Below are 288,358 nucleotides of genomic sequence, written 5' to 3'. Positions count from 1 at the left end.
AAGAAAAATAATTGGATCAAATGCAAACCTTATGCTGCTTTGATGTTTGCTGAGTCACTTCTAAATTGAAGGCCCATCCCACTCACATCCTGGCATAAGGTGTTTATAATTAATTTTTAAAGTTTAGACCTAGAGATCTGAGTGTTCTCAAGGTTCATGGAATCTGAGCAACCAGGATACCACAGACTTCTATATCGGTTTTAAACTCAAAACATTGACTAAGCAGGAGAATCTGGTAGTTCTAATCTCATGGTCTGTACTCTGTTATGATTACTCATTACCACATTCCCGGTGAGTGCTACTGGAGACAGTTCCGTTTAAACAGCAGTGTTGAATTAATTTATCAAGTTTTCCAAACCCGCATAGCACACTGTCACTTACACAGCTGATCATACTTTATTCTGCCCTTAGCACAGCCCATTCTGCTTCTTGCTCCTGTGACACCTTCCCCTTGCCCGTATGCCTAGTCAAATGCTATGCTGAGCTACAATGGTTTTCCCTCTTCTGAGTTCTTCGAACACTTTATCACATAATCAAATAAAGATTAAATACTTGTGAAGGTATGCGTATATCTGGATGTATATACATGCACACACAACTGCCACATTCTGCTAAAATCATTTAATATCCCCTCTTATTTTTCTCCCACTTGGGTGGTTTGCAGAGAGAGTATCTATCAAGTGTCTGTGAGCTTTAAAAAATCAAGAAGCAAAGGAAAGGGGATATTATAAGGTGCCGTGAATTATATCCGGGTCCCCCGTGAGGTTCCTTGAGAAATATATCTAAAAAAACTAGTGTTTTTTTGTTTATTTGTTTTTTGTTTTTTTATTACAGTACTATTCCAAGATTATACCAAATAGGGGCCCACATCTATAAAATTACATTGAGTTAACATCCTAATAATAACTAAAAGATACACAGTCCTGATGTATCTTATGGGTAAGGTACTATCCTAAGTGGTCTACATGTTCAATCTCACTTAATATTCAAGAAATTGGATGAAGTCCTTGCAACCACAAAACCAGCTCAAACTAGCTCTAACCTGTTTCTAGCAAGATGCTAAGTTGCTTTTCAGAGACAACAGACCAAAATCCCAAGTCATTCAACCAAAGCATAAGCAGAGGAGACAATTTTGACCTCCAGTTGCACTGGAACCAAGTCTTGCTCCACCCCGCAAGGAAACAAAGGACTGGCCTGGGATGTGACTGGAATTTGAATACTAGAACCCGTTGTCCAGAAAGATCCAGCGCTGAAGCCCCTTACGTTATCTTATGGCCAAGTTCCAAAGCTCTCCAATCAAAACCGCTCCTGCCAGCACTTCTGCATTAGCCTAATCCCCCTAAAACTCCGAGCCCTGCATTGGGCACACACATTTGGGGCTTGCCTCCTGACTCTTTGCCGGCTGACTTCACAATAAAGCCTTTTCTTTTCTCAAAGCCGATGTCATAGTATTGGCTCCTGTGTACATCAGGCAGTGAGCCCTTGCTGGGTAACTTACTTTCTATCTTCGTTTTACAAATGAGGAAAATTTGGTTCAAAGAGGTGTCATAAATTTCCCATAATCACATAGCTCTTCAGATTAATACAGGTGAAATACAAAGAGTTTACTATAATCCGGGCACTGAGATATATCCAAGGTGTCAAAACAGAAGAAGGAGAAGAAAGAAAAGGAAAAGGAGGGGCAGTAGAGAAGTCCAGGGAAAAGAAAAGGGGGGAGAAGAGTAGGGAGAAAAGAACAGAAAGAGGAAAAGGAAGAAGAGAGGGTCCTTGGCCTTCTATTCTATTAGGGATTCTATTAGGGATTCTCTATATATAATATATATGTTATATATATTATATATATATTTGTGTGTGTTTCTGTGTGTGAATATATATATATATATATAAATCTGTTTATATATTTATTTATATATGCAAATAAATAAAGTCATATACATAATCCTATATAATAAAAGTCTGATATGCAAATGGACTGCACAGCAGAATGACCAGTCGCTATGGTGTGCACTGACAACCAGGGAGCAGATGCTCAATGCAGGAGCTGCCCCCAGCCCACAGGCCCCAGGCCAGCCAAGGCAGGTGCCTGCAGAGGGAGGCAACTGGCGGTGGCAGCCGGGGGTGGGCCAGTGAGCGGGTGGCACCAGGCCAGCCAAGGCAGGTGCCAGTGGGGGCCCCTTCCATTGCCCCGCTGGTCGCCCCACAGTATGGCCCTGATTGCCAGCCAGGCCTAGGGACCCTACCTGTGCACGACTTCCGTGCACTGGGCCTCTAGCACTGTATTAATATCATAAGTAAAGAAAAAAAATAATAAATTCTATGGGACATGAGAAGGGAGATCAGGAGCAAAGATATATTCACAAGGGTGTCACAAAACAAGAATTGAAGAAGAATTTCCTAATATACTTAATATAGAAGCTGGAAAGCATCAGTGCCCATATGAAGGTTTGTAATTGTGAAACCAAATAATGTGTTGATGACACTATAAGTCCAGTAAGGTGAAGCTAAAACAATCAAGAAGGACCTCACATGCAGATAAAGGGTCTTGCATTGTAGCATGGATGGGATTAGGAATGTAATACCTCATTATTCAACAATAAGTCTAAATGCCTCCATATAAAGTCCAAGCTCCCAAGACTGATAATCAAAGCTTTGAAAAAAACTGGCCCAGATTTCCCTTTAAAACTTTATCTTCAAGCACTTCTATAAATAGGTCTCTCCAAATATATGTCTATTCATTCTTTCGGAAAATATGCCTGTATGCATTTGGCTGTCACTTTTTAATACAGACGTAGAACACACACACAAGATTTCTCCATTAAAGCCCAGCTTAAATTCATCTTTCTCTACTTCTCCATTATTCAATTACTAATGAGTAGTCCATTAAAACATGGTTTCAACAACTAATACCAGAATTTTTTTTTTTTTTTTAGGAAAGTAATTATCTATGTAAAGAAATGACCTTAATGAGCTGCTTGGCAGTGGAAGATTAAACTCTTAGTGCACATTTTGGAAGATAAAGAGACAAAAATCTTACTTGCTCCTCAGGTTCTACTTCCTTAGTGCCCTCTCCCCCAAACTTGTCATGTATTCCTCCCATGTGCTCAAGAATATTCTAAGCTCCCCTTGGCTAACATTCGTCCACTGTATGTAATGGCCAGTTAACTGTGCAATCACACTCCCCACAAATAGTGAGACAGGGACTCTTTGAGGACAGGAACTATACAATAATTACCACTGTTCCTATAGTGCCTGGAACATAGTAGGTCTTAAAAGATGCTCCGTGGTCCTGCCAGAGTGGCTCAGTTGGCTGAGCATCTTCCCATGCACCAGAAGGTTCTAATCAGGGAGTGTATGAAAGGCAACTGGTGGATGTTTCTCTCTCACATCAATGTTTCTCTCTCTCTTTCTAATCATTTCCTCAGTTGAGGATTTTTTTTAAAAAAAGATGCTCTGTGAATGAATGAACAAAAGGACAGGCAACAGTTTCATAGTTATACCTACTAGAATAGTGAAGGATCAATAATTCCTTGATAACAACATAGTAACTTGAAAATAATAATAGAGCTTAGAAAATTAATTAACATACTTTCTTAGACAAGTCATATGTCAGATAAATATCGTATTACCAACCCAAGTCATGTCACAAAGCAGAATTAATGACCTCAGTTGACATAAATAGGTCATGAAGGCAAATTAACTTTGAATCACTGTGGTTGCTAGTGACTGGACTGGGACTGTCTATAAAGTTCTACCTGGGGCAATAAGGTGCAAAGGATGTCACCAATTGGCCTTTAGGTAGCAGAGGAATAAGCAGATGTAGACTGTGTTCTGAACTTCAAGTGACACTGGGGACCCACAGAGATCAGTAATTGTCAGGCAGAAAGTTAAAAGTACTGAGAGAAATATTCCCTTGTCTCTTTAAGATTTGCATCAACACAGCCAGAGTCCCAGTCCTGCTACATGAATGTGATAATTATTTCTAATGATCTGTAAATAATAAAAGCAATCAAGGTTAACTATGTTTTAATTTTTAAACTAAATCTATTAACCCTTACTGAACTTTAGATTTTCATTGCCTTCATTTATAAAATTATTCATTCAGTCATTCTTTTTTTTTTTAAATCCAATGTGTATTGAGTAACTATTATGCACCAGGCACTAAGCGCTGGGAGTATGATGGCAAACAACACATACTTGGTTCCTGCCCTCACCAAGCTTATAATCTAGCAGGAAGGACAGACACTGAACAAGTAATTGAAAAAATGTGATAATTCTGAAGGAGTAGTACAGACAGCTTGGAGAGTTTAGAGTACTGTGCTCTAATACAACATTTAATTATAATTTTTGAGGAACCAAATGGGATGAATTACTTTGGGAAACTCAGGCAGTCCACCCAAGAGAAGTTGAAGGAAGCTATGCTAAATACATGTTATCTGCAAATCCTAGAGTTTAAGGGTAAAAAATTTAAAAAAAAAATTATCCTCATATGGATAATTTAGCTTCAGGATGTTTAGGAGAAAGGGGACAATTGGGTCAACTACTAAAGCTTCAAACCCTTATTTTATACCTAAAGAGAATTAAGACTCACTGTGGTCATACAAGGGGCCCAGGATTACATAACTCATAAGTAGTGCAGCTAAAACTCACTTCCAAGTGTTAATTAAGGCCTCAAAAGAGCACTCCCTGTATATTACACAACTGAGAGGAAAGGAAAGACAGGTTAGTCACCCAATACCACCTTAGTTTATATCTCGTGATCATTTTTTAAAATCATTATTATTTTTGTAGGGGCTTGGGCATGGTTATAGGTTTTCAGAATCTGGGGAATGGAGGTGAGAATATAGACGTTCCAAAAAAGGGGACTCTGAGAATATGGAAAGGAAAGAAGCCCCATGTATGAAAATACTGTCGACTGGTGGAGAGAAATCCCTGTATTTCAGACAGAAGCTCTTCCAGCTCCTCTGACCGGTGGTGACACGGAGGGTTGACAGGAAGAAAGAATGGAAGATCGCAAGCTCCCTCATCATTTCTACCAGACCTCTTCAGTATCCTTTCACATGGACTGCTGAGTTTCTCAGTCTTAGGTCAAGTGCGACTAAATATATATTTAGAATGATTTACCTTTTTAAAAAAACTCTAGCATAAAATCTAAACAGGAACCTACTCTTTGTTACTCAAAAGCATTTTTGAAGACATCTCTGGCACTATTCCCTGCCTCTCACACATGTCCACCTCCATGGCCTCTTCCGGACACCCCTCTTTAGGAATTCTGGAGCACTGGTGCCTGCACCGGGGTGTGAGTTAGCTCAGGGATGACCTATGTCATCATTTACCTTGTATTCTGCACCAATGGAGGCCTTCCTTTGATTGACTCATGCAGTCACTGGCTGCTTAATTCTTCACCCTGGATGACCCCCATTTATGACCCAGACTCTACTTCCTGGCAACAAAAGAAAACAAAGGATTAGCAGCTTAAAGAAGAGGTTTGCTTTGATGGCTTAATGTCGGAGGTGGTGTTCAATGCATGGGCAGTAGGGAAGTTTGGGGTCTTTTGTTCCTTGGTTTAATGTTTAACCTTCCCTTAATATCTCTTTTTTTACTGGGCTTTAAACTTTTCCCTTTGATCTTCTTGCTTCTTTTTTAGAGCTGAGGTGCCAGCTTCTGCCCACCCACCCAATTCACACTCCTCTCAGCAACTCCTCAGTACTGTCACCTCTTCAGCAAGGGACCCCCTCCCCAGATTGTCACCTTCCTGATTCACACCTCCAACATGCATCCCCACTTCTCAGTACTTGTGAGGGCTTTGTTTCAGGGAGAGGGCCATGCTTTTGTGAAGTTTCTCCCCAAAGCACACTTTACCACCCATCTTTCATTCCATACATCTTTCATCCAATACAAATTTAGGTGAGAAAATCATATGAAGCCTCCGTTTTAGGTACTTTGAGGAAATAACTAAGTTATTTCAGACCATAGAGCATTATCTGGTTCTCTGAAGCAAAACTGGGTACAAACTCCATCTTCATGGATGGCTAACTTGTTTTTTCACAAAGCATTTTCACAGACGTTATTTATAACCCTGTGACACAGGCAGGCCAGAGAAGAAAAGGAAGCTGACACTTGGAACAGTTGAGTGACTTACCAAGGCTAAGGCTGATATCCCTACATCAATTATTTAAAAAATGAAACATAGCACCCTGGCCGGTTGCTCAATGGTTAGAGCGTCGGTCAAGGACTGAAGGGTCAAGGGTGTGTACCTTGGGTGCAGGTTCCCCAACCCCAGTTGATGTGTCTCTCTCACATCGGTGTTTCTCCCTCCCTCCCTCCCGCTCTTACCTCCCTTCCACTCTCTCTAAAAATCATGGAGGGAAAACATATCCTCAGGTGATGATTAAAAAAAAAAAAGAAATATGGCAAAGCCAACTGGTAAACAGCTACTGACTTGAGACTCCTAAGTGTCACCGTCACCTACTGCCCTCCGTCCTCCCCTGGGATGCTCCAATCCTTGCACAAAACCTGGCAATATAGGGTGGCCATCCTACATTATGGTCAACAGTTAGTTCTGATTGTGAACACCCAGTATCTATGATGCTAACTGTCCAGTGTCAATCTAGGACCACTTTAAGCTAAATTTTCAGCTTTTGGGGCAGAGGGGGCAGGATCCTGTGAGAAGTGTAAATTCCAGCTGCAAATCAGTGTGAATGCAAACTTCTAATTAGGAGTATTTTTTTTAAAAAAAACATCTCCCCCTGCTCACAGCAAGAGTCAAGGTTGGCATAGACAAGCATGCCCAGGCCTTCTGCTGGTTATGGCTTTTTGTTCCTTAAAATTATGTCATTCTTTGGTGTCCACATGTCATTCGAGATTCACCTTGCTATCTCCCACTCTACGTGGACCCTCAGCTTTCTCTCCTGTCATCCATTAATATGTGCCTATTACAACTCGCTAGACTACCAGTGATGAGAGCTGCTCACAGGCTAATGTCAAGTCTAGCACATGCTAACACATCTGAACTTGAACATTTCTGGCCTCTGATTATTTCCTTTACTTTACTGTTAGCTCAGCCAGGCTTTTAATAAGATTTAAGATTTAATCCAGCATATGTCAGGTGTTCGATATGAAGAAGGAGTTCTCTGAATAGCTGGTTCTCCGTAATGCCAGAAACAGAAGTCTTTGACCCATAATTTTTCATTTTGTCCTTTCCTGGCTGCCAGACATGCCATATGCAAGTCTCAAGGAAAAAATGAACTTGCAAAATTGGCACAGAAAAGTCGAGTTACATTCCATGACAGTGCGTGGAAAACGGACCCTGGGGTGCATGGATGCAGGGGAGGCTGTGAAGTCACTGAAATTGCTATCATCTGGAAAAGATGATGTGGTCATCAGCCAGACACACGGTTTAGGCAAAGGAAAGTTTACACATTTATTAACTAAGATTTTCTTTAGAAAGAGAGGGGACTCTTTTACTTTATTTATGTATTTATTTATTTTTAAAGTTAGAGCAGCAGCTGCCATGGCAATTCTAGTCAAAGTACATTGCAGGGAGCTGGGACGGTGGTGGGCCTCAAGCCAAAATAGACTGGGAACCACTACTATAGGGGGAAATGCTAAATCTCATTTGGAAGCCTGAGACAGTTAGATTTTCCCCTTTGTGCCAGGGAATACGTGTTCCCCCAGGAGCTGAAAGAGACGTTCCCTCCAGCTCTGTCCACAGTCACCTTTTGGGGCAGATTTATTCTCAGCCGCAGGGAAAGCTCCAACTCCAGCCCCAGCCCTAGCCCCAGCCCCAGCCCCAGCCCCAGCCCCAGCTGCAAGGTATTCTATTTGCCTGCCTGCTGGGAGATTTGTTTGTTAAAGCAGAATTTCATGCTCCAAATGAGTAGGGAAATCTCCTAAGGATTGGGGTAAAGCAGTGATATCTAGAAACCACCTCAATCAACAGGTATATATAAAATATATTGGAGAAGATAAATACCAAGTAATTAATTATAGGATAGCAATTACACCAAAAAATCAACTGTAGCCCTGGCTGGTGTTGCTCAGTAGTTACAACGTCAGCCTGAGCACAGAAGGGTTGAGAGTTGTATTCCGGCCAAGGGCATGGCCCCAGTTGGGGCAAATGCGTGGGAGACAACCAATCTATGAGTCTTTCTCACATAGATGTTTCTCTCTCTCTCTTTTCTTTCTTTCTTTCTCTCTCTCTCTCTCTCTCTCTCTCTCTCTCCCCCCACACTTCCCTCCCTTCCACTCTCTAAAAATTGAGAAAATTATCCTCACGTGAGTACTAACAACAACAACAACAAAAAATCAGCTGTGAAACAAATACCACATTTAGATACTATTGCATGTTAAAATTCCTCTCAGGCACAAAGGAAAAAAAAAAGGCTAATAAAGCTCCATTACAGGAAGAATTCTAGTCCATCAGAGAGATAAATTCATAGCAATTAATTCATCCAAAAAATATTTATTGATCAACTACTATGTATCAGTCACTGTTCTAACAAATTCATGAGTGGACAAAACACAAATTTCTAGAGTTGGTAATATATTCCAATACATGTCTGTGAATTTCTAATCATTTTTCTGCCCCTTCCCTTTGTGGATTTCTCAGAGCTTTGCCGTTCCCTATCCTGGATATATGCATGCCCTTGTGAATTCTGCAGCCAAGAATAATTTCTGGAGGGTCTCACTCTACAAGTAACTAGACGGAGGAGGAAGGCCTTTATCCAGCTGGCATGGCTTTAGTGCCTGTGAGCTTACGTTCTCCCAAAAAAAGATGATTCAGGATAACGATTCCGGCACATTATCTCATTAGGCCTCCTGATACTAAATGAAGAAGGCAGTTGAAAAATAACACTCCATTTCACAAGAGAGAAATCTGGGGCATGGAGAGGTTAAATAACTTCTCTAAATCAAACAGCCAGCAATCGGGCCTGGGACAAGGATGAAGATCTTTAAAATTCACATCACATTTTCCATGCCTTACATCGCCATGAGTTTAGATTAAGTTAAAAGAATTCTGGCAATAATCAAGGATATACAAAGAGGAAATACAGAAATATTGGAGTTGCTATTTCAGAATGTTGCTAAAATTTGGATATTGTCAACACTAATCCAAGATACAAAAAAATTAATGGTTCACTTGGAAATGTGTCTGAAATTAATTCTTTTCTTCAATCAGAGAAAGCTGTAAGAGTATATCTAAAAATGTTTATGTTCCAGCTGCCACTTTTTCTCCTGATACTGATAATACAGCAAGAAACAAAACTCCCAGAAAGTATTTCACAATATTATGTTGCTATCTCAGCTTTTAAAACCCAAACTTGGAAAATAAAATGCATAAAGGAAAAGGCAGAGGGAAACACATTTGTAAATAACCTGGAAACATGAAGAAAAAAGATCAAGCTGAAACGGGATATCCAGCTGTGTAAACACATTTCGATACTTTTAAAAATCTCAAATTGATGGTATTCATAAGGCCTTCCCAGTGCCAAATCATATACTTCACATTAATTCTTCTGTGAATCCACATCCTTCCCACACAGCATCAGTCTAAGCTGTCTATTTCAGATGGAAACACTTGAATTCCATGAATGTTTTTGCTTAATCAAGTGAACAGTGTAAACTGTTGTTCTTGGTCAGACACTCTACTCTTAAATAAAAATAAGATTTCTGAAGATGAAAGATTTGAGGTGCAGGTGCTAAATATTTGCAAATACTTTCATTACTCCCAGAGATCTGAATTACAAGTGAAGGAGTTTCCGAAAAAGAGTGCTGAATTCCACTATTTGAAGGGAGAATGATTTTCTATCAGAAAAATAAAATAAAATTACTAGAACAGACTTCCCAGAAGACTTCCTTAATGCACTGAAAGTCAGTAAGGGATCTAGCCTAGCCACATGTTGAAATTCTTCTTTCAGTTAAATGAAAGTAGTGGGAAGGAGAACCCACATGGTGTGTGGCACTGTAACAGGGGTTAATGTAAACCTTCATTTGCAACCTTCAGAACAAGGTTGGAAATACCCATTTTAATGAAATTGATTATAAGGCAGAATCCAACACCTCTCTCACTCCAACACCCTCATTTGGTCAACAGGGACTTGCCAAATGGATACTAATCCATCAAACCCAGCGGAAAAGTCTTATTTGTAAATTGCAAAAAATGTTAATCAGTTGGTCAGAACTGCACCACAGGTGAAGTGACCATGTTTATTTATTACAAATGCTGTGACTATCACGCTTTTATTTTACCTGCTAAGGATGGAAGACTTCCCCTCTCATGAGCCATTAAATCCACGCTGGCACATTAAACAAATGTACTCTATAAAAGTAACCATTTTCTTGACCACACAAAGGTAGCATTCTAAGATCTAACATAAAAACGCACAGTACTTAGTTAAATTTGGATTTCCAATAAACAATGAATAATTTTTTTAGTACTATTCATTGTTTATTGGAAATCCAAATTTAAGCATGTGTACTGTATTTTATCTGACAACATGCTCAAGGCACCATAGGAACCAGTACTTATGGCTATAGAGAATGTGCGGCACTGGGCTGAATGTATTCATCCCCAAATTGTATTTTCTTAAGTTGATGAAAACTCAACTTTCCTCCTTGTTTTCTTTAGATTTGTGATCAAGGTGGAGTGTAGGATGATTTAGGTGACTGCCATTTGACAAGTATAGTGAATACTTTTTTAAAAGTTCAATTTTTTTAAATTAAGGATGAAGCTACATTTCTTCTAAACTGTTAAGTCTTTTTAAATACAGCTTTAAGGCTAATTTAAGACTATTATTTTACAAAAAAGGATAGTGTTAATGAAATCTATTATCTTCTAAAAGGCATAAAAAAGATTTATTAAAATTTTTGAAAAAATAAAAAAAGCATGGGCAATAGGGTAGGGAAGATCTGCAGGGAGTGGGTAGAGGCTGGGGGGATGGTAAACAGGGGGGTAGGAGGGGGGATGGGAGATATCTGTAATACTATCAACAATAAAAAAATATATTTTAAAAATGCAAAATAAAAACAGAGGGCAAGAATATTTATAATGTGTTGGTATTGATCAAATAAAATCTAGAAGTTTATGCCAGCTCTAAGGGGCAGACGATTATTGAAAATAAGGTTAGTTGCATTTGTTTATACAAGATTTTGCCACGTTATGTATAGGTGGGCCCTTGAACAATGCCAGGGTTTGGGTGGCTGACCCCCTCTCCCCCACTGTTGAAAACCCGCTTATAACTTTTGACTCCTACAAAATTTAACTACATTTGGCCCTTCAAATTGGAGGATGCAACCAACTACAATTTCCCATCTGTGATTGAAATCCACGGTTGGGAAACAGAGGTTGGAAATGCAAAAACATTCTTTTACACCTGCAGTTGGTTGAATTCATGGATGTAAAACTCTCAGATGCAAAGGGGCCAACTGTTTTTATTGAAAAAAATCCACATGTAAGTGAACCCAAGCTGCTCAACCTCATATTGTTCACAGGTAAACTGTATTCCTTTCTTTCTTTCTTAAATATATATATTTTCATTGATTTTAGAGAGGAAAGGAAAGGGAGAGAGAGAGAGATAGAAACATCAATGAGGGCAATCACATAGGCATCAACTCTCCCACACACGCAGGTTGCTCAACCATGCACGTAACTTGGTTTAAAAAAAATCAAGGCCTAGGCTTTTAGACATAGTCACATATAATTTAAATTGTGGTGATGATTTCTGTCTGATAATGTGAGTTAGACTAAGTAGATGATTAGGTAAAGCCTTTTCCAATTACAGTTTTGTAATGAATATATAAATAGTGAACTTAATCAGTGGAACCCATTACATTTTAATGGGGCGTTTTCTCTGCTTATAAAACAATGAGCAAACTGATGTAACAAACAAACTCCAGAAGACATCCCCAAGATAGTGGTATAGGAAACTCCAGCCTCCCTCTCCCTACAAAAATAAACATGTAGACAGCTATCCAAGAAGGAGAACAGCTCTGGGAGAGCTCAGGAGTCCGCTTCAGAAATGTCCACCACACAGCAGAACACAACACCTGAGAACAACCGCGCAAAAAGAGAAGGAAGAACTTCACTTCCCCTGCCCCGTGCCCCCAGGCCAGCGCTGCTCAGGGCCAAGAGGGAGCTTCCCAGCTAGAAAGGGTTTCCTTCCCTGGGAAAGCCACAGCCGGTGAACGAAGCCTTTCAGGACCAGCTTCGGGCTTGGTGTCACCGCCTCGGGGACCAGTACAGCTGAGCCTTATACAGACAGACAGACAGACAGACAGCCGGGGACAAGATGGAGAGAGTAGGGCTCCAGGGTGGGCCACACACAGGCAGGGACCGCGCTTCCCTCACCTGCTCTGCAACGACCCAGCCGCCTTCATCACAGCAGCAACCAATGGTGCCAGCACAGCCGTCCAGGCCCGGGTGCGGACCTGCGTCTTGCTCACTCCCACAGAGGCCAGCCGTCTGAGTCTTTCCCAGCTTCCTCCTCTGCCCCCACCCCGGGCGCGGGGTCCACACCGCAGGCGGGACCTGGCTTCTGCGGCTGCGCAAATGCTAGATACCCCCGCCTAGAACTGCGCGGCTGTCCCCCCCATCATCGCTGCGCGCATGCCCATGGCTAAGACCTCTAACGGTGCCCTAGGGCGCCATCGCTTGTCCAGCGCCATACTTGGGTTGTGCAACCATGTGCGAGCGCTTCCGAGGCGAGACTCTGCAACTACAAGAGTGCACCCCAACAGCCAAGGCTCCCACAGCTGCTTGCTGGCCCAGTTCCTTCCTGTCTCCTGATACTGGCCTATTCCGCTGGGCTCACCTGCCGCAACAGCATCCCGCTGTGCACCTGCAACCCTCAAGTTGCAGCCCAGCAATGAGACCCCACGACCATGCACATGGCCCATGGGGAGACACTGTGGCCACAGGAGTGCATTCTGACAGCCAGAGCCCTCATAGCTACTAGCGTAGCCTCATTTGGCCCTGACCTAGTTGCTGGTCCTGCTGGTAAGCCACTACTGTGTCTGCCACTGGCCTCTGCCATTACACAAGTACCTCCAGGTGCTCCTCAAAGCTGAGTGTGTGCATACCGCCAGTTCTGACCCATGATTAAGTGGGATATATGTATCCCTGAAATGCAAGGATGTTTCTACATCCACACACCAATAACTACTATATACCACATTCAGATAACAGAAGACAAAAATCGTATTGTTTCAGATGCAGGAAAAGCATCTTACAAAATTCAACATCCTTTCAAGATAAAAACTCTCAATAAATTGGCTATAGAAGTAACATATCCAACAAAATAAAGACCGTATATGACAATCCACAGCTAACTTCATACCCTAACAGTGAAAGTATTGGAACCCTCTGACTCCAAAAGCCCGAGGGAGTAAACACCCAACTATTCTGCTTCCTTAAAAAAAATAGCAAATTGATGTCCACAGCCTCCTGTATAAGTTTCTGTGAATTTTCATAAGGAACGTCTTTTGTAATATAATAATAATAATAATACAAATTTTTAGATATTACTACACACTTTTCACCATCCTCCCCAACATCTCCTCCATCTTCTACTTCTTCTTTTTCTTTTTTTTTATCAGTGAGGAAGGGAGAGGGAGAGAAAGGTAGAAACATCAATGATGAAAGAAAATCATTGCTCGGCTGCCTCCCTACTCGAAATGGAGCCCACAATCCGGACATGTGCCCTTGATTGGATTCGAACCTGGGACCCTTCAGTCTGCAGCTCTATCCACTGAGCCAAACCAGATAGGGGCTCCATCTTCTACTTCTAGCACCAAGTTGTCTTTGAATATTAATGACAGCAATTTATAAACTTTGTATTTTAACATTGCAAAATTTAGCTCAAGCTTATCCATCATGTTTTCCCTGCATATTACTCTCTTTCCCCCAATAACTTGCTTAGTAATGGGCTTTTTTCACACAATGACATGCTCAACTCCCAGAGGAGATAACCCTGTTATAAAACACCCCCTAACACTTTAGGAAATAGAATAGGATAGTGAGCAAAACAATAACCAGGAGTGTAGGCAGCTGATTGGTGGCCATGTTTCTGCCTCTAACTACATATTTGACTTTGAATAAGTTAATTGAACGCTCTAGTTTACCAGGATTTGTTCCCTGTTATAGCTTTTCTCCATGAAACAAGAGAGTTCTTGTCTTTTACAAGTTTCCTTTACAAAGTGACAACTGATTGGTAGATCCAGTTCCTCACCGATTTATCTTTCCCCTGTAAAATGTATAATTATCAATGACTATAAATCAAATAAGAAACATTAAACATATGTAATTAAGCTTCTTTTCTATGAAATGATTTAAATACAAAATAAAAGTATGAGGGAAATTTAAAAATTAGTTGAAAATATTTGTAAAAATATTATATTTTCTAATAAGTTGTAGTTTACCAATTTTCAAAAGCAGTTCTCATTTTCAAATTTGTAGATACAAACTGCTCAGTGAGGAAAAATTCCAAGGTTGATTAAAAAACAACAAAATTAATTTTTATGGCTAATGTATCATTCAGTTCAAATGCAATTGGTTTTTAAACTACACCATGAATTGGTCTTGCTGCTTTAAAATTCAAATTATTATGCTATTTAATTTTTTTAAGCAATCTTTATTAATTTCAAAAACTCAAGATCACTGACTCATTCAAAGTATTTTTAAATCCATACATTTTAAAGCTCATATTTAACTTCTTAAAATATTCTCTGTGGTATAATCTCCAGAAATAATTCAGATCCCTTTTCTACTTTAGTAAATGGGTCTGTTATTCCATATGTCACCATACAGATGACAGAAATGTAAAGACGAATAAAACATAGTGCCTGACTTAAGGAGTTTACAATCAAGTGGGGGGAAATACGCAAACAAACAGTGAAAACTCAGAAGACTTAATGAACAAACAATAACAATTAAGAAGACGTAATTCATTTAATAAGTATTTATTGACCACTTAGCATTTGCCACTCACTGTTTTAAGTGCTAAAGAAATAGCAGTGAATACAATCAAACAAACAAACACCAAGCAACACCAACAAAATCCTCTGCCCTCACAGAGCTTACATTATCACCAAGAGAGAGAGAGAAACAACAACAAAAAAAGTAAAAGACACCATATGTCAAATGTTGGCAAATGCGGTAGAGTCTAACAAAACAGAAAAGTGGGCATGGAGCTTTGGGAGTGTCAAGGAAAGCAATGAAAGCGTCACATTTGCACAAAGACCTGAAATGAGCAGGGAACCAGCAAAGGCAATGACCCTGAGGCAGACGCATTCCTGGTTTGAAGAAAAGGCTTATGTGGCTGGAGTGGGTTGAGCAAAAGGGGAGATTAGCAAGAGATGAAGCCAGTGAAGTAATGGGGGTTCATAGCAAAGGTTCCTTTGGGTGATGGAAAATGTATTAGCTATCTATTGCTGCATAAAAAAATTATCCCAATACTTAGCAGCTTAACCAATAAATATGTATTATCTCACACAGATTCTGTGGGTCAGATATCCAAGAGTTTTTTAGCTGAGTGTTCAGGTTCTCTCAAGAAGCTGCAGTCAGATGTCTGAAGGGACTACAGTCATCTGAAGCATTGACTGGGACTGGAGGATCCATTCCCAGGTTGGCTCACTCACATGCCTGGCAGCATTGCTGGCTGTTGTTAGAGGCCTAGTTTCTCACCACATGGACCTCTCCATAGGGATGCTTGAGCGTCCTTACAAGGCAGCTGTTCTTCCCGGCGAGAGAGAGAGAGAGAAAGAGAGAGCATGATCTATGAGAGAGCAAACCAGAAGCCACTGGGTCTTTTCTGAGCTGCTCTCAGAAGTCACACAATGTCACTTGTACAATGTCCTGTTGGTTATATAGTTCAATACTATTCACTGTGGGAGGAAACTACACAAGGACATATTATATACCAGGAGACAAGAATCATGGGGGCCATATTGTAGGCTGCTACGTCAATAAAAAATTGGGATTCATTCTGAATGAGATACATGTTTTCAGAAGATTTTGAGCATGGTGTTGATGTAACTTAAGTTTTGAAAGGATTTCAATAGCTTCTGGGTTGAGAATGGATGGTAATGGGGTAACGATAGAACCCAAGAGGTCAGTTAGGGGGCTTTTACAATCATATATGCAAGATGGCAGATTAGATGGTAATAGGGATTAAAGGGTTGGAAATAATAAGGTAAGCTCATATTTGGAATCTGGAGATGTTTTGAAGATCTTATAGGATTTGCTGATGAATTTTATGTGGACTATTTTAAAAAAATAAAAAAGGAGTCAAGATGAAGCAAGATTTTTAACCAGAAGTATATTCGGTGCAATAGGAATACTTATTTGGTATTTCAATTGGTATTTCTGGAATACAGAGGCTAACTACTCAGTCTAGGGAAGTCAGAAAAGTCCTCCAGGAAGATAACTCTAAACTTAATGGATTAAAAAGTTAAGAGACAAGCACTAAAGGCAGAAATAAACAAAACAATACAAAAAGCCAGCATGAATAATGGCAAAGAAGGGGAAAATCTTATGTGGCGTTCATGCCAAGAAACAAAGTCATTCTGTGCTGCTGGGGTGCCTATTATAAGCCACTTGGGTGGAGGACACTTTGATATAAAGTATATCTTTTCCATTAGTGCAATTAACAAATCTTTTATTTATTACACACCTACTAGGCATTCTACTAGCCACTGAGAATACAATGATAAACAAGTGTTTTGGTTCTGCACTCATGGAGATGACAGTCTAATGTCAGAGAAAGAGTTTATTTCTTTTTTTGCTGCAAAAAGCTTTATTGTTTCTACTGGGTCCCATGCATGGGAAAGGGCTTCAGGGTGGATAAAAGAATGGCTAGTAGTTTCAGGGAGAGGCGCAGGCAAAAGCCAGACACTAGGGGGATGTAGAGGGGCCCCTCAAAGGCCCCTAGGCTCCATAGGCTCCTAGTCGCACTGGAGCAGTGGTTCTCAACCTTCTGGCCCTTTAAATACAGTTCTTCATGTTGTGACCCCAACCATAAAATTATTTTTGTTGCTACTTCATAACTGTAATGTTGCTACTGTTATGAATCGTAATGTAAATATCTGATATGCAGGATGGTCTTAGGTGACCCCTGTGAAAGGGTCGTTCAACTGCCAAAGGGGTCGCGACCCACAGGTTGAGAACCGCTGCACTGGATGGTGACCCTTTCAAAGAGATACTCGCCCAGCCCAGCCTGGGGGACGCCAGCCTGCAGAGGTGAGTCAGGTGTAGACCATCTTCTTGATGAGTTTTACCTCCTCACCCCGGAAGTGGTTCTCCAGGAAGTCACAGAGCTGAGGGTCTGCGCGGGTAGAACCGGGACCTGCAGCTCCACAAGGGCCTGGTTCAGGTTCCTCTCCAAGGCCAGGGCGGCCTCCATGGCACCCTGAGTTTTGCCCACTCATCCTGGGAAGGCTTCTGCATGCCCTGGAAGATGCCACTGCACTGTTTTTGCAACTTTCAGAGACGCTCAGGGCCCTGGCGCTCAGCGCCCTCGTGCTTCTTCTCCGCCAACTCGAGGAAGAAGGGGCCCCGTCCTCCAGAGCCACTTCGTCCCAGTGGGAATAGAAGCCCAGAGAGAGGTAGGTGTGGGGCCCGCAGATGCAGGCTGCCAGGCGCTTGACCGTAGCGTCCACCTCGGTGGAACAATTCTGGCAAATTAGGGAGCTTGTGGTTGTTCGGCAATCAGGAGTTAAGGTAGAAAACAAACAGGTGTGTTGGCTGGTCTCGGAGGTGGTGCTGAAGGTGGTGACTGGATAGGACGCAGGAGGGTGGTCGGAGGCTGGAAGAAGGGGTGTCCCTGAGTCTGTTCCATTCAAACACTGTTAAGCAAGAGACAGATACGCAAGGGACACTGTCCAGAGAAAAGACTTGAAATGAATAATAAAAAATGTAAAATTGCACATGTGATCACTGCTTCAAAGGCCGGAAGCATGGTGTCATTAAAATAAATAACAGGACAAAGGAACATCATGAAAGACATGAGGGAACTGTTGTTCCTGAGGAAGTGATGCCTAGACTGAAATTTAAAGAAAGATACGGAGATGGGGAAACCAAAAATTGTGAGTGGTGCAAGGAAAAGCGTTTGAAAATGAGAGGACAGCGTATGCAATGTCTTGTACTAGATGAGACTATGGAATGTTTGTGGAAGAAAGAAGGTCCAGAGGATGAAAGGGAGGGGTAGAAGGATGGAACAAGAGGAGGTTGAGGAGGAAGTTAGGGGCCACACCATCTCAGGCACAGAAGGCTATGCTAAAGCTTTCGTCTGTATTTTAAGGGACACAGGAGGGCAAAGAAAGCATTTTGACAAAGAGGAGTAGGAGTGGAGGGTGGGGGGAAGGCATGATAAGACTGGCTTTTTAAAGAAACTGGTTGTCTATGGAAAACAGAATGTAAAAGGGCTAGAGAAGATGTGGGAAGACTAGTTAGGAGACCTAGTGAAGCTGAGGTTATTTCTAAATAAGGTGCTGGCAGTAGAGATGAGGTGATTCGAGGTCATCAGAAGCTACTTCAAAGGTTTAAAAAAAAATAGGAAAGGAGATTTAGATATTAGCAGTGGTGGCTCCAGAATTTCTTTAAAAATACTTAATTTTTTTAAAGTTAAAAATATGGATGGAAAGAACTTCTCTTAAAAATATTTTTGCTTAGCCAGAATACCATTTGTAATTCGGCGGTGTACTTATACAAGTGTATGATTTGGGAAAGTGATTAAGAACCTTACTGGGAGGTTAAATCACACTCAATGTTTGATAAAATGTCACTACTTAACACCACAATTCTGACAAACAAACTCCATTCACACTGAAAAGAAAGCAAAAGGACCTGTGCTTTAAGGCTGGGTTGTGTGATATATGTCTCATCCATACGTAAACCTGATGCAACTGATCTACTTTCGATAAATCACTGTTTCCTTACATATCCAATAATAGAAATAGATTTATATTACTTCACCCACAGCTTCCCTTAGCCATTATTGGGCATGTTGGGAGAGGTAGTTATTGATATTCCAAATAAAATCCGGGACCACAGTCAGAATATATAATTCATTAATTTGGGTGTTGCAAAACTTTTGAACTGCTCATTTTCTCTTGTCACTTGCTGCTACGGATCTGTAGCCCTGGGGCCCTTCCCACTTGGGGATTGTCATCTCTTGTAACTTGGAGTGATATGTAAAAGCCACCTAGTTAGAGCAAAATGCTAGCACAGATTAATATAACTCTGGCAGGAAAAAAAGTATTATTTGTCATTAATAGAAATCATTTGATATGTTTCCTTCTACCTGACAAGAAAGGGAGATCCTGGAGAATATGTTCTTTGCTGGTTGCTTGCTTTATCAATTGATGGGCACGGGGCTGCAAGACAAAAAGAGCTGATGAAATTAAATTATCCTACATAAGGAAAAGGGAGGCATGAAAGACATACCACCAGAGATAAAAAGACTCTCAGAGACTGTGTGTATAAAATGGAGGGTCAAAAGAGGCCAAAGCTGAGATGTGGCTTTGAAAGGAAAACACACTGAGAAGGAACATTTTGGAATTAAGGCTGTATGCCCGGTGTGTAAAGCCTCCTTGGTCTCTTCTACAACTTCTTCAGTAAAATATTTAACTCTAACGAATGCCTTTTGGTACTATTTTTTGGGGGAGTGGGGAGGGGGATAAAATGTTGGTTCTTGCTCCAAGCAAGTCTTGCACAGGCAAGAATAGCCTGGAGCCTTTCCTGGGTCCCGCCTACATTTGAGATCATCTCTTTATCTGATGAAGAAAACCATTTCCTATTTCCCTATGTCTCTGTAGATAGTGGATTCTTTTGACCTATTGGTTTTCCTCAGTTCTTGATTCCAGGTACCCTTCTGCCTCAGTTTCCCTATCGTCCCACTCGTACTCCCTCCCAATAGCCATGCTCCTCTCGTTTCCTCACCTAACTCCTTGGTATTCCCATTTTCTCCTTCCAAAATGCCTACTCAACTCTTTCTCATCTATACCTTGTCCTAATGAGGCTGTTTGCAATTCCCTAAGGCTTTCTGGCTCTTTGTAATCTGCAAGCCTACTCCTGTTTATGTCTCAGGGGCAGACCTAGTCATAGTCAAAGGAACTTGCAATATATATATATATATATATATACACACACACACACACACATACATACACACACACACAATAGTACCATCATAATTGTATTTTATACATCATTATTATTATACTTCTATTATCTATCATTATTATAGATAACCTATGTCAGGCTCTTATTATGTTGGGCACTATGCTAAATAATCTGCAAACTGTCTGTTACTTAATTCTTAATATAACTCTAGGAGATTAGTATCGATAGTACTATTTGTGCATAAGGAAACCAAAGCCCAAAGTGGTGAAGTCATTTGCCCAAACTTACAAAGCAGATGCAGTATTCCAACCCAGGCATGATGATGCCAGACTACAGTTAACCAGTATCAAATACTAATCATAATTATCCATCTTTAAAGTTCAGAAGTTCTAAAAAATATTTTATTCATATACAAAAATATTTAAAAAGTTGCTTATTTCTTGTTTTAATAAGGTACAAGAGAGATTATACGTACAGGATTGGAGGTACTTGGGGTAGCGTAAAAAAAGAATTTCTCAATAAACTGAAAAACAAGCTTACATATCACTTTTGTGAGAAAATCAAAAAAGCTAACACTTAACCACATGGGTAAAGTGTAAAAAGTTAAAAGCAGATATTCATAATTCAGATTGTCAGCTTTCAGAAATTTCATTTTAAACTGGGTATTGTAAACTATACTGTGATGTCTAGCAAGAACATTAAAAAAAAAAAAAAAAAAAAAAGTTTGATGGCCAGGGAAAAAGTAAAGTAAATTTTGAGTATAGTCAGCAGAATGGGGGAAACTAGGATCAGGAAAAAAAAAAAAAAAGAGGAGGGGAGGAAGAATTTATCTTGCAGCTTTTAAGTCCAGGGAAGCCTGGGGAAAGTGGTTGTGAAAACATTATTAATAGTGACAAATTGACATCATTGATTATGAAATTAATGGCAGTAGGAAAAGCCTGTCTCTGAGCTTTTATCCCAAGATTTCAAATGTTTTAAAAGAGTCCCATGGTCAATTCTTTCCAGAGAGACTGATAAATTGAACATAATAAAAGCACAGATCAAGACCCTGTCAGCCAACATTCTGGGATCATTATGTTTTCCCCGAATGATGACCCCTCTACCATGCTAGCAGCCTAAAGGCTGACAGGCACAAAATATTACGCTGCCTCTAATGATCCCACAGATGATGCGACTCAGCTTCCAACCTACCTTCCCAGTGACTTCCTGGGCAAAGAGAAAGTTAGCTTGACAATAAATAACCCATTTGCCCATAGTTAGGGAGGGCTACTTGACAACCAAATGAATAGAGCCCATTTTGAAAATAGAGGAAAAATTACCCTTCACCGAGAACAGACTGATAAATGAGACGCTTACACCGGTCTCAGTTAACCATTTTAAAAAGTAGGAACAGCCTGGATAGATCAGTCGGTGGTTAGACGTAATCTCCAAAACATCTGTAGTGTCAGGCTCTGAAAATCCATAGGGCACTGGCAAAGAAAAGGGTAAGGAGAGACACACATGGCCTAACAGAAAAGCTGTTAGTGGGGGCTCTGAGCATCATTGTACATTGGGATGATATAATTTCCCTTGGTTTTCCAAACCAGCATAAAACCACTTGGCTAAGTAAATAAAGTTCAAAGACTAAGATCTCTCTCTCTTTTTAAACCTCAGTTACACATGATCAAGGGAGTAGTGCAGAACTTGAAACTCAGGTTAACCCACTGTTGTTCCTTATCAAATCGAGTCTTGACAATCCTTAAGCCACCCAGCTAGGAAGAATAAAATGGTTGGGGAAACACTGGGATTGTTTTGAGGAAGGGAGAAAACCCAGTTTAGAAGCGGGAAAGTCTGTGGCTAATAAACTCGAACAATGAATATTTTGCAATGAAAAGTCAGTTTAGTAAAATTTCAATTCAACCCTCATGTTTGGAACAGGATAGAAACCTTTATTATGGGATTTCTGCATATCAGGAGCGATTTCCAAGCACTGAGCTCAATCTTTCCCCTATAAAACATCAAAATAGGTTCAGCGTGCCTGGAAGTCTCTGAATGTATGCCTCAATGATTTGACCTTCTGACATGGACAAAGAATACTCTATCCAACAGTATGGTGATAACCCTATACTCTATATGAAAAAAAATCCATAATTCTCTTGAAGAGATAAAAAAATGAATATATATTGAATTAAGGACATAACAACCCCTCCCCCCACAATAGCAAAGGATTTTGTAATGAGGCAATGGTGAATAATATAGTTTTTAACAAAGATGATGAGAATCATTATCACTAACAAATAATGCAAGGCAAAAAAAAAAAAAGGATTAGGAAAATTGTTTAAAATCTTCCCCCTCTGCCCCTCCAACCATTTTTCAAACACTCACACACCACCACCATCCAAATTCATGATTCAAGATAACTGGAAAGCAAAACTATGAGCCTTTGGGCAAAGGGAATAAAGAGAAAATGTTAAAATAAGAAAAAGATCTGATTCTTATACACTATTGATGAGAATATAAATTGAAATAGACTTTCTGGAGGGCAATTTGACAGTATGAAAATTTAAAATGCATTTATTCCTTGACCCCAAAATTCTACTTCTAGGATTCTAATCTAGATAATATTTGCAGGTATGCATAAAGACAGAACAAATGTTCATTATCTATTGTTTATTAAGCAGAAAAATTGGAATCAAACTAAATGTCTATCAATAGAGTAGTAGTTAAATTATGATAAATTATTATAATAGAATACTGTGAAAAGATTAAAGTGAACAAGGAAGAGTTGTATATTTTATTATTTGACTATTTCCAATGCATATTATTAAATAGAAAAGGAAAATGGAGAGATAGATGGATATCATAGTATGATTAAAATGATCTGTTTACACTTACATGTACATTACATGCATGTAAATCCACTTACACAAGTGTGTGAATGTGTTATCAGAGGTCACCTCTGGAGAGGAAAGTGGGTTTCTGGGAGAAAGATAAAATGGTATTTATTTACTTATTTATTTTATAAATGCCTATACCATTTAAACATTTTAAAACGAGTGCACTAAAAAGGAAAACATTTTCAAATTTAAAAAATAAATATTATTATTTAAAAAGAGAACAGGGTCTCTACTAAGGATAGACAAGAGTGTGCAGAGGTATCAATCAGCACTCAGGTCCCTGTGGGGTGTATCATGTCTATCACCATCCAAGGTGACTGCTTTGTCTATTGTTTTTTTCTGGGACCCAGTCTGACGAAGGCAAATCATATATCCATGCCCAAGTATTCCTTCTTTTCTTCCTTCTAGTGCTGTCTGCTCTCTGTTCTTCCAGTTAGGACCAGAAACTTAAACAACTTAAATACCTTTCTCTATTAAAAACCCTTATTCACCCCAGCTGGGACAGATCAGCCTCAGAAGTTGCTCTCTACCCTCATTGCACTTCCTTCATTTAGGAAAGCATCATCATGTGCCAAAGTTATGTGTCTTCAAACCAACTTTACACTCCCTACCCTTATATCTCTACCTACCATTTTTTTTTTCATATTTTGCCTGTGGAGTTATTGTTCTAGATCATTAATCCCGTTATCAGCTTTCTCTTTAATCTCAGGATACATCCTTAACTTGTTGAAGAGGTATTTAAAGCTGTTTATGATCTGACTCACCCTGCCCACTTCTCTCCTCTCTGGTGGTTCTTGAATAATGACTTCATTCTGCAGTAATACAGTTCCTCACTGCTCTCCAATGTTCTAAGCTATCCCTGCTTTGCAAATATTGCAGCCTCTGCGTGAAGCTCTGGTGCCTTCCTAGGGAACTCCTACTTATAAGAATCAGCTCAAGACTTTCACCATTGCAATCACTGGTGCTCTTATGCTATTATAGGTGTACCTTTAAAACTTTAGGTTTCTCACTGTCTTCATTCATCACACAGACACAAATTATAATTGCTATTTTATTTATCTGCCTTTCCCATAAAGCATGTGCTCCTTGAAAATGAAGGTTGAAAAAAGAATTTTGTGTACTATATTCTTATTCCTAGCTCAATATCTGGTACAGATAGGTGTTTGAGAAATTTGTGTTAAAAAAACTTACCTTCAGTACAACTGAGGAGTAACAGGTGTAGGTAACTGTTTTGTGTGGCTCCTGCTTGACATGCCTTTAAAATCAATGTGCTTACCCAGGATAGGGAAGTGGGTTTTTGGAGAGGATTGAAGGTGACTGACATAAAGTCCTGATCTGATCTCAGGCCCTTTGGAGCAGTGACCTCTTCCACTTCCTCCAGGTGAAGCTGAAACCTAAATGGGCCTGCCTGGGTGAATTTGACTTCAGGAATGACCCCTACTTAGAGACACTGGCACTGGACCTCCATTCTCCTGGGTAACTAAAGCAGTGCCAGTGAGTTGTGAACTTTTCCCTCTTGGTTGGACCAGGCAGCCTCTAGAACAGGGGTCCTCAAACTATGGCCTGCAGGCCACATGCAAATACAAATATTGTATTTGTTCCCGTTTTGTTTTTTACTTCAAAATAAGATATGTGCAGTGTGCATAGGAATTTGTTCATAGTTTTTTTTAAAACTATAGTCCGGCCCTCCAATGGTATGAGGGACAGTGAACTAGCCCCTTGTTTAAAAAGTTTGAGGACCCCTGCTCTAGAGCAAGCATGTCACACTCAAAGGCTAACATGGGCCAGATAAACAAGGTTTAAGTTTATGTGGGCCACAAAAAAACCAAAAGCTTCAATTTTTATAGAAATGTAGGTTTATTTCAGTAGAGACATGCTGAATACAAAGGGCTGAAATAAATGAGTATTTGTTAACATAAAATAATAGGACATTTTAATAAAAATTAATATTTTTCTTGAACATTAACTTACCAGGCACCAGATAAGTGTAACGCAAATAAACCTATTTTTTTTGTTCTCCAAAAGCAAAATATTTCCTGTTGCATACACCAAACAAGTCAGCACAAGACTAATGACATGGCAGTCGGCTGCCAAAATATTCGCTGCCAGTATTAGTGGAGCAAAATGGTGCGCTTGCATTTAAGGCGTTTAAGGGAAATGAATGCAACACAATTACAGTAATCAGTAATTAGCGAACATTGTAGTTCCTTATTAATAATTATTATAACAGGATATTATAAAAGTTAAGTTATGAAATTTTTACTAAAACGTTTCTTACATACCGTTATATTGGCTGGTCTGCAAAAATATTCATTGTGGACCACATGTGGCCCGTGGGCTATGAGTTTGACATGCTTGCTCTAGAACAGCCGTGGGCAAACTACGGCCCACGGGCTGGATCCGCCCGTTTGAAATGAATAAAACTAAAAAAAAAAAGACCGTACCCTTTTATGTAATGATGTTTACTTTGAATTTATATTAGTTCACACAAACACTCCATCCATGCTTTTGTTCCTGCCCTCCGGTCCAGTTTAAGAACCCATTGTGGCCCTCGAGTCAAAAAGTTTGCCCACCCCTGCTCTAGAAACTGGAAAAGGCAAGGAAACAGATTGTCCCCTAGAACCTCTAGGAACAAGGTAGCCAAGCTGACACCTTGATTTTAGCCCCCAAGACCCATTTCAGAGCTCCAGAATTGTAAGAGAATACATTTGTGTTGTTTTAAGTCACTACATTTATAGTAATTTGTTAAAGCAACAAGAGGAAACTAGTAATACACCTGGTATATTGATTAGGAACAATATTCAGTGATTAGTCACAGAAATCTGGATACAGTCAATTAAACACATAAGCAATGTTGCAGCTAATATTAAAAACATCTGAGGTTAGGTAGCTCAGAGCTCTAATGGTGCCTCCTTAAAGTCATCAGGGACCCAGGTTCCCCCTCACGTTTATTCTGCCTCCTGTAACTTCTATGTAATCACAAGTTGCTCAAGTTTCAGATATTGCCTTCACATTTTAGACGGCAGAAAAAATAAAGAGAGGAAGAAAGTCTCACTCTCATAGTTTGAGAGTTTCTAAGGCTGTCCCACAAAAACTATTTACCCACCGTCTCATTGGTCAGCATGCAATCACATGGCCAAACCTAGCTTCATATAAGTTTAGAATGCAGTTTTCCAAATGGACCCATTGCCCAGCTTTCCAGAACTACAGATTCATATACTCAGCCTCTGAGTTAGTATTTCTGTCTGGATGCCTAATAGGTATCTAATTTAATATCAACCTGTTCAAAACAAAATTATTTTTTCATGTTAAAGCAACTCCTCCTACAATCTTCCCCATCTCAAAAAACAAAAAACAAAACACACACAAACAAAAAGCAAGCTCAACATTACAAGAATTATTCAAAACTAGAAACCTTAGAATTATCTTGAAACCTCTGTTAAATGTCACCTTTTCAGTGATGCCTTTTCTTGACTATTTAAAACAGCAATCTCCACTTCCTAGGATTTCCTACCCCTTTCTCTAATTTATTTTCCTTCACAGCTATTATTACCATCTGACATATTTTATATTTTGCTAATTTATTTATCTCTTTTCTTGCTCCTATAAAATAAGCTCCAAGAGGGCAGAGATTGTTATTTGCTTTGTTCTCTTGCCTATCCTTGATGTCTAGCACAGTGCCTGGCTCCTTGTAGGCCATTGTTATGCACACAAAGTGGGGAGGTGTATATTGGAAGCCAATCAGCAATCTCTGCTTAGATTTTTATTCAACTGTTGCAGTCACATGGCCACACCTAGTACAAGTAACACCACGAGTGCTTTGTTTTGTTTTCAGTCTCCTCCAGTGATTTTCATATGCAGATTTGAGAACACATTTCAAGTGTTGAAAACAATGGGTATTGTTTTCCATTCAACAATATCAACATCAGAAGAGTTGCTGATTCATTCCTAGTGTTTGCCTTATTCTCTCTGTAGAGAATCTTCTGGGTAGCAAAACTAAATGAGGCTGGAAATAAAAGTTGGGGATGGAGGTGGGTCCTGTTGAAAGCTCTTTAAATGAATGTCATGAACTTGAATCAATTCCGTAAACACTTAACTAAAGATATGATTTATGATGAGATGTGATAACAACCTCATGATATTTCTGTTTTATCTTCTCTTTTATGCCAAATTAGGCATAAAATATCAAGATATTTGGCATAAAAGAGAAGATAGAAGCAGAAATATCATGAGAATATTTCTTGGAAAGCATGCTGATCTTATTTTAATTCAGTCACTCTTTTGATCTATTTTTATCCATCAAATTCATACTATTCTGGGTTTTTAGAACTTATGTTTTGGAGAAAGAGTTAAGGAAGTAGTTTAAGAGACCAGGTGCTATGATCTTGGGGCCCATATAGTCTGCTCTTTCACAACATGAGCATTCTGTGTTGACTTGTATGACTTTTTAAAAAATATAATTTTTCTCACCTTTGACATCCTAAAAATGGTAAATCAGAGAAAATGATCTATCATTCTTGAAATATGACATAGGTATAGGAAACATTTTCTTCGCTAGCTTTCTTAATATTTAAATTTTAAAATTATTTCTTAGATTACAGGGAACACAGCATATTATTTTAGTCTTTAAATCTTGTCTACTGAATAGAATTAAATTGATTTGGTACCAAGAAGTTCCTGTCATGAATAATAGTTATGAATTTCAGTTTACAAAATCAGACAACATATTTTTTGTGGGGTGGTGGGGGGGCAGTCTGATATGAAGTCCCATTTTGCTGGCAAAGTAGAAACTTAGTTATTTTTTAGTTTCTTTTTCTCAGCAGTCTTTTAAGTTTTGAGACATTTGATTGGGAGAGGTCTCAAGCTCCCAAGATATGTAGATCACAGTTTTTGAAGATATGCCCTAATGGCTCTGCACTGCTGCCTCCAGCCCTGCTGGAGTATGAAAATATCTGAGAAGCTGTTCAAATGGCCCTTTGCCTAGATATACCACAGCTCCAAGCCCTTTATGAGGTCTTAGCACTGTCCCAGACTCCACTTGGCTCCCTCGTACAGGATTCCTCCCTCCAGGTTCCTCTGATTTTCTGCTTCTCAGTATCTTTGCTCTATCTCTCTTCTATCCAAAGGCAGAAAAAGCCATTCCTTGGCTTGCTTCAAAGGCATCAAGCAAAATCTCCTTAATGGATTGACACATTTGGAAACCAAAAGCCCTGAAAACATTCTTTTTCCTACTTTCTGACACATTGCTTTCCTTCCTTAAGGCAATGAGTTCATTATCTGCTTAAAGGGAAGAAAGTGAAAAAAGAAGTATAGGAGTTGGGAAAAACCTTTATATTAAAAAAAGTTATCCTACTTTAAGAGAAGATGGTGAAGTTTCAAATAAAATACTTTTTTTCTACATGAGATAGACTGTAAAGTGTTTTCAGCACTGGTTTTGCATCTACCTGTGGTTTAACCATGTGTTTTGTTATTGTATTTCATTGACCTACACTTACCCCTATTTGAAATTCAGGACCTACTATAAGAATTTAATAACAATTTGTCAAACTGGAATGTAAAATCAGTTTTGTATAGTCTAAAAACAAAAAAGCAAAGAAGAGAAATATAAGTAAAGCTGAAAAATCCAGATGTGATAACAGATGGGTAAATTGTGTTAAATTTATACCTAATTCTCAATTATTTAGTGAGTAACTGTGTTATTCAATTGGGAATTCAAGTTATCAGGGGAATGGTGCCATTTCCATATAATATAAACTAGTCTGAAAAGACATAAACATCTACTAAGAATTAGCAGAGATGAGTCACCATTTCCTAAATTGGTTTTGATCAGAGATGGCAGATGTGTAGAACAATAAGGATTTCATAGTGAAACAAGTTTTGAGAAATACTGCATATCGCACCTTGGCAACTTAAAGTGCATATTAGCATATCTAAAGCCTCTGAGGAGTTCTGCAGAAAAGGAAGCTGTTTCACTTTGCTTAACTTAGCATTTTTCAAACTTACTTGAGCATACTCCACACACACACACACACACACACACACACACACATAGTATTCCTATTATCATCTAATGGAACAAAAACATTCTTTCTTAAAGAAAAACAACAACAGCAACCTTTGGGATTAATTTTAATTTCATAGCTCTTCTATTTTTTTCTTAACTGTTCTTTGGTAACTCATCTTTTACCACAGAATGAAACCTTATTCATTTTATTAGGACACTAATGGTTAAATATTTGATGAAGAAGTGCAGTGCAAATATTGGCTTAAATGCTTGTCATTAAAATTTTATGTATATATTTATTTAGCTATTATCTTTCCTATTCCTGCCTTCTGGTTTCTTTCTATGTATTTAGAATTAGTACACCTTTTAACCTTTTCTTTTTCCTTTCTTTCCTTCCCCCACCCTTTCTCTTGATATTCATTGGCAAAGAAAATACCATTTTACTAAGAAAACTTTGTAATTTTCAAATATTGTTTAGATAGTTGATCAAGCTTTAGAAGAGACTACAAGAGAAAGCCCTACTTTGTTTAGTTTCTTTAAAAATCCTCACCCGAGGATGTATTTTTATCAATTTGAGAGAGAGAGAAGTGTGTGTGTGTGTGTGTGTGTGTGTGAGAGAGAGAGAGAGAGAGAGAGAGAGAGAAAGAGAGAGAGAGATGAGAGAGAAACATCGATTGGTTGCCTTCTTTAAGTGCCCCGACTGAGAACAAACATGCAACGTAGCTATGAACCTTGACTGGGAATCAAACTGGCAACCTTTTGTTGCATGGGATGACACTCCAACCAACTGAACCACCCAGCCAGGGCTGTTTAGTTTTAAACATAATATTATAGAAGCCATAAATGATCATGCATTTTTTTCCAGAATCCTGGTCAAAGAGGCCAGAAGGAAAAGAAAATCCTCATAACAGTGGGCCCCCTTTAGTCATTCCCATTTTATTGACAGGCAGGTGCCTGGGTTTACCTTAGGTACAGACAAACAGCCAATTCCTTCCCAGTTAGAGTAATTTTCTGCTTCTCGGCTCTCCACTTTGGCTTCTGGAGAAGTGAGTTCCTTCACACTCTCCCCCATGAAGTAAAGAGAATCCATCTAATTGGTGAGAACCTGATATCCAATGGGACAAGTCCCAGGTGTGGGTAACTTTTTCCCAGCTACAGGAAGCATGATTGGCTTTCTGTCTCCGGGACCACATGTGTCTTGCATTTCCATCCTCCCTAAGTAGACAGGTATCTGTCAAACGTTGATGGGTACCAGAATCATTTGGAAGACTTAATACAACAGATTGGGGGCCTCATCCCCAGAATTTCTGACTCAGTAGTTTGGGGATAGGGTCCAAGAATTTGCATTTCTAACAGGTTCCCAAGTAATGTTGATATTGTGGTTCTTGGACCACACTTTGAGAACCGCTGTGCCACACAAAACATAAGAGTCCTTTTTCCATCAGTTATCCAGGTCTCCACCATCTCTGTTCCAGCTTCTCCTCCTCTAGCTGGGCAGGTGATACGGGTCTCTTATTTATTGTGCAGGTGATTTTAATTCAAGGGGAAGCTAATTGCATCATTTCCTTTTATGCCTAAGCCATTTTCCCTCCACATAGGGGTGAAGAGTGAAGTTTGTTCTTTAAATGGTAAAACGTATGCTTTCCCACCATTTGGCTCATTGTGACTTTTTTCACAACTGGTTAAACTCATAGGACAGGTGGAACAAGTGGTTTTAAATCGCCCTCTAGATCTCCTCCCAGTCCCACTTTTCCTCTTTACGTTTTTAAGCAACAGGTTTTCTCTTGCCCTGGTTCTCAGAGATGTTACGTGTTGTCATCTTTCTGCATCTGTAGTTTTCTTAAGAATTCGAGCTTTTTGTACTAGAACGTCCTTGTATCAATGTAAGATATTCCATGTCTGTGTTCCTGTGGAAAGAGCTTTCAGGAGCCTTTTTTACAGATGGGGCAGTGGCAGGTGTTTTTATATCCATATAGAACGTACAGTTCACGGCCACTGATCCATGACACCAGCATGCACATTCATCACAGAATATGCATTTAGTGTAAGGAGATGTTTTTTGGCCAATTCCCTGATCTCCAAGCAAAATAATCATTTTTCTCATATTGTAAAACAAAAAATAGGAATGATAATTTAAAGAATAAGAAAGGAAAAAGCAAAACCTGTATTTTTTTTCTTTTCTTTAAGTTGAGCCATATTTGACATATAACATTGTATTACTTTTAGGTGTACAACATAAGGATTTGATATATGCATATATTAGAAAATGATTACCAGAGTAAGTTTAGCTAATATCCATCACCACACATAATTACAAAATGTGTGTGTGTTTTGTGATGATAATTTTTAAGATCTACTCTTTTAGCAACTTGCAAATATACAATACATGATTGTTAACTATAGTCACCATGCTGTTCATTGTATCCTCAGGACTTATTTAACTTACAACAGAAAGTTTGTACCTTTTGACCACCTTTCACCCATTATATTTGCTGAAATATGTGGAATATCACAAAGACTGCCCATGTACCAATGAATCCTGTTCAATAAGATACTGTTGTTATCATTTTTCATGTGGTAATTATAACTGGAATGATGTTAAAGACTTTGCTAACATTGAGATGGATGTAGTGAAATTTTATATAGAGAGACATTCATTGCATTATTACATAAATGAAAGCTGAAATGTCTTAGTTTTTACACATAATAAATATGCATAAGTATTTTTTGATCAAACTAATTATGGTCCAGTGTTGTGTAGGAGAGGGCTGAAACTCGGAGAAGACTAAGTAAGCTGTGCTAATAGGAGGAATTCTTGTGGTCGACGTATTTTGTTAACCAAAATGACCTTTGAGACTGTTTTCAGGCATTATTTTGATTGTATCACCTAGCAACATCTAAAAAGACACTTAAAGACCATCAATAGACAGTATGTATGGCTACATATGTACCTCTAGCCCAGTCGTGGTACCATTAATTTTATATTTCTGAGTTATTTTCATTCTGCAGTTTTTGGCCCATTTAGAAAACGTCTAATGAATTCAATCACACCCCTAAGCCATTGATTCCACTGCCCTTTACCTTAAATGCATTGATCCCATTTCCATCTTCCTTCTGGGGTGGGGAGCGACAATATTGCCCTCAAGGTGGTGAAGATTGACTATTTCGGGATGAAAAACCATAGCTATTAAAATGGTATGGCCCTCCAAAGCTTGCAGGAGAAACACAGATAAATAACTGCGGTGTTAAACTTTTATGAGGTGGCAGGAATTAGAAAAGAAAAATATCCAAAAAGACTCCTTAGACTGCATCCAAATGATGAAGAAAAAAAAGGCCAGGAAACACTTCTAATATAGTAGCCCCCCACCATCCATAGTTTTGCTTTCTTAGGTTTTAGTTACCTGAGATCAACTGATCAACTGCAGTCTGAAAGTATTAAATGGAAAATCCCAGAAATGAAGAATTCGTAGGTTTTAAAATGTGTTCCATTCTGAGTAGTGTGATGAAATCTGTGCTGTCTCATTCTGTCCTACTCTGGACCTGACTCATCCCTTTGCCCAGCGTATCCAGGCTGTGTACCCTCTCTGTCTCGCCAGAGGTTGAGAAAGTCAAATTCCATCATCACTGAGATTTCCTCCTTCCTGTTTCGGCCCCTGGAAGCCTTGTGCAATCTAGGATTTTCAGGGAGGTCCCCTGCACTGCTCAGGGTCCAAGCCCTTGTTATCTCTGAACATTGGGCAGCTCCACCAAATAAACAAGCAAATAAATAAAAGGCTTGTTCAATTCCCAAATACTTAGCATTAATTCTGTCAGCTGTGTAGAAAGTCTCTCTAGCATTTGCCACAATCCTGAGTGACGAGTTGCATGTGTTACATTTAACAGCGAACCTGTGAGGACCGCGGAAACCCATTCTGTTCTGGTCCCCACTGTCCCTCCAAGCACTCAGCACAGTATCTGTTTACCCTTGTTGAATGTACAAATGAATTTTAAAAATGACCATTGTTTTGCAAGAAGGAATTATAATCAAAGTATCCTACTAAAAGAGGTTACACTTGACGGAAGTAAGGTAATAACCCTCTGGATTACCTCCCCATCATCTTTTCCTGCTCAGATTAGTGGGTTTCAAGCAGACTTAGAGTCCGAAAATCATTTAGCTTGACATGAAATTGGAGTCACCTAATTTCACACTTCATGCATTTGCTCTTCACTTAGTTTTTAATAATAACCTGCTTCAGGTCCTGTTCTAAGGGATTTGTATAAAAACACTTTGGTATATGAGATAGGTACAATTATTACGGTAATTATTAGTGCCTTCTCACTGGGCAGTACAGTCTCCCTCTTGTGCACCTGGTAAGACCTTGGAGCCACATCTGGCCAGTGATTTCTGAGGGGGAGACGACCTTTCTGAGCTCTTTCCCCTCTGGGATGGTGACTGCCCACATTCCAGAGCTGACTACTGTGTCTTCCTTAGTCTACCTGAGTTTGATGCGAAGCAGAGCCCCCAGCTGATCTGAGATGAGCATGTAGTGTTAGCAAGAAATAATCCTCCAGCCCTAGCCGGTTTGGCTCAGCGGATAGGTTGGCGGACTGAAGGGTCCTGGGTTTGATTCTGGTCAAGGGCACGTACCTTGGTTGCAGACTCTTCCCCAGCCCAGGCTCTGGTTGGGGGGCATGCAGAAGGCAGCCAATCAATGTGTTTCTCTCACATCGATGTTTCTCTCTGTCTTTTCCTCTCTCTTCCTCTCTCTCTCTAAAAATCAATGGAAAAATATCCTGGGGTAAGGATTAAAAATAAAAACATAATCCTCTGTTGCTTTATAAAATTCAGTTGTGTGGGTTTTTACTGTAGCACAATCCAGATCAGCATACCAGGTCAAGTTAGCATCCCTTATAGATGAGGAATCTGGGGTAGAGAGTGGGCAACTGAACTTTTTCCATCTCATCACCGTGTGTCGTAGCCCCGTGGGATCCCAGTCAGACAATCTGCCCGCAGAAGCTGCACTCGACCCTCTGCTTCCCTGCCCTACATGAACATTAGCCACCCTCCGGCTGTGACACTTTTTCTCACGCACACAGAAACACACAGCTGCATATATTCAAAAGGAGAAGTGGCTAATCATATAAAGAACCTGTTTAATAGGGCCAAACCTCAGAGAACCATTTTTCTCTCCTGGTTGAGTACTCTGTCATTTTAATGGGACAATCATAGTTTCACAAATCATTTAGTTAGGACAATTTCTGGGATAATTACCTTGTCAGTTAAATTTAAAAATATTGAAATTAAGGTTAAAGTTTGAAAATTATTCACAGCTTTTGCTCTCTCCGTGTTTAAAAAAAAAAAAAAACACCCACCAATAATGTCCAGAAATACGCGAGTACTCTGATACTATAAACCTGAGATCAAATGAAGTGTAATCAATTTCTCACAGTGGTTACAAAGGCCCATGAAGAAAAGCAGCTTTCAGCTGACTACGGACGCAGGGGCTTATTATTCTAATTGAAAGTGGCTTCAGTATATTTGCCAAAGTAAATTATTTGAGAAATTAGTAAAAATGATATTATTTTTTTAAAAAAATGACCCTTTTTGACACTTATGACATTAATACACATAAATATAAAGTGCTTCTAATTAATTACTGAGCTTTTTACCATAGAAACAAAGGTCAAGGAAAGATATGAAGCTGCTGTGTGATATTCCCTGCCGTTGACCACATAGCAAGAAAACCCTCTCAGGAAGATGCTGGTGCTGCACCGCCCAAGAGAATAGCACCAACCATGTGTGGTTGTTTAATTGTAATAAAGTAGAATGAGGTGATCAGTTGCTCAGTCATATTAGCCACATTCCATGTGCAGTTCTCCTGCCAGGAGGCAGGCCACCCTGATGACATGAGTGGAAAGGCAGGCAAGTGCCAGATAGTCCAGAGGAGGGAGTTTTCAGCACTCTGTTCAGGGATGTCATGCTAGAGGTCATTTCTGATCTGAGTCTCCACAGTTTAGTCCTGAGAATGATAGCAAATAAATGTGGGAAGAGCCCTGCAATTGGGGCAACATTACAAGTCATGCTATAGACGTGAGAAGTCCTATGTGTTTGTGAAATGAGAGCCAGTGTAGTTTCACCAGGGGGTAATATGGGAGGAGCCGGTAAGATCAAAGAGAGGCAGACATGGAAGGCTTTACAAGGCAAAACACCTTGAGCTTTATTCTGTAAATCAAGCAGAAAACATGGAGGTCTCAAAGCCTGTGAATAACAAGGTCAGTGTTGCCTTAAATGGAGTTCATCTGGCAGCTGTGTGGAAGCTGGGTTCAGGTAGAAGACGATGGATGGTCAGACCCAGAAGGCAGCTGCCCTAACTGGGGTAGAGATGCAGAGTAAGTGACAGAAAAGAAAACTCAGCAAGTAAAATGAACACGGCTTGTTCCAAAACTGGACATGGGGGTGCGAAAGGGGAGATAGTGAGGATGGCTCCCAGGTTTTTATTATGTTGGTGTTATCTACTTACATAGTACCCTAGAGGCCTGGTGCATGAAATCCGTGCATGGGTCGGGTCCCTAGGCCTGGCCGGCAATCAGGGCCAATCAGGTTTCCCACCTCCTCACCACCTCCTCCTTCCCTTGCCTGCGTGCCGCTACTGCGCAGTTCCCCCTGCCTCCCCATCTCTTCATTCCCTCGCTCCCTCAGCGCCTAGCCGCCACCACTGCCAGTCGCCTGCCATGTTCTGTGCTGCCTCCTGGTGGTCAGCACAAATCATAGTGAGTGATCAAATTCCTGGCCTCCTGGTCTCCTGGTCGAACTCACCAGGGGACACTTTGCGTATTAGCATTTTACATATATAAATTATAAGAGAATATCTACACTAATAAAAGACAAACATGCAAATTGACTGTACCTTCACTATGCCTTAAGCCACGCCCACTAGCCAATCAGAGCGACTATATGCAAATTAACCCAACCAAGCTGAAGTGAGCGGGAGGCTTGGTTGCCCCAGCCATGGAAGAAGCCAAGCTTCCTGGCTGGCTGCTGCCTCCTCTCAAGGAAACAAAGTTTCAATTATAGAAGGTAAATAAACCCCAGATACCTGCTTCCAGTCGCCATTGCCACTGAGCTGGAGTGAATAAAAAAAAAAAAAAAGGAAAGGCTGGGAGCTTCGGTAGCCAGGGGGCTTGGTCAGTCTGAAAACAGCCATCAGCCCCTCACCCAGGCTGGCCAGGCACCCCAGTGGGGACCCCTACCCTGAAGGGGGTTTGGGCAGCCTGAAAACAGCCCTCAGCCCCTCACCCAGGCTGGCCAGGCACCCTAGCGGGACCCCCACCCTGATCCAGGACACCCTTCAGGGCAAACCAGCCAGCCCCCACCCGTGCACCAGGCCTCTATTCTATATAATAAAAGGGTAATATGCAAATTGACCCTAACAGCAGAACGACTGGGAATGACTGGTCACTATGACACAGACTGACCACCAGGGGGCAGATGCTCAATGCAGGAGTTGTCCCCTGGTGGTCAGTGCGCTCCCACAGGGGGAGCTCTGCTCAGCCACAAGCCACGCTGACGGCTGCCAGCACAGCGGTGGTGGCGGTAGCCTCTCCTGCCTCCTCAGCACCACTAAGGATGTCCGACTGCAGCTTAGGTCTGCTCCCTGCTGGCAAGTGGACATCCCCTGAGGGCTGCTGGGCCAGCTTGGGCCCGATACCCCAGGGAGCGGGCCTAAGCCAGCAGGTGGACATCCTCTGAGGGGTTCCAGACTGCAAAAGGGCATAGGCCAGGCTGAGGGATCCCCCCGAGTGCACAAATGTTTGTGCACCAGGCCTCTAGTGTGTGTGTATATATCTATTTATAAATAGCTACCACAATACAGATGGTTAATGACTCTTTTTCAACAAAACAATACATTTTGAATGAAAGAAATAGGAAATTCTTAATCTAAAAAATTAAAATATAGCAGAATTTCTCAATTGAAAGTTGCTACCAACCTTCCAGAGGAAGTTCAGGGTGACCTTTTGTTTGAAAAAGTATGCATATTGCCTTAACAACAACAACAAAAAGTCGGTACAGGCACATTAGAGAACTTTCATTGATTCTGATGTAGCTAACTTGTAAGGCCCAGAAATGAATAAACCAAGAACAAACTTGGGTTTGGCAGTTTCACAAGTATGCATTTTAGTGATATAGATTGTCCCTGACATTCCCAGTCCTTGACCCTTCACGATTAAATCAATAAGTATTTATTCAATGACTATTCTGTCTAAAAGAATTTCTGTAGATATTAAATTGAAAAAAAGACAAAATGAACTGACAAGCAAAATAGAGACAGACTCATAGATAAGAGAGCAGGCTGACAGCTGTGGAGTGGATGGGGTTTGAGTTGGGGGGATGGAGGGATTGAGCAAACAAGAAAAAACTCATGGACATGGACAACAGTATGGTGATTGCTGGGGAATGAGGGTGGGGAGCGGTGTCGGAGGGTATAGGGGGACAAATGGTGATAGATGGAGATTTGACTTGGGGTGGTGAACACACAATACAGTGGACAGATGATGTGTTGTCAAATTGTGCACCTGGTTACTTTGTTAACCAGTGTCACCCCAATATGCTTAATAAAAAGAGAAAAGTTAAAAAAAAGAAAAGCAATTTTAAAGACTTTTAATCCCCCCAAATTTCCCAAATATTTCTTTTTATTTTGGTTAAAACCTCTTCCTTTAGTAGACATTTTCAGATTAACAAGTGATTCCATTTAATCAAAAAATGTTGACCAAATGCTCACTTTTACTCAATGTGATGCTAGAAACTAAGAACAAAGTAGAAATATGCTCAATCTTTTCTGATCTTATGCAACGAAGACATTGGAATGTATTTTTTACCTCCTCTTCCCTTCCCTGCCCTCTTCTGGTAGATATAAAAATGTTTTCTGAAATAAACCAAAGGCAAGTAGTTGGAGGATAAATTGTCTGTCATTAGCATCTGTAGCACCAGTCTGTTATTAAGAAAACAATGGCTAGAATAGCAAAGATAGGTATAAATGGTAGTGGGTGGGAGAGTTATTTTGCTATAATTTCCTAAGAGAAATAGCAAAAAAATCCTCTGGCCCAAAGGGGAATTTTTGGTACACTTCTCGATGCTTTGGAAAAGAAGGAAGTTATAGTGATTCATAAAATATTGAGCAAGAACAGAAAAGTTTTGCCTGAATTTCAGAGTCTTCTGTGACCTTTTTGAAACACCACTCACTTTAAAACATAAAAAAATAAATAAGTAAAAGAACTGGAGAGCATTATGCTAAGTGAAATAAGCCAGTCAGAGAAAGACAAATACCACATGATCTCACTCATTTGTGGATTATAGAGAACAACATAGACTGATGAAAAGGGACAGATCCAAAGACTGAGAAACAGCGATCAGGCTATCAATCCCCAGAAGGAAAGTAGGGGAGGGAGGGGGTAAGGGGAAGAGATCAACTGAAGGACTTGTATACACGAATATAAGCCAAACCAATGGACATGGACAACAGGGGGATGGGAGCATGAGTGTGTGGGGGGGGGTGGGGGTGGGGGTGGGGGGGGAGGTTGGGAGTTAATGGGGGGGGAATGAGGACACATTTGTAATACCTTAACTAATAAAAAAGAAGAAAGAAATGTGAAACAAAAAAAAATATTTAAATCCATTGGTTCATAATGATATTAAATTTTTTAAAAATCTAAAAAAAAAAAAAAAAATAGCCCAGCCAGTGTGGTTTGGTGGTTGAGTGTTGACCTATGAACCAGGAGATCACAGTTTGATTGTAGGTCAGGGTACAGGCTCAGGTTGTGGGCTGGATCTCCAGTAGAGCGTGTGCAGAAGGCAGCCTCTCTCCTCATTGATGTTTCTATCTCTCTCTCCCTCTCCCTTCCTCTCTGAAATCAATAAAAGTATTTGTTAAAAACTTCCTATTTATGTTTCCCCAAACATTTACTTTCAATACCCTAATTGTTATCGCTGTATTTTTTCCTTATGAGATTTCTTATAACTGATCATAAGCTAGAAGTAGGAAACGCTCTTGAATTATATTTAACTTGTGGTGAATTTGATTTCAATTATAAGTCTGAAAAGAATATTTATTGTTTTCTGTAAAAAAGTATATTCATTGTGTTTTATATAACTGTAGTTCATAACATAACTCGCAGGAAGAAGTAACTTATTTTTAGAAAATATATACTAGGTAAAATGCAAATATTTTAATTTTTAAAGATTCTTCTGTATTTTACTAAGAATAACCAAATTTGGAAATGGACAACAATAACTGGTTGACCTTTTAAGATCACACTAAGCATGACCTAAAAGATTTATTATTTTAACATTTATTATCACTTTACTTTCCAGAAGAATATAACTATTTATTGTCATTTTACATCTCTATATAGTGACCTTATAGAAAATTACTCAGTTGCAATGATTTTTTTTGTCCAAAAAAAGATGCAAATAATTTCTATACAATAATGAAGATAAACCAAAAATTATGATCATTATTGCCAAATAAGACATGCACCACGTTGTATCTAATTTAGCAATCTTCGGTCAGCATTCATTTTTCAGTCTTCCATAGCTCTTTTTGAACCAGTTTTGTCATATTGCTGGTTCTCTCTTTAATGAATTAATTAAAACTTTTGCATGGGCTCACTATCTCTGTGAGAATTACATATTTTGTTGTTTGTATCATTTTGAGAGATGTTCAATCTAACAATCTAAAAACGAAATAATGATTTAGTTATTTTATTTACCACAAAACCCATTGTGATAAACACCATGCATAAGGATCCCATTTCTGGAAATGTTTGTGGAAGAGACTAAGTTGATTTAGTCATCAGGCGAAAGAGAAAATTAACAGGTGCCTAGAAGGTGCAGAGTTCAGTTCTTTGCATGCAAGAACCTATCCAGAAGCCCTGCAGAACCAGCCAGCCTTGGCTTTTTAGCTTACAGTAAGATTGTGTAGATTGTCCTGGTTGTCTGTTTTTATAAACGTTTCATGTTTGTTAAGTGGTTAAATGGCTGATTGTGTGTAAACTGACTTGCCAAAATGCAAAGTATTACCATGTATTTATTTCTAATAATAAATAGTAAATAAATATGTCTTTAGAGGAAAAATATAGTTTTAAAGAGGAAAATAAAGAATTTCTTTGGTGACTGACTAGATCCTAAACATTCAGTATTAGCATCTCAAATTTTTGAAATGATGGGAGCTATTTATACAACTTTTCCAACAATTTCATAAAAACTGTCCCCCAAATGGAAGTCAGCATGTTAAAACAGTTTTTAAGGTTGTGGCTTAGTTTTAGTTGTTGTTGTATTTCACGTCTTCCTTTCAGACTAAATAAATGAAAAAACATCCAAAGTATTAATGATTATGAAATTTTAATTTATAGTTCCTTATTTAATATAAAAATGATCAATATTCTAAAACCATCATGGATAATGCTGTGTGCCAACAGGCAGTACTCTTTTCTCTGGGTGTCTGTATCTCTAAGAAATACTAAAAACATATTTCCACGTAAAAGAACATCCTATAACTGAAATAGTAGTAACTATCAACAGAGCTGCATATTGGTGTTTGCCTTGTAAAGAACAATTCTTGTTAATTAGAAGACATTTTAGTTTGTTTTTGAAATTAAAGTGGTTGAGGGCAGGAAGGTTAAAAGGAGGGAGTTTTAGTGGCTTCAGTACTTGAGTGGCTGTCATCTGGGAAAGAGACAGTCTGGAGTGCGCCTTGTTAAAATGATGTGTCCATCTTTAAATTGAAGTAACTGAAATGAAAATATATCTACTAAGAGTTAGTCAAGGTATTAAGGTCTTTGATTGGAATCAAAGAAAATGCTCCTGGATGTTTCGTTTGTACCCAACTTTAGTTTCATGAAATAATGTTTCAAGTGGCAAAGAAAAATGGGCATCATCAAGAATCCAGTCTCTTCAGCAGCTAATGACAATCTCTTTCCTTTTGGACATTAAGATGCTGGGAAGGTGATAGTGTTTGAAAGGCATCAGGTGAGAAAGGCTTCACTGCGTGTCCACCTAAGATAGCCAGGAAAGCTTAACGGCCGTCTTTACATATGAGACCATGCAGGAAATCAGGGTAAACTGGCACCAATTCAGAAAGAAAGTTTCCCACTGCATTTGAGAATGCTGAAGTACTAATTGCCATCTGTCAGTCATGCCAGAGTATTTGCCAACCTCCTTCAATTGTGTTTTTCAATAAGGGCACACAATCGTCATTGCCTGTGAGGCGGCTTGCATGTAGGAAGTTGATTACTGGATTACAGAGCAAGACAGCTGCTGCTGGCAAAAACAGAACAACAAAAACCATTGATAAAATATCATTGGCTAACTGCTGGATTACAAGTGAAAAAGCAATACACTGTAGGAAAAAGTAAACCAGTTTCATTCCCTAAAACTATAGGTCTGTAGGTCACTGAAGTTCACTTCATTTGGGTTTTCCATTTTGATTCTTACTTTATGAGCTATCTAAGGCAAGATATCGTTTCTTAAGTGTTTTCTTAGAAGTTACCCTGTTGACTAAAGTTGCACTGTTAACAGATAACCAAAGCCTTTTCACAGAATATATTAGCTCATTTTTAAAAGTCATAGTGCAAATAATAGATAGATTTCCCCTAAAATATTAATAAAATTTTATTAAGAGAATAGAAAGATTTTTTTTGTTAAGGATATTAAAATGAAGAATGAAACAAAATGCAACAAAAGGTTTAGGTAATATTCCGAAATGAGAAAAGATTTATAACTAAGCAACCTTATAACTTAACTGTAAAATCAAGTTTGCTCCAAATTTTAACTCTATTTTGTCTGTTACTACTCTTGCACAATTCTGAGTCCAGAATCAATACTAACAAACATGAATTTATTCACTCAAAAAAAAAAATCAATCGCATTAACAAGGAAAACAGTAAAATCCTGCATTTTATTGGGTGAATCTTCAGGAATTTGTAAGATCCTATCAAGAGAAACTAAGAATGCTACACTTCCTGTGGTGTTCCTTATTAGCATAACAAAGTGCACGTTGTCTTTAAAAAAGATAGTTCTTAAAATGTAAGAAAATGGGAAATAATATTTTTTTAAAAAAATCATTATTGTTGGAAGTATTATATATGTCCACTTTTCCCCCATTGACCTCTCCCAGCCTGCCCCTCGCCCCTACCCCAAGCCTTCACCATCCTATTGTCTGTATACATGGGTTATGCATATATACATACAAGTTCATTGGTTGATCTCTTCCCACCTGCTCACCCTCCCCTGCCTTCCCTCTGAGGTTTGACAGTCTGTTCGATGCTTCTCTGTCTCTGGATCAGTTTTTGTTCATCAGTTTATGTTGTTCATTATATTCCACATGAGTGAGATCATGTGATATTTATCTTTCTCTGACTGGCTTATTTTGCTTAGCATAATGCTCTCCAGGTCCATCCATGCTGTTGCAAATGGTAAGTTTTTTCTTTTTTACAGCTGTGTAGTGTTCCATTGTGTAGATGTACCAACATTTTTTAATCCACTCATCTGCTGATGGGCACTAGGTTGTTTCCAAATCTTAGCTATTGTAAATTGTGCTGCTATGAACATAGGGGTGCATGTGTCCTTTCTGATTGGTGTTTCTGATTTCTTGGGATATATTCCTAGAAGTGGGATCACTGGGTCAAATGGGAATTCCATTTTTAATTTTTTGAGGGAATGCTACACTGTTTTCCACAGAGACTGCACCAGTCTGCATTCCCACCAGCAGTGTACGAGGGTTCCCTTTTCTCTATATCCTCACCAACACTGCTGTTTGTTGGTGATAGTCATTCTGACAGGTGTGAGGTACTACCTCACTGTCCTTTTGATTTGCATCTCTCGGATAATTAGGGACTTTGAGCATTTTTCATATGTCTCTTAGCCTTCTGTATGTCCACTTTGGAGAAGTGTCTATTTAGGTCCTTGGCCCATTTTTAAATTGTATTATTTATCTTCCTTTTGTTAAGTTGTATGAGTTCCCTATAAATTTCGGAGATTAACCTCTTACCGGATGTATCATTGGCAAATATGTTCTCCTATGCAGTGGGCTTTCTTGTTATTTTGTTGATGTTTTCTTTTGCTGTGCAGAAGCTTTTTATGTTGATGTATTTTTGAATTGACTAAACAAAAAGAATATGTTGGGGAATATTTTTTCAGAATAAATTATTTTCTTTTACAATTGCATGTTTTTCTTAAAAAAGAAATCTTTATTGTTTAGAGTATTACAGATGTCCCTCTTTTTTCCCCACCATTGCCCTCCTCCACCCGGTTCCCACCCTGTCCCAGGCCTTTACCACCCTATTGTCTGTGTCCAAAGGTAATGCATATATGCATATATGATCCTTGGTTAATCTCTTCCCAACCCCCCTACTCTCCTTCCTTCTGAGATTCGTCAGCCTATTCCATGTTTCCATGCCTCTGATTCTTTTTTATTCATCAGTTTATTTTGTTCTTTAGATATCTTGTTCATTTATTTTTATTTTTAGATTCAATTATTGATAGATATGTATTTATTGCCATTTTATTGTTCATATTTTTTATCTTTTTCTTCTTCTTCTTCCTCTTCTTAAAGAATACCCTTTAACATTTCATGTGATACTAGTTTGGTGGTGATGAACTCCTTTAGCTTTTTCTTGTCTCTAAAGATCTTTATCTGACCTTTTATTCTAAACTAGAGGCCCAGTCCACAAAATTTGTGCACGGGTGTGATCCCTAGGCCTGGCCTGTGATCTAAGCGCGAGCAACTGGCGTGTAAGGGCAGGGCCCAGGTAGCACCTGGGACACCAGGCCCCCGAATGCCCCCCTCTGCCTGAGTCACAGCACCCGAGTCCCCATGTGGAGATCCAGTGAGTGCAGCTGGATGCCACGGGCCGTGGCTGCAGCGTGGGCCTCTGGGCCACCCAGCAGCACTGCACAGAAGCTGGATGGGCAGCATACTCTCTCCCAGCTGGCCTCACAGACCAGCTCCTGTGTGAACCCACTGGGAGCCCAACTGGCCCCTGCAGTCCTGGCGGTTGCAGCCTGACTCACCTGGAAGAGGCTGCATGGCTGCGGGGTGGGCTCCTCATGGGCACCTGGCATCTGAGCACAGGGGCTTCCCTGGCACGTGAACCCTGGCATCCTGGGGGAGAGTAGCAGGAGGAGTGAGAACAAGCTTGGTGGGCACCCTGCATTTTCACCACACCTTCGTCCTCATAACCCCTGCTCCCACGTAGCCGGCGAGAATTGCAGCACCCTGCCCAGGTGTCGCGGGAGGCTGGTTGCTGCCACCCATCCCCAGTTCCCCATCCCAGCCCGGGGCCCAGCCCTGATCGGGAGATCAGGGCCTGCTGGCTGGGGGGTGGGACCAACTGCCACCACGGGACCTGCCGGTTGGGGAAAGGGACCCAGGAGGTTGGCCACCAGCTCTGAGGAGGGAGCCAGCTCTCAGTCCCCCTGGGAAAGGGGCTGCATCCACTGCCACCCCCAACCCCCAGTTCCCTGTCCCAGCCGGGTCCCTGCCCCAATCGGGCAATGAGGGACTTCTGGCTGTGGGGAGGGACTGGGAGTTTGGCCAGCAAGGTCCATCCGGTGATTGGGGCCTGTGGGCCAGAAGCCCGTTGCAGAAAAATTTGTGCACTTGGGAGGGTCCCTCAGTCCAGCCTCTTGCAGTCTGGGACCCCTTGGGGGATGTCCACCTGCTGGCTTAGGCCCGCTCCCCAGGGGATTGGGCCTAAGCTGGCAGTCAGACATCCCTCTGGCAGCCCGGGAGCCCTCAGGGGATGTCCACTTGCCAGCAGGGAGCAGGCCTAAGCTGCAGTCGGACATCCTTAGCACTGATGAGGAGGCGGGAGAGGCTCCCACCACCATCTCTGTGCTGGCAGCCGTCAGCCTGGCTTGTGGCTGAGCAGAGCTCCCCCTGTGGGAGTGCACTGACCACCAGGGGACAGCTCCTACATTGAGCATCTGCCCCCTGGTGGTCAGTGTGTGTCATAGTGACCAGTCATTCCCAGTGGTTCTGCTGTTAGGGTCAATTTGCATATTACCTTTTTATTATATAGAATAGAGGCCTGGTGCACGGGTGGGGGCTGGCTGGTTTGCCCTGAAGGATGTCCTGGACCAGGGTAGGGGTCCTGCTGGGGTGCCTGACCAGCCTAGGTGAGGGGTTGAGGGCCATTTTCAGGCTAGCCACACTCCCTTCAGGGTGGGGGTCCCCACTGGGGTACCTGGCCAGCCTGGGTGAGGGGCTGATGGCCGTTTTCAGGTTGGCCATGCCCCCCCCCCCCCCCCCCCCCCCCGGCAACCCAAGCTCCCAGCCTCTCCTTTTTTTCTTTCTTTTTTTTTTCTGGGATTTATTTATCTTCTATAATTGAAACTTTGTAGCCTTGAGTGGAGCCGAAGGCCAACCAGGGCAGGCGGGAAGCTTGGCTTCCTCCATCACCAGGGACAACCCAAACCTCCTGCTCATTCCAGCTCTGTGGCCGCCGCCATCTTAGTTGGGTTAATTTGCATACTTGCTCCTAATTGGCTGGTGGGCATGGCTGGTTGGCGTGGCTTGAGTGTAGCGGAGGGACGATTAATTTGCATGTTTCTCTTTTATTATATTGTTTGGCACTCTCTGTGCTTCCTGGACTTGTAAGTCTCTTTCAGCAGGTAGGGGAAGTTTTCTGTCATTATTTCTTCAAATATCTTGCTCTCTCTCTTCTTCTGGCACTCTCATAATGTGAATGTTGGTATGCTTAAAGTTGTCCCAGAGGCTCCTTACACTATCTTCATAGTTTTGGATTCTTTTTTCTTTTGCTCTCCTGATTGAATGTTTTTTGCTTTCTCATATTTCAAATTGTTGATTTGATTCTTGGACTCCTCTACTCTACTGTTGAATTGCTGTAAATTATTCTTTATTTCAGTTAGTGTATGATTAATTTCTGACTTGTCCTTTTTCATGTCTTTGACATTCTCACTAAGATCTTTGAAAGTCTCACTAAGTCCCTTGAAGCTCTCATGAAGATCCTTAAGTAACCTGTAACCATGGTTTTGAACTCTATAACCAGTAGTTTTCTTTCTTCCATTTATTTAATTTGTGAAATGTTTCTTTGTTGCCACATTTTGGCGGCTTCCCTGTGTTTGTTTCTATGTATTAGGTATAGATGCTATGTTTTCTGGAGTTGATAGTAGCCATGTGTAGTAGGTGTCCTGTAGGGCCCAGTGGCTCGGCCTCTCAGTCACCTGAGTTGGTACTCTAGGTCAGCGGTCACCAACTGGTGGTCGGTGGACCACTGGTGGTCCGTGAGGTCCAAAAGGTTGTTGACCACTGCTCTAGGTGCACCCCTGTGTGGGCTGTGTGCACAGTCTTGTTGTAGTTGAGCCTTGATTGCTGTTGGTGTCACTGGGAGGAATTGGCTGTGAGGACCAGATGTGAGTACAGTGGGAGAGTTGCTGTGCAGGAGACACCCCTATGGAGCAGGACTTGCTTTAGTAGGGCTTTGGTGCTTATTGAGTCTGCCCCTTGAGTGTGTCGCTTCTGGATGTGTAGAGTTGTAGCTTAGTATGGTCTAAGCCAGCCATGGGCAAACTATGGCCCGCGGGCCGGATCCGGCCCGTTTGAAATGAATAAAACTAAAAAAAAAAAAGACTGTACCCTTTTATGTAATGATGTTTACTTTGAATTTATATTAGTTCACACAAACACTCCATCCATGCTTTTGTTCCGGCCCTCCGGTCCAGTTTAAGAACCCATTGTGGCCCTCGAGTCAAAAAGTTTGCCCACCCCTGGAAGCTGTCCACTAGGTGCACTGGCTCTAGGGCCTCCAGGGAGGTGCAAAGTCAGCCACTGCCTGGGGCCACCTGACAGGAGCTACAGGGAAATTTGCAGATACCTTCTATTTGTATTGGGTTTGGAAGTGCCCAGGCAAGGTCCAGCTGTGAAGTGAACAATGTGGCAGGCTGGTGCTAGTGCCACATTGTGAGCCTTTTATTGATAGGTTTGGGGTATGCTGACATCAGCTACAGAGTGAGAGATTTTAACAAAGTCTAAAGTCTGAGTCAGGACAGGCCATTCATATAGAAAAGCTGCTGCAAAGAGCTTGGATGGGGCTGCAAATTGGATAGGGTGGGGTCTCAGGAAATCACCAGGGTGGAGCAAACAGTGTGCTCCAGGCTGTTGGAGACTCATATATGGCTGCCATTCAGCCCTGCGACAGGGGAGGTCCCAGCACAGGTACAATGACCCCTGAAGGTACCCCTGTCTGGAGAAAGCTGTCCCTGAGTTCCTGCCCTGGTACCAGACAATCCAGTTCCTCCCAGTATGTGTCTGTGTCCTCCAATGCCTCCTGGTGCTGGAGGTTATAGGGGTCGAGTAAGTTTGTGTCCCTTTAAGCGGGACACCTAGATCGCTGGCTGGTTTTTACAGCCCAAAGTTATGGGGACTTCTCTTCCCATCTCTGTAAGCCTGGGCTGAGGGGTCTGGTGTGGGGCTGGGACCCCTTGCTCCTCAGGCGGCCTCTGCAGGGAAGATCTCACTCTGGATTAAAAAAATGGCCCACGTGGATGCCAGTCCAGCCTGTTCCACACCTCCACCTCTCCTACCAGTTTCAACATGCTTTCTTCTTTACTTCTCTAGTTGTAGGACTTCCATTAAGCCAGCTTTCAGGTGGTTCTGAATGATGGTTGTTTTGTATTTTAGTTGTAATTTTGATGTGGTTGTGGGAGGCAGCAACTACCAGCTTTACCTATGCTGCCATCTTGGTTTGCTACAGAATCAGTTTTTAAAGGGCGATTCAAATACCAGCTTTAGTCAAGTGAGTTTTCTGACTTTATCCAAACACCCAAATGCATTGAGATATAACATAACCATATTGGCTTATTTAATGTGTGAATTGTCTTGTGTCTGATGGAGTGCCTTGGAGAGTTCTAAATGGAGTAATAAGCAACACAGTAGTGCCTCAAGACAAACATTTCATCCAGAAAATAGAGCTTTTGGGGATTCTGCCATCTCATCCACATGTACCAACATCTATGTCTACACAGTCTTCTTTGCCAACTATGACTATGAATGAATGTGAACTATTCATTTCTTTTTTTAAAGTCATCCTCTCCCCATGGGCATAAGAGCCTATTTTCTTTCACCTACTCACCTATTAATACACATCACCCCAGCTATTTTCTCCTCTCTCCTTTAAGATGAATAAATAAAGCCCTTTCTACTGCATCATCCTCTGTAGAAAAGGAACATTATTTCTCCCATTCTAAAACAAAATGGAATAAAAATGCCCAGTTGATTCAACATCTTGTGCCAGTTATCACCCCTTTTCTTCTGATCCCTTCACAGCAAAGCTCCACAAATTGTTTCTATACTTAGTTCTCCAAACCTCTCTTCCTATTCCCTCTTAAATTTATTCTAACATGCTTCCATACCCATCTCACCAACGAAACTGCTCTTGTCAAGGCATTGCTGACCAGGGCCAGCTTCATGGACTTGCAACCTGTGTAGTCACACAGGGCACTGAACTTCATTTCATCCTCTGCTGTTACCATCCTGAAGCTCACACTTTTTGAACAAGGGGCCCTGAATGTTCAGTTTGTTCTGAGCAATGTAAATTATATAGGCCACCCTGTCGTTGACCATTTTGTTAAAGCCAATGACCAATCCTCTGCATTTATCCTACTTGACCTAGCAGCAGCATGTTCTAAGGTCAATCACTCTCTGTCATGATATTTGTTTTCCTTGGTTTCCACGATGCCTTACCCTCTTGTATTTCCTACCTCACAGGCCCTGTGTACTTGGTTTTTGTTGCTCATGTCTCCTCATTTCCCTGAATTCAAATATTGGGCCAATTTTCTTCTCTAACTCTGCACGCCCTAGATTATCTCAGCCAGTCTCATGATTTTAAATATCATCTATATGCTAATGCTATCCAACTCCCGACTCCGGACTCCTAGATCTAAGGGTCTATTTGACCTTTTCATTTGGATCTTAAAGGTAGCGTGTCCAAAATTTAACTCCTTTGCTTCCCCACTCCAAACCTGATCCATTTAGTCTATTCTTCCAGTTGCTCAGACCAAAAATCTTGGAATAATGTTTTACTCTTCTCTCTCTCACCTTATATTCAGGCTATATAGTTTGTTGTATTTTCAAAATGATCCCTGGGATTTTAACTGCTCTTCTGCACTTCTCATCTCTTGTAGAGATTACTAAATTAGTGTTCAACCTGGTGTCCTTGCTTCTACCCTTCTATCACCTCCTATGATTTATTCCAAATATAGAGAATTACCCCACTAACGCATAAATCAAATACTTCCCCACTCCAGACAGAATAAGACACAATCCTCAAAAGCGCCTACAATGTCCTGAATGATCTGGTTTCCTCCCACCTCGATGCTTTAGTCGCTGAGTGAGTTTCTCAATACTCTTCTCTTGGTTTACCATGTCTCAGCGACATTGGCCTCCTTGCTGTTTCTCAAACTTACCACTTCTATCCTCTCACCTCAGGGCCTTTGTACCAGCTGTTCACTTAGCCAGTCCCTCCTTTAAGTCTTGGCTCAAATGAGCACTGTACTGTTCAGCCTATTGAATGACACCCATCCTCCCCTTAACTCTGCTTATTTTTTTCCCCAAAGCATTTTTCATCATCTAACATGAAATGTTATTCATATATTTGTTTATTGTATATGTATATTTATTGTCTATCTGCCTTCTAAATAACAGGAGATTGGGTCTGCTTTCTTTTTTTTTTAATATATTTTTTATTGATTTCAGAGAGGAAGGGAGAGGGAAAGAGAAACAGAAACATCAATGATGAGAGAGAATCATTGATTGGCTGCCTCCTGCATGCCCCCACTGGGGATTGAGCCCACAACCCAGGCATGTGCCCTTGATGGTAATCGAACAGGGGACCCTTCAGTCCGAAGGTCTATGCTCTATCCACTAAGCTAAACCTATGAGGGCAGGTCTGCTTTCTTTCATTGAGATAGTCCTAGGGCAGTGATGGCGAACCTTTTGAGCTCTGCGTGTCAGCATTTTGAAAAACCCTAACTTAACTCTGGTGCTGTGTCACATATAGAAATTTTTTGATATTTGCAACCATAGTAAAACAAAGACTTATATTTTTGATATTTATTTTATATATTTAAATGCCATTTAACAAAGAAAAATCAACCAAAAAAATGAGTTCGCATGTCACCTCTGACAGGCGTGTCATGGGTTCGCCATCATTGTCCTAGGGCCTGGAACTAGGTGAAGGCTCAATTAGTATTTGTGGAATAAATGCACAAAGATTGGGCTTGTACTGCATGCCACCACCAAGAATAAAATAATGGCAAAAACAATTTCACTAGAGAAAAAAAAATCAAGGCAACTGTAAAAAATAAAATTATAGAAACAAACCATCATAATGATATCAAATAGAGCTTTGTAGGACACATGTTTCTTGGGTAATAGTATATGCTTTTTGCAAAGAAAATATGTAAGGAAATTGAAGCTTGGAAAGAAAATACTGTTGGATGTATATTACACACACACACACAAAAAACTGACTAATGTGTAAACATGATGAGGGCAGACATTGCTTTCATGTAAGAGGTGGTACATAGTCTAAGAAAAAGTCAGTGATGTATTAGTGGGTTTTCAGTTCCTAAACATTCCTGGGAAATTGCTTTCAGTTTGCCACTTATGCAGTTTTAACATGGAAATTTACCTTCTATTTATGGAAATAATTAAAAAGTGTGATTATATTTTCTAATAACTTTGGCTATCCCAGTCTCTACTGCTTACCTAAAGAAAAAAGTTAATATTCATTGTTCATTGTTGTTATTGAGCAGCAAGTTGAGAGAATAGGTTGTTACCTCATTTAATATATTCTATATAAGTATTGCAATATTTATGAATGGTAACTTGCAGATTACTGACACTCTGAATATCTTGAAGAGTATTATAAAACTAGCAATACAATTTCATTATAAAAATTACTTATTTCTATTTTAAAACATTTTTTTTAGAGAGAGGAAGGGAGAGGGAAAGAAACATCAACGATAAGAGAATCATTGACCAGCTGCCTCCTGCATCCCCCTCACTGGGGATCAAGCCCACAACCTGGGCATGTGCCCTGACAGGAATTGAACCGGGGACCTCTTGATTCATGGAGTCACTGAGCCATACCGGCAGGGCCACCGTGCTTTCGGGCTTTCTGGCAGAGCTGGAGGCACACTGGGACCCGAGACAAAACCCAGAGGAACCACAGCTAACCTCAGCCCTTTGCCAGTTTCCTCCCTGCCAGTTACCAGAGTTCACTATTGTTCCAGCTCCAGGGGTCACACTCTGCCAGTCTATGGGTGGAATTTATTCTTAACAAGTGTTTTGTTTGGCTCGCAGTATTTTTTTTTTTAAGGCAGACACTGACAGTAAAAATTAGATTCCATATAAAATTCCCTTTGTCCAGTTTTTCTTGAAAACTGAAAATCTGGGAACACAAGTCAGCTTGGCAATAGTCTTGGAGCCAAGGAAAGGCTACCTTTACACAGCCCTCCAGCTCCCAATGTCTCCACCCAGCTGGCTTCACCCAAACAGGCCACATGCCTGCTCCTTTGTTCAACTGAGTTTCTGAATCCTGCTCTACCCACAGAGCCAGGAGGCTGAAAGGTGAGGGAGGGGTGACAGGGCAGACTCACTCTTCTCTCCCCTCCAACAATGGTTAATAGCCGTTGGCCACAGATGTCTCCTTCAATGGGATTCTGAGAGTCCTGGGTGAGAACAAAGTTTATTCAATTTTATCTGAAAAGTGGTCCCTGGTACAAGAATCACATATTTTATATAAGGGGGTGGGGGGTGGGGGCAGAAATCATATTAAATGGTATTACCATACTCTTATCTCAAGAATGTTGCCTCCAGCTTTCAAACAAGCTTATTACCATTACGGAAGCCCCTCAAAGCCTCCATTCTGCTGTTTTCAAAACAAGGTTAGAGGAGAAAAAGCTAGAAAAAATAAATACAAGATTTGTTAATTTAGGTTCACAAAAATGAGAAGTGGATATTGTGCAAGGAGGGTAGATACTAATTAATTTGAAATTTTAGAAACAACTATTCTGAAGCAATGAGTTATTTATATATGTTATGTCCTAAACTTTTTGTGTTTTTCCTACTGCCTAAAAACACTTGGGTGAGTCTTCTCAGGTCCTTTCCTATCTGGATTTCTTCTGCCTCTTCCCTCTTTCATAATCACCCTCAGGAAACCTCCTCTGATTCATTTTAAGCAAACAAACAAGGCCTTGTAATATATTAATATAAACTCCTTGAAATGACTTATCAGGATCTTTACATCGTATTCATATGGGTATATTAAATTGAATCGAGGTTAAACTTCAATAGCTGGAGTTTTTACATATTGTAACAATCATTGCCCAACACTCAATACTTGATACTCAATAAATGTTTTTGAAATAAACACAAGTTTTATTGTTAATCTTCCTAAAAAACTAGTATATATTTTTTTACAAAAAATCTATCAATAAGAGATTGATTGGTGATAGGAAAAAAAAAAGCAAAACAAAAAGTTGATAGAATCCAGACTTTTTTCAATCGTAGTCATATTTCTTCAGTGGTGATTTGATTTCACCATCTCAATTCTTCAGAGCCTGTCTATATGTTACAATGGTGTGTATTTCCTATTGCCACATAGATGAAAAGGAATCCACATAAACCATACCAACACCATTATGTATAACTGGTGGTAAAACTTTATTATTCAAGTTTAGATGTAACAGACATCTTTGCTGCCTGAAGATTGTTTGCATAAGAAATACACCAAGAACATGTTTGTGAGTAGAAATGAACATGCACTATGAAAACAAAATTAAATAAAACAAAAAAAAATTCCATGTGTTGTAAGAACAGAACTATTATAGCCAACATTCTAATATTCAAATCAGGACTACAAATTGAATTTATTCTTAGCAACATGAAATCATTCCATAAGAAAGACATTTTCTGCTGGTGAATATTGCTATAAGTTAATTTTACATTGGCATTTTGAGATGTTTCCCATCCCATCCCACCCCCCCCAAGTTATCCATGTTGTCAAATTGTCTACCCGAAGGAATTTGGCATTTCTTATTGTGATATCTGCCTTGGTAGCCATTAAAAAAACTATTGTTTTATCAGCCTTGTAATAGTTTTGCCTCTTCATAGCCAACACTATAGGCTGTCTAGTTATGGTATTTACAGCTCATCTCTAACACAAATGACCCCAATCTTTCCTGGCCCTTGGGAATTGAGAGTTTAAATAAGCCCCTTGGCCATATAATAATACTTGGCACTCCCATGGTGCCTTTCAACCAAGGATCTCAAAGTGCTTTACAAACAAGTACTACATTACCATTATTATTATTATTAATATTATTATTAATATATATTTTTTTCCATTTTACAGGTGAGGAACCTGAGGCACAAAAAGAAAAAGTGATTTGCTGCAGGTCATATAATGAAGAGAAAACCAGGGGTAAAATCAGAATACAGTTTTGGGACTTGAAGGACCGTTTTCTCTGGTGAGTAACATTTCCATGTCAAGTTACTCTTGCTCTTCTCTGGTGCAGGATGGAGTGAAGCTCACAGCTCTACCTTTCCTTTCAAGAGAACAACACATGAGCATACGTTATCCAGTTTCTGTGTGTGGATCAATGTTGAATTTCACATTTTCTTCATCCCTGACTTGACACGCTTTTGCCCTAGTATCTTCTGGAGGTCCTAATTACTGCAATTAACCATGGATACTTTCTAAACAATTGCACCGCTATCAGGAACACGTGAGTCCACTGTCTAGGAAACAGTAATTGGAAAACCAAAAGGAAGTGCTCTTCAAAGAAGCCACGCCTTCTGCCCTTGGCCAAGTCTTTCTTTGGAAAAAGAACACAGCCCTTCAAGGTCTTGATGCATGTCTTCCTATTCTCCTCTCAATGCATAGTTGCCTGCTGATAGAATTCCACCTACTTGTACCTACCTTTGGTTAGCATATTTAGTTTCATATTCGGGTTGAATTTTGTTTTCTCCTGTGATCTAGGAGGATAAGCTTTTACCTACTTGTTCATCAAAAACATCTTGTGTTTTCTGTCATGGCCCTCAACCTAAAGACAGGAAGCTGTGAGTTCAGGTAAACTTCAGGCAGAAGGCTGGCAGGCAGCCCAGAAGCTTCCACCGATGGATGGCAGACATTCCCCCACCAGAGCTGGGTTAATGTTCACTAACTAAACAGGCACAGGCAGTCCAGAGGTCTCAAGACACGTCACCTGGTGATGTTTTACAGCCTCACAGCAGGAGGCTAATAATGATTTTAATAGCAGTATTGATACTCTTAAATTTATTAAGAACAATGTCTATCCTCAGGCATTTAAAAATATATATATACATTTACTGTTTTTGGAGCTGTATTTGCATTGGATCATAATAGATTATGTGCACATGTGCAACCATAATGTGCTACCACAGGCTTCAACAAAGAGCTGTTAATGATAATCACTTTTTTCTTCTTCTCATTAATATTATCTTAGAAAAGAATCACCATGCTTGTTTTCTAAAATCTACCTTTACTAAAAGAGAACAGTTTAGAACAAAACATCACTATCTTCAAAGTTGATTTTTTTTTAAAAAGAACATCTCAATATGTCACGTGGAAAGAAGGGCACACTCTTTCCCTTTTGAACTACAGAGTTAACATGTGAACGTTTAGGCTCCATCCTTTTCTCACCACATAGAGTCGTGTAGTGTCTCGCAATCCACAACCTTGTGAGGTGGGCTGGTTCTTTATGATTTTTCAATCCCCAACAACAACGTGATTATGGGTGAGAGGTGAAGAGAGAAAGAATGAGAATGTATGAGCTGGTCCTGGCCTAAAGTCGAATATAGACAAGGGATTTTAAGAGACGGATGGTGTTTAAATGGCATACAATTTTAGCTGGCGTATAGTTTTCATCAGAGTTTGGGAAGCCTTTTCCAAGAGGGGAAGATTCTTAAATCTTCTTGAAAGTCCTCAAAAGAAATTAAGTACCTAAATAGCTCATTGAAAAATCACAACTTAAGACAAAATGACATCTTAAAACCAAATAAAGTAAAAAAAATAACAACCAATCATTTTTGTAATCTATTTTGAAAGATGGAAGAAAGGCTCTCATTAATAAAAAAAAAAAATAAGGGGTATTTTAGTGTCATGATAGATTTTCATTTTTTTAGAAAAGGTCAACCTCTTCTCCATCAAAATATGAAACACAACAAAAACAAAAATGAAAAAAATCAAGAATAAAGAAGTAAGAGCTAGCATGTCAATGCTGGCCAAGAATATTCTACCAAAAGTGGATTGACTATAAATAGTCCAAGAATAGTGATATGTATTTTCCAATGCTAAACGTTACTACCAACCTGTCTGAGGAAAAAGAAAATCACATGAAAATAAAAAGACATAGATGCCAAAAGTGAACAACCTATTTGTGTCTGACACTGAAGAAACTGCTGATGGAGCCGTTTTACCCTAACAGTCATACCTGTATAACTGTCCAACTTAACCAAACTTCTGGTGTTTTGCTGATTTGAGCAGTCCACATACAATGTTGCTTGAGGTTTGCCAGAGTGCACTCGGTTACCAGTCTTTCCATTAAGAAAACTACATGCGGTGTTATTGTTTGGGAAATCTCTTTTTTAGGTCTTTGCTTGCCACCTCCCAAGTCTGCCTGTACAACTGAGATGCATTCATTCAATTCCTAAGAAAGATAAATTACATCATTTGGATGTCAGAGCTCCTCATTCCATTTCTTGATTTCAGTTTATGTGAATATTAGAGCTACGCAATAGGTGAGATCAGAATGGAGCCCTTTAAAAATGAAACTGAAGCAGAAGGCTTAGTCCTGATTTCTTTCTTTCTGTGTCTCTGTCTCTCTCTTTTTACATGAAAACAAAAATGCAAGAATGGAAATGACAACACAACATCAGAAAGACATGTTTAACTTCATTCACTACAACAGTCACGAACTGGTTGAACTCAACCTGCCACCCAACTCTAAAAACCCAAGACCTGGCATTGAGAAAAAGAAACAAAACCCAAAACAAAACAGAACAAAACAATACAAAGCAACTGCGAATTAATGTAAAAAACGGAGTGCAAATGCGACTACAAGAATGCAATAAAAACATCAGTGCTGCAGGTTCCAGCAGCACTCATCAAAATAATTTCTGAAATGTTTCATCTGAAACATAGACAAAGCAATAAAAAGAGGATATACGTTTATCATTTTAAGCATAACAATGTGAGTTAAGAGCTTAAAAATTAAAAAAAAAAAAGTACTTGGAATGAATAGTGCTACCCTTTTTTTTTTTTCCTAAGTAGGCATAAAAATATTTCCATTTCCTTCTTGTTTTCCATACCATTATATCAAGAACTTTCATTTGTTTCATGTTACCGTTTACAATTTTAATGCGCACGCACATACACACACACACACACACACACACACACACAAAAAGATATCTACCGCAATAGAAATAGTTGCTTCATTACCTTGTTTGCTACATTTGCAAATGTAAACAGCTAGGCAGAGCCAGAACTGACTCTAATGCATGATGGAATATCTTTGTTGCATACGTACACTGTAGAAAATAATTATTCAATATGTCAGGCACCATTATTTGAAATGTAATACATTAATATTTACTAGAAAAATAAGTTTTTTTTTTCCTATTTGTTCTCCCAACTTCTTTAATGAAATAAGTTAATCTGACAGTGCATCCAGTAGCTTGTAATATCTTCTACATCTCTGTGGCAAAAAATAAACTACTGGTTGGGACAATATAATGCAAATTATTAAAGTCAGTCCTTGTACATACATCCTTGTAGCAAGCATTGAGGCTCGACTAACAGCACCTTTAACCAATTATTTAATGTTCAGTTATTTAGCCCTATTTCCCTGAGCAGTTATGCTGAGGAGCTTTCCCTTCATGGATAGTTTTACAAAGCCTTAAGTATTAAAAGAAATATGAAGACATACTTCTAAGAATCCTATCCTATTTAATGCTACTTAACTAAACCTGTATAAATCTAATGAAGGAATTGATTGGTACACACACCGTCAGTCTGTGGTAACGTGACCTTAGACACTGCCTGACCACAAAGTTTGGAAATTATATTTAACCAAAAGAAAATAAATAAATACAGCAGGTTACCTTGTGGAGAAATACCGTGTGTTCTAAACGAATTAAGCCCATGGCCTGAACTTTTGTATCCATCTAGTCTTTTGAAGTGAGGGGATCCCTTTAGTTATCATGTGCCAAGTGAGATTAGTGACCAAGAGGAGGCCTCAAAAAACAAATCCACACTAGTTCATCGCGTACAAGAGAGAAATATCTGGCTACAATGAAAATTACTACATAAGCACTGAGGACATTGGTTTTAAAAATGCATATATATTTGGACAAAATGAACCTAAATGGCAAACAAAAGGACTACTTTCAAAAGGCGTATTCGAACATCTAAAGGACAAAAATATCAAGAGAGGGTGTGCAATGTGTATGTACAGGCAGGGCTGGCCAAAAGCATCGTGCCACCGGCTGTCACATTCTTGCCAATCTCTCACCAAGCCTCACCGCAGCTCACATTTCTAGGTCTAATTCTGACACATGGTCAATGAGAGGAGACTGATCTAAGAGGGCGCCATTTTCCTTTCAAAGCCCCGGAGATTAGATTTTTTTCCTGCTCCGCCTAGGATTTCATGATACTTCTAAATTTAGGCAACATTTTATGGGTTTTTGAATACATGGGCCAATGGCCAGCCCAACACTGCTTTAGACTCATGGTATGTAAACCCTTTCAAATTCCAGACAGCTCTGATCTCTTTCTTTACAAACCTAATAATTATAGTCTGGTGGTACTTCTTATGGATCATTGCCACAGTACACATTCACCAAGATGATTTTGACCTACGAGGTTCTAGAACGTGACTATTTACCATCTTCCTTTCTTTTTTTTCTCACTGACCATTAGTCTCACTTTTTAATCTTGGTAACCTACTCATCAAAAGAAAGAATCATAAGAGAAGGGAATTTCATGTTGGATAAGGCAGGCTCTATGAAGTATTTTTTTAATAGGTCTTCATAAGACATTACAAGCTATTGAATTCCCATCAAGAAAACCTATTTCTATTTAATTGTGCTAAGTGCTAAGGTTTTACTCTTTAGGTTTTCCATTTTTTTCTGCTTGTGCATTGTTCCTATGCAGGCCTCTCTGGATATGAGTTGTGAAGTCATATTTGTCCGTGCAAAGATGCTGGCATATGCTGCACTGGAATGGTCCACTGTCACCATGGCAACTCATATGCAAAGCATACATCACGTCATCCAGAAAGACAATGCCGCAGTGCACACATTTTGTTGAAAGTTCATCTTGAGTACTTCTATCAACTTTCTCTGTTTTTACTACATTCAAGGGACCTTCATTTTTTACATTTGACGGTGCCTTCGTTTTCTCCTTGGAGGCACCGTTTGCAGTCGGCCCAGGTCTGGAATGCTTGATCGCCAAATCTAGAGGAATGTCATTGTCTGATCCAACAGTTGAAAAATGAGGAGGCAGATTGAAGGTGGGATAAGGCACATAGTTTTGGCAAGGATTTGGTAGGCCAGGCACATGACTCAAGTAGTGCGGATTCCCAGGAACGGAGAGCTTATATTTACTCCAGAACCGCAGCCAATCAGCTTCACTCTGGAAGTCATTATGTACAAAGGGGAGTCCAAAAAGGGGGTACTGGTACTTTTCGATGGGGCTGCCTGGTGGTGAGTAATTTGGGTGTTTTGCAGGTCTCATGTACTTTTCTATGGGGCTGCCTCTCTCAGAACTTCCTTTCCCTTCCGATACAGATGAACTATTTCCTGGGTCTCCAGTACTTTCCTGAGGGCTTTTTATCTGAATGTGCAAAGGTTGCATCCTTTTGTGAATATCCAGAGATGGGCTGACCAGGACTGGCTGCTGAGCAGAATGGCTTTTAGTCAATGAACTCTGGGCTTCGTATTTACTCAGGCTCGGGAGTGGAATTTCTCTCTGGTGACTTTCCGTTAAATGATCTTCTGACCTCCTCTCTAAGGGGCTTCCGTTAACTTGCTCCTCACTGCCACCCCTCTGCTGTTTGTTGAGCTGCTCAGCCTGAAGTGCCTCTGGGTTAAGGCGCTTTCTTGTTCTTCTCCTAATAATCTGCTCACCGTTGTTTTGTTTAATGATGTTTAAAGGCCTGGGAGTCTGCAGAGAACGAACACACAATACATAAAAGGAAAACATAAAAAAAACCCACCACCATTAAAATGCATTAACAATTCCTCACAAATAGAAACCATGCTTAAGTTCAAAGCAAGGATAGGCTTTATGTTATAGATTTACTAAATCTCCTCCTTTTGCCCTAAGCAGGACCACAGGAAGAAACCAAAGTGCCTTTTTTTTTAAGCCTAATTAAATCATGCCCATCTTTGCAGGGAGGAATGAAAACTTTCATCTACTTAAAAACAGCTTTCCAAACTCAATGGATTTTGGAATTGCATCATTGAGTGATAAAACCATGTAGAAAGTTACTTGAAGAAATGTGATTTTTCTGAACTATTTCTCAACCTTTTGAGTCATGCACTAAGATGTCAACATCATAACATGGGCGATAGGTTTTGATAAAAACTGTGGAAAAATTATGCATTGCCACAGTCTGAATTGTGTCCTCCCCCAAATTCATGTGTTGAATCTCAAACCACTAATGTGACTGTATCTGGAAGGTGTATGATCTTTAGGAGTTAAATACGGTTAAGTGAGGACACAGTTAGAAAGTGGCTTTCTGCAAGCCAGGAGAGGCACTCTCACCACAACCCCCATGTGGCGCTCAGGTCTGACTCCCAACCTCCAGAACTGTGGGAAAATATATTTGTTGCTTAAGTCACCCTATCTGTGGTGTATTGTTATGGCAGCCAGAGCTGACTACTACATACATTCTTCTAAATAACTGCAAACGTGAATATAAAATATTAAATATCAGAGCACACAAAACATCAAACTGACAGAATCATGAGGAAGGGTATCGGGTAATCAGAGCCATATCAGTGGGAGTTCTTTTTTTTAACCTCTCACTTGTATTTCTGTTCTTTTAATAATATTTTATATGCAGTAGGGAAGATTGTACTTATTACAGGTGAAGCATTTGTTTTATGTTGAAAATCTAAATTCATTTGTAGCTTTAGTTCAAATATCCAATCTCTCATTCTAACTCCACTACTCTGTACTTAAATTGAATGCTGAATTTTAGGAGCTTGAGTATTTTATTTGGCTTAAGCATTATATGATTGTTATTTATGCATATGTGCAACAGGTATTTATATTTATGACTAAAATCCACAGATAAGGCTATAACTTGTAGTAAGAGCTCTAACTTCGATTAATAAAAATAAATTTAATAAATTAATGCATATTTACAGATTAAAAATTTAGATGAACTTTTAATAGGCTAAAATCTGATTTTTCCAAAAGCTTACTGAAAACAGGAACTAATTTCCACATAAAATACAAATATATACAATAAGTAATTTGAGGATTATTCCTAGAAAAGATGAATCTTAATGCAAAAGAGTAACTTTTATACATTAAACAAAACATAAATATAAATCCTTTATGGACTATTCCTAGTGTTGTGAAGGTATTTTGAAGGGAAGATAACATACTTGTTCCTGACAATTCAATTACTGGTTTCAGAATGAATATGACACATCCCTTAGATATGCCATGTTCATTGATTTTGTTCAGAATTTCATATTTGTGTTATGAAAATATGCAGCATTTAATCTATGTTTTATAAAGAATCCTGAAATTTGCACTAATACCTTTTTTAAACTTTCATTAAATGTGAGCATCACCTTTATGTGTTTAAATACATGATTTAAAAAAACTCCAAACTAAAAACATCTCGTCTCTGGAGAGATGAATATTAAAATAACTGTAAAAAGAAGAATTTAGTTTATATCACAGTTGTTAAATTATCATAAGCTGGAAGGCAGTGGCTTAATTAATTCCTGGCCTATGATTGGCCAGAGTTCAATGAAAATCATTAATGCCAGTACTCATTATATGGAAGCTTATTGCTGTGCTTAAATGGCGAAGGTTAAAAGAAAAGTAAGTTGGTGTGGTGGTGGGAATAAGTCTTTCTCTTAGCTTAAGGTTTTTACTTACAGCTTACCACTAATTAGTATTGTTGGCAGCATCCATTTTTTAAAGAGTGCTTCCAATGGCCCATTTATGAGGACGTGTTGTCTAAAAGTGTATTCCCTGTTGCTGTAACCTATTCATTGGCTGTGCTAAGAGCCACGGTGAAATGCCAAACACAGAGAAATAGACTTCGGTTTATTAAATAGAGAATTCAGATTTTTAAAGGCAGCTCTTGTCAGCAGATAAACTTTCTAAACTAAAGTAAAAAAATCCTTCGGGAAGTCAAATGCATATACAGATGGGGGAATTTGTAAGTGTAAATTTTATTATAGGATCCTCACTAAAATCTGGGAAGTAATTTCTTCCCAGTAAGCCACAGAAAGAAGCCAGTGAGAGATCTGAAAACACAAGGCACCATTTATTTGCACCTTACTCTACTCTGATGTGTGCTCTTTGGGCCCGCAGATACCTCATCTAAATACACATTAAATGGACTGCACAGATTCACCTGGTATCTTCGGGTTCTAGTTCAGAGCCTCTCTTCTCAATGTGCCCAACCTCCAGCCCCCAAAGCAGCCAAGATGACACTTGCAAATTCCAAAGGTAAGCTAGAAAATAAGCATTCTTTCCCTGAACTCTCTTTTATGCTGGCCCTGGGAGAGTCCTCTTTAAAAAAGTAACTTGTCATGTGTTTTTGAACTTTTAAGAAGGTTGTCTTTCTACCTAAATTAAGTTCACCAAATTCTGATAACCATTAGTTCAAGTACCTGTTAGGTGAAATTCCAAGAAATCAATCCTCCCCCCCCCTTTTTTATATCAAAAGAAGCATAAGGTATTACTAACATCTCAAACGTATCTCCCCATAACATCTAAGGCCATTTCGCCATAAATCACAAGTGCATTCCAAGGGACTGTATTAAACTGCGGGGGGCAGGGGAGGCACTGCCAGCCAGGGAATGGTCCTCGTCACACTACACACCAGGCTGCTTTCTGAAGCTTTTCCTGACAGTCTAATAAGTCCTTACCGAGTGAAGCTTCTGGTAGAGGCCACACGCGTTGCACACATATCCGCCATTTGCATTCTTTCGCCAGAGAGAGGTCTTTGTGGTCAGGCAATTGGCACAGAAAACACCCGAGCCTCTACGCCTCTGAAACAGGGGGAAAAAAAAACACAAGGTCAGAGGTGAGTCACATGATCACTGGAGTTAGACCAAATCAACCCAGGAGTTTTGTCTTCAGACTAGCAACAATGACAGTATAAAACCACACTGCCCATAATGAGGTCAGGTTCAATTGTGTTTAATAGGCACCACTGATTTTCATTATAATTAACCCTACAATGATGGATGAGGTGTGCGCAACACCAAAGGCTTTTCACAGAAACAGCTTTAACTTTTTGAACTTTGGGTTTTGTGCCATTAATGATGGCTCCTAGAGGCTGAACCTGAAAATATACCTTTGAAAAAAAAAGTGTCAAAACAAAAAGTCAAAAGACAGAACACGGCAAGATGTTTAATATACTTTGGAAGAGGAGGAGCCCATGCCACCTGAGCTTTAAAATCCGGTCAAGCTTGGAATAAATGCACCATGTAAACCATTTAAAATCATACCCGGCCGGTATCTTTCTCTATGTCATTCCTGTAACATGCGTTTAAGAGAATATAAGACATTCAATTCAGGTCTTCGGGGTGTAATGGTAAAGTCTGAAAGAGAACACCCTCTATTTCCCAAAGCCGAGAGGACCAGCAGAAACGTCAGGCGGCTAGAAGGACAGTATTACTCATGAGGACCCCGATTGGGTACCTGCTTAAGCCAGACAACATAGTCCCGTCAATGGCTATATAATTCTTTTATTTGACCCAGACTTGGAAATCACAAGCATTTCCGAGCACAAATTGATGTTAGTGGGCTGAAGTCTGTAATCACCAGATTCAGAAATAATCTAAGGATACTTAAAAGTAGATAATTAGTATTGATTGTTCCATTCTTGCTATCAAGTAATGATCCCATTAAATGTCCCACTGAAACAAAAGTCAGGCTGTGTTTGTAGGCGCAAATACTAACAGGCAGGAAATGGAGTTCTTTCGCTGCAAAAAAATGGACAGCCTGCCTTGCAGCTCGGCTCGCCTGTCTCTAGGAAGCAAAGCCTTTCATGATAAAATATGCACGGTAGATAAGGAGTGGAAAAGGTCTTGCTGCAACCCAATTTTCTTATAAATTTAAAATTAAGAGCAGTGTAAGTCAAAATTTCAGGGATTCATAAAATTTGGGCAATTTATTTAACTTGAGTCCATACTGTAGACGAGTGGTATCTCTGCCAAGAAAATACAATGGTTATAATTGTACTCTGATACATTTCAAATGGAAAGCTTTCTGCAGACATAATTTTGGCTTCAAGACTGGAACACTTTCTTGGCATTGAAAGGGCATTTGATTCATCGGGTGTTTCACAATGTATCACTAAAAAGACCTGGTGAGCAGCCAGTTCCCTATAGGGTAATTTTTCCATCCAGATGCAAGTGCTATCAGAGGCCCTCGTCAGCTAAACTAATTATGATCTTGCAATTGCTGATGCCTGCTCACTCTACCATTCGACATCCTCCATTAATCATCAATACAAGGAAAATGAATGAAACGTAAAGAAATGAGGGCCGGTAAGCTGCGCAGCTATAAAAATCTGAAATGAGAGCAATAATTTAACAAGATTGGGGAATGTTTTTAGTGAGCGCAAAGTCAGGCTAACAATTGCCCTTTTCAACCAAGAACACGATTTCATTAGTGTAGCAGGTTGTGCTACTTTAGGTGATGTAATAAAAGCTAGATTTTTCACAAAGATCATCTCTGTCTCCCCTTCCCCTTCCCTCCCCAAGTGGGGACCAGGAACGTACTGCAAGTTTCTAAATCCCAGTAAGAGCCACAGCAAACACTAGGTGTCAGTCCACTAGTCCCAGCAGCGACCTACTGTAAAAGTAGAGACTGCTGCCCCCTGGGAAAAAAATCAATGAACTACTAGAGGTTGTATTTATTAAACACTCCCAGGCCCCCTTTATCCGAAGTAACTTGGGGAGCCTCGTTAGGTCATAATTGTGAAATTTCCCTGGGGCCATGCTGTCTTTTTCCTAGATCTAAACACTAACATGTTTGGCAAATAAAACACCAACTTGATTCACATAAAGGCGATGTTAATGTCCATTTGGAAACTAAACCACATATATGGCAGAGGCTCAAATTTGAATGTGTAACCAACCATCCACTCCAGCCTGCTTTTCTTTCCTTCTGCCCTGGGTGCTTGACACAGCTTGCCAAAGTGGGTGTAATCCTGGTTTCAGAAAGCGTTTCAATCCTTGCCCAATTTTGTGCTTAATTCTCTTGCAAAGAAAATGCCCTTCATTAGGTAGAGAGAAAATCCTGAAATTATAGCCCTGGTTTCCACAGGCATAGGTTACTTTAAGCAGCACTTATGCTCCATTAAAGGCTGGTATGTTTTAGGTAAACCATATATCTTAATGTAAATACTCCAGGGGAACTCTGGATTCACTTTCTCAGTGTCAGTGTGGCCGGGAGGTTGGTCATCAGATTTAGGAGTCAGACTACTTGTATTCAAGACACGCTTCTGCATTTTGCTGGGTGCAACTTCGGGCAAGTTACTTAATCTCGCAATGCTTAAAAGTATGAACTGCTGAGAATATTAACGTGGGCTAATGGATGCAATGAAAGCAGTGCCAGGGATGTAGTAAATGCTCAGTAAGTTAGCCATTCGTCAAGGGGATCCAACTGTATTTCTTTGGTGAGAGAAACACATATTTTGTTAGTTTTGTTTTATCTCCTGGTTCTACTTATTGAACATTTTATATATGCCTAGTACATATAGTTGGATATTATCAAGTGTATTTCATTTGTGCCAATCTTATCACATCTGAGAATGGAAAGTTGAGTCAGAGTGAAATATCTAGGTGTTCACACCTAGAATTCGATAGGAGCGTGCTTGTGTGGGGGTAGAGAGTGGGAGGTAGGTGAGAAACGTTTCACCCATTAAGTTACCGCCCATCTAAACAAATTTATCACTTTGGTAGGCACTGCGAGCAGCAGAGAAGGGGGGAGACGTGAATAATGCCCTCAGCTGTGACCACAGGATCACAAAACTTGGTGCTTACTCTCCTGAGGCAGAGGGAAAGCTGCACTCGTATAGATCACAGAACTGTGCCACATCTCTCTACACTGCAGCAGAGATGAGAGCCCTGACTAGGTCGCACTGTGTAGTGTAACCTGGCTGCACACAGGAAGGCATTTCTTTCGAAGTTACCAACATCCTTAGCCCAGTCGAGCGCAGAGAAGCAGTCGGTTGGCAAAGGAAGGCAGGACAGAAGTTTCTCTGCCCTGCTTCTTAAAACGAAGCCTGACCTTGTTACGGCACGGAGGACCTTATTTCATTCATAGATTATCATGCAGGACAGAGCTTTGAAATATTTCGTCATTCTCCTTTCCAACATCCCACACTTATTTTTGAGAAATCATGTCTCCTAACAATCATCACATACTCTAAGTAGTTAGTACCTAGGACAGTGTTCAGTCTCATGCAGTTCAACACTAAGGAAGTTGAAGATCATCTCTCCAGGTGTTATTTTTATCATTAGCAGATACTCCTCTATTTTGGAGGGGGGAGTTTAAAAAAGTAATATCCCTTTTAAATGGAGCCCCGTCATTTGGCTAAATTTATGTCCAGGAGGGCAGAGATGGCTAACGATGTAGAAAAAAAAAATCAAGAGGATCACTTTTCCAATCCTACATCCCACACTTATTTTTGAGAAACAGGTGAAGCGGGTACTTGCTAGGTCCCTAGGATACCAGGTCAGCTACAAAGAAGCTCCAACTCTCCCTTGTAAACATCATTCTAGCCTCACATTGCCGATGGTTCTGTATGTGCATGTTTAAATACTACTACAAGTGCTTTTCCTGTTCCTACAAGCTGGTTTAAGAGTCACTCATAATTTGTAAAGCCATGACCTTGTGGTGGAGGGTCAATCCCATCATAAGGCTGGAAGCACTTCTGGGAGAGGACATGATGGGAGTAAGCAGCTGAGGCACACCTGAGAGGCATGCCTAGCCCGGTGCTTACTCTCCTGAGGCAGAGGGAAAGCTGCCCCCGTACGGATCCAAAGCAACACGAACTCACAGCGTCCCCTGCCTCTGGCCTTCTCTAATGTACCATGTGGGGTCCACAAGGGTGAGGGAAGGTTGGCTGAAAACCCAAATCTATACGAAAGTCCCCTCAACTGAAGATTTCTACAGAGAAAAATTCCAGAATCAACAATTCGATAAACTTTTTTTTTTTCAATTTGAAGTTTTAATAGTGTGTCTACTAACTGTTAGGTCATGTTTTTGTTGCCTCCATGTTATTTCTGTTGGCAGGTTAAATTTCCCACATGGAAAGGGAGGACGGTGGTAGGAGCAGTTAATTGTAAGGGATTTGGAAGCCAGGGCAGTGTTGGGCCTAGCAAGTGCTGTTCAGTGACCATTACTGAGAATTCTTTGGATCACTTGTTTTCCGTCTACATTTCAGATGTGTTATGACCGCAATACTGATTTTTACAACAGCAATAGGTGATGAATTTGGACAATCACCCATGCCAGGATTTGAAATAGAGAATGATGGGCACACCCATCTTTTATTATAAATACACTTTAAATCCAACATAATTTATTTCCCTGCTGTGGAGTGCACCAAGGAGTATAATGAGTAAATAACTATCTTAAAAAATTTAGTCTTTAGGTGCACAGCTAACCACTGTATGGTATCACTATTGTTAGATTTTTTTTTCTCAAAGCTTCTGACTCGAGTTTTCTATTCGGGAACTCAAATTACTCATTCATGTGTCACTCTGGGTTGAGCCTTGGCACATGTGCTGGTAAATCCAGGCATGACTTCAGCCAAAAAAAGAAAAAAAAAAAAAAAGAAAAAATTAAGTATTAAAAATTAGGTTCAGCTGTTTTTATTGCTTATTTTGCTATTTGAAGATTAGTCAGAAACAAACATTTTAAGGTTTTCAAATTTCATTATTAACAAAAAACTGATTTATTTTTACTAATAAAACAGTAAATTTGATTATTCATTCAAGTGGCTTAACATTTAGAGTCATGAATGTTCATCTCCAAAATATTAAACGTCTCCATTGGCGAAGGAATTTTGCAGAAATGATCCTTTAAAATAATTTTCTATGAGTAGGAACCATACTGAAACCATGTAATCACATAACAAGCCTTGATAGGCAGATTACTTACTCACATTTTTATGGTTTTATATCTTAGCCCTTTAAAATTGAGTCAGTCTGAAATTTGATATGTATGCTGTTAATCTGGATGTACATCAACTATTTTAACTCTTTAGATAGCCTCTGTGTTTATTTGATTACATCAAGAATCCTTTGTGAACTTCATTTTACAGATAGAATTGTAGGAATGACAGAATCTTCAGGAATAATTCTGCAGTTCATAAAATAACAGCAGTAACTGTAATTCAGTTCAGTTCTGGGAATAGTTACTGGATGTCCACCATGTGCCTGGCACTGTGCTAGAAGCAGGGGTTACAGTGATGTATACAGCAGACAAGGTCTGTTCTCAGAGTTTCCAATATAATCAACTAAAAACACACTAAGTGTGAAGTTAACATGATATAAACTGAGATTGTTCACTAAGATTGACAGTTTAATTCATGTAAATTATATGGAAACTTTTCTGAAGACACCAAAGTATTTCCCATGAATAAATCTCATTTAAAGGACGAATGTTTTATCTAATAATCAAAAGGCTCACTCTCTGTTGCTCCTTTATAAGTATGGGAAATAAGCGAATTATTTTGGAAACAAGTTGACACTTGCTTAGCCCCATCAGTATTACTGTCCTGTCAATAATATTGCTTTGTTGACTACCAAAAGTGTTGATATAGTTAAATAATGTGTTAATTACTATCATGTATATAGTAACCATCCAGTAACTATTGAATAAATGATGAATATTATTTTAGTCATTATCACTATTATTCACCACTAAAGAAACAGAGAAGGCTATATCCATCTCCCAGTTCTCCCAATATATAGTTAATCAGCTATTGACTACATATCAGTAGACCCTAAAGAATACATAGAAAGTAGCATTAAAAACAAAAATAGATGGTTGCTTGAAATGTACACCTTTAAATTAATAGAATTTTATCAGAAGCACAGACTGGCCAATATTTTAGCAAGATTAGGGGGAAGAACTCTGCCAGCAGAAAACAATAGTTTCCAATATCTTGGCTGGCTTTTGTTCTAAATAAGATTGTGAAGAATCCATTGAAATGGGCAAGTTTCTGCCTGCCTTGAAACAGCCCTCTTTGCCCTCAGATTTCTTGCCAGACAACTAAAGAGACTCTACAAGGTTCAGCCAAGCACCGATCGTATAATCATCTATCTCAGAGTTTAGAAACAAAACCTGTTTATCTTGATCATTAAATTCACTTCCTCAACACATCAACAATGATAATGGAGACCAATGTAAACACAACTGACATCCCTGGCTAGGAGCAATGGAACAACTTCTGTTTCAGGACATGAGGCAATGCACGCTCCAGTAATCATAACTTGTACCCAGGTACCAATGTGCCTAAGACTTATTCCACTGATGCATCAGTACACAAGAGTTGCCCAATATATCAGGAAATGCTAGCGTGCGAACCACATTATTAGCTCCATTTCTTCTGAGATGTAATCGGTGACTCTTGGAGTGGGACAACAGAAAAATCAAGATTTCGCAGTTAACCTACACTTCCAATTATTCATATGGATTCTTCAAGTCTGCAGAACTTAGAAATTTATCACAAAGATAAAGAACCCGTTATAGGTCTAAAGCAGGGGTCCTCAAACTTTTTAAACAGGGGGCCAGTTCACTGTCCCTCAGACCGTTGGAGGGCCGGACTATAGTTTAAAAAAACACTATGAACAAATTCCTATGCACACAGCGGCGGCAAAAACACCCGGCGGGCCGGATAAAGGTTTTCGGCGGGCCGCGTGTGGCCCGCGGGCCATAGTTTGAGGACCCCTGGTCTAAAGGGTCACATCTCCATCCTTTTGATTTACCTCATATATTTGGTAACAAGCAAACCAAACATGCAACGTCATACAAAAACTCCATAACAGACAAGACTAGAAAAACACAGATCTTTGCAGTTCTAATCCACGCTGTTTCTAAAATAATATTATGCCTTTACAGTGATACATATGTGGACAGCTAAAAATATGGCTCAAAATTTATGTCTGCACTGTCTTTTTTTTCATTCCACGTGAAAGTCATTATTGTCAAAAGAACTACTCAAGTCTCTTACTGAATCAGTTTCTGCCACTAAGGATCCATTTTCACCTTCAGCTATAACAATGGTTGGAAAGTTGCTCTATAGGGACTTTCTTTTATGGCAGTGCCAAAATCTGACACTAAAAAGGAAAGAAAAAAGCCTTTTGGAAGCATAGTTAAACAATTTTAGTACCTCTTAAGTAAACTTCAGCATGGGAATATAAGATTTGATTCTGTTCTAATAAATTTATTGCACATTTTATTTAAACAATGTATTTAGAAAACACTTATTATGGGAATTCTCGTTACAAGAAACAAACATTGTGGTAATAAAATAGAGAGGCTTGTTCTAGAAAAAAACCTAAAGTCCAAAGGGCTTAGCTTCTAAACACTTCATTAAAAATAACTATATTTGTCTTTTTAATTAAGGGTTGCCTTTATAATAGATAATAATGATGATGGTTATTTTGAAAGAAACAGAAAATACCAAATAATCAGTAATTCTTTTCATATCAGCTAACAGATAATGTAACCATCCTCAAGGTATTAACATATACACCAATGATTTCTTTACATATACACCAATGGTTTCTAACATTCTTGAGAATCATAACTTCTTTTGATAAAATTTATGACACTCTTCCAGAAAATAAAATATTTTTCAAGTAATTTCAGGCTGTTCAAAAGAATGTCCTTCACAAAATGTATCCAAAGATTTTGAATGGCTCTGAGTGCCCCTGGATCCCAAAGTTAAGAATCCCTTACATATATTATCCTACTTTAGATTCAAAATGAATCATTAGATATTACTGTCCCACTTATATTGATGAGGTAAAACACTGAGAATGATTCTTTGACTTACCTAGTATCAAAAAGATATCCTAGTAGTCTCTAAGTCTAGGCAAAAACACAGGACTATATTCTAAACACCATTTATGAATCAATGGTCTGGTATAATTTTCATGTTTGACTACTTTTTACTTTTTCTTTTTTAATAATCACCAGCATACATCTCATATTTATCAAGTAGTTATTATGTGCAGGAAAATATACCATAGGCTTAGTTTCATTATCTGACATCTTCAAAATGATCCTGAGAGGCAGGTATCATCATTATCATTATTAGTATCATTATTACCTCCACTTTACAGATGAGAAACCTGAGGCCTAGAAACATTTTTCAATTGCTAACTAGTAGGGCTAAGATGCCAAACCAGGGCTTCTCTCTGGCAGAACCACAGTTCTTAACCATGTTTCAGGCTCTATTACTAAAGAGGCAATTGGGGAATTTTAACCAAAAATATTTCACCATTACATGGCTTTGAAGGTCCCTTATCTCTTCAAGCCACCCTACAACAGCTGATCAAAATTATGCAAGTTTTGAGGTACCAGAAAGAAATGACTCATCCTTGATCAGATATGGCAACGATCTGTTTTGAGGTTGACAGATACAGTCATAGCCAGAGGAACACAGCGTTTGGCGGATGGAGAGGTAGTGGTGGGGAAGGGAGTGGGTGCAGGACACATGTTTTGATCCAGCTGTCTCAAGGAAGAAAAAAAAATGTATGTGAAATAACCCTCTGCTGAAAAGCAGAAATTAGTGATACCATTGACTTAGCCCCAACTAAAGCCAGTTGCAGGGGAGGGCAGCTTCGAGGGAGGGCAGCTTCGAGCGAGAGCCTCTGGCTTTTGCATTCGCCTTGGCCAGACATGGGGCAGGAAAAAGGGCGCTGGGGTTTCGACAAGTTCTACAAGCACACAGGTTCAGGTAACAATTTACTAGATTTACTTTACATATTTGTATGTTCCCTGACAGAGACCTCTTGCAATGTGTGATGTCAATATTATTCAAGGCAAAACATTGCCAATCTCAAAAATAAGGTATTTTTACCCAAATCCTCAGATTGGGATATTGTGAATATATTTATATTTTCCCTAAAACGTTTCCCCCCATTACTATATATAAAAATATATACTACTCATCTACTTATGGAGTTGACTTGGACATTTGTCATGTGAGATATAGTTTCCATTTCATTATGGAACAGCAAAGACCAAAGTATTCTTCACTCTAAACACTTCTTACAAGCTGAGAGGATACAGTACAGATTGGATGGGAAAACACAGCATGTAGTCTGCTCAGCAGAAAGATGGTAATTGCAGCTTTTTTCCACTTAAACAACAACAATAAAAAACGTATGGGACTATAGAGTTAACTATACTGAAGTTCAAAACACGTAAGAATCATGTTAAGAGACTGCAAAGGTATCAACAAGAGACCCTGATACCAAAGACACAGTTCACATTGAACACCTGTCAAGTCTATATCGGGAACACTTCTCATAGCGTCTCACCTTCTATGACTATACAGGGGGGTAGGGGTGGGGGAATCGTGAGGGAAATGAACTTGAATTTCATTTAATTTTGAATCTATAAAAAATTCTTTTAAAATGTTATCTCATTTTTATTCAACTTTGTATTTCCTTTAGGACACATAAAATTGTAGGTATTTAAATATTCCTTTCCAATAGTTAAAATTAGTGCCTAGTAGTTATGTCATTGTTTAAATGGAAGATGTGTCTTTAAATAAGAACTCAGTGTGCGCTACAGGTAAAAGCCAAACACGGGCAGATAATTTCATTACAGAGGTACTGTGAAGACAGGAAAATCTCAGCTGATCTTTAAAGTTTTAATAACGTTATTTCAAAAAGACAACTTGGACTTACGAATTTCCTTAACGATAATGATGTAATTTTGTAATAACTGAAATCATTCATGGGAACACGGCTTCTTCAATAGCTCACACAGTCAATTACACAGGAAAGTACTGTACTCAGCTGTCCCCCTGCCGTCCAGCCCCCTTTCAAAGAGCTCACGTACACGACTTCCTTTTCCATTACCAACTTGTCTGCAGTACCATCTGTAAAAACGAACGCATACCTTGTGCGGCCAGTGTTTGCTTCTGCACATCCATTAGTGGGACTGGCTGCAGCTGCTCAAGAAGAAAGCAATGATTGTCTTTCCTTCTATATATATGCATATATTCCCCTCCAGTGCCACCCTATCAGCAAGGCAGTACATCGTCTGGGTAGGGAACTGCACTTAATAACCTTACTCCAGCCCAGTTTTCTGTGTGATCTGGAGTTTGTTAATCACACGGTATCACATACCAGAGCAAGAACTACCTCACTGCATCAAGCACTCCCGAGACGACCTTGCAGTTCCCCCTACCAAAAGGAACAGTTAAAATCATTTTGTTCTTTGATAATTTGTGCATTGAACAACAAAATCAGGAAACCATCACTGAGGCCTGGCAGCAAGCACATCCCGAGATACAAAACTCCTGGTGAGAGGAACTTTCTTTCATGAGAGGGGCTCTGAAAACATAATGCAGCAACTAACTTTTCTCACATTTATTTCCCCCTCCTCATGGTTATGTTGTCTAGAGTCTAGACCAAGATTATTAAACTGTTCACAATTTCTGCAGAAGATGCAAATAGACTAAAACAAGAAATTACCCCAAATTAATTTTTAAGTGATTTGCCGAAAAGAAATAACATTTCTCCCTATTGTGAAGTAATATGAATTAAAAAAGCAAAACACCACCAATTACCAAGCTGTCAAAATAAAAACATTTTTTTAAAAGATTCACAGAGAAGCAAATTTAAATTTAAAACACATGAAAGAAAAAAAAAGAGATCTCTCTAAAATGATTTCGTTATTTTCCTGTGCTATTCCACATTTACAAATTTACCCAAATACAGGGTGTCCCCAAAAATGTACCAAGTGTAACAGCTGATAGCTCAATTTGAAAATGAAGTGTATTTTAATAAACACTGCCTTCATAATTATTCAAAGTGTGTACTAGTATACACATTTTTGGGGGGAACACCCTGAATATCAAAACTATTCTTCACAAGAGGTACTTTCTTGTTAGTGTGCAAGCTTCGCTTTGGAACATTAGAATGCCAATTCTGCCTTAGCTTTTCACTTACTACTGAATCATCCATTAGCTCTGCTTTCTCAACATTTAGGTATGGGGTGGGGGGTAGAGGGCTGGATTGCAATTGCTTACATATGCAAGTCACTCCCAGAGAATCAGAGACTTCTGAAGGAAGGGCCATTAAAAAAAAAATCTTTGTATTATCAGTGCACTGCATATATAGTAGACATTTAATGACAAATTAACCGAATTGACTGCTATCATAAGAGGATTCTGCTAATTTCAATAAAAAAGACATTCTGTTAAAATATGTGTGTGTGTGTGTACACATACATATATACTGTGATTGAAGGATTATACTTTAAGTGCAGCTTTATCCATAAAATATAAATGGCAGGCATTGTCACAGAAAAAAGGACTCAGATTGAAAACAGTTTCACTTTTGTGAAATGGAGAAGAAATTTAATCAATTCTGTACCATATTTAGACTCTATATTATATGACAGGAGAAAAGGAGGAGAAAGCTTCGTTTGCTTGAGTTTCTGAGCAATTTGCAGAACTAGCAGAAGTGGCATATGTTGTGTATTTGTGTATGTATGTATATGTATACCTACACAAATGAATCCATTGATATATTTCGGCACTAACAAAACGAATCCATTGAAATATTTCACCACTAATATGTTAGTGAGATTTCCCTAGTTGCTTTTATTTTCATTAAGGCAATATTATATTTTATAAGTTGGGGGTGTGTGCTAAAATACTAACAATGTTGTTAGATTAAAGGGAAAAAAATTCTATGAGTTTTCTGGATCACTGAGTATAACAATAATCAACTACACGTACAAAAGACTGAAAAGAAACGAAGCAATAAGAGAACCTAGAAGAGTATCCTATGTGGCAGCCTAATAATTATTGCTTTTAGTGGGTGGAAAATAAGACATAAACATTTTGTGATTCATTTTTATTACTATGTTAGAATTCTTTCAATTCACATACACATCAATTAAATGTAATAGTAATTATATACGGGCGACTTCTGACTGCCATGCTTGATGTGGATCAAGCATTTGCTGCCATTAAATTCTTAATTTCAGAAGATACTGAGTATCAATAGATATTAGATTTTAGAAGATATTGAATAACTGAATAAGCATTTGACATTTATATAATTCAACATCTACAGCTACATATTTATGCTCATATGCACACAACGCATGCAAAATGCCCCATATTTTATTTTTACAACATGAAAATAAGTATAGTGACCCTAAAACACTCACATATATGATTGTCTTAAAGTACGTCATATCATTTATGCATATACAACTATAAGTATCGCTCTCCTATCACCTCTCTCTTGATTTCTCTCTCCTTTCTTTTCTATGTTCCAAAAAACCTTTAAGTATGTCATTACCTGAACCAGTTTGGTAGCAAATTATTCACATTCATAAGATTCATGAGTTTATGAAAGAAGCATAATTCTCATCTCAAAAGCTAAGTGAAAAAACTGGGGACTTAATCAGTGGCCATTAGGTTTTTCCAACAGAAAGGAATGCTTTGCAACAACTTCCCTTGACATTTACTGCATATTCTAGGTGCAGGTACTTTTCTTCTTTTCATATGATGTGATCATGTAGATTACATCCCTTATCATAAGCATGACAAAGGATATTTAATTAGTAGATTACACAAGACTTAGAAAACTTTGCACAAGAATTAATTTTCGATGCTGGCTATAATTTATATACCTAAGCAATCATTTGTAATTTGACATCCTCTCTCTCTCTCTCTCTCTCTCTCTCTATACACACACACACACACACACACACACATTCACATGCACACAAATGTACATTTGAAAATATGTGCATATACATGCCTATCTCCTTTCAAAAAAGAAAATGGCTTCAAGGTCCTCCAGTTTATAATTAAAAAAAATCAAGGGTTAATAATCTTGTACTTTAACATGTCTGCTTTTAAGAAACAGAAAGTTACACTTCTCCCCCATGTTAAATGGGTATATATAACTAGAAGATAAAGTATCTCTGATGAAAAGGTAGATGTAAAAAGTGTAATGACATAATAGATGGATCTAACTTAAGAAACCAGCAGGTAGCATTTCATGAAGAATAAATAATTTATGTATGATTAAAAACACATTTGAAGATATTACATGCCCTCAAAATTTGTGTACTCTGAAGGAAAAGGTAAGTGGCTAGATCTGGCTCGCCATCCTTCTTTTTCTAGCAATTTTCCAAAATTGTTTTTGCATTAACTACACACACACACACACACACACACACCAACACACACACACAGTTTTTCCCTTTGGCAAAATAAAAATGGAAATAGCCATCTTCCTTTAAATTCATCCAAAATGAAGGCAATAATTCAAAAATAAACAGAATGGACTGATTGGTACCAGACTAAAATTCAAAGAAATTCACCTTTACAAAAAAAATGTTAAAGTGTGCCCTAAACATAAAAGTCCTAACTTTAAAAAAAGAAGAAAATCGCCATTAGCAGAGATTTAGCTAATTAGTCCATCTAATTCGGGCCTTTTATGTTGTAGGTTTACAAATTTCAGAAAATGACCAAATTATTCCACTTACATCATTAAGTTGACCCCTTCCAGGATTTGACCCTCCTAATAGATTTATTTTATAAGATATGACATCTTGAACAGCTGTGCTATTCTTTCTTGAACTTGACTTTTTTTTTAAAGCATGAAAATAGACTGATTTTACTAAGCATGGGTTTTCTTTGGTAACAGTGGGGGATGGGGGGATCAGAAATGAAAAAAGAATTCGAGTTCCTATCTGAGGGAGTCATTTTGACATGCAGAGAACACTGAAGTATTACAAACATTTGTGACCAGTTAAAGGCATGATGTAGAAAGAATCTGGAAATACCACCATGCACTGAGTTCATTCATCTAAGGAGGTATGATTATTGAAAATGGAGAAGCAATTCCTTTGAATGTTCTGATCAAATCCCCACCAGTGAGTGGATGCCACTGTATGCTCACTGCAGACTGCGGGGTGTTTAAAGTCTGGTTACTCAGGCTCCCTCCAGGTTTTTACTTTTTAAAACGAAATATAAATCAGGATTAAGTTAGACAATTTCAGGGAAATGTTTTTCTAAATTTCTTCCAGGGCAAAAAAAAAAAAAAGATTTTTAGTCTATGCTAAAAATACCTCTAAATCTATTATATTTAATGTAGCAGCTAAATAAGTATTAGATTTAACTGAACTACTGGTCTTACTCAGAATTATCTTCATGATAAAAAGCAACACTAGACTTAGATGAAGTAGGAAGAGGGAATAGCAAATGTTTAACAGTCATGACTTCTACCCCTACTCAATTCTGAATCAAGTTTAAGCTTGTAGAGATAGTTACGCTAAGTGTTGTTTTTCTACGTTGGCTCTACATGGCATCTTGATTTAAAATTCAAGAAAGTACTTCAGACAAATAATAAATTGTAGCACAGTATTAAAGGCACACAAGGAAAGCTCTTCCTAATTTCAATTACACTGTTGATACATTAATTATCTGTTTATCTGATAGCTGCTTCTAATAGGTCGGCCATTGTCTAACACATCCCAAGTGCACTGTTCTTTTTTACAAGAGGTAAAGGCATTTGAGAAAAAAAAAATCAGACAACTCTTTCCAGTGTCTCAGGGATAATTGTTACCTTTCTCCTTTTCAACTTTAAAAGAAGACAGTGTCTATTTTGCTCAAGGCAGTTGTTTAAGGCTCCTGATGTCAGAATCTTTTCAACTTGCGTAGATTTAGGATTATTTAAAAATGATTACTGTATAACTCTAAGCTTTCTATTGCTGTTAATAATTAAGTGTGCAGAATGTCCATATACAACCTGGTAATTAACCCAGGAACTATGCATTCCCACTCACCTTTGTCTGTATACACACCCACAGATATATTTTACATAGATGATTCTAAATGGTTTATTTTAATATAAGAGAAAATTTTAGACAAAACCATGATGGGGAATATAATATTGGTATCCTGAGGTATAATAATATTATAAAAATATTTGATCTATTATAATTCTGAAATTCATATCTCAAAGCAAATTCTGAAAACAATATCCACTTACAAAAGAGGGACTTGTGGAAGCTGACCTATTCTTTTACTTTATTTTACTATGCAATATGCTATTATAATAAAACCCTTGATTATTAGCAGAGAGGTTTTGCTTTAATAATCTATAAAAATCATTTACATTAAACTACTGGAACACAGACAATATCTTTATGTTTAGTTTTAAAAAACTGCCTTAATCACTTAATTAAGATCTATAAAATTTAAAGGATTATTTGGAAAATATATTTTTCAGTTCATAGTTTAAATGATTGGACATGCTTCTTTATTAGATGAATATATAATTTTTAACTTGGCAATATTGGTATAATTTTTCCATTAGAAATCTATTAATATTCATTTTTTGTCTGAGCCATGAACATTGGTTTCCTTTAGTGTCCTTCTAAGTTGATTTAGATTTTCCCTAGCAACCAATGCACACTGTGTTCTCCACCCCTTTCTTTCTTTGAATGTTTATTACCTGGTGAAATCTTCTTGGCTTGCAGAAGTAGCAGACAGGAAAGGAAAAAAAAAAACTTACAACCTGAATGCCTGATATTTAATCAATAAAGGAAGGACTTTCTCCTTTAGAATTCATGTTTGATAAACTTGGCCTCTTTTCCTCTGTTAGGATCCAAAACGAAAACTCTGCTTCCCACGAACTCAAAAAGCTCAAGACACCACAGCACACTGAAGAGCAAAACAAACACGCTCTTATTCCCTTATTGAGTACAGATCATTCACCTATTGTTTTCAATACAACTACTAATCACTTTCTACTGTACAAAGATGACAAGGTCCCTGAGTCTAAACTCATACGTCCACTTCTGAAGTTTCTCAGGGGTAGATATTCATAATATTCATGATACTGGTTTTTTCAGTGACAGAAGATCTACATTTCTGGAGAGCCCACCTCATTTCTGGAAAAAAGGCATAACTTGTTCAGTCTGCAGCTGACGAATAAGGTGGCAGAACCACCTTGGTGGTACCCAAAGGTGATGTTAAAGCATATAACCAACCAGGACGGTATGGGCATTGACCAAGCAGAAGCAGAACCAGAGCTGGCTGAAGTGCAGGAGTTGAATTCAAGTGACCTTCCCTGAGGCCAAGTGCTGGCCTTCCCTGGGGATGGCGGGGGTTCCAGGGAGTGCTCAGTGTGGACCCAGGCCACCAGGGTATCAACGCCCTGCAGGGGACTCAGGGCTCTCACTGGCTTGCTCCCAGAAGCATCACTTTCACTAAAAATCAGATTTAACTAGCAAATCACTGGTGTGATCTCATGGCTCAAAAACTGGTGCTGATCATGATTCTAAAGACTTACAACAATGTTCTCTGCAAGGTCAGCAAAACCTGAGTAAATTGGCAGCTTCCTCAGGTGGTGGTTTTGAAAGTCTACGTTCACTTGGTATAAGTTCTGGTCTGTTTATTTATAAACATCTTATTACTTTAAATTATCACCTCATGTAAGAAAAGTCCAGTGCCTTTGAAGTGTTTATAATTTTGGAGGGAAGGTAAATATACATAAAGCAATTAAGAACAACGCAAGAAAGTAGACAGGTCTCAATCCTGAGATTTTATGATTCTTATGCTTCTAAATGCTACAACAAACGAGAATCAATCTCTCTCTCTCTCTCTCTCTCTCTCTCTCTCTCTCACACACACACACACACACACACACACACACACAGCTAAGGAACCCATGTAAATAGGTGGTGGGACTTGAATAAGCTCTTAATCATTATTCATCACTACGTCGTCTTGGATTCTTTGTTGTTTGTGGCAGAAAATACAGCCCAAACTAGATTAATATGAGGATAAATCTTCTGACTCATGCAACTGAAAAAACAGGAAAAACTCTGACTTTAGGCACAGTTTAATCAGAATTCAAATGATATCATGAGAGCAGTTTCTCTCCCCGTTTTGGATATGTTTCCTCTGTGCTGTCCACAGTCTTACTCACATAGACCTCCTCCTTGGATGGCAAAATGGCTGTTGCAATCCAGAGCCATATGCTTGAGGCGGAATACACTTACCACGCTCTCCTGATAGCTTAACCCAAAGCCCTCACATGGGGCCTTGTTGGTCAAACTTGGGTCTGTCCCTGTCCCATTATGCCCAGTGGAATAGAAGATGGAATGGGGGATTGGCTTATTAGGTTGGTAGCAACTTCTCTAATGTGAATTACCGATTACCTGGTGATCTTGTCAAAATGCACATTTTTATCTAGGAAGTCTGATCTGGGATCTGCGATTCCACATTTCGAATAAACTCCCAGTGTGAGGAACAAGGATCTAAGGTACACACTGGAGCCCTGAATCTGGGGCAAAATCAGCATCATCTGAATGAGATGAAATAAAAGTGAGGGAGGTGTGGATTCTCAAGAGAAAAATTAGGGACTGTTATCAGAAGTAAGGTATTAAAAACGAGATAAAAATAAAATCAACACATTTCTTCTCTAAGCACACACACAAACTTCTGCGTGTGATCTATCCAGAAGAAAAGCCTTTTAGTAAGTAGAGCATCACATCTGAGCCATCCATCTAGCATCTTCTTTGGTTTGAGTATCCTTGAAAGAGTTCATCATTATCTACACTTCTCATGTAACCGTTTTGACAAAATTGATCCGTGACATTTTCTTTTTTCTACAAAAGTCACACTATGAGGAAGTATAATAGTCACTATACTGCTGAAGAGTCTGTTGAGAAGAACTTGGCAAAACCTTACTGGCACAAAAAACGAGGATACCTCCATGGCAGGTGCCATAGTCAACTATTTCAGATGCAATCAATGCCATTTCCTTAGTTCACAATGAATATACAGGATCTGTCTGGAAGGCTCACAATAGAAGCCTGTGCCCAGCTCCCCTGAGAACCCTCCTGAAAGTGTATCTGTACTTGCAAGACCAACAGGGCTTTTCAGTTGTTATAATGACAACAAAGGTGACATCAGATTTTTTTTTTCTGAATGAATATATTTACTATCCAGTGCCAAATATCAAAAAGTATTAATGGGACAATAACTGTGCCCATTGGCACATACGTCAGAAAAGTAAATGTGACAGGAAGTATCATACTTATGCTCTAGAAAAGCTGAATAACTACATGAACAAAAGAAAAGACCTTCTTCATATGAGGAATCTAAATGGATTGGTAATATTCTCGCTCTATGTCTAGCCTGAGCTCATATTTAGGTTCTAAGTATTACATTAGATACTATCAATTTCAACTTTTGGTCTCTTCACATCCTTCAGGAGTTGGAATATACTTTTTTGTTTGAATGGGCATGTCTCTAGTTTGTCTGGATTGTGATTCTGAGTCAGAGGACACAAGACTACTTTTTATATCCTAAGTCAAAGAAAAGCTATGGATTCCATTTCCCCCTATAAACTGAAAGCATCTTAATATTTAGCAAGTCAATTTTATGTACTTCATGAGGGTATTAAGGCAAAATTACTAAAATCTGGCATATTTTACCCACATTTAAATGAAAGCAAGTCAATATCTAAGGAGGTACAAGAATCTAAAGAAAAAAATTGAAACAGTTCAAGGCTCACTTACTGCTCAAAGCATGCAAATCTAACACCAAGACGTCTTACAGGCACAGGATTGCATAAGCATCAAGGCCAGGGTACACTAAATGTGACAACTGGATGATATTTATCTGTTATTCATGTGCTCATGCATTCGTATTTCATACCATTCATTGAGTATCTGCCCTGTGCTCAGTGCCATGCTGGAGGGTATGGACACATAGTCATAAAAGACATAACCAATGCTCACCAGAGATCAGGGAATCCATATAAACAAATAACTGAGGCGTGCTCTAAGAAAACTACTTTCTAGGTTCTGCTTCAGCAAGAAAAAAAGTGGCTAATTATTCTGAAGGGTCATGACTATCATGTGGGTAGACAGTGTTGCACTGTGCCAGTCGCCTAATGGGTGTTCACTAAAATGAGTTTCTTCTCTCCCTCTTTATGCATTTATATTAAGGGGGCAGGACAGAGAGTGTAAATAATAACTGCTCTCCTTGGTCTCTTCCAACTTTAGTATTTCCAGAATACTTCATTCTTTTTCTAGATGATCTAGAGTCCCTTCAGTGTGGCTCTTCCTAAGCCTTAGGAGTACCCTAATTAAGTTAATAACAATGTACCTACCTATATAGTTTAAGTTTAAAAAATTTGGCTCTCAAAAGGAATTTCAATCGTTGTACTGTTGATATTTGGCTCTGTTGACTAATGAGTTTGCCGACCCCTGACCTAGAGCAACCTCATTGACTCACATTTCCTCTCTCCCTTCTTCCCTCCTCGTTTCTTTGTTTTGTCCACTTATAATTTCCAGATTATTCAAGTTCCAGGCATTATACACCGGTGGTTCCAAGAAAAACTGTTTTTGACGAAAAAAACCCCAAAACAAACAAATACTCCAAGACCATCTTATGCAATTATTAAAACACCATCCAAATACGTACACAATGACTGCGGACTGATCCAACCTAACAGGATTTGTCTTCATAAAATACAAAGGGATAGGATGAGCTAATGTTGATTTCACTCACTGAACAGGTATGTGTTGATTAGTTAGTCAAATGCCCATCACTTTCTAGGTTTGTCTTTTGTTGTCTGAGGGGAGGGAGTCAATGGTCTCAAATGCATATGGAGATAGTATTTAAAAGTGTTTCTTTTGCCAAGCACCTGAAGTTAGGGTATAGATGATTATAGTACAGACATGCATTCCTTACTGGCCTCAGTCATGCATTTTCTACAAACTCGGACCGGGTCCATTCACCCGTGGGACATGGGGAGCAGGCCGTGAGCCTCTCAGGATGGTAGTGTTGTGATATTCATTTGCTGGCATAGCCTAGTGACAAGCGCAGGAAACTGGGAGTTGGGAGACCCACATTCTAGACTGGTTTGACCTGGGACTATTTTTTTGACTGAAGTTATTATTCTCTTGCACCTTTTTTTTTTTTTTTAAGAAAAGGAGACACATGATCTCCGCACTACTACTTCCAGTGATGCTAATAAGATAAGAAAAAATTAGAACACGTGAATGATGTTCAAAAACCATGTTACAAAGTCAAGAGATTTTCAAGAGCGTCACATGGACAGAAACAGAACTTGTTAAAATGGCAAAGATGAATACAGCAAAGACGTGATCGGGTCATTAGTTTCCAATTGGCCTGTAAGTTATTTTCCGTACCATTTTCTAGGACAGATTTGGTGAACTGGGTCATGTTCTAAAGGTCTTAACAAAGTTTGTTTTTAAAGTAAATCGCTGTGGCTCAGTGGTTGAGCATTGTGGTTCGATTCCTGGTCAGGTCACATCCCTGGGATGTGGGCTTGCCCCCTCCCCGCCCCGCCCCCTCCACAGTGTGGGGCGTGCAGGAGGCAACCGATCAATGATTCTCTCTCATCACTGATGTTTCTATCTCTCTCTCCCTCTCCCTTCCTCTCTGAAATAAAACTATATTAGAAAATAAATGGCTGTTAGAATTGAAATTTATTTCAATAACAAAAACGTTATATTTAAAGAGCATAGATTTTCCTCACTAGCCATGGGGGACATTCTGTACCCTGTTTACTTTATTATTAGCACTCTGTAGCTAACAAGCAAGTTTTAAACACCACTCGGCAGCAGCTGTATAACTAAACCTTCCAACCGCTGGTCCCTTCTGCTGAATGTCCAGAAATGCAATGTTATGACATGTAAGAACATCCACCCGAACTTCCTTTAAACTGAGAAAGCTCAAGCCGGTAGAAAGGGAGGAATGACGAGGAATGCCGGCCCTGACTGTGTACAGTATCTCCCTCTGATTAGAGCCCGTGGCACACGCGCAGAGAGGCCAACAGCTGTTTCCCGTCTTTTCATCCCCTTCTCCCATTAATGTTAGTTCAGTCGTGTTATGGGCTGCACTTTAGATCTAAAAAGAAACAGTTCGTTTTATTTGAATGCTTCAATGATTAATGACCCTCCAGCGTAGTAGTCTTCTCATAATTGCCGCAGAGTAAACTGCCCTCTATTTTCGAAACCCAGACCTCTGTGCACCATGACGAGCAAATGATAGCTCGGGCATTGACCACGATGTGGGAAGTCCATTTTAAAAAAAAATATATATGCATCCATTCCCTATGATCCTATGAGGACAATGTCTTAAATGTTTATGCCAAATAAAAGGCAACCAATTTTGATTCTGGGAAAGATCAAGGTATTGCCCACTGTTCATTGGTGCAGGGCTAGTATGTGCCTGAGAAGCAGGAGATAAAAGGAGAGAGAGAGAGGCTCAAGTCAGTAGGAAGGAATGTTCTTCAAAAGAAGGACATTCTTGCATTTCATCCCCGAGCAGAGCAGCGCACAGCTGTCCACCGTCGGGGAAGGAAGTAGTTATGTGCCCCTATCATGTAATCAAGAAAAGGTGCCTGTAAGTTGTAACAGGACCACGTTGAGTCTCTCACTCCTCTATTCCACACAGCTACATCCCGTGAGAGCAGGTCTACATTAAAACACAGAACTCCACGTAATACAGATGTTTACATTTTTATAACAGAAAAAGACAGGGTGCTTTCTAAGTCTTATATTTAGTTGGTATTGCTCTCCTAACTTTGTTCCTTTTTGGAAAATCAAGGAATAGATTCTAAGGCGTTGCTGCAGATTACCTTCAGCCTGACATATGAAGATAATGGGCAATAACAGAATGAAAATGGACATTGTCAAACCACAGGGCCTGAGAGTTACCTAGAGGGTGCTGTCAGTTTGTTTTCTGGCTAAAATGTTTTCTGACTTTGTCTGGGCCAATTTTGGGCCACACTGAATGTTAAATAAACTATTATTTAATCAAACACAGGCATATTAGTCTCACTCCTGCTGACAACTTCAATTAGAATATTTTTGCTTTGTTAAAAAAAAAACCCTCATGGTCTTTAAACTGTTAAGGCCTCTGCACAACATCTGGTAACAATTTTTGATATACCCAACCATCAAACTTCTATCTCCATGAAGTGGTTTATTCAAGATTTGTTTTAATTAGGCCGCCTTTCTAGCTTCACAGGGCTTTCGAAAGGCAGCATCACTCAGATGTTTAAGCTGTAAACTTACTGCAAAGTTCAGAGGCTGTAATTAGAGCTTCACCAAGGTAGACTATTGCTGTGAGTAGCTAGATATCTAGGTTAACTCGGTAGCCTGTTAACAAGGACAGTAAAACTATTTCTAATTTTAGCACATGGGTTTTTAATTTTATAAAAGCTCTCTAACACCTTCCCCTCCCTGCTAGTGTTCACATCAAAAGCAGTTTGGGTCCAACCTTTCCACGGAAACCCACACCCCAAATGCATGTTTCTATACTTGGGCGGCCCAGTTCAGTTCTCAAGTCTTCTATTTAAAGAAGTGCAACTTCGAGAAACATCACTGTGAAGACAAGATCACCTCGAATAGATTTACTTGAGTGGCAAATATTTTTAAAAACCTACTTGGAGATTTGTTTGAATAAAGCATTTTCCCCTCTATTAACCAGAGCATTCTGTAAGCTGCTGTGTTAGTGAGAAATTACACTTACCTTGGATGTTTGTTTTTAATATATTTGCCTTGAAGAAACCTTTGGGAGTATAAAAATCTCCACTCATTTATTTGCATCACAGGCACAGATTAAAGGCAAAAGTAATGTGGAAACTTAAACTATTTATTTTATGAGGTAACTATTTTAAAATCCGCTGGGAAAATAATGAAAAATGGCCTCATTATCCCTCTTCTTTGGTGAATCAGGCTTCATTCTACGCAAATAAGTCTCCCAAAAAAGTGTGCGTGTTTATGTGTGTGTGTGTGTTGAGGATCATGGTAGCTTTTCACAAGTGTTTGATGTTACTTCCTTTAAAGCACTAGCACAACTTTATGACTTCTTATTATTAAACTTCATGAATGCAAAGCCTAGGAATGGACCCACAGGATCACTAATATTTGAACCTCTGTGGGTAAAACTGAGTAAAAACCATGGCAATGAAGTTCATTATTTAGTCTGCCTGGTGCAACGTCTGTGGCTATTTGGAAACACGTGGAGGATGGATGTCAAATGTTCTGTTTAGATTCCCTGGTTCTATACAAAATCAAACCCGCTGTGTGGGTGGCAGTGGAGGCAGCACCAAACGATTTTGCCTATTGGTTTTCTGAAGTAAAAAAATAAATCAATCTGATTTTCTATTTTTGTTTGTAACATGTGAGCGAAAAGTACGTTTACATTTTCACCTAAAACTGAAACTGTGGTGAGATCTATATTTGACAATTTTATAATTCCGTTCATGGCAAGAAATAGGGGGCTTCATGAATATATATGCAATGTAGGTAAGAGTTGCAAAGGTTTTTATTGAAAATCAGAATTATCTTCTCGGTTAACACAGGGCAGCTGGTGTGTGCTTTTTGTTTGTTTGCTTGCTTTGGAGGCGGTGGGGGTGAGAGGTAAATCATACAGTGTAGGACAACAGGAAAACCTGGATTTGTTGTCAACAGTTATAAATTGGTGATCACAAATAAAATCCCCTGCCTTTGTCTAGGTTTTCCTGGCACTTGTAAAATCCAGTATGGCGAGGTGCCTTTTCATCGCTTTGTCAGACAGCACAGGTGGTGGTGGTAGCCTTTTTCAGAAGGTGTACTTGCCTCTCCACCCCAGGGCCTCTGAGCTGGGGCCTTTACACAACCTGCGTGGCTCCTACAAGGATTTCAATTGCCATGATAACTTTCAAGTCCTTTGATATGATTTATCCTAGTCCTTTTCTGAGTTGCGGGTCTCTGACACTAGCTCACTGAGTGACCTTGGGCAAGCTGCTTATGCTCACTTTGATACAATTGCCGAATGAGTTAATTCAGTGCTCAATGAAAGTGCTCAATAAATGTTGATTATAGTTCCCATTTCAATCCTCAGTCCTTTCCTCAAAACGAATGTAGCCATCTCCTATCTCCTAATGGGCTGACACCAGCATTTGCATGAATGTCTAAAATGCATCTCCATGCCTAATGTATCTACAGTGTCTTCAAAAAGAGATCTAAAATACCGGCCTCCCATCTCCCTGAACATTTAAAGTTCCTCATCATTTAGAGAACAGCGTGGGCTAGTGCTCCCCTTCCAACCCCATCTGGTCAGCTTATCATCCATCAACTCCCTCCACCACCACCCTCTGCTCCACCCACATGGGGCCACATGCCATTCACTTGGACGCTGTACATGTCAGCCTTTATTTTCTCCGACGGACACTGTGCTTTCTTACTACCTTGTTCAGTGTCCAACACAGTACCTGCAACGGAGCAGGTGCTTAACACATTTTTGTTGAATGTGTGAACGAATGAAGAATGTAATCAACTGCTTTAAATCCTTCCTACCCATCTTCTTAGGTCCAGATCAAACCAGCTCTTCTATCTGCTTTTCCAAGAACTCTCTAAAATTTGGTTTCTAACACTTCTTCTAAGGAAGCTCCATGTAACTTGCTTTATTCCTCCCGTGCTGTCAAAGTCTACCACATCAGCTAAATAAACATTTTATTCCTCTTTCTACTTTTCCCTTCTGCAACATTCCCCAAACCTCCCTTCAATGAGTCTTGTTGAACTACTTCCCTATTCTCATCATGTATCTGAAATCAGATTCCTCTGAAAGTTGGTCCAGAGATGTTGGAACTAAATTGCACCAAAATTACTCCCTCACTTAAGGAAACAACCAAAAAAGCCTACGAAGAATCAAATAGCTTGTTACCGTATTAGACTGTGAATTCTAGAGGCAGGAAACTATGACTTTTAATCGGCCAGCAAAACTTAGAATTAGAAGAATTCAATGGCTCAAATTATAAACTTAAGAACACGAGGCCATGAATTTAACCTAAAGATAGTTTTCTTTCAAAATATTGCTTGAACAAAAGGTGAAAAATCAGTATCAAGAGATGAAGTTACCCAAGAAAAATTACTAAGATAATAATACGTTATTGCTATATTGCCATTGCAAATTTAAGAAATGTATCTATGAATATTAATGCCTGACGGCTCTAATATAAAAAGCAGCCTTTTACTCATGGATACATTTATAAAAAGATGAAAGATATATGATGCATATATTTATCATGATTGTTTTCCCACTTAGTAAATATAATTATTTCCTACAGAATTATTTTTCTTTCAAACACTGATTAATTTTAAGTTCTGAATTGGAATAAAAGTACTGTAAAATAATGATTTGGCCTGCACACATTTGGATTTTGTAATAGGTCGGGTGTAGGTATATGGGTTGCAGGTTGCTTTGATTTTGCAAAGTGTTCCTTTAGAGAGTTCATACAAAATGTAAGGATGTGTGGAATGCGAATGTTTAAAATACTAGGCAAGCGTTTGCACGCTATCTGAGAGACTTCATTTACATAAGAAGCAATGTGCCATTCATACATTACCAGTGTATGTGTATTACTCTGCTTCTCCCATAAGAAAAGGCTTTGTTTCCTATCAGACCAAAAAAAAAAAGGCTGCTTTCCCCTAATCTCACACTTTTCACCTGCACCAGCTGCTTCCAATTACCTGCTTCCACCTGCAGGACCTGGTCTAGCTGTACTGAGATTGGTTCCTGTTTCACAAACAAGCAGGGAAGTGACCTGGGCCTGAGGCAGAAGGCTGCTTCAGTTAGGAGCAAGAATCTTGCATCAATTTAGTTTCCTGTTTTTCCTCCTCTGAATTTCTTGGTTCCTCACCCCTGGCGTGATTTCTGATCACTCCTATTTTTTTAGTTTCTAATGTGTGTGCATCCTCCCAATTTCAGTCCCAGTCTGCATTCTCTATCCACGGCCATTCTAGAATCCCCAAATGCTAGAACTAATTTATAGGTGAACATGCATCTAGCAAGGTTATGGGAATTACAAAAGCTCATTCTGTCAAAGACAGAATTACAGATGGGACCTTACACGGTTGCCATTTTATCGAGTTCAACCTAATAGAATGCAGTTTCTGAGATTACCAATTCAAGCCTCCTCTCTACTCTTACTGCTTAGCCTTGCTCTGACATTCTGATATTTGGGATGGCAAATCTCTTGATCTAGAATAGTGCTTCTTAAAGTGTGGTCCACGCATCACTGGCATCACACTCATCCAGGAGTACTTGCTTAAAAATGTGGGGTTTCTTCTGTCCCACTTAAGACTCACTGAATCAGAATCACCAGTTGTGAGAGCCACTAATCTGTACTTTTAGCAAGATATCCCAGTGATTCTCAAAGCACTTCAAGCTTGAGTCACTTAGTCTTTTAGCTCTACTTGGACTGTGACCTTCTGAGTTAAGCTACAAGTTATTTACCAAATTACTTACTACACCTTTGCCCCATACTTGCATCCAAGTATCTTAGTCCTGTGAGTATCACAACATGAGACAACTTGGAGTTTCCCTGATTTGCTACTGAATTAGTGCTTTCATATGTAGAAAAATTGTTTATCAATTTAAACTGATTTTCTGCCTATATGTTGTTCTGGGTTTACTTGACCTTTTTCATTAATTTTACCAAAAAAAAATATATGGATGCCTCCTTTATGACTTTAAGAAGCTCATAGGCCAATGAACTTTTGAATGAAAGACATAACAAATAAAATTATAATAACATTGCTAAAAGTAATAAAACATTATGCTCATGTGTAATGTGAGCACAAACAATTACCAATCAAACCCAGTTTGGGTTCCTATTGGATTAAACAAACCCTTTTTAACTTTATTGTAATCTATTCTAATAAAAATGTAATATGCTAATTAGACTGGACATCCTTCTGGACGAAGCCCGGGCTGCAAGGGAAGCCCGGGTCCTGGGTGCCAGAGGGAAGCCAGTGCCAGCAGCTGGGGGAAGTAAGGCCTACCCTTGCACAAATTTCATGCATCAGACCTCTAGTCTTAAACAATTCCATGTTTCTTTGGGCAAGGGTGGTGTTGTTAAAATTACAATTATACTTTAGAAATAATGTGATGTTATTAGAATGCCATATTTTATATTATCTCAGAAGAAATGTCACTAGCACTATTCAGAAATGATTCACCAGGTTTTTAAAAAAGTATTTTAACTGTTAACTTTTGCAATTAAATACTTAAGAACAAACAACACTTACGTTCAATGTCACCTACTGTGAAATCACTGTGTGGGGATGTTAGTCCATTCGTTGACTTTCCTAATTGTTGTCAAAGTTAAAATGTATTAAACCTTTGAAAATATAAACTAAAATGCCTGAACTTTCTAAATCACATAAAAGAGAATACATTTGATGCCTGCTTTGTAAGCCTCTGATGTCTTTTCCTTTCAAGTACACAAATTACTGACTAGCCATGATGATTAACATAAAAGAACCAAGGAAAATGCTGTTCACTTTCCAAAGAAGATATATAGGCTCATCATAATAAAGCACAATTAATTTTCATTTATGTAAATGAAACAACAACAATGCTAGTAAGAACCATCTTAGCCATGCTCCAAATCTGGATTTCAAGACTTGTCCCAATAGAAAGCAGGTTCACAGATTTTTCAGTAGTATATTTTATTCTTTCCTCCCAACCACACTGCTCCTATTGCTTCAGACATTTTCATTATTCTTGTGATGTCTGAGAAATGACAAAATTAGAGAAGAGGAATCTGATAAAGATAAAGCATGGCACAAAAGCTATATGGATAATTGCCTTCACAAATCTAGCTCGGCTCTCCTCTCTCCTAATTAGCCTCATTACCATACTTTAAGACAGACTAGCAGTCACTCCAGACCCAGTTCTTCTCTGTCAGAACGAGTGCTGACAGCCAAATGGACAACATATGGAGAAGTCCCCTCTTCCCGGCCCTTCTTCCATGCGCAAGGCCAGAGAAAGGTTCCTCAAAATCCAGGCTCAAAGAGATGTCTCTCCATCAGGGGCAGAACAATGACCTTAAATACCTCTCCACACCCTCAACTCATCACAATTTGGAGAGTTTAGGTCCTGCACTTACTACATGAGTGTTGGCCATTTTCTAAAAGAATGTAAAGCATATAAGCGCATTCATTTGCTGGACAACTTCATCTTTTTGGACCTCTTCACCATTAAACAATTAAAATGAAACTCTAAGGCTTGGATACCCCATATGTTAATTTGCCCCTGACGTAACTGTGCTTGCTCCTAAAATTCTTTCTTAGAGACTAAATATAAGAACTTTGTTGATCACAATTTGAAAGTAAATTTTAAATATTAATTTTAAGATGTCAAGTAACCCTTGAATATAACATAATGGTCAACATCAACTCATCTCCTGGCAAAAAGAACAATATGAAATACATTAAAAAAAAACACATTTGATGACAGGTTGAGTTTTTCCCCATAAGCTTTACCACATACATTCTACTATGGTTATTTCTTATAAACTTACTTTCTATAAGATAAATTTTGATAAAACTTAAAAGGCATGTTCATTCAACCTATAGGAGAAGGCAATTATATTTGATTACATTAGTCATAATACTTAAGCTATTATTAATTTCCCCCTTTCTAAAGAAATGAAATAAAAATGTTTTAATTAGTTTACACACTTTAACTATTCAGTACTTCTATATGTCCTTTCTAGGTCTATTTGTTTATACAACCACATGTACCTTTCTTTTTCCTGATCACTTTTCCAGGTCTCCAAAGGAAATTTGTGCTAGATTTCACTTTGCTTTTGCACTGCAAAACCTATGACGCAATCTCAATGGCAACAAAATGAGGAAAATGGATTTTCTGCATTTTGCAGTTTGGGGAAACCAACAGTCTATTCAGCATGACTGAAAAATACCCTGAAGGCCAATATTTACTAAGCATGGCGCACACACTGGAGCCTTGTTAAAAATCCACAACAAATCTCTCATTGCAAACAAATCCAAAGGCTTCAGAGCTTCTGCCACTGTCTGAGTCATGTGGATTCTGACAGCAGAAAGCTGCTTGCTTACCCTCCGGCAGCTAGCTAGTGGTCTGCTGGCCCCACACCAAGACGGTATGATTTCCAGTCTGTGTTCTTTGCTACATATTCCTTTGGTAACAAACTACCAGAGAGGAAGAGCATACTATTAAGGTGAGGTTTTCTCATCTGCCTGCTTAATATTCCAAGGAAATTGGTAAACACCAACTAGCTGTTTAATTTGACCATTCCAATAAAGGCATACATACTGAATGCCGATTCCCAGCAGATTGCTGGAGGAAAAATAATGGTCAAAACAGCATTCCCAAATAACAGGAAATACTTGGAGCTTCACACATAACACTTTAAAATGCATGTGGCCTTCACTCAAAGATGCCAAAGCAATATGCGATTTAGAGAACACACACACACACACACACACACACACACACACGGAGGAGGGGAAAAAAGTGAGGGAATTTCTTGTGTGAAAACACAGAGACTAGAGCACCGTGATGAATGAGACACAGGCATGTAGTGAGCAGAGGCACGAGGCTGTGTGCTAAGGAGAACGCTAAGTGTGATTCCAACGGTTTCTTTAAAAATTGGATTATAAGTTTAGTGGGTTAGTTCTAAAATCTATTCTGTGCACCCACCTCTATAGTCTGAGAAACATCTGTTCTGACCAGGACGGGGAGTCCAAGATGGAATTCCAAACCCAGAGTGATCAGATGATCAGTATTCAGATCCCATGTCCACAGGAGCTGCTCCGAAGGGCACAGGCCTCGCCGACCCTCTCCAATGCTTTGAACATGCTTTTCATTTTCCACGCTATTTAACTTCCAAATGCCTGGCATTCCATTTCCAAAAATTAGATAATACAGTGAAGCGCCACTGATTTCGTGAGGAGCCCTTCAACAAAATCACTACCGAATGCTCTGCCTCTTTTAAACATAACGTTTAACCATGACCGTGAAGAGACCGTCCACACGCGGCTCTTTTCTACCTTCGATTTGATAACGTTTAGAATCTTGCGGCCCGGAGGATCTCTGTCAGGAACTTCTTTCTTCCCCAGAGTTATGACCTGTAACTCACATGTCACCTGTGCATCCCCGAACACCCATTACACATGAAAACGCAGGGCAGTGAAAAGTGGCTGTGCACACATGTGCCTTATTCGTGCCTCCCCCGCAATAAAAACAAATTAACAGCAGAGCCCTGGGACGGTTCCTTAGTGTTCACACCTTACAAAAATTTCATAGATCCATAACACATCCTTTGGGGGAACACAGCGAGTTATACATGTTCAAAACCAGATGAAAACCCACCAAAACAAGACAGCCGTCAGAATCCTTAGGGCACATTCCAGACGAAGCTCTTCCTATTACCCCAAAAGTATATGAAAGTGTGGTGTGAATCGACAATGGATGACTATTAATCAGCGTCCGGAATAAGCACTCTCAGCATCTCGAAAATCCCTCCTCCTGCCAATTCTTTTTCACAGATCTGCTTTATGCTTTACTTACAAGGATTATATGATGCAATATAATTAATTACCCACGGGAGTTAAAAACTACACTGACGTGAACTGATATATTTGTTTGTGCAGTGCTCCAGGTCAGCGATGTTCTACAGGCAAACTTTGGCAGGCTGCTCATTCACAAAGTGACCCCAACTCCTTCTGAATAGCTTAAAATCCAATTTTGGTTACGTGCACAGGTAAATGCATTCTCGTTTACTCCTCCTTTCTCACTCATCCCAAATTCATTCTTTTTTCATCGGTGCGTTCATTCTATGTACCAGACATTGTACTAGATGCCCCATCTTGCAATCTAAATGCTATTCTAAATGACGAAAGGGGGTAGAAGGAGGAAGAGTGGCCCATCTCAGGCACTGATACCACATGCCAGACAAGGATGGAACTGATGAACACATGAAAGACACAGGCAGCAAAAAAGGCAACCACTTTCGACAATAAACACTGATCGTTTCAGGGAAGTCCCTCCAGAGTTGCTGCTTCCTGATTGATGTAATCCTAACCACAGCCTGTGGTCCAAAAATTGCCAATCAATCATGTATACATTACAGGGAAAATTGGGTTAACATGTCTTCATGCTGGTGCTTCAATGATGTTCCTGTTCAAAGCTGGCTCGAGATACCCTTCGCAGAACACCAGCCTGCTGGTGTATTGTTCGTTTGTTTTCACCTCACCATTTTGTTATGATGTATAGGCAACGAGCCTCATGTGGCCTTTCTAATCTGAAAATGAGCCAAGAGAAAGAACGTGCTCAGAAGTGTTGAAAGAAAGGCCCATTCTGTGCCCAGGGAACTGCATCTAATACAGGAAATGAACACAAGTTTGCTGTAAGCTGTCCAGCCTCTGAATCAGCTGTTCCCCGCTCAGCGTCCCTCTCCCTCCCCCCACTCCCAGCTCTAAAACCAAGAGCTAAAACACCAATATTAAAGTTTTGAAAAATGTGTTTTCTTCCTCTTCTCCCATGTTCTCTCAAAGCTGTGTAAATCTAACTTGAAGGGTAAGCGGCTTTATTTTAACAAGTGTGAGTTATCAGAGTTCGCATATCAAATTAAACCCAATGAATTCTGGACTTGTTTTAAATTTCAAGCCAGAGGCCCTAACTCCCTGCATTTCACTTGGCGGCTGGCCAGACTTAGTAATAAAGTGCTAAGCAGAAGACAGGAAATACTAGAGAAGTCGAACAATGTTATGACAATGTTTATAACTTTTACAGTCAGGCCTGGCTGAACATCTGCACAACATCAGACTCTGGTCAGACCCGCAGAGAGGAAACCATTCCTTAGCTGGCAGCGTTTTGCTCCAGCCAGATGTTATCACTTTACTGGTATCTTTTCACCAAGCAAAAAAACATATATATTATATATTATATATTTACATTTCTGAGAAGGAAATGGGGGAGGGGGCTTCCTCTTTTATAGAAATGGTACCACAAATTAATTTTACCCCATAATTGATTTATTCTGACAGATCCAAGACAGTTTACAGACAATGGCATCTTTCCCTTTGATGTGATAACGTTCAAACTGCATTTTTTTTTTTTTTTTTTTTTTTTTTTTTGTAGAGAGGGAAAAAGCCTTGTTTGATGCCGTGAACTGAAATACAAAGGAACTTCCCAGGACCACGGCCTTGGCATGCTTGGATGAGGCTCAGAGGCCTGTAAAATTAGGCAGTCACCTGACAAGTATTTATATAAATGAAATGATATTAGTGGCATTTCCTTGAACACAGATGGAACATAAGAATTTATCATTTTAGTTGAAACTGAGGGAATGAAGGCCTCTTAAACCTAAATCATTTCAAGAGCTTGACATATAAAATGTCGTATCACCATTAATAACACTCCAGATATGTCAGTGTGGAAACACATTTTTAATAAAAGTAGGCTAACCTAAAAGGAAACAAAACCAAAAAAGCTCAGTGGGTGTTTGGAACATAGTATTAGCAATCATGTAACTTTCACATCCTTCACCTACGATTCCTAACCCTAACGATGGATGCAGTCACATCAGTTCAGTGTGAACTGGCACAACACAAAAACAAAATCAACCTAATAAAAAGTCCCTTCACCATTTCGGATCTGTTTCTCAATGTTGCTAACAGAAACATCTGTGTGTGTGTGTGTGTGTGTGTGTGTGTTTGCGTGTGTACATAGCTCAATGAACCTGTCCTACACCTGCCTTCAGACAATTCATCATGTGACTTAGATGAAGTTAAAAGCTGGTTCAAAATGTGACACACATTGTTGGTTTGGCGTCCTGGGAAAGCCACATCAACTCTATCAACAATAACTAAGAGAGATGTTAAAATGAACATGGTTTTCAAAACACCTGCAAGAAGTCATGTACCTACTGCAGCGTCAATTACAAAAGACTGCCAATTTCTAAGCAACCCGAGCTATAAACAGGGAATTGATTTAGATGAATTTGACTAGATAATACTCGAAATTGCTGTTTGCTCTGGGATTCATTTTCCTGTGATACATACATTTGGCCCTACCCAAGTCAACACACTTGAAGCCCGGGAATGAGAGTATTCTTTATTTGCAAGGGAATTTATTCACTTGGCCATTCAACTTGAGTTAAACTGAACTAGGGTGTACAATCCAATCCAGTGGTTCCCAAACTCCTCTTTGTTAGTTTCACCTTGGTTACTTTCAAAAGTAAATAAATGCGGGATGCCACCCCCAGGTCAGGACTTTTATGATTGTATCCTGGAATCTATGGGATGTTGGGGTCTCCTTACCTACTTTTAAACCCTTCACCCCCACAATTCTGCAGTGTATGGGCACGCTGGGCTGAGATATAACACACTGCAGGTCTGTCAGGCTGGTCAGTGCCTGTCATGCTGCTATTCAATACTTTGAATATCGCCCTGGATACAACCATTCAAATTGGCTGGCCTAAGAAAATTCAAATGGTTTTCTAGTAATGTTTCAAATTACTCCACTTCTACTACTGTACTTCCATGCTATGATTGTCTGTTAGGTTTTTCAAGTTTTTTGGCTTTTATGCAAAGTAAGCTCCACTGTGCATAAGTTGTTTTGACATATTTAATTCCACAAGAGAATTCTAACCACCAGTTCTTTCATCAGCACTCACACTACTGCAATGATAGAATGCTGTTACTTAATATTTTTCTCAGAGCCCAAGATACCAATACTTGATTAATTTCAATCTGATGTAGTCAACAGTGATATTATTATTACCACTGTACTTTGATGGGTTGAATTATTTGTAAATCATGTAACACTCATAATTAACTCTATGGGTTAGAAGCTTGCTGAGTTAAATTTTGTCACTTTCATGATACTCACAGGATTAATTAAAATGCAGAATATTTTCAAAGAAGACTTCTATAAAATGTAGTATCAGGACATTAAAAGTCCTTGCTTTCGAAAAATTGTTATAATGCATGTAAAGTAAATCATAATACAAACAGTCCACCTTAAAACTCTGCATACTTTAAAAAACTTATTCCATTCCCCCAACTTCTCATAATAATCCATTACCAGATTGTTGGTAAAGATGTGAAGTCTCTGTACACTTTAGGCTTCCAGCTAGTGTGTGGATTTTGTTTTTCTTTTTAAGAACGCTTATAATCTTGATCAAATTAAACAACATCATTTGCTCCAAGTTCTTTGTGATTTTAAAGGGCTTGAGGATTTGTTTCTAGCTTAAATGATGAAAAAGGTCTGTTGGTATTTTCACATTACTTTTCTTGGACTTTAAAGCATACACTATTCCTTATGGTTGTTCTCACTGCCCAGTTCTACAAAAACCTAATTTACTAGGCACAAGTAAGTGGCTATAAAATCTTAGGTGGTAGCAACCAATGCCTGCATCCTGGCTTAATTTCACGAGATGGGCTCCTCTGTAAGACATTTTATTCAGGTGACCTGCAAGGTTACGATTTAGTAACAGGCCATTCATGTTTTTAACATTTAACAGATTTAGCATATATGAACCAATAATCGAAGCTTATGAGTTCATGCTAATTTCTAGCTTATATACATGCTTTCTGTGGTTATCAAGCTTTTAATATCAGCGAAACCATTTTTTAAGCCTTGTATGGGTGTTCAATATCTATACTTAAGTACAAGTGAAGGTGCTTGGCGGGGGGGCGGGGGGGGGGGGGTTCTGATGGCATTCTCAGGGCTCCACCAGGCTCATGCCATTAAGAAGATTTGGGGAATCCTGGCTGAACACCAATGCTTTATTGACAAACTGAAATAGGTGAAACTAAACTAATTTTCCAGATTTTGAAACAGAGCTGAGAGAATCGAGAATACACCTAGTAAGCTTCAAATCTGGGTATTTTTTTCTTTTTCCTCCAAAGCCAGAATTTTTTTTTTTCCTATGCCATCTGCCTTCTTTTTTAAAAAGGAAAGTACTTTCAAGTTCACAATTTATAATAGATGGATAATGTATTTTTATAAATAATTGCAATTTTTGGATTAAAATTAGGCAACCTGTGATGAACCCATCTATTTTATTGTAGTGAAGCTTGGATTATGGTTTAACTTCTTGGGGTGCCCCTCCACTATAGAATTTTAGCCCCTTTCTTGATGATTCAGATTTTATATCACTTTGTGTTCCTAGTGTTTCTAAATTCTTATTCTGATCTGAAACTTGATTGTATTCTAAATATTTAATTAACCTACAAGATATTGTTAACTTCTGAAATGCATTTCCTACATTGTATTTTAAAGGACTCATGTTAATGATAGTTGGGGATTAAGAAACAAACAAAATATTTTAGCAAGAAAGTGAATTTTACATCTAGTCCAAACTAATCACCATGGCAAAGGTCATTTTAAGGTTTATACGTCGAAAAATTGTCTGGAATATTTCCCTTTATATTTAGGCACAAGCAAATCATAGAGAAATAATCAGAAAATATATGGATCCTCTACTTTATCTCCCAAGAAAAAGCAAAGGAACATGCATTGACACACTTCTTTCCTCTTTGATACAATAAAATCTTCCCCATCTTAGATCATTTGGGTTTTAATTTATTTAAAAATTTGCTAAGAGAATGACTTACCAAAATCTTAATAAGAAAGTACATGCAAATATGTTTTTTCAAGAAGTGTTCAATTCAAACCAGTGCAGTCAGCATCAAATAGTAATAAGCAAACTTATTTGTTCATTTAATAAGTGTTTATTGAGGATCTAGGAGCTGTCCTCTAAGCTGGGAACAAAGTGTGGAATAAATCAGACAAAAATTCTTGCTTTTGTTCTACTGGGGAAGAAAATGCACTATTCATTGGCTATGGAGAAAACAGAAAAGCATAAAACATCATTGTCCTAAAAGAGCCACAAAGAGAGAAAGCCCAGTGTACGCCCAAAACAGTACTGATGCAAAAAAGAGGAAGTGGTTCATTTAGACTGATTAAATTATAGTAGTTTTACTTTAAAAGGCAAAGACTTGAGGTTAATAGAGATATTAAAATATAAAGGTAGCTTTCCTTTAAAGTTTAAAAAGCATAAACAAAAACAAAAATGCCACTGAGGCTGGCTCAGATTCAACCTTTCTGAAGATGGAAATGGTTGAGTAGTGTTCTAGGTTGCCCAATACGAGTTTAGTAATGGCCAAGGCTGGAAGATCACACCCATAGGAGAAAGAGGGGGAAGAGTGCAGAAAGGCTTCGTGAGAGAGTTGGTTTCAATTACTTCAAGCAAGGAGAAGAATTAAGGAGTCAGGAGGCTGGGTATAATGTAATCCTGTTTGTGTGCTAGGCACATACATTTGTGGGAAGTATGGACTATGAATCGGAGAAGTAAAACTTGCAGTCCTTTAGGATGCTGATGAGGTCCTGATGATTAAGCAGCAACAATGAGACAACAGAAAGGAGGGGTTAAATTCAAGAAAAAAATTGGCACTACATGAGGTCACATGACTTTCCGGTTCCTTTTCAGCCCTTGTGTTCAATGACTGGATGTGAGGAAATGGAAGGGAGGCAAGGATGAGGTTCTCCGGGGAAATGATTTGGTAGCTAACAGAATGTCTCACAGGAGGTTGTGCTCTTAGATTGTTTATAGAGCTCCAAAAATAGAAGCACTATTGAGTTGCTCAGAAAACCCTATTTTGTAAATGAAATATTTGTATTTACATTTCCCTTAAACAAGTATTTAGTCTAATTTAAAAGAGATGCCATCAAAGTAGTATTCTTAATACACATAAAATATACTAAATATATCACTAACAATTTGAAGTGACCAGCTGAACCAAATGGGCAAAATCCAATCCAAGTGCCCAGTTGCTGTTTGTCATTGAGTGAATTTAGTGGGGCTTGCCTGTTAACAGATGGGGTTGGATACATCATATTGATGGACCCTTCATTCCCAATAGGCTATGATTCTACTAAATAATGTTCTAATACTTCAATCAAAATTTTAACAATACACTGGTAGAAAAATCAATCAGATACCACCAAGAAAACGAGTAGTAATTTACCGGCATTTACTGAGGCAGCTGGTGTGATACCCAGCACCAGAGAAACAGATAAAAACTTCCTTGTTAGAGGAATTGTTTTGAAATATCAAAGTATTGATTAATTATGATAGACATCTATAATTCTATGTTCAATTAAAATCATTTGTGGAGAACTGAAAACTATTTGCCATTAAAAATTAAATAAATCCTTTCTTAAAATACAGTAAAAGCTAAAACCATTGAATTATTAAGGCCAGTTTTTTAAAAAACATAAACTTGTTAATGGAGATTTGTACTTTTCCAATGTATATATTAATTCAAGCTAATTATTCAAAAATAAAAACAAATGTTGGTGTTACCCAAAGAGTAGATAAAATTAATTTGTGATGAATAGTAAATACACAAATAGTTACTAGGCTAAGATTCTAAAGATAATCTTAAATATGCCTTATTTTCATTTTACCTTACTTACATTTCTTTCTCCCTGGTAAAAAAATAAAACTATAGAGCAATGTAAGGTAAAATACCAGCATATCTGAATTTTGAAAAGGAAAAAAACTTAAAACACTCTAGGAAGAGGAGTTAGATATATTCCATAAAAACTTAAAATGGAAGAACCTTCAAAGTTACTGTGAATGAAAGCAATTAATTAATTTGTTGATTTTTGGTCTTCCAAATGGATTTTAATTCATTATAATGCTATTAGTCAAAATAATTACTTACCCGTTAATGGCATTGATTCACAGCTAAAAAAATAAATTTTGTTCACAAGCTTTTCAAATTTAAAAATTTAAATTTTTTTCTTCTCTAACAAATTCATATTTGAGGACAGCTTGCATTGTGTGTTTCCCAAAGTTCCAGTGGGTGATATTTCTAAGATAGCTGCCCATTTACCTAGGTTTTGAGCTACTCTTCAAATAGGATCTACACGCCCTGAATCACATCAGATTAAGAGAAGTGTGTAATTTTCTTAGGTTTGTAGAATGAATGACAAAGTTAGATGAGAAAGCAAGTGAGATGATAAAGTTATGATCCCCAAAGACTAGTAGACTACTGACTTAGTGATCTTTTAAGTGGAAGTGTCGGCCTGAATTTCTGAATTGTGAGCAGGAGTTCAGATGTGCAGAGTTCTCATTGATTTTAATGGGGTTATAGTATGAAATCCCTATATACTTCTTTGTTTCCCATATGTAAAGTGTAATCAAATTAAGACTATTGAAGTTATCCACATGTCTCTGAAGCTAGGATTTTGTCAGCATATTGAGTTATACAAATGGATATCCACGTCTTTTCTGCAGACCAGTTGAGTTAGTGAAAATTGTGCAAAAAGGTAGTCAATCATGTATAGACTTTTTATACATGATAGTTATGTAATATAGAGTTATGAATGCAATACATATGCAATATCTATTTCAAAAACACAATGGTCCATTCTTGTCAAGGACAACATTAGCTACCTATTAATAACTGGATTTTAAAAAATAAAAAGTAACTGGATTTTTAAAAATTATCAGAAAGTATTGAGCAGGGAGGGACCTCTGTCTCTTTCATTTACTGATGTATCCTCAGTGTCCCAAAACATGGTAGGTGTCCAATAAATATTTGATAAATGAATAAATTTCCACTAACTCATTTTAAATACAATCACCTGATCAGTTAAATTTATGATTGCAAATTAAAAAAAATAATTTACCTTTTCTGAAAAAAGTACTATTTTAGTTTATCCAGCATATAAAATCAGACACACACACACACCATACAGATTCAAAACAGAATTATTATCTCATTGAAAATGCAATGAAAAGTCCATCATATTTGATTAAGGTTAATATTTAAACCTTAACTTCAAGTTTTTCTGGAGTTAAAACCAAAACTCAGGTATATTTTCTATATAACCCTAGGGTTTATAAAATTTTTACATTATAGGTACATACTTTTCTCTTTATTTTATTTTCATATAATAAATGCATTAAAATTACATTTAATAGGGCAAGAACATTATTTTAGAGCAAAATTTTACTACTAGATTGCAGAGGCACCATGTTGGTGAGGGAATCACAAAAGGAACCACTCATATGAGCTAGAAACTTCAGAGTTTTTTTCCTTAGAGATAAGTCAAGTGTTAACCCTTAAAGCCCAAACCATGATATACATTTTCTGCAAGCCTCAAAACTGCTTTTATTCAGATAAATATTTAAGAAGTACGTTGGATAACTAATCTCTCCATCCCCCCTTCTGAACCCTTTGTAGGATATATTCATTGAAACAACAACCAACCATTTATTGATCACCTCTTACACAGGGAGGTTTACAGTTGTTTGTATGGAAAATAATACAAGAATTAGTAAGTAATAATACAAGAATAAACTCCTTGTTTTGCACACTCACAATTCTAAACCTACTTTGCCACATCCTGCATTCTAAGCCCTGGGCATATGCATACAAGAGATAGTGCCTGACTTAAATGAACATATCTTGTAGTTAAAGCCGAGTTATGTAACCCATCATTAAAATATGGCCAAATAACTATAGCTATAGAAATTTTTCCAGGCCCTACAATAGCATAGAGGTTAACAGTTTTGCCTGAGAGCTTCAATGAAGGTTTCACAGTCTCACAAACATCTCAGAGTGACAAGGTTGAATAATTAATTAGTCCTGAAAGATTTCTCTCTGCTTGCTATAAAATAATAAAAATCTGGAAATTATAGGTAGTAATAGATCATACAATAATATTTATTAAGAACTCTTTATGTACAAAGTACCATGCTTAATGCTTTATATGTATTGAGGATAGACAGATGACAGAGATAGATAGATAGATAGATAGATAGACAGACAGATAGCTATAGACCATCAATTAAATCTTTTGTTAAGGCAATTAATAGTTTTTACTATAATTATTTGTTTACCTAGATCCTTTGCCTCTAAAGACCATGAATCCCTTGCGGACACATTCATCTATGTGTCCCCAGTAACACTTAAGGTTCCTTCCCCAAGGTAGGCATTCCATAAAGGTTTCTTGAACTAATGAACACCTGAACCAACTCTCTCTGTAGAATCTCTCAAGTCAACATTTCAATGCCTCAAATGTTTTCAATCTAGTAGGTTTATAAAGGAGTTTTGAGTTAAAAATGTTATGAGGTCTCCCCTCTCAGTTCCATATTGAGTAACTGATTTTTGTAAACCTCAGTTATAAGGGTAAAAAAAATATGATTTTATTTTATGATTTCAGCCTGTCATTAAAAGCTGTCTGAACATCCTTTATTCTTGAAACCATCAGCTCTGGAGTCATAAAATATATATATTTTAATATATATTTTATTGATTTTTTACAGAGAGGAAGGGAGAGAGATAGAGAGTTAGCAACATCGATGAGAGAGAAACATTGATCAGCTGCCTCCTGCACACACCCTACTGGAGATGTGCCGGCAACCAAGGTACATGCCCTTGACCGGAATCGAACCTGGGAACTTTCGGTCCGCAGGCCAACACTCTATCCACTGAGCCAAACCGGTTACGGCCATAAAATATTTTTAATGACCTATAGGCCCAGATCTATTTATATTCCTTAACATTTTTCTTTAATTAGGAATTATTTTCAGCATACAAAGAGGAAAATGAAATAATGAAAGCACTCTCCAGCAAATTCCAACCTTAAAGCAAACAAACAACTCAAGCACAAACAAAACAAATGGATAACCAATGGAATGAAAGCCTCCTGTTTACCTCTTTCCAGTATCTTCCTTCTCTATTCTTTTTTAAAATTTATTTTTTAATTTATTTTTTAAAGTTTTACATATGTCTCCTTTTTCCCCGATTACCCCTCCCCCCAGACATTCCCACCCCGGGCAAGCTCCCACAACCCCGGTGTCTGTGTCCATTGGTTATGCTAATATGCATGCATACAAGTCCTTTGGTTGCTCTCTAACCCTCCCAAAATCCACCTCCCCTGCCATTTGTCTCTGGATCTATTCTTGTTCATCAAATTATGTTGAATATTATATCCCATATGTGAGTAAGATCATGTGATATTTATCTTTCTCCGACTGCCTTATTTCGCTTAGCATAATGTTCTCCAGTTCCATCCATGCTGTTGCAAATGGTAAAAGTCCCTTCTTTTTTATAGCAGCATAGTATTCCACTGTGTAGATGTACCACAGCTTTTTAATCCACTCATCTGCTGATGGGCACTTAGGTTGTTTCCAAATCTTAGCTATGGTGAATTGTGCTGCTATGAACATAGGGGTGCATCTATCCTTCTGATTGGTGTTTCTGGTTTCTTGGGATATAGTCCTAGAAGTGGGATGATGGGTCAAATGGAAGTTCCATTTTTAACTTTTTGAAGAAACTTCATATTGTTTTTCCACAGTGGCTGTACCAGTCTGCATTCCCACTAGCAGTGCACAAGGGTTCCTTTTTCTCCACACCTTGCCAGCACTTGTCGTTTGTTGATTTCCTTCTCTATTCTTTCCATGGAGGTAACAACTACCCTAAATTTATCTTTTATTTTTAAGACATGTTTTTTATTGATTTCAGAAAGAGGAAGGGCAAGAGGGAGAGAGAAATAGAAACATCAATGATGAGAGAGAATCACCCACTGGCTACCTCCTGCACTCTCCCTACTGGGCACACCCTGGCATGTGTCCTGACCAGGAATCGAACTGTGAACTCATTCATGGGTCGACTCTCAACCACTGAGCCACACTAGCTGGGCTATTATCCTAAATTTAATGTAGTGTATCTTTCCTGTACCCAAAGAGCAAAACCAACAGGAAGAACTGAATGAAATTCATGCTGAGGGTATGGTATTCTGAAGAAATATAACCTCACTTTCAAAGTCAACAATGCCCACAAATGACCTCCAAGGAACAAGACAGTTCCCCAACAAAGCCAGTGCCTACAGAGGATGGCCAAGAGATCTTTGCAGACCATCTAGGAGCTGCTGGTGCAGAAGTCATTGTGAGCAGTAATGACCCCTTCATACGATGGCTTAATTTTATAGACCAAGGACTTATAGTGTAGGAAGGGGCACAAACTGGACTTGGAACTATTGCTGCTGTACTGTGACCTTCACAAACTACTTCACCTTCCCATACATCAGGCATCTCATCTATAAAGTAAATTGACAATGGTTTCTACCACATAGAGCTGTTCAGATTAAGTGAATGAATGCATGACAATAAATGTTAATTTTTATTAAATACTAAGTCCACAAACAAAATTTTTCAAAAGAAAGAGTTATTTTTATCATCTCCAGAAATCAATCCGAGGCATGCACCTTGGAAAAGAAAGCACACTTTTGGAATGTACTAATTACAACCCATATGTTGTAGAACTCATATGGTGTTGGCAGTGAAAACCAAAAGCCAGGTGACGCAGCTTCTAGTCTTTGTTCGTGCATGCAATACCCTTCCTGGGCAACATTCTGTCTGTAGTAGGCCCTGGGGATACAGCATGAGGAAGCCAGACAGGAAACTGCCCAAAAGTCATACAGTAAGCTCACAACTGCATCAAAATTTGACTAAATGTAGGGTCCTTCTTTTGCCAACACAAAATGGTTAACTTCTTTGAATCACAACTTTCTCATCCATAAAAATAAGAGCAGTGACACCTGCTCTGTTCTTCATGTTGCTGCGAGATTTCTAGAACCCAGCTTCGTAAAAGCTAAACACTGTCTGAATAAAAGTGCTTTAAGGTATTGACACATGGTGCTGAGATACGTTCACTTAGAACTGTTCCTGAGTCTATCCAGGCAGGGAATGAATCATGGGAGCCACGTGACACAAATCTTAGGTAGAAATCTATGCAATGACCACAATTTCCCTCACGTGGACTGAACATAAGCTCCCACCAACAATGGCTGGATATAAAATTAAATTTAGTAGAACCAAATTGAAAACCAAGTAAAAGAAGTGTTCTTTTCTGAGAAATTTAACTACTTTATCTACAGAGGAAGAGTGAAATGAAAAGTAATGTGTGGTTTTTTTTTTTTGCCACCCTCCTCATAAATTCTGGCTAAATTCCTAGACACAACAATGACAGAATTCACGTAAATACTCCTAACCTTAGAAGTCAGATTTGGGGACCTCATGGAGTGATGCAAGCGAGTTTGGCCAGCTGCTGACCACACTCAGTGCATGAAATCAAATATCCATCGCTAGGCTGGCCAACCGGGAAGCTCTCACTAGAAGAACTAACTGTTTTTTGCTAAAAGACCAGGCTATTTAAAGTCTTTCATCAATTTAAGGCTATCAATTATTCAAAACCATTTACTTTTAAAGCAATTTTAAATTGTAACACACCTTAATAAACAGAGAATATTCCTCACCTCAAACACTAAATTTCAGTTTTCCTTATTTTAGAAACAGAGTCCCTTAGGTAGAAATGTAGTATTGATGATAGCTTACAAAGTACATGTTTTAGATTTTGTTCCAAAGCTAATATTTTAATAAAATATATAATAAAATACAACAATGAAATAAATTACATCCATCTTTCTATAAATTAGTTTATAGCTTGATGTTAAGTACCCCTCTCCCCAATTTGGCATCTTAAATATTGAAATTGCTTGCACATGTTCAATACTTTGCCTCCTTACTTTTGTGTAGTTGGTGCCTGAGAGCTGTTTCTTAGGAAAAGCAAAATAACCTAATAGATGTCCTGATATATTTTTTTTGTACTTCAGAGTCAGTTAACTCATTAATTTTCAGTTAACAAAATGGTAAAAGCCTAGCATGGGATTTCCTACCTTTAAATAAACTCTTTGTTTTTTTTTTGCATGATATCAACATATTATATCATATCATCCAAATGCTCCGTTCACCTTGGCAATCAATTTAACTACAGTGATATTATTTCCTGGCTTTGGCTCTATACAAAATGCTAGGATGTTGGGTCCAAGGTCCCATAACCTGCTTATCATTGGGTAGAGAATAGTAGAATCTCTCTCCAATGATGGCTTTATATCAAAGCTGCAATATAATCACACACAAACTACTAGGGACCCATTTGAACTTTGATAGAGTAGCTCATTATTTGTGCTTGTCTGACAAGAGCACAATATTTTCAGTAATACTTGATATGATATAAAAGGATAGGTTTGAGAAATTAGCATTACAAATGTCACATTTACTTCCAGCAGGAAATGTGCAACAGTATGTGACAATACTGAATAAAATGTTGAAACATGTTTTCCTTTTGTTTTACTTTACTCATTTTTGTAATACAACACTGGTTACTGGAAAATGCCTTACAGCTTTATTCAAAACACATGTTCAAAGATTTGAATGAAAAAACTTTGACTCTCTCTGGAACATCTAACCGATATATCATTTGTGTGCTTTAAATTTTTCCTTACTGTCAGGAACACTTTTATGTCTTTAAGATTTATTTAAACTAGTTTATTATATAATGAAGCTTGTCAGATCATAAGAACAAAGTCAAACAAGATGTGCTATATCAAAGTATAACATTTAACATATAGATTTAAGTATACATATCAAGTACAATGCAATCAAGCAAAGTTTAATCTGAAAATGCAAATGTTTCAGATTATTAAAGCCACATCTGTCCTTTGAAGCACAATTTAGACTGTTTATCAAAAAGCTATGTGTAATTATTCTCTCCCACCCTAGACTTTGTAACAACAGATTTCTTTCCTTAAGAACTTTTCAATTTCACTTTAGAGTTGAGGTTTTAAAGACTAAACCACCAAAGAATATAAGATCACAAATGGAAAATTAAAAATTTTTACAATGTGTCCTATAATAATTGCACTGTTTTGCTGGTAAATCGGGATAATATTTCAAAAGGCATTTTTCTCAGGGTTTAAGAAAAATGCTAAATGCTTTTGGGAATCAATTCAACATAGTCCAAGCATCAAAAATGTGTGCTTAAATACATTATTAAAATTTCAATATAAAGTTTTATACATTTGGCTTTCTCTGCCGTGGCCAAGAGAAACCATCAAAAGCAGGAGTTTATTTAGTTAGTAAAGCGTGATTCTGAAGCACAAGGGAACTATGACAGAGCTTTGAATTTTATGTCCTTGAAGTTCTCAAATCTTAAATTTATACCAAAAATAAAATGTCTGTTGTATTCTCTTATATACATCTATTGACCTAATACATATGGGCTTTAGATATTATATACAAAATTTATAAATACATATAAATATATACAAATATATTTATATGCATATATAAAATACATATAAAATATGTACTTATATATACATACATATATATTTATATATACACATTGAATAATATATATAAAAGAGAAAAGATACATAAACTGTCCTCAGTAATATTATGAAGTTTGAACATCTGGGAATGAAATGAGTTGATGCAACATTATTATAGAGCAGAGCTGATGTCTGTGCAAAGGCATGATCTTTTATTGCACACATAAGAACGGAATATGACATAGAAGCTTTGGACTCACTTACAAAATCTACTTAAACGGGACTCATTTTATTTTAAATTATAAAGGCTTACATCTATTATAGTCATTATAAAAAAGCAATAATTTATAAAGTAAATTGGGAGTCACGGATACCTATTACAGTAAACTTGAAATTTAAATATGTATCTTAAAACTGAAAAAAAATAATTGAGATGTTTACTTCAGTCAAAAGTGGAGATTCACTGGTGTGGCTCGAGGTTGTAAGGTTGTCTCTCTAAATGAAGGTCATTACAATCACACAGCATAAACTCTTGCTTATGCCTTCAAATACCACCCCGAACTCCCAAACTGCTAACACCATAAACTTTCTATACATTATCCCCTTGACATTTTAGGTTTAATTTACAAATTACAACCTGGCTGCAGTAATCAACAGGGAACAGAGGGCAAGTGGTGGCTATAGGAACTTATGCTTGACTTCTTACATTTTTAAAAATTAGATTTATTTATACCTCTGTGACTCCAGAGGCAAAGCAAAGAGAAATAGTAGATGATGGTGCTGCTTTTATTTGATTTTAAAAAGGGAAATGGTGTCAGTAGTTTGACTGAAAGGTTAAAGGGCAAACATAATTCTGTAATATTGCAAACTGTCATAATATATTCGGAAAAGGGAACCGTTGACAAAGGCAATACAGGCGAGTGCTTTATTTCCTTTCCCTAAATGTTTAGAGAGTTTGAGAATTTTCCTGAAACCTGAAAGTAAACTCTTCAAAGTTATGAAGGGTTCTTCTAATGAAACACGAACTAGTTTCAACATGAGAAACAATTAAGTATTCCAAAGAGCTTACGTCCCAGGAAACAGTTGAAATCACAGAACCCTTTCAGACAGAGACGGGCCATGGCTCTAGCATGGCCAGCAACGGAGTGGCCAGGGGAAGGAGGAAGTGCCATGAAAGGCAGGCCGTGGGCCCAGGCAGGGCTGAATTCACTGGCATTTTAGGAGGGACTGCTCTTTTCACTCCCCTCCCATTTCGCAAATGCCCGGAGGCATTCCTGCAGAGGCACATCTTTGCAAATTCTAAAAATAAAGTCATAAAGTTTGACTCCTCAACTTTCACAATATTTTGACAGATTTCTTCCAACTTTAATCCTTTCTGTAAATGGTGCTATGATTTGCATTATGTTACATTGCTTCATTTCACCATAAAAAAAGTCCGTCTCTAGAGAACTGCTCTGCGATTATGCGCTCCTTTAATAGGGCTCCCCTCAGAATTGAATAAAAAAGAATTCTCTCATTGTAATCTTATCCTGCAGTGGTAAGAGCTCACCATAGACCTGTATGGGAAGCCAGTTTTGAATTTTCTTAAAGAAATTTTGAATGATAGTCCCATAACAGGTTCTCATTTCTCCCCCAAATCATTTACATAAAGGAAATGACCAGAACTGATTTATTTCAACTTTGGAGGAGCTATGAAAGCAAAAATTCACATTCAATGTTACTTGATTCCCTCATATAAAGTGGTACTGTCTTCTCCTTCCCCTCTGTTTTTTTAAAAAAACAGTTCTCGAGTGTGGCGGGCCAATTGGCAAGTACAGCCGTTATGGTGAAACCTGTCAGGTGACAATAACTCCAGAAAAGCGGACTTGCTAGGAAATAAGTGATACAGAGAAGTGAATGGAGGAACCTCTAGAAAGGAAGGAATCTGGCTTTTTTTAAAAAATTCAAAAAATTCAATATTCCTAATTGGTCTGTTATGCACAAATGAAGCCAGTTTGTTCGGAACTATTTTATGATCTAACTGATATCTGTGTATCTGAGAGGCAGTACAGAGAGTAAGGGACATTTAAAAAAGCAAAGGAGGGATACGTTAGGGAAGTATAGCATTGAAAATGATGTGAACAGATAGGAAAGGGGGTAGAATGGGGTGTGATAGCTGGCAAGCCTGAAGGTCACACAGAGGAATGAGACCGACTTCAACAGGATCAGAAGCCAGCTGAGACATCCAATTCCCTATCACTCCTTTTATCGCGCTCCGTATATAAAGCCAGCATTTAGCACATCCAAACCTCTCTGTCACCTAAGCAAGGGTGTCATCATTTTTCCCCAGGCTGATCAGAACTGAGGTTCTGCCTCTGACTGAGGAAACATCCCCATAACCTTGTGTGTAACAGAGATGTGATTCAAGGTAGTCCCGCTATCCGACATAAATAAGAATGAATGAGCCGTCCTCATCCCGTGGCTGACCGTCTAGAGCTTCCTTGCCTACAGAAAATTCCCCATGAAGATTCAGCACGACTCCTTGTTTTCAAACACTTCACTGATGAGAAGTGACAAACGAGAGCGCTGTTTTTGTTTCTGAGTTTTAATTTCCCAAATACTAATGCCACAGTGATTTATAAAACTGTAACTCAAGATCCATCTATGTATTTGTTCAGTTCATGTTTTTAAATAGTCAACTTTCAATTATCTTCAAAGGATCAGATACCCTGCAGTTTATTTCTGACAAATCATCCGTTTTATTGTTTCTGACATTGTTACGGACTCCGCTTAATTGAACGTTTATTTACATAAACGGGATATTTGCTTAATGTAATCCAGGATTTTAAGAGGGAGGAATGCTTTAGGAATAAAAGTAATTTCCCTTGCACAAATGAACAAGCAAATAGTCCTTCTGCATAAATGCTGACTCCCAGAAAAAAAAAGTGGAAGTAGCGATAAAATTGATTAAAAGGAGAGGGTAGAAAAAGTAGGCAGTGTCGCCGGCCTTTCATGAGCCACAGATTAACTGTGTGGTTACTGTGTCTGAGTTATGAAGAATTTTCCTATTAGAGATACTCTCCAAAGAATAATAAAAGACCCTAGCCAGAGCTAAATACAAATGATTTGGGGGAAAAGTTTCAGACTTCTCAAGAGCACAAAAAACCCTGAAGAGTAAGACACAGCGGCCTCCTTGCTAGCCCTTCAGTTTGAGAAGCGCATGTGTACTGATGCCACCCCTCCCCAAGCATACACAACGCAGGGAGCAATTAGGACTTACAGAACTCATGATACATGTTGAAAAATGAATACACATAGTCTATTAATGGTTTTCTTAAAAGTCATCAAATTTTAATTCACACACACAAATGCGCGCACACACACACACACACACACACACACACTGAACCAAACAACACTCCCAATTGACAAGATAAAACAGTGCGACGTGGCCCAAGATTCTTATTCGCAGTTGCATAACAGACTCCTTGATCTGCAATATGCTTGGCAAGCAATTGCAAGAACAGATATTGTGCAAGTTACAATTTAACTAGAAAGTCATTAGCTGGTGCTAAGAAGACAGTGCCTGGTGTTGTCTTCAGTAAATTGGCTGATTTGAGAAAAAGAGTTTCTAGCTCTGCCCATACTGTCCAAATGAGTAGAAGCCACAATTATATTATCACCTCTCTTCCAAAGAACATCAATGGGTTACACTCAGGGTTTAAAAAAATTCACCACCACACCACATCAATGCTACCCACTGGCTGCAGTCCTAGTGCAGTTCCTTTGAAAGCTTCTGGAAATATACATTTCTCAACTTCACAAAAGGCTATTATTGAAACCAGATTAGAATATTTCCATGTCCACCCTTGTATATGCTTTGGTCGTTGATAGCTTAATTCTCTCTATGATTAGGCGACAAGGACAGGATTTTAAAAGACAATGTTTCTTTACACTCTTTGCTTCCCTAGCCACAAAGAATACTAACTTCAAGAACTTTCTAAGGATTTCTCATTCATGCATTCTCCTTTTTCTTTTTCTAGCAGCATTATTAGGGTTTCTACTCATAGAGTGGAACGCTCTATGGATCAGCAATCTCAAATCACACTTGATTTAAATTCAATGTCCTTTCCAATATTTGACTAAGATGTTGAAATGAGAAATAATGCCATGCAACAATTAAAATAATACTATGCAAGATCTGATCACTACCCAAATTTGAAACTATGGAATCCTGTTTACTTATTCTTATGTTGCATTTATTTAAACATTTTAATGCCTGCTTTCATACGTTAAGAATACAATTATACACGTTGGCATACAATTCCATAGAAGATTGTCTAACGATAGCCTTATCTACGAATGCTAGGTATATAATATGGACAGAACAACAAGCACTGGTATGGTATTTTAATCAGGTATTTTAATCTTTCTATTAAATATGAGAGCATTATATACGAAATCATTTAAGAAAGACTGTAAACAACTGTAAGCAAGTGACAATAGGTAGCTGCCAAATTAAAGCTAATAGGTAACATATCTATGGCTCTTATTCTCTATGTCAAAGATGTGAAAATGCATTAAATTTTATTACTCTGCATTTTGGGAAAGCTTCTTTCATTTTGTATTTTAGATTTCACAGATATTATGCATTCCATCAGATAACACTGATCTTTAGCCAGGTCGTAACTTTTCAGTTTATTTCTGGGCATAGAGTCTTTGTTTAAATGTGGGCAGCAGTTGTCTCCATAACATAATTCTCTGCTCCTATGATTAATGCAAAAATCACACAAAGAGGTGGCTGGCTTGTGCCATGGTCAGGGAGCACCAATGTATTTTTTTGCAGAGCACAATGCAACCTCACTGGGAGGCAGGCCAATCAAGTTTCAACTCGTATCTACTTCATCCTCAGTTCTGGAGGGCATGCACTATACATCATCTCCCTCCGCGTTCCTGAGGATCTTTCCTCAGATATTTAGAACAGAGGGGAAAGAAAGCAAAGTGTCCTTAATTAAAGCGTTCAAGATAATACCTGACCTTTCACTCGTGTTGACCAAATGGTTTGTGCTTTTTTCAGTCACTGCCATCTATCATTCTTAATTAGCATCTACCCTATAAAACTGCTCACTTCTGAAGTATATTAATTACTGTTTTATGACTTTGGCTCCTATTATCCTATCGGTACAGCAACAACTATAAAAAGCGTGGCATTTCCCAGCACAGAGGGGCAGTATATGTTGTGTGTGATTCATGCAAGTTGCATTAATATTTTAGAGGAGTGGTCTGGAATAAGCTGTGCATTCTGACTTCATACCCGGAGGAGATGCTTCAAGGGTCCATACTAGAAATAAGTCTTTCTGAGAGAGACAAGGAAGCAAAAACGTTTTGCTATGGGAATTTCAAAATCATTTACGTCATGAGTGGCGAATCCAAGCAATAAAGGAAGATGCCAGGTTTAGATGAAATATTCTGTTCTATAAATGTTGTAACCATGGTGGAAAAGGGAAGTTCCATTCTGTGATATATGAGCATAAAGCAGAAAACAGAGAGCTGTTACAGGGTTAGCTTCTAAATAAAGTTAAATTAATTTCATGATTTGGTCATGTGGAGTCATGTAAATAACAGAGTCTTCTGCAATATTTACTGAAAATTGTTCAGTATAGAGTGTCAAGGGTTTACTATTACAAGATCATATTAAAATTCTGGGGGCCTTGAGGAAATGAATATAACCTCCCTTCAAAAGAAAAAAAAAAGATAGAAAAGAAAAAAAAAATCACTTGGAAAACTTTAAATTACTAAATCTTCCCAGCAGTAATTCACAAAATGTATGAAAGACACAAATCTTTGGAGAGACTACAGTTTATTCCTTTCACTGTACAATCATATGACAGAAAGGACCTCAGCAGATCTGTTTCTCGACTTTGTTCAGGACCATCAGTAAATCCACTGAAGCATGACAAGACTATGGGATGGATGGATGGGAGAAAAGGATGAAGGGAGGGATTTCTAGAACAGGGAAGCCTACAGCACTCCCCAAAGGCTCTGGCTAGTGCTTGATAACTATTACAGAACCAGCTTGTGTCCTTCTCAGACTGCACCTTCCATCCTTCTCTGGTTCCATGTTCAGTGAGAAGAGAGAACAGCTCCTTACTCTCCCCTCAGAGCTCTGAAACGTATCTTTATTTAAAAGTGGTTCATGAATGAGCAGAAATGAGTAATAATCTAATGCACAATGGTATTGCAAACTAATCAGCATCTACATTTCACCTATCAAAATATTAAGAGATTTAAAGTACTCTCTCAAGTAGTTTACTGATGGAAAGTCAATGCAAATTTTCAATTTCAAGTAAAGGGTAGTTAAAGAAGTAAAAAAAAAAAATTGAGGGAAGGAGATTATAATAAAAGTCATGCATGTGGATTTAGTACTGAATTTAAGAGACCAGTGATACAAATTCTGTTTGCCCACAGGCTGTAAAGGTAGCAGGCCATCGTGGTATAGGCTTTTTTGATCACTAAGAAGAAAGAAAGAAAAAATAAAGATAATGGCTTCGCATTTTCAAAAGGAAATTAAAATTAAGCGAAGAATGAACTTGCTTTATTCCTGAACTTAACTATGGAAAGGTAAAGCCAGTAATATTTTACTGCAGAATTTTTAAAACTCTAAGTGCATAAAATAGAGGATTAAGTGAAAAAACAGGTTCATAAAGAATGCATAAATGGAATTTAAAAGAGTGCCATAACAAAAGCATTATTTTATGAACTTTTCTTGTCATGAAACACAAACTTAGCTATATACTGGTTATAAAGTTAGCATGCATATGAATAACTTCTAGAGATGATGGCAATAAATATTATTTTTTGTTTGCTTCTGTTCATTATAAAGAAAATGCGTGTGTACGTGTACACACACACACACACACACATTCTTCTTTACTTCCTTCACATTTTCCTTCCTTGTGAAATCTGAATCATGTTCCCTTTGCAATCAGTTGGTACCAATTCGAAATTCTTCTTGGAAACTATCATAACTGCATAAGCACCTTTTATATACTGCACACAAAACAAGCTCCAATAAGGTTCAGAACGTGGTAATATAGTGAAGATGTATTTTTTAAAGCAAATATTATTCCAAGATTGTTGTCCCCAGTTTAAATATTTACCAATAGTCGTACGTTTTATCAGTGCTATCTCAAAAATTATCATTTAATATGAGGAGTATACCTTATAAATAAAGCACACTGATGATACTCCACTGAATGCTCTGGGCTGTCAACCACTATTCAAAGACTAGTCACCAATCTCACTCTTATGTGGAAGGGGTTTCACATATACCCCCCTTTCACATTTACAACTTATGATGTGCTCTAGCTCACAGTTCAATAAAGTTGAAACATGGAGAGTTAAAAAAAAATCCAGAAGAATGAAATAAAACGAAAAAAAAATTGTACATCTTTAATTATAAAATATGCTTTACTACAAAATGATGTTCAGAAAAAATATTTTTGTTTAAGCCCAAGAAATATGCATACGCTGTTGAACCCAATTCATAAGCAACGACAAAACAATTGATGGCAATACTGAACTCAAATTGGGACTAGTAATTAACACAATAAAATTTCAGAACAGGAATTATTTCCCTAGGAAGCATAGCAGGCTCCTGCTACTGAAGTTTGGCCAACTAATCAACCTCCTATTCAATATATAGCCTGTGGTTCCTCTTTTGCTTCAAAGCATCTATTTTTGAAGAAAATCATATTGTAACAAACAAGTAATTCTAATGAAAAGTGCAAGGAAGAACGAGGCAGAAGTTTCTGCCTAACCAGCAAGCAGCCGCTCTGGATTTATACGGACTTTGCAATTTCAGGTCTTCAATATTTGCACAAAATTATGGATTTTCATAAATGTTTGAGCGTAAAAAGGACCAACACGATCAAGCAAAAGAGAACCATGGAAACATAGGGAGCCGCAGCTCATACAATGTGCCCTTGATTTCCATCCAAAATCTTGACAAGGAAAAAAGAGTATCACCTTCTCTTTTTGAAAACTGCCCTCAATATAAAGTTCAAAAACCACTTGTCATAGTTATAGGCTTACTTTTTCTCTAGCTAATATTGCAAATAAAATAGTTCCTTCACATGCCAGCATTTTTCAAAATCAGAACAATAATTACTCGGTATACCATTATCAGAAATCGCATCTTAAAGTAACCTGACATTTTCAAGTTTCTGTTATAGAAACACAGTAATAAACTGAGATTCGTTAGAACAGTTTCCTCAGCATCCATATTCTATCATAAACTTAAAAAGTGAAAAAACACTAGAATGGATCATGAGAGAAATGTGACAAAGAAACAGCAGGGTTCTATTTATCCCTCCCAGATATGGAATTAGAAACAAAATAGTAATTAATGTGTAAGAAAGCATAACACTTAGAAGATTAATACAGTTATTACAAACAACTGTTATAGAAAAAAGTGACAAGAGCACTAAGAAATATATTTTCTGAGCATAAAATAGAGAGTGTACAGTGGCCACCATTGTGATGTTCAGATGGCCTATGCATCATTAACTGGACCAGTGGGGTTCCCCTACATCTTGTGGGGTCCACCAGTGTCTAGAACTGCTCTTGTATCGTTGGCTTCTATGGGAAGGTTCTGGAAGCTTTTCTTAACTATTATCTCAGGATTTCTTCACAGCTGATTAGAAACCCTAACAGAAGACGGATTTGGGATCTCTGTCATGGAGATGAATTTGCAACCTCCAATACGATTCAATGTTGTAGAGACCGTCATCTTCTCCGGCTTAGACCCCCAATTTTGGAACCAAGTTACATGTATTGAGTGTGAAATGACCACTGTCATCTCCTACAGTTCAGAGTTAGGCAGTAGTAAGTTCCACTTGAACTTGGCCTCTTGTTTTCATCTCTGTATTGTATACGCAAGAGGCTGTCAGATCTTACTGTACAGTCTTTTTTCAATCCACATTTTTTCCTCATCTAACATCCTCTCATGCCAATAAACAAAGAACAATCGCCAGGGTCTTTTTTTTCATGTGTGTATAGTTATCTCTGTCATGGTATAAATGGTGTGTTTAGCAAAGTCCATGCTAACCCATGTTTCAATTGTTTCCAATCTTCCTCCCTCTCTCCCTCACTCCCCTTTCTCCTTTCCTTCCTCTAATTCAAACAATATGCAATGAGCACCCATGTGTTATTTCTTCTGACTAAATTACTAGAACGGAACCTACTAGAATCCTAGTACAGTATGCCGATTTAAAATTCTGCTACGTATTATCAAATGGACCTCCAAAAATACAGCAATTTATATAATCAAAGTACTCATTAGCACATGCCCATGCAATCCTGTTTCATTTTCATTCTAATGTATATTCCTTTTATCAATAATGAGGTTAAAACTCACTTAATATGCTCATTAGTCACCTGTATTTCTTCCTTTTTAAAATTTTATTGACTCATTTTTAGTGCCATATGTCCATTTTTCAGGAAAAAAATGTTTCTTTTTTTTTTCTGTTATTAAAGCGTAGTTTTTTTTTTGTTTTTTTATTTTATTTTATTTTATTTTTTTATTTTATTATTATTTTTATTTTTCGCTAAAAGTATTACAAAGGGTATTACATAAGTGTCCTTTTTTCGCCCCCACCCTTTGAAAAAAATGTTTCAAACACATTGTAAACTAAAGCATAAAGAGTAGAAATACTACTAGGCCTTTAACATTGTTTGCTCTCTATATCCTTGTAGATTTTCAACATGAGCACAAAGGATGTGACACAAAAGTCTACTTTCAAAAATGTCACTCAGCTAACTTTTAGGAAACAATGTTTGTGGGGAGAAAATAATAAATCAGGCACAAGTTCCTGACTTGAGTTTATATTTTCAAGTGACCTAGGAAGGCATTTTAAAAACAATTAAGAAATTTTACACAGTTAACAGATTTATTATTTAAAATAATAAAATCTCATCAATTCAACAAATACTATTTGAGCACTTACTCGTATGTTGTTAATCTTGCCCTTATGTAACTTACAGTCTAGTGTAGAAGGCACACAGGAAGATATAACTATAATTCAGGTGAGAAAAACACTAAGTTCCATTAAATATTCCTTTGCATTAGAAAGGGACCATAGAGGAAAATCATGTCTGGCCTGGAGCTGACATCTACAAGCAATATGCAGTGGTCTGCATAGTGGAAAAAAAAAAGAAAAGAAAAGAAAATCAAGAAAAAAAAATCTCCTTTTCCTGCTGAAATGTTTATGACCTAATTCAAAGAATGGAGGTGGTCACTGTAAAACCAAAACCGAATACTCTGTCAATTTCTTAAAGAATTTGATCTTTGGTAAAATTTCATACCTAAGTATACCCTCTTGTATATGCATTTCTCTATATTTTGACATCACAAATTTATTTAATGACTTCCCAACTCACTGACAACTAGGATATTCATATAAATATCCAACAGAATAAATGGGTAGCAAAGAAAAGCTCTCATATTAACAAGCAATAAACTTGTCATGGATTTTGCTTTTAAAAAATAATTGAAACCAGAAAATGAACAACAGAAGCGTGCCATAAGCTCCAAATATATTTCTCAGAAGATTCACCCCAGAACATTTGATCACAGCATCCAGCAAGCCCTTCGTGCTGAGTGCAGAAAGGACTAGGTAACGCGTCAGTGCCCAGAGAGAGTGGTGGTTTTTCACTCACCAGTGAAGTAGAGGTTAGAAACACGTGAGAGGTAGGAGCAGGGTTCATAAGAATATAGTTTTATTCACGTCTATACATGCAGATCGCATAGCATTTGCTTCCATTTGCTTCATATCTATGATGCAGTTTAAGGGAGTGTAGGAGTTTTCTTGTGTTCGTACTGAAGATGACCTTGGCAGACCATCATGGGCACAAATCCCAATTCCATTTATTAGCCTGTGATCTTGAAGATTCACCGAGCTGCTTTGCTTAATCTATAGCTTTTAAGAGGAAGATTAAATGAAATACTATACAAAACACTTAGCAAAGTGCCTAGCATAAAGGAAGCGCTCAATAAGTGGTAGCTATTATTATTAAGAAGTTGAAACATTACGTAAAGAGCTCAATATTAAAAAAGGCTATCAGAGTGTCTATGTTCTTTTATAGAATTTATTTTTTAAAAAGGTCAGATCATAGATTAGGCTTGAGAATGGCTAATTTCAACATAGAGGGACCAATATTTCAGGCACAGAAACTTGATGCCTTCTTAGGGATGTTGAGTTTTTATCTGGAAAGAGATTGATTTTACCCTCCTCCTTTTGTTTCATTTTCTTCCTTTATTCTACCTAATGCTATCATAGCTCGGAAATCTATCTGGAACAGGGCATCAAATTGACAAACACAATGTGTAAACTCACATCAGAAGGTGAATGTATGGAAAAGATGCATATATTATTCTTAGAAAAAAATTATATATACATACATATCAATTTTTTAATTCCTTTCACTAACAAGTTTTCAAAATAGAAGGCCTCTTTGAAAAAATTCCTTTCCATAAGTGATAATGCTTGAGTGTGATGAACCTCTTCTGAAGTGTCAATCTAGCATAATTAGTTAACAGGACTTGCCGTTGTGTAATTTTTTCCAGCTAACGATTTCATTCAATATGAACACTGAATGTAGGTGCATGTCAGCCATTAAAAGAGGTTGATGGAATTATTCACATTGGTTAGAAAAGAGATTTACTACAAAATATTTAAAAATATTTTAGAATGAAATATTAAATGCTATGCACCTTTTGATCATCACAAAGAGAAAGTATTCGCTGAAATTCATCATTTGTAATATGTTATCCGCTTCTTCCTTCCTGTTAATATGCTGTTGGTATTTTTCTAAGTGACCATCCTTTTTTCCAAGTAACAGTAAACAGCTCACAGTATTGTTTACCAATCCTTCATTTTACCCCAAACAGTCCTCTGACCTTAACCAACCTCACCATTCTCTCACAGTCCCAATACTGAGTCATTATATTACTTATTTGCCCTTAAAAATCAGAAGATCTAGGATGTGCTGGAAGTAAAGTGATAATGTTTCATAATTCAAACACTAGAGAGCCTCATCTAACTGTTCCAGAGCATCAAAGAACTAGGGCATAAAAACTATTATGAGAACGCTATTCATTCCAAAATCCGAGCAACTCTTCACTGTTTAAAGAAGCTCCCGCCGGCTCATCACAAATAAAGAGGGTGACTATTTGCGGAACAGAAACTGCCTATGTTTAGAACTGCTTTCAGGAACTCAGTGGAAACCTGGATACATATATCTGCTGAGAAAAATCTTTTTTTTTCCCCCCTTCTGAGTTTTTTCTAAAAATCTCAGAATAGGTCAAATATCAAACTTCTGGCTTAAGGCTTCGACTAAGAAAAAATTCTGCTGAGAGAGAAACACATGAGAAAAGGTGCTGCAGAAGGCTCTGTGGTGAACACAGACATGAAAGACAGTCCTTGGGAAACTTCAGTGGGATCAGGAAGAAAACATAATGATACCAATAAACAGAATACTGTACAGCGCAGAATGGTACAGTGTTTGTCGTATGTGTCACAGAATGCTAAGGAAGAACACAGGAGGCAAAGAGTCCTTGAGAGAAAGATTGAGTATACTGGTAAATAAGGGGCTCAGTCTGGACCCCAAACTGATGTATTTCACTGGGTTATTCCCTATGTCAGCTTTGCTGCATAACAGCTTTAAAAGAAAGCTGTTCAACGGGAATAAACAATCATTTCAAATGAGGGCAAATAAAGGTATGCATGTTTAGACAGTTACAGTCCTAGCTAGTCACATTTTGGTTATGCATAAGATGAAACGTAGCCCACACAGGCAAATCGATTCCAATGAATCATAATTGAACTTGCAGGTCAATTCTGACTTTGCAAAATCTTATGGTAATAAGTAATTAATTAATTTTGCACTTTAAAAAGCAGTTTTCCTTGCTTCAATTACTAAGACTACCTGAAATACTGAATGCAAAAAAACCCCAAAACAACTATGTGTTAAATCATGAGTAATGGCTACATCTTCTCTTGCAAACATCATGTTAATAGGCCAGCATACCCCTCCTGGGAACTTGCAAGTCAGAACAGAATAAACATGGCCTTTAAGTATTTTTTTTAAACCCCAAGAGAGTTGGGATACAAAATTTAATAGTAGGAGGAAGTCCCTAAGGCAAGGTACCTCCTTTGAATCCTTTTTGGTTCCTTTCATCAAAGATCAAATCTTGAGACACTATGAAAACAGCTTCAGTTGACCATCAACACAGTTCCAGCAGCATGGGAAACAAAAATATCACTTCAATAGCCACAATCCATATCCCCTGGGCATTTCAGATAAAAGAACCCCACCTTCATGGCAACTAAAATGAATAAAAAGTCATGGCAAAACCCAGAAAGAAGAACAATGTAATTATTTCCATGTGATCAATGTAACTTGTTACATGACTTACTTTTTTTTTTTGTAATAAGCAGTTGTAATATGGCATTTTTATACGCTGAGTGGCCAGATTATTATGACCACCCCATCAGTACAATGAAGTTAATTAGTTATGCAAATAATAATAATAATAATAATAAAACCTTGAGAGTATTTGCTTAGGAAGTTTTCAATATTCAGTATTTTTGGAAGTGTCAATGAAGTACTGATGGGGTGGTCATAATAATTTGGCCGGTCATAATAATCCGGCCACTCAGTGTATGTACACTGTTTAAGGTTCTTGCATTTTATATGCATACTAGAGGCCCGATGCACGAAATTCATGCAAGAGTAGGCCTTCGTCCCCCGGCTGCCGACACCAGCTTCTCTCTGGCACCCAGGACTCGGGCTTCCCTCTGGCTGTCGGCAGGCACACGGGACCCAGGCTTCCGTCGCAGCCCCAGCTTCGTCCGGAAGGTCATCTGGATTGATGCCGGGTCTAATTAGCATATTATGCTTTTATTATTATAGATATTTTGTATTTTGTTTGAGTTGGTCTTGCCCTCTTTGGGGCAGAGGCCATGTCTTATTCATTCTTATAGTTTTAATACCTGACACAGACCCTAGCACAGAATAAATACCCAGTAACTGTTTGCTAATGAATGAAGAGACTACTATCAACAGAGACATGGATATGATGATGACTATAAAAAAGAGGAAGTAGGAAACAGTAAGTATTGGTGAGCAGAATGTCCTAGACATCATGTTAGGTACTTAATGCCTTTTTATTTAATTCTAAGTATCCCATAATCCTATATAATAAAAGGCTAATATGCAAATAGACCAAATGGTGGAACAACCGAACAACTGAACAGCCAATCACTATGATGTGCGCTGACCACCAGGGGGTGTGCATGGAACATGGTGGGCGTCAGCTGCGGTGGGATGGTGGAGCAGGTGAGCGGGGGCGCCAGACCAAGGCGGGGTGCCGGTCGCTGCCATCGGGGTGAGCCTCTGGTGGATACTGAAAATTCTTTGCTCCTGCGTGCCGCGGTCCTGCCTGGTGCTTACACCTGCTACCGGCGCCAGCCCTGCTCGCATCCACCGCCGGTGCCAGAACAGCTGCTCGCATCCACTGCCGGCACCTGGCGCCAGCCCCATCAGCGGGTGCCTGGTGCGGGTCCTGATTGCTCGGCTTCATCAGCGGGTGCAAGCAGCAACTGTTGGCCCTGTTCACCCCCAAGGGCTTCTCCACCTCCCCCTGCTTCTGAGGAGCGATTGGGGCAGCAGCTGCAGCTCGCACCGGCTGACAGTGCCAGTCCCGCTCGCACCCGCTGCTGGCACCGGCCCCAATAGCTCTGCGCCTTCAGCGGGTGCAAGCGGGGCCGGCACTGTGAGTGCATGGGAGCGGCAACAGCGGGAGTGGGGCTGCTGGCAGACAGGGACCAGGGGCCACGGTGGGAAGGTTTGGGCGGGGGCGCGGAGGATGGACAGAGACCTGCCCCTGTCCCCACTGCAGCATCACGGCCCACAGTTCCTTTCAAGGTGCACGAATTCGTGCACTGGGCCCCTAGTAAAGAAATAATTATCGCCATTTCATAGATGAGATCTAAGCTCAGAGGGGTTAAGTAACTTACCCAAGCTCACACAGCAAGTAAATAGCAGAATCACTATTTATGTTCTGGTGTGTCTGATTCCTAAACCTTGCAGCTGCATATTGTAGGCATAAATTAAAAGGCACTACCTATCTCTTTAAAAAATTTTAAGTCATCTAGAGGTACAGATACATACCAGGCTGCAAATTTCATACTTTTAACAACATAGCAAAGAAATTAACAGTATATTTAGCTCGCAGTGGTCTGTAAAATGAGTGGCCGTTTGAAAGGCATGTCAGTGACATGAACTGGGTTTCCCCTAGACAGCAAACAACTGAGAACAAGAGAGGATATTTGCTGGTTCCAAAAATTATTTTATGGAAAGTCTGTCTAGCTCATAGTTGCTTTGTAAAATATACTCCTCCCCCTTTAATCACTGTAGTAATATAAATCTGGAAAATAATTAACAATTTTTATTGTTATAGAATAGAATGAGATTGTCATAAGTCAAATTTTAGAATTAGAGGTGTTTTTTTCCCCCATTAAAATATACCAACATCTATGCATCGCAAAACAAGGCAGACTACTTTAGAAAGTCTAAACATTCTCCTATTTTTAACACTACTAGTTATGTCATGTTATCACTGGCTTAGTACTAAAATAAGGTTCTGGCAGACGATATAGGTGTAGACAGTAATATGACTTATCCTATATTAATTTTAAATATCTAATATTCAATAGTTAAAGATTTAATAAAAGTTAGATTACTCAAAATATGGAAGCAACCCAAGTGCCCACTAGTAGTGAATAAAAATGCTGTGGTACATTTATACAATGGAATAGCACATGGCCATAAAAAACAAATGAAATTTTACCATTTGTGACAGCATGGATGGACCAAGAGGGTATTATGCTATGTGAAATAACTCAGTCAGAGATAGACCATGGAATCAAAAGAACAAAATAAATGAACAAACAAAATTGAAACAGACTCATAGATAACAGAGAATAGACTGATGGTTGACAGAGGGAAGGGGGGTTTGAGGAATTGGGTAAAAAAAGTGAAGAGATTGAGGAGGACAAATTGGTTAATACAAGATAGTCACAGGATGTACTGGTAAAGTACAGAATAGGGAATGTAGTCAATAATATTGTAGTAGCTATGTAGGGTGCCAGGTATGTACTTGGAAATATCAGGGGAAATACTTTGTAAAATATACGACTGTCGACCACTATGCTGTACACCTAAAACTAATACAAAATAATAAGGAATGTCAACTGTAATAGAGAAATAAAAATTTTTTAAATTTTAAAAAATACATCATAGAGATCTGCAAATTTTATTCTTGTAACACTCACCTGAAAGAAGCAATTCATGAACAAGGTCCCATGATAGAACTACGTAGAGTACCAAGATGTTAAAGACAACTCAATTATTGTCCCTTGAGAAGCAAATAGGAACTAGAAGTCAGTTTTCCTAAATCCTTGTCCTGTTTCCTTTCAGTTCTTTAGTGTTGCTTCCCTGTTTGAGATTTGTTATTTTCTTTGTAACATATTAGAAAAGTATTCTTGAGAATACTTCAACTATCCAGCTTCAACTGAAAAGCTTTACAGATGTATCAGTTCTCCTGGAAATACCTTCTACAATGCCACCTTCAACATTTGGTATTTGAGGGACAATGCTGTATTAGTATTCAATTTTATCTCGCTGACACAGCATGCAAAAACTCCCAGGGTAGTGTTGAGGCAATCCAAGAGAACTTGGAGAAATACTGGTTGAATGAAAAATACACCCTCAATCTGGAAGAAACAGTTGTCCTGAGGGAGCACCTCCAGAACTACATTTCCTTTGGAGACGATGGAACCTGTAACCTTGGAGTAGCAGGATCCTATGAAGGCCCTTCGAGATCCTGGTCTCTGGTGTACAGACACCATCTCGGCTCATTCAACAGCACTGACCTTGGCACTGCTGGGAAGGGATTGTGCAAATGTATGTGAAGTCCCAAATCAGTTGACTTTATTATGATAGGAAGGTTATCTAGGTGGGCCTGACCTAATCACAGGAGTCCCATGAAAATACAGTTTTCTCCAGCTGGTCTCAGAGAGGATGTCAGAGAGATGGGCGCCCCCTGGCCTAGAAGAAAGCAAACATCAATAGAGGCCACTAGGCAAGGCACTGCCCATACAAGCTGCGTGGTTCCTGGAGACCTCAGTCCTACAGTTACAAGGAATTGAATTCTGCCAACAACCACAGCCCTGGCTGACACCCCAATTTCAGCCCAGTGAGACCCTAAGAATATCCAGCCATGCTGTGCCCAGTCTCCTGACCTACAGAAACTGTGTGGGAATATATGTGTCATATCTGAAGCTGCTAAGTGTGTAATCAGTTGCACAGCTATAGGAAACTAATATCCTCCTTTCGTTTTTAAGGTGGACCATGCTTCCTGAATCATTCTACATACAGAAATGTATTTACTACACACCGTCAACTTATATGATCAATACTATATATAGCTACTCTTTAAGGAAATAAAGAACTTTGCCGCAATCCCTCCTACAGTTTACTGTGGCGTTGAGAGAACAAGGCACAGACAGAGGGAACTGCTCTATGATAATCCAAGGAACAATATGAGCCATTAGAAGTTGGAGAGCTAAATTTGGGAAGATGATCCTGGCAGAAACTGCTGGATGGACCAGAGAGAAGAAAGAGAACAGAAGGACCAGGTGGCAGAGTATAGGCAATAAACCAAGAAAGAAAGAAAGGCATTTGATGAGCAGTGGGAATAGGAAAAAAGGAATTAGCCATGGCATATGTGAAGGAAGACTAGATAAAACTGTCATCTTTGTCACACTGTTATATGCTTAGAGGCCCCTGGGAGGGTAGCAGAGTCTTTGCAATTCTCTCATGCAATGAGTGGTCACTGGCCCACCCTAGGTGCTAGGCACTATTGGCAGGTGCTAGAGATAGCAGAGAGCAAAGGAAATTTCAAGTCTTTAAGGAGCGTCCCTTCTGGGAAAGCGCAGAAAGTAAACAAGCAGACAAATAATGTAATTCCAGAAAGCGCTCAGTTTGTATTACTTGTCTCAAATGAAAGAACTACACCTGAATAATAATAAAGAACAGAAGTGTGAGCAGAAAACCTAAACCCTATCTGAAAGTCGAAATGCAGCCAGCAGCTCCAATCTCTCACTGCAGAGCTAGGAACAAGGCACAGAAGTACTGGGAACTCACTCATGGGCCATTGATCCGGAGGATTACAAAGCATGGTTTTCTCAAAACTTAAAAAAAAAAAGATATTGTTTGTTTGTTTGTTTGTTTTTACTGCCTTTGTGAATGTGTAGGGGGAGGATCCTGGTGCTCAGTCAAAACGTTTAGTTTGAGTATCAGACAACCAACCAGTAAACTGGCCATTTTTAAAAGATCCTCTCAGATCTTTCCGACACAACATTTTCTCTTCACATTCAAGGTGATTTTGGAGAATTCATACCCAAAGGCAGAAAATAAGATATATGATAAGGTAAACACTAAATAATTCAGAATTAACATAAGCAGGTCATAAGTAGTTGAGGCTTAGAATAATGAGGATAGGTTATGCATGTTTTGGTACATAAAAATGTTCTGAAAAAATAAACTACATACTCTTTTTGATAGGTCACAATTGCTGCCACCTTTTAAAACATAGGGACAACAGCATGTCCTCTAAAAGAATAAATCTAATGATTTTACACTCCCACCCATCATAATGACTGACACCCTTTGTCTACTGAACATCAATCTACAAGGCTTAGTTTGGCCTTGGTATCCTCCAAATCCCGTCCTTACAGTTGTCTAAACTCAGATCCGTTCCTGGTCTCACGTGAATTACTTCGTACATGCCTTTTCATTTAGGAAGAGATGAGATATATGGGATTCTAGTAAACTGTTAGCGTTTTCATCACAGCATATAAAAACATATTTCATTTCATTTTTGTGTGGCCACATTGCCCATTTTATCCCATCATCCAAAAGCAAAACGAAAACTGTGGCTGAAGCCTAGTCTTAAAAAGCGACAAGCCATTATGGAAAAACAAACTAAAGCTCCCCCTCCCCACCCCCTGCTTTATAGAAAGGATGCAGAATTCTTCCTGCAGCTTTCAATCTTTTCTAATTAAAAGGTTTTATAGCATACCATTGTCAGACAGAATTCAGTTCAACAATTCCATGTTTCTTGGCTTTACTGATAAAGAATTGAGTTTTTAAACATTAATTAAAGAATGTACATTTTGTTTTCATTTATTTGTTTCAAAGATCATGAAATATGATGCTCTGAGGACACATTATGCTCTAATTTCAAAGCAAAGTGTGGCTTCAGGCAGGAAGAAAAAATGTGCCTATGACATTTGAAGAGGAGAGTAAATGTTATCAGAAATATGCTTTATGAGAATCCCCATTAGCATAAATTTGGCTTTTCAACAGAGCGCCTTTAAAGTTACAACTTTAAGTCACATTCAGAATGTATTTTTAAGGATATTTAAAGAACAAGTGTATCATACTTTACCATTCTTTTATATCTTTAGCAATATTCAAATATAAGTCTCTTAATCTATGTTAAGTAATTTTTTTTATTGACTTCAGAGAGGAAGGGAAAGGAGAAAGGGATAGAAACATCAATGATGAGAGAATATCATTGATTGGCTGCCTCCTGCACAGCACCCCACTGGGGATCCAGCCGACAATCCAGGTATGTGCCCTTGACTGGAATCTAACCCGAGACCCTTCAGTCTGCAGGCTGATACTCTATCCACTGAGCCAAACTGGCTAGGGCTTAAGTAATTTTTTAAATATTCATTTTCCTATGCCTGTTTTGTCTCCTTCCATCCTCTGTTATGGAAAAAAAAATGTTACAGTTCCTGCAATTCACCCCTCCCCCTTTTTAACCTAAATATAAATATACTAGAGGCCTGGTGCATGAAATTCGTGCACAGGTAGGGTCCCTAGGCCTGGCCAGCGATCAGGGCCAATTGGGGCCTTCCAGCTGCCGGCTGGGGCCTTCCTACATTGTGCACCACCTCCTGGTGGTCAGCACAAGTCATAGAGAGTGATGGAACTCCCAGTCTCCTGGTCGAACTCCCGAGGGGACAATTTGCATATTAGTCTTTTATATACTAGTATATAGATAAGAAAACAAGAATCAAATAATGTGAATAGATGGAATTTGGCTGATTGTTATCTCTATATTGCTGTCCATTTTATTGTACACTGTATTTTACACAGATTATCAGAGCAAGGTACACACAGAAGTTCCATCAAACAAACTTTCTATCTTACCAAGACAAGGAGATTTTAGTGGGGCTACACCAAGTTTTATAGAGACTTTTAAATGTCTCAATCCTCATAAAGTTCAGAAATGATAATAAGCAGTAAGTGTATAAAATGACCATCAAAAATTTTTCTGAAAGTGAGAATAATTTAAAATAGCTTTATTACAGGAGGATAAAAAGGTATCGTTAATTATGTCATTAAAAATGTTTTCAATTATAATCTGTACTTTAAAATCCGTAAAAAACCTACTATGTACATAGATATGCATGCTAATACAAATTTATGCATGCAAGTATCTTTTTTTCCTAATAGAGCTAGTGAGTAAAAATTTGGAATTCCAGGTATAAATGTGTATTTCCACTAGAAGAGGTTATAAGTTTACTACAACAGTTTTAGTCTTTTATTTCGTATCCTTCCTGAGTCAAATGACTACCTTTCTGCTGTTACTCTTTGTGTTTGCCTGTTATTACTGTTGCCAATAGGCACAGGTTGATCTGCCCAAATGATTCCATTGTCCCAGATCACAGAATTAATCTCATGGAATTTGAAACTGTAATTATCTTCTTAAAAATCTTTCCTCTAAGTTAATATCAAAGACTAGAGAAAAATGTTTTTTCCCAGAATTGTGGGGGTTGGTTCAATATTTTGTAAACTGGAAAGCAATTGTTCCTCTATGCAGATTACACCCCGGGGAGACTGCAGCTCTCTGAAGACAAAACTGGCAGGACCCTCTGTGCTCACAATAACCCAACTCTACCATTTTCTAAACACACAGCATACAGAAACAACTACAAAATCATTTGGGAACATATATTTTACATTCCATTTTTGCAGAAAAAATCTTCAATATTTTACTCAGGATGTCAGTTTATGGTAACAATTCTTCTCTCCCCTCCTGAAGTGCTAACTGGGAGATCCACAGACACCCCAACTTCCTCGATACAACAGACTTTTCCAAAGATGGTTCCAATTTCCTTCCCTCCCTCCCCTTTTTAAAATATATATATTTTTATTGATTTCAGAGAGAAAGGGAGAGGGAGATAGACAGCAATGATGAGAGAGAACCATCCATTGGCTGCCTCCTTCGAGCCCCCTACTGGGGATCGAGCCACAACCTGGGCTGACCTGGAATAGAACCTTGATCTCCTGGTTCACAGGTTGACGTTCAACCCCTGAGCCCTATGCTGACCGGACTTCAATTCCCTTTTTGTAGAGCAATGGCACTCACTATCCTCTTTGATGAAACCTTTGTCTCTCAATTTTAGAATGTCACAGGTAGCTGAAGTTGTCAGATAGTATCTCTAAATAAGGAAGTTATTTCCATTTATTTACATGTGATTTAGATTCTAAGATATACACTGGAAAGAGCACAGGTACAGCCTAGCACACTATAGGTTATTACGCATCTTACTTTGAGGTACTATAGGCTTGCGATGGGCTTAGCTTTGGCTTCAAAAGGAAAGTCCTCACACCAAGTGCTAACAGAAAGGACTCTTGGAAGGCCTGCTGATGCCACCCTCCAGGTTGACAAGAACCCAGTATCAATGAGGTCATTTGAATGATTGCATAATGATAAATATTGGGGTGACAAGTTACCCAAACCTACTACAGGTTGTTATGCCCAGATTTCAAGATTCCCAAGAAGCCACCAGGGAGCCAGCCAGTCCGATGCAAAAGCAAAGAGTCTTTTATTTTAAGCCCGGGCTTAGCTCCTCTACCTTCCTTACTGACGCAGCAGCAGGTGGCAAAGAGAAAGCAGTCTGCTCGAACCAGGGGTTTCATAGAGGGTTGGAGTAGGGGCGGGAGAGGGGGCTGTGCCCCCCGCCGATTGGCCAGGTGCGAGCTGGTGACCCATTACACAGGATGTGGTCATAGCGATGGCGTGCACTTCCCTTGATTACCATTGGTTAGTCCAGAGAAATGGTGGGTGTGGCTAGCAGAGGCTCCTTCCGAGGGGGAGGGAGCCTTCGCTGAGCACATGGTTCCATACAAAATGGAGGTCCCTTAATGGATGGGAAGCCGGCCACTCGGCTCCCATGCAAGGCCTGCCGCCGTGGGCGTCACCGGGAGGCAGGCCGCCCACCACCCCGCCTGGCCCTTGGGTCGCCCGCTGCTCGGCCCGAAAGTGACTCGGAGGCCGAGGAGGGCGGCCCGGGTCCTTCTGGGCTTCCGCAGGCCTGCACCTATCTGGTCAGGCGCTGCCTCGGCCATGGCTGCCCGTCATCCTCCCTGCCGGATGCCTGCGGGGCCACGTGCCCCGCCGGCCCTTTCACAGGTTAGCAGTTAAGAATAAAGCTGAACACAATGTGGAGAATAAATGAAATTCTTGGAAAGTGGATATCTTTGGGATATAGTTATTTTTAGTGCTGTTTCATTCATAAATGAAATATATCCGGAAGTGCCTGATGATTATGAAGGGTTAAGGTCTTTTATTTCAAACCTGTTCTCAACTGGCTTCCAGTATATGCATTTAAAAATTTGAAAAAAAAAAAAAACTACTCAGAGGAGAAAGTATTAGGAGCAGGGTTAGATTAGTGAGGAAATACTTCAGAGATTGTGAATCTTAAAGAAAATACTGATCTTAGGCAGAAAGAAGGGGCAAGGGTGCTCTTGGTAGGGGATTTGGCTAAGCAAAGACCCAGAGGTGAGAATGTTCAAGAAATAAATTTGGGAGTTGTCTGGGACAATCAATCCATTTCTCCTGAGTTCATTGGAGAGGCAGATAAGTTTGCAGTAGTAGTCTGAATATCTGAACAGACTGTCAGGAACAGAAGCCATGAAAGCTGTTTGAACACATACCAATTGTATGTATTGAGTACTGAGCACTGTGCACCACTATAGTTACCATTCTAATTTAATTCAATCCACAAAACTCTCTTGGGCGAAGCTACTGTCATTCTAGTTTATAAATGAGGAAACTGAGACTTAGACAAAATAATTAATTGACCCAAAGTCACATGATAAGTGGCAGAAACATGATTTGAATCTAGGCCTCCCTGAAAAGTAAACCAACAAAACAGTATTGTAAAGGGGGGAAAAATGGAACAAAAGGTTGTTTGATGGATAGGAAGGATAAGATATTTAAAAAAAGAAAGCCTGGTTAAGACTACAAGCTCTCTTTGAAGTACAGAACATTATGGTTGGCTTCTAGGCTGCACTTAAATATCTGTCGACTGGACTATTAGCAGGAGCCTGGGATTGATAACACATTGTCACTTTCCCTTTGAACCTCCCAGGTTTGCACCGGCATCACCATAAAAACAACCACTAGTCTTTACCTTTCACAAATCCTTTCCTGGTTTTAAAAATGAATATCTACTGTATGTCACACCATGTCTACAGCTCACCTTTAAAATATATTGGCAGCTTTGATCTATATTCTTCTATAGAGATTTTTTTTTCAAAAAAGAGACACCTAAGTGATTATACTGTTAGAAAACATACTGGTACAGATCTATCAATTTGAACTTCTGAATATTTATTTTTCTATATTTAAACAAAACACAATATTCGAAGACATGCTATACATGGGTATGTATAACAAAGGTAATTGAAGATTTAAGTGGACGATGTATTAGTTTCCCTAGAGTGCTATAAGCACAGAACTATCCTATTTTAGTGGAAAACACTGACTTACAGCGGAAACTCTAGGTAGTTCTGTAGCCAAAGTGTATTTCACATAAGTTTCACAAGATTCTGTCACAGCTGTGAAAAAATATCTTCGATCATTTCATTAACAAAGCTTGAACTCACGCTGGGGCATCTCATTCTGAAGCACCAGATTTCACAATGGGACTGGGAACTCCAGTGTCCATGGCAACAGTAGCTAATTCTTCTTTCCAATCATGATGGTAACTCTCTCCCATGGCTTGAATCAGTTACAAAACAAAATGCTCTCAAAGACCTTTCTGAGCCAATAGCCTTGCAGCTAATCTGCTAATAGGAAATAATCTGCAGCTAATACACACATTCCAGGGCAGCACTGTGTTTTCTTAATACTTTGTTTCATGGGCGTCTTTCCAAAGAAAGCATGATAAAGAATAAAAAAAAAACAGACATTCATTAAAAATAGCATTATACTACCTGGCCACTATTAAAGCCTACAACTTGCAGCAACTTGCATTACTAGAGTTTGTTAAATAGCAAGCCGAGAGGAGGCAACGTAGCAACAAAGAGAAGGAAAGCAAACTGCTTATGCCAAGAGGGTATAAGAGCTAACTTAAGAGAAGGCATACTTAAAACAACTGGTTTTTACAAACCTTTACAGTGAACATTTTTTTTTTTCCCAATCGCTACTATTTGTAGAATCTGTCAAGGGATGCACTCCAGCAACAAATATTCCAACCGCCTTGTAAAAGCTTTTTTTTGCGGGGGGGGGGGGGGGGGGGTCCCCACTGTGGAATCATGGAAATGGTTTAGCAATGAAATTAGTTTTTCACCTCCAGGGTCAAAGTTTAACCTCTTGAGCAACTATAATGACCTAAATCATTCTAATTACAGAGAAGAAGCAGTCTTCCCCAAAGCCTGATAAAACTTGATGAATCAGCTCCCAAAGCTCAACATTGCTTATTGTTCAGGGGAAGATTTGGATGTTTTGGCTTCAAAGAAAAGAGATGGATAATCATAAAGAAAGATGAAATACCTTTTCAACCCCCTTGGAGTGGAACTTCCTCTTGCTCCGGGTTGGGATGGCTTGACACAGCAGTGTATCTGATTCCGTGGTCCAGACCCTGAAGTCTACCTGGCTCAGAGAGTGTGATGACTTCAGCCTCTATGCTGCAACTCTTCACTTGGGAAGAAGTATGCATTCCTGTTATTTCCTCTAGACATGCTCCCCCTTCCACATTTTATAAAAAGGAAGCAAAATGGAGTAAACAGGAGTAGAGGAGGAAGGAAATCTTTAAAGTTAAAGGAATCACAACACCAAAGGGTATCTGTTCATCCTCTTTAAATCCCTTTTATAATTCTGGTTGCTATGACAACATGATGCAACTCTGTATTACCATGACAATCTGACACAACTTTCAAAAAACAGTAAGCACTGTTTTATTCTGCTGTTCAATCGCTCCCAAGGAAACAAGCTGTTATTTACTTCTGGGATGAAACCTGTCCTATAGTCTAATATATCTTATGTTAGGAAAAAGAAAAGCAAATTATGGCGGAAGCCAGAGGAGAAAAAAAGGTAGGTCTAAATTTACCATGTATTCAATGGGACCTTATTTCCTAATTCCTAAAGAATTTGAAATTGGAATGTTTTCCAGTTGATGAATAGAAACTACTTCTTTGTACAAGAGGGTGACTGCTCATGCAAAATAGGATTGGCTTACCTTTCCAATGTGTTTGGCCATCACCTGTGCAACATGAAATGAAGTCTATGAAAGACTATGGGAAAACCAGAGGACCAGGTTAAACCCAAGTTATGAATTATACTGAGCTAATCACACCGTTCAAACAAAGCTCTTTAGAGTCCACATTTTCAAATGGACTCAGCATGGCATTTCTTGTATTATTAGATATCTTCAAAAGGGGAGTAGTTGGAGTCCCTTATGTCCTTTGTTATGTGATTACTTTCAATTGGTGCTTTGTAGAGAAGTCAATGACCTGATGATATCTTAAGAGTCCTTCCCAACACCACCACCCATCACCTCCTCCCACTGCTTCTCATGGTGCATATACTGAATGAATAGCTATATTTGTTGAGCAACTACAACATGTCAAATCCTGTGTCTGAAAATCCTTATAATAATTATGCAAAAATAGGTGCTATTTTTACTAAGTGGAAAATAAAATTGCAACTTATAAATCTAGGGAACTTTAATAAAACTCAGGCGCTAACTGGCAGAACCATGATTTGAACCCACCTCTTTAGTCTCCAAAGCTCGAGCTCTTTACAACCAATAGGTTGCCTTTCAAAATAAAGAGCATTTTCTAGTTCTTGTTATTATGGCAATCAATAAAGTCTTTTAATATAATGTGCAATTGTTAAATATAAAACAAACAGCCTACCTTTTGATAAGCTTTATTTCCTTTGCAAACAGGTAACTATTTTGCTATAGCAAAATCAATATTAAAAGACAAATAAATCATTGTAGGAAAAATGAAGGTAAAGACTTCAAGTGTAATGAATATCCCATAACAAGTTTGTCTACTTAAAAAATATGATGCAAGCACTTTGTTTTTTCATTCCGAAATACCATGGCTCTATCATTTACTACTAAATAGGTGGGGGGAATCTACTAAATTAAACTTTGCTGTCAGCAATCTTGCTGGTCATTTCAATTCTTATAAAAAACTTAAGCTAGGGTGAAGAAGGGATAATGCCAATGTCATGACCCAAAACAGCAGCAACAACAATCCCGCTGAATTCTGGAATGTTTAAAGTGACTTGCACTACATACAGTGAAACCTTAATAAATATTTTGTTATAACAGCAGTTTCCTGAATTTGTATCTTAATTTTAGAATAAGCTTTTAAATATATAGTTTGTGTGTAAAAATGTGTTTTTACTGTTAAAAATGTATTTTTAAATTGCACCCTAAATTTTGCTGCTTAAAGTTCTAATGCTAAAAAATCACCAAATTTCAATCTTAAAAATACTTTTTTTGTTTCAAGTAGTGTTTCCATAGGTGTAAAACAAGGTAATAAAACTTATAACATTGGAAAATGAAGGTGAAAATTATGGGCCTCAAATATTATCTTCACTTTGCTCATGGAGTTATTTCTCTGAGTGAAACCAGCCATCTAACTCAGTTCTTGTTTTTGTTGTAGAAGACATCCATTCTCCCCCTCCCTACTTATTGTATTTGCAGCTTATAGCAAGTCTAGAGATGGTGGGCTCCAGTGTCCTCAAGTTCTAATTCTTCTGAGAAACACAAGAAATTACATAGAAGAAGGCAGAGAAAGTGAATAAAGGGAAGGGGATAATTCTACCAGTTCTGTTCTGGGAATAACCATGTGGCCTGAACAATAACTCTCCTATTTTATATTGTTCAGTTTCAAAGAAGGACAGACCATCTTGCTCCACTGTTAGCATTATACATAAGAGGTTAAAATTATGTTACATGGATAAGCCTTTGGAAAGGGCATCTATTGGTATTGTAAGTAGGCTTAGGTTTTGATTGTGGGCATACACCAACAGTTATATTCTTGTGATATTAAAATAGTACTTGAATGCAAAGTAAATCACTACTTTTGGAGTGTTTCTAGATGTCAGAGGCACAAAAAGAAGTAGATATGGGAGGGTTAATGGGGGGGATGAGGACACATTTGTAATACCTTAACCAATAAAGAAATTAAATAAAAAATAAGAATAAAGTAAAATGCTTTATTAACCCGAAAAAAAAAAAAAAGAAGTAGATATTCTCAAAGCTGTCAGGGAACCAAGAGCCTGCATGAGCACAATCACTAACTGAGTGTACGCCTCATATAAAACACGATAGGAGACATGGAAATGCTTAAGAGTTGGACCCTGCTTACAAGAAATTCAGAATCTAGGAATTGGAATATTTAGACAATTTTATTTAAAATAAATATGAGTTTTCCTAGACCATATTAATAAAGAATACAAAACAAGCTTTTGGTTGTTTTCATAATGACACACATACATAAGACTGACCAGGGCCAATATCTTTCCTGGGTGTTAATACCAGGCTCCTCTTTGCTTTTCTTTATGTATATTCTACCCTCAAGAAGACACTCTAGCTGTCCAAAGCAAACTTTTCCAGTTTCTTAAAATCTAATTAAGGCATTCAAATTGAGATCTTTTGCAGATCAGGCTTTACCTCTAAACAACAACAAAGAAAAGCAACGAGAAAATAAGAAGAAGCCCTAATCAAAACCATAAGTTAGGGGTGTCTCCTGAAACACACAGTCTTCTTTAGCAATGGAGTCGGTCTGTCTGTGGTGTTTCCATACTATCCTGGGGGCAGATGAAATGCTGCGTTAGTGTACGTGTAGGTTAAAAATAATTTTAATGAGCATAGATTAAGATAAATTAATGTATTTGTTTGCTGCGTCTGAGCGATATAACTGATTAGACGGTATAAAGATATGGTCTAATAACCACTAGATGGAACATGGGGAGCTAGGATCTAATGAGAGGTTATTTGTGATATTGGGTCATGACATGAAGTGCTCTGGGAAAATGCTGGCTTTATTTCTTAAGTTACCTAAACAAGTTCAATGCCATCCTTTTGTATTACAAAACAGTCAGGGTAGGACTTTGTCTAATTAGATGTCTCAGTTACCTACATGTCCATTATTACAAAAGCAGCTAACTAAATGCTTGGCATGTCATAATACATCCTCCCTTGAGCTCCGCAACAATTGTACCTTCAAATAATTTCTGAAGACCCAGAAACACTTTTTTTTTTTAACCTTACTGCCAGTTTATCACTTGATGTGTGGAAAACACAGAGACTGGGCTGTGAGTCATTCAGCTGAACTGAATATAACCACATGAAGAACTTGGTTTTAATGCCAAGACAGTCCGGCCATAGCAGGTGTTCCTGACAAGGACTGAGAACCCCAAATTTGAAGCATATGAACCAAACATACTCCCAGTATATGCATAGACCGCGTTATAGGGTAAGTCCTTTCATTGTTTTTTCTCATGGAGTCAGAGGCTAACTGAGCCTTCTGACCAGTAACTCCTAATTCTGCTGTTCTCTCCTCCCCTGGATTAGGTGACATTCACCCATATCTTCCAGTTGCCATCAAAGTTGGGAGACTACTCTTCAGAAAAAGTACTATAATCCCAAATCATATGTCCTCAAGGTCCCTTCCTTCTCACTTTATACTTTTCAGTTTACTCTTATATTTGTTTACTTATACATTTATTGAATAGCTGAATGCCTGCCCACGTTCCAGGCACTATATTAGCATCCAGGTGTTGAAAGAGATATGATTCTGGCCTCAAGGGATATACCAGCTAGGGGGACATAAACATGCAAGTATCCACAAACTACAGTGGGAGTTTTAAATCCTCAGAAATCTCATCTATGCCCACAGTTTCAACTAATACTTAATTCAAATACCCCTAATTTCTAAATCTAACCTGAACAAAGATATCTCCTGGAGCCACACTCTGACCTAGTTAGCATTTTTTAATAAAATTTTTATTGATTTCAGAGAGAAAGGGAGAGGGAAAGAGAAAGAGAAACATCAATGATAGGAGAGAATCATTGATTGGTTCCTCCTGCACGCCCCCTACTGGGGATTGAGCCCGCAAGCCGGGCACATGCCCTAACCTGGAATCAAACCGTGATCTCCTAGTTCCTGAGCCTTGCCAGCTGGGCACCTGCTTATCATTTTAAAGTGAGGACCCAAACAAGTGAAATTCAAAGAATTCACTAAAAACAAGCACACAATATCATTATTTTCCCCAATGTGATTTCTACCCATCCCCACAAAAGCACCCCGTTCGTTTCTTCTTAGTTCTCTATCTTGGTAAATGGTACAACCTTTCATATTGTCAGCCGGGGCCAGAAGAGGAAGGCATGTTCCCCTTTTCTCAGATGATGTGTCTAATCTTTGCCAACTCTAGGTAACTTAACAATTCCTATTTCTCTGAATCTATTCCATTGCCTTCATTCGGGTCTTCAGTTGGTTTCCTATCTGCACACTGAAATACTGCTCATTCCAGTCCACCTTCCTTACTGCCAGTGGCATAAACTGCCCACAATATAGATCTGGTCTTGTGCTTCCCCTGGTTACATTTTCCAGTGATTCACTCTCAAGCAAAGGTTTTCAAATGTACCTTCTTGGCATTGTAGAGCCAACACCTCCGTCCGAAACAAATTCTCCTGTATGGATTAAAAGTGAGCTACGAATGGAATCAATCTGGAAGAATAAAGGCAGACCCTCAGGGTAAGATCAGTTAAGTCATGACACTCTCCTCTGAGTTATGGTTTTAGTTTTCTGATGCACAGGTGATAAAAAATGGAGAAAGTCAACAGAGAATAGAATCCAGCAGTTTAAAGGAGATGAAAACACTGGTGGTGGCCTGGGCACTAATAAGCCTTAATTTCAAAAACTAGAATAATAAAAGGCTTAATACCTCCAAGTATCAACTCCCTTTCCCTTATCTCTTTGATGCAAGATCTGGGCAAGACACAAGGGCTATGAAAGGAGAAGCCACACGTACAGAAATGTGGACATTTACAGGCTTTACTTGTCAAAGCCCCTGAAGGCTCTCTGATACAATGGCTTACATGGTATCCATTGAAACACCAAAATACAGAACTGAGAAACAATATCTGGGAACAATACACTATTTTTGGCCCAACCAGCATGTGCTGTGTGAGTTCTTTGAGTGCTAAAAAGCCAACTATAGTCACCAAGAAGCAACAGTGAAACTGGTAAAAACAGCAGGTCAATTAATCATACTGAGAATATTTATGAACACACATGGCTGCGTATGGGCACAAATTTTAAAAATGGTATCACAGTCATTAACTATTTCATGAGTAAAACCTATATTAATCATTAGCCATAGTGGATGCAAGTTTTTTTAATAATTTATTTTTATAAACCTTCAATATAAATACCCAGAAATAACCTGGCTTCCTGGATTCATAAGTTAAAATTGAAACCCTACATGATGGTGTTTCTCTCTGTGTGTAAACTATTTTAAGAATGACACTTAAGATACCACACAAATGCAGGGGAATTACTAGGCAAGTCAATTCAATTCAATTCAACCCACCAGTTCAGCGCTATAAAAAACTGCCATCAAATTTAAAAAAACAAAAAGACACAGTATAAAAAAACACACACGTTTAAATCTAATTATGGGTTAGTATAAGGCTCTCTTGATTTATTTTATACATTTTAAGAAAAATATCCTTACAGAAATATTTTAAAATGATTGATAAATCATAATGAAATAATTTAAATATCTTGAAATAGGGAATCTTAGAGCATAAGCCTCCAAATTAAAATATATTGCAAAATTAAGGTGTGTGTGTGCGTTTTTAATTAGATGACAGGGGCAGGTTTCTTGAAGTTCCCTTAGCTATAGAAAGAGTATAATTTGACAAAATAAAGAAGTTAAAAACAACTTGGAAAGAGGCAAGACATACTCACTTACTTAAAATGATGCAAACCTACATAGAATATGCATTTTATCATCATCTTGATTTACGCTGGAAATTTTTCTGGGTTGACAGAAAAGAACAAATATTCCTTTCTTAAGCTGGTAATGTTGTACTTGGTACCACAATCTTATGACTGCAATGAAAACTGTGAGTTTTCCCCTATTTGGTATTATCAGGATGGTGGATAAAAATTATGCACCCTTATTATTATAGGTAAGATAATAGAATGTTTCATTAAATTCTCTCAGAGCTAAGTCTACATAATCCTTGTCCAACCTGCTTCTAGTCTTGTGTTTTTATCTCACACAGGATAACCTCCTTGCATCTCTTTCGTCATTTCTCAAACTTTCTTACTGACAACTAATTACCAGATCCTGTGGATCAATTCCAATACAATGCTCCTACTCCAGAAAGTTGCTAGGTCTTATCTTGACTATTTTAAAAAATATAGTTAATTTGTTTCTGGTCTGTCTTGTGGAAGAAAGGTTACAAGGTCTAACATATCCTAAGACAACGGGAATGAGAGCTAGGCGCAATGGATCGAGAAAGTCTGGCATGTTTGGAGGACTACTATAAGAACAACCGTTGTCCATAATTCTTTAAAAAATTTTTTATCAGCTACTGAATGAGATATGAATGCAACAAGGCCATGAGTTATAACTTTACTATCTTACAAATAAAGGTCAGATTATTTCAGAGAATTCATCCCTTCCACCATTAGCACTTAAAAACAACTTTTAATTAATGTCATTCATTGATTGCTCTCATGAACAAAACCCAATGCACCCAAGTGAGAAGTGGTCCTCTCCCCACCTTTAAATACATTTTTTGGTTTGTTTTTGTTAAGTGGCAGAATAGGCAGCTTTAATAATCTTGTTAAGGGAAATAATTTTCTTAGCATAGGTGGGTATGAGTGATACTGATAACACTGAGTCAGTTTCCATGAAGTGATTATCTGTTAGGCATATTCATTTCTGAAATCCCCCAAAGATCATTGTTTTTGAAATGCATGAACACCCATCTCAAGAATTCATTCTGTAACTAGCTAAGTTAATATTAAAATTACACCGTCAATAAAATGAAAATAAAAATGAGAACTTATTCAGGTGTAAGAAAGCTTCTGACTGTAAATCCCCCACAGAGTAATGTTTTTTTCAAAGTTATAGCAGCCGTGTGAGAGACTTTGGTTGGCATTTTTGTGAGGTACATGATATACACTGTCATATCCAGGTAGAGAGCCACAGTATCTGTTATTCCAGCAAATATATGTTCTACCATATCACACAAGACTCTGTAAATAAAAGTGGAGTAAAAGAAAGTCTTCTTCAGGGTACCCATAGACTTCTCCAAAGATTACTGCCATTATCAATTAGCATTTATGGATGATTTCAATGACAGAATTATACCAAACTAACCAATGTACAAAAGAAAACCCCCAAAACCAAAACACAATAAAGAAGTGTCTTATGAAATATAAAGCTGTCCACACCATGTCTGAAATATAACGAAAACCACGTTTGAGCGTGGTTGCTGTTAGCATGGTTTCACTTATAGTGCAGACAGGATGGTAAATTATCACACATTCCTGTACAGGACTTGGCCTCACTTTGAAATCACGGTGGTAACACTTTTAATATGCAAGAATTCTTACCTGAGGCTAGTCATAAGAGACAGGAAAAGGCACATGTGTGCTGAAATTGTTTTAATGTGTGAAACAACCACACACTTAGCCATTTCTCAAATGTCAATTGCATGTGATGTCTTGATAGTGTACCTTCTATAATAAGTGTTATATGTGATTGCTTTACTTAATGGTCTGAATTTATGAAGCCCACTGGTCTGCCCATTTCTACTCATATATACAAGCATTTTCTCTCACAGCTTTCTCCTAAAATTTTTATGTGTTTACAAATAACAAATAATCCAACTACTTACCAGAGGTATGCATTTGGATCCAATGTCCTTGGACATTGTTCTTGAAAAGTGATCTTGAAAAGCATTTAGCATGAACTTAGGTACTTTGTTTACCAAAGTCTGTCCTAAACACTATGGAGGTAATTTGAAAGATTTTGAAAAACTGGGACTTTTAGACTGAATGCTTGTTTAGACTTAAAAGCTTCCTGATTAACGACAACAACAAAAAAGTGTGTTTAAGTGTTTGAAAATGCTTTCCTCCCCAAATAAACTCCTTAATTTGGAAACTTATATTTCCAAATTAGGTAAAAGGGAGTAAATTACAAGTTATTGGTAAATTATTCAAAAGAAATACAAAGAAAAAAATGCCATAAATGATGTTAATGGTCTAAGTGACCAAAAGGTAACATCAGAAGACTCTGAAAAAATTTCCCTAACATACACATTTTTTCATAAAAATGTACAAATTTGTATGGAAAAAAAATAAAGGAAGGAGATGACTTTCCATATACTGGTTATCAAGAGGCCCACCCAGCAAATTAAGTTCTGAGATGACAAAAGAGAATATGGTAATTCATTGTCAGATATAATTACGAATTGAGAATTACCCCTGGAACTGATTTCATAAATCAAATTTCTCTATCTTAAGTAGAAATCAAATAGTCTTAATGGGGATCATATATTACAGCTTTATAAAAAGACATATTTATGGAACTGTCTTGTTACTCCTGGTATTACATCATCTGGTCCATTATATCTAAAGCATTTAGAGAGCCTTTATTTAAATAACTTTTATTTCATTGGAGGAAAATTAAATACTGGTTTAGACACTTACGTAAATAAGATTACCTAAATTCAAATAAATGAGTCTATATATTTAAAACAATTGGGCAGCAATATTCAATTTTTAAAATTACATTTTGACCATTATAGCTATATTCTTCAAATATTTACTGGGGGTACAGTACAGGTAGTTCCATTTGTAACCAGAAATTAAGGAGGGACACATATTGGTAAAGTGTTTACAATAAACACTTGTCCTGTTTTAAATCTCACAGATTTTTTTCCTCATGACACAAAGGACAGAAATGAAATGGTATTTGGTCATTCTTCAGGTTTGATCTCTCCTCTAATAATTGTAAAGTGTGAGGAGAAAACAGAAAGGTCGCTAGCCTAATTCAGTTTGTAAAAACATTCAAAAAAAATTTTTTTTTAAAAAGAATGATTCAGGTCAAAAATAAAGATGGTTTAGTTTTATCTCTCTTACAGTAAGTAGGAGAAACACCAGCTGAAAACCCATAGACGCTGTGCTCATTGCTATTCACAAAAAAACGGTTCTACTGTCTGTCTGCAAATAAATCTCCTCGGTAAATAGCTCCGAGGTTGAGCTAAAGAATACTGTATGGATCAAAGAAGCCATGTCTTCCTGTGTAAAGTGAAGAGGCCGCAAGCTCACTTGTTTGTCTAAAACAATTAGAGCCAGTATGAAAAGGAGGGGGTCGGCACAAATAAGTTACAGCTGATTTTCCTCGGCGAAATATTTCAGGGGGGTTTCAAATTAATAACCACCCAGGCCCCCAAACAGCCTAATCTTTGTCAATTGGTGCCAAATTATGCAAGGTGCTGCCAATTCTGGTTGTCTAACAAATCAAGACCAGTGTATGTTACTCCTCAGCTCAAGTCTGATTGATTCTGGTCATTATATGGGCTGATCTCATTTTCACACATGGAATCAATATGGGAGCCAGATGTTCATTTACAGAGAAGCATTGAAAGGACTCATCTACACGCAACTTTATCCCGGACCACAGAGCCCACAGACCTATCGCCTTGCCTCACCCAGGCAGGGCTTCACACAGTACAAAACCTATAAAACATTCTGCTAATATTACTGTCAGCTGGACGACTTTTACAGTACTATATAAAGTTGACAGATAATACATGCCAGTCCTAATTTGAGATAGACCTTTTCTTTGGGGACCTCAACCACTGAACAAGCAAACAGATTGAGAAGTAACATTTATTACAACACATAAATCATCTTCTTACAAGTCCTAAAGGTCTGGCCCGAGGGTGAAGGCTCTGCATAGGCCGTGAATCCTAATGCACTGCTTCAGTTACTAAATTGTACTGTCACTCCACTCCTGGGGCGCAGGGAAGGGCTTGCCTAGCTTTACAGAAGCAACTTTTTATCACAATCTTTTTCGTACCTTGTTTCTTGGGGGGGGGGGGGGGGGGGGGAGGGGAGGGGAGGTAATAATTGCCTTCTTGGAATAAAAAAAGCAAACAGTTTCTCTTGAATAGTAATGCCACTTAACATATTTATTTAAATTAAACAGATATGCCCATTATTTCAGCTCATGCAGAAATTTCTGCATGGTTCAGTATCAGAGAAACCTGAGTTGAATACAAAGATTTACAAAGAATTTGTCATTTCAAAGACAAGAAAAGGTATCACGTATCACAAATATAAGGGGATGAACATAGATGGCACAACCTTTATTAATAGATTGACATGGTAAAATATTAATAGAGCATGGTCATACACAGCTTAAAGGATCCCTCCATTCATTGTAGAGCTGACAAATCAAAGTTCTCTATATCTACTGACCCAATACCACCCTCAGCTGATTAATCTAATGTGTTCTCCACGAAGCAGTAAATTCCTCTACTACTTTTTCTATAATATTATTTTGAAAATGCATGGGTTTCCTAACATGGTGAGACCATATTTTGTATCCAGTTGTTTTTTTGTGATTTTTCAACCACCTTGGCCTCAGTGGAGACTTCTAATTGCATTTTAGTCCTGCTCAGACCTACTCTGGATAATCCAAAGGATGTCTGTTTTTCATCAGGTAACGACCATTAAATTTGGCCGCATTTCCTTCTAAATCTTGTTGAATGGCAAATGAAACAGAAGCTAGAAAACTCTTTCTTGTAACTCTGCGATGGTTTCTGAACCTAGACCTTTCTAGAAGTTTAGCTTGATGCTGCAGAACTCTGAGGCCAGAGCCATTTGGAGCGAGTCCCAGTGCTCTCCTCCAACTTCTGGTCTACTTTCCTGGGAGTGTTTATGACCCACGCGTCTTTCGGCGTATCTTGGAAAAACTGGTCACTGTTCATTTATTAAAAACAAAAACACTTTTGAATTGTGAGCGTATGTCTGTGCAGCATTTGGGGCTTTGCTAGTCGTTCTCTTGAACTAAACAAAAATATTGGATGATCAACTATTTTCCCTCACGTCATAAAATTCACTCAAAGACTCTTTATATAGAATAAAAATCCTAGTGTATTAAGTAATAGGAATGCATGTTTCCGGGTAATTTTTATCCTTAATGATGACATCCAAGCAAATGGATGATGTTTTCCCTAAAGCCAAAGTCTCATCATATCTTTAAAGAGATAAAGGAGTTTTTAACAGAACAGGGCTCCCTCCAATGAGAAGGCCTATGACAAACCAATCAACGCTGGAAAAATACATCAGGCTTCCATTTATTCATTTAATTATCATTTACAGAGCACTTGTTAGGTGTCTGTCAGGCATGAGGTTCAGGCTGAGGACACAGAGACAGATAAGACAGAAATCTCTGCAATCAAGAAATTTGTTGCCTAGTGTGGGGAGAGACTCGAAAAATACCCCAGGACCTTGAAATAGCCATGGCCCACAGCAAGGGAAACATATTCTTTTAGGCAAAATATTAAACCTAATCTCTCCAATTCTGTTTTTGGTAGTATTGTCAATTTTTTATGACCTACAGTGTTGTAAATTCTTTCTTCCAGGCTAATTAAAGTTCTTATCAATTCACAAAGAAAAAAAAAAAAACTCCCCAAAAAACAGAACTTTCACTATGAAAGTTTAAAAGAAATTGATCATTTCCCAAAAGAAATGAGTTATAGAAAACAAATAAGGAACCGGTTTTATGTTCCAGTGGGTCCTACTCAACCTGAAGGATTTTTTTTATTCCTGGCAGCCTCTCTTACTCCATTTACAGAACCTCATGGGGCCTGGGATTCTCCATTCACCTGTGTTGAAGCCTTGCCTTTCTCTCCAATGCCATGGCCAACCCTCTCCAGGGGTCCTCAAACTTTTTAAACAGGGGGCCAGTTCACTGTCCCTCAGACCGTTGGAGGGCCGGACTATAGTTTAAAAAAAACTATGAACAAATTCCTATGCACACTGCACATATCTTATTTTGAAGTAAAAAACCAAAATGGGAACAAATACAATATTTGTATTTGCATGTGGCCCGCAAGCCGTAGTTTGAGGACCCCTGCTCTATGCCGTGCCTGTACTATTTGCTATGTGCTATTCCAGGAGGTTTCCAGGGCCCTGCTCCCTCCTTCTCAAATATTGGGGCAGCGTTAATCTGCATGAAACATTTGCAAACATCTTCGCTTACACTGACTAAGCAGTAAAGTTTCCTACATTTCGCCTGATGTGCAAGGTTTCTACCCCTGTAACTTCAACACTATTTCCTTGAGGAAATGATCTAGATCTAAACTGGACTCTGCATCCTCCTCCAAACCCACGCTGTACCCAAGCATCCCACTTATCCTCGTCTTGCCCATCCTTCAGAGCTCAATTCAGTCACATTCTCTCAGACATATCTAGAATCAAGTCTCACTGGGCCATACCTCTTGCTCTTTCTCTGTGTAGATTGGACCTATATGCCATGTAAATACATATACCAAACTTAGCTTATAGATTTTTCCTTTATGATGCATTTTTCAGTGGCTAGAGAGGAACCTTTTAAGGATTCTTAAAACTGCAGTTGTAAACACTGAGCTGAATGATCACTCATGCCAGGGCTCAGGCCATCCCTTCATAATTCAGGCTTTCCTCCACAACTATTAATCCGTTCTTCCTCAGCCATAAATTTTAAACCAGCTATTAATACAACTCAGTACTCTAGGCTCTAAAAAGAATGTTAAACCTCTGGAGATGACACGATTCCTCAACTGTCAATTTCTTATTGAAAGACATTTTCATTAAGATAGAAAAAAATTTGAGTCCTGCTTTAGCTTTGACCTTGGCTGTTCCCAAATGCATTAAACATCTTGCAAATAAGTTCCTTCTTTTACTTCTTACACAACTCAACAAGTCGATTCAGAATTCAACACAGATGTCACATTGCTTTATTTATCAATATTAGATAATTCCTCTTGCCATACTGAAGCATTTTGAGGAAAGCTATCTATCCTTTATCTCCATTCTGAATGTCAAGGTTATCAGAATTAGTTTCAGATACAGATGTCAGAAAGCCTCATTCAATTGAAGAAATAAAAGTAAAGGATTTTAAGGATGCAATCAAGCAATATTCCATCACTAATTCATGCACTTGTCTCAGGGACTACATATTAATCTTAACATAGTTTGTTTTACATTTTTATTTCTTTTCCTTTAAAGTTGTCCCTCATCAAACAGTTTGGTGTTCCTTTTAGAATACTCGTGCAAAACAATATGCATGTCAAGAATTTAAGAAGCATACCTCCTGCCAAATATGAAATGATAGTCTTTCTGGTGGAGGAGAGAAGCCACAAACATGTATCAGGAAAAGCAAGAACTTTGTCTCTTTCAATGTGAATTATCTGCTAGAATAAAATTCATTAGAGGTCTATAAATGTTCTGCAGTACTAACATTCTGTCCTGTTATATTATGTTATATATACAGTGCTGCTTAGAAACCTTTTCCTCAGGAGATAACCAACATGGTATGCAAGCATGTGGTTGGCCTTTGTTTGGCAGTATGTCTTCAATTTTGTTTAGGTCCAGGCAAAATTGACCAGCGCTTCCTGCTGGGTGTCTATTTCATTGTTCTCTCTCTAGCATTGCAGTTCATCTATGGCCAAGGATTCAATCATTTGCTCTTTCCCATGCTGTTCTCCCATCTAAAATTGACTCCTGGTTGCAGTCAAGTACATGTTATCATTCTGGAACCGAGACTTCTGGTTTCAATGGACTGATATCATCACAACAGAGCTGGGACCCCCGCCCCTCCCCAACTGGACATATCTTCGGTTTCCCCAAAGATCAACTCTCCGTTTGGTTTACATGATAAAAGTGAGAAAACAAAGTCTTCTATTTTTAATCCTTCCAAAGATATTCACTTTATGAATTCTACTACAACAAAACTAACTTTCAGAGTAGATCTAAACCACATTTAGCAGTTAAATCACAATGTATATTTAATTCACAAGTTAAATTATATGTGACATCAAAAAGATGGATAAGACAAAGGCTTCTACATACAAACAACACTTGGTGAGGGACAAATGAATTTAATTTTTTTTTTTTTTTACGTTTTATCATATACGAAATTTAACATGCCAAACATAGCTAAAAATGTTTTTGTGTCCTTAGGAAAACTATGACATCATGTCATTGCTGCCATCTCTAAATAATGAAAGGTTACCTTCATTCTCAAAAGGTGGCAAGATTTGTGGCACTCACTAATGGTATGTAAGGATTTCTACTTAAATTTCTATTTTTAGGGGTTTATAAAAGCTATAAAAATTCTAAGCTAAAACTTGCCAAACAAGAATTCAGCATGGCATTTTTTTTAAGCCTAAATTTAAAAACAGTGTGTTCATGTACTTTTTTAAGCATAAGAAGACATAAAAGAGAATTTTTGAGGTTTTAGTTGCCTTTAAAAAAAATCTGCATTCCTCAGGAACTAGTCAGTTTTTGAAAATGGAAATTTAAATTTGGGCCATGTTTCTTCATGAATTCAATATCAATTGAAATAATCTTAAATGGTTCCTATCATGAAGGGAAGAAAGTCATTGTTCTCGGAAGACTGTTTTCAGAAATAATGATATCATCCTTCCCTCCAATATGGATATGAAAGATAGATGTATCACTTTTTTTTTCTTTCTGAGCTAAAAATAGCTATTTTCATGAGTGAAAAAGTTTGATGACTCACCATCCTATTTTTGGTTAGGGAATACTATATTTTCTATCTGCAACCACCAAAAACATATATATGAAAATTTTATTTATTTGCCCTTACTCACCATAGCTTTAGATTTTGTCAAAAATTAATTCCCTTGAATTTTGTGTGCATATGTTAAATTTCACACACACATGCATAGTAAAAGTAGGGTTACTGAATATATGCCTACAAAAATATTTTAAATAAATGTCATAATAAAATTGGTCTAACATTGTATTAAAATGTCTCAATATATATATGAGCATTTTAATTATTGTTTCATTTCAAAAAAATACTCAACTACTCTGTCCCAAATATTGTTATGGGAAATGGGAATGACACACAAATAAAGAATAAAGCGTGTTTCCTGTTTTTAAGATGCCCATAATAGTTGTAAATCTAATGTAAACACATTCTCTTATAGGAATTCCCTATGATTTTTAAATTTTCTTTTTTTGTTTTCTTCAGAAAAGGTGGTCTTCATAGGCCTTTTTTCTCTTACATACTTGAGTTTTAGGACATTTATACAATTATGCAACTTATCACCACAATCTGGTTTCAGAACACTTTCATCACCCCAACCCTTGCCCTCACGCCCACTGTAATCCCGTTAGTGAAACAAGTCAATCCTGCTAATACAGGAGCCCTCCCTGGCTCTTCCCAGCCTGCATCTCCCTTCCCTTTCAAAGGTGTCCCTTCTGAATTTTGGACTCCAACACCTAAATTCCAGGCCTGATTTCTCTAATCATTCCTCTTTTAATGGATCTGTCATGTACCATTCCACAGCTGGATATCACACTCTGCAAGCTGAACCAGAGAGGGCCTGCCTTCAGGTCCCCTGCTGGTCTAGGTGTTCCCTTGGTCAGTCTCCAGTTATCCAAGCCTCAGAGTGTCCCCCTAAGTGCAGTGTCATTTAGGTCACCACTGCCACTTATCTCCTACTTCTACTGGAAACTGGCAGGAAATAAATGCTATGAAGAACTAAACTGGACAGACAGGTCAGTGTCTGAAGAACTGCAAAACAAGAAAAGGTGCTGAACATGGTAAACATACCTCAAAAGCAAAATATTATTATTTTTTTACTTTTTAAAATATATTTTTATTGATTTCAGAGAGGAAGGGAGAGGGAGAGAGAGATAGAAACATCAATGATGAGAGAGAATCATTGATTGGCTGCCTCCTGCACGCCCCCTACTGGGGGATTGAGCCCACAATCCAGGCATGCAGCCTTGACCGCAATCAAACCTGGGACCTTCAGTCCACAGGCCGATGCTCTATCCACTGAGCCAAACCAGCTAGGGCCAAAATATTACTTTGATGTAAAAATCAAACTCAAAATCAGAAAATGTTATCTTTACTACTTCAAGGATCTTCATTGAAAATAAAGGAGTAGGCACAATGCTTATTTACAATTCTCTTTTATCCCATGGTCTACTCCCAAGCTGTTAACATTTTAAATAATTTCTTCTCCATAATTACTTATTTTAAAATTTTGTGTAAGTTATTACACTATCATGATTATATACAACTTATTTGAATTCACCACACTAATGTAATCTTTCATTCATTAAAAAATATAGTCTAATTTTGCAGTTAAATATTACATGCCACAATTCCAAATACATCCCACTGGAGCCTTTCAAATAAATGCAAGCCATATAAAAAGGAGTTCATTAGGCAAAATTACTTCTTAGGATAGAAAATAACTGTGGTCCCAATAATATTTTCCTGTTCAAATGCATGACTTCTACCATCACAAGATCTTTAGTGTCATGTGCCAACTCCAATATAAGACAAACAGGATATATTTTGACAATGTTTTTTTAATGTGTTTCCTGTAGGACAAAGGTGATTAGAGTAAGGCTAGGAGGAACCTCTAGAGGTGATCAAGTACCTACTTGAGATAATAAAGGTGGTACATAAAGAAAATCTATTGGGGAGTCAGAGAAGTAACTTTCAAGGCAATAAAATACACTAGAGAAAATCATAGCTACAATATAAAGACATATCTTCATTGTCTAAATTCCTTCTATTATTCTATGTTGTCCAAATATCACTAAGATCTTGATGTAGTTACCCCTGTGATAGACATGTTATAGAAGTTAAAATGTGATTTTCTCATGATAAAACTCCTCTTTGAGTTTATTCAAATAGATTTAGAAACCTGATGCAGTGATAGTAACAAGCATAGTTAAAAAGTTAGAATTATCCTGGCCTATGTGGCTCAGTGGTTGAGCACTGACCCATGAACCAGGAGGTCACGGTTCAATTCCCAGTCAGGGCATATGCCTGGATTGTGGGCTTGATCCCCAGTGGGGGGGGGGGGGGGGGATTCAGGAGGCAGCCTATGGATGATTCTCTCTCATCATTGATGTTTATCTCTCTCTCCCTCTCCCTTCCCCTCTCTGAAATCAATAAAAACATTTTTTTTTTGTAAAACAGAATTGGCTCACCATTTCAAGGGAAAATAATTTAATAACCTACAGATTACACTAGTTTATGCATTTAGCCATGAAGTATAAGGGAAATCAATGACAAATAATTTATTTTTCTTATGACTTTAAATGTAACCAGTTTGGCATGTAGCATTAGTACTTTGGCATGCAGTCTTAATAAAAATAGACAAATCACTATCTTTTTAATGTAACTGATCTAAATCAAGATACAGTGAATCTTTTAATAAGCTTTAAGTATTTCATATTTATAGCATATAAAATCACATGTTATATAATTATAAGATTCTAAATTCTTCCTTGAATAAAGAACTGGTTTTGATTAATAAATAAATGTCAAAGAGGATTGTTCTTGCTCTTTTACATGAACATTAATGAGGAAATGCCTATTTTATAATACCGAGGACACAAGATCAGGGCAAACTACTAATTGTCGAACATGTACTCTTCTTATCATCCTGCAAGACCATCCTCCCCTCTCAACCCCCTAGGCACCTTTCCACATCCTAAGCTCATAATGTCATATAGCTCTAAAAACTCTTATCAATGGAGAAGTCAAAGACTTAGATCTGCATAACAACCTTACTCTTGTCTTACTGTGCTTTTCCTAGTAACACCCCATAACTAAAGCCTCACCCTAGCAATACCCTCTTTTGTCTTTAGATTATAATGGTATTTAAGGTGGTGGTTGGGCCACTCCCATGTAAACAGGAGGTATACATGTCATTAAACAGAAGGTATACAGGTCATTAAACTTCTGTTTGTTTTTCTGCTGTTAATCTGTTTCTATTACATTGGGGGAGGGTCTCAGCCAAGAACCTGAAAGGATAGAGGAGAAATTATTTGTCCTCCCTTACAACTCCTACCCTGAAATTATTTCATAACTGCATTTCCATTTTTTTATTCAACTGTTAAGAATTAGAGTTAGCCCTAACCGGTTTGGCTCAGTGGATAGAGCGTCGGCCTGTGGACTCAAGGGTCCCAGGTTCGATTCCGGTCAAGGCCATGTACCTTGGTTGCAGGCACATCCCCAGTAGGGAGTGTGCAGGAGACAGCTGACCGATGTTTCTCTCTCATCGATGTTTCTAACTCTCTATCTCTCTCCCTTCCTCTCTGCAAAAAAATCAATAAAATATATTTTTAAAAAAAGAATTAGAGTTAAAAAATTGGAAAACACACACTAAAAGGATTGGTGTTGGAAAAAAAGAGAAGAAAAGACTACAATAAGTAGACTTGACTCAGGTCCTGTATGTATCAGTTGCATAAAATGCTTAAGGGATTCACTTTTTAAATAGTTGTCTGCTGTTATATCCCCCCCCCCTCTTTTGATTGCCTGTTCAATAACCAACTGATCTAAAATCTTCCACTTTATAGTAATCTGAACGCTGAGGAGAAGTTATTCTTTTGTAAGGGATGTTTACATTTATAAGGGAAACCTCCATTTGTAAGGGTGTTTCCCTCTCTACCAGGAGGGGGAGGGAAGGTGCTACTGGCCTCTAGTGGATAGAAGCCAGGGATGCTGCAAAACATCCTCCAATGCTGAGGACAGCATCCTACTACAACGAATTATTTGGTCCAAATGTCAGTAGTGCTGCTGTTGAGAACTCTGTATAATCTAACAATAAAGGACATCAGTAATAATACATATATGCAAAAACAGGATTTAAAAACTTAATCATTACTTCATGTCTTGCTTATGTCTCAAAATAACAATAGTAATTGCAGAGATGCAACGCCCTTGTCCTTGCTCATCATTTTCACACACATTCTATCATTTGATCCTCACAACAAGTTTAAGAGTTAGGCAAAGCATTTATAATTTATCCCATTTTCGCGTGTAGGACACTGAAACTCATCAAAGTTACAGAGTATGAACAAGGTCATCTGAGATTCAGGCTAAAACAGTTATTCTTAATCCCAGTCTAGTGTTTTTTACTTTATGACATTACATCACTAAATTAAACACACACACACACACACGTCTCTCTCTAGAAAGTATTACAATATTTTGGCCACGTGATGAGGTGTTCAAAGGGCATATAGACAAAAATGTGAGAGAAAGGGATCATAGAGGTGGTCAGGAAGGTATCAAACACATGTATCAGATTATTTTTCTAGATGTTTATGATGGTTATGGTATTTATCAACTTTTAAAATTGTCTAATGTGCTGTGATTTCTTTTTTCATTCTAAACAAATATTCATTTTAGCCTAATTGTGTATCCATGATTATGAATTATTTTTCTTAAAGGAGGCCCTCCAAACCGTATAAGCTTTGAGGCCCCCAGAAAATCTAAATCCACCCTTGTAGGTGCTAATCTAAGTGGAGAAGATGGTTAGGAAAATGGGCTTTACTTAAAGTTAAAGGCACTCAATATGGAATAGGTCTGACGATCTGAAAAAATGAAAAATTAAGAGATTAAAAGAGTGGTATTTTCCATGTAGTATGCCAACTTCAAAGTCACATAGAAATTTGAACTTATTTTCAGATAACATCAACAGATACGAATCAAATAGCTGTTCATATACAAGAATATTGTGTAAAGATACGTCAGTCATCGACACTACTGGCCTTCTGTAAGTCAAGATTATGTATCTTGTGTGTCATTGTGTAATATTTTCCTAAAGGGCAGGGACCACTTCAATGTATGTGCTTATATGTGTCCACCATATGGTGAAAATTCCACCAAAATTTCTTTTGATGCATATTTTTAAAGTAATCATTTTCAACTTGTTCTTTCTCTTGCTTTTTTCCCCCTTTTTTGTTTTGTTTTTGATTGTTGTTAGCTTAAAAGTAGAATTTTCATGGGCAGTGAACTTGACAAAGAAAAACTAAAAAGTAATGTGTCATCAAAACTAAACCAAATTTCAGTCATAAAGGCACATATTGTGTAAAACTATGTAGAAACACATCTTTCACATGAATATAACTTCTTAACAATATTCCTAGGGAGGATTTACCCTCATAAATGCTCATTAGAGTAATCCTTTGAACTTAAATTTTTAATTAACTTTGAAATCCACAATGTAAATTTGAAATATGTTGCCTTTAGACATCATGTTCCAATTAAGGGCTTGAAATAAAGTAAAAATCTAATAAAAAGATTCTCTTTCAAGATAATTTACTTAGTGAGTCCAAGTTCATTCCAATAGATGATCATTAGTTCAAAAAGAAAATGAACAGTCACAATTAAAAAACATGTGTATTTTGTTATTTTCAATGTATTTAAATACACAATAGATGTGAAGCCAACCAAAAACAGTAAATATTTTGGCCATGAAGTCTAGTATACATAAAAATATTTTCTATATTATAACTTTAAACTTAAAAGGTTTTACTCTACATTGTACAGACAGCATTTATAATAATGTACAAAGAATTAAAAACTAAAAAAAACAGATATGTGTGTTATTAGAATTCTGTATTTTTAAAAAATATAGATTAAGGAGTGAGGTTCAAAAGAAAAGAAGATCAATTATAATGAATGTAATGTTTTTCTAAAACTTTGAAATATTAAAAGCAATAATCAGAATGTGCTTTTCAAGAAATACTTTTTGTAAAGTTCCTAACTGTATTTTGGCAGCAATTCATGACTTTCTAGTTCCCATTCGATTCCATCTAAAATACGCAATTCAGCAAAAGGGGACACATTTAGATTCTAGATACTGATTCATATACAGACCTCTTCACTGTCAATATAATCATGATGGTGTTGCTAATTCATCAACAGAGAGACAGAAACACTTTAAAAATTCAGCATTGCCCTAGCTGGTTTGGCTCAATGGATAGAGCATCAGCCTGTGGACTGAACGGTCCCAGGTTCGATTCTGGCCAACGGCACATGCCTGGGTTGCGGGCTTGATCCCCAGGAGGGGGCATGCAGGAGGCAGCCAATCAATGATTCTCTCTCATCACTGATGTTTCTATCTCTCTCTCCCTCTCCCTTCTTCTCTAAAATCAATAAAATATATATTTTTTTAAAAAATTCAGCATTGATGTACTAATATGTCCTATGATGGACAGTGTTGATTCAATGGGGTTCTCCATCCTGTTAGCAGTTTCAAGATGATTTTCCTGAAGTTTAAATTCCAGGAATGCTCTGTACATATGCGAGCGCGCGCGCGCGCACACACACACACACACACACACCCCGTTTGAGTGCTAGGAGACCTGGAGAAATTGACTAGGAGCAGAAGTATGGGGAAAAAGAATACAGGATTGGGCATTATCCCCCTCACCTCAGATCATCTGCCTTCTAGCTCTTCTTTGTATAACCAGCTGTATAGATTGTTGATTCTGTTTGAGCCTTTTAACATGTTGGGCAGTTGAATGAGGTAAGTATAGTGTCAGTATAGTCAGTAGTCAAACATTATTTATGTGGGCCTTACAAAACTGAAAACCCAATTTTAACGTGACTATTTTGAAGCTGACATCTAAAATTTGTCTGCATTAGAACTGTTATGAAAAAAAATATTCAAAACTTGGAAATAAGGTAAAATAAAAAGTAGGCAGAATGTTATTTTCATTACATACTGGGGCATTATTTCATGGTTCACAAAAGGATTATTTGATTATCTAGGGAATGAACCTTAATTTGACTTTACTATTTACTAGTAATTAAAAGCTCAGATTCTGTGAAGTTACATGTTAATTTCAGATCGAAAGAAATGATAAGCCCAAAGGTTAGGGTTCCATGGTCCCATTGGATAGTATTAACTGGTTTTTGTCTCTAAGTCACAACGTCCTTCTGGAGGGCCACATAACTCATGTTCCTCAAATTTTCCTTAAAGCAGCTTTGCCATTTTATTGGCTCTCTTGTTAATGAGTCAGAAATACTCTTTAAGATGTTTTTATTCTGTATTTGTCCATGCATGCTTTTTCAACATTTTAAAAATTATTCTTTGATAGTTTTGAAGGTTCCATGAGATACTCAAGCAGACTCACTCTTTCAGAAGTAATTAAGTTAATGATAATCTTTAGATAAGTGGTAAATTTCTAAATAATATAGGGTATTAAACTGATCACCAATCTGTCAAAATTATAGTGATTAAGGCTCACAGTGTTTGGTCCCCATATTGGTGTGAAGATTATGTGCAGAAGCACAGCCCATGTAAGCCAGAATAGAAGATATTTCTTCTTGGTTGTGGTGGTGGGATGGATAACAGAAAAAAGCAACAGGCATACCTTTTTGGGAGTTAATAGGTACAATGGTAATAGCCATTCAGCCTGAATATGTGTTGAATTCTTAAAAACTTTAACTTTTATTTTTGTTAATCCTTTAGTAGTGTGAAAGAGTGGGTACAATCAAAGCTTCTGAATGTAAAAAAAACAAAAGTCCTAATAGTACCAGCTATTCCTTTTATGTTGTCTTCACACTTATTTGCACACTCTAATGCAGAATACATGTGCTGTGATTTATGTGTAGTGTACCCATTATGTTATATGTTAATATCACATTGCTCAAGAATAAAATGATTTAACTAAATTAATGTGATTTTTAAGAATCAATGATTTACTACTCCTATGGATATACACAAGAGAGATTGTGGGAGTTGACCATTACAAGTAGTGACTTGCTTCATTTGAATTTCATAAATTCATACCAAGAGTAACATCTGTGAAAGTCATTCATCTGTTCACAAATATGGGACAACCGCCATTTGCCACGTTTTATCATTTTTCTTTAGCACAGCACAGTTTACTACAATATACTAGTTCATTTTTAAAGTTTATTATAGTTCAACTTTATAAATAGAAATTATGCTCTTTTTGTATGAAAAATAAAATTCAGAAAAGTTATGCTATCTCTGCAGTTGACTTTAAGGCCCTGTCTCTTTTACTACGCTGGGCTAGCGAATCCTAGGAGTCAGGGGATAACAACTGTAAATTCATTCACAAAACAAACTGAATTCTTGTAATGATCCAGGCATTATGCGAGGGTCGTAACACAGGCAACACAGCCTCTGACCGCATGGACCTTGCGGTTACTTTGAATAACATGTTCCTATTAAGGTAACGTTAGCAGAAAAGAGGTTCCATGAAGGTTAAGTGAGTGGTAAACCAAGTTCCACTATGAAAAGGAAGATACAACAGAGGGAGACAACTGATAAAGCAAGATCTCCGAGAAGACGGAAAAAGGTCAACTGATTTAATGGAAAGAAAGGACTTTTAATTTCTGATCTACATCATGATACAAATATCACAGGTATAACCAGCTCATTAGGCAGCATAAGTACTTTGTTTCTCAAAGATGATGAAAAGACTGTGAAATGTGTACTAGTTTGAGACTAATTGAGATTAGAGCTTTAAACCTACCATACTATTTCAATTTGAGCTCAAAGTAGTTGATTAATTCAATAGCACTAGCACATAACAGAAACAGTGGTAATAAAGATTAATTTTCTAGAGCTGTGCTCTCCAGGATGGTAGCTGCTGGCCATTTGTGGCTATTCAAATTTAAAAGAATTAAAATGAAATATAATTAAAAATTATGTTCTTCAATAGCACTAGCCATATTTCAAGTGCATGATGGCCACATGTGACTAGTGGCTACCATATTAGGACAGCGCAGATAAACTGAAGGACTTGTATGCATGCATATGAGCATAACCAATGGACATAAGACACTGGGGGGTAGGGAAGGCCAGGGGATTGTCAAGGGCGGGGGGAAAAAAGGACACATATGTAATACCCTTTGTAATACTTTAAGCAATAAAAAAATTAAAAAAAAAAATGTCCAACATCACAGAAAGTTCTATTGGAGAGTACAGATAAAAGAATCTAAATGTTTTCAATGGACACAGACACTGGGGCGGTGGGGGCTTGCCCGGGGTGGGAATGGCTGGTGGAGCGAGGGGGTCAATTGAGGAAAAAGGAGACATATGTAAAGCTTTAGACAATAAATAATTTTTTTAAAAGAAAAAAAGAATCTAAAGGTTTTAAAATTTAGAGGGGTCCATAGTAGTGGAATTCTATAAAAGACTACTTGTTGGGTATGACTAACAGATAAAACTTAAAAACAACAGCAATGACTATCTATTCAGCAAGGCTTTCATCTCAAGTGGCAATGGTGGCACCTGCAGACAGCACACTGAGAAATAACGCAGAGCAGGACACTATCTGCAAAGACGTACACTGTGCACTCAGGATGGAAAACACCACCAGGCTAAACCAGGCTCCAATGGAAACATGAAAAACACGAAATGTCTGGGCCATTTAGTTTGCATGGATGATAGTAGAGCTAGGTCCTACTTGGGTCTACTTTTCTATAACCTGAAGATGTTTGAACCAGTAGGTACAAGGGAAAAAAAAGTAGCCATGTTATCTGTGAACATCCTAAATCTGTTTTCTCTTTGTCCTATTTCCCAACAACCCACGCCTTCTATAATTTGGACGAAGACAAAAAAGTTAGAAATTGGTTAATAGAGTTAATTTTGAGAGAGCAAAAGAGAGTGGAGAAAGGAATGAGAACATGCCTAAGTACTAGAAATTAAAAAATAATAAAATCACCATTAAAATCACCAATTCATGCCTCACTTAGGAGAGGGCAATAAACTATGTGCTAAAGACAAAACATTAGTTCTAGTACATTAGAAAAGGAATCCCCAGATTGCCCGGCCTTAAATTATGTGGCAAAGAACCAGACTATTTGCTCCTCGTAGCAATAAATTAACTAGTCACATAAGGATTAATTGCAAAACTGACCCTTGAAACACTGCCCAGTAGCCCGATTTTGAACAATAACTCAAATTTGGGCTTCTCCCAAGGAATTTTTAGTGAAGAGAATCCGAATGGTCTAATTAATAGGAGAGATACTGGTGTGAGGCTTCCCCTTATAAAGCTGTTTCCAGCTACCCTACCTATGCTTTAAAGGGTATATTTTCTGTGTTTCTCCCAATGGCCCCTCGCCCTTTGGGAACATAAGAAAACTGTGCATTTTGCTTCCAAGTATCCCAGGGGACCTTTGGTTTAATAATCAACTCGAATTTCCATTTCTCATGGGCTCAAAAGTATGATGAGAAAGTGTCCATTATTAAGTGACAGAAACAGAGATTCCAAGCCTTCATTCTTCTTGCTAATTTTTAGCAGCCATTTAAGCCTTTTACTTTTGTTGTTGTTAATCTTCACCCAAGGATATGTTTAGGAAGAGGGAGGGAGGAAGGGGAGAGAGGAGAGAGGAGACAGGAGACAGGAGAGAGGAGAGAGGAGAGAGGAGAGAGGGAGAGGAGGAGGAGGAGGAGGAGGAGGAAGAGGAGGAGGAGGAGAGAGAGAGAGAGAGAGAGAGAGAGAGAGAGAGAGAGAGGAAAGAAACAATCGGTGGCCTCCGTATGTTGCTTGACAGGGAACTGGGGACTGAACCTACAACCCAGGTAGGTACCCTGACTGAGGATTGAACCTGCAACCTTTTGGTTACAGGCGGACACTCTAACCAACTGAGACACACTGGCCAGGGCAGCCACTTAAATTTTTATTCTGTAGTCCCCAATCTCCCAAGGAAATGTGTGCTCTGCATCAGACTGACATCATTTAGGTAAGTATATCACCATCTACTTTTCAGATATGCAATATTATATTTAATGGAGAAGGTGAAATAATTTAACTCCAGGTGTGTGAGGCTTTGTTCACTATTGAATCAGAAAAAAATGGATGTATAAGGATCACCCATTTCCTGACCACCTAACCAAAAATGCATCCAATTGCCCCACAACTTTCGTTCTGATATAAAAAAAGAAAAAAAGAAAGAAAAATTCAGTGGCAGGCTTGGAACAAAGAGAATAAAAGAAGTTATAATTCCGCTCACTCCTTCACTTCGTTTCTAATGCACTAATGGGTGATTTATAATAAAAATGAAACTGTGAGGTAAAAGTCCTTTTACTAGCTAATTATACCTTCCCTTGAAAATGTTCCTGAGGAGGAAAGTCACCTTAAGAGGGGAAAAAAAACACACCCAGTTAATAGATAAGGAGATATTTTCCTCCCCAAACACTCAGGGTAATTGAGCATTAATAAAAAGAAGCCATTCTGTATTTTATTTCAGCTGACATTACCTTCTTCGAGCTAACGGAGTTGAGATAAGCTGCTCCCTCTATATAAAAACCAAGTGGGCTCTGTTATCCTTTCCCCCGAGTGTCAGAATCTGACTAAGGCACCCGAAGTTAGAGTTTTCCGATTCCTTTACCAGGAAGTAAAGACGACCTTGTGTTGAGCCATCTGAGATTTCACTGGCTAGGTGAAAGTGGGAAATATCAAAGCCTAATGATTTACTTGTTGGTGTAGCCCAAATCAATAGTTTTACATATGCCTGTTCTCAGTCGTTTTCTCTCTGCTTTTAACATTAAGATGTAATCGTTGCAGAAAAAAAAAGTAAATAAATAACCCAAAGAGGCAACATAAAAGTTAGATATGCTCTTCTTTGGGAAAGTAAAACTCAAAGCTAACTTTTATTCAGGTCTATATAACTTGTAAGCTGAGAAATTCAGGTAACAAAACGAGTTATACTAATCTTTTTACATGACTGTAAGCCTCCATGAGTATCTCTTTAGAACAGGATACCGAGTACAATAATAACTAACAGTACTGAGCACTTAGCCTCATCAGACACTGCATTGAATGTGTACCCCAGTCATGGGAGTGAGAGTGGAGAATTATCCACCAAGAGTTCCCACAGCACAAAGTCTGTATTACATTATAGCAAGTCTTTGGTGTATTTATTTATGTTTTTGCGAACAATATCCATGATGTTCACCAGGACAATCGAAAATAAGAGGTTAAGACCAGGTAGTTACTTGATAATACTAGTTTTCAGCATCTGATAAATCAGAATTTAGAAAGCATAGTCCTCAATAACGCACAGGATACAAAGCACACCAAAACAGACATCTAACAGCAACTGACAGGCAAATATAACGATTTTGAATATATGAGATCTTTGAAAAATTAAATCAGCATAGGTAAACTAAATGGACATTTAAATCTAAGAGGGAAAGAGATAAAAGATAATAACAAAAAGTTGAAATTGCTTACATAATTCCTATATTTTCCTCCTAATCTGGAGAAGATTTTTAAAAAATATTTTTTATTGATTTCAAAGAGAGGAAGGGGGGGGAGATAGAGAGAGAGGGGGGAGAGATAGGGAGATAGAAACATCTACGATGAGAGGAAATAAGAGGTACTGCATGTTTGGGAAAAGCATAAGAAAAAGATTATCAAGGTTATTGATACTGAAGAGGTTTAAGAAATTCTGAGGGAAATATTGGAAAAGTCACCAAGTATACTACATAATCCAAAGATTAGATATTCAGGTTCTGGATAATACATCTCTGCACCATGATTTTTTTTCTTAAATAGCTACAATTGGCCCAGTATTTCTAAAACAAATCTGTATGGCCTAGGCCAGTGATGGCGAACCTATGACACGCATGTCAGAGGTGACATGCGAACTCATTTTTTTGGTTGATTTTTCTTTGTTAAATGGCATTTAAATATATAAAATAAATATCAAAAATATAAGTCTTTGTTTTACTACGGTTGCAAATATCAAAAAATTTCTATATGTGTCAGCATTTTGAAAAACCCTAACTTAACTCTGGTGCCCTGTCACATGTAGAAATTTTTTGATATTTGCAACCGTAGTAAAACAAAGACTTATATTTTTGATATTTATTTTATATATTTAAATGCCATTTAACAAAGAAAAATCAACCAAAAAAATGAGTTCGCATGTCAGAGGTGTCATAGGTTCGCCACCACTAGTCTATAACATGAACACAGGATTTTCAAAATGATTTCAGTACAATTTGATTCTATAAATATTGCCTGAGAGACCACTTGAGTCAGGCACTAAGCTTGGCATCAGGAACGCATGGATAGGACACAGTCTCTGCCTTAGAAGCACAGAAACCAGAAGGGTGATGGACCTGTAAGCAACTTATTATTATACTAGAGGCCTGGGGCACAGATTCGTGCACTGGTGGGGTCCCTCGGCCTGGCCTGAGCCCTCTCGCAATCCATGACCCCTCGAGGGATGTCGGACTGCCGGTTTCGGCCCGATCCCTATAGGCCAGGCCAAGGGACCCCACTGGTGCACGAATCTGTGCACCGGGCCGGTTTTGGCCTAATCCCCAAAGGCCAAGGGACCCCACCAGTGTACGAATCCGTGCACCAGGCCTCTAGTATGCATATAAGATCTTTGGTTAATCTCTTCCAGACACTGCTGTCCCCTGAGATTATCAGTCTGTTTCATGTTTCCATGCCTGTGCATTGATCCAGGCATCTATTCTGTTCTTAAATATAAAAGTGGTTACATTTTTTCTTGTCAATTTAAAAGACATTTCAATTTTAAATTTCTTCTGGATATAATATCTTAGCCTGCTCAAGTTGCCATAGAAATTGTCATAGGCTTAAAAAACAATTTTTTTTAATTTTTTTTTTTACAGTTCTGGAGGCTGGCAAGTCCAAAATCAAAGTTCCAGTAGAGTTCAGTTTCTGGTGAGGGCTCTCTTCCCGGCTTGTAGGCAGCTGCCTTCTTGCTATGTGTTCACATAACCTCTCCGTCGTATGCATGTGCGTAGAGAGCAAGCACTCTGATGTTTCTTCTTAAAAGGATATCAATCCCTGTAGACCAGGGCCTCCCCATCATGACCATATCTAACCCTGATTAATTCCCAAATGCCCATCTCCAAATACCATCTTTTTGGGGGTTAGAGCTTCAAAAATATGAATTTTGGAGGGACACATTTAGTCCATTAACATATAGAAAAGACTTCTGAAGATGAAAACATTTTCCATACATGCTTTGCATCATGTAAAGGCAAAAAAGACAATACCCCAAAACTCAATCCACTTTTTGCCTTTTTTTCCCCCCTTTTTGAACATAAAAGTTTGTTAAGCAAATCAACAACAGTGATTTCAGAAAGCATTAAAGATATATGATGCTAACCAACTTAAGACTGAGTCTGAAGGAGGAGAAAAACCTGGAGAAATAACTGTATTATACATTCATGTCTTTCTCAATTACCAATTATAATAATTATTTAGGTAAAATATAAATACTCTCCTTACAGTTAGAAATTCACTAAGAACTTTTCCTACTGCCTCTCATAAAATGAATGTTTTAGGTTTTAGAAGGTGAAGAAAATGTTTTAAAAAATAATATCTAGAATACAAAGTTCACACATGAGAAGTAAGACTTTTGATTCACCTGCTTTGGATATCAGATAATGTCAGTGCTTCAGTTCACCTTAAATAATAATTGTCATTAGAAATTGCAGAATATTACAATCTGAATAATATTTCAAACCCCAAAGTCTCACATTTCATTTTATGAGTGATGGTTACATTGCCCACTATTACACAAATGTGGTCAAGAGTTCTACCATTTCACATCATAACATAATTTCCTAAAATTGAATGCTAAACGAATAAAATTAGATGGCTCTTACTCAAAATATGAAATTATTGAAACAACCAAGGTAAAGCACTGAGGTATCTGTTACTGAAATCTCTCAAATGCATATAGGAACTTAACACAGAAAAAGATCTCTTTCTCTCTCTCTCTCTCTCTCTCTCTATATATATATATATATATATACACATATATATTATATATGTATATAAATTGCCATGTATGTATATATGTGTGTGTGTGTGTATGTGAATGTGTTTGCGTGTGTGTGTGTGTGTTAAATTTCTAAAAGTTTAGCAATTTAACCCTAAACTTTTAAGGCATATTTAAAAAAAAAATTATTCTAGGTTACCATAAAAATAGCATTTCACAGTATTATAAAATATCTCATATAATTTTAAATAACTAGTTTTACCAATATGTTTTTGTGTGTTCATATTTCATTTCCTTATTTTAATGATATAATAACAAATTCAAATGGCTTTCTTGCCAACCAGATTGCTCCTATAATCCAAATTAGTAGTTCACACAACTAGACCACACATTCTATTGTGAAGGTTTCGGAGTAAAGTGAGTGCTTCCTTAATAGAGCTGACGTTTCTTGCCCTCTCATTGGTGACAAATGGTGTCTTCTAATGTTTTCATCACTTTTAAAATATTAACACAAATTTGAAGGTCAGAATTTTACAGTGAAAGATTGTTTCCTTTACACGCTATTAAAATAAAGTTATAAATTGTCTTTGGAAAAAAGTCAATTTGTTTGGACACATTAGCAAAAGTCTCCCCATCACATCATACATCATGAGTAAAATGCTATTGCAGAGCAACAGAGGGAGCTCACACATATTCTATTCTCTCCCTTCCTCCTGCCTATCATTAGATATAGGCTCCTTTAAATTTTCTGATAGACGACTCCTTTAAAATATTATTATAGAATAAAGAGAAAAACCAGATATAATTTTAAATCAACATGGAAGTTAATTTGAAATATCTATGCTCTTCCACTCAAAGTCTTTTACATGGAGTTTAGTTTTTCTTTTTATACAACTTATGAAGAGAAAATATTCATACTTATGATTCATTTTGTGTACTACATTGTATTAAATTAAATGTGTTCTCAGAAGTATGTATGTAAATGTTTGAGAATGGGAATCAAATCTTGTTAAACACAAGCAGTTGAAATATCAGTCAACTCTTGATTACAGAGAGAAAGCTATAAGGAAAAACCTCAATAAAGCTAACACAATTATAAATAAAAACAACTTCCACCACAAAGCCCTTAACTGAGTCTAAGTAGGTCAACTATGTAAAATGTGTTTAAAACCTGTACATATTTATTATAAACATTTAGCCTCTGATCTCCATGTTTGGAACTGTAACTTAAGTCTCCTATTAAGTAGGCTCACCCTAAGACTTCGAGATGATTTTTTTTAAATAGGAGAAAAATGTGTATGAAAGATATTTAATATATAATATAGAAATTGTCATTGTTTAAAATTTTTATTTATTGATTATTTGTTTAAACGAAAGGTCAAGATTTATTGAAACCTGAAGGAAGAATGATTGAGCTGGATGGGCTTAGAGTAACTAAAAAACTGGACAGACGATCCTCCTTGCTTCTAATTTGTTCCTGGTTTAGTCTTAGTCACATTTTGCCAGGCTAACACTTACCCTCCAGTGTTCTGCTAATTGCTTGGTGCTATGTTGACTACTGGGAATGAACCACAAGATACATCACTGTAAGCGGCGGGGAGTGCTTCAGTGATCAGGAGGTTAAAAACTCCCATCAGCAGACAGGGAGAATTCTTTACTTAACTCAGTGGTACAAATTATTTCCAGGTGGTGATAATTATCACTTGTGATGTTTGATATTCCGGACTTTGCATCTAAATTTATACTTGACAAGCTAAACTTTTCATCGTGTGCATTTTCCCGTAATCTCTCAAAGGCCAAAGACAAGGATAGACGGATTAGTGATGGGTGAAACCAATTCCACCCAAAATGGCAACACTTAATTACAAGCCTTGTTGTTTATAATTAACTGTGTAAATCACTAACTTGAAAGTTTCTTTTCAAAGTATTTAAAACCAACTCTTTTCCCAGGAGGATTTAATACTGTATATTATTATATGGTTAAGTATTATTTTGTTTGTTCTCTGAACAAGATATGCTACTGACACCTTTTAGAGACTGTATTTTGCCAGCGAACTTGGGAAATTTCATGAATTGTGTCAGTTTGCTGTTTTGTACTCCTGAGTATTTTAGGTCATTCTTTGCCACGTATATATGGGGGAGGGGTGTGTGTGTGTGTGTGTGTGTGTGTGTGTGTGTGTTAGGAAGACAATGCCATTACCTAAATGACCCTGAGAAAGTGATTTTGAGTTCAGAGTGAGTGTCAAATTCACCACAATTTCAGAAAATAAAAAAGTGAGCTTCCAAATATTTCTTCTGAGGTGCATTCACTATTCTGTTTTAGAATCAGAAATATTTAGAATCAGAAAACATTTACTGAGAACCTACTATGTGCCATATACCATATGCTTTGCTATATTCTAATTTAATAATTTCTATTTGTAAATATTTAAAAAAATACTGAGAAGTGGGAATAATAGCTCCTATTTTACAGGTGATTAATTTGAGGTTTAGAAAATATATTGAACCTGTTCACGGCTATAAGATCCATGGTTTGAACTCAGTTCTTCTATGTTTAAGCTTTTGGTTTTTCAACCAAACTTGGCAGCACAACATCACAAAAAGCAAATTATTCACTTACCACAAATATCTGCATCAAAAGAAACCACAAGGAAAAGAAAATACAAATGCATATGCATTAAATTCTAGTTGCCTAAGAATATTGCTTCATGTTAAACAGAGTCAACGCAAGAGTAAGCCTGTAACAACACTCTTCCTGTTCCTGATTTACTACTGCATTAAACTAGTATCTACTGAGGGCCTATACTGTCTCAGATATTAGAAATGCAAGGAAAAGAAAATAAAGCACCCTTCCCCCATTCAGCAAAGAGATGTCTGTAACACAGCCTCATAGGTTCACTGGTAAAGTACCAACAAGGGTTGCAAGGAAAGTTTTGGGATCAATCTCATTCTAATTTCCAAGTTAAAGACAAAAAAAAAATCTGGACTCTAATTCAATCATTTTAGCTTCAATTATCATTTTCTTTTGCCACCACTTCCAAGTCCTCATGTTCAAGTCCATCCTCTTTCAGTTTCTCATGTTATTGGATAACTCGTGCCATTTCAACAATTCATCATCTAGTATCCAAAAGCCTGTTCCTAAGACTGATGCTTCTCAAATTCTTCCAAGTTAGTATGGATTATTTTTCTGTTGAATGACAGTTGGGTACAGTTTGGCAAGAAATCTTCAAATCCCACATACCATCTCTTAACTGCCGTGTTTCTGTTCTATTCCTCAGGCAGCCAATTGCCCTTCATCCCTCAGAACTTAGAATGTATCATCTCGTTGTATTTCTCTCAGGTTATAAACCCCATCGAGAAAGAAATACTAATATCTTTAAGTTTCTGTACAAAATAGCAAACAACATAAGGAACACTCTTATTTAGAGTATTCATATTCTAAAATACTCAAATGTGATAGTTAAAGTAAAATATTATTGGAAAAGTAGTACGAAAATGCAGCAAAACATTGGTAAATATTAAAGGATATAAAAAATCAAGGAGGAGATTTGACTTTGGGTAGCAAACACACAATGTAATATATAGATGACATACTATAAAATTGTACACTTGAACCCTATATAATTTTGTTAACCAATGTCACCCCAATAAATGTAATAATGTTTTTAAAATAAAAATCCAAATAATCAACAATATTATAAAGCTAAGTGAACTCAAAACAACCAATTGATGACTGGTGGTCTTATGTGCATGGGATGAAAAAAATAAAGCCCTGTGAATAGTATTTCTTGATCTTCTAGCTCCTCTAAAAGTCACCTTACCAGTTGACTAACAAGTTGTCAGTTTCTTGAAAAGTCAGTTGAAATGGGGAATCATTAAAAAATGCCATATGTAATATTTTTTTTAAAAATCCTCACCTGAGGATGTGCTTATTGATTTTAGAGAGAGGGGAGGGAGAGAAAGAGAGAGAAACACTGATCAGCTACCTTCCTATATGCACCCAACAGGGGATTGAACCCACAATCTAGGCCAGTGATAGTGAACCTTTTGAGCTCGGCGTGTCAGCATTTTGAAAAACCCTAACTTAACTCTGGTGCCATGTCACATATAGAAATTTTTTGACATTTGCAACCATAGTAAAACAAACATTTATATTTTTGATATTTATTTTATATATTTAAATGCCATTTAACAAAAAAAAAAAATCAACCAAAAAAATGAGTTCGCGTGTCACCGCTGACACGCGTGTCATAGGTTCGCCATCACTGATCTAGGCACATGCCCTGACTTGGAATCGAACCCTCAACCTTTTGATGCAGGAGACGGCACCTCAACCAACTAAGCCACACCTGCCAGGGCTGTATCATTTTTAATTTTAATCAGTTATTATCCAGTATAAACATTTCATATCATAAGACCCCTAAAATATTTTTGCCAACCTTCCATTTTTAATTTGTCACATCTCAGCACAATAAGAGGCCTGCAATTAGATACCAAGTTGTCATTCTTCCATGAACCTACTGTATCCTCTGAAATTTCTACATCCTTGTCATCTTTTCCCCAATGTTTTAAAATGGTCTCATCTATATTTTATTTGATATTTCAACTAGTATATTTTATTACATCTTTCGTAAGCATTTATTTTCACATTCATAGAACTTACCTTCCATTCTTAGATATCACACATGTATGTAATATTTAAATTACTTTTGTAAATACATATACTGTAATCATATATACTATGATAATAAATTCAAATGCAATAATGGGTTTGGAATCCCCACTGACGCCTGGTACACGCACAAGCCAATGAGCAGTAGCAGAAGTGTATTCAGGTACGTGAGAGAATATGCTCAACCATCTGAAGGCACTCAGCATGCTGTGGACATCAGGCTGCAGGAGGTCCAGAGAGCACTGGCTAAACAGAGATGGGTTAAGAGAGTTTCTACTGTACTTTTTAAAATATATATATATTTTATTGACTTTTTACAGAGAGGAAGAGAGAGAGATAGAGAGTTAGAAACATCGATGAGAGAGAAACATCGATCAGCTGCCTCCTGCACACCCCCCACTGGGGATGTGCCTGCAACCAAGGTACATGCCCTTGACTGGAATTGAACCTGGGACCTTTCAGTCCGCAGGCCGACGCTCTATCCACTGAACCAAACCGGTTAGGGCTCTACTGTACTTTCTTAATATGCACCCTTCTTCATCACCATAGTGCACAATGTTCAACATCACCTTCTAGTCAATACATGCTAATGGCTCACTATGAACTATTAAGAAACAAAAAGCTGTAACTAATCTTTTTTCTAGTGTAACCAATTTTTATTGGTTATGCCAAGGTGGTACATCACCCAAATAAAATAACCTCTATATCTACACACACTTCCAAAATTATATGCAGAACTTGTGGTTTGTTTGTTTTTTATGAAATCTCAACAGTTAAAAAAATTAAATCAGTACAAAGGTCAAGCATTCCACTTGAAAACACTGCATCCTTTAGCTCTGACAACTGCATAGGCTGCCTCATATTCAACAACCAATGTTTAACAGCATTCAGTTTTCAGGTTCCTCAATTGTAAAAATGCCAGACTGGACTAAGAATCCTCTCAACCTTGATACATTTTTTTATTCTGATATGGATTTTCTTTTGAAGGCCGTATTCCATTTTAACATCTACAGGACATATTTTAGCCCAAATTCTGGACTGCAACCCAGTATTTATTAAGTGAGCTGTCAGGCATTAATTATGCCAGAACCTCTTATATCCACACACAGCAGGACCCAAAGTGAGTAGCACAGTACGGAATTGCACCAATATAAAAAGTCAGAGGTCAGCGAAACCACACAGAGCCCTGCAAATGCCAACAATGCAACTTAATGTCCTTTCCATGTCCAGGACCATTCTCCATGCAGCTCCAGCAAAAGCAACTAATGGGGATGGTAGCAGCAAGTAGGAGACATGTAAGATATGGAAGCCCGGCCAATATTCCATTTGTAATTTGTCACATCTCTCAGCACAGTAAGACGCCTGCAATTTACAATTTACAATGTTGCCAATTTACAATTCAAATGAGTGCCTTGATTTTTCAAAGAATGGACTATGTACACATCAGTCAGTGTGACATACAAATGCCCGGTCAGGTTCATTTTAAATACATGTTTTATTTGGTACTGTTAACTAATCACTATCATTACTTTTACTGTTTACGAATGCAATATTTATTAGGCAGAATGTAATTTGGAATCCTTTCTTGCACCCAAATCTAATTCATTTCCTGACTTTCCGAAATATTTATATCCTGATTAGACATATTAGGTCTTTAAAGCTGTTATACTAAGATGATTTATTTATTTCTGGGGCAGTGTTAAAAAAACTACTTTCTAAAAGGAGACTGAACAGGAAAAGACCACACAAAGTCCCTTCCAGGACGAGAGAGAGAGAGAGAGAGAGAGAGAGAGAGAGAGAGAGAGAGAGAGAGAGATGAGGGATGAGGAGATGGGGCGGAAGAGGGAGGAGACCTAATTTAGGACTAAGAAAGAGGACTTTAGGTGCCAGCCACTCCCCTGTTTGCATCCTGGTCTCAGACTCTGACTTCCCTCTGTGGCCTATGGCAATTTCTTCGCTTGTTTGCATCAATTTCCACATCTGTAAAGTGGGGATGATGATACTTACCCACCTTACAGGCATGTTGTGAGAATTAATTAGTGCTTGGGAAATGCTTTGAAGATGAAATGAAACAGGCTATATAAACGCTAACTATTATTATTCCAAGAGAACTGTCCAATGCTATAATTAAACAAATTTAAGTCCCACAATATGACCTACTCAAAAACGATCAGGGTTCCATGAGGAAAAGCCCAGCACTATCTTTGTCCTTTCGATTTACTGAAAAACAAACAAACAAACAAAAACCTGGGAACAAAACCCATGCATTTATTTTATACTGGCAAAAAGCAGAGAATCCACACTCTCCTTATCCTTGACACAAACAATTTCATGGAGTCATTACGAGACAGTTTTGAAGCCGCTTGGTGTCCTAAGGGATGTGAAAGCCCAAGGGAGAAAGGGCAGGGAGAAAAAGGGTATTTTCAAACCACTTGATGCCAGCTGCATTACTGTTATCTCTATTATCACTCTCATATGGAACCAGCCATGGTCTCACAGAAAACATACAGCTTCAAAGATCTTAGTGGACCACACTCAGGTGCTAAAGATTAAAATAAGTTTTGGTTTATGGGGGTTCTGTTACCTTGGTTGTTGTGTTATGTAGATCCACCTCTAATATCAAGTTTTCATATATTTTCTTTCTTTCAAGATTAGAAATGACTTAAAAATTGCCAAGTTATTAGCTTTACAGAGACATCTTAATTTTTTTTTTCATTTTTTAGCCATCTGTCATTTTTCCTCTGAAAGAACTAAGTGTTTATTTTGTGCAAACAACCAGGTCTTTAATTTTAGTCTACGCAAGTGAATACAAGAAAAGATTTTACCAAAATAAAGATTTAAAAAATTGAGCCTAATTTTTTACCAAATTGAAAAATGATGTCCTGTTTTTCTCTTCATTCAAGATTCACTCTAGTGATTTAAGGCCAAAAGTCTTTTCTCTTTTTATTCACCAAGGTCAAACTAAAATGAACCAAAAATGAAACACGACTTCACTTAAAAATAATTAATAGTCTAATTTAATTTAGTCTGGATTTTAAAATGGCCCTCTCATCAGTTTGTAGATCATTTAATCATTTTATAAAATCCTAAGGTTTTGCTCTGACAAAACAGTTTAAGGCAGTGGTCGGCAAACTGCGGCTCGCGAGCCACATGCGGCTTTTCAGCCCCTTGAGTGTGGCTCTTCCACAAAATACCCAATTCTGTGCATGGGCCACGAAGTTTCAATCGCACTGTACGTGCACGCCTGCACGTGGTATCTTGTGGGAGAGCCACACTCAAGGGGCCAAAGAGCCACATGTGGCTCACGAGCCGCAGTTTGCCGACCATGGGTTTAAGGAATAAGTTACTTGAAACTGCTCTAACTACATGTTCTAGGTGCTCGTGCTGGCTTCGAATACTCCTGACAATGCTCTTAATAATCCTATATAATAAAAGACTAATATGCTAATTGTCTGGTTGTCCAGTTGGCCATTCAACCAATCAAAGCATAATATGCTTCGGCTGCTCAACCGATCGCTATGATGTGCATTGACCACCAGAGGGCAGACAGTCAACCAGTCGATCAGTCACTATGACATGCATTAACCACCAGGGGGCAGACACTCTGACTGGTAGGTTAGCTTGCTGCTGGGGTCCGGCCGATCGGGGCTGAACGAGACAGGCTAGTCACACCCTGGAGCCCTCCCGAAGTCCCTCCCTGGCTGGCCAACCACTCCGCACCCCTCCTGTGCACTGGTGGGGTCCCTCAGCCTGGCCTGTGCCCTCCCGCAATCTGGGACCCCTCAGGGGATGTCGGAGAGCCGGTTTTGGCCCGATGGCGGAACGACTGTTTGCTATGATGCACACTGACCACCAGGGGGCATGCGCTCAATGCAGGAGCTGCCCCCAAGCGCCGCTCAGTCAGAAACTGGGCTCACAGTTGGCAAGCGCATTGGCGGTGGCAGGAGCAGGCCTAAGCCAGCAGTCAGACATCCCCCAAGGGCTCCTGGACTGTGAGAGGGTGCAGCACGCCCTGAGGCCCTCCCCCGACCCAGTGCACAAATTTCACGCACTGAGCCTCTAGTTAAACATAAAAGTGCAAACATCCTAAACAGTAAGACGTGTTTTTTAAATCATTACTTACAACTCAATGAAGCAAAATGAACAAAAATGTCTCTGAAACATGAAGTAAAATCCTCCAAAGATATCAAAGGGATATAAAGGAAATTTTAAGCAAAAAGGGAAATAATGCCAAATCCCCAAAGTGTCACTGGCTGGATATAACAAAGGGAAGGAAGCAGAAGAGACTCAATCTTATTAGGAAAGGTCTGGTCCCAGATCTCAAAAACATCGACCAGCTGCCTCCTGCACACCCCCTCTGGGGATGTGCCCGCAACCAAGGTACATGCCCTTGACGGGAATCGAACCCCGGACCCTTCAGTCCGCAGGCCGACGCTCTATCCACTGAGCCAAACCGGTTAGGGCCAGCAGTGTTTTAGTTAACATCCCCGTGTAGAAGCAAATTTCGCCTAATAATAGCTGGAAATAGTAACTAAAATTTGTGTGTACCATTTTGCTCAATGAAATTAATAGGCATCCAGCAATCTAAGAAAATCCATTTAATGGACAACAGTTACAGAGACATGAAGTTATTTATATCAACAGGATCAGAAGCACAGCCATTTTTGCCTGAGAGAGAGGCACTGAAGTCCACCAATGCTTCACATTGATTCAGTTAAAACACAAGACTTTATAAATGTAACTACCTCATTCTCTGGGAAAGTGTAACTTCTGTGGGGTTTTTAGTTTTTCCTTTTGTGAACCACTGCAGTGAATGGACTTCAAAATTTACAAGCAACTGAACCTAACTGGAGGAGGAGAAGAGGGTAGAGAGAAAGAAGGAGGAATAAAAGAATAACTTTTGTTTCCACCTTTTCATATATAGTTTTAAAGTTCCTATTATTAGTAACCACCTTTTCATATATAGTTTTAAAGTTCCTATTATTAGTAAAAGCCATTTAAAATGCAGATAACAGTACATGACATCTAAAGGGCTTGAGATAAGTAAAAAAGTTGTGGTTTCCTTTTAACAATTGTATTTTGAGAATCTTTCAAACAAAATCCTCTTTATTAATCTCATTATCATTGGCAGCTATTGGGTGCAGTCTCTGAGCTCGGGGCAGTTGCATGGTTGAGAGAATACTTCCTTACAATGCTTTTTCTCTGTGTCTTTCACTCTGTCAGAAACGATTCCTACTACACACAACCAAGCATAAGGAGAAATACCACCTTGAGGGTCAAATATGTGGAAGTGAAAAAAACGTAGGATGCTGCTGTGGATCCATATTGGAGTTTCTTCTACTGATGTCCGTGTGGTAACTGGTGTAATTAAACCACATGAGTTAAACCTTTCTTCCTCTAATTCAATAGTGCTTTGACGAAATGGTCAATGAGTTAAAATTCAATAGTTAACACTGTGTTTTATTAAATGTCTCCAATTTTCATCTAGATAATTCATATCCCTCATTATACTACCCAAGAGCCTCGGCCATTACTGGTAGCCACAATTTCATAATCTTAAAGATAGTCATTGAACTATCACAAATATTCAATGATGTCAATTGCTTAACTCTTTTTACTCTTGAAACTGTTTGAAACTAAAGCCAAAATAAAAACTAAACAGATCTACACAATATTCTACAGTTGCTAAAATGATTATATTAAAACTGGGTAGTCATTTCATTACACATATTTTAGAGGAGGCTTCAGTTTAGATTGATGGAAACAATTCAACACACCTAATCATTTCTCATCAGTCAATCTCATAGCATATTTTAATTATACTTTATACAACCATTAATCAAAGTTTTAGGACAAATGGTCCCACTGTTCCATTTCAAGAATAGATTCAATGATGTGAAAATGAATAAAAAGACATATGAGTAAAATGCATATATTACAGTTCATTTCACCAATTTTGATCATTTTATCTCCAGATACCACAGAATACAATAAAAATCTGTAGACAAAATAAGATAGCTTATAATCTGAAAAAAAAAAAAATAATAGCATGCCTTTTATTTCTTATCATCCCTCCCTTAAAGAAAAAACAAAAGTATTTTCAAAGTATCCAAATCGTAAACTGGACCTGACATTATTTATATATTAGAACCTATTTAGAAAATACTAAGAGTAGGCACAAATCAACTTTCAAAAGAAATAGAATACCACAAATTGAAATATACATATAATTAAATAATCTCATTTCATTAGAAATGTCTATGTATACATACACGCATTTATACATATATCTTTAAAATTCATTTGTAATATGTCTTTAATAAGAATGTCACAGCTAGCTACAAAAATGAAAAAACAAACAGAAAAACCCGAGAAAATCCTTGTACCAAGAGGTGACTTTCTCTAACAATTAAATCAGTATTCCAATATATTTAAGTAACACTTTGGATGCTATTTGATTTGATTTCAAAAATGTAATAGCTCTTACATAATAGTATTGGCTTTATAAGTCACTCTGAATTGGACATGTTTTGTCCTCACTGTTTCCAAAAAACACTATCTGCCCAATGGACAAAGGAGAGAAAAATATAAATGCAATGCTCTTGGTATGTAAAAATGTATCTCACACATACGTGAACGCAGTTTTCGATGTTTAAGTTGAACTTCGAATTTCCATAAAGAACTTTAAAAATATTTTCACGTTATCTACAGTTATAACCATTCAATACAAACAGACACCATAAACTTGGACAAAGCAGTTTGTCTACATAGCTATTCAATACTGTGAGCTGAATTAACAACTGCTACTCTCATTGAAACTCGCTAACTTTTCAACACAGAGCAGAGATTCATTCTAGATCCAGGTTGGTGAAAAGAAGGGCAGATGTCCGCAAGTACAGACAAGAGCAGTTATTAAAATAATCCTGAGAAAAAAAATCTGAATCCCATGTTAACTTTCCCCACAAAGGCCCAGTTCAAATGTTGAAATAATAAAACTGCCAGTACAATTGTCAACTACATTTGAAGTTTATCAGTGATTTAGTAATTTCCTAGAAATTAGGTTTTTAATCTAGCATCCAAATTAGGGGAAGTTTACTTAATTTTAATTTTTAATTATATTAAGAAATATATCAAATAGTATAATTCTTGTCTGATAAAATCATTAAAATGCCATATCAAACAGCAAAAACTTAAAAGATGTTTTTATTACCCATACTTTGTTAAAATGACTTTCTAAGCATCAGATTGTTTTGGTTTTAAAGTCAGGGATGGAAAAAGACAATGTATGATTCCATTCTTTTCTCCCTTTCTCTTTATCTGGGTTAAATGAAAACCATCCAGTCCCCCAGCTTTAGCCGGGCCAGGGAATCAATGGGGTTCAAGTGCATGGGCTGTGCTATAGAGAGACTTGGGTGTGAATTCCTGTCCCTAGCTCTGGGATCTTAAGCAAGTGACTTGGTCCTCTGGTCATTGAAAGCATCACACATTGTTGAGTGGTCCAGATAGGAAGCAATCATGATATTCAGCTTCAGGAGAAGCTGCACATCTTTCTCGGGCCTCTCTTCTCTCCCTCTTCTCCTCTAAAGGGATCCTGTGTATCCGGATCGACTCTCCTTCAGCAAAGGCTGCACCCCTGCAGACCAGCAGCCCTTATGTAAACATCTCCTCCCCACTCCCTGTATATTGCACGTACCTGAACTTGCCTTTTGGGTCCTGTTCTCTGCTTTGAACAGCTATAATGACCTGAACACAAAACCTGGCTGGGGTGTAAATACTAGAAATAAATTAACATGTAGCTACTCTAAGGATCACCTGTATTTTAACGGAAAACACTCATAATAATCCTAAACCTAAAGAAGTCTTCAAGGGGCCATTTTAGAAACCAGTAACATTAATTTGGAGGACTGAGGAAGCGGAGAAGGTATTTCAGAAACTTGCAAACCAAGACATAGAGGAAAAGAGGCCAGTGAACCATATTTGCAAACCTTTACCTCTCAAAAAAATAGTTTTATTTATTTCAGAGAGAAAGGGAGAGGGAGAGAAATTTAGAAACATCAGTGATAAGAAAGAATCACTGATCAGCTGCCTCCTGCACATGCCCTGCTGGGGATGAAGCCCACAACAGAGGCATGTGCCCTGACCAGGACTCCAACCGTGACCTGTTGGTTCATAGGTGGACGCTCAACCACTGAGCCACACCGGCCAGGCAAACCCTTAACTCTTAACATTAAACTCTTAACTTCCTAACAGACATTTACTCTCCAGTAAGTCTATAATTAAAGTTTCAGGTATTGGTAAATAAGGCTATATTAGGATTCATAAAAGAATTAGTAAGGGATGAAAAACATTCTCAGCATAATCTCTGCTGTCTTGTTCAGAATGCCAGTCTTAATCACATAGTCTTCTGATTGCTAGCAATTAAAATCGCGGGCTCCTTCTTCCCCTCATAGATGAAAGCCTTTGTGAAGAAGATCTGAAATTTACCCTGTCAGATTACTGACAAGTGGCACTGAGCTGGTAAAGTAGTGTATTAATACTGATTACCCTGGTTAATAGTACTGTAAAAATTGGTTCAATGGAGCTTGCACATATTTTAAAGGAATAGTTCAGAGACATACTGGGCAGGATATAAAATTGGTTTATCTCATTCTATCACAAAGAGAAATTATTGAAATTTATGAGTTAATGTGGAAGCTGAGCTTGTTCCATTTGTAATCAATACATTCACTTAAATATGAAAATGTCTAATTAAATATACACCCACCCATCCCCTTTGTGTCCATCAGGAACCTTTAAAAAAATGCTCAAGGCTTAGGACAGAACCTCTTAATTTCAAACAGAGTCAGTCTTCTTCATGCATATGAGTATGTATTCAGTGTTATATCATTGTCAGGAGAGTCAATATTGATTATGTTTCCAACATGACACATCTTAGGAAAATATATTGTGTCAGGTGATAGCATCAATATCACAATCTCTTCTAAGAGCCAACAGTTTCAACACATAAATTGGTAAAGAGAACGTTCTCATAGATAGCCCATTTTACCCCAATATCAACCCTAGAACATCATTAGCAAAGGGATTCCCCATCCTCACTCCCACCCCCACTTTTATACCTAAAGGACTCTTCTCCTGAAGTTGTGTGGATCATCCAAATTTTCCAGCTAGTTAACACAAACCTAGGTATCTCAGTCAATCTCTAGTCTGTCTACTAGAATACCTTATTAAAAATGGCCCTTCAGAATAAGATTTAAGATACACGAAGTACTGAATGCAAATTCAAGCTTTACTAGGTACACTCAAGGAAGCCACTTGTTTTTGGCACTGCTTTTCATGTCACTCTTATGAAGCAATAATCTGATGGGCAATGTTGATCTTGGAAGCCTGGATGGATCACAAATATTGCAAAAGTCTCTCCCTGTGTGCGATAGATAGATAGGTAGGTAGGTAGGTAGGTAGATAGATAGATAGAGAATGATTTCTCTTCATTATCTTCTTTTGTTTGAAAGATTCTCAAAATACATTATATATATAATGATTTCTCATGGAAACAAATGAGTTGTGGAGTTTTAAAAACTCCTAACAGTGGGCTTTTGGAAAGAAAAGTAATCAAAAATAGCTTTGTAACAATAAAAAAAAAAATGAGGCAGTTGTGGGCACAGCAGCCAAGCATTCCAGCTCTTGAGTTTTAGACACACATGGATTCCCATGCCAGCTCAATCACTGATTAATTAGCTGTGGGGTTTTGGGTAAGTCACTCACCCTCCCTGAAGTTCAGCATCTTTATCTCTAAAATGGAGGTAATAATAATTAGTATCTCAATCACTAGATGAAAATTCATGTAAAGTACAGCCCTTTTAACTGCTGACTATTTGTTATCATAAATTGGAGCAATTTACAAAGAGCTGCTTTGCAAAGTAGTGATCTCTCTGATACAAGAAATCTTCTACCAACCCTGGAAAGAGCTGTTAAAAAACGTCATGAGAGGAATTCTTGGCACTGGGCAGGGGGTTGTTCTAGTTGATTTCTAAAGCCCTTGGTATTCTTGGAAATCTATAACTATCCCGAAGGTCTCTTCTGCCCCTTGGCTAAGTTTAACCAACCTTTCCTGAGTTCCAAACACTGGGCATGAAAACATTAACAAGAATCAGTCCTTGCCCTTGAGGGACTCAGATCAATGGGGAAGAGAGAAACACATCATTTCAAGCTCACATGGTGTATGAGTGACACACGTTCTACGAACTTCGGGTTCAGGAAGAACCCTCTTCAAGGCTGAATTCTGCTATGTACCCAGAGGACCTCTGTGCCCAGCTAAAGACTCCATCCTTAACTCTGAAATCTTGTAAAAGACACACACATCCCTCAGGCTGAAGTATGAAGGATGGGTTTCATGGTCACAACACTGGGAGCAAAAAGGCCAGTTCACCACTGCAAAACACTTTCAAAACCAAATAAAAGAGAATATATATATATATTTATATATATATTTGATAGCTCAATTGATGTTTCTTTTCAGATTTAATCCATTGGAATTAATAATTATTCACTGTGCATACATTTTTGGAACATCCTATATATGTGTATTTGATAAATTATTTTGTCTTAATTTTCCAAAAAATTAAAAATATTTGAAGAGGATAATTCAGTGATGAGTTTTTGAAATTGAGCCTACCTAAGACAAATATGAAAAGAAGAGAATCAAAAACTTTTCATGGCTTTATGATTCAAGTTCCCCTACCATTCCAGTGCTAAAAAGTATTGGTTGCTTAAAAAAAAAAATAGGCTATAGCTTGCTCAGGTTGTGATAAATTTAAATTCTACACTTATGTATTCTTTTCTTCTAGCCTTCTCTCGAGCCAGTACTTGTGTACTATATGTACTTTTGTTTACATTGAATATACATTAAAATTTTCATTTCCATTTTGGCAAAGTAAATGTGGCAGATGTATGCTTCTCAAGCCTTTATCATCAAACCTGGATAATTCCCATGTTTTATGTGCAGGGTATTGAGAGTTCAAAGAAGCAAGTAGATTTGGAATATTATGATGCTTCCAGTAGAATGAATGAAATGGTTACTAGTATAACATTTTTTCAAAGTGCCTCTGAATAGACTTGCCTCTGTTTTCTGAAACATCTTCTACAGCATTAAAAACATAATTGAGCAGAATATGATTACATGGAACAAAATTACATTCAAAGGCAGAAGTAAAATGCATTTTAAAATCTCAGTTGAGGAGAATACATTTGCAACACTTAATTTAGTGCATCCCTTGTATGGCTGCACTGCTTACGCAGCAGAAAAGCAAGCCAGTCCGTCGGCGCTCACCTCCGTGCAGTGCCTGCCTTTTGCAGGTGCGCCTCAAGGACTTCTCCCTCTTACTCTTTGAATCATCTCGCAGACGCTAATGAGCATCGCTCTTCAGCTTTAATTATTGGCCCCTGACAAGTCAACATAATAGGAATCAGCTTAACCAAGCATAGTCCCCAGTGACATGTTCAATTACTCAGGTTGTACTGCTCCCGGAGAGGTCTGAGGGGTTGCTAATTTAACACTGTCAAAAAAATAAACACAGGTATCACTTACAGTTTATCTTTTGACCTTCATGTCACCAAATCTAGCAGGATGTGCTTCTCCCCCCGCCTCTCCCGCCCCCCCTGCCTCTCCCGCCCCCCCCCCCCCCCCGCCTTCCGGGAAGGATTTATAGATTAAGTGTGCTACAAGGCCTTTCCAAAAAATTAAAGAATCTGTCTGCCATCCACACCGGTGTATGAAGTTACATAATGTACTTTATAATCTGAAAATTCTGGAATCTCTGGAGGGAGTTAATCTCTCTTTAAAAAACAAAGATATTATCTGATCTGCTGTCTGCTCCTACCGTTTTATCTGTTCACATCAGAAGAAAATAATCTTGCTACCTTTCGCAAAGACTCTTTCTCATGAGCGTAAAACAGATGAATGTTAAACTAAGAATTTTAAACAGATTTTTCAGCCGCAGGTGACACAGGTTCACTGTGCTACTTCCCTTTCTCGGGGTGTGGAAATCCATTGGGATTTTTAATTCCCAATTGATTCCCAACTGCAGTACAGTAGCTTTTGTAGTAAGTTGGCTCGAGGTAACCAACAAACCGGACTGTAACTGAGCTATACCATTAACACTCTTTGATTTTTGTAAAAGTTTGTTTTTTACAATAATTGTCCCCATTGGTTCTTATGAAGTTTGAATTGTACCGTTTACACCATCAACTGAAGGTACACTATGTGTCAGCATTCTTTGTTTTCTTCAAAGCACTCTCACCTTCAAACTTTATCCTGGCAATATCCAGAGTGGAACGTCCACCCAAGAAATGACTAATTAAACTTGTCCTAGTGCAAGGGTCGCAGGCTACATCATCTTGAGAATGCTGAAACGTAAAAATGCATCACCACCTCATGTGTCTGGATGCTAGTGGGACAATTCTAACTCTACATTAAAAACTTCTTTTTAAATAATGCAAAAATTATATATTCTCTATAATATCATTATAGTTAAGTAAATATCTTTCCAAAAATACTTGTCTTTTAAAAAGATATTAGGGGCAGGGACTTTGTATATTTCATTTTTTAAGAAAATTTATCTTTATTGTTCAAGTATTACAGATGTCCCATTTTATTCCCCATTGACCTCTGGGACTTTGTATATTTGTCATCGCAATGCCCAGATCTGTGTCTGGCTCATGTAGGGTAAATGCTTTAAAACAGTTTGTTAAAATAATAAAGGAATGAATAAACAAATGGCATCCGTGTTCTTAACGTTTAAGTCGCTATAAATAGATGTGTGTGGCAATTCTTCAAAAAGTAGTTCATATTTCTTCCTTTATTACTTATGCTAACACACTAACATGAAATTTAGGCTGGTGTGCTGTTAAAAACTTTTCTAAAATAGAAAACCATTTTTGCTGCTTATAGTTTGTGATAGCACATGTTGTTTTGCAATATTCTACTTTCCTCTTTAATATGAAGGTGGCTTTTATACTAGTGAGTAAATAGCAATAAATAAGTAAACAGACAAACTGTTTATTTAGGAGAGTGTAAATATCACTACACATATTAACTAGCTTAATTTTCAACTCCATTTAGTTTTTAGGTTAAAATACTGTGATGATAGGTGTTTCTGATATTCAGAAACTGCCTGCTTGTCCTCATTTTCACAGCAGCATACGTGTGAGTAAATTTATGCTAGAATTATTGAATCCTTCAACAAAGAAGAACTGAAATTTGGAAGACAGTAATCTATTATTCAGTATAGATTGTAAATGGGGAATAGTTTGGATTCATGATCTTCCCATACAATTTACTATTTTAATAAAATTATTATCAATTTCTAAAGTTATAGGCTTTGTTAATCTCTTAGTGCTATTCCTACAATCCTCAATTTATTTGCATAGTACATTTAGAAAAACATTTTTAATTTAACAAAAACAATTCTGATATTGTGAAATGTTTAACAGGATGGGATATTAGCAAGTATTTCCATGAGTGTGTTTATATGCTATTTCTCATTCACTAACCTAATTCCTCAAAAGCATTTTTAAAGTTAATGCAAAGCAAACAAATGCAGGGAAATCGGTAAAACTGGCTCAGCATTCCTACTCATTAATAAATAATAGGAGACTGTTTTTTTCTTCCTCTTAAAAAGCCCTCAGAGCAGACTTCAAGGCGGAGCCTCACCTGTCCTTAAGGGGAGCTTTTTTAAATGACAGAACAGCCGGCCATCCCAGCCCCACCTGGACCCCCCTTCAAACCCAATTTACCTAAATAGGAGGGTATTTCACAGCCCTGAATCCAATGACCACGCCGGCCCTAGAACCAATCTTACTCCAAAAATATGATAAAACAACGAGCAAAATAAAATGACTGATTTCAGGGGACAAAACTGAGCTGCGCTTCATTTTCAAATTTTAACCTGAGATGCCTTTACAAGGTCTATGTGCAGAAGAAGCCACTCATCCTGGCAAATGAGGGCTGTCGCGCTGTCTCCAGTGAAAGATCCCCATCAGTTTAACGGCACATCCCTCACTGTCCGGTCCAACGGGAGATTTGTCAATGTAATAATAGAAGCAGAAATAAATGAACAGAGCGGAGGCCAAAAAGAAGAGATAAGTCATCCAAAGAGATTAGCAAAGGAGGCAAGTCAGCGGAGCTCGGAGATAAGGGGCCGGTGCTCCAGATGGCACGGGTTCAGAGAAGGCCCTTTGAGAGGTGTGACAGTGCGAAGAGAGACACGGAGGCCCAGGGGGAGGCGAGGAGAGGGACAAAGGAAGGAACAGGGAGCCCGAGACCAGTTGGATAATGAGCACGAATGAAACAGGGCAAAGGGGTGAAAGTAAATGGTGCTGCCTCAAACACTGAGGTATTCTTCTTCCACTCTGTGGTCACAGATACCTTCCTATCTCTTTCCGAATTATCTTTGGGAGTCTGATTCCCTGAACACCCAAACCCTAGAGGCTATTAACTGTCAGAGGCAAACACAATGTAACAGGCACCTAACAATCACTAAGTTTTCATAGGTAAGCCTCTACCGAATGGATGATTGCGAACAATTTAGTTAAAAATTACACTTAGTTTCTGGGCTTCTGGTCCCCTCTCTGCTAACTTTGTTATCACTTTCAGTAAAATACGTAGTAGAATTTCAATTAGAGTCTTCATTACCAGGCTACATATTCCAAATGTAAGAGTAGACAGGGTGAATGAAACATTATTTTGACATTTATGCCCCTCACTTCAAGCTGATACATTCTCTCCAGACAAATGTGGAGACCGGATAGGACATGTAATTACATAAATCAACCTACAGTCAGGAGGGCAGGGCTTAAACCAATCACATATGCTAGCTAACCAGTAGCCAGCACACTGACTGATAACACCTGTGCTGAAAATGATGCTGAAGCTATCACAGAACTTTAAAGAGTAAGTGTGATTTCAATACATTCCAACTACTCTATGTGCTGACCTCAAGAGAGATGGTAAAAGTTTAACCATTCCAAGACAAAACACCCAGTATATTGGCAACCTCTAGGTATCAAGGTTCATGTTGGCAACTGTCCCTTCCTTAAAAAGATTTTGAATTTGTCTTTTGGATAATGAAGCCTTTGAAAAAAAACTACAAATGGACAAAATATTCTTTATAATAAAAACTGGCTGCAGGGTATATATATTTTTTTTCTGAACGGTTGCTTTGAAAACCATGATCTTCTAAATTCCCAACTTTTTTTTTTTTTTACTGACATAAATAGCCTCTTTAAATTGACTATTACTGCTCCTACAATGCGTCCATATCCAGCTAGTAGGATTGACCCTTGCTACAAATCCTGGTGTGACCTGTACAGTTCTCAAAAACCAAGGTCCTTTCGTTGAAAATCAATCTCCTTTACTTATTCTGTGTCCTTCTGATGTTCAGATGGTGCACTGTGACCACATCTGTCTAAGAGGATGGCAACTGTCAAGCCTGTGCCAATCCATGGGCCTGTGTTCTTTCCCAAACAGACTGTGTGTTTCTCAAGCCAAGAAGCACATCCCATTGTTATTTATTCCTAATATTTTTTTGGGTCCTTTATACACAAACATCAACTCAGAAAATTGGGTAACCTCATTAATTTGGGAAATCGCTCTAGGATCTCTGGAAATTCAATTATGTGTAGTCGCATTTCCTAGTTTTTACAATGCGGTGTATGCCTATCTGCCATATCTCTAAGCTGCCTATGTCTGTCCTGGCATCTTTGATCCCAGCACATCAAATATCAGCCTATGCAAAGGACAGGTTCAGTGCTAGAGATTATTGGCCACTTAAGACTCTATCTGCCATCTTCGTGTGTCCCAAACTCACAGGATGATGACGAATGACCACACTGAAACTTTCTCCCTCCCCCCAAAAAAGGTAAATGCCTACACCGCATCCAAGAAGATGAGCAAACAGGACCCTCGAATGGCGAATGCTTTTACTATTCCCCACCCCTATTGTCTGCCTTTCAGCAAAGAGTTGAGAATAATAATATATTTCTAAGGATTTTTTTGTTTGTCAATGACACTAAGACTCCTAAAAGCATTACTTCTAAATCCTAGTGTAACAGTAATTATGGTGCAGTTAAGAAGCGATGTTTTAAGAAAAATCTAACACTGGGATTCAAGTAACCAGATTCCTGATAACGAGGGCAAACCTAAACTCAATTAAAAAAACAGATAGAAAGGAATAGGTTTGCCCTGACACAAATAAAAGGTTGTGTTTTATGCTTAAACTTACTGAGATACAGCCTATGACCAGAAATAAAATGGAAACCCGATGGTAAACAACATTAGAGTAAAGCTGTCTCGCAGTCCGGGAGCCCTCGGGGGATGTCCGACTGATGGCTTAGGTCCGCTCCCCACCACGGTGAGCCAGGCTTCTGGCTGAGCAGCACTGCCCCTGTGGGAGTGCACTGACCATCAGGGGGCATCTCCTGCATTGAGCATCTGCCCCCTGGTGGTCAGTGAACATCATAGCGACCAGTCATTCCGCTGTTCGGTTGATTTGCATATTAGCCTTTTATTATATAGGAGAGAAACCAGAAAACAAGTAAGGAGGAAAATAGTGGCAGGTCCATGTTCATTTCACCTCTCCCATAGGAAGAGCAAAATAGACCCAAGACCAGAGCCTGAGCCACTCAGGCCCCCTGGCACCAGTCTTACATGGAATCCAAGGTGAAATTTGGGTAGAAGGAATTGTGTTTCTCAGTGCTCCTCAGTATATTGCTCAGTGCCTCAAAGCATTTTAGCAATTAAGTATGAGAAAAGACACTCCTGGTAGCATAAGATTCACTTTGTGGATTTATATTCTCCCCTTATCGGCCTGCACTTAATCACTGCCTTTTTTCATCATCTACTCAGTGGGGTTCTGTACAATTATGATTTTTCAAATCCACAATTACAATTATATTTCTGTAACAGCTTTGTGACGAATTGCATGTGCTTTTAGGGTTATCAAATTAGTTAGAATCAAACCTGCTAGATATATGAAAGCACTGTGCTAATGATAAGACAATTGCTATAACTAGATACGATAAAAAAATCTTTGGGATGCTAACATGGTATATATTTTTAAGACAAAGGATGGGGAGGTAAAATTTAAAACCAATTACTTTTACAAAGACTACATAAAGATTTCAATTGTAAGGATAACATTCCTGCCAGAGTATTTGTGGTCTTCAGTTGCCCTTAAAGGGACTTCAGCATTATTTAAAATATACCCTAGTTTTAAAATCTATTAAACACTAAAAAATCAAAACAAAACAACAAAAAAACAAACCCTTAAGATAAAGCCTGCTGTCTTACTCCTTAATGTTAATGCTTCAGCATTACAAAATATATTAATATTTATGTATGACAAAATCCATTTGAAAATCATATGAAGATGTTTTCGTCATTTATTCTCCCCAGTATATTAATATGGATAAAAATGCCTATTTATTATCATCCATGGCTGCTGTCGGCATATCAATATGCTACTGAGCAGCACTTGAAATACTGATACAAAAGCGAGAGTGTGTTATTCATTGGCCTTCTAAAACAAGCTTTTAACATTCTAAATCTAGGTATTCATCTTCATATGGCATTATTACTTGGATAACACTAAATTCATAAAGTGTCGATTTCAGGGCTAAAATAAGAACTAAGTAGGTGTGAGCTCATTCTGATTTATTCCTAGGTCTCACACACCACATATATTTTATGCTTATTAGCCTTGAACGCTCACATACACAAAAACGAATAACTAGCAATAGAGCAGGGATCATCTCCACCTAGTTTATACTACTAAATGCCCAATACCCAGTCTTAGGCCTTGCTCTTAGTTTAACAGGCACTGATATGTGTATATTGAGTGTGTGAATGAACACAGCTTCAACATCTTTGAGGCCAAATGTGGGTATTATTTTTAGGGTGATGCAGAGTTTACAAATAAAATTTGGCATCAAGTTTCCAAACACTTAAAAAAGAAAAATTCAAACTCCTGTAAAATCTTAGCGTTGCATTTTAAATGCATTTTCCCCATATGTGTGTCTTTAGTATGAAAATGAGTCCCCCAATTGTTGATTCTAACAGTGGCCAGTGATGAGTGAGTTGGTCTTTTTTTTTTTTTTTTTTTTTTTTAATATATTTTATTGATTTTTTACAGAGAGGAAGGGAGAGAGATAGAGAGTTAGAAACATCGATGAGAGAGAAACATCGACCAGCCGCCTCCTGCACATCTCCCACTGGGGATGTGCCCGCAACCCAGGTACATGCCCTTGACCGGAATCGAACCCGGGACCCTTCAGTCCGCAGGCCGACGCTCTATTCACTGAGCCAAACCAGTCTCGGCAGAGTGAGTTGGTCTTTTAATCTTTTCCCATAATTCCTTCAGTGACATAAATGTGTGAATGTGAACCTTCATCTTGACCGTCTTGGAGGCACCAGGAAACTGGGACATCCAAAGCACAAAAATGAGTCACTGGCATTTTAAGAGAATTTAAAGATAGCTCTCTGCTCCATCGGTCTACTTTCATGCTGCTGTCTATTAATCTTTTTTTTTAGACTAGAATAAAAGTAACGTCAACATTAAGGATCAAATAATTTCCCAAAGATAGAAAAAGGGTTATTGTGGGCAATCGAAGTCTAAAATGGCTCCTTCCCCAAACTATAAAATGGGTCAGGAAAATACAAGCCCTCCAATCGGCGATCCACAGTAAGCCTGACCAAGAAGCAATCCACGGAGAAAAATTTTACTTAAGAGTCCTCACAACATTAATGAGGCAGAGGAACCTTTGCTGACTAAAGCCAGCAGTTAGCCGGGAAGAGAAACAAAGACTGTTTTCATAAAATCATAACAACCACGTTGCTAAGGTGGAAAGGGGCCGTTTAAAGATCTAGGTTACTTTGTGCTTTGAACTATTTGGAACATTCCAGGGAATTGGTGCTAAATCCATTTTAGGGAAGTCCCCAGTACAGAATTACAGGCACTGTGAGAAAAGTGAAAAGAAACGGGGACGACTGTTGAAGTGGGTAAAATAACCTGGACTCTGGCGTGAACTGCCGTTAGGTTTTAAAGTTTACTTTTTTCAACTCTCGGAAGACTCAGGGGCCTTTCAGAAACTAGACGGGACCAATGCCTCCCAGGCTCTGCATACGCTTTCACAATGCTACCTGGCAGCAGGCAGCATGAGGAGGGCACAGATAGGGACTGTCACTCCCTCTCGGACTGCTGAAGTAGGAAGGACCATCACTTTGGCACAAAATGAGTCTCTGCTGAATGGGTAACACCAAGGGGGGAAAATACACAGGAAAGAAAAAGACAGCTTAAATGCAGAAAGCTCTCTTCAGGAGGTAGAGAAAAAGGGATCCAACCCTCCTGACCGTTTCAACATTCACATTCTCTGCCCTCCTTACCTCTAACGCACTTACTAAAACGCAAGGTACAGAAGTCACAGCTTTATTTTCCTAAAGACAGAAGTAACATTAACATGAATCATGGATTAGGGCCACGATTACTTTGAATGAACACAACCCTTTCTGTCTGAAGGTTTCAAAAACATTTCGTAATCACAACCTGTGTGGTGCAAAGTGGGGTAAGTGTGAATGCTACACCTCGTTCTGAAATGCTGATTCCTTGCTTTGGACACTTAACCAAATATGGACCCATGTTCTGATCACTTGGATGCATGGCTTACTTTCCCGAACAGGCTATCTTCCCTATCAGAAGAAAAGTGGTGTGTTGCTTTCTCAATGTCCTTCATCTTGTTCTTATGTTCCCCCTCAATTGTTGTAGAACTCAGGCAGGGGGAAAAAAAGTGCAATTTGGGGGGGCCTATTGCAAAAACAAATACAAATCAAGTAATGGAAATATCATTTTCCCCCTGGTGACCTTTAGAATAGAATGCATTAAATAAAACCTGCTGAACAGAGGCGGATGCCATGAATAACTTCTAAAGATCCTTTCATACACAATACGTATCTTTAAGCTACTGGCTCAAATCACCCACAGCTACGGACGCAAGCACGGAAACAATAAGAAGTACCTAACCTGTTGGATCACCAGGAACAATACTGCCAAGCACGAACGGAAGCACGGAAAAACGTACACCCGCATCTCAAAAGCATGTCTTCCAGGGCCAGGCAATGGAACACCGGGTAGTAACGGACCTACCCCAAGTGAGAAAGGGAAGTAAAGTTCCTGAATCCCGGGGAGCTCTGAACCAACAAATCCGAACATAGTTCCCAAAACTTAATTCCAAAAAAGCTTTCAATTTCCCTGGTGCTTGAATCAATGTTCTCTGAGTAACAAGCCCTGACAATACAAGAAGACAGATCACAAATAAATAAAGAAAGAAAGCGCTCCCAGAAGGGAAGTATGAGAAGGCATTTTTTTTTTTTTTTTTTTTTTTTTTTTGCAGGCAGGTATAATTCGTGCTCTTAACATGACGATTTTAAAATGTAGCTCAATGATATTAAAAATAAAAATCCTAACTCAGCAGAACCATTTCATAGTATTTACATAAACCAGGGGTACCACTCCTATATTTCCACCCTCTCCACCTTCCCTTTATTCTGAGTCTTCTGACGGATAAAAAGCAAAACAGCTGTTTACTTTTGTCATTTTAAAATATTTTTTTTTTCACTGTTAAAAAAAGTTTCTTATTAAAAAGCAACAACCCCTTTTAGTTTTGGTGCTTAATACAAATCTGTAACTAGTCTTTATATCAAGCTTTATTCTCTCTTCCCTTTCTCTAAAAAGAACTGAAACTCAACTCAGTCAGTCAGTGTGACTGCCAAAAAATGCTTAACCAAGGCTAAACTGCAGTTTTTATAAGGAAAAAAATAAAAATCGGGGTGGGGTGGGGTTTTAGGAACATGATTAACTTAAAACAACTTTCTGTATTCAGGACTAAAATATATTTTCCATTTTATTTCAAGCTTTAAGTACAAGGCAGAGCACCGATAAGAAAATATAGTTCTTGAATTCCCAAACTATAGAATGTACTCGCTTAAAAAAAAAAAAAAAAAAGAAAAGTGAAAAGGAGTAGTGTTTCAAAGGTGGGGAGGAGATATATAATTTATCTACCCCCCTAGGACAGTACAGGCATAAACAGCAAAGGAATTCCTACAGTCCCTGTGGGTGTGTACGCACGCATGTGTGCACGTGTGGGTGCGTGCACTTTCTCTCTCTTCTCATTAGTTTTATTAGATTGGTTAGGATTTACATTAAAGGTTGCTGATCACCTAAGGCGAAGTGCAGGATCAAATAGGTTCAATGAAAAACGACCAGCCTCAACAAGCACCGCATAAAATGTGGATTATGCGAGCGATACTCCTGTCTGCTGTCCGGACAGACTGTATCCATGAGCAATGACTTGGATAATTCCTAGAAAAATAAAAGAATAGTAACCATAACCCACCCAACAAATACTTATCGCTAAACAGAACTGGGAGTCCTGTGAGGGCAGACAGGGAGCCTTCGGGAAGTGGGAAGTGGAGGGTGAGGATGTGCGTTGGGAGATTCCCGCCTGGATTCTGTTGTGGGGCTTTCTTACTCAGCACAGGAAAGGCAACTTGACACTGGTTTCTGTAACCGACCTGGCCCGGCAGGATTTCTCTCGCACGCCCTGCACAAAAGACTAACCCCTTACAAAGTACTTATTTCAGATTTACCTCAAGGTTGAGTGAATTTCGGCCAGGGAACTGTGCGAAAACATAATATAAAGTCTCTGCTAATCACTAAACCGGTGCTTTCGTGAGAAGGGAGGGGGAATTAAAACTTTGTACTGTTTCCTTCCCTCTTATGCAAATAAGAATGAAAGAAAGAAAGAAAGGAAGAAAGAAAGACAGACTCAAGAAGAAATTTTTTAAAAAAGGATACACCCTTTGTTCTTTAATTTACATGGAAAATCTAAGACTTCAAAGTGGCTCATACCCGTTGATTTTAACAACTTAAATCTCTGGGAGCCGACCGCATTATTTTTCACTTGTATTCACAGGCCCTCCTGTCTTTGGCGCACTCACTTTAAGTCCCCTAACTGTCATAAGGCTTAAACTCCAGCTGAGGTATTAGGTGTTATGATAACCCATGCAATGATAATGGGTATTTCTGGAATATACGTCTCCTAGGGGAACCCCATGCAATCCTGGGTCTATTCAGCATTGCCAGAGGTAAAACATACTTGAGAAACAGAAAATAATTTACCAAGAAATCTCCTGCTTTTACCACCACTGGGGGTGGGGAGGAGGTACACTTTCCTATATTCAGTTGCATACCCCTTTATGCTCCACAGAATTCTCGAGAGAATTGAAGCGCCCTAAACATTGTTCAGTTCTTGCAGAAAACTCTCTCGTCACCACTGTTTATTAACTGGGCCTGCCAGTATGGCCAAGGGGCCCAGGAATTTATGTAAAATTACACTTTGTACTGTGACGAATAAGAGAGAAAAATATCAGTGATTAAATAAGATACTATGAGATATATTACTTGAATTTACCATAAAGACACACTATGCTTTTCTTGACTCAACTACAGTAAATCTTCACTTAACATTGTCCATAGGTTCTGTGACTTTAAACAAAGGGACATTTAGCAAAACCAGTATTACCACAGACTAACAGATACACAGGAGTTAAGTTCCTACAGCATCTCATCAATGCTAAAAGGAAACAAGATTGAACGAAATGACATTATTTGAGGACCTACTGTGTGCACATTGAAAAGATGACATGCTAGTTTCCACTAGGTATATTTTAAACCCTATAATTAAATGTTTTTAACACTTTATTTTTTTATGATTTGGTCATTTGGCTACACCTGTTTTTTTCCCCCTTTGTCAAATATGCAAAAATTGTACAATATGTTGCTGATAGGGGAAACAACATTAAAAACAAATAAATAGATCCTGATGACACAAGTCTATCTACACAAAAGTTTGAAGCAAAACTCCATTAGGACTTTGTCGGTTTATACAGTGGGAACTGACAATTTGTTTCATGTGACTGGACAAGATGGTGACAGATGGCTTTGGGAAGCTTGAAAATAACTAGTGTATGTTTAAACAGCTGATCGTGCCCATTGCACACACCGGATGGCCCATCCATTATTCCTTTCCAGTTCTGGGTGCCAAAATGCTGGGTTTGAGCAAGCCCCTCACCATGTTTGTACCCAAGATTCCCATCGATTTCTGTCCATTCCTGAAGCAAACTTGGATGAGAGGCGCTTGTTCAGCCACAGCAAAGGGTCACAATACATGATTGCTTTGATAGCTTTGTGCTTTCCAGGAAGGCTATTTCTGTCCACACACCCCTGGCCTGCTTGTGAATGTTCACTCCCCCGATGTTACTGTTACAGGTTTCTAAATAATGGTACATGCTCTTGCATGTTGAGAGAAGGGTCAGATAAAAGACAAACATTTCTTTACACTCTAACTCTAGACTATATAAATAGGAGTTTCTAATAAACATCCAGGTTTCCAGAAGACAGCTGAATGAGAGGGGAGTATGTAGGGAAAAATAACTTTTAACACGTGATTGCCACGCGAATAGAAGAGGCTACTAGGCACACATGGAACTCCTAGATGGGCTTGGCATTTTTAAAAAATCCTGATCTTCACTCACTGTTAAAATGCCAGTGAGAGACTTTGGGCCTTCATTCCCACTTCTGACATGACAACCCTCAGGTGTGACACAGACTCTTGCTTAAAGAGAAAGTAGCTGCACGATGCTTGACAATGGGCACTCTGCTGGGAGCAGTGCTGACAGCCACAGGTGCTGGTCTTTTTCAAGTTCAGAAAGCTCTCCCTTGCCCTGACCGGTTTGGCTCAGTGGATAGAGCGTCGGCTTGGGGACTAAAGGGTCCCGGGTTCGATTCCGGTCAAGGGCATGTACCTTGGTTGCAGGCCCATCTCGAGTAGGGGGTGTGCAGGAGGCAGCTGATCGATGTTTCTCTCTCATCGATGTTTCTAACTCTCTATCCCTCTCCCTTCCTCTCTGTAAAAAAATCAATAAAATATATTAAAAAAAAAAAAAAGAAAGCTCTCACAAGTGGTTCTCTACCACCACCTTTTTTTGCAGGCTGGCCTACAAGAAGCCTCAAAGGCTATTTTCAAAATCCCAACTATGCACTCTGCTGGGAAAGACCGACGGCCCGCACACCTGTCAAAAGAAGTGGATGAAGATGAAAGATGGCTCATGTTGCGGAGACACTAATTAGATAAATGTAATAGTAGTGGTCTCTTTTTTAATTGCACTGGAAAAAATGACAATGCGTTTTTTGTTTTCTTCATTACAAAACATACTGGAGTTTCCTGTTTTGATTTTATTTTCCATTTCATAAGCCTGTGCTTTCATACATATGTTAGTGAGCCCGCCAAAGTACTATACAAAGCGACCAAATTTTAAATCAAAATGAAAAGAAGAAAAAAAAATTCCACCCAATTATCTCGGCTTCTGTAATTTGGTAAAAATTGTAGAAGCTGCCTTTCCAAGCTGCACTAGCTGAGGAAATGATCCTATGAGCAAAAAGCAATATAATTTAATCATAGCTTTGCTGACTGCCCTGACAACTGAAGCAATTCACAATGCCACCTAAAATATATATTTGGTGCAGTAAAAATAACAGCACCAAGAAATGAGAAGCATTGTGCTCCATAATTCTGATCTTACCAAAGGGCAACATTTTTTATCAGATCAAATCAAAAGAACCAAAGATATTTACTTGAACTTCAGGAGGAAGGCATTTCTAAGTTCACATATGAACAGCACCACCTACCTATTCTTGGAAATGTTGTCTTCATGTCAATTCTACCTATATATACTATGAAACACATGTTGGCAAGAACATGGCCATGGGCATACCATCACTCAGCACACATGTGTGTGTGTACATGTGTGTGTGTGTGTGTCTGTCTTAGTGGGTGATCAGAAAAGCTGCATGAAACCAATCTACAGACAGACTGGCTTTGTTTAAAAACACACACACACACAAAACACACCCATAAAGTCACCAGCAAGATTGCCCAAAAGCAGGGTGGTCAAAATTATGGAAAGCAGCTGCACTGCAGCTCCTCCAAGCCTGGAGCAAAGAGAAGAGTTGATCTTCTCCTGCTCTAGGCCAGTTGGCAGAATAGAAAATGATGATGATGTGGGTCTCCCGGGTATCAAACAGCAGAATCTGGCCAAGGAGCTCTGGGCTATATGGCTCTGAGGGAGGAGCTGTGCCCAGGTTCCCTAAGTCAGGATTTCTGTTTTTTTATTATTGTTGTTTTTTGCCTTTTTTTTTCTTTCTTCTTCTTTTTTTAAATAGCCAGCTGGCAGTCATAAGGCCAGAGGAAATGTGGTGGAGAATGGCAGTACTCCAGAAATCAGAAAACAGTGAGAAGAAACAGAATGTCATCACTTTTGCCACTCCTTCTTCAAACTGCTTGGTGGCTCTTCACTAAGGAACAGCAACGTGATCCTCTCTCTGTAAAAATGTAAGACGGCTATGGAAGTTATAATAAAATCTGAGCTAAGCATACACTTTTAGTTAGCCCAGGCTTAGTTAGAAATAACTATTTAAAAATAAAGTAATTAAAATAGATTAGTACCTATAACTTCATCAAATTGTTCTAGGAAAGGAAAAAAATAAGATGGGAAATTGAGTAACTAAAACAATTTCACTGCTTTAATATCTGATGAGGTACATGTGATAACCAGTCCATTAACATGGTATGTATGTTTGCTGTATCTATGTCTCTGATCATTAACCTAAGTCACCCTGCGTATCTTACTCATCTGGGAATTTTTTTCCTCCTGAATATTTCTTAACAACTGTAGCAGTCTGCACCTTTGAAAGCCTGGTTGACATCATCAAGTTGTACTCATCAGGCATCTCCAAGAAATACTTGTTCCAAAGACAGAGAGATAGAGGGATAAAAGATTCACCATGTGATGAAAGTAAGTGGCTCCAGTAAATGCCATCAAGGGAATAACACGTCAACACGATAGGAGAAAACTCAGTACGAGCTCCCTTCATTACAGACATATTTTTTCCACATGCAGACTCTTCATTTCTACCTTCATTGTCATTCTGATGTCACGAAATTCTAAACAGACACAATTATTTTTCAAATCGTTGCTGATATTGGAAATAGGAGAGTAATCCAGCATCACCTGCACACATTTTCAGGGGCATATCCTTTGACACAGAAAATCTACTTCTAGGACTCTAGCCCAGAAGGATTTGCAAGCAAGCCGTCTTTGACAACACTACCTGGAGCAGGGGCAGAATGGAAGCAAGTTGCTTAGTGGAGAGTATTACAAAACACACACCACACTTTGTAGCTCCTCTCCATAGCAAGACCAAATCTTCCTATTTGTTCAGAAATATATTCAAGGCAAATACACTAAATAGAATTTGGAATAAACACTGGTACTTTGTCTTAAAAAAAATCTCAGTTGGTTCATCACAAAGACTTCCAAATACGTGAAGCACATAGCCTCTCTGGGAAAGGTGCCACCCACCAGGGCACACCTGCACGTCACAGGCAGAAGAGGAGAGTCCATGCCAGGCATCTCTTACTAACAATGTGGACTTCTCATGGATCTGTGGTTTGCCTCTGTCCTCACTGTATCATGCCCTGTACTTCCTGCCGCTCCTTCAGATAGGCTGTGAAGAAGAGTCGAACCACTCTTTTCATCATTCATGATGTATTAAGGATTAAAAAGTTGGGTACCAAGAACTTCTAGTTCTATGAGACTATGATTTACTCCCTTCTCATATGAAGGGTTTTTAAAAAAATATATTTTAATGATTTTTTACAGAGAGGAAGGGAGAGGGATAGAGAGTTAGAAACATCAGATGAGAGAGAAACATCGATCAGCTGCCTCCTGCACACCCCCCACTGGGGATGTGCCTGCAACCAAGGTACATGCCCTTGACTGGAATCGAACCTGGGGCCCTTCAGTCCGCAGGCCAATGCTCTATCCACTAAGCCAAACTGGTCAGGGCTCATATGCAGGGTTTCCAATCATTCCCTTAGCAAAGGGAGCTTCTGGGTAGGGATAGTTACAGAATCACTCAATGTAATAGTGAAAGTTAAAGGGAGTAAAAGGAAGAATGGGAATGGGAAAGAAAGAGGGAAGAATGGGGAAGGCATTTACTGATATTGTGCCATGTGCCATCACCAACATAAAAATATTCACAGCAACCTGGCTTTTTCCTCACTTAAGGAGGCAGAAAAGTGCTGTCTCTGATATACTAAAAGGACATGCCTAACTCATCAGTCATTCCGGGGTGGTTTGTAATATATCAAAGACAGTAGTGTGCTGCTATATCTAACTGTGGTCTTTCTAAGCGTGAACTTTACAAAAATAAATGTAATACCTGCTTTTGAGAAAAAACTTTCTGTGTCTGAGGCACAGTCCTGGTTGTAGAACCCAGCAAGTCAGCTGAATGGCGTTCATTCAGTCCCAAGTTGCATCATCTGATCTAACACAAGGCCAGTCCCTCAATAGGATCTAAAGTCCTGACCTGTGTTTTGCCAACACAATGTAGGATCCTGGGGTTACAGGTTGTGCTAGATTTCTCAATGAGATCCTCATGAGCTCTTTAGTAAAGAAAACTGACAAGAGTGCATTTCAATAATGATTGGGGGTGGGGTGGGATGCCATAAAAAGTACTGTAAGCACTGTAACAAAATTTTAAGGTTCCACATCTTGAAATATCACACATGTGCAAAAAAATGATTTGGAAAACATCTAAGTTCAAAACAAGCAATATTTTAGACTAGGAAAAGGGTAGTCTTAGATATTTTAAAAATTGTAAACCTACCTGAAAGAAATTGAATGCGAAATTTCCAAATTAAAGAAGAAAAAAACTCGGTCTGTGGACTGTGTATATGATTTCAAGGCCTCTCTCACATTTTCCCATGGAAATAAATGGATGAAGAGCCCAGCTAGTTCTTTAATAAGACTAATGCACCAAAAAATCTGTCATTCCAATAACTCTAATGAGCCAACAAAACCATATGAACATATACAATGTATGCGGAAATCCTAAAGTTTCCAAAACACCAAACCATCTCTTATTTGTTAAATCGGTGAGTTAAATTCACTGAATCTAAGTAAAATTGTTAAGTATAATTGATGTACCTCAATATATAGAAAATACTGGGATTTCAAAATATAATAATCAAACATGTTAAGTTGATCGTTTAACATTACTTTTTTCTTACCAGGTAGGAAACCCGAGTGTGTACCTTATACCTACAGCACATTTCAACTCAGACTAGCAGCATTTCAAGTGTTCAATAACCACAGGTGGCTAGTTACTTCTGGGTTGCACAGAACCGCTCTTGATGCACTGCTTGTACACTGGGGGAGGACTCCAGTATTTTGCTCATGCTGTGTGACTTATTGGCCCGGACCTGTCACTCCATCTTTATTCATTAAACCAAAGCACATCACAGGCATCATCCCCTCCAGGAAGTCTCTGGGGACCTCCCAGGCCAAGAGAGCTGCCTGCACTCAGCTCCACTTCTCTGCTGCTGCACTGTCTGCCTTGCATTAAAAATCATCCTGTTTGGTTTCTGTCACCTCACAGACTTGTTCAAGGGCAAGGACTTTGTCATATTCACCCTGTAATGCTTAGTGCTCAGCACAGACCCACTGCATAATGGGCACTTGCTCTGTAATCTTTAAGCTTTATTACACTTTTATGTTATTTGGGGGCAAATTATTCAACTTCTCTATACCTTGGTGCCTTCCCTGAAATGGAGTTACAGATGTTCAGCCTCATAGTGTTGCTCAGAAGATTGACTGGGATGATGCTTGTAAAGGTACTTGGTGGAATTCTGGGCACCTACACATACCCTTCAATTATTTCTTCCCAGGAGGCAGAAATCATATGTCACTGACACTTGTATCATTACCCCAACCAAAAGCAATATGCCAGACACATGTTTTATGAAAGAGTGACCATTAATTTGAAAAAACAAAATAAACCTGGTGTAAACATTAATTACTCAATGATATGTTCATTTAAATCTTTACCCAAAGATATGTTAATTGATCTTTGAGAGAGGAAGGGAGAAAAAACACCCATGAAACATCGATGTGAGAGAAACATCGATCAATTACTTCCCTAGGCACTCGACCACAAACAACCTGCCACATAGGTATGCACCCTGACCAGGAACTGAACCTACAACCCTTCTGGCTTATGGGACGACATTCCAACCAACTGAGCCACCCAGCCAGGGCAAAAAATAAATTGTCTTTTAACTTCTAGTTTATTTATCTGAGAAATTAATGCTTTATATTCTGATTTCTGATATGAAACATAAAATCTACCATTGCTCTAAAAAATGTATCAGATAGGTTTTACCACAAATGACTATTGTGGGGGGGGGGGGGGTGTCTATAATTAATGGAATCAAAATTTCACATATCCTCAACCCACATCTCTAAACCGACATATAAATTTAATGAATATGTAATTTGAACTATACCAACAAATACACTTTTTACTAACACATATCAATATAAACCAAATTAAAAATAGTCTGTAAGATTGCCTACACTATTTCAGATCGAAATAGCTTCTACTGAAATAGACTTTCCTGCCACTCTGATTTAGCATCTCACTTTCCCTTATCTGCAGATGGTAAGCCAAGTAACTATTTAAATCCATATGACTTCCATAGGCGTAGTTCAATTACTGGATAAGAAGATGAACACATATTTTAGAACTAATCAGATTAGCCTTTAAATGAAAAAAAAAGTAACAGAGTAAAGTTTCACTTCCTGAAAATTATTTCAGTACATCATGTTTAGATGATTGAAGGACTTAGGTTTTTGTAAACCACCTAGACAAAAATAACCGACTGTATAAAACAAGACTACAGCAAGACTTTCTCAGCTTTGAATATTGCTTCACGAATCCCGGCTCTCTGCATAGATTCCAATCTTGAAAGGCAATGAATCTGGTACCAGAGGGACACCGTAGAGCGTAGGCACAATTCAAAATCAAGACTAAGAAGGAGAGAATTAATTCACCAGCTTCCTTTTGCATATGCCTACACCCTTTCTCTCTCCTCTCCCTCCACTATTTCCCTAAAGGGTCAAGAAAACAAACAAGAACTCCATTTGAAGAACAAAGCTCCCTGCCTTTATAGATTTCAATTCCACAGACGCAACCCTTACTTTTACTCATCTCTTCTAGGCAAGGAGATTAAGATGAGGAGGTTGGGTTTGCAGAACAAACATTGTGTACATTCCTGAGTTCATAAAAGCTTTCAAACTCTGGGGTTTGTCTGTAGTAAGTCAGATGCTGAAGCTCAAGGAATAATATCTACGAATATCTTTCTCTTCTTCATATCATACTTTCTAGGTTATAAGCCTTGGATTCTCTGACTTGGTCATAAAGTTATTAGAGTAAACAGTTCCATTGCCCATTTCCTCTTATCTTATCTTGAGCCCAGGATCCAATATTCTGAAAGGTTTCCCTTTACAAGGGAGCAGTACAGAAGTATAATGAAACATTCCTCCCATATTTTAGATTTGGCATTGTTCAGCATCAGGCTCTATAAACTATGAACTTAGCTGTGCAGAGTACTGATTATTTGAACCAAAATAAAATCTAGAGTTCAATATTTTTATAAAAGAATTTACATCAAGAAAATGAATTTAGGATTCATGATTTTTAAAAATAAGGTAAACCTTTTAGGTTTTACTAGACCCCTTTAAAGCCTAGAAACACACAATGGCAGACCGCTTCTCTAGATACCTGTTGTCAACCTGAGAAACCTCTGCTTCACCAGAGAACTAAGAAAAAAATTCATATTTTAAAATGACCCATTAAACCTCAAATATGTTTTTTTATGTGAACCCAAACTGGAATAATTGATTTTTTTTCCAGAGTAAGGAACTCAGCAAATAATATCATACTCTAATGGTCATTGAAAAAATTGCAGGTAAGGATAACTTACCTAATCTTTCAGTCCTAAAAAAGAGTGTTCAAATATTAATCCACTCATAATTATAAAGTTAATTAACAGTAGAAAAATTAAACAGGCAGTATTTTAGCCTCGTGTGGAAACTAAAATGTAATTTTTAAGTTTTTCAAAAAGGGCATATACCTTAAAGGATTCTATTCAACGAAACATGTATTAATTCTAGATCTCCTAAGAGATAACAGTATGGCAGGACTGATGAAAATTAGAAATATAAACATGGCACAGTTCTTCTCTCTCAGGAACTCACAATCTACTAAGAGAGACAAATGCACAAATGGATAAATTATAAGACCTGGTAGTTGCTGTTTCTCTTATATCTTTGCTCTATTGTGTTCCAAACTTGTACAAGCACTCCTTGCTTTCAGAGAGAAAAACACATTTCTCTCTCTCTCTCTCTCTCTCTCTTTCTCTCTCTCTCTCTCTCTCTCTCTCTCTCTCTCTCACACACACACACACACACACACACACAGATACTTCAACGAATCAGGCCCAGACATAAAAATCACAGATATCTCAACTTTGCAGTGAAATTCATACATTAGAATCATAAGGACTGAAAACAACAGGGGTGCCAACCCAATCCCATGCAAACCTAAACCACCATGTTTGAAACTTATCCGGTTAGTTAAAAACAGAACTAAGACTTTTGACTGAACCTGAATATTGTACAGTCATAGTGTCTAGTCTTAGAAAGGTAAGGCTAGTTTGGGCTGGTCACAAAGATAGATAATTAATGAATTTATACTTGTCAGTCAACATGTAAATCTCAACTGTATTATGACTTTTACCTATTTCAGAGCTTTTATCCACCTATGGCTTGGCTAGCTATTATGAAATCAAGTGATATTGATTACATCATGATTAAAGTTAAAGGTCTTGCAAGTTTGGAAAGAACCACTTAAAAGCAGTCTAGATCTAACGCTTAAAAGGCTTATTTCAAGTAATGGAAATCAGTGCACGGAAAGCAGCTCCACTACTTTTAAATGATTATGCTGTGTCTACACAGAATTTTTGAAAGAACTGCCATAAATTCTGTGATCATGACACAATGCTCTAGGTTAATTTTTCAAAAAGCATTTTAATTTGTACTTATTAGAATAAAAACAAAGAAGAAACTTATGCTTTTAAAAAAATGTATCAGTAAATAGTCTAGTAAAAAGATATAAGCCTATCTCTCAGATCCAAATTGTTTACAAGAACTGAAAGCCTTGAAGCTTGGAAGATTTTAATCAAGACTTCCATTAACCCCCTACCAATATCCCAGGGACTCTAGGAATTCTAAACAAAGGGAAAGCATGCTTTTTAAATGACTTAGTATAATACAGTATTAGGATATGTAACAGTTTTATCTATTAAACAACAGGTGACATATCACAGGCAAGGATGTCTCTTTCTTCTCCATGGCAAAATAGAACATTAAATTGGACATGAAAATGAGTCAACAGATTAAACCTAAGAGACATTAGTTAATAAATCACAACACTGATACATAAAACTAAAATACAATAGTTCTTACCTATAATGAATCAATCAAATCAGTATAGTACATATGGCATACATTTTTAAATGGATATTCAGGAACATTTTTTATTTATATTTCATTTGACCATATTATGCAATGGTCCTAGATAGAATTATGTGTAAGTTACATTTGAATAAAAGAGTAATTTATATATATATATATATATATACTACATATATTTATATAAAGCATATATATGCTAAAAACAACTTTCCAGTGCTTATTTAACAATTAAAGAAATTATTAAATTCTTACTTCAGACTTTGACTTAAATAACCAGCTCTGCTCCAAAACCTATTCTTTCCTTGGGGTTCAGCATGTAAAATAATAAGACCCTTCAGGCAGGCATATTTCTGTGAATTTCTGAATCCTATCAATGAAAAGATTTTGCCATGTAGAGAGGATCTTAAAATTTGATCTCATGAATGTCTAAATAGCAAGTCTCACTCTAGCAGGGAGCTCACCCACTATACTATTATTTTTTTTAAGGCTGGAGTAATAAAGTTCACCTTCTACTTGGAATCTCTTTAGACTTGTGTACTTTGATGGTTCCTCCTGCTTTCCAAACACCAAAGTTCTTTTTTGTTTGTTCTCAAACCTCAGTAATCCCTTGCCAGATCCATCCGCACTCATCAAACCCCGACTGCCCATTTTCAAGAACCAGCTGATAAGTAATTTCTTTCAAGAAGTCTTCCTTGGTGGCTAAATTAAAAAGAGGTTCTTTCCTCCTCCAAGAATAATTGGATAAATAAAATACTACCTTTTGTTTATTTCACTCCATGGCACTTGGCATTCCTTTTCTCATACCACAGTCATTTTTCTTAACAATATCCTCTCTACTGGTTCGCAAATGACTTAAAGAATCAGCATCTATAGCTTGTCCATATTGATATTGCTCCTAGACTATGTCATGCAAACTAGACTTTCAAATATAAGTCAATTATTAAATAAATATCAATTAATTTAGAAGTCATTCCAAGGCCTCTCTTCCCCATTGAGAGATGCCATTTGCCACGATCAGTGAGATATTCTCATGTGCATGCCCTGTAAATTTTGTAGGTATAAGACTAACTTCATTATTTTATACTCACAAAACAGTTCACGATAGTTCTGCTAGTGGCCCTACCATTTATCAAAAAGTAGTAAAGAATGTGGACTGTGAAGCAAGATTATATGGATCTATCTTGACCGAGTCACTTGCTAGCTAGGAGACTTTGGACAAGTGACTTATCTCTGAGGTTCTACTTCCTCTGTAAAATGGGGTTAAAGATAGCATCTATGCCCTAGCCGGTTTGCTCACTGGACAGAGCGTCGGCCTGGGGACTGAAGGGTCCCAGGTTCGATTCTGATCAAGGGCATGTACCTTGGTTGCAGGCACATCCCCAGTAGGGGGTGTGCAGGAGGCAGCTGGCCGATGCGTCTCTCTCATCGATGTTTCTAACTCTCTATCCCTCTCCCTTCCTCTCTGTAAAAAATCAATAAAATAAGTATATTTTTTAAAAAGATAGCATCTATGTCATGAGGTTATTGCAAAGATTAAATGAGTTACCACAAATAAAGGGCAGAGCCTGGCCCACAGTTAGTGATTATCAAATGTTAGCTGTTATTGGTCTTCTCTTCCAGTCATCCAAACTCAAAGACTCATTCATCAGAACCTGCCTCCTCATGGTCACCCATATACGGAAACTTTGCTAGCTCTTGAAGATTCTACATCTAGCTTATCTACAGAAATCATTCCTCATTTTCACTATCCTGGTACAGACTTTACCACTCACAGGGTAAGGGATTAACCTATTAATTAACCCCCTGTCATCCTAGCTTTGTCCACCTACCCACCCCCTTCCAAGCCATCCTATATAAAAATGTTACATTAACCTTATAACAGGTTTGATCAACTTATCATTGGCTGTAAATCCTGTGATGGTTCCCTCTATCCTTTTGAAACAAAAATGTTCACATAGGCACAGAAGGAAATTCTCAACCTTTATTTCAAATCTTAGCTTACTAACTACACTGTACATACCTTTCAATCAAGCCTTTCTATGATCTATATCCTAATAATGCCAGAAGTTAACTTCACATTGTTCTCTCTACATAGCTTATTCACCTGCTGAAAACCCAGCCTCTTAAAAAACCAACCCACAAAACCCTTTATGACAACTATCTTTAATTATTCAACTGAATGTTATCTGTTCCTCTTGAAACACCCAAAGACCTCTGCTCTCCTTTCTCCTCGTCCCTATTATGGAAGTCTTTTTTGTATTACAGCTGCCTGTATATCTGGCTTATCGCTTACACGTGACTGTATATTACTTGAGAATAAGAACCCTAATTTACTCTTATCCATACTCTTTATAGCAGCGGTTCTCAACCTGTGGGTCGCGACCCCTTTGGCGGTTGAACGGCCCTTTCACAGGGGTCGCCTAAGACCATCCTGCATATCAGATATTTACATTACGATTCATAACAGTAGCAACATTACAGTTATGAAGTAGCGACGAAAATAATTTTATGGTTGGGTCACAACATGAGGAACTGTATTTAAAGGGCCAGAAGGTTGAGAACCACTGCTTTATAGGCTCTTTTATGGTTCCTGAAACAAATTTGGTGATAATTATTTATTGGACAACAAGAAAAGTTTGAGATTAGTATATCATATCAGAGAATGATTCTATAAAGTTATATTTTACTTTGGATTTCTATTTCTTGTATGTCTGAGTCTAGGTTAGTTTGGTCTAGTGCATTTTCGTTCTTTGAAAATAAATCTTGAACCCAGATAAGTATTAATGTATTTAAATTTAGACACAACCAGATATATGTTCAAACCCACCAAACAAAAGGATGGTTGAAATTTCATGAACTATATAAATACAACTAGTCTCTAGTCCTATGAAAGGACTTTACATATAGAGGTAAGATGCTTAGAAAAAAAATAAAAATGGTATGTAGAATGGTTTTTTACACTTCCTTTTAACACCTGATTTCATTCCTACTTTGTAATAATTTGTGCAAATAACCTTGAGCAAATTAAAATAAATGCAAATATTTAAAATGGAGCTTGTGCCAAATACTTCATTCACTGAGTAGCCATTATCATCACCTATATGTGATTACCAAAACACTAACTTTAAGAATATTTTTGGAGTCAACTAAACCTCTTTACATATTAAATCTATAATTACCTTGTAAGGTTCATATCAGTACATTATATACCTTGAAAGAATCATTTCAGTACGTTATACTATCTGGATACTCAATTTCACTTTTATAGTCAACAGATTCCTTAGTTGCCTTGACATTCAAAGTAAAAAAGATACCTGACTGTATCTTCTTTGTTGGTGCTTCAGAAATGTACCTTAGTCAAACCATCGTATTACCTTTACTCCTCTATAATAATGTTTAAAGAAAATGTTAGGGTTCCTATGTCTTTACTACCACTTGAGGCAGTTCTAACTACTAGAAGTCCAGAAAAGATTGATTTTCCTGTTTTGCAAGAGTATACACATAGTCTGGGAAAGTGACCTATACTTGCCAAAAAACTCCACTATTGAGTCATCCCATGTAGAAACCTGATTATAAAGAAATCAATTCACACAATTTAAAATTGTAAGCAAGATACAATTATTTAGCTACAAGGACATTCAACATGGCCCTATTTATAATATAAAAAACTGGAAGTAACTTAAATGTTCAACAAGGAATCGATAACCATCTTTACGAATAAAACTAGTACAACATACTATGAAAAACTATGAAGCCAAAAAATGTGATATAGCAGAATATACGCTACTGAGAAAATGTTTATAATTTGTTATAAAGTGGAATTGAAGGCTGTTTAATAATAACTGCTTATTATTAAACAGCCTTCAATGTATGTTTTCATGTGTTTGTCTAAGTATATATGTGTGTATATGTCTAGGAAGGGATGCATTAAGGTGTTGAGTAGTCATTTTCTTTTTCTTATTTAAATTTTCTACAATGTCTAAAATAAACATATATTTTAATGGGACAGAAAATGACAAGAAACTTGACATCCTTTTCTCTTTGTGTAGACTTTTCTCAATTTCTTTCTCCATTTCATCCCTAGCCTCACCTAGAGGCCACCTTCTTTCCTGAAATCCACAGGAATTGGGTGGAAAAATGATCATTTTTATCACGAACAATCACACTTCAAATAATTCATATGTGAATAATGAGATAAGAACGCTGAAAGAACATGAAGAATCTAAGATAGGTTTATAGTTTTAAGATGCAGTGGGACGAAAGTGAATTATTCACATCCATTAAATAGAGTTGCAATGATTCACAGCCAATTTTATTTTTATAATTGTAATGAAACAGCTGGGATTAGAGTCTATTCATGGACTCATAAGAAATTTGCACCCCACCTACTAAAATTAGTTTCTGCATCCAAAATTCTGATTTGAACATCTGACTGTGAACAAAACAGGCATCATCGCTCAATGCCAAGAAACGGAGGAAATAGGCTTTAAGCATGTCATATTCTCACCAGCATCATTTTATTTCTTATTGTGTATACTTCCCTTTATTGTTATTCATAGCATGATTCTTTGAAACAAAGTTATTTTCAAAGAATAAACTTTCTTGTACAAGATAATCTCAAAGGACATAATTATTTGAGATTTCAAGATTTCAGACTGCATTGTGACGGTTGTTTATAATTACTGGATTCTAAGCCAGGGGAGTGAAATCTGATTTAAGAACTTGTGTACCAAGTATGTGCTATCTCTTTCAACACTGACACTGAGTCTAAAATGTAAGATTTTTGTTTTCAACTTGCCTCATGTATCAATTTACAGATCCAAATGTTTAAAGTGTTATAGAAAATTTACTTGGTCCTAGGATTTGCAATTTTAAAGAGATGTGAGCAGTTGTATACTTCTCTCTCTATAATTTTCCAAAGAAGGAAATAGTGTATAAGGATTGAGTGACTCACCCGGCATCACAAGTCTAGTTAGTCACAAAATTCAGTCTAGAACACAAAGACTCCTTTCCTCCAATCCAATACCTCTTTCCACTACATCACAAGGGAAGAGTAGAAGAAAACATGAAATATATTTTTACTGGAAAATAAAATCCTGTCAAGCCTGAATCGGGAGAGCATACTAAAGGTGGAACACACCCACCTCCAACCCAACAGTAAATAACCTCAAAGGGCTGAGCATCCTACTCAAGAATAATTAGGATATATTTTTGAGTCTTCAGAAATTTTTCAATAATATGTGACTTTGAGGCAAGCTCTGAATTGTTATTTTAAAAATCATCCTATATTTTTCATTCTTATATGTAAAAACAGCATAAAGTTCTGAGAGGCACTGTGACTGGATAATTTGTAGATCATAAACTGCTCATCCAAACAATCCACATTTTAAAAACTTCCAGCTTTCTCTGAAATAGTTTATCCAATTCAGGCAACGTAGGTGGATTTTCCTGAATTATCAAGAAAATTTTAGGTTGTATATTCCTGACAGTAAGAATAATTAAAAATTAAATAAATCAAACATGTGTATCTTCTAAAATATGGCTAGCATTGCTTCACTTGTACCACGCTTTGCAAAACACGTATGCTTCTAAAAAGTTATAAGTAAATAAAAGCATTTTTAATTTTCAATGTACAAACTTGAAAAGAAATTTTAAAAGTTCCATACTGACTTTTTTTCTTTTAAAGAAATAATTATTTTTAAATAAAATGAATAGCTCTCTCAAATGTAATATTTGGGAATTTCTAGATTCCCACCTAAAAATGGCTGACTTAAAATTTGCATTTATAAATGGCATCATAAAAAGTTTTCATAAATGTTATCAATTGGTTAAGAATGGCCTGAAACTGTATTTCTAGTTAATAACAAGCAAGAATTCCATGTAAATTGAGACTGTATCTCTTCCAGACCTACTACTAATAAAGAATATTCTGAATTCTGAAAATCCTTTCAGAGAAAAATACTCTTTAATGGAATCAATATAAATATCTCAGCAACAAATAAAAGTAAAGATCCTTAAAATTTCATATATTTTTTAAAAAAGTTATTTTCTCTTATACTTCCACAAAGCCCACACCATTACCCACCAGACCCAACACACCTCCAAGGAAGGAAAAAACTTTAAAAAAGGTTTGAGAATTTGTGAAGGTTAGCAAGAACATCGCCCATGGAGGCAAAATAAAAACAAGCAAAAGAGAAATTTCTCCCCTAAAAAAGGCAAGAATAGCTGAGCTGATTGCTTTCACATAAGACACATGACTCAACTCTGCTTAGGAAAATGGGTCCTGCCTGAAAATAAACTTCTCTACAAAATAAACTATGCTGCGCATACAATACAAGGTAAGCATCACCATATGCCTGGCTATAGGGCATTTGTTACATTCCATACACATGATAAAAAAAATAGCTCTTAATAATTATCATTTGCTTTTTCTTTCACTACCTGCATTCATCATTAAGTCAATTTATAGTTCACCAATTAATCCTTAATTGAATACTCTAAGATTTTGTTCTTTCAGCATTTTTAAAAGCTAATTTATTTATGTCTTAAAATGATCCTTTCACATGACAGTGACTTGGACACAGAACACCATTTGTTGTATCAGTGATGAATGTTCTCATTTGAATAACTGAAATGATAATTATCCTAAGGAAATGATCAAAATTAAAATAATACAATGAGATTCATCCAAGTTTTCTTTATAACTAGAAACTACAAGTTACCTAGGTGTTCATCAATAGTGCATTTATTGACCATATCATGATATAGCTATTTCATGATATAATGTGCAGGCACTAAAACAAATACTGCGGGTTATACTGGTTGATGGGAAAATACATCCACAATATATTGTAAATAAAAAAGGATTATAAAAGAGTGAGGGACATGATGCTATACTTAGATAAAATATATATTTGCATACATATATAGAATAAATTATACACTAAAACATGAATAGGAAAGTATCTGTGAGTTAGAATTCATGAGTGGTCTTCATTTTCTTTTCAGTGTTCTGTGTCATCTATCTCTTTTTCAATAAGTATGAGGCACTTTCATAATTTTCAAGAAGCTATTTTTCTGTTTTGTATATAAAACACAAAAAAGTATATGTTTAGATACAATAAATTATTCTGAAGTTGCAGAAAGCTGTCCAAATTTTAACAAATCAGAGAGTCATAGGAGGCCATGCAATGTATAACTCCAGAGCCAAATCGCCAGCGTCAGAAGTGCATCGTTGCCATCATAAGCACCGTGACCTCGGGTAAATTAACTCATCTCTCTGCCTCAGTTTCCTCATCAAAATAAAAGAGATAATAATAGCTTCAACCTCAAAGGGCTTTGGTGAGGATGAAAGGAGTTAAGCCAATAATAAGTTAATGAAAAGGCAGTAAACTTTTAATCCTAGAAACTGAAATGCTATGTTACTTGGCAACCACTTATAAATAAATATCCATCTATTTTAACCATTACTTTATTTTTCAATGCTTTCAAAAGTAGTTTAATTGAGAATTAAATTGGACAGCTACAAGGAATTACTGTGCTGTTCAGTACATTACCAGGTAAACTCAGAAAGTTAATTTCCTGAGAACAGATTACTTTATGGGACATGAGTCTACCAAGACGTTTTTTCATTATTTAGTATGTCTTTAATACCAAATTGTAAACAAAATGTAACACTACAGGCAAATGCAATTCAATAAATCACACTGTCATGGATCTCATCACTTTCTTCAAACTATTATTACCAAAAATATATTAAAAAATATTTGTATTTGCATCCAAATTCTCATAAAAATTTGACTGATAATCACTACTTACCTTTTAAAAATTAATAAAATTGTAAGTGTGTTTTGCCTTTTACAAATATATCTATATATTCTTAGCTTTTCCTGGTTAATAATGATGTTACAGATAGGCAAATTTCCAAGGCAAGAAATGTCTCATCCCTTTCATAATTAATATGCCCAAATTAAATCTCCTAAATTGAGACACCATCTTGTATAAGAGGTAATTTAACATGTGAAATTATGTGCGAGAGCTATTTGATCAACCTGACATGAGCAATGATACCAAATACTCAATTTATCACATCACAAATGTCCTGTACTTACAAAAAAAAAAAAAAAAAGATTCCTTTGTCTTACTCTTAATCACTGATAATGATAACAAAAGAAGTATGCCAGAAGATAAAGTATTGTGGATTTTTTTCCAAAATAAAGTCATATTCCAGGTTCTAATCCAGGGGTGGGCAAACTTTTTGACTCGAGGGCCACAATGGGTTCTTAAACTGGACTGGAGGGCCAGAACAAAAGCATGGATGGAGTGTTTGTGTGAACTAATATAAATTCAAAGTAAACATCATTACATAAAAGGGTACAGTCTTTTTTTTTTTTTTTTTTTTAGTTTTATTCATTTCAAACAGTCTGGATCCGGCCCGCGAGCCGTAGTTTGCCCACGGCTGTAAATCTGTAAATTAGAGCTAATTGTAGACACATAAATGAGAATGTTGCTTTGTTGAAATGAAGCAAGTTCTTGAAACTTCACTGAAACTCTTCGCAACTCCCTGAACTAACAACCCAACGGGATACAGCAGTACCCTGTTTGCCAAGCTTCCTTGAGTTAAAAAAGCAGACCATTCTCGTCATCAATGTCCTTTTCTGTAAATACTTAATGAAAGTTCTCCAACAGAGTCAAAGGGAAGGGAGAATAAAAGAATCTGACAATGGAAACGGTATTTAATTTTTTGGTGGCAGCAAATAACAAAATACACACACACACACACACACACACACAAATCCAAGACAAAAAAATTTCCTGGTATTTTAGGTGATCAACAGTTCTATGAAATCCGTCCATGAGACTGGACTTTGCCAGAAAATACTAGGTTTACCGCAAGACTGTGTAGCTCATGGCTGACACACTTTTGAATTAATCTGTATCTATGCTTCTGAAACTTGGACCACCTTCTATGTAACTCTTTACTTCCAACATCTAAAAAACACTCAACAATAGGTTCCTTTTGGGGCCCTGTTATCTCCTGACTCATGCAGTCTGTGAAAAAAGGAAGTCAAGCAAAAGATAGTTATACAGGAAATAATTAACAGATACTGTGCTGAAGGATACCATTTCACAGTGACTACACACTTACAGCCCAATTCACTGCAAGATACATCTGTTTCCCCTGCCTTAGAAACCTGGGCCAGCAGAACCGTGCCAGACTTCACAAAAAGCCTGGTTACAAAAAAGAAAAAGTGCTTTAAAAAAATACTTGGGCCAATGGAGCTGACTTACGAAAAAGAAATTAGAATAATGGGAAATCCTATTGGCCAAATCAATAAAACCAAATATGTATGTGTCAAATTGGTTTGGACAGATCTACTATCAAAAGTGGCCTGCCAATATAAAAAATGAATAACCAATAAAGAAAAAGAAAACAAGCTACCTAGATTTTATTCAGTAAAAACAATTAAAATGATCACATTCATTATTACACCTAACTCATTCAATGACTGGATTGTATTTTTAAAGTAAGCCAGTAATATATTTGAAATTCAATTGTACCCTTTTCTAACATGACAATAGAAATACATCTATAGAGGACAGAAGCACAGAGATCTACAAAGATTATTAAGCTCTGATTTTGATTTTAACACTTTATTCTTGGGCAATTTAAATGCCAATGGCTACCTAAAGAGAAACTTTATCAACATGGCCTAAATACTACTGTTTCATAAGCAATGAATAGGGAAATGTATATTTCCTTTTTCCTGGTATAGGCTGTTCTCTTTGGTATACCTATGTAAAACATTCAAACAGGGTCAGGAAAATGGTTATGTACATAAAGAAGATAATAAGTCAATAATACCTATATGATAACTGAAGGACTGTTTTCATTTTCACTAAACATGAAGCAAAACAAAAAATATCAGACTTTTCACTTGAGACCATCTTTGGTTAAAAAAAGTTCCTGCGATCTCCTGTCAGTGGTTGTAAAGGCATTCAACACTGTCGCTTGTTTGAATGTCTGTTTGGCTGCCAATGGACTGTCCCCAAAAGAACATTTTTGCATCTCAATAGACTGTCCGGTATCAACGATCTTTAAACTATAAATTTAACACTGCGAAGAACAGGGGAAATAACATCTGCTTTGTACCGTGTTGATATCACATTTACCAAATGAACAAATAATCACACTACTTTGCACTTATCTAGAACCCTGCATCTGACGATCTCAAATGGCCTGACAAACGTTAATTAACGAAGCGGCACAGCCCTCCTGTGAGCACCGCAGGCATCCGATCCTCTCCCAGAGAGATGAACGGGGATTCTCGGAGGCCCTTCCTTTACAGTCAGAGACTCAACTTGGAACTCAAATCCCCGAACTTGGAACTCAATGCCCACAGCCCCTGGCTGAACATCTCTGCCAGAACCAAGCAGCGAAAAACGTGCATCTTAAAACGGACAAACTTTCCTAAATAAATTCACATGGGAAACTGAAATCAGTTCAGAGACTTATTTTCCCCCTACATACATGAAGAACGTGGGCCGATAACTATGGTGCTTGGCAGAATCAGAGTCTAGGAATTATCTCTGACATTCTGTTCTGACAAACGACATGCAGAAGTTTAGCTGAATGTTGATTTGCCATTAACCACAGAAACAACATATTTACCAACTAATCTTAATAGTACCTTTTTGTTTCACTAACAAATAAAAAATGCATTTGATACTAACCAGATCTTTGTTTAACACAAGATTTTGTTCCTATTAGTGTGGTTATCAGTTAAAAGATAAAGTTATCCATCTTATAAAATCCAATCTAAAAGGTCAATTACAAGAATAAAGCCTAGCATTTCTTATGCAGGAAATAATAAAATGAATACAGTCGTATGTGAATAAGAGTCGATCCACTAAACAAAATAAATACATAAATAAATTAAATAAATAAATACCTTTGTGTAAATATACGAAATAGAAGAAACTGGTCAGTAAAGGGCACATAACTATATTGAATTCTGAGTACACTACCCTGTTTAGCTTAAAATGAGAAAGAAACATCTATTTGAATATATAAAACCAATTAACTTCTGCTTTTAGCACAGGCACTATTAAATATGTTAACTTCTTCACAGAAACAAATTATAAGTTAAATGAAAATACTGCACTTTTAAAAGATTTCCAGGAGCTTTCATGTTTTATAAGATATTTTCTATAAGTTTTAAGAGTACCAATTAAAGTTTTCATTGAAACATGGACTATTTCTAGCAAAAATCTAAAGGCTTTAATACTTTTTCCTACTCACAAAAAAAAAATCACATGATTTTGTAGAGATATTGTCTGATTAATACACAACACCTAATTTCTTTTTTTTTTAATAATATGTTTTTATTGATTTTAGAGCGAGAGGAAGGGAGAGGGATAAAGGAATAGGAACATGGATGAGAGAGGAACATCACCGATCAGCTGCCTCCTGCACACCCCCTACTAGGGATTGAGTCTGCAACCCAGGCATATGCCCTGACCAGGAATGGAACCATGACCTCCTGGTTCATAGGTTGACACTCAACCACTGAGCCACCGGGGCTGGGCAATAGTTACATTCTTTAAGCAAGCTGAGGATGATAATACTTTTTTAAAAAATTGTTTTTCTCAATTTCTCCACTTCCTTAATTCCCTGACTTCAAGTTAGTGTTGCATCATTTCAACTTTTTTTTTTTTTCAGTTCCTCCACATTAGCTGCTGAGCAGCAAATCTTCAGCGAGAGACTTAACCATGTTCTGCAAGTGAGTGACCAAATTCCTTATCGTATGATGTGTGATCCTTAGAGGCTGTCATCTACTAAATTCTGACTGCTGACAAAATTAATACATGTATGATCAATACATATTTTAAAACAGTGTTGGATCCCTTCTCTGTGATTTTAATCAAATTTGAATTTTTAAAATTTTCATTTTATTTGTCTTTGAATAGTGCTTTTGGAAGGCACCAGTTTTATTGGATATTTGGAATAGGAAGCATAGCTAATTTAACTTATTGTGAAATATTTACTGTATTAACCAAATTAACAACTTTAATGCACACATGTCTTAACTGATAAACTCTTTAAGACACCAGAGAGAATTTAAGCAGCGCCCACTCTGACTGTGAATTTGACAAGATTTTTACTCTGGTGGTAGAAATTGGCATTGATAAATTATCACAGCAAATACAAACTTCCCAGCTCATTCCTCTGCCATCAGTGGGGGAAGACCCAGCGGAATATCACCATCCTATTTACTAAAAGTAAAAACGATGTCTTTCAATTTTGTAATTGTAGAAGTCCGGTGAGTAGTGACAGCACCCTATAAAAATTTATAAATGCACAATTGAACTATGCAAAAATAATCTGCACATTTTGAATGAAAATACAGGGGTCTGTGTAAATATAGCCTTATAGAATGTATTATTCATCTTTGAGTTTAAAAGGTAGAATTTAACTTGATATTACCTCACTGATTGGCATGGTATTTAGAAAGCAATTTAAGAAATGGAAAATAGGTTTTAAAAGTGATTTTCTATCTCAATAGTGCACACAATATAGCATTATTAGAACAAATATATTTGTAAATACATTTGTACATATAGTTTCTAATACTAAAAGTAAAAACTTGAATATGGAAAATTTAGCAGAAAATATTAATGTAAAATATTTCAACACTGATAAATATTGAAAACATTTTTACAGAGTAGGCTGAATGGAGTTAGGGTCATGCTATAAAGCACATAATTTTGTTGTTTTTAGAATATTGGTCTTTCTAATACATGTTTTTAACTGGTTTTAGTTATGAAATTTTGCTGTACTCAAAGTGAGGAAGGAAATATAAGAATCACAGACGAGAATTAAAATTTCAAAATATTCTGTTGTGGTTTTTTTTTTTTTTACTTCTAGTTTTAGTTTTGTGTCCAATATGTATGTATATTTTTAGTTAGTGAATGTCTTTAATTTTTCTTTGTAAATAGTATGGAATTGATCTTGTTATAAAATTTTTAAATTGCATATGTGTCCTGTGTTGATTATTGCACTTTGAGTGGCAAGGGCACCTTAACATAAGCTTTATCTTGTGAATTACTTCATGAAAACTGGGTTTGCCCGGCTGGTGTTGCTCATTAATGTTTCTATCTCTCCCTCTCCTTTCCTTTCTGAAATCAATAAAAATATATTTTTTTAAAAAAAGAATGTAACTATCATGCTCAGGTTTTAGACTTCACTGCTTAATTAATTATTCCTCATTACAGATTCTTAATGTATACAAATGGTGGCAGGAAAGAGAATATTCCAGACAGTCTAAAAGAGTCAAACAATTTGGTAGGCAATGAGTTGTCACAGGTGAAAACGATTTTAAGTGGAAGAAACAAGGAAGGAGAGCGCTGGTGCTAGAGAGCTGAGGCCCATTCACACCATGCTCTCAAGGTGCAGTCTGACATTTAAAAACCTCAGACATATCGTTCCTGCCTGAGAACCAGAAACTGTAAGAGCACTGATAACCAGCACTTACACTTATATAAATGCAGCTCCCTATATATTTATCTAAAAGAAGCTCCCTGGATTGCACACCCTCTAGACGGGCATAGGAACCATTTTCCTCCTTTTCAAAGTTCCTTATAATAAACTGGCTTTTCCCCTGTAGGATTCTTTGTTACTCAGTGTACGGGGCATCACCCCTTCTGCATTCAAGCCCTTCTCTTAGCTCCAGGGCATGACTGCAAACAGGAAAAGTAACAGCTTTTATAATTAACTATGCACCTCGAAGGAGTGTTTCCCAATTCCACTCGAGAACACCCGAGAAGCGCAGATAGGCTTCGGAGAATGGGCAGGGAATGAGAGCAGAGTAGCCACGCAGATACTGGAAAGAGCAATTTTTCTCCCCAGAATACATGGAGAGAGAACCAGTGGTCTCTGAAGCTGCAGGCCTAACCGGGCCAGCTGAACTCCATTTTCTAACTGGCTTTTTCATTATGGTTAGCTGGTTTCTGATCCTACCTTAGGCACATGAACCAAGTTTCAAAATCATCCAGAAGCTCAACATTTTCTCAGAGTCAGGGTGAAATGACTAAGCGGTGATACCTTAGGCAAAAGGCAAGCATCACTTATTGGGAACTCATGAATTTTCAAAATCTAAAGTATTTTTACAAGAGAGCAATCAAGGATCTTATCCTATGCAGGGGTTTTGTTTTGCTTTTCCACAAGGGACTATGTCTTTCTCCCTTAAAAAGCCCGATAATATAAAATGCACGGTTCTCGGTTCTCTTCTTTGAATGTTCTTCACGCCATTCACACTTAGATCTATCTCACCGTTTCCCTCTTCTTGGCAACTAAACAACGAGCATTGTCGCTGGTACGTAATTATACAGTGAGTTTTAAAAAACACCCCGTTTCCCTATAAACGCCTCACCAAGGGCTATTGCATTCTCAGTGATTGAAGTCTCTGCTACCTTCTCTATTCACCATATGCGGTCACACCACCTTAGAATGTAAAAGTCATTTCGCTACTTTAATGTAACAGGTGTGCATCCTTCTGGGATTCGGAACCTCCCTTCTCCGAATGCCGCGTCGTCGTTTCGCATTATCCCCAGGAAGGATGAACCGACATTCAATCTGGACCCAGAGCAGTGACACACAGGTGACTGCCCAGCACTGTGCCAAGTATGTGCACAGGACACACACTCAGGTGAGCTACTTTCTGCCACTCCGTCCTGATAGGCATGAATCCCCCGACTGACAGAGAGCACCGCCTTTCCTTGGTGAGACCTGATAATCTAGAGCAGTGGTTCTCAACCTGTGGGTCGCGACCCCTTTGGGGGTCGAACGACCCTTTCACAGGGGTTGCCTAAGACCATCGGAAAACACAGATAGAATTACATATTGTTTTTGTGATGAATCACTATGTTTTAATTATGATCCATTGGTGACAATGAAAATACATCCTGCATATCAGATATTTACCTTAGGATTCATAACAGTAGCAAAATTACAGTTATGAAGTAGCAACGAAAACAATTTTATGGTTGGGGGTCACCACAACACGAGGAACTGTATTAAAGGATCACGGCATTAGGAAGGTGGAGAACCGCTGATCTAGAGGATGTGTGTCCCCCCTCCCTGCCCCCCTTTTCCCTTCAAGATATAGGAATTATTTAAAAATGAAACCTTCCTACCCGTAACAGGGACTGGGACTCATCCTTGGACTTGTTTTCTGCAGATGGAGGATACTGCTGGGCGATGGCCCCGGATTTCTCTCCGCCTGTCGGCACCCCCTGCAGGAACGCCTTGGTCTCCACAGCCAAGCCGTACATAGGGCGGGCCAGGTGGGCAGCTTCGACGTTGGGGCTGTCCCTTAGAGTCTTGGTCTGCTCTTGGGTGCCGGACACCGGTGTCAGGAGCCCCAGGCTTGTCTGCGTGAAGGACGGACTGCCCCGGAGGATGTCTGCCCCCCTCCAAGCCATGTTGCGAAGGTCATCGCTGGGGCTCTCGGTCCAAACTTTCTCTTTGAGCCCGTCCTTGTCTTCTAGCTTCTCCCTCTTCACCACACTCTCGGGAACGGGCTCTCCCATCTTAGAGTCTGGACTGAGCAGACTGTAGACCTTGAGGTCAACCTTGGGCTCCTCCTTGATGGTGGAGACGGCCTGCCCATCGTCCTCGCCGTTGGCTGTAGTGCTGTCCTGTTCCTGGCAGTGAACAGTGTTGAAGTGGTCCAGTAGTGACTGAGTGTCGGCCGCGGTGAAGCTGCACTGGCGGCATTTGTAGCAGCTGTGCGCCCTCCTGGGGAGGAGAAAACAGGCATGGGAAATGGAGCACTCCAAGGGCCTCTTAAAAGAATGCTCTTTAAACACCTGAATTTTATCTCAGGTGACGCAAGAGGTAGAAAACGACACAATATTCTCAACATCCAGAGATTGGAAGGTAATGAACTGGCATTTTCGGTTCTACATACAGAATGTGGCATTCCCTGTTGGCATATTAGCAATAGTAGGTATACACACATATTTACGGGCACACACTCCTGTCAATTCACCTGTAAAGCTGGTTGCCTTACTTTATTATTGATTGGCCTGCTCTGTTCATCTCACCGAGGCTCAATGACCATTGATTCTATATTATTTAGGCAGATATTCACACATTTTTTACAGCTGTTTTAATCAATGGTCTTTTCACTTTGTTTATTTAAACTACATTGAGATTTTCTTTCACTATACACATACACACATTTCAGATGCTGAAGGGCTCTGTACAGCTTTTATATATGAAATAAATTCTACCTAACTATAATGTTCTTTTCTATCATAAAATTCAAACCAATTTAGTCAAGGAAATATGGTTGACTGATCTACATAATCTAGTAAATAAGATGTATTAGAAACTCAAGATTTTTCTAAACAAAATGGGTGTCTATAAGGTGTCAAGAAGCATGATACATAGAAATTCATGAACAGTGTATGTGTGAATCTGTATTTATGTGTGGGACTTCTTTTAAAAGGCTTAGAACAAGATCTTATTTGTTAACTATTATAGCATCTTCTGCTGTTAAAGACAAAAAAAGTAACTGTTAAAATAAGACAAATGTTTGATAAACAAGAAAGAACATTCTAAAAAGCATTCCAGAAAGGTACACAAGGGTTTGGAATTAGGCATATTTTCTTTAACTGGAAGCCTCGTGTGGCTCTCTAAAAACATGTGAAACACCTGCCACTCCACTGATATAATGTGTTAGGAGTTACCAACTTAAAGTAAAAAAATATTACTTAAAGCCACTGCAAAACATGTACTCATATATGTAATTGTAGTTAATCATCACAGTATTACTTTGCCAGGTTACTGGGTATGTATTGGTGAATAAAAGACACAAGTTTAGCAATTTACTTCTTAATTGTCAAGCTTTCCTCCCTTTCCATTAATAGTAGTCACACCAAGAATCTTTAGATTCTAAATAACGAAGATAGAAAGGGCATTACCTGTTTTATTAAAGTCTGGGGAGGCCGGGATGTCTTCTGAGTGTGTTCATTAGGGTGGTTTAGAGCCCTTATATCTAGTAATATATCTAATAATCAGGATGATGTGCCTTCAATATCTAGTTAGTGTGCAGTCTAGAAAGATCCTGAGCCATCCCATCCCTTTACAAAATAATAAAAAATAACCATATCCAACCCTTACCCATTATTCGACTGGTACTTCCTCCTAAATAGGCTAGGCCCGGGGCCCCTGCCCAGACAATGGATTCAGCTCAAGGTATCACACTGAGACACGGTGTCTAGGCCTTCTAGGTTTTCTAGTTTCAAGTTCCTGTCCCAATGAACAACTCCCCGACTCCTGACAGGTCTCAACAAGAGCTGCTCTCATCTGCCCCACAGAGGAGCTCTTGATCCAACCGGCCCAGGAAAACCTTCCATGAGACAGAAGCCGGAGAACTGTCGCATGCAGAGAACGGTGGGGGCTGGGTATAAAGCACAAAAGGAACACCAACTACAGAGATAAGTCTTCAGTAATAACCAGGTTTTACATTGCAAAGGAAAACACGGTTTTCACAGGAAGGATATTAAAATAAGATGGCAATAACACGCTCAACTCACACACCTTTTCTTTTGAAGAGTTCAAAGCACTCACATCCCACTGAAGTATAAAGCCCATTTCACAGACAGTCAAATGGAGAAACTGTGACTTACCCACTGAACCTACATCAAGTCAAGAATACAGGGCTTCTACCGCCCAGATCCATGTTCTATTTCTCTACCCTCTGCTGCCTCCATTTTTAACGTTATACAAAAATAAATCAAATGACTGGTAATATGGAAAACCAAGACATGCAACCTGAAGAATGAGAAATGAACACATGAGGGGATGGTAAAGGTCTTCTAACCGATACAAAAGAAACCGACTACAGCAACTATTTGCAAATCAGGCTATGTGCAACGCTGCAACTCAAGGAGTTTCTTGGTAATACCTATTCCAAGGCCCCCTCTGTTGCTTTACAGAATCAGAATCTCCTGGGCATAATCAGAGAATCTGAACTTTTAACAAGCTCCTCAGGTGACACCAATGCAGGAACCAGAATCAACCTTAATAGAAGGATCATGGTTCCAACAACTCAGTAAACACTCATAAGAAGTCTCCCAAGGGCAGCAACTTTAATAAAGGTAAGAAATGCCCTTACTATCTTTCTTATTCAGAATCTTAAGAATCTGGGTGTGACTACTGTTAATAAAAAGAGAGTAAATCTTGACAATTAAGCAGCAAACTGTTAAACTGCTCAATTTTCAGTTCTTTGAACCCCAGAAGATGAAGCAGAAAAGGCAATTTCCAAATTAGTACTCTAAAGACCTGGAGGACTTCTTACTCCCTGTAATACCAGCCTTAACTAAATGACAGAAACTACATTTAAAAGACAACATTACTTTAAACGCTTGGAGCAATACAAACTTTTCAATAATAACCTATGCTAACATCTAGAGCAGCGGTTCTCAACCTGTGGGTCGTGACCCCTTTGGGGGTCGAACAACCCTTTCATGGGGGTCACCTAAACCATCAGAAAACATATATAATTACATATTGTTTTTGTGATTAATCCTATGCTTTAATTATGTTCAATTTGTAACAATGAAAATACATCCTGCATATCAGATATTTACATTACGATTTATAACAGTAGCAAAATTACAGTTATGAAGTAGCAAGGAAAATAATTTTATGGTTGGGGGTCACCACAACATGAGGAACTGTATTAAAGGGTCGTGGCATTAGGAAGGTTGAGAACCACTGATCTAGAGCAATAGTCTCAAATTTTAACATACATAGGTAACACCTGGTAATCTTGCTAAAATTCAGATCCTGATTCTGGAAGTCTGGGTTGGGACACAAAATTCTGTAGTTCTTGTAAGCACCCAGGCGATACTAATGCTGTGGGTCCCCAGACTACACCTTAAGTAGCAAGGATCATGAAGCCATGGTCAGAAATAAGTTCAACACGGATGTTAGTTAGTTTGGAATGAACTCTCAGTATATATACTTAGCATTTGAACATTCCCATATGAATTCTTTATGATGGGCAACATCCTTTTCTCTGAAAACACATACAATATTACTCACCTCAGAGAGTCAACACTAACAGCTTTGTAAGTTAAAATTACAAACATGATATTGTCAAGCATAATCCCCAAACGGTAATTCATCTACTTATTTCATTGTTTGGGGGGTCATCTTTCAATATTCTTTAGTGCCAGGCCATTTATATATATTAGCCCACAACAATCACACTAAGTATATATTTTTTGTCCCTAATTCATAGAACAAGGACCTGAAGCACAGACAAGTCAATTCACATATGGCAGGCATGACACAGTATCTTAACTCTTGTCCATGAGTACTCTTTCATGTATGCTGTTTGGTACTTGATGAAAAGTATCTAGCTTATTCAGGAATTAATTAAGATTTGGGCATATTCTAGGATGCGTGTCATTCCCTCAATAATAACTGAGAAGACCTTCAACATAATGCCATGTCCCCAAAGAATAAAAATAGATGATTTTGATACCTAGTCTAAGAAATATCACTCAAGAATAAAAGTTTAGTCATTGTGAGATTTTATTAGTTTGGACTCTCCTCTAACCTATTAAATGCATTTCATTTTATTAGCATTCATATGAAAACCTCAGAAAGGTGCAGGGAATTTTCCCTCTATTTCTTAAGACCCACATTAACCACTTTCTCATCCACAGACTTTCCAAATGACTCAACCCAAGAGTAAACTTAGCAATCCTCGGTGCTGCTCTGAAACTGTCTTCCTCTGAGGATTTTTTCCAGGCTGCCTTTTATTAAAATCCTGTGTGTATCTTACTTTGCAGTTATATTATCACTGCCTTAAGATCGAGATCAAAGCTCACACCCAACCCCGCCCAGAACATCTAGTCAGTCAGTAAATATCTGCTTCATAGCCAGAGAAGTAGAACCCATGGGGGAGGAGAAACTTTTCTCTACCCTCCGGGTTCTTTCGACTGGTCTCATAATAGAATAGAATGAGAAAGATTAGGAAGAGAAAATAACCAAATTTAACACATACATATGAATGGGAACCCCACATACATGAGAGAGTCAGAAACTCCACATGTATGAGAGGCTCAGAGACCAAAAGGGAACATGGGTGCTTAAGATATCCTGAGCTAGAGTGCATGAGGTAAGTGCCTTGGGGGCTTCAAAGGGTCACTGCGAAATGATGTTTAGTAAATGCAAACAGACCAAAGATGTTCTGTCTAACAATCTCCCATCATGGGCAAGGCCCCTAGTTCAAGTTCTTCCAGGTCGTCAGGGGAGGGGCAGAAGTTTCTCCTGAGCCCGCAGCTAACATCACCCTTAGCTCAAAACAGCCCACATACCAAAGAAGCATATTTTGGACTGACTCACTCTGAACTCCACAAACCACCATGGCTTTGAGGGAGTTCAGGACTTAATGTTGGATTTAATGTGTAGAGCCATAAAGTGGCAGAGGAAACGAAGTGGTACACATTTTGCAGATGGTATCTTTTGAGTAGTCCTCTGTATAAACTCTTCATTATTTACAAACTCTTTGAACTTCTGGTTCCATTAAGCCAACCTAATTTAAAAGACACTACAAATAAATGCTTTGCATTAACTTAAATTCTATTCTCTCTTGCCAATTCAAGAGCAAACACTTTCCTCTATCCAAGAAAAAAAAAAGATGTCATTTTATAGGTCTCCCTAGCATAGAGCTGCCAGGTAAAATATAGGATTCTCAGTTAAATTTGAATTTCAGATAATAAATAAAAAATATTTTAGTGCAAATATGTTCCATGCAATATTTGGAATATACTCATATACAATCTCACTATGTCCCATGCAATGCTTTAGACAATGAGGACATGAATCAAAGAAACTTTGATAAAAAGCTAAATCATCCTTTGCATCCAGAAAAAAACTACAGCAAGCTGCCTAAAAAAGACCAAATTGTACTTAATTCAAGTGACAAAATTTCTGTGAGAAGAGATGTTTTATTCCTTATCCTACTGGACAGAATTTTCATGTGCTATAAAAAGCACTTATTTCAGATCCATTCACATTTCAATGCACAGTGGGCTTTTATCCTGGTAGTAGCATTTCATTCATTAGTAGAGGTTAAAAGTATTTTTATAATCCATAAAGGGCTGAGGTTTTTTAGATTCTAAAAAAAATTCAGCTAAAAGATGCTACTCTTTTATTCTATTTCTATTTTCCTAGTACACCAGCTTATAGTACATGTGAAGTCAGCTCTGAGCAATGCTTTCTTTTTTCCATTAAATGTTAACTTCCAGAGATTTATGCCATCACTTGAAAAGCTCTCCTTTACCAAATAATTGTATTTCACTTCCAATAGTTTTGACCACAGTTTTTTTTTCTTCAATGACTAAATCAGTGGTTCTCAACCTTCTGGCCCTTTAAATACAGTTCCTCATGTTGTGACCCAACCATAAAATTATTTTCATTGCAACTTCATAACTGTAATGTTGCTACTGTTATGAACCGTAATGTAAATATCTGATATGCAGGATGGTCTTAGGCAACCCCTGTGAAAGGGTCGTTCGACTGCCAAAGGGGTCGTGACCCACAGGTTGAGAACCGCTGGACTAAATGAACATCAAAATAACTGAATAAATCATAAGTACCAATCAATTAGGCAAGGAAAGTTATTTTTTGGTAATTATGGAATATGACACATAGATAAATTGTCACAGAAGAGGAGGAAATGGAGGTGATTTCATTTATATAGTTCAGTAGTCTGATATCTAATAAAGTCAATCATTTCTGTAACATATATTTGTTGTTATAATGGTCTATACGTGTGGCAGTTGAGATTACTGACACTGTATAAGAATGGCATAAAAAGCAGGTGAAGAGGAAAATCTCAGGGACAAAATATGAAGTTATAGGTGAATAAGCAGATGAACCAACTCTTGGAAGTTGGAGATATAATACTCAGCTTCAGTGACTTACAGAGGAGCAGTCTACCAACTACAATCTAGGAAAAACTGAAATTGTGAATTAAAATTCCATTCAGTCAACTTATCACCTATTTTTTAAGCTGAAATAACCTAAGCTGTAAGTACTCATTTGGGGTAACTGGTTTTTTTAAGTGGGTTGTGGGCTGATTTCATCTTCAAGTAGTGGAAAATGTGTAACTAATGTCATGTCTGAAAAATTTCAACTGATGATTCACTTTTGAGAAGAAGATATCCCCTATGAAATATTCAAAAGAGAAAGATAAGCTTTCCGGTAAAATAGAAAGTAAACAAGAAGTTGGGACATAATTTGTATAAACTAATATGAAATGAAATCAAGGCTAAAATTTCTCTTATTCCAAGATTTGTGACTGTTCTTGTACAGTCTTCAGTACCATTAAATCTGAATTTCTAATAAATAATGTCGTGCTACTGTGAGTTATTTTGTTGATGGACTTTAATATCCTGGGTAATGTTTTTATCTCATAGTGGAAGTTTTCAACTTGTACTATTATGTCCATTTCCAGGTATTACAGGCAGCTGGTTTATTAGATACTGTTTAAAAGGACATGTCCTATAACATACACAAATCCAAATGCAGCCATCATGGCTCTCACCCTTTTAGAAACTCTGTACTAATGCACGTGTAGTTGCTCTCAATTGTTTGCTAAGGATATTTAACTCATCCATATGTTTTAAGTTTCAATAATTATATTTTAAATTTAAAAATATTAGTTGCTTCTTTTTGAATACTCACTTATAGTCTCATACAGCTTGATCAATTTGTAAGTCTAGTTTTCATTTTTAAAGAATTATTATTTTATAATTAAAAACTATATATCTGAAGTTGCTAGGTATCTGAAGCTACTATTTGCATTTTTTACTGATTTCGGATATAATGGCTTATATCCCTGTCCATATAGAGAATTTTTATAATAGTGAGCTCATTCAAGGTTTATCTTAGGCAAGGTCATGGAGGTGAGAATGGCAGTATACTAATAGACAAATTTGTGTTTACTTCTGACAGGAGTCAAAGGAAGGCACTAATATGGAATCACGAAAGCCACCTTCAAGGTGTCAGCTTAGAGTAAAATTCACATTCTGCACAATCTCTCTGCCGGTGACTCCTGGCTTAGACTCCTGATCAAATGCAGCATCAATATTGACAGCTACCCTCAGGGAGACCTCACCTTCCATGTTTGCCTCATTCTCTCCAGTCTGGGTTTAGTTCACTCATGGTGAACAGAGAAGAAAAAAAGCTTCAGAAAGTTCCCTTACTTCATGGAAGTCTAGCAAGGCATTACAACGTATATTTTATATAGTATAGTCGTTCTGTAAGGAAGTAGTCCTCTTACTCCAGAAACATAAGTTTATAACGCTGAAAATTTTGATAAGGAGAATAGTAGCCAATTAGAGAAGAAGAACACTCTTTAATTAAATACTAAAAGAAATGGAGTGTGAGATACAAATTCATGAGTGGATATAATAACTCAGTCATGCTGTGAGCTGGGGCATCAAAAGTAAATATGAAACATTAAGCAAACTGACCAAGTTCCAGATACTGACTGGGTAATGCCTGCAGTTCAGCCCAGGTTAGACGTGGTTCTTTGGGGAAATGCCCATGCAATCCACACTGAGGTTTTTCCACTCACAGCTCTAAATCAGCTCTCCTGCTTTTTAGCTGTAGTTATTTTATAGCTACATGATTTCACATATTGTACAGTTCTCAGCTTATACTACCTTTTTACTACGCTGTAAGTCTTGTATATAAAACACTCAAAACCCTAGACTATTGCACAGTCAAGCAGCATTATGGTGAAAGTTTCCCAACATAAATAATATGAATAAACATAAATTTAACTATAAAGATATTATTGTGATATGGTAAACTTGTCCCTTTATGCTATCTTAACCTGTGGCATTTGGGGAAAATGCTTTGATAGCAGGTCAACATTTTCGACTTCCATGTGACTACTTTCTTTCACATCCTTAAAGCCTCCATTGGCTGGGACTCCTGAAATTGTAATTGTCTGAGTTTCAAATATTTCTACAAGAACTCATAAAAGATTAGAGGTAAAGTGCTCGGCACTTTAGGATCACACAAACTCCATCAGGTTTTAAGAATAAGGGCAAGATCATTTTAATGCCCTAAGGACAAGTGTTGCTCAATTTTTTTTATCTAATAAAATACTGAGAGGTGGACCTAAATTTAATAAACTGATGAAATAAATAGATCCAGAGATATGGAAGCATGGAACATGACAAATCTCAGAGGGGAGGGGGGCAGGAAGAGATCAACCAAAGAAATTGTATGCATAACCCAGGACACAATAGTGCAGTGAAGGCCGGGGAAGGGGGGCAGGGTAGAGGGGTTCTATGGGGGAAAGAGAGGACATCTGTAATACTTCCAACAATAAAGATAAATTTTCCAAAAACAAAGTACAAAGAAAAACGTTAGTTTGTGTAAAATCTAGGTCCTCGGAAGGATTCCAAGACCATGTAATAGTCAAAGATTAAACTCTAACTTACCACGGAGCTCTCAGCGTATTCAAACTATGGTGAAGTCAAAATCTCACAGGGATTTCATGTACTTAAAGATATTCGCTGAGCACCTATTAGCCATCCTGGCACAGTGCTAAATCATGTAGACACAGCAGTAACAAGACAAGACTCGTCTCTTCCCTCTGGAGCTTACTTTCCCTAGCAAATATTCATACTTTTATGTCTTAGAATCTCTTTTGTTTCACCAAAGCATATAGGGACTATTTTTTTCAGACAGGTTTTCAGGCAATGGCCTCAGTTTCCTCGAGAAAAACCACTCCTCTCAATGATGTGGTATCTAGATGTATCATAGTGTGTGCGTGTGTGCCTGCGTGTGCGTGTTGTGGCTGATTCCCTCATGATTGAAGAAAGCCTCCTCTTTCAAAACAAGAGTGGATTACCTAATTTTTTAAAAATATATTTTATTGATTTTTTACAGAGAGAAAGGGAGAGAGATAGAGAGTTAGAAACATCGATGGAAGAGAAACATCGATCAGCTGCCTCCTGCACATCTCCTACTGGGGATGTGCCCGCAACCCAGGTACATGCCCTTGACTGGAATCAAACCTGGGACCTTTCAGTCCGCAGGCCGACACTCTATCCACTGAGCCAAACTGGTTTCGGCAAGATTACCTAATTTTTACATCACTTGACAAATGTGCATGCACAGTATGCACACCGGTAAAGCTCGGAAGAAAGCAAAGGTCTGTGAATCTCAGAAACAAATTAACATGCAGCTAAACATCAGAGGAGCCAGAAACCCTGCAAGTGTGAACATATCTGATTGCAGGGCTGTGTCTTTCCTGCAGCTGACCTTATAAATTAAACAGTGCAAATCTTAAGGAAGTGTTTTCTGAACATTTACATGCACTGTGAACATGAGGATGCCCTTCAAATTAACATCTAACATTATTAGCCTACTGTTGTTGGACTTGAACTGCTTCACTACTGGCGACTGAGAAAACATACATACACTAGCACGAACCTGCAACTTTTTTTTTTTTTAAATATATTTTATTGATTTTTTACAGAGAGGAAGGGAGAGAGATAGAGAGTTAGAAACAACAATGAGAGAGAAACATCGATCAGCTGCCTCCTGCACATCTCCTACTGGAGATGTGCCCGCAACCCAGGTACATGCCCTTGACCGGAATCGAACCCGGGACCCCTCAGTCCGCAGGCCGACGCTCTATCCACCGAGCCAAACCGGTTTCGGCGAACCTGCAACTTTTAAAAAGAATGGGAGGAGGACCTGTTTAAGATCTTGAGAAGTGAAAATTTATAAATTAGGAAATCGAGTCTACATATGGAAAAGCACTTAAATCGTCAATAAACCTCTTTACTTTGATGCTTAAAGGCATAATAACAGAAAAGCATCCAATAAGCACTAAGTTATATCTGAACACCCTGTACCACCAGGATTTTGCTACACTAATTCCTACTTATAAGCAAGTCTCAGTTTAAATGCTCCTTCCTCAAGGAGGCATTTCCTAATCTATCTATCTATATTTATATCTATATCTATTTCTATATCTATATCTATATCTATATCTATATCTATATCTAATCTATACCTATATCTATATCCTAAGCAACTGTTATGACCCGTCAACCGAAGGACCGGTCCACCAGTCGCTATGATGTGCACTGACCACCAGAGGGCAGATGCTCAATGCAGAAGCTGCCCCCTCGTGGTCAGTACGCTCCTACAGCCAACCTTCTGTGGCTGGCCAACCTCCCGAGGCCCCTCCCCTTGGCCAGCGGGCCCCAATCGGCCCCAATTGGGACTTGCTGAGACAGCCCCGATTGGCTCTGATCGCCAACCAGGCCGAGGGACCCCACCCGTGCACGAATTCGTGCACCAGGCCTCTAGTCTACCATATTGGGCTATGTTGTCATTGTATTCAAACGTAGTGGTCTCTGCTTCATCTTTAAGATACCCATCATTCTGAAGATCTGTTAAGCTTTCCTACTAAACTAAGTTCCATGAGGGCACTGACTATGTTTGTCTCGTTTTCTCTTTTATCAGTACAGGGCATAATGTGTATTTTTGCAATTAATTAATTAGTTAAGGAATGAATACATAAATGAAATAAAGATACATATCCTAAACTCATCTCTAGAAAATACAAAAATTAACTGGGAAAATTAACATTTACAAAAAGAATAGAGTGAAAGGAGCAGGAAACACTGATACACTCTGTTTACAAATCTGAAATAACTTCAGCAGCGTCACCTTTTCAGAGGAGTGAGTACTGAAATCCTAGTCACACATATTACAGAATTCTCACCATCATATTTACTGTTTGTATGCAAAGAGAAGGTTGTTGCTCGATTTTTTTAAAGCACAAAGAATATCCAATTTCATTTTATTTAATTTTTAAAATATATTTTTATTGATTTTTTTTTTTTTACAGCAAAGAAGGGAGAGGGATAGAGAGTTAGAAACATCGATGAGAGAGAAACATTGATCAGCTGCCTCCTGCACACCCCCTACTGGGGACGTGCCTGCAACCAAAGTACATGCCCTTGACTGGAATTGAACCTGGGACCCTTCAGTCGGCAGGCCGACGCTCTATCCACTGAGCCAAACCGGTTAAGGCTCCAATCTCATTTTAAAAGAAAAATGAGCAACATGTTCTCAAACAGACTCTCTCCAGGTTGAAATAAGGAACAGAACAAATTATAGCGGTACCTTGCATTTTGGAACGGCTCCATAAAAAATTATGGAATACGGAGCCATACTTAGCAAGGATAAATAAATGAATTGTGGTCAATTAGTAAACTCATCAGCATTATCAGCATCACTGTGGATTTTAAAATGCACTCAGTAAATGGTAAAAAAACAACAAAAGGGAACAGAGAATAAATGGTCTGAAACAAGCGGTTAAATTAGAATCTGTGGTTGTCTATAAATATATAACCTGCAGCCCTAACTGGTTTGGCTCAGTGGATAGAGCATCGGCCTGCGGACTGAAGGGTCCCAGGTTCGATTCCGGTCAAAAGCATGTACTTTGGTTGCGGGCACATCCCCAGTAGGAGGTGTGCAGGAGGCAGCTGATCGATGTTTCTCTCATCGATGTTTCTAACTCTCTATCCCTCTCCCTTCCTCTCTGAAAAAAATCATTTATATGTATATAATAATTGGAATTATATATATCCTGCAGTTTTATGAATGACCTTTTAGGTCAGTGGTTCTCAACCTGTGGGTCGCGACCCCTTTGGCGGTCAAACGACCCTTTCACAGGAGTCGCCTAAGACCATCCTGCATATCAGATATTTACATTACAATTCATAACAGTAGCAACATTACAGTTATGAAGTAGCAACGAAAATAATTTGATGGTTGGGTCACAACATGAGGAACTGTATTTAAAGGGCCAGAAGGTTGAGAACCACTGTTTTTAGGTGCTCTTGCTCAGTAACTTCCCCAGGTCACCACAGTCATTCCCGACCATTTTTGGATCAGCCCCCTGTATTCTATCCATTTCTCGGTGCCCCCTGTCCCCGCCCCCTGTCCCCACCCCCCGGCTTACCTGTAGTGTCGGGAAATCTCTTCTTCCACCTGGGTAATGAAATCACATTTGGTACATGAGTGTTCCTTGCTTTCCTTGACAGCCGGCGGCCCATCCGATGCTCCTTGCAGATGGTTGGCTTCCTGTTTGACGTCCGATGCCTGGGACTCGTGAACGCTCTCGTAATGAAAGAGGAGCACATCCACGTCGGGGGTGGAGAACGAGCACTGGTGGCACTGGTGTTTGACTCGAGAGCTCCCGGCCGCCCCCGGAGACAGGTGCAAAAGCAAGAGCGCGCAGTGGGAACAATTACTTTTCCTACAGGCGAACGGGTAAGTGATTTCTCCAAGGTGCTTTTCTGGGCTGCAGAGGCCTCTGGGACAGAATGGACAGTGCTTAATGGTACACTTGTGAATGTTATGGAGCTGCTGATAGTGACGGAGAAGTGGCCCCACGACAATGACATCGGGGCCGTGGCTTTTGGAATATCTGAAGTCGCAGAACTGACAGTTGTAGCTGGTTACCACGTTCTCCTCCGCCCCCTTGCTGGAGAAGTCCTTCTTTTTAGTCCCGCTGGAGCCCTTCTCTGCCTTGGTCATGGGCTCCCCTTCTGCACTTTTGGCCAAATCATTCTGATTAATGACGGAGCCCCTGGGAAGCTTGTCATTCAATTCTGGGTTCAGGCCGCCTGACGGCGCTCCTCCGTGCTGCTTGCCATAATGTTCTAGCAGCTTCAGTGAGCTAGAGGACTCGCAGCTGAAACTACAAAATTTACACCAGTAGTAACTGGTGGCTTCTGTACCATTTTGTCTCAAGGAATCAAGGGGCTTGATGGGCACTGAGTAGCCAACAGGAGTGTCATCGCCCGCCTTGACCGTGATCTTGTCCTGCCACTTTCCCAAGTCTCCAGAATCACTGGATCGAAGCCCAGGGATGGACTTGTTAGAGTTTTTCTCTGAAGGTTTGGCACCCTCAGAGGAGGGGAGAGGAGCTTTGATTTTGTTCGGGTGAGTCTGAAGAAAATGTTGTTCTAGTTCAGTTGACGAGTTGCCCATGTAAGTGAAATTGCAGAATTTACAGCGGAAGTACTTGGTGTTGCCTTGGCAATCTGGTGTTTTCCGTCCAATGCCGATGAATGTTCCACCTGAAGTGACCTGGTATAGAAGAGACGGATGTTACTTTACAGGTGTCATGAATGCCGTGCTCTGCGTAGGAGGGAGGAGAGGGCACGGGCAAGTGTTCCACATAAAAAATACAATATTACTTCTGCTTATTAGGAAATCACTTGAATAATCAGAGCCAAATAAATCCACTCTCCATTATTCGACAGCTACTCTATGAGAGGCTCATTATGTTAAACATTTTGGGCCAAAGTGTCAGAAGAGTGTAAGTAGTAAAAGGACTAGAATTAATTCAAAGGATTTAATAAGATATACTTTTCAGAAAAAAAGGCGAAGAAAACAATTTTCTACAAAGTAGGTTTTACTACTGCCTCCTTCAAATCCACTTCCTACAAAAGCATCCAGACCATGTGGGGATTTCTCCTGACAAAACTAAGTGTTGCTGTCAAAACCAGAGGCAGTTGCTTGGAGATTACTCAATGCAGAGGTTCTCCAAGGGAATCCTCTGTTCAGCTTCTACAGCGATGAGACTGCAGGACAAGATGACATTTATTTTTGGGGGTAAAACCATGGTGCTGACACGACCACTCAAAATGGCTTATAACGATAAAGCCTGAGCATGCATTCGAAGGCTAAAAATGAAATGAATGCAGTGGGCTTGAGGTCTTGGTGAAGGACCATCAATGTAAAGGTTTAAAATTTTTCCCAGTCTAGGACAAATGAAAAAAGGAAAACAGAACAGGGATGCATTAAAGTTCTATCTCCTAGCAAAGGCCCAGCCCCTCCTAAGAGGATCATTCAAAGGCCAAAATACAAAAATTCTACCATAAAAACCACCACCGCCGCTATGCATTTTCATTATAAATGTGTATAGTATCTTGGCAATGAAGGCCTTCAAAGGGCACTTTATATAAAACCCTCACTCCCTCTCCAGTGTGCACGTCAAAGGGCAGTTTACTAAAGGGCCACCACCAAGCAGCCAAAATTCCTGGTTTAAAATAGAGTCTTTGACTGAAATGCTCCAAGGAGGGAGAGAGGTTTTCTTTCATCTATCAGAGAGTTTTTGAGTGTTTCCAGGACCAGATGTCATACAGTCAGCACGTGGCATAATCACGTTCCGCCTTCTTCAACAGCTGCTCAGAAATGACATGTGTGATCACTGCTCATACCCAAATCACACCAGGAGAAAAGTCTCAAGCTTCTCAACATCATGTAAAAGGTTCTAGTTGATATGCAAACAGTATTCCTTCAACACCCTGAGAGGGATGTGTGTACCGCGATTGCACAGGACTAAGACTGAAGTCCATTCTCCCACTTAGAGACAGTAGTGACCGTGATCAACTGACGTAACCTCTCTGAACAGTAGCTTCCTCCATTGGGGCAACCTCTACATTTATTTCCAATATTACAGTTGTAGGGCGTGCACATGAACACATAAAACAGATCAACATCTACTGTACATCGAGACAATCATTTATGAAGGTCTCCCACAGCCTTCAAAGGAAGGAGGACAACGTTTCACTTTTGATGTCTATACCCACCATGGCAAGCGCACAGATTTCAGCCTGTCACCAGCAGAGCATCATGTAACTAGAAGGGGGAGAATGGGCCCCCCTCTTAGGCAGCACCTACCAATCAGCGGTGTGACAGACGTCAGAGCCAGACCACGTGAGGACACAGTCTAGTCATCACCCAAACCTAGCAGTGCAGTGACTAAAGCAAGTAAAATTTGCCCCAAAATGGAATGTATACTACATTGCAAAATTCCTCTAGCTATTTCCCAATTCACTGGAGGTGGGGAGAAACCTCAATTTCAAAAAATAAAACATTTAAATGAGATGCCATCCACTCAGGTACTTTGTTCCTGGACTTCAACTTAAATCAAAAGGGGGAAATTCAGAAGTATCCCATTCTCTTCTAATGTAAGATAGAAAGCCAGTGTGCAAAATCTACATATGAAATGTGCTCATTTTAGCTACCATATTGCTTCAGAACTGCTGAGCTTCCTGATATGACATATTTCTGACTTTTGCTGTAGAACAGGGATTCCTGAGAAACCACGACACATCATCATTCCTTTGATTTTGTCATTTTCAAGCCTCATGTTTAGGATAAACTAAGCTGCTGTGATAACTACATTAAACCTTTTAAGTTGGTGGTGCTTATGTGGCTAAAAGTTGTGTTTTTTACCCAGGGGTAATCAGCCAATTCCATTATTTGGGATGCATTTACTGGTTATATATTTTATGCTGAAGAGTGCCTTCACACTACCACTGACTACTCTTACAAAACCACCCAAGCAAACAAACAAAAACACAAGGACTTCATTTGATGGCAAGAACAACAATACTGCCTCTTCTACAGGTTATCGATTTGCCTTCTTCATAAATAGCAGTAAATAATACTAGTATTTATCTTATTAAAAGCTAATGTAATATTAGCATTACATACTTTATATATTATAAAGCCAACTTTGGAGAACATAATTACTCAGTGTTACATTCCTTTCTCTTTCCAAAAAAAAAAAACTACATTCTGGTCATGGTGAGATATAACTAATGTATATCATTTAAATGCCCTTCTAAAATAAAATGTAGTTTATTAATTTAGGAGACCATGCCTAAGACAATTGACTACATTTATTTTATTTTCATGATTCCGAAATGTTAACTTAAAACAATTATTTTCGAGGTTAAACATAAATACACAGCAAGAACAGCTATGTAAGATAAATGTGTGCAGTAAGTGTTTATTGGACATTATTGCCAGGAAATAGAGCTACACATTCAAAGAATTATCTCAAACTTTTAAAATAGTTAAACATAGCAAGAAATAGAAAAAAAACATATTCCTTAGCTATGATTATACTAGGGAAGAGATCAGGAGCAGAATAAAGATTATAAGTTCTGATTTTTCTTCTTTTGCTAACCAGAACTTTAATTGTAACCCATTAATTCAATAGTCCCTTTGATAGGGATATCCACACTTTACAATTTCTATTCAACTGTAAATTCTGTTTGGACCAATTATTGATGCATCCAATCAGTAGTTAAGTAGCTATTGAGAGTTTAACTGTGCCCTCTTGTGATAAATATCAGTTTACAACAGTAAACAAACTAGACCACCTCTCTGCCTTTAAATTACTCATAGTTAAATACCAAAATTTGTAGATAAAATCCTTTAGTCATTTACATTCACCTTTACTTGCATTTGTTTGTTCCTGAGGGAAATTCTATAAGTCAAATTCTGTGGAAAGACACATTATGTAATCTCCTGGCACCTCCGTATCCTCATCCTCACGGATAAAATCAATATTGTACGCCTTGCCATTTTACAGGATTATTGTGAAGGTCAAGGGAGTAAATGGACCTGCAAGTGATTTGCAAAATCTAGGTCAGTGTGGTCCAAGAGAACGTTCTGAGATGATGGAAATGTCCTGCAGTTTACCATGCCCATGGTGGCCACTAGCACATGTGGCTATCGAGCGCATGAAATAGGGCCAGTGCAGCTGAGGAACTGCTTTTTTAATGTAAGCAGCTTTTATACATTTTTCATTCATTTAGTTTTAATTAACTGAAATTTAAAGAGCCACATGTGACTAGTGAATACCACAGCAGACAGTATGCTCTACAGTACCAGTCACATAAACAGAATTACTATTGAGTGAAATGAACTATCTGGTTGAATTTATTCTGCCAATGGGATGAAAAGACTGAATAGATGAGCACATGGAGAAATATCTCACTAAGGGCCCTGAGTCACCTGGAATAAGCAAGCGATAGTAATTTATGGCCCCATTATTATGGACTCAACCTGACACATAGGGCCTTCTTCAAAAAATAGAACAAAATCCATCTTTTGCCCAAAGACAAATTACTATGAAGCCGCTGCTGGTGAATTAGTTATATAAAGAAACACCCATGTTAATGCATGAACAAGAACATATTTTAAATTAATTTTCACTGATTAAGAACATAATGGCTTTTTATTCTATTTTAACCTTACATTTTAAAAACGATTCATTCTATGTGGTATATTCCATGGCTTTCATTTATAACTCACACACATAGGTCTTTTCACAAGAATGTTTCAGCATATAAACTAAAAATATAAGTGGTTGGCTTTTTTTCAAGGTCTTTAACCCTCAATTTATTTCTCCCTTCCTAATAATATGGAACAACCTGTAAGAATAATTTAAATTAATATGTCACAGGAAAATATTTTTTAAAGCCTCAGAACTCTTAAAATGACACTTTAGCACATGTACTTCTGTTCAACGGAACAAAAAAAAAGTTGTTTAACTAAACACAAACTCTTCCTTAGATGCGGTTCATTTTCAAGGACTATAATTGACAGTAACAGAGGGACAATTAGGAGGGTGCTTATTTAAAAGGGATTGAGGTTATGGGCTGATAGTCAAAAAAAGTAAAACCTTAACAATAAAAAGTTCAGGTGTTAAAAAAATCACTGTTCAAATACTGAAGTTACAAATAACATGAAGTAATCTGTAAGGGCCAATCTTGACTGAAAATAACTATAGTCAGTATTAACATGCTAATCTACAGAGGGGATATTTCTGCGTAGTACTATGCTTCAAAAAACACGGGAGCATATCATATGCCTTAATGATGTATTGTGATGGAGACTTTTAAAAAAGTTCAATAACAAGTCTAATTAGATGTCAATCATCTCAGTCTCATGCCATCACAGCCACTTCCTTGTGTCACTGGAACAACTGGAATAAACACCCTACCCATTTGGATTTAGAAGCACCAACAAATATTTAAATTTGTATGATGGACAAATTTCTTTTTATTGTGTTGATTGATTTGAGAGAGAGAGAGAGAGAGAGAGAGCAAGGAAGAGGGAAAGAGAGAAACATCTATGGGAGAGAGAAACATCCACTGCCTCCTGCACCTCCCCTACTGGGGATCTAGCCTGCAACCCAAGCATGTGCCCTGACTGGAAATCAAACCATCAACGTTTGGGTCCATGGAACAACACTCATCCAACTGAGCCACACCAGCCAGGGCATAATGGGGCAAATTTGAGGGTAAAATACTGCATCTTCTTAATTACACACATTTTTATCACCAGCTTTTTTAATTACAGTAATCCACAGTCAAGCCCCAACCTGGTTTCTCATTTTACTCAGTGTAATACTAAACTAATTCTCCATGGTTATTTGGTATTGGGGCTGATAGAATAGCAATAAATCTCAAAGTCAGTCTCAATAATTTGGAAGACAATCTTTGGGGGAGAGGGGGCGGAATACAAAACAAAATAGAAAATGCAGCGCAAGTGGATTACAAAACGGTATTATTTTCCATGTACTGACTCACCATCGCCACCGGCTCATAATGGAGATAAATAAAAATTGCATGTGTTCTCTGAAGAGTGTCTTAATGGGGAAAAGAGAGTCAAATCACTGTGGAGCATCCTTCCTCCAGGAAAGGGTGCTTTGTTGCATGCCTACTGTGCCAAGCACTAGGCATACACACAGAATCAACACAGTCCAAAACCCCAGCCAGATGTCTGTAGTTTAGTATAGACAGCTCACAAGTCAATCGATGACAACAACAGTGGAATATGTGCTTCTGCTGAGAGATGTACCGAGTCCCATGACAACACAGAGGAAGAGACCTAACCTACACTGACAGGCCAGCAAAGGCTTCCGGAAGGAGGTGACAGCCCAGCTGCGGACAGATGAATTAGCATTTGAGATGAATCTCAAAGGCAGTGGTCATGGAAAGGTTTTTCAGGTGCAGGAAATAAAATGAGTAAAGCAGAAATAAGGGTGAAACAAGGGAAGTCGTTCTCAGGAAATGTGGAGGGATACTGGGGGAGGGGTGAGAAAGAATTTGGAAAAGGAATGTCTTATCTGAAAGTCTATATGTGATTATACAGGTTTAAATAACATGATAAGGTTTTTATACAAAGTAGACCTACACTTCCTACAAAATGTAGGAAAACTGATCTATAAATAAAAATTTTAAAAATTAAAGAAAGGGAAAGAGGGAAGGAAGAAAGAAAGGATAGAGAAGGATCGAGAAAAAGAAAAGAAAGGGAAGGGAAGGGAATTGAGAAGAGAACAGAAGAGAAGGGAAAAGAGAAGAGAACAGAAAGAAAAAAGAAAATACGTAAAGAAACCACTAAGAATTTACTAAGTAAGCCTGAAGGGTGTTGGCAGTTAAAGAATAAAGAAGAGGAAACAAACCAATCAATTGCTTGGGGAGAGATACCTATCAGAAAGAAATCCCGGGTAACTGACATTTCCAATGGGACTGACTAGAAAATAGGAGAAGAGAACAAAGGATGGTTTAGAAAAATGTTGCATGAGAGAAGGAACTAACAACTTTAGTTTTACACAAGTTGACTTTGAGATGCCAGTGGAATATCAAGGTGCAGCTACCCATCAGCTGGAAAAACAGGTCTCAGAACAAACCATTGTTTATTATAAAATTACCAAATATGTTACTGGGCCCATGAAAGAATCCCAGTGTCCTTTACTCCTACATGAGCAAATCATCTAATACTCAAGGAGAACAGCAGGTAGACAAGTAAACCATTTCTGCATTCTCAAGCTCCTCACTGTAGCCCACACTTCCCTCACACTCGGAATCCAGGGAAATCGCCCCGCCTCATGCATGGGTGGGGTATGTGATACACTCAAATTCCACACTCTAAAATATGCTGACGTTTCCGCTGCCTACACTTCCTACGAAATGTAGGAAAATTGATCTATAAATAAATTTTTAAAATTAAAAATTCCGTACTCACTCCTAAGCAGAGTTAAATTTTCATTACACAGCCATGGACACCACTAATGCATCTCCTTACCATTTAATCTTCACAGACAAACCAACCTGGATGGTGCCTAGTAACTAGAAGAGGAGAATACAACTCTCAGACCACATGTAAAACCATAAATTCCTAAAACAAAGTTCTCCAAAAGAGGGGAGTATAAATAAATCAAATACGTGGATGAAATGCCCCTGAATTTGGAGACCAGACATTGCATCACCCTTGATTGATCAGATCAAAATGTGGCCCTTGCTCACTCTATCTGAACTAGTTTCTGTAGCAGAAGTACCAATGAAAATGAATCACAGTAATTAAAAAAAAAAGACAAATCAGCAAAATTACCTTTTCAGCAATTTCAATTATAAGCCTAGCAAGTTCTAATAAGGCAGCATTACACGACACAGATAAAATAACCTCAAAGAAATCACTTATGTCCCCAAATTCATTGTGATTCACACACTGTATACATCACAACCCTTGTGTGGCAGCTTACATCTCCTCCCTTTCTTGCAGTTGGCCTATGTTCCATTGCTATTCTAGTTGTATTAAACTCAGCCTTATATTTGGAAAGGCACTATACCATAGCGATTAAAGACAGGCTTCCGTAGCCTATCTACCCTGGTGTACACACCATTTACCCCACTTACACAACAATGTGATCTTGGGCAGGTTACTTTAATTCCTCTATGCCTGTTTCCTCATTTTTTAAAATGGACATAATGGTAGTATCAACTTCAAGGCTTTTTATGAAGATGAGTTAATTAGTACATGCAAAGAGCTTAGAGCTACACATGCACATATGAAATCTTTAATAAATGTTAGTTATTATTAGAAGCGAATCCAAAATTAAAGGGGAAAAACAGAAGATATGTGCAATTTTGATTATGTAAGCTATCAGATGAAAGAAGAATAGATCAAATGAAAGGTAATACAAAAATTAATTTTACATTTGACTTGCAATTAAAATTAAACAAAGATCTTTTCTGATACTCTGAAAATGCACACTTACTTCAAACTTTAAAATCCTAGGATGAAGAATTCAAGAGGTCTATGGCCTAACGAGTCTCAGAAATAGACTCCAGGAAGGAAACTGAAAAATGAGAGGGAATTACTCTTTCTCCAAACTTTCCTGGGGTTAGCACACTACTTATGTTCCCGTGTTTCCAACAGCTGCATGTGTAGTGTAATGACAATGACCCAAGAAACAAAAGGCACTAAATAATTAGTGGACTTGATACGGTTAGAAGAGCAAGCCATTAGAGGATAGACTTTTTATTGAGTTCAATAACATTAAATTCGATTGGATGCACTGATAACCATTTCTTCTTCTAAACATTCTGCCCAGAAATACTGACATTCAAGAAAGTGATACATGTTCTTTAAACAATAGCACATAAACCAAAAATCAAAGAGGCATTGACATTTATCCTACTGACCCTCATGTAACACAGCCAAATGGAGATTTAACCATCATGCAGGTAAAGGGATTAGTGAAGACGGTCCAACTACTCTACTCCACCTGGGTGGCTGCATTATCCAGCTCGGCCGTCTCCAGGATGAAAACAGCCTGGTAAAAGCCAGAACTTTGTTTTGTTTTATGGCCTTAGGGTGAGCATATGTTTTATTTTGCACACTTTATTACTTGTTAAAGAGACACAGTCCTGAATACAAGTATGGGTTATATGCCAAGCACTCGGTACTCTATAGACAGTCTGAAGTGATTAAAGTCCCATTCACCAGTTGTTCTGAAGTGCAATTGTCCTCAACTCAGAAAAAAACAAAGAAACAGAACCTGCTAAGATCTACAACTTCCCTCCTACTCCAGATCAAAGGAAACTGCGAGGCAAAAAATAAATATTTGGAAATAAAATTCAAGAAAAGTCAAAATAGACCCAAATGAGATTAATGTTCTCTGATTTTTTTTTTCCGAGACCAAACTGTAACCCCCTGCTCAAATGAATGTACTGGCATATGTTAAGGATCTTTAAAGCTCAGAGTTAAATATGTTGAAAATATGAATACAAAGGATGACTTCCTATCTCTAAAATCTGTTCTTCCTGCTTCTAACATGACATATTGTGCAACTCTGATAAAAATATTTACAGAACAGACATGCAGTGCTCTTAGATCAAACACAAGACAGTCACTGGTAAGTTAATAGTGTCATTCTTTGGGGAACCTTAGAATTTCATCAAGGGCCAAAATGAACTTAATAGCTGGAATCTGATAGCTACCTTCTTGGAGTCCTGAATAATGTGAAATCGCAGAAAAAGGCTTAGTCATCTGAAAAGGCAACATATACATCGTGAGCACTTATAAACTCGGGATCACTAACCACTTTCCCGTGGGAAGCACAACTTGACAGGACTCCAACTTTTATAACCTGGTCTAAGGGCTCAGAGTCCCCCATAAAGATGACACAAACGTCCTGATGCGCAGCACATTAAGCCCTAATGAAACAGCACAGCCCGTGTTTAACAACTCAGGCCTCCATTCAGAGATGGTTTAAATATAAGCATAATAAAGCAGATTAAAAAGAAAGAAGCTGTAATTACTTTTTGAAGAACTCAATCTCTTGTCCTATTATTGCTCTCTCTGTGAGCCTCAAAGTCTGACTATAGGTAGTAAAAATTACAGGAAGGGTTTACCAATCACGCCACATCCATTATTTTTAAAGATTTAAGCATAATAATTGATAAAAACAGGCAGGGAACATTTAAAACCTGAGGAACTAATATCCAGGTCAAGTCACGTAGCTCTGAGCTAGTGAACATATCTGCATTATATGGTTTAGCTGATGTATCTTTTCTAGTTTTCCTTGGTAAAGAATCCACAGATCTTCTGATTTCAGGGCGGGGCACACGCCTCAAGGTGGTGTGCGCAGTTGATTTCCACAGACTCAGAAAAGACTATCCCGGTTTTATAATGGCCCTGTAAAGGGACTTCCATTACCCAGCGGAGGCTCTATCTACCATGCAGTACAAAGTGACACTGCTATTTGACATTATTTTTACAAAGGTGTAATTCTTTGACTTCATTACTGCTAAGAAAATTGTCACAGAAGTGGATATTGTCAGTACACATATGTCTAAACTTCAATGAGTCCTGCAAATATATGTTAAGTTATCTGAACTTGGAACTGGAAATCTTAAAATTTGTTTAAATGATTTCTTCTTCCCAACTGTATATCTCATGTTTGCACGCAAATCAGATTATTTAAAACCAACCATGTCAAACCAAAATATAGATCAAAGCCACATAGTTCTTAAGTCCTGTACTCTGTCTCCTGTTCCTTTTTTCTTGGCCTAAAATGTCATAAATCTATCATTAACCACCAACTGTCCTGAGTGTTAAAAAAAAACACAACAAAAGCCAATTTAATTGAAAAAGATTAATGAATTGCTCATCTATTACTTCAATTAGCTTAAGTTACAGATTGATCGAAGTAATTCCTAGAATTGAATGATTACTGTCTGCAATAGTCTTACTTACCAACATCTTTTTTTATCAGAACACACATGCCATTAATGTACCCTAAATTTCTGATGAAAATGCATTAAAGAAATTCTACAGTCAGCAGTTTATCACCCACAGCTTTTAGCCTCCACACAATTCAAGTGACAAGTCGAGAAGCCCTCAAACAGCATTTCAGTAAAACACAGACGTGTGGAAAAAGGGGGAGTTTCAGATGTGCTTTTATTCGATTTATGCATCCAGGGAAGCTGTTCAATATTTATCTCAGCATAAAAATATTAACAAGTTACTTATCTTCAGACATGTTTTTGCATCAACATCTGGTATATGTGCAAAGTATTCAGGATTAGCATTTGGCCTACAAGAATATTTGGTGTTCTCTTCCCAAATTGCAGAAAGTTAACTCTCTTTAGACCTGGATTCAGTTGTGTTTCTGAAATAATTGCCCCCTTTTCCCACAGATTGCCTTTTTTCTATATTTAGTCATATTATTTCTCTTTGAGGAAAAAAAAATAGATCTTAACAAGATTATCTTCCTGTATGTTCTTTCCTGCCACTTTCTGTCTTCTTTACTCTGGGCTTCTGCAAGGATTTAGTAGATAGCACAGTCGAGGATCAGCTGTTTTATTTCTAGTTCTATTAGTTCAAACTCAGATAGCTCACACATCTGTTTTATTTCTAAGATCACTGCCCAGGAAAAGTGTCCAGCTCATTCTACCCAAACATAAACTTTACTATAAATAACTGAGAACCTAACAAATAACCATTTGGGGGAAATGGAAGTGTGTTTAAAAATCTGAATTCTTCCAAACTATAGGCCTTAGTAATCTTCCTTTTAGAGCCTTCCTGACAGCCCAGATCAGCTTCCCTCAGAAGTCGTCCCCAGAGTGAACAAACTGAAACTCCAGCCGGAAATCCAGGTATTAACATCATATTACTTGCTAATTATAAAACGCCATTTCACATACTGACATTATTCACTTCTAGCCCTTTTATCTAAAACACATTTTACAATCATAGTTTGACAGCAGAGTGTACCTGACATAAGACAGTGGAATGATCTTTAATGAGACAGCAGTTCAAAGCATGTAGCTTTCATGCATAATAGCTATGTTGACTTAATTTGCTGCTCCACGGAAATAATTCTATTTGTGGAAATTCACAAAGTAAGATGGAATTTTTAAGAGAGCTTTACAAGATGAAATTGGCTTTTTAAGAGTTCGTTACATCTCCCTTAAAATGATAAGATTGCCATTGTGACCTTTTCAAAGGACTTGGAAATTTCTCTTCTGATTCTTCTTCTAAGGATTGCAAATATGTTCACTACCTCTTATTTATAACCCCCCTTGCCTGCCTGGCTTGATTGACACCAAGTCAATAGACAGGTCTGGATCAAATGCACTGTAGCTATTGAGTTGATAAAAATGTTTTATAATTTCAAAAATTTAGGAAGCCAATTAAGTGTGATGTGATTTCATTAGTTCTCTGATACTTCTTCTAATCACCCCTAAAGAAGGTTAATATTAAACCTAATATGCTTTGAAATCTGGCCTAATAACACAATAAAAATCTACACACTATAATAGAAACTAATTTACTTTTTTCAAGTTGACCGTGAGTCTTGACTATGCTTAAAATAAAATAAGTACATTTCTTTAGAGTCTGTTCTGAAGTTCATTCTACTTGAAGTGGCATTTTTTTTTTTCATTTTACATATGCCATAACCAAAAGACAGAAGAGTAGATCAAAAAGGTATGCCACGTTTACTAAAAGTAGATATCTAAATTACTACTAAATGCTTTCATAAATTATCATTTTCCTTACCTGCCGAAAGGAATGCTTTACTGGCCCATATCAAAGTCATTCTGGTGTCCCTAAGTACTTACAATCACCTTGACTTCTTTTTCATCAATGTAATTTTATTTCCAAATTTTCACTTGCAATTATGTTGCCTTTTCAGTAATTTATCTCTGTATCCATCAACATGACCTAAATCTAGTCCAATTTGATGTTGGGCTGAATATAAAATCAAATTCTAATCCAAGACACAGGAAAAACCCTCACTGAAGGAAAGACTATACAAAGACTATAGCAAAAGACAATCGATCTAAAACTAGGACAAAGTATGAGTCACTACCATGTAGACCCGTAAAGATTAGTGCCATTTTTAGAAGACTGAAAAAAAATCAAATTACCATGAAATATAGACAGGTCTAGATCAAATGCACTATAGCTATTGAGTTGATAAAAATGACTGATATTTTAAAAAACATAGGAGGTCAAATCCAAAGCCTAGCTATTCCATGAAAAGACTTTTCCCAACATCATAGAAATATTGGGATTGATTTCCATGATGAGAGGCTAAAGATAACCCTGAATACCCATTTGGATGACAGAGCCAATGAAGCATGCTCGTCTTTTCTGCTGGATCTAGCAAGCTACTACCCCTTGGGTATTGGGAGCGTAACTTTTATATGCATGTAAGAATTCACATTTCATTAGTAATAACTTTTTGTGTACAAAGAGATCACAATACAAAGCACAAACCTGTACATCATAGGTCCCATTTAGTAAAACGGGCCTTGAAGAGTTGATGTCCTGCAGCACACCAGAAAGCACGGAGCGGTTGACCTTCTGGAAGTCTTTGGAATGGCTGAACTGCACCATGTTGTGAAGGGCTAAGATTTTGCTGTCCAGCTCAGCATCCTGCCTGGTGCGGTTATGCAGTCCTAAGTGATACTTTCGGAAGTGCTTAATCAGATCTGTGGGGTCGTTGCCATAGTAACCATATCCACAGATATTGCATTTAAAGTCCTGAAGCTCTGGAGACAGAGGTGCCGGGTCTGGGTTGTCATTTACCAGTAAATCAGTTTTGGATTTATTCAGTCTCACACCCCCATCTGAAGGCACTTGTGGGTTTTTGGAGGCCACTGCAACTGGGCTCGAGCCTTGACAATTGGCTTGACCACTCTGCGCTTGCCCTGTTTCCTCGGCAGCCTTTGGTGACATCTTGGGGTCTTCCTTCGTCTCCAATGAGTCCCCGGATGGGGTGCAGGCCATATCTTGAGGGTCATCTGCCTCTGCTCTTTGAGGAGACTTCAAGGGCTCACCGACTCCCCCAGCAGCTGGAGATGAGAAAGCCAACATATTTCTATCTGTCACCTCATCATGTGGGTAGGAGGGAAGGTTTCCTCCCTTACCGGGGCTTTCATAATTGAAGCCAGGCTTCTCACTCAGGACTGAGCTTGTTAAGTCCTTCTTACTGCTGGAAGATGGATCTTGGACATGCAAGCTCTGTTCCTCCTTATTATTTAGTTCTGCAGCATCACTCTGCTCTGTATTTTCTGACATCTGATCTGCAGAAAATGCTTTGTTCTTTGCTGATACCTTGCTTTCTGTACCTATAGGCTCCAGGGTCTGGCCCTCGCCTTCACTAGCAACGTTTCTCAGAGGGGGATTCTTTTTCCGGACCATATCTGTAAAAACATAAGGAAAAAGGAGATACAGGGTTATTTGAAGGTTGCAGACATGTAAACTAATCTAGAACATTTTACTTATTCTATTCCAGGCTTGTTAAGGTGCATAATAAAAAACTTCCTCAAGGGGAAAAAAAAAAAAAAACGACAACCCTCAGTTTTAAAAATAGCAAAAAATCGAGACTAAAGCCAACAATTAACATTTAGAAAATTTTTGTTGTAGAGTAGCTCATTTATTTTAAAATGGTTTTATGAATACTAAAGGATTAATTATCACTAGCTCTATCCTTCCTATCAGTTATCATTTCCTGCCAATTATAATTTTGCTCAATTTCTTTCTTCAGTTATACTCGGTGATATATACATATGCTTGCATACTTATACATGCTATATATTATGTAGAATGTGTATACGTATTATGTTTATAGACTATAGATGCATGTTTATGTTTATAGAATATATATTACATGTTTATTTTTGTATGTGTATATAAACAACGTAAATTGGAACTCAATACTGTTACACACTGTGCAACTGAGATATAAATATAGTTTCCACCAAAATATCATCATAGTCAAAATATAGAAATAGCCTGCTATAAACGAAGTGAAAACTGCCCCAGTACTTGCAGCAATGAAGGATAAGAAATGTTTCACCTCTGTCCTGCTGTTAAATTCCTTGAAGCCCCATTCGGAGGGGCGGGGGGAAGGGGTTGTCTGAAGTTAGGAAGAGGACCTGGTATGCATCAGAGTGGCCAGGCTGGGTTTTACTAGAACTCTCTCCAGAACGATGGGGAACCTAACTAAGCCCCAGGATTCCATGCACAGACTGATGGAAATAGTACCAATTCCACCATCAGGAACACACTGGGTATCGACTAAAGTAAAATCTTAAGTTAAACCACATGACCTTGTCATTTTATAGCTCAAAATGGCAAAATAATAGCCATTCCCTACGGTTCACCTTCACATGCTAGTTCAGCTGTGCCTTTCACGTTGGTGGCATCGGTGAGCAGGGTCAAAATAAGAACACGGTGACAAATTCCTCTACTGGAGTCTAATGAATCAGAGCTCTAAGGGTGTAAGGAATAAGAAACAATTTGTGTTGTGTCAATAAAAGAATGCAGCAACAAAGCCTCGCTGAGGACCGAGGTTCCTGGTCTGTGTTCCTTAACCTCCTCTCCTCTGGCTGAAAACCGGTGAGTACTGGGTGAGGGTGTCACCCCGAAAGTCCCGTGGAAAAACCCACCTATGACAGACTAATAAAATAAGCCTTCTGGGCTCGCCGTCTGCCACAAGGATCGACTTAACAGTTAGTTGCACCATGACTATCCAAAGCGTCCTGAGCAAATCCAAATTCATAACATGTCTTAGTCATTTTCATCTATAACATGTCACCAGTGCTGAGGGAACCACACCGGCTTGGTATATCTGGGTGTGCCTTTGCTTCTGAAAAGCTGCTCAAGCAAAATTTTTATCATAGGAATCACTAAGCCAAGATAATGTACTAGTTAGAGTGTAAGAAGTCATTTATAAGATCAAAATTCACTCTATTGGATAATGTCACAAGCAGTGTAACCGGCCCAGCTGGCCCAGCTAAGTGGCTGAGTGTCAACGTATGAACCAGGAGGCCACGGTTCGATACCAGGTCAGGGCACATGCCCAGATTTCGGGCTCAATCCCCAGTAGGGGGCGTGAAGGAGGCAGCCGATCTATGATTCTCTCTCATTATTGATATTTCTCTCTCTCTCTTCCTCTCCCTTCCTCTCTCTGTAATCAATAAAAATATATTTAGAGAAAACAGTGTAATTGTACTTAAGAAGTGCATTGCTCTTCTTTTATACACAAATAGTGCTAGTCACCAAGTATCCACAGAATTCCGTTCTTGGAACAGCAGCAGCCACAACAACAAGCATTTATAGGATGAAAGGCTGAAGTCGGCAGTCAACGGCAAGAGGCAATGAACACCTGCCAGGCTTCTGAGGGGCGGGGCAGGGGAGGGAACCTGGTCTTCACCTTTGGTGGCATTACCGCTGGGCCCTAAACTGGAACACTGGTTAACTAGTTTGCTTTTTAAGGTTTGCACGTTAAGTGTTTTATGTGTGGATGTCAAAGTTTCAGGAGACATGCAGTTTTCTGTGGGAAGTGGTAGAAGCTGGGAACTTGTACCAACACATGGAAGACTTGAGGGCCATTTTACTGGTAGTAAAGAAAAGGAAAACTAATTAATAAGAGGGAAGCTTAAGAAATCAGTAATCATTTAAAACACAAGAGTTTGAGTAGGAAAAATAGACCTTTTTAACTTAGTTTACACACTAAAACATTCTAAGTTATGGAGCATCAGCCATCCCTACATATAACAATGTGGTGATTTGGCACAGCCATCGTCTGCCTTTCCCTCTAGAACTTCCTGTGTTTTTTCCTTTACACATAATGCCTTCAGTAATACTGCAATTTAATTTTTGCTTGGACAAATACTGAAAAACCACATCATTTAAATTTTAATATTTCTCCCTTAAGATAAATAAAATCTAGCAAGGATGCACCAAAATGAAATTAATAAGGTTACACAAAAAAAAGATAAAAATCTAAGTGAAAGGCAGGATTCATGAAGAAATGAGAATAAAATATTCCAATTCATTAAGACTCTTCTCCATTAGATTAAGAGAAAATTAAGAAAATATAGTAATGTCAAGGTAATTAGAAAAGGCAGCAGCACTTTACATAGCAAGGGAAAGAAGATAAAGTACTTAAAGTGAATATATATATATATATAAATATGTTTATATTGAACAAAGTAACTTGTTTTTCAGAACAACAAAAACAGTGGATTGTGCTCATTTATTGTGACTGTGAAGAAAAGTAAGGGTCATAGTTTAAATACTTCTCAACCAGCATCTATAGTGACTGAGGAAAAATGTGATTTAATTAAATTATCATTCTTTCAAATTTCAGTTCCTTCCTCTACCCAAAAACAGACCTTTAGAACCCATATGACTCACTGATTCCTTATGTTGAATAGAGCTCTTAATAATATATATCACAAAGAATTTTAACTGCTAAAACTTCAAAGAAGTCTCAGAAAGGTCATTTTGGTTTTATTTTTTGTAGTGGGGGAAAGGGGCCTGATCTTTTTAGTTGGGTTTAAAAGAAAATATCCTGGTTAATTTAGTTGACTACACTTTGAAGTAGCTATAGAAAAAAAATATAATTTTCTACTGGAATTATATCACCATCATTTTTCAGAATGACATATTATGTAAATATAAGCACATTTGCAATACTTCTAAGTGGAAGAAACTCCCCTAACAAATCATAAGTTAGATGCCGAAGGACTATAGCCACCCTCCAGTTATTATCTTTAAGACAAATAACAGATTGCATGATGTTTCACTGTGTGCCAAGAACTTTTCCAGTTAACATGTTCACTTGAAAAAATAGATCACATACTTGTAAAGTCATACCCAGCACTGACTTCATAAGGCATGTGGCTTTAGAATGCTTTCTACAAGTATTAATCCTATTAGTCAACTAGCAGGAGGCTAACGCAACTGTCTGAGAAGATGCTCGGAAGACACAGAAGACATTTTGAGAGCTGATCTGTACATCTGCAAAACAAAGCAAAACAAAAATATTTTCCTTCCTAAGTGATGTAAACACACTTTAATGTATCACACAGAAAATACATTGCCATGCCAGCGCCGCAGGCTGCTTGAAAGACACCTGATAAAAAGCATGAGCAAATCTTGAGCAAGATCGTCTCCAGCCCCATGGGCTTTCATCAAGCGGCAGAAGCAGGAACACGACATGAAAGGGAATGGAAGTCATTTTCACAGCAGCCTGGGATGTTGGTGAAATCATGGAACCTCTAGAACCCTCTGAACTCTAAGCATCACAATACTTACCTATTGGGCAGGGATAAGAGACCTTAATTAGTAAACATGGAGGGGCATGCTTCTAGAAGAGATACCAAGTGCACTGCTGGGACTGCACAGTCACGGCTGAGGACAAGTGGCACCCATGGCCAGTCCCTTGCAGACTCATCGTACCAGTACATATGCCATGCGGCTGAGGAAAGAGCCAGTGCAAGGCCATCGGCAATTCTGCATCAGACCCACGTAAGCCTTACCAAGAGTTACAGAAACCCTGAGCGCTGTGATGTGTGTTCTCTCTCTAGCTATTTGCAGTAGTCTTCTATTTTCACTCTGGCTACAGTAAGCTTACCAACTCGTGATTGAACCAGCTTGAAACCCCCATTATACCATCATTTTTATCGGAATAAATTATTGAGGCAGATAGTGCATTAATGGTCTTCATATAAATTAATCAGTTGTACCATAAATATAATATATACACTTATGTAAGTAAATATATACATATATGTATATAAAATCACATCAAATTTGGTAACCCCATTTAAAACGTGTTTTTATTCTACTAGACTGACTATAAAAAGAAATTAAAAATACCAGTTACAGTAGGCCCTCTATAAATGACCGTTTAGATAATGGGGCTAAAAGTGACTTGGATAAAGAGGAGTTGAAGAACATAATGAGAGCTACAAGGGTGCTAATTTCAGTATTTTAAATAAAAAAATAATTGATTTCAAAGAGAAAGGAAGAGGGAGAGAGAGGCAGAAACATCAATGATGAGAATCATTGATTGGCTGCCTCCTACACTCTCCGCACTGGGAATAGAGCCCGCAACCCAGGCATGTGCCCCTGGTTCATAAGTCGATGCTGAACCACTGAGCAACACTGGCCAGGCACTAATTTCAGTTCTTTACGGAATTATGAGATTAAAAAAACTGACCTGGGGGCTCGGGGGCAGTGAGCATTCCCACATTTATATCACTACCCACTTACACAAACACATGAATGCCCCTTTGGAGGCTGGTATACTTGAATGCATATTATGTGCCAAGATATTTAAACAGGTTAAAATATATTTAGCTTAAAAATGCTCCTTTTGTATTAATTTTCATTACTGAGATGTAAGACATTCCAGTTGCAAAAATCTAAATCCCTACTCTTAATTATTTCCTTCTAAATTAAAACTTAAATCTAAAAGCTTTCTCTGCATTTTTTAATACAAGAGTTTATTATTTAAAAAAACAATAGGATCCTGTACTATTTCTATGCTAGAGTATCATTTAGCCAGGTTTATGTGGAGGAAATTATCGGTATTAGAGCTTAAAATATAATTATGGTAACTACTTTATCTCTCTGATTACAATGTAAGAATAAAATCCTTTTTCTGTAGAAGACTGTGACTCATGTTCTCAGAATGGCACCTTTAGAGCAAAGGAATCTGAGTTTTCCATTATTACCAAGATGTTGTGAATTAACCATTAACGAACTTACTTTTATTTCACACACACACACACACACACACACACACATCTGTGAAATACACATACTCCAAAAAATCTTGCAATAGATAATCAAGTGAATTATTTAACCAAAAAAAATCAACTTTCACAGAAATTAAAAAAAAAAAAGAACTGAGCTCATACATACATCCAATGCAGGTGAGAACTAGGATGTATTTCCATTAGATGAGAAACTCTTTGAAGGTAAAAACTATAAAGTCTATGTTCTTAGTAGCATCTTGGTCCTAAACAAAGTAAATAATCAAACCTAAGGAGGAAGAATGGTACAGCAGTCATGCATCCAGTTTCTGAATCTGATTCAAATCACTGTTGATGTGACCAGGCCTCCTCCCTTTGCTTGAGCCTTTATTTGTATCCCTATAACAAGGGAATTACAATAAATTATTTTTAAATTGCACCCTGCCTCTAAGACTCGATAATGGTTCTGATAAATGGCTTAGGCACTTTAGAAAAACCTTTCTAATAGTTTCCCTTTGAAAACCTCTATCCAATATCCTTAAAAGACTTTACATATTAAACCATCAACAATTAAGGGCAGCAGAAATCCCACTGATGTCTACCATTCACTCAGTTATATATTGCCTCTAACATTCATTCATTCACTCAAATAAATGTACATCCAGCATCATCTATGTGCCGAACACATGAACACATTCAGGGAGAGGACTTTAATTGTATTAGTCATCATTAATTTGAGACAGATTTTTTTAAAAAGCAAAGAAAAGAACTACCAGAAACCCCTCTTTCTCAAAGAAGATTCAAACATTTGAGTATCTTTTCAAATATCATTTCAAATACATATATCCTGAACAAGGCTAAAAAGTGAGGGGAGCAAGCCAGGACATAAGGTGACCTCAGTCTCAAATCCTGTTGAGTATGATTTGTATTACAAGTAGCAGTTCTTATCATCATAGTATATAATACCACAGGACATTTTCCTATTGTTTTTCCATACAATAAAACTATCAAATGTTTGAAATCAAAGCTGAATACAAAGGAGACATGATAATCTTCTCCTTAATATATCTCTCTTCCATGCCTGTTTATATCAACCGCCTAGGAGTTCCGAGTTATTAGATACACATATCATGAAGCTTTTATTTAAAAAATAAAAGAAGCGGGGGGAGGGGGGCGGGGGAGAAGAACAGCAAATTGTTTCTTTTGATCAAAAGTCTCCCACAAGGAATTTAAAGAATTAAACAAGTGATAGCAAAATAAAAGGAAGGTCAAATATGGGGCCTATAGCAAACTAGATAGTTTCCATATGAACAACATATAAAGTTCAGTTTTTCAAGAACATATGTGTTTGCTCATTGGTTTAGGGAAAAAAATTTGAATGCTGTCTACTCCATATATACAGATCAAAATCAGATTGCTTAAGTGAACTATAAAATGCAAGAGAACATTGTTTATCCAATTCACAAACCCAAGAATTGCTGAGGGAGTTTAAATGTTTTCCATTTCTTCAGATTCTAGGGCAATACTTCACTGGTAGATGGCTTTTCATGTAAACGGCTCCAAACTTCATACACCCAACGTCTGATCCTGTTCCTTGCTATCCATGTCTATTTCATTTGCCCTCTGAATTGATTGATCCTAAATCTTTAAAGGTATTTTTGGACATCTTAAATCCTGTTGAGATTTAAATGTCATCACCTTCAAACAACTCCCATCAAATAAATCTCTTATTAATTCACATCAAATTAATCCAAAATGATCCCTTCTATTAACATATGCTCCAGAGCACAAAGCCTATTAATAGTCATCTGGACACTACAACTAACCCAAGCCTCTCTGAGATAAAATGCACACTATTTAGATATCCTATTTCAAAGAGTTTCGATGCTGGCCCAAACACATTTTATTAGGCTCTTATTTCATCATGCTATGTTCTCTATATTTTAAATATCTCATTTCAAATGCACTAGCCTAGGTTAAAGATGATAGCCTGGTAACAATGTCAGATTTGCCAAAATCAGTCTCCAGATATCCATAAACATCTTAGAGAACGAATTTCACTAACCATTTTATTTATATATGAAAATTACAAAACCTTTTTTTAGGCCTTTAAAGACTTTATGATAGAAATCCAAATGAATATATCAGAAAAAAAACGAAGCATGGGCCAATTTCACTAAATAGGATAAGTAAAGTAAACCAAGTATACTTCACGGATTATCAAAAGGAAAGGAGGGATTATTTTCCCTTTGGTAACAGGTGAGAGGCAAATGTATTAAAAGCTCTAATTTGAATATGATCACAATTTCACTAAGCAAATTAAGAAATGCTACCATTCGTTTCCCCACATACACGTTGGTTTTTCTTTTGCTTTCCTCCCAAAAAAAGAAAAAAAATTAAAATAATCTAAAATGACTACTGTCTATTCAAACAGATCAATCTGGCTCTGTGTGTGTACATGGGCCAGGCTCAGCATTCTTCTTCTTCTTCGTTAAACTTAAGAGTATGTCAACTAATCCACGAGCCAAGAGCCAATATAAAACTTAAGTTCAAAAAAACAGGTCATGGAAAAGTATAAATTTACTTACTATACTGATGTTAGGATGCGATTAACATTTTATATATACATAAATTAAATTTCCACTGATAACCAAATGAATGAGCATGGTGCTTTGTAGGAATATCTTTGACTTTCCAGCATTTTCCGAAAAACATTAAATATGGCTTAATTTTAATATATTGATATTATCTTGTCTTTTCTCCAATCTGTTGTTCAACAGGAGAGAAAAATCTCCAATTTTTACCTCAATCCAGCAATATAACTGGCTAACAGCTTTCTCAGTTCTCCCATAAAAAAAAATCGGTGTCAATCACTGCAAATCTATTTGACAAATTAATGCACATACACAGCACAGTGATCTGGGGAAGGCATACCATGAAGATTCAATAAGAATGCTCCCTGCCTTCACAGCACTGGCAAGCCAAGTGTATTAGGCAAGATTTTTGCTAATTTTCTTCATAGTGCAACTAGATATAAGATTAAACAAATGTTGTGGAAGCATATTGAGTGCTTATACTAATAATACATATGTGTAATTTAAACACACATGTATGTGTTAAATATAATGTAATATTTAACATGATGTGATATTTAACGTAATATCTAACATGGTATATATAACATTTATGTATATATGTGTTAAGTATATATATGTTACATAGCCAAAGTGAAGGGATGCCTCAGTTTTTGCTCATGAAATTGTGAAGGAACTCACAAACCACTGTGAGGATCCCTAAGGTACCACAAGCAGCAGCTTGAAAGGCCTCACCCATCTGAGGATCAATAAATAGTCCAATGATTGAACCACAGGAGTGTCCAACAGGTAAGGCACATGTTTCATGAGGAATCACCAAATGCGTACGGGCAGTGAAAGGGAAGCCACACGTTCAGAATGTCGCCATTTAAGTTCCAGGAGGCCAGGGATCTCTGTTCTGCCTGTATTTTTAAAAGTCCATTTAAATTAATAAACAGTACTGATGGATGGCTTTCACACTGTGTAATGAATACACACTAATGACATGAAATCTGGTTTAGATATCACCCTAGTTAGTGCTAAATGCTTAATGTGACCAACTTAGCATCATTTTCCCTTCTGATAAAATCAAATTATACACACACAGGTTGGAAGCATTTTTTTCTTTTGTTAAGTACATCGAAATTTTCCAAGGAAAACAGGCATTTTCTAAATGGAAAGCATTTTAAAAACGGGAAAGCAAGTTCTGGGAGTAGAATAGGTTAAACCACTTTCTCCTGACTCCTGGGATGAGAAAATTGTATATACATACACAAAAAAAGGAAGAAAAGGGTACATATGGGATTCCTTAATCATTTAGGTAGGTAATAGACTTAGAAATCTTCATCTGTAAGAACTTTTTTTTTGAATAAACTATTATTTTAAGACATTCAGCCTCTGCTCAAGTTTAGCCAGGCTCAGTTGTAGATTTTACTGTGGTAACTATTTAAGCACACATGACAAGAAATTCAAAAATCTACATTCTTCCTATGATGTTAGCTTCCCACAATGAAATGTAAGGCAGTTCTTTGGTCATACTGAGTTTAGTAGACACTGTACACTTTGAATCTCTTCTCAGAGATCCACAATGTATGTTAGCAACCATCGCTCTGAAAAGTCCCAGGGTTCATAGAGTGGGGAGTCGGCTCTATTTGATCCAGATTTCCCAATATCAAGCAGCTTCATGATGTCGCTTACCTGTTGAGCAGGAGATGCTGCTCTAAGCAGGAATTTTCAAGGAAGAAAATTACTGATTTTAAAGCTTATGTAATATTTTTAAATGAAGTAGTATTTCTTCATTAACTTGGCAAGAAAACTAACATGCTTTGATCTGAAGTGGACCATTTTAAAGGATCTGTTTTGTATGTGTGTTTGTTTTCCCCAGCATGGTTATCAACATTAAAAGATCAAGATCCATTATCATGAAAGATTTAGAGTCAGTATTTGAAAAGAATGTGTAATGGCAGAGGATTATAGCTATGATAGAAAAGTGAGTGAAAAAGGCAGGAGATAAACATCTCTGTATAATATGATCGCAGAGGTCCAAATTATACATGCATAAACATATATGGGTATAAGCTCAATGTTATCAAATCCCAGGATTACCACATATCCAGGTTACCCCTGAGCCCCCACAGCTCCTACTTTATTCATTCACCTAGAGTAGCAATTTTCAACCTTATCTCATGGCACAGATAAACTAATTACTAAAATTCTGCATCACACCAAAAATAGAGTATATATTTTTTGCCAATATGACAAAAAAATTGGTCTAATATTTTGATTCATTCACAATGGACAGCTATTGTTGTGTTGTCTGTTGTCATTCTTTTATTTGACAACCTAAGGGAAAAGAGGTCAGTGCCCCGACTAAATAGTCAGGTATTGCATGTTTTAAAAATTCTGGCGACACACCAGTGTGCGGCGGCACACCAGTTGAAAACTGCTGACCCAAAGAGAAAGAACAGCAATTTGATACATACGTGTAGGGCTGTGGAATTAAGTTAAAAATTAGCTCCGTCATTAAATATTTGTTATAGGTAATTTAATCAGTCTTTACATTTGAGTCAAATATAAGAATCTATCTAAGCGCGTGCACACACAAACACACACACACACACACACACACACACACCTTTAAAAAGATTTTCACTGCCTCCACCCCAATTAGTAATTCCTTTTCTCCATCAATCTTATGGTAGACACCTGTCATAACAGACCAAAAGAAATATATTCCAGATACAGGTATTTGACAAATATATAAAAATAAATAAAACCTTGTCTTTTTTGTTGTTGTCAATCCTCACCTAAGGTTATTTTTCCACTGATTTTTAGAGAGAGTGGAAGGGAGGGAGGAAGCGGGGGGAGAGAGAGAGATTTGAAAGAGACACATCGACTGGCTGCCTCCCACAGGAGCCCTTACTAGGGCAGGATCTAACCTGCAACCCAGGTACTTGCCCTTGACCAGGAATCGAACTTGCAATCCTTTGGTGCAAGGGCTGGTGCTCTAACCACTGAGTAATGCTGACCAGGGTAATAAAATATTGTATTTTAAAGGAATAGACTGGGACATAAAAGATTATAGGAAAATCTCAAATATCAGGATCAGACTCCTACAACTTAAGAAAACCAGAATAACATAAAACAAGAAATTTAATTCATTTTTTAAATTGTTGTTTTGAGCGGGGGGTGGGGGGGAGGTGAAGGGGGAAGGGAGAGAAAGACAGAGAGAAATAGAGGAAGGGAGAAAGAGAATATTGATTTGTTGTTTCACTTATTCATGCATTCATTGCTTCTTGTATGTGCTCTGACCGGAGATCAAACCATAGCCTTGGCGCATGGGGCAACATTGACGTTCTAACCAACTGAGCTACCCGGCCAGGGCCCCAGAAGTTCAATTTAAAAGTGCAGGCACACACACACAAGAATGCTCATAACATCATTTTTTGAATTGGCAAAACTGGAAACAAAATAAATGTAGATCAGTAGTAGAACAGAGTAGGTACAAAAGTCCTTACTGGATAAATATGTTATTAGCATATTTCAAAATTTCTGCATATTGCTTAAAATATGATTTAAAATATTAAAAAACTGTGGTATATTATTGTGCAATAGAATGCACAGTCATACAGCTGGATATTATAGTGCAAACCAAATACAACAACATGAATGAATTTCACAAAGGAGATGTTCAGTGTGAGACATCAGACAGAAAAGAATGTTCAAAACAAGCAAAACTAACCTAAAGTGTGAGCAATCAAGAGAGTGATTAATTCCTGGGAGAGAGAAGGGAACACAGAACAGGAGGGGACCCTAAGAGGTGTCCCTTTGTTGGCATGAGAGATACTTACACAGAGTATTTGTTTTGTAATAAATTCACTAAGCTACACACGTTATGATCTGTGCATTGTGTTAGCAAAAGAGAGGGTGCATGCGTGTGCATTGTGTGTGTGCATGTGTGCGTGTGTGTGTGTGTGAGAGAGAGAGAGAGAGAGAGAGAGAGAGAGAGATGTTTTTCAGTTGCTTTTCAGGAAACAGGGAGTAATAAATGGAGAAGGAATCTTTTAGCTGCCATTTTTTGATGGGCAAACCAGGCCATTCAATGGAATGGAGTGTTGTCATTCACTACTCGGGCCACTCAGAGCCCGGATGTCCCAAAGTAGGCAACAAGGCAATAGAAGAAAGAAGAGAAATGGAAAAAATGAAGAGTTCTGGGCAAAAGAGATTTGAACGGGTACAGGGATTCAAAAAAGATTGGAGGCAAAAACAAGAACCAAAAGCAAGAGACGTGCTCTGAAGGGAAAGACAGTAGAGACAAGGAAACGAGAGGAGAGCCCTGTCTTTGATTCTGCTGCTGGCAGGGGTCGTGTCGAAGGTGGCAAAGCACAGACACATATCTGTAGTTATTAAATGTCTCACTAGGAAACACTACATCAGTCAGACCACAGAGACAAACTAAGACAAGAGAACTAACATGTTGTTGTTGGTACCTATTAGGCACCAGCCATGTGCTTCGTGGCTCACATAATTTTCTCACTTAGCCCTCACTAAAGCCTGCAAGGAATCTATGAGCCCTATTTTTACAAATGAGAAAACTGGAACTAGAAAGGAGATAAAGTAACCTTGTGACCTTAGAAAACTGGATGGAATAGATGAAAAACAGCCAAAACACACACACACACACACACACACACACACATACACACACACACACAGCATAAAACTGTACTTTTCTCAGACAATTCACACATCTAAATTTTGAATCCTATATAATAAAAGCCTAATATGCAAATCTACTGAATGGAGGAATGACAGGTTGCACAATGACCACCAGGGGGCAGACACTCAATGCAGGAGCTGCCCCCTGCCTGCAGGCCCCAGGCCAGCCAAGGCAGGGGCCAGCGGCCCCCCCACCCCAGATCGCCCCACCAGTCACCCCACAGATCAGCCCTGATTGCCGGCCAGGCCTAGGGACCCTGCCCATGCATGAATTTCGTGCATGGGGCCTCTAGTATTCTTATAAGGCTGAATAAATGATGGGTTTAGTAAATGAAGTGTGGCAGATTCTACCTTCATCTAAAGTAGTTGTTCTCAATCTATGTAAAAAGGTATGCCATCTTACAATACGAATAATAATAGCTGTTTCTCATCTTGCATAAAAAAGATAAGTTAATAGGTAAAATTCTATCTATGGTAAACTTTCTACCTGGTTAATATTTCTGAAGACTTTGGCTTCTCTATTATCACATGCCTGCTAAAAAAATAAGTGAACAAGGAACACACAAACGTTAATAGAGAAACTTGAAATATTATTTCTTGAAACTACTTCATGTGGCATTTAATATTTGTTTTGTAGGTAAAAGCAGACATAAAATACAATCATATTTTATCCTACAGAAATGTCTGTGACTTTCACACAATTTTTTTTACTGCCTGATATGATAGTGCCAATAGTCCTGTAGTTTCTTATCATAAGCAATATTAAATATAATCATTATATTCTAAAGTTGTATTCATTTATATATTAATATACTAATGTGTATGTGCATATATATATTTATTTAATATCGATCTCTTCCCCAAAGCTTCATATTCTGACACATTTAATTCTCAATTAGGTTATTGTTTACTATGCCATGAATGCTGATTATTAATGACTTAAAAATCTTCCACTCTTGTTCATCAGCTAGGAAAATAAAGTACTAAAGCAACATCGGATATCACATACACATTCTGCATATGGGCATAGGCACTTCTTACTAAAATTTCTAATCCATTAATTCATTCCTACAATATGTTACGTTTATTGAGCATGTAATGTTTAAAACAATGTTGCTGAAGACCAAAAGAAGAAGAAATTTTAAGAGAAATTATTGCTTTCTAAGAAACTCCCTCCCTCTGTCAAAGCAATAAGGATTACAGTCAACATCTCAGTAGCAATACAGGATGAGAGAGGATTTCACACCAAAATCATCCATGAGAACAGTAAGTGTCCTTGAAGGCAAACAGTATGTCCTAAATGTCTGCTGTTATTTTTAACAAGTATTATTTCCACAATTTCTTTAACTCATAATAGAATAATGCGATCAACAGCATTGGAAACTTTTAGGGAGCTGATAGTGGAGATGATCCTGAGGGAGAAATTAGAAATGAGAAGAAAAAAAAAGTTGAGAAGGAATAAAAAACTACCTTGAAGTAAACAGGAGTAAGAGAAACAAAGGGTTGCTCTCCAGTATAAACATATGTCAAGGGACAGTGACAAATCTGAGGGAGGGGGAAGATCAAATAAATGTTAATGAAAGGAAACGAGACTTTTGGTGGTTGAGCACGCAATAGAGCATACGCATACTGAATTATAATGTTGTACACCTGAAATGTATAGAATGGTATTAACTACTAATACATACATGCATGCATCGATATCTGGGTTATTAACATATATGGTTATAAAGTTTAATAAGTTAGAATCTTGAATCCCAGTTGAAGCTGGAGCACTGGTAGAAACAGGAACCCACTTTAAGTTTCTAATAGAATTAGAAAACTAAAGTAGAGGTGATGTGAAGTGTACACGGAGGAAAGGTGAAAAATGAAGGATGCCATATACCTTTAAAAAAGCAACTGCTTCAACTCTGATCGTAAATGAAAGAAGAATTGTTTTAAAAATTCAGGAAGCCCTAATTGGTTTGACTCAATGGATAGAGTGTCAGCCTGCGGACTCAAGGGTCCCAGGTTTGATTCCGGTGAAGGGCATGTACCTTGGTTGTGGGCACATACCTATTAAGGAGTGTGCAGGAGGCAGCTGATCGATGTTTCTCTCTCATCGATGTTTCTAACTCTCTATCCCTCTCCCTTCCTCTCTGTAAAAAATCAATAAAATATATATTTTTTTTAAATCAGGAATATCTTACAAGTTCAGATGAAAAGATAGGATTACGGAGATACATTTATGAGAAAATTTAATACATGGGCCTTGATTCTGGATTATTAATGATACTGGATTATTTAGACATTTATGTGTGACTGTATCTTTGGTAGTTTAAATTGGAGTTATATTTATTAACGTTCTATTTATCTCCTTCAATATTTATGTTCCTGCCTGGATAGTGTTCCCCCCTATGGTTATTCAAATTGATATTCTCAAGTAAAGTACCTATAAATGAGTAGGTGCTGTTTAGTAAATATTTAGGGAGTGAACTTATTGAAGTTTAGTAAAATACGGTTAGTGAAGCTTATTGAAAAGTGTACTTAGCTATTTGACACCCACTGGTTTGTTTCTGAAGTGCCTGCTCATACTTGCTGATTTATCTTAGCCCTGTCGATCCCAATCGCTCCCACCTTTTAAGTTCTTAGACCTACAGCATTTTAAGGAGTTTTCCAAAGTAACTTAAAAGCAAGCCTTCCAAGACGATCCCAGATCTTTCTAGTCCCATTGGGAGCTCACTCAGAACTGGGTGGAAAACTCATTGATAATCCAGCTAGTACATTTGGATCCATGTAAATCAGTAGTTAAAATAATGGCCAGAGAAAGTGAGGGATTAAGAAGTACAAACTGTTACAGAATATTCACAGGGATGTAAATTACAGCACAAGTAATATAGTCAATAATGGCCTATGAACTATGTATGGGGTACTTGAAACATCGGGGAGATCATTTTGTAAAGTATGTTTGTATAACCACTATGCTATATATCTGAACCTAATACAGAGTAATAGTGAATGTAAACTGTAATTGAGAACTTTTTTACAAAATCACAATAAAAAACAAAGAATATAGCTCACTTTAATTTTAAAAAATACCATTCAACTAATGAAATTTAAGACTGATTATATCTATATCTATCTATCTACCTATCGACATATATATATATATATATATATATATATATATATGAATCAAGTCCCATTTTTTAAATTTTCTCAAATATTAAAAAAATAAATAAAGTAAAATAAACTAAGAAGACCTCAACACAACACTCTCCTTTATTTCCAGCCGGATCTATACAGAGAAAAACTTGGCAGACCTCATATTTAGGTACTAAATGTTCATCTAAGATTCCATTTTAAAGTACTACTTTCTGGAAACTATTCAAGTCCCCCAGTTCCCCCCATCCTGATGGTATTGCTTTTAAAGCAGGAGAACTCCCAAATCAGGTCATTTTTCGGCAAAAGTTCATCTTCTTTGTGCCCATCCAGAACAATTACTCTAAGGCTCTGCAGCGGAGAACCTACGACATGAGCACGAAGACTAGAACGGGCTGACCTGAGGACTTGTGGTAAGGCCGTGAAGGTACCTTTAGGCACAAGCCAACAGCATTTTTAGCCAAAAAACCTGGCACAGCTCTCAAATTTGAGATAATAGTTCTTGCCAAAAGTTGTGGGCAGAGATCTCCTTGTACTTCCAAAAGCAACACCTGGCAAAACGGCCCCTTTTTTATTCTAGGTTAGACAGAATAAATAAGAGAAATGCACACACTTAACACAGACACACACACAGTTACACACACACTAAAAGGACCACAGAAGCGTATAAACCAAAAGCAAGAATGGTGGTGGCCAGGTCTTTATCCTCTTTGAAATTATCTGTATTGTCTTAATTTATTATAAAAATAAGTATAACTTGTCTACTTTACAAAGTTATTTTCTAGAAGGAATGGAAAGAGACGAGGATACAAATTCAATGCATAAGACAACAGACACTGGACTAGATTGTAAAAGGCAGTGACTATAATAGTTGGTCCCAATAGATGGTGAGTTCGCAGCAGCAGCACACCGAGTGAGTACTCTCTATATGTCGAATGAAGAAGGACATCCAGCTACCAGCAATTATTGGGAGCAACAGGTACTTCGTGAACAGGTAAATTCAAAATCGCTATAAGGCAGACAAACATTGTTGCATAGAAAAAAAAAGTGAATTGGACCATACTTCATTTTTTGAAAGAGTCACTGACTTTTCTGTTTAAATCAACGTTTCTCTTAAATAGTTTTTATACTTAAAAGTACAGTGTAAATCGCTGAGTGGCAGCATAGTGTCTGATGTCTATGTCACTTCATGATGAAAGGATGGGATACAAAAGCATTGTGTCTTTTAACAAACGACAAGCCTTTAACTTCTTAGTTCCACAGTCTGTTACCAGGGAATGTTATAAGTATCAGTAAGATTGGGAAATATGATTTAAATAAAATTATATTTGCATCTCATTTAATTATTGACTTTATCATTGCTTTTAGAGAAAACAATAACCTTTATAAAAGGCATTTTGTAAAAATTCATGATGAATTATTAATTTTATGTGCATCCCTCTCCTAGTTTCCAACTATACATGTTAAATGAAAAAAGAGAGGCAGCCTCATTAGTGAAATAATAAAACAATATTATCTGAATTTGAAAAAGGTTCTCTTTTTTCATGATGGAGAATATACAGACTGTCAAACCTCAGAGGGAAGGCAGGGGAGGGTGGGGGTAAGGGGGAGAGATCAACCAAAGGACTTGTATGCATGCATATAAGCCTAACCAATGGACACAGACACCAGGGGGGTGAGGGCATGAGTGGGGGGGTGGGGAGGCAATGGGGGGATAAGGACACATATGTAACACCTTAATCAATAAAGAAAAGAAAATAATATACATGTTTTTCTAAATCACTGAAGAAAACAAACTCTCTCTCCACTCCCCAGCTCTTCCCGTCCCATGCCTTTCAAATTCTTTGCAACAGCAAAATGGTGAGCATCGATTTCTAAGCTTTAAAGGGACATAGTCAAGCCTATCATTCATAATGAAATCCACCAGTTTATTAGAGTTCATAGCAGCAAGGATATCATAGTGCCAGTATGAATTTTCATAAGAGACCAAGTTTCTGGGAAAGGCCATGGAAACGAATTGTTGATAACGAATCTATCGTATCAAAGATTGTCCTCAGTACATGTTCCAAAGGTTTGAAAGCGACATAACTTCACTTCACCTTCTTGACGTCTAACGTGCCCATAAATGTTAACGGATGGACTCTATGTTCAAACTGGGAGTGGATCCCATGAGCGGTAAACTGCTGTACTGGATACTTAAGGTGCAAGAGGTAATAACTCTTTTGTTCATACCCACTCTCCCTTCTTCAGGAGGTAAGTGGCTGAGGTTCAGAGTCGGACAATGAGACTTATTGATTTATCCAGGTACTTAAGCTCAGGCAGTCTTGGGCAATTTAACTAAACTCAATATTACTGCCTAACTTGGGGGATGGGGTGCAGTGGGAACAGTCTGGATTTATTTGCAGCAAGTTTTCTGTACAACTTAAAATATTTCTGAAGAAATATGGTAAAGCGATTCTCCTTCTGGAACTAGATCCAATGACACTGTCACATTAACTCACAGCTTGTTAAATACTGTGCAATCTTTCTATAACATTCTTTGTTATGAGACTAGAATCAGCATATGGGAATTGCTCTTTTCCTGCTAAACTGAAGTCATTACTAACTACTCATCTGTGACATGTACTCGTTCTTGTAACCAGGGATTTTAGCTTCACAAAATTTAGAAACTGCCACATTGTTTCTTGGCATCGCTTTCAAATGTGACATCATTTAAATTTTGGAAAACTCTGCTACAGCAAATACACTTGTGGGTTCTGGATTAAAGATTGCCCAAAAGGGGCAGCAGGTTCTCTGTAGGGACCAACCACAGTTCATTCTTTCAATCCATACCTTCACATGCCTTTCATTAGAAGCACATGGAATTACAATGAGCTCACAAATGCATTTCAAAATGGGTTATCAAATTACCAGAATATAGAAATGACTTTCAGTTACTGAAAATCTGTATTGAAACACAACTGTGATATGGAGAGAGGTAAAGCTCATTTTCAGTTTACTTAATTTCCAAAGTCTAAGGAATAGGAGTATTTTTAAGTATGCATACTTATTATCAAATACTATATGCATGTATACCATAAATACAATACAAATACAGATATAAAACTACTGACTCATTACTGACAAAGTAAACAGGGAACTGTGTCTAAATGATAAAGAAGTTTTCAGAAAATCAGTATCACTCAGGCCCTCTGAAAGGCTCATTTTTGGAAATTCTTGGGTGATTTCTGGAACTTCCTCCATTATTTGAATACTTGCATAAAGAGAGAAATTCTAGTCTTCTCATCAATGCACTGCAAGCCCTTAGTTATGGAGCTTGTGAATTTTGTTCCCAAGTATAATTCCACAGCAGCACTTGCCAGCAAAAATTTAGTACTAGTACTCTTGTCAATAGTGACCTCTTTTTTATCAAATCAAAACTAATTCCAACGGTCCGCTGTAAATTCCCCTAGAAAATATGAATGACATCTCGTGTGTCACTGTTAGGAAAATAGTTTGGGCTTCTAACCTTAAAAAAACCCAACTTATTAATTTTAATCATTTTGTTATTTCTTTAACAGACATATTTTGTAAATAAATACTTTATCTCTGATGTTAAAAAGCCTGCTTACCTCTGGCAAAGGGAAAAAATACACACACACACACACACACACACACGCACTTAACTTGGAAATCTAGGACATGTGGTTGCAAGTGACGCCTCGGAATCACTGTACCATACACCACAATCTACAGAGGCTATGAAATCACATGACTATTTATTATTCTCCTGCGGAAAAACTGAGTGACCTCAGTGGTAACAAATCATTTTTATTCACAGAGTGCTTATAATCATGTGGCACATATCCCATATATGAAAAAAAAAATACATTCTGAAATGTCCAGAGAGAATAACTCAATATTATCTGTGAGATACTACTCAGGAAAGGGTCTGATGCATTCTGACAAAGTTACCACAACCTATTGACAAATAATGCAACGATGAATTCTGAAGGGGAATTTTGTAAGACTCATATGGGAGAAGAAGAAGAAATTTTATGAGATTAATACAAAAAGTAAGCTATGATGGGAAACCTCTGGCTTTCAGAAAGTTACGTTTTAAGAAACGTCCTGTATTAAAATGAAGTACTAATACAAATACAATTTAAAATAAAAATGAAGGCTTGGGTCATTAATAACCCAAAGAATAAGTCACAAATAAATGATGTGAAAAAAAAAATAGCCCAAAAACATGTCTTTTAGTAACTTTAACAATTCAGAGCGGCCTTGAACAACACCAAAATTTGTAGAACAGAAATCCAAACATCAGAACTGATGAATTAAAGCACCTATTCTTCCAAGAAAACGATGCCAGATGGTCTTTTGGAATAACTGATGCCACTCTTCTCTATAATTCACTCTGTATGTATTCTAAATACTGTATAATATTTTAAATTTAAAAATAAAAGAAGGCCTAAGAAACACCATTTTGAACAGTCGAAATGAGTATTCCCATAGTTAGTGATATATTAAAATTAAAAAGATTAAAAACAAGACAATTATTATTATTATAGTCAGAAAGAGCCCTGGCTGGTATGGCCCAGTGGTAGAGCCTTGGTCTAGCCCCGTGGTCGGCAAACTGCGGCTCGTGAGCCACATGCGGCTCTTTGGCCCCTTGAGTGTGGCTCTTCCTAAGCCTTAGGAGTACCCTAATTAAGTTAATAACAATGTACCTACCTATATAGTTTCAGTTTTAAAAATTTGGCTCTCAAAAGAAATTTCAATCATTGTACTGTTGATATTTGGCTCTGTTGACTAATGAGTTTGCCGACCACTGGTCTAGCCTGCGCACCAAGGGTCACAGGTTCGATTCCCAGTCAAAGGCATGTACCTGGGATGCGAGTTCCCTCCCCCAGAGGCAACCAGTCTACATTTCTCTCTCACATCAATGCTTCTCTCTCTTCCTCCCCCGCCCTCCCTCTCTTCTTCTCTCTCTGAAGAGCAATGGAAAAAATATCCTCAGGTGAGGATTAACAAACAAAAAAAATATTCTCACAGCCCTCTGGCATGCACCAAACCTGTTTTACATATATAATTTAAATTGATTCTCCTCCCACAGCCTGTTCCCAGGCAGTATTACTCACAGTCTAGCTGGGGACGCTGTCAACTGGAGAAAGTAGAGACTTACTCTAATTCTGATTTTATTCTGACAAAGCCACACCACAGATAGGAAAACATAGCCACCACCTATTGAACTTCTAAATACAACTGGACACTAGCCTATTTCATACAATCAAATGTCCCAGAAGGCAAGGGGATGGCCGGAACTCCTTTATTTTATTTTGTACTACACATATTTGGAAAACAAATAAGCTTGGAAAGAGGTCAAAGTGCGCAAGTGATTGGAAAATGCAAAATCAAAACAAAACAAAAAGGTTGAAAAATATTAAAAATATTATGATGTGCATTTATGACCACTTAAGTACTAAGAAGCCTCTGAACTCCAACAATAAACATAGATGGTGGACTCAATCTTCGCGTGTATATTAGAACCAGTGTTCCTGGGACTGGGACTTGAGTATCTTTGTTTTCATAGGGTGATCATTTAGTTAAGAAGTTTGAGGACAGAACAGTGCTTACTAATTGGTTTAGTACTGTTTTTGTTTTTAATCATAAACTCATTTTCTTTTCAGCATATCACTTTAAAAAGATTTACTTATTAAACCATTTCATATATTTAACTTTTTTTTTCAATAAAACATTTCCAGTCCTATAGTCTTATGAAATCAATTTAACAAACAAAGCCTCAGCCACTCCAAAAAGGCCTCCCTACAGATAGCAATACTAGAAGTTAATGTTATGTAGTAAAAAAGGATAGAAATGTCCCTCTTCTTTTTTTTAATTTTAAAATTAACTAAGGCATCAATATATAAACGCCGTCAGCCATAAGTTAAAATGGCCCCTTGCATTTAGCTCTATATCAACTATTTTCTTTACATCAGGCATACTGAATTTTTCAAGGTAAAAACGAAGCACCTGGATATAAATTATATGACTCAATAAAGTTCATTTCCTTGCTAAATATCTCTGATAGTAAGGAATTTAAAAGCAGCTCTACTAAAAATACTGACGTATCATGATACGGCCTTAATAATAAGAGCTTCCAGAAAAAGAAATGGATACAAAGGGTGTAAAAAGCCTTAGCCTTAAATATAATTAACTTAAAAATAAACTCGATAAGGTAGAGGGATAAAATTTGATCAGGATCCTTGCAGAGCAACTGTCTTAAAATTTAAGAAAAATGTAAAGGCCTCAATTCCTAGATCACCAAAACATAACAGAAGCTTCAGCCACTCCAAAAAGGCTTCCTGTACTGATAAGAGACTACTACATTATTATATAAATTGTGATTTGGTGCATATGTCTTTCCTATGTTTATTTTATTCAGAGCTTTCTGACTGAGAATGCAGGAGACACAATAGGCCCATCTATGTTGGCATAAATAAATGCACTTCAAAATGTCAGAAATGCCGGTTTTAACAGCTCTAGGAAAACTCTCAAAAGGTATGTGACTGACTGAAAGACTAACAACACATTTTTAATTACCGGAATGAAAAAACTAGAACTTCCATGATCTCCACTGACGACTGTGTCTACACGTTGCCCACAGGGGTCCCGGGGTGACTCCTGAGATCTGAGGAGGAGTGAGTGCTGATAAGCCCATGTTGGGATCCGCAGGGGGAAATGAAATGTGAGCATCAAATCAAAGAAAGAGACAGCCGAGCAAGAGGAAGCAAGGGAGAAGACAAGACCGGAGGCCGGAGCGTGGAGGGAGGGCACAGGAATGAAGTGGGGAGAAGGGCTGGGAGGCGGGAGATGCAGGTGGAGGGCAAGGCGAGCGCAGCAGGCCGGCTGGAGGCAGCTGATCCCGCGGGCAGGCGCAGGGAGGGAGCCCGGGGAGGCGAGCGGGGCCGGGAGCCGGGCGCGCACCAGCCCGCCCGCCCGCGGGGTGCAGGGGGAGCCAGCGTGCACCGCCGCTTCCGCAGGACTTCCTGCGACAACACGCCCACAGCCGGGTGTGCAGCGCGCGTGGTGGCTGCTGCAGGCCCCGATGCCTGCGCCGGCGAACACCCCGACACACACACAGCTCTGCCGCCTGCAGCTGCAGAGGCGGCCCGGCCCGGCCCGCCAGCAGCCAGCAGCCTTCTTGCAGGGCAACCAACTCCTCACTCCGCGGCTTCTGGGGAAGCAGTGAAAACGGAATGGAATCCTATGTCTGCTACTCATCTGCGGTTCTGACTTTTTATTTCTCCTTAAAAAAAAATCAAAGGAAACAACAAAAAAAAGCTATTTTACTCTTGGCTTTTAGTTCTGTGATGATACTCACCACCCAAACACGCTGGGTCTTTATAGCTTATTCATAAAATATAAATTCCTTAAAAAAAAAAAATAACCCAACAGAGACAAAAAGGCAGATGACAAAGGGTGTTGTTTCTCTGTTTTTCTTTTTTGGTTGGTTGGCTGTTGTTTATGTCTGACCCAAACCAACCTTTCCAACATAAAAAGTTTGTGTTACACACAGAAGCCACACTTGTCAAGGCCCCGTTGGCCCAGGAGTTACCCAGGAGGGCAAACAATTTAAGAAACACAAAGTCCTGAGGATTAGAGGGGCAGTACCACATCTCCTTGTCATTCAACAACGTCCCCCTCCAGGAGTTTGCTGATCGCAGCCTTTTTACTGTAACGGAGCCAAGAAGAGGCAGTTACTTAGACTAAATACGATTTTTTTTTTTTTTTTTTAACCAGGAGATTGCAGCCATCTCTATGGAAAAAACACAAGTTGAATGTGAATTATTACTATAGCCAGGTTTTAAAATGCCCCGTATATAAAGGTGATGGCTTTATCGCTGACGATGAAGACAGGTAGATGAGGGCCAAAGGAGAAAGCCTGGAACATGCTGATATATGAAAGCCGCCTCCTTTGGGAACCCCTGGTATACACGGCAACTCGAAACCCGCTCGCCCCTGATGAGAAAGAAAGGAGAAGCGCTCACCAAGCCTCAGCACTCCAGCCAGACTGCCTGGGTTCAAATCCTGATTCTGCTGTCGCTACCTGCCGCAGCCCCAGGCAATGCATTAAAACTTCCCTGAGAAATGAGGATGAAGGCGGTCCTGTTCCAGTGGAGAAAACAGACTTAGCAGAGTGGCTCCAAAAATGGGAGCCACGATCGCCATGTGAAGGTGGCCCCAAGTAGAGGGCTGGCCTCTTGAGCAGCAGGCAGCCTGTCCCCTGCCAGCCTGGTTCACCGGGGGCCTGAGGCCGCTCTCACTTCTACTTGGGGATCAGGGCTAGGTAGGCCTGGACCAAATCAGTGTGCTGTCGCTACATGCCGCTCCCTCATGTCTATGCAAACTGTGTCCAGCCTCTGGGCAAAGTTTGCATGCCCTCTGCTCCCTGGTGTTCACAAGTGAAAACACGACAAGCGACACACGCATAAATGTGCTCCTTCCCATCATTAAAGGGCACCTCGCAGCTTCAGGAGACAGGAAACCAGCCCCGTGCACATGCTGTCCAGCTGGAGAAGAGAGGCGGCTTCCACAGCGCCCGCTCCTCCTACAGTCTGATAAGGAACGTGTTCATGGAGCCCAAACATACATTTCCTTCCTCTATTTCTGCACTGAGCAGACATGAGAGCTGGAGAGTCATGTCGGGGATTATGAAACTGCAATGAAGAGATTGCTAAGCCACCAAGACGACCAGAACAGCAGGACTAAATTTCACTTACTCACTTTCAACCAGAAGTATGCACCCCTTCCTTCAGTTGTGGAAAAGTACAGAGGATTTAAAAAAAAAAAAAAACAACCCTGCTGATTAACTAGACTGTTCTCGTCCATGAAACTCTGTCTACTGTCAATTAAGTAGTTTGTAAAGTTCAGGCAGATATTACTTTTAAACATCCAACGGTCTCCTTGAAAGGATTTTTAAAGTTGGTGACAGACATAAGGTGAAACAGGAAAGTATGTTTATCAATGCAATTAGCTAAGGCTTCTAGAAAGCCTAGGAATGTTTTATTATTAAGGGAGAAATAGAAAAATGTGAGCCTTAGAAGGAATGAACTGTCATAGAAGTAAAGAAATTCATTAAATAAATCTTCTTTATTTATTCTTCATAGTTCTGTGTCCATACAGATTTGGAAATGCATAATAATCCTTCAGAGCTGTTTAAAATATTTAAGTGCTTAACTGATTCATATATTAAATAAAGGGACTTCCCAATTCTCAGATTAAGGGAATATTTTTAGTTAAAAAAAAACTACAGAGAGAAGACCAAGGATATGGTCTTTAAAAACAAACGTCAAAATTGTTCCTTCACTTTTCAGATGAAATGAAAAGTGATTGCTAAAACATTCAAAGAAGTCTCAGGCATTCTTGTTCCAACGTGAGAAATGTCTCAGCAGCTATTATTCAGTTATCACTTTACTGACCATCTTGCAAGGAGCCCTGGGCATTAAATAGAGTGAAGGGGATGCCATAAGCCTGGGCATCCCAAAGCCGCATTACTTACAGCTCTGCGCTCAGCTCCTGACAAACCCTATTCATCAATATCCTTGTTCGAACTTCTGAAGGTCTAAATCAACCTTGTTCCCTCAGCGCCCAAGCATTGGATCGCTTACAGGTAACTTTCATCGGGAAGCCAATACATAAGCCACTGTCTCAAACATCACAACACATTTGGGCCGACAAATACCCAACACAAAGAAGTTAAAACTACGCATTTCCGACTCATGACCTCGGAGCCTAACATTGTCATCCTTCATGTTTTAAGGCTGTATCATTTATCACCTGGCATCTTTGATTACTTTGTAGAACCTCAGATGCGATATTGGTAAAGCACACCAAGGCACTATGGGTTTGCACTTTTCTATAGTTTGCAAATGTATTCGGGCTTCCCTCTGCCTCAGTTTCACTGACACTGTCACACTTGGTTCAGTGATATTAATCAATAAAAGACAGAATTTGAAAGCACCTTTCAAAATACACTGTGTTAAGTCACAGCCAGCAGTATTATACCTCAGGAAAAATACATCAGGGCAAATAGTCAACATCAGATAACCCTTCTCATCTCTGAAACCTGACGATACAATTTCACAATTTTCTCAGCACCTAAAAGTCTTAGACGCTTCTGGACAAAGCATTCTTCCCCCATGTGCCAATTTAATGCAATGCTTTTGAGAAACCACCATATCCAAGGCATTGTAAAGAGAACAAAATTGAGTTGAGTATGTTCTTTCTCTCCTCAAACTGACAAGGGGAGACCAAGGCAGGGGGTGTTTAAAACTAAAGGAAATGGAAAGGCTTTCAAAAGAAGAAATACATGGCCTGCCCAGGTGGCTCAGTTGGTTGAAGCATCATCCCATGCACCAAAAGGTTGAGCGTTCAATTTCTGGTCAGGGCACATACCTAGGTTGTGGGTGCTGGTTGGGGCGTATAGGAGAGGCAACCAACCGATAGATGTTTTCTTCTCTCCCCCACCCCCTTCCTTTCTCTCTAAAATCAATAAACATATCCTCAGGTGAGGATAAAAAAAGAAGAAATATGAAAGCCAACATCTGAGGAATAGATAGAATTGCTATAGTTAAGGTTAGATAAAAGGTATTTCCTAAAGGGAAAAACATGAACACAGGATGGTTTGGGAATATTCTGGGACTAAGTAACACTTTGAGGATAGAACACATGGTGTGGTACCGACGGAACTGATCCATTGGGAGCAGAGCTAATGATGATAAACAAACTTATAAAAAAACTAGAGGCCCGGTGCTTGAAACTCATGCACTGGGCGAGGGAAGGGGGTGACCTTCAGCCCAACCTGCGCCCTCTCACAGTCCAGGAGCCCTCGGGGGATGTCCAACTGCTGGCGTAGGCCCATGCCCCGTCCACCAGGCTTCTGGATGAGCGGTGCTCCCCCTGTGGGAGCACACTGACCACCAGGGGGCAGCTCCTGCATTGAGCATCTGCCCCCTGGTGATCAGTGAGCATCATAGTGATCGGTCATTCCACCGTTCAGTTGATTTGCATATTAGCCTTTTATTATATAGGATACCTATGGCATTTGAAGACCACTGACATTGGAACTCAGAATCCAAGTTAGGTTTAGAGGTGAATATGCTGGGTTTCTTTCATTCAGATCCAAAACTAAAAGCATATAATCCTCAATGAAAAGTGTAGAGATGAAGAGGAAAGTCAAGGGCAGATCAGAACACGTATGGCAGGAACCCAGTGCTCCAGAAGCCCAGCCAGGAGAGATACCCAAGAAAATGGCTGGCAGCATCCAATACATTTAAGAAATGCAGTCAGATGGAAAGACAATTGGGCTTGGCTACCATGAGGCCTCTGGTATCCTCAATACAGCAGTGTCAATAAATGGAGGAGCCTTGGCAAGCATCCACGTCGCTGAAAAATGAAGATGTACATGAAAAGAAACCCAGATCCCAGCTTTCAATATTTTCCCCACTCTGGGTTTATTTTTATTTCTGAGTAGGTTTATCTTTTATCTGAAGAAAAAAATAGACCACATTCCATATCTGGCTTAGGAACATTCTAATTAATAAATCTCAAAGAGCAACATTTTGACTTTGTGCCATGCCAAGTACAAGATGAAATCCATCTGGAAATAAATAAAAAGTAGCCTTTTGTTTTGTTTTACCTTGTATTTTTCTAAACTGTCAAAGGAGATATATTCAATATTTTTCCATTGTTACCTAAAATCATTCCAGTGCTTAAACCCGAATCTATCAATCAGCTTCAGTAGCCATCTATTAGCGACAGAATCACAATTGTATTTTTCCTAGATTCCAATAATGCTCCATAAGTAACTACAATTGGATGATAATCCAAATGGGCAGAAGATAAATGCCATTTAACTACCCTCTATAAAACATCCAGGATAGTCTTTGCTCACAAACATGTGCCATGAGAACAAGCATAAAACGAGATATAAAATATAAAAAAGAATATGTGAGAAGAGGTTTACCAAAAGTAAGGGAATATATTAGCAGAGTTGTGATTAAGGGGGAGCAAAAGAAAATTAAATGCACACTAATGTATCACGAAAGCAAGTCCCTTAATAAATGGCAGGAAAAAATAAAATACAAAAATATCTTATTTCAAACTTTTCTGGATTTGACCTGCAAGTCAACAACAACAACAAAAAGTATATTCTGATCAACCAAGCCCAGAGTGAGAGCCACTTTAAACTTATTTTGGTCTTCAATGCCAAAAGTACGTGGTTAGGTTCCAATCTCCTAAATTAAAAGAAGAAAAAGAAAATATCTGTATATCGGGGGAGACACCAATAATTTATTTAGGAAAATAAATTCTAAATAAATTAAGAAAAATTAGGGCAAATTAGACATTCCTAGCATCTCCTATGGTTCTATCAGGTTTACATTGGGTATTAAATTATAATCACAGTCAGGGTTTAAAAAAATCAACTATATAAAGAGATAAAAGCCAGCAGAAGAGCTGGAAATAATTCCTAGATAGTTATGTAATAAGAATAATGGGAGGTTTGAGCCTTTCTCTGTACAATATGCTTACTACACACAGAAAGAGATTTTATGTGAGATGACCAGCATAATAGTTAAAATGGTCCCTTAACCTATGTTAGAAGAATTGCTTTTAAATGTTAATAATCACCCCATTACTCTCTGATTTCATTGATTATTTCTAACTGACTGAATATGATTATTTTCCCCAAGCAAACTGTTTCATTTTGAAGGAATAACTACTCACAGCCACTTGTAACAGGTTTTCACCTAAAGCAACATTAATAAAACAACACAACCAAATTAAAAACAAGCCTGTCCTCCGGATCACATACAAACAGTGGAAAACCCAGACACATAAAAGGCCACCTTGCAACTCAACATGGAGTGGGTTCATATCAAACCCTGGACCAAACCAGCCCATTTCTAAGGTCTGACACACCTCCTCCAAAGCTACTTCTGGGGCTGACTTGAAAGAGTGTGGAAAGTGTCTTGGTCCAACATCTTTCTGTGTGGACTCTACCACGATTCTTTAAAGCAAAAAGGAAATGACAGTAGCATCCAGGGTTGTAAACTGTAAATTTCACTAATGGGGGGAGTTGCCTTAACCCTTTACATTATACAATATAACCATCAGCACTGGAAAAATGAAGAGAAAAAAACAAACACAAGAAACAAGTAAAATACCTCAGATATCTAAGAAGAAAATTTTTTCCTATTTTTCCAATACAACAAAGTAAATTATTTAAATGAGCTTAATTATAACCAATAAAGAAACGTTAACTGCATCCATCATGTACAGCGAGGTCACAGATAAAATATGGAACGTTATAGAAATTCTAAAAAAAAAAAAAGGCATTAAATTTATATTTTAAAATTTTTCACTACATTTAGGCTGAAATGTCTCACTCAAAAGACAGGATTAAGAAAAAAAGGCATTTAAAATAAATGAGGTTCCCTTTTTATTCTCTGTTAATTTGTTTTTATAAATGCTGAGTTTATGTAAAATGCCACAAATAATTTTTCAACCACATTTTAATAATTAATTGCACATTCAGGCCTAATCTCACAGATGCTGTCTATAGTTTTCAAACAACCAAGGGACTTATGGCTGTTGTAAATAAAAAAAAGTCCAGTTTCTTGAAAGATAAAAAATCCTTAATTCAAATGGACCACTTTTAATTGGTCTCAAAATAGATAAATGTTAGAGGTAGTTTAAGCTAAGGGGAGAAGACCAATGCAAACTAACTTCTTATTAATAACAATTTTATAAACAATTCTTCAGTACCAACTGGATATTCCAAAGAAGGTTCTATCACTCAAGTGTTTGAAAGAAACAGTAAGCCTCGATTTTCTGCAGTAACTTTTAACCTATCAGGATAATGTCTAAACATTTGATTCCCCTTTCTTCATAAAGTAATGATAGAGAAATATTACGAATATACCAACTGCTTTACTATACGATCAACTCCCTGCTCATACTATATTCTAATTCTATTCTCATATCCATCTACAAAAGTAAAAAGGAAAATTAATGAATTCCAAACGTTAGGCAGATTTCCTCAACAAACATCAAAGCTGTCTAGTGTTTTATGTACAAATGAGGATGGTGACCAGACACAGGTTCAAGTTCAGTCCTTGATCTAAGTAGCTATATGATCACGGGAAATTCCCTTAATCTTTAGTTTTCTCCTTTGTAAAACAAGATGATTCCGCTAGAATGGATAGTAGTTCATGTCCCGTCTGTCATTCAAAAGAAAGCATGATCCTTATGGTCGCTCTGAATAACACCCGAATTAAAGAGACACAAATCCTAAACTTGAACAGCAGATTTTCAACAGACCATTCAAGGCAAGTTCGGCCACCGAGAAAAGAAGTGTTTTATTGGCCAGGATCTATGTTTCCACAACAACCTATATATATATATGTATAAAAAGATTCAAAAGTCTAGATCCATTATTCCCTCATGTATGTGGGAAGCAGGGCATTATATGTTCACACACATATGATGAACTATGTGCCCATCAGCAAAGCAGATGGGGGCGAGGTTTCAGAGCACAGGCACAGAACTAAGAACATGCTCTCACACTCTCAATCTGAGCTCAAATAGGTGATTAAATTTTTATCCATCTGTTTATTTCCTTTGTCCACGGTTTTATTGACGTAACTTAATGAAATAAAGAACACATATTATTGGGCTCAGAAAGTTTGCTCATATTTTCACATGATCATCTTTTGTCAAATTATTTCTACAACGCTGTTTATGCCAATAAACCCTACATTACGAAAAGAAGAAACAATCTGGGGAATTTTTTTATTCGTTATCTGTATCTAGAAGCTTTGAATTAAATCTAAAGACATTGTCCCAGCTCTTCCATTAATTCCAAATAGGTAAATTTTCTAAAATTATCCTTTCGAAATAGCACATTTAACGTGATTTGAAATCACCACATTAGCCTAATTGTGCAACGTGGTTTTGATTACACTGGACCCAGCTTTTGGCATCCTGACATCATAAGGACCAAAGGAGGGCGTGTTTGGTTGAAATGTCCACATTTCTACCAGTGGAGACACCAAAATACTGTTAAATACACTCCACCAGGAGTGCAAACTAGGCGCTCTCTCGAGTCAATTCCACCTTCAGTGAATAGCATGGGTGATGTGTTAGGGATACTAAGCTTGCAATTTTGTATCTATTTCTCTAGGGCCTGATGCATTTATTCCGAACAAAAATGTTTGTAAACAGGTTTTAAGACGAGTGTGCAGAGCTGCTGCTTCTTCATAGCTGCAGCCTTATTTGTTTTACACATACTATAATTTAAGGATGCCAATCATTTTAAGCAGTCGTTTGCACAAAATAAAATATAGGCAAAAGCAGAGAAAATCTTTAGACTAAAAACACCTTTACACTCAGACATGTCAGATTAAAGTCTTCAGTGTATATACAGATTTACTTTTAACCCTGTGCATTCACGGTGTTTGATATTTTCCTATTACTTTTGGAAAATTCCACAGGAATACCCTAATTGATGCTAAAGGTGGTTACAATATTTTTTTCTTTTTCCTTCAATTGCATTTTGAGATACAAACTGCCTAAGACGCAAATGAGAAATAACTAGATGTCATGTTATTTTACACCATTCAGAATTTTTGCAATTACCTAAAAGAATAAATATATGATTTTCAAACACCAATTTTTGAAGTAAAAATAAAAGTATGCAATTAACATAAAAAAGGATTTCTCCGTAGTGAATCCTTAGAAATGACCAAAATATCTTATCATAGGAAGCTATGGAAAGAGAAATGAAATCACTGACCTCTCAATTTGATAGTTCAAATGAGTTTCTAAAAAGATAACGTAAAAGAAAAAATACAAAATAAATGCAAAATTAATTTGCATCCTATGGAAAATAACAAGGATTCTGTAATAGGAAAACCCTAAAAAAGATGAGGTTTTTCCTCTCCTTTCTGAAAAGCTTTAAAAAAACAAAACTAAATTATTTCAAAATCAATGGACTTCAAGCAATCCAAGAGAATTTGGAAAACATTTCTCTAAAAACCAATCCAGAATGCAGGATGTCAATTTGGAAATAATGGAAGCATATTTCGTTTTCAAATTTGAAAACTTTTAAAGACAAAAATTCAAGTTAACATCCCAGTGATTAACTCAGGGACTGTTTAGCCAAGAACAACCTTCGGCACTTAAAACATAAAACTGTCAGTTTCCTCTGCTTGGAGACAAAACACACAAAACGCAAACATTTACTGCTATATTTTCCTAGATGTGAAAGACAGAACTAACTTTTATAAAAGGTGATTGCTCTGAATATTTCTACCTGTTACTACATTTATGCCGTGGCTCCCCCAAATCAGCTACAAATTCCAAACCTCAGAATCATCCTTAGCAGATGGCTACTACTCTAGTACATTACTCCCTAAATCGTGGTGGAAATATATACAAGCACTTATTGAACTTTGCTAGGGCTCAACGTACAAATATGTTAAGCTGCCAGTGCTTGATGTTATTGGATATAAGCTACCATAAACAATAAAACTCTTGACTAAAGACCCCTAAGGGCTGATAGCAGGATAGTTGGCATTCTATTTCTTGCAAATCTAAATAAAGCATACTGACGGTGAGACTAATGTAAGTACTCTCTTCCCTGAACCAAGACACATGCATTTCAAGCACCATCCGTGATCAACTTGTCAGATACATATTTATAAACTTGGACTACAGAGTTCGGTAGCAGCACTGAGTAACTAAAATTGTCTTAATCTTTTTGCCAGAAATCTGTCAGTTGGTGCTTACAATTGTTTCAAAATTATACCACAACTTTCTTTAATTTCATTCAATGCATTTCCTCAGACAAATAGGATGGTAAAGGCCTGCTCGCAACAAATCAATAGGTGAAATTATTTTACAGTGTATGCCTTTCCTCTTCTTATACTGCCCCCAAAATAAATATTATAAAGAAATGTAGGCAAGAAACCCCACAGCTAGCACTTTTTTCCACTCAAAGAAGAAATACTTATTTCTCCAAAAACTGAAATATTAGATTCCCAAAGAGGAAAAAAAAAAAGAAGGAAAGAAAAAAAATGGTCATAAAGCATGGCAGAATAATCCAAAGGAAGCATGCTTGGGCTCGGCATTATTTCCCTTAGCATCCTGAAATGAACGACATCACGCTGCCCGTGATCTCTGCTTACTCTGAAAACCAGCCAGAGGCTTTTCAAAAAGGGAAAATTCGAGTTGTGCTTTCAAATGCCAAATTAACTTAAGGGACTTCCACTCCTGAAGGGAAACAGCAAAGGAGCGCACCAGAAGCTAGAGAATGCTTTCTGTCACACAAAGCCGGAACTGATGAGTATGACCCCAATGGGGTTTATCTAAAATCCCCACGTACCTCAGGCAAAGAGGTCAAAAGTTTCCTATGTCAAAAATATACAAATAAATGAAGCTAGATATAGCAATAGTTCCTTACGTTATCATGGAGTGTACAGTATTCAAGTCCCCCTTTTCTTCAGCTCTCTCTCTTTTTATATAGGAACCCAAAATGGGAAAAGCAAAGAGGGTGAAAACCTGTTTACACTCATACCTAACTTCCTAGTCTCCATTTGTCATCGTTGTTGGTCTCATTTTTAAATTTCTATTATTATCACTGATACATCGAAGTATTCAAGAAGTGTCCATAGCATGTAGACATCATTAAACGTGAACAATGATATGCTGAACTATTCTTGGAGGAAAAAGTTACAGGGCAGGTGTGTACAAAAGTGTAACACCAAAGAGTTAAATTTTTGACAAAGTGAACGTGCAAGATCATGAACACATATTTGCACGTGAAATGTGTACATTATGATTCTTAGCATTGGCCTAAAATTTTACGAGTGGCAGCTTTCTTACGGGGAGCTTATCAAGTACAAAGAAAAAGTAAAAAGTAAGTCACTAGGGCACTCTTCCAAAAACATAAATTGTCTTAAGAACGGGACACTTAAAGGTAAAATAAACAGGGATGAGCTAGAGAGTAAAATAAACTGTTCATTGTAATTTAGGTTTAGATGATAGTGACTTTTTTTTTTTACAGTAATTGACCACATTTTATATCCAATGAATGTAATGCAAATTCACTCTAAAAATAAAGGAGAAACATCTTTTACTCTTTGCGTATACATTTACAGAAAATACTGTTTCATGCTACTTATTACTTGGATATGTCATTGCGTTGGCCACTTGTACCTAAGTTGTTTTCTAAAACTTATCTAAGTTTGCATAATTGAGGAGCAACACTTGCAATCATTTTTAAAAAGAGTAACTTAAAGACAGTATTAAACATACTCATTGCTGTTTTTTCAATTTATAATTTAAATTGATTTATTAACACAAAAATTCAGCCACCAAATACAGAAAGACATGATTTTAAAAGATCTCAAAGGTATATCTAAAAATAATAAAGAATTATTCATCATTTAACAATTACACTAATATTTGAGGAAATTCAATAACATGGGCCTTGATTCCAATTAATATATATGATCATTCTTAACTTCCATCAGTTGAATGGCATTTTTAAAAGTTAAAGTCAGCTAGATTCTCTTTCAAAAATATTTAATGGCATCAAAAAGTAAAGCAGAACCAAATATCAAACTCTCTTTTAGGAACTTGCATATAGTTGGGATTACTTCATAGTATTGAGAGTAAAACAGGCTGTTGTATTTATTTCTACATTTTTCAGAGCTAAGGATGCTGTGTGGATAATGACATCACAGAGAAGTCACAAGTAGAAGTTGGTTTTTAATGTGTTTTGCCAAGCTTGCTGTCATTTCAGAACCAAAATTATAATTAAATTAACCTCTAAATCAGTGTTGGGATGCATTAAGTAATTAAAGACTAAAGTCATTTAAAAAAATAGGTAATATGTTAAAATTCCATTCAGTGCCTGTAATGCAGAAACATTCTATATGAGTGAGACTTCAGATACGTGCACGTTCATGTACACACTAAATTAATATGAAGCCACAAATTCATATGCTGCACTTGTGCATAGCTCAGAGAAAAATAAAGCTAAAACTAGATTAGTAATGCTTGATGCCTTTGCACATGAAGTGTATCATGTAATAGAGAAATTTAGATTCCACAAACAAATTTCTACCGCATATATTCACACTACCGGTATTTATAGATGTATCTGATCTCAGACATAATAGATACTTCTATAAGGAGAAATCAAAACAGTGATTCACAAGAATTCACTGAAAGCTATATTGTAGAATCTAATCAAGAAGCACATTATAATATAAATGTTTTGATTTGTAAGTTTCATAAATTCTGTTCAGATATAACAAATAAAAAAGCTCTAAAGCAAAATCTCTTTTATCTCTTCTTTTTTCAACAGCTAAAATATATTTATTGTCTAAATAGCAATTGTGTTGTATCTATCATCCTACACTGGGTCCATTCCTGCTTATTATAATACTCAATTTAATAAAATAATGTTAATGCTTTTTTAAGACTTGAGACATATACATTCGATAATATGAATATGCTTATTATTCTTTACAATACTATGCTACTCACTACCATGAATGCAAAGTAATTAACAGATGAAACAATTATAAATGCAAATAAATGAACCATGCTCCCTTCACATAAAGGAAAAAAGAAACAAAATAAATTATGGACACTTGAATATTTCCTTTTAACACTACTATAGAAGGCTTAAAGAGCTGACAATGAGTCATTTGTTTATTCAAGTCTTAAATAAATTGAATATATAAGTTAACTTCTGACTTACTTAAAAGTATTTGGAACATTTTCCAGAGCCTATTTTGACTGTGTCAATTACCTAGATACCAAAGTTGTTGTATTGTGTTGCCTGATGAAATAGGACATACAGCAACCCTCAAAACCAGTATTACAAGCCTGGCAAACAGCATCACAATTGGGTGACGCACAGAATCCATCACCCTAGGGGAAAATGGTATGGTCATAGTATGGAGTCTTTACATGTTCTATATTATTTCTACATAACGTTTTGAGATGCAGAATTGTAAACTGTAAAGTGCTGTCCCATAAAAGGATATATTCAGAAACAGCACCATCACTTAACTGCTACTCTCGACAAAAATGGGACTTTGGAAACATTATCTTAAAATATGCTGAATGGTAGCATTTTGATTTATAGTTTTCTGTCATTTCTTAAATTTCTTAGTAAATTCGGAGGTGATATTAGTATTGTGATAGTAATGGCTTCATTACTGTTAAACTCCATACTCATTTCAAACTTCTAGAATTTATAAAGTAGGTCATGTTTAAAAGATTCATGTTTAAAGAGCAGAGTGAATGGCTCAGCATATTAAGACTCCACCATCAAGGTGTTCCTTCATATTACCAGTCCATATACATTACATGCATAGCACACACATACAATAGCATGCACACGGAGCAGCAATAATTTAAACACAGAATAGCTATTGTGAATACTTCAAGCACTTGCAGGCATTCACACTGCTAGATTTCCTCTCATATTGTAGATATCCTACCGCCCCAAAATTGCACAAATCAAAATGTTACCTTTGTTCAAACAATACTGCAGTTCATTCTATAACAGAAAGTGTCATCCTCAATGGCTCAGGATCCAAGATAGTGGTGGATTCTTGGAGCAGAAGTGGTGCCGAGTGGTTTGAGGCAAAACTGAAACATATTGTTTAAGTAAACCTTAAGGGGAGGGGATCATATGCACAATTGATGGATTTTTTTTTTCTATCATCTTCCACAAAGCCTCTCCAACCCCTCCCCGCCTCTGAACAGTAAACAGACTGCTGATATTAAAGGATGGCAGCTCAGAACACCTCCTCCTCCCTTTTTTTTTCCTTCTTGCTAAACTTTATTACTGTCCCCTCAGTTTTGAATAAGCCAACATTCATTAAATAAAAATGTATTAACAGAGAACCCCATAACTTCAAATTTAGGATTGAAAACTTGGGGGGAAAAATAAAATAAAGGAAGACTTACTTGAAGACACTCTGATGCAAACAACTTAAGCTTAAGTTTCTAAAGATTTTCCTGACAACTCCTTAAGGAAAGAAGTAATTAGCAAAGAAAGAATGCCTCTGATTCGAACTCAAGTCTACAGTCCTCACAAGAAAAACTGAGAAACACATAAAGGTAAATCAAAACTGTCAGATTTCTACGAGAGAACACCTCAACTTCCCTAAATATGTGGAGTGGTTTTTATGACCATTATAAATGTCTTAAAAGGCATTTTAAGGTATCAATGTGATGCCTAATTTTCAGTATGTGTTATTTCTAAAATACGCGGTTTGAAAAAAAAAAATCTCAGAACAAATCTGGGGTTAAAAGCCAAGTCCCAGACAAGTAACCATAAGATTTCAACCTTAGGAACAATTCACATCAGTAATGTTGCTCAGTCCTGGCCCACCAAGTGGGGCGAGGGCCCCATCTCTGGGTGGAGTGTCTTTCCCCAAGGAAGGGAACACTGGCACAAATCTCTCTGCCCTCCTGCAAGACTGTCCCACTTGCCAGCTTCTGAAGTTGCCCTGATGTCAATCAACATCACCAAGATGTCTCCTAACTGGAGAAAGTTCTGTTCGCCTGCGCAAGATCAGGAAGAGAGAAGATGACTATGGGGAAAAAATGGAAACTTAAAAACACTGTGTAATTAATAGGGTTAAAGAATGATCACCTAAAATTGGGAGAGAGGAAAAAAAAAAAAAAAACCGCCAGCAGAAACAAACTGACCTTTAAAATGAACGCTTTCCCTCTCAAAATATATTTTGGTAAAGTTTCATCTATTTTCCTTCCTCTGCACATAAAAATGATTAATGCCACAATTAAACCTCCACAGTTCAGGCTCTTGCTAACAGGTGTAGCGTTCTTTATATAAACATATTCATTGACCTGTCGCCATTGATAATCTTAATTAATTCATCTCGGTTGAAACAAAAACAAATGTTCTTTTTCAAATAAAAAAGAAATAACGCAACACAAATACCCACTTCTCCCCAAAACCCCAAAACTGTTTAAGTTACGGTAACCTGAAATGCACCAGCCATCACAGAGAGCGATTGGAGAAATCCGGCAGTGTTCAGCAGGAAAGATTTTTAATAACAGATTGAAAAACAAGAATAAAAATAACTACATCAACAGAGCCTTTCTTCCTCAGGCCACAAGCCCGTTCTTACTTGAACTTTTTTTTTTTTTAAATGGCATTTTGGCCACTAAAACCAATCCAGAACATTATTAAAAGTTAAAAGCTACCAATTACTTCTGTCTGTTCTTTTAAAGCAAAGTTTGGCATTACGTCAGTTGGTTTAAAGAAAACAAGAAAGAGAGAAAGAGTAGGAGAGAAAGTTTCCTGCTTGTATAAACTAAACCACCAGGGAAGGTGTCTAGCCACTTGTAAAGTATTTACTGCAGGTTTTTAAAGAGCTAGAAAATATTTAAAAATTAAAAGTTTTCTCTTATTTTTAATGAAACATACTTAGGAACGAAAAAGCGTAGTCTTCATGTCTTCTTTGAAGCGTCTGGATGTTATGGGTATTTCAATCATAGCTCTCAATCATAAAATGATTTCCAATGATGCTTCAAATTGGAAATACATAGATAATTTCATCTTTGTTTTGCTACTTGTATTTGTGCTCTTGAGAAAAAAAAAAAAGTAGGATGACAAAAAGTAGGCATTGCTAAGTGACCAGTCAGATTTCTTCATCTAACTCTTAACAATTTAAATTATTTTTATCACAGATTCTTCTTCAAATTCAGTGAGGTTTCCTTAACTCTAAAAGTTCTCTTTCTAACTTAAATCAAGTTCTACATTATTACATCCATCAGAGAACCAAACCAAAGACCAACAAACTCCATTCCCAGGGATCAGAGAACCACGGGGTGATAGGACAAGCCTAAAGATGACCATAAGATCCACACTGAAGACATTGCGAGGGCCCTATATAATTAATCAAATATCCTACACAAATAAACAAACGGCTTAAGACCCACTTCCACTCCAGGACAAATTTTTTAAAGTGGCTATTCCCTCAGCAGCCCTGGTTGCTACTGAACAGTAGTATAAAACAACACTTGGCATTTTAGCATATTTACTTTAACCCACCGGTGAAAGTTTTTTAGGAGATACATAATTTTGATAACTACCAAAACTCTGCTCAATTTTTTTCAACGTAAATGATTACAAAGTGCATTAGGCCCCTCTATACGTAAGAATTACAAGTACCCTTCGAAAAGCAGATTAAATTTCTACTTGGCAAAGGCTACAAGAGTTCCTTCATATTTTATCTAAGGGGGACCCTACAATTCCATAAATCATTACGGTTATAGAAACAAAAAAAATCCACTTCTTTCTGTAGGATATTAAAAGAGGAATGTAGTTATCAGAAGGTAAAACCAAGTCTAGATATGCTGCCATTAATTTCTCCAAATTTCAATAAGAAATAAATACGAGAAAGGAGTAAACAAGACTCAGAATAAGTTATCGATGGCATTAGTAGTTATAACCAGCAAAAGGGAGAGAGAAAGAAACCTCAGTTACCTGAACGCTTCACCGAGGATGATCAACAGAAAGCAAGTCCATAAAACTTGGCTGCTTTTATCAAATTGATTGTAACTTGTGAGCTGCACTATTTGGGACAGAACCGTCAGAGTTTATAGTTTTCTTTGCCTGCCAAAAACAGATGCAGACTGCCACACTCGCTGTCCTGCGGAAACTAAATTAAGCAAAGGCAAATACCAAGTGGAAAGTTGTCAGTCTGTTGAATGAATGGCTTCATTTTACACACCAGAGAATATCTTAATAAGAATATGTCTTAATGTGCACGTCATTTTATTTTAAGAGCATCACTTATTTCAAAAATAATGATTTTCCCTTGAAACTGACGATAAACACCTGTGCATAACTTTTTAAAAAGTCTATTTTGTTTTACAGACAATAGCATAGTATTGTTATAGTATTGTTGGCTATTAGAGGGATAGTAAAGTAACAAAAAATAAATTTTATATATTTGTATTGTGGAAAACATTTCAAGGCCAGTTACCCATATTTGTGCTCATTTTAAATTCAAAATAAAGCTCTAGCTCAAAAACAATTTGCTATAAGTTCTTTTAAAACTTTCAGTAATGTTTATTTACTTCAACAAAGAAGGTAAGACAGCAGTTTATTAAAACTTAACACCTTTTGGCATTCTTCATAGAAATATGCAGATCAATAAATACAAATTGTGGTATTTCTCTTTCTGCCTCTCTCTCTCTCTCTCTCTCTCTCTCTCTTTTTCTCTCTCTCTCTCTCTCTCCACACACACACACACACACACACACATAATAAAAATAATAATAATGATAATATAATAGAAACATCATTGAGATACTAGGATCTTAAAAGCAGCTTTCCCACAGCTGCATTCATTTCCCTGTTTTGAAGGTTTTCCTGATGAATGAAGATTTCCTTATGTGTATGTGAGAGACCTACACTGCGGAAATCAGAGTCAACTCAGAAGCAATATGACTTAAAAGAAAAGTAAAAATAATACTGAAAATATGGTAGGGGCATATGGACCACACTTAAGATTAGCACACTGACAGAGAGTCTAGCCTGTTTTTAAGCAAAATTTTTATAAAATCACTTAAAATATTATCGCCAAAATGCTGAGGTCTAAAATCAACTCAGACTTCTCAGCTCCTAGGACGCTTTTCTCCTTACATTTAACGTTACCTTGAAGACACAAAGGACATCATCAAAATAGCAGCAGAGACCCTCACAGCGTCTAGAATCCAAAGGGGTGACAAACTTTTTTGTAAAGAACTTGTTAGGTCCCACTATTTACTTGGAGAGTCTCAGATTTAGTGATTATTATGTGCGGGAAAGTATTCTACACACATACATATCCTAACATACAACAGATATATCGGTGAGCCGCACACATCAGCTCACGGGTGGGAAAGAATACTTTGCCAACAGAGTACTTCTGAAGCTTCGAGAAGCCTCACCTTTAGAGAAATCAAATCAGAATGTTGGCAATTCAATTATATTTCCCCTCAGACGCTTCCTTTTCACATTATTAATATCCAGAAATAATCGTCACACGTCAGCACGTTAGAGGCCCTGTATATGACATTGAACCTAGACACGTTTCATCCCAGGGCATAACCTTAAAGGAAAGTTTAACCATCTGAGGAGGGGGAAGCTCTAAGAACGACATTTTTGACTTGTTAAGATTAAGCATGCCATTAATAAACTTTCACTTAAAGGTAAAAAAAAAAATCCTCAAAACGTTGGTATCATTTCCAGACTGTCCTGTCAGCATCACAACTTACAGGAAATGCTTCATCTTCCCATACAAACCCTGTATTTATTCACAACCCTGGCATACTTGGGGGAAGAGAAAAAAAAAAAAGCCCACACCATTTCAGAGCTGGTTGGCTTTTTTACACTAACTGGTGGAATATCTGAGAAAGTGTTCTCAGCAAATGAGCAGCCTGTAAGAAACTTGACAACAGGGAGTGCAGAAACTTTCATTCTCATTTTGTCCACGTCAAGAACTGGCTGCGGCGTGTTACTTTCCTTCGCTGCCCCTTGCATTTTTAACTCTGGCAGCCTCTTCGAAATGATCAACTTTTCCTAAAACCAGCAGCAACGTGGTAACACGATGCCAGCCAGATCCATAGGTTTGCACTGAAAGAGCTGAAGGACTTTGAAGACTGGCTGGAAGATTCCTATTTTATTTTATTTTTTTTGCTGTGAGCAATCCCATGTTAGCCAACAACCAGGCCTAGAGTGATCGCTTCTGTGTAATTTTTGTCTCGGGCCCTATCTGGGTTTTCCCTTTGCACTGAGTCTCCCTCCCAGACCCTTTCCTGTTCACCTGGTGCGTTTACAAAAAAGTTCAATGACTCCCCAGAAGTGCAATGAATCAGGAATCGGCCTAACTTCTCTGCGATTTCACTTCTCCCGCTAACGCTTCTCACTTCACTTACCTCCCTGAAAAGTCTCGCCGTGATTGTCCAAAATAGGGCAAGGATGAATATCCTATCATACTTTGGATTCATCATTAAAGATCCATCGCTCTGACTCAAAAACTTGCCTAGTTATCAATTATGAGGCCTAAAAAGACAGGAGGAAGTAAAGCAAGACCTGAAATTTAATAAGCCCAAGATTCTCCCCCCCCCTGAAACCCACCAGTCCTTCTCGCCCTCTAACTTAAATCGCTTTAGAGTCTTCGGGCCATAAAACTGCGACTGACTTCCCAGGGGTTGGGGGGAAACGCCACCATCTCACACAGGTACTAACAAAACAAAACCAAAAAAAAAAAAAAGCTTCCCCAAGCCACAAAAACAGCTCTGCACTTCAAACAACTCCCACCTCCGCCTCACCCTCAAATTATTCACGGGGTCCTGCAATCCCTGGAGTTTTGGGGGGAGGGGAGCGGTGGTGTTTGCCTTGGCCTTTGCACGGTGCGTTCCTCTAGAACCCAAACAGGAACTAGACAGGAGGCGCAGCGCCCGTCCGCCGGGCTGTCCCACCGCTGTCAGGCGTGTAATCACCGGCCAGTGTCCGCTGACCCGAGACACATGGCGCATCATCCGCACCCGCAGAGGAAGTCTGCCCCTGCCTCGGCCCCGACGGAAGCGCCTGGGCTGCAAGGCCCTGCCACATGGCACCGCGGGGCACCGACCCCTCGGCCGAGCCGCCCTGAGCCGCGCACAGGCGGGTGCATCAGGGGATGCGACCAGCCTCCTCCTCCAGCCCAGCTGGGCCTGGAAGGGAAAAAAGTTTGGAGCCTGGCTTTGCAAACTCTTCCCCAGCCAACGCCAGTCCGGTGCTGTTTTCCTACTCTGGGGACCGCACGAAGGCCCCTCCCGACCCTCCCAAGTTCGCCCAACTTACTACTCTGCATGCTGGTGCCTAGTGTGCTCCCCGCTTGTCAGGAGCCCCCAGAAAACTTGCAGCGGCGGCGGCGGCGGCGGCGGCAGCGGCCCCTCGGGTCCAGCCACCTCCAGCTCCTCCGCTGCGCCCGGTAGGAGAGAATTAAAATCAGCCAGAGAGAGACAGCGAGGGGGAGTGGGGCTGCGAGGGGGAGGGGGCACCGGCCCGAAACTTCTTTTTTTGGCAAATGGGGATTTGTTTTTCCTCCTCCCCGGCGGCTGAACTTGACCCTCCTGACTCCAGGGGCTACTGCAGTTGGAAGTCGCTCGTTTCTAAGGCTCAGATGCCTCCGACCCACCAAAAGGAGGAGAGGAAGGGAGGGGGAAAGAGAGCAGAAGAGAAGAAAGAAAGAAATCACACGCGCAAAAAAAGGAAGAAAGAAAATGCATGTGAAACCCGAGAAGCCTGCGCTTGGCTTTCTGCACACTCTCCCTCCGCTGCTTTTTTTTTTTTTTTTTTTTTCAAAGAAAGTCACTTTTAATTCCCAGGGCTCCCCGCTCGCGATCGCCCACATTTTGCGCGCACACGCGCGGGCGCAGCACTCGCAGCGCGGTGCCCGGCCGGGCCGAGCGGCTCCCGCGCCCCCCGCGCCCCCCGCGCCCCCCGCGCCCGGGCCCCGCGGCCGCCCGGGCCTCCCCTCCTTACCTGTTGATTAATCGTCAAGAACACCCTCCGCAGCCCGAAAGATGGTGGCGCGGCGGCCAGAGCCATGAACCGTCTTCTGTTGTTTGCAGAGTTGATCTTGGATTATTTGGGGGGGTGGGGGGGAGAGAAAGGTCTTTCCTGCCTCCCCCCCTTTTCCTTCCCTCCCCCCTTTTATAAAAAAGAGAGAGAGAGAGCAAGAGAAAGAGAAAGGAAATAGAGCAAGGATGTGCCCGGTGCCGGGTGGGAGAGGGGAGGGGGTGTTGTTTTTTGTTTTAAAAAAAAATAAAATAAAATAATAATGGGAAGGCGAGAGCGCGATCGAGAGGACGCGGGGTCTGGAGGAACGAGCAGCACCAAACAAGAGGACGCTTGAGATTGCAGTGAGATCGGGTCTTTATCAGAAATGTTATCGCTTGTCAGGACCTCAGTCTCCGCGCATTACGTCAGTTTCAAGACACCAACACTATTAATATCAAAGGAGCCTTCGCGGAGGAAAGCGCCACCCCAGACCGAGCTCCCTTAAAGAGACAGCGCGCGTCCCCGCGCCGCCGCCGCCGCCGCCGCCGCCGCCGCCGCCGCCCCGCCCGGCTCCGAGCACCCGCCGCCGCCGCCGCCCGCCGGGACCGGCCCCGGCCGCGGCCAGCCGGCTGCGCGAGAACTTCGCCCGCGTCTGAGCGCCGCAAATGAGAGCGGCGCGGGGCAGGGACCCGGCTACCTTCCCGCCCCGCCTCTCCCCCCTCCTCCTCCCCCACCCCCCCCATGTGTGAATGTGCGGGCTGGAAACCCAGGGGGGAAAAAATCCGAAAGCTTTAGGGAATAAGGTGGTCAAAGATAAGGACTTACCTTGGGAGGGGGTGGGGGGCAGGTGGGGGCCGGTGCGTGGCGGCCAGATCGTGGGTCCCCAAAACACTCGGAGATGCTCTCAGGAACCGTCCAAAGAACTCCAAAAGTGCTTTTACCTTTTTGGGTGTTACTTTGCCTTCTCCCTCCCAATTAAGCGACGCAGGATTTGTGTGTGTGTGTGAGTGCGTGTGTGTGTGTGTGTGTGTGTGTGCGTGTGCGCGCGCGCGCCGCCCCTCCCCCGCCCTTTTTCTAGGGCATGAAGAAGTCTGAGGGCACCTAGTCGGTGGTCTGTGTTTCTCATGCATTTGATGGCCAGTGAGGCTGAGAACTTGAACTCTGTCCTGAGTTGGAGAAGTGCGGACTGAGGTTGCTATGGTTTTGTGGGCTGGGGGGACCCTAGCAAGCTCTGTGGGTGCTTACATGGGGTACCACAAAATAGAGAAAATGGGAACATGACTCAAGTGCTGCAAGATGAGTACCTGCAGCTCTTTGGAGTTATAGTAGCAGGCAAGGAACACTGAATTTAGCATGCCATTCTTTTTACTACTTCACATCTCCAAATACTCTCATTGTTAAGTGAAATTCTCTCAAAATAAGTTACTGAATTGAGCCAGGTGGGTTTTTTTTTTCTTTTTCCTTTTCTTTCTTTCTTTCTTTTTTAATTTCTAAAAACCAACAATGCATAGGAGTACCACGACAGGATCCAAAGTATAGTAGGTGTTAAAAACTCAGTAAATATCTCTTGGGAGTTTGGACTTCATTTTCTTCAGTTGGGTGACTTTAAGTGGCATGTTTTTCCTCTAGTGAAAATCAGTTTAAACTAATTTTGTGCTAAAAGAAGAAACATCCTTCCTTCTCCAAACTGCAAAATGATTAAAATTAGAATTTTAGAGAGGTACGTACAATCATGACTCCGTCAGCCAAAGATGAAGTAATTTCCTCCAAAATATTTTTTTCACTAAATGATTCTTGCATCTTTTAAGAGAAAAAAGCTAAGTGTATATTTTGAAACATACTATTATCAGAAGTGAAAAAGCCAACCTTACTGCTTTTTTAAAAAAAAAGATCTTTATTCCTAGTCAGGCAGATCTGTG

The 288,358-nt window shown here is 38.2% G+C and overlaps 1 protein-coding gene across 6 annotated transcripts; it reads right to left on the bottom strand.

The window, feature by feature from the left end:
- Positions 1-52,695: 52,695 nt before the first annotated feature.
- On the bottom strand, positions 52,696-286,868 carry TRPS1 (transcriptional repressor GATA binding 1). 6 transcript variants are annotated; one of them, XM_070392791.1, is made up of 7 exons: positions 286,422-286,868; positions 246,467-246,624; positions 242,089-243,017; positions 228,164-229,296; positions 215,265-215,868; positions 62,206-62,328; positions 52,696-59,245 (listed from the first exon to the last, which is right to left on the bottom strand). In XM_070392791.1, the coding sequence occupies exons 2-7, from the start codon at positions 246,501-246,503 to the stop codon at positions 58,184-58,186; spliced, it is 3,888 nt and encodes a 1,295-aa protein (XP_070248892.1). In that variant the 5' UTR covers positions 246,504-246,624; positions 286,422-286,868; the 3' UTR covers positions 52,696-58,183. The 6 variants fall into 6 exon arrangements, with proteins under 6 accessions (XP_070248892.1, XP_070248896.1, XP_070248893.1 ...); XM_070392795.1 differs by lacking the exons at positions 246,467-246,624; positions 286,422-286,868 and adding exons at positions 282,390-282,564; positions 284,828-285,190; XM_070392792.1 differs by lacking the exon at positions 286,422-286,868 and adding an exon at positions 279,398-279,768.
- Between the last annotated feature and the right edge of the window lie 1,490 nt (positions 286,869-288,358).

Source organism: Myotis yumanensis, unplaced genomic scaffold (genome assembly GCF_028538775.1).
Source record: "Myotis yumanensis isolate MYYU_CA2020_CCGP unplaced genomic scaffold, mMyoYum1.0.hap1 SCAF_15, whole genome shotgun sequence".
NCBI classification, from domain to species: Eukaryota; Metazoa; Chordata; class Mammalia; order Chiroptera; family Vespertilionidae; genus Myotis; species Myotis yumanensis.
This window is presented reverse-complemented; position numbering and strand designations above follow the sequence as displayed.

What these genes read in the sequence shown, in the direction of transcription:
- TRPS1 (XM_070392791.1), bottom strand. Translation starts at nt 246,503, where the DNA reads ATGCCTTATGAAGTCAGTGCTGGGTATGACTTTACAA. An exon ending in TGCTGGGTATGACTTTACAA is followed by an intron (nt 243,018 to 246,466) that starts GTATGTGATCTA and finishes ATGTTTTTACAG; the next exon opens with ATATGGTCCGGAAAAAGAAT. An exon ending in AGTCCCAGTCCCTGTTACGG is followed by an intron (nt 62,329 to 215,264) that starts GTAGGAAGGTTT and finishes CCCCTGTTTCAG; the next exon opens with AGGCGTAGAGGCTCGGGTGT.